The following is a 288,358-nucleotide window of genomic DNA, read 5'->3' on the forward strand; positions in this document are numbered from 1 at the left end:
AAAATCTACTCTGACCACCACTCTTTAAAAGCTTTTGAAATGTGAAATTTAAGAAACTCATCATTTCTAGTTATTATTTAAATTTTAAAGATGTACAAAATTGGCAAACATTTAGACAATTCATTTAGAATTTCATTACAAAGTTCTTACGATGTAATTAGGTTAATATTTATTTCTTTAGTCATCTTTGAAAAGCACAATTTTAATTTCCCATCTCTAAGAGTTGTCAAAGCCCCAACAATTTAAGCAATGTTGCAAAGTCCAAGTCCAAGGTCTCCTCTGAGAGTTAAGGGAGACCTTTAGATGCAATTCCTGTACAAATAAAAAGAAAATTAAACACTGCCAATATTCAATGGCACAAGAATTCCATTCCAAAATTTGCAAACAGGAGGATTCAAAGGAATGGAACCAAAACAAGTCCAAAATCTGGACCGGGGAACATTGAGTCCTGTAGTTCCATGTGCAGCATCCAAGGCAATCCGTGGCAAGATATGAACTCCAAAGGACTTGGTGGCTCCACCCCTATGGCACTTCCTGTGTTAGTAGCTCCCCTGGTCTCTCTCTTGGGCTGGTTCTGCTCTCTCCTTCCAGTTTTACTCAGACAATCCATGCTCCTGGCTTCTCCAACATTCTTGGAGTCTCCACTGCACCTTTGGCTGCAGACTCACAGCTTCACACACTGACCTCTCAGGGGCACACAGCTTGGCCTCCCAGGCCTTCTAAAATCTGGTGGAAGCCTTTCTGACCCCACAATTCTAACATTCATCATGCATCTAAAACCAGTATCACATGGATGACACAAAGATCTGTGGCCAGCTGGAGCAGTAGCCAGGTTTTCTTCTCTATTGGCTGTAGGGGTCCTGTGCCTATGAAGCAAATCCTGAGGAACAACTTCCCTAGGCTGCCACCCTTCTGGAACATGGTGCTCTAGGGCTCTCTTTTCAAAGCAAAATCTTTCCCTTTCCCTTTTGCAGTTTTGAGGCTGCAAAGGGTGGAGTTCTGCTGCTGCTTGTGATGCCTTCAGGCCATCCTTTCTATTCTCTTGTTTCTTCACAGCAATCCAGATCTCTACTGCCCTATCTTTGTAGGCCATAACTTTACTAAAGTTTCCTTTCTGGCCAAACTCAAAATATTTTAAATCATTTTGCCGGGCTCTTTGCTCTTGATTCTCAACATAGTCCCCAATACCAGCTATACCATGGCCTCAACATTCCATTCAACTGCATTGATATTTCTTCTGCCAGACTAATTAGCCAAACTCCTTTAATCTCAGTCTCAGGGAAAGTCTCTGGAAATGAGCAAAATGCAGACAAACTTTCCGCCAGGATATAACACACATTGTCTGAAGTCAAACAGGCAATGTAGTGCTTCCCAGTAGAAACCTACCAAGCCTGGTCTGTACTGGTCTTCTGAACTCTGACCAGAATCTCCCATACAGTATACCGTAAGGTGTTCCAGCTCTAGTTTTTCAGCTGGCATCTCTGAACCTTTCCAAACTCTTTCCACAAGCCATTCCCAAAGGCTTGTGAACCATTCCCAAAGGCTTGTGAATCACATGGTCAGGTACAGTGTCACAGGAAGGACTCCACTTCTCTGGTAAAAAATTTCTATTTTAGTTACTTTTCTCTTATTGCTGAAACAAAATACCCAATGACCAAAGTTAAATGGGAAAAGATTTATTTAGCTTACAGTTTGTTGAGGTTTCAGTCCATAATTGGGTGGCTCCAAGGCAGGGTGGCACATGGCAGAGGGGCAACAGTTCATGACAGAACAAAGGTAGCAAAGCAGCAAAGGACCCAACAAGTATCTTTCTGTCCCTTTTAGCCCATCCAGACTACTGGGATTAGGGTGGTGCCAAACCAATCAATAAAGTGGTTTAGTAATCACATTTCCTTAATCCCAGCATCACACACTCTGGATTCAGCCACCTATGACTGCATGCAGCTTCCGGGGGACATCTAGACACAAGCCATAACACCTTCCAAGTGTAGTAATAAGTGCCTGAAAATTCACTATTAATGGAAATTAAGCTCCTGTTTCAGAGTTCAAGTATTTCTTCAGGACTCTTGTAGCTAGTGCTGGTGGAATCTTTTTTTCTTTCTTTCTTTCTTTCTTTCTTTCTTTCTTTCTTTCTTTCTTTCTTTCTTTCTTTTCTTCTCTCTCTCTCTCTCTCTCTCTCTCTCTCTCTCTCTCTCTCTCTCTCTCTCTCTCTCTCTTCTTTCCTTCTTGTTTCTTTTTTCCTTACTTGGGATCAAACTCTAGACTTTGCACATACCAGGCAGGTGTGGCACTCTTAAACCATATCCCTGCCCTGCTGGTGGAATTTCTTTATCTTATTTACTTCATATTGGAACTTATATATATAAGTACATATAGCTTATATATTCTTTTCTGGTTTATATTAATATTATTCAGACCAAATAAGACAATTTGTACTCAAATTCATCTTTAATTATAAACCTATTATTGTGAATATTTATCCTATTATTCAAACTTGCTAATAAAAATAAATTCCTCCACCAACCTCAATAGAAAAAATGGACTCAAGTTTTAGGTCTGCTAATACTGTTTGCTTTGTATAATTTCTAAGGTGTGGCTCACTCTTAAGGAGAAAGGCTTCTCCATAACATCTCATATCCCTGGTCTTTCTCCATTGCTTTAGTGGCATCTATGGAAAGACAAATAGGTTTGGGCCATCTCAACATGGTAGAGAAGAAAGCACTATGGCCACAGGGTAGTCTATCTATGCTGCAGAGTGGCAGGTCTGATCTAGTCCTTGGCCAATGTTAAGTCAGATACAATTATTATTCAGTAAAGAGAGGAAATTTTAGCTAGAATTAAGTAGCACTGAACAGGGATTGAATGAATAAATGTAACATTCATCTTTTATAGGGGCAAAGCCAGGATGCCCATAGGAACTGAGGTTGGCAGAGTATTCCTTCGACATGAACACAGGGTGATACGTGTTATCATTGGGGCAGTGTTAACAGTTTAAGAAAATGTAGCATGACTATAGCAGAAAGACACATTTGAGGTGGTGATTGTTAATTTATTGAGACATAAGATAACAAGACTTCATTTTTCCTCACATTGAGTGATGTGGTATAATGTCTAGAGGTGAAGTCAATTGAGAATTGTTTTTTGTTGAGCCAGCAAGAGGTAGAATGAGAGTCAACTAAGTTTTGGATGCATTTGAAGATTTATGTTTTGATGGGATTTTTGATGACCAAAGAGGAAAAGACTTGAAAGAAATATAGAAGAGCAAATGAGCTGATGAATAGAAAGTCCTATGGAGAAGTTATTTCATAAATAGATTTATGAAGGTAATGTGGCTGTATTGATGTCTACATTTAAAATATATGTTGATGAGTGGGTTAGGTAGAGAGTAAAAGGTGATAATTTGATTATATAAATTTAAAGTCATTATATGTCAAAAGCAACATTATATTTTAAAGAACAAGTAGAAAAATATTTGCAGCATACAGAATGAAGGACAAATAAAGTTACTGATTAAATATCTATTTCAAATCGAGGAAAATAAATATATCCCAATAAAAATTGTTGAACATAAACTAGGCAAATCTTGAAATAAATACAAATTAATAATAAATATATAATGAACTATTCAAGCAAATTAAAGTACTGTCAAAGTGGCATAAATATTTGTAAATCATAAAATTCAATGTTAACAGGTTTATGATATACAGTCATTTTCAAATAATACTAGTGTAAGTATAAATCACAAATACTTAAATCACTTTGGTAATTTTTGTATTGTTATTTATTTTATTTTTTAACCAATATATTTAAAATTTACATATTTATTGGATGCCATCTTATGTTTTGATACATGTATACATCGAATGTCCAATTCAAATTAAAGATGCTAAGTTTATTCATCTCCTCAAGTATTTATCACTTATTTAAGGTGAAAACTTGCAAAATCTTTTCTTCAAATATTTTGAAATGTACATAACATTATTATTGTCTGTACTCACCCTAATATGCAATACTGAACCAGAACTTCCTGATTCTATCTGTTGTAACTCAGTACCCATTTATCAGTATTTCTCTCTCTTCAGACTCCAGTGCCCACAATTCTACTCAACTTCCATTGCATCAACATTTTTAGATTCCACATATGACTGAGATTTTATGGTGCTTATTTTTCTGTGTCTGGCTTATTTCACTTAACAAAATGATCTCCACTTCCATCCTGCAGCAGTAGAACTGCTGGATCATATCATTCTATTTTTGATTTCTTGAAGAACTTCTATATTGTTTCCATTATGGCTGTAGTAATTTACATTTCCATCATCAGTGCATAAAGGCTGCCTTTTTTCTATGTCCTCACCAGCACTTGTCATCTTAATCTTTTTGATAAAAGTCATTCTTAATGAGGTGCAGTGGTATCTCACTGTGGTTTAGTTTTGCATTTCCCTGATGATTAATAATGCTGAGTACCTTCATATGCCTGTTAGCCATTTGTATGTCTTCTTTTAAAAACACTAAAAATTTACATAGACATTGACTTGCTGATTTCAAATCTCCCAATTTGTTCCAGGACATAATCAGAAATATTTGTTTCTGATTATTTTTAGGGCAGCATTATTTGGCATTGTACTGAAAAATTTAAAAACACCTTAAAGTTGAAAACACCTTGCAGAAAATAGTTACGTGAAGGAAGAAGAAAGCATTTGGTAATTTTTTAACATTATTTGAAAATAAAACTTAATAACAAAGAATATCTTGATAAATAACTGTCAGTAATAAAACAATGCATCCACAGTGCGCTCTTCACACAATTATATTTGTTTATGCATGTGCGTACTCTTCAGAGAGTGTTATGTGTTTATCCAATAGCAGGCAAAACTCGGGAAGGAAAACTGTTAGTCACATTCATCTCTGGACAGCCAGTGACTTAAAAATACTTTAAAATAGTATTTATAGTATTCATGGCCCATACCTTATGAGAACATTCAGCTATATTTTGAGGGACATCAACATAGAAAAAGCAGAGATTAAATACAAAGTTAGAACAAGGGAGTCTTGACAACAGTTGGATTCTGGATCCAGTCTAGCATAAGTCCAGGTCCCAAATCTTGTTGAATATACAAATATTTTACTCATGTTTTGCTGGGAGGGTTCTTTGTTTTCCTTTGTTTTGTTTTGTTTTGCTTTCTTTTGTTCTTATTTAGACTTAAAGTGAATTTCTATCACTTGAACCAAAGTGTGATGCCAAAGTGGCAGTATAATCCTATTCTGAATTACATAGCAATTAATACTTGCCACATAAATCTTTGTCCTAATTTTTCCCCATTTCCTTATAATGGATTCTTGGAAGCGACTGAGAGTGTCAAAATTTTCCTGGTTGTTGTTGGAGTTCAAAGAATAAGGAAGACCAGCCAGCCATGTAAACAGGAGTTCAAGGGAAAGAACACTTGTGGATTTGTCTATTTCTAGGCTCTAGTCCCTGGTTTGAATGTTAAGTTACTGGATTTTTATTGGTAAACACAAGGTTTAAAGATGATAGTAACATAATTACTAGGAATGGAATCAGGACTACTACTTTCATGCCAAATCTTTGCAACATTCTTTTCAGGAAGGCAAAATCCCCCCTTTCCTGCTACATATACCATCTCTAAGCCAAAATGTCTGAAGACAATTTTTGTTGTCAAAAGTGAGAAATATATTGGGATCTGCTTTTCAGAGCCCAGGGGTGATTCTCAACATCCTGCAAAGCATAAGACCCAGCCTCCCCCCAACAAAAATTATGCAGCCCCAATTGTCCAGAGCAAAGAAACGTGCAATAGGGGCATAAATTGACCCAGTGATTCAGGTTATCCCAACTGATCATGTTCTTTTGTGGAAGTACTGGAGATGCCTTAATACTTTGGGTCTTTATGTTCTCTACTTCTGGACTCTATTTTTTGTCTCCTGATACAGATGTCTAATCACAGTCTAAACAAGTTAATTTGATTACAGTTTTCAGGGCTCCAAAGGCACACTTTTTTATATCTAAGTCAGCTTAACTGCAATACTTTATTCATGTAGAAGAGTTGGATTATAGGATATACACATTGCAATTTTTTTCAAAAATTATCAAATAGATTTTGTTCATTAAATAAAACCTTCCAACTGAGTTTATTCTTAGTATTGACCATTACTTGGCATTTCCAGACTTTAAATATTTGTTACTCCATGTGTGTATTAGTATTTCCTTATTATTTTAATAAGTATTTTTATGCATGATAGAACAAATGAAAATCTTATTAATAGTTTATTGACCATTCTAGATTTCCATTTTACAACTTGCCTGAGTAAATCTTCACCCATTTTACTATTAGTTCCTTTTCTGATATTTCTTATTAAGTTACAAGAATCTTTATAATTTCCTGGAAACTATTTTTCCATTTCAAATATTTTTAAGTATTATTAATTCTATTGGTACATTTCAGGTATACAATATAATAACATTCATCATTGGAAATTTGCACTTTTACTTAATCCATCTTGGTTCTTATTTTTTCCCCATTCCCCTGCCCTCCCTTCAACCCCTCCATCCCTCCCTATCTACAATTAAATAACATGTTCACATGATTGCAATCCTTATGACTAAAAGACATTGTAGATCTAACTTTTTAGTTTAAGAAACTAATGTATTTTAATGTTATCTCAATACAACTCCCTAATAGTTAACTAATTACATAGATGTAAGGATAATCATCATAAGTTATATCTTTTTCACTTTTAATAAGGATTTACATTACAATACAATAACCAGCACTTATATACATATGTTTTTGGGGAAACTTGATCAGCTCTTCATTTTCCCTTTTAATTTTCACCATGCAGTGATTTTCTGTGATAAGTCATGTCAGGTATTTCTTCTTTTTATGCCATTCAAAGTGCTTATACTTCAACAAATTATTTTAAAATAGACTGTGATAGAATTTGTAAGTTTTAATTTCAACATTATTTTATTTTATATAGAACCAAGTGGCCCCTTTCTCTTTTGTTGATTCAACAAATGCTTATTTCATGCCCTCTGAATGTCAACCAGTGTTTTAAGTACAGGGACTACACTAGGATACAAAATAAAATTAATCCCTGCCCATAAGAAGCTCTATTGAGAAAAGGAAAATGATAAATAAAATATTATGTAGACTATATTACCAATTGATAGTGCCTATAAGAATTCATACCATTATAATAGGTCAGGATGAAGGCTAGTCACTACAAAGCCTACCAAGTAATTGTGATCAGTGGATTAAAACTTTGGACCAGCCCAACCTCTAGTGAGGAGAGAGAGAGTCTACAATTTGAGCTCAGTTGTGTGATTAATGATTTGATCTTCATCCCTCAATAATAAAAACCCAATAAAACTCTAGACCTGAGTCTCAGTGGAGTTCCTGTGTTGATGAATACATTGATAGTCTGGGGAGGGACATAGTCCACAGATAATGCATGAAAGCTCTACATTCTTCCATCCCTAACCCAAATCCAGACTTCGGCAATGTGTCTCTTTCATTTGGCTGATTCTGAATTGTCTTCTTTATAATAAAACTATAGTTGCAAGTATAAGTTCTATGAGTGTAATGGTCACTTTCTCATTACTGGGACAAAATACCTGACACTTGCTAATTAATTTATTTTGGCTCATGATTTCAGAGGGTTCAGTTTATGGTTGGCTTTCTCTGAGGCAGGAAATCATGGTGGAAGGACCTAGAGGAGGGAAGCTGTTCAACCCATGGCAGCTAAAAACCAGAGAGACAAAAGGGAGGAGGCAGGGACAAAAACATACCCTTCCAGGTCATGCCACCTGCTTCAACTAGGCCCTACCTTGTTTTGCACACTAAGCTATAAGGTTATCAATGGATTAATCCACCAATGAGTATAGCATCCCATGATTTGATCACCTTCTAGAAGCCCTACATTTGAACAAATGAGAATTTGAGGAACATTTTAGATCTAAACTATAACCGTGAGGCAATTATCAAGCCTGGGGGGAAGATTGTAGGGATCCCTGACTTTATAGCTGGTCATTCAGAAATGAAGACATCCTCTAGATTTGCAGCTGGTATCTAAAGTGAGGGCAGTTGTCTTAGCTACTTTTCTCTCTGCTGAGACAAAATACCTGACACTCAAAGTGAAAGGAGGAGAGGTTTATTTTAGCTCACAGCTTGTATAGGTTTCATACATAGTAAACTGGCTTCAAGGCATGACAAAGGGGTCTGATTGAGGAGAAAGAGTCCATGGCATGGCAGGCAGGTGACAGCAAAGCTTGCCTCCCATCTTTCCCTTTATAGTTCATCTAGGCTACAAGCAATTGGTTGGTGCTGCCCAGACACAGGATGGGCCTTCCATTACCCACACTCAGAATTATGCTAAACCAATTTAGTTATCACACACCCTTAATCCTACCACCTCTGAAAAGCCCCACGTATGAGCTCATGATTCTCTGAGGGCACGTCTAGATACAAACTATAAATATTAGTCTTCTCATCAAACTGCCCTTATCTTGTTGTTTTGTGCTAATTCTGGGTAGTGTCAGAATTAAATTTATTTGCAGTACTCCAAGTAGTTTTAAAAATTTGGCCTCAGAACAGAATGTGTAGCTACTAATCAGTGTAGAATACTATGTGTCAGCAATAATAGAAAAGAAAGTATTGTACTTATGTAAAACACATAGTGACTGGATTTATCATTGAGACTCTCTGTGTGATACTCTGTAAATTCAATTTATTCTAAAAGAAATCAAATTACAAAACAAAGAAAGGTTTTCTGAATATTGAAGTCTAATTTCACAGAAATTACAATAGCTTTTACTGAAGTAACTTTTCCAGATGTTTTTCTTTTTTACCTACAGAAATACATAAAGAGGAAATCTGTGGGCCTGTTCTTCCTATGGCAAAGTGAAATATGGCAAATATCCAATGGACATGAATAGTATAAGTAGTAAGCCTGAATGATGTTGGAACAAAAACTACTTTTTAAGTCATCATATTTCACTTTCTGAGATCAATGCATCTTGACTTCATTTAGTTCATTTTATTCAGCCATTTTCAAAATAAAATGTAAGGCTTTTGTTTTAAAAATAGAAAACATAAATCCAGATATAAACAGCATGTCTATGAGATTATTATAGCAACTCTAATTACAATGAATTCAATGATTTAAATTTTGTTGCATTATGAGTATAATGCTCCCAGTATTTCAGAAGCCAGGGGCTTATTTATAATGATCTTGGCCTCTCTAAACAAATCCTTAGCTAGCAGACTAAAGCCAGAAAACCAGAGATCCAAATTATACCACCCAGAATGCCAATGCAATTTTCTTTTTCATTTCCCAAAGCATCATAAGACTAAGAATTTAGAAAGACCAGCTAAAAATATGCTTATTCTTGATTTTTTAAATATGCAAAATAAAAATTTTTAAAATTTCCATTCCTTTGATATGGAAAAGTTTTAGATAACTTAATAGATTAAATATTAAGGTAGTTATAGAAACAAAATAAGTAATGTGTTCTTTTAAGATTTGCTTTTCCCATAACTCTTTGTTTAAGGTGAGGATTATCTGACTCTAACCAAACTTCCTTAACCTAACAAAGTTACCATGCCAGGGTGAGTTTACAATGTATATGGCCTATCTTGTGTCTGTAACTTGTAAACAGGAACTGGAATTGTATTTACATATCAAAGACCAGTAGGGATGAGATAATGGCTAAAAAGGATATAAAAAGGGAAATGCTGAACAAAGGGGGCGCAGATACTGACCAGACTGGTTTCTGGTGTTCCTGCCAGCTCAAGAGAAAAAATTTTATTATTTTATCCAAATTCTGTGTTTCTGTGTATTTCTTTCCAAGATTTCTGTAACACCTTGATTTCTTTAATCACATCTCTAGAAAGCTGTACTAGAAGTATTTGAAGCTAGTTTATGGCAAAGAGGAAGAATTATAAAGAATAAAAATTGCACAAAGAAATTAAGACAACATAAGACCTTAATTCTTGTATGACACAATAAAAAAGTTCACTGATTTGGAAAGAAGAAATTGTTCCATATTACGTTTAAAGACTGAAGGATAAAACTGACAGAACAACATACTGCGAATTAACATGCTACCTGTAAATCTCAGGTAGTGAAGGAAATAAAAGGAAAGTTGCTGGAAAATTTACTCTTATTCCTGTGTAAAATTAACTTACTGAAAACTTTCATTTTCACTAAGTCTTAGTGAGTATGCTGGCTTCATGTATCTATGGCATTAAGCTCTTTTACACACTAAAGCAAGCACAGGAACTCAGGAACTTGAATAATGTTTCCTCATTGCCATTTCAATAGAATTAGTACCAAACATTCCTGTTTATTGTTACCCAGATTAAAGCTATGAAGCTCAGAACATCATTATAAAAAAGTCTTATTCTTAAGAGTACAAAAAGTTTCTTTAGCCTGGATATTTCTAAAGTTTCTTCTCATCCAAAAAAAGAAATTCTGAATTGATTAACTCCACTATTTTCAATTCAGGAATGATAAATTAGCTAATATTGTATTTACCAGCCACTGAAAGTACAAACTTCCCCTGCTCAGAAGACATAAAACTTATAAAGTATAGCTCCCAAACAGGCTCTCAAGTACCTCCTGACTGCTCTCACCAAGAACCAGGGCAGACTCCAGAAAAAATTCAAGGTCAATGAAATGCCTCCTTGGAACCCCTGAATCCTTTCACAGGGTTTCTGTGCTCCAGAGTTCCTCATGTTCTTCCATGACCTCTTACAAAGTTTCTTCTGAGATTTCCTTTGTTTTGAAGGGGAGTTTCTCTGGAGGGAAATGCTTAACAAAATGACATAAATTATATAAGTGGTATTTCAAGTATTCCAAACTGCTTGGTCAGCTTCTACTTCAGGCTGTTTCTACCTCTATCTTATGATGGGGAAGACTATAAATAAGCCTTTTCTCTACAACAGTGAAACTAGTTTGATTTAAAGGTGCCTTAGGGGGCCTGGGATGTAGCTCAGTGGTCCCGTGCCTGCCTGGGAAGCACAAGGTCCTGAGTTCGATTCCTCTTACCAAAAAAGAAAAAAATAAAGATGCCTGAGATTGACCATTTACCCCCAAAGTGACATGAAAGTGCTATCTTTTAGTGTTTGGTATTTATTCTTTATAAACACCTTCTTTGTAAAACTACAACATTGAAATCATTTTCTTCTTCAACTTATCTATTATCTGCCTCTCTTGCCCTTGATATATTATTTCTTTGCATTTGCATGTTGGTATTAACATTTACTTCTCCAAATCTTTATATTTGTGTTATTTTTGTAGTTTTCAAAAATTCAAATAACCTTGTGAAGTCATATTAAAAGACAATCAGGTTTCCTTCATAAAGTGAGAACCATAAAGTTATTTATGTTGAAGTAATTTTCCAAGGTTTTAGTCTCAATAAATTTAGAAGTCTCATTAATAGTGACATAATATTTTGTATCCATTTAAAAATACTCTAGTGAACTACTAAACTTTTTATCTAATTGAATAATCTTTTATATTAAAAAACTTTATATTCTTTAAGTGTGCTTGTAGTACACTTATATAAATTATTTCTACATAAGTAAGCAAAATTTAACAGTGTTATTTTGTTTTTATTATTTCAAATATTTTCAATATGTTCCAGAATAGGAATTCAATTTTAGCTTTTAAAAATAAAAACAGAAAGATAAGAAAAGGAGTTCTATATTTTTCTTTTATGACTCTGCCAAGAGTATAACCACAAATATCCATGACTAATGATTATTTTATTTACCAAACTCATGCAGTTAAATATGTGATCTCTACAATCATATAAAGAGTCCCAATACCAATTTTTCCTACTTGGACAAAAGAAAAAAATATATCACTATAGTCATTTATAAGTGTAATTTTAAAAGCTATATTATTTAGAGATAATTTTTGTCTTCACTGAATTATCTTGGTTCACTACAGGAATTTCTAGAAAAACTTACCAAATTATTAATAGAAAAGATCAATAGACAGTTAACACAGAAGACTTTCCAAATATCTTGCCTAAAAAAATCCTGGCTCTGCTACTTGTACCAATGTTAAATCATTATATCATAACAGTTTCCCACCCTTACTCAAGCTTCCATTTGATTTCCTTTCCTGCCTGACCCCATTTCCCTCTGAAAACGAACTTCAGAATCTCAATAAACTCCAATCTTGACTTCCACCAATGAAGCATTACAGAAGCTGTGTTCAGATGGTGTCCTTCCTTATTGCAGTGGGTAACAAGCTCAGCCTTGTCTTTCCACACTTGCTGGTGATATTTGAGCAGCTGACATTCAACATAAATGTGATTGAAAACACTCCCCAACTCTATACCCCAAAATACAAATATTTCTAAACTAAACACAATTTTGGACTTAGGATTGTAAATTGGTTGGAAAATATACTTAGGGGGGATTCTTTCTGGGACAACCCAAACTAAGTACATCTCACAGTCTAAAACTTTGAAATGGTTACCTAAACAAAATTGTAGTACTAAGTTCGTAGAAGAAGATGCAAGCTTCCTCAGGTTACCAAAGTAGTAACAGGATTTATCCCCAAAATCATTCTAAAGGTCTTATTTACTGTGCTTTACTTAGAATTTATGGAGTTCTACCACTAAATAAAAATGATTGGGAAAGCCATTCATTATCATGTTCAATGGAGTTGGAAAAAATGACATGTGAATTGCCCATTGTTTTAGAAAGAAGCATACATTAATTCCTTCAGAAAGTACCATGATTAAAGCACTGATTAAAGTAAGATCTTTCTGAGGTTTAGATATAGGTCTACATACCTAACTCATGTCAGTGAACACCACAGTTCTGTTCATCAGCAGTGACACAGCCAGATTTCTCTTTTTCTTCTGGAAGTCCTTTGCTTTCAAGGATTTGATCAGTGTCTTCTACACAGGAAGTACACAAAAAGTATTTTGCAGAGGCCAATTAAAGGGATGAGTTAGGGGAAAGAAGTGAGAGTAAGGCTTGAGGAGGTGGAGAGGTGTACAAGTAGAGAAAAAAAGGATAAAGAGCTCCTGGGATTTCTGAGTTTCCACCACAGGATAAAGAACACATGGAAGCACATGCACTGCTAAGTTCAGTCAAGTCAAATCAGAAGTCAAAGAGGGCCAAAGATACATGTGTGTACTTTGCTGTTTAGAATCTTTTAGGGTACAGTCAAGCTTGCTTCTCTGAACACACACACACACACACACACACACACATGCAATCATGATATGATTATTAATTTAATGACTTGCTGAGTGGTAAGCTTTAATTAAGGATGACTGTATTCTTCTTTGAAATTAGTTTTGCATTGATGTTCAGCTATGCAAACTTATTATTTATTAATGGCCTGTTCTTATGGTATTCTGTTGCCACAGTTTGGATGAATGTCTCCTGAAGGCCCACATGTTAAAGGCTTGATCCTCAGCCCATGGTGCCATTGAGAGATGGCAGAACCTTTAAGGAATACAGCCCAGTGGATGGAAGTTAGATCACTAGGGTGTGACCTTCCCAGATGTGTTGGGACCCAGCCCTTCTATCACACCCTCCTTTCACTCTCAGCTGCCACAAGGTGAGCATTTTCATCCCCCATGCACCCCACCAAGATGCACAGCCTGGAGCAATGGAGCACAACAACCAAAGGAATGGAGCACAGCAATCAGAAACTGAAACCCCTGAATCTATGACCCTTAAACAAATCTTTCCTCCTTATGAATTAACCTTCAGTTTTGTTACAGTAACATCTAAGTAAACTTCTACCATCATTTGTTTTGAATTTTGTCTTTATGATTTATCCCAGGAACAAATACCTTTCTCCAAGTACTATTCACCTTCAAGTCACGAGAGAACATATGCCTCAAAGTACTTTAAAGTAGGTAGATTGGTTTGTACAAAGCCTTTTTCCGACTTAAAAAAAGTGTTTTCCAAATGATTTCTTCCTTAATTAGAGAAGTGTGCATATTTTTAGAGATATAGATAACTGGTCCATGAGAAAATTTTAAAGAGATAATGTGAAGTTTGGAGAAAACAGTTGAATATCTATGTGAAAAGCTCTTAACACATTTCTGGAAAGAAAGACTGGCAATGATTTAAGAAGATTCTTAAAATTTGTCTGAAAACATCGCCTGGTGTTTCTTTGAATTCAGAAGCCCCTTGTTTTGAAAACTAGACTTTTATCTGTTTGTGTGTGTGTGTGCGTGTGTGTGTGTGTGTGTGCATGTGTGTGTGTATGTGTGTGTGCATGTGTGTGTGTGTGCATGTGTGTGTGTGTTTAATGGAGAATTAATAAAGGGCCTCCACACTGAGCTACATTCTTAGTCATTTTTTAAAAAATTTTGAGACAGAATCTTATTAATTTGCTAAGTTGCCCAGGCTAGGCTTGAACTTGCAATCAGCCTTGTACAGTGCTGGAATTACAGGTGCATATCACAGCATCCAACTAATTTTATCTACCTTTAGACTAAATGTGATTATAAGGTTAGATAACAAAAAAAACCCCAGGTCAAGTAACTTACATGGCTGTTTGATTGTTTTTAAAAGAATACAATTTGAGCAATTTTTGCTTAATTTTCTGAAGGCAGAACATATAGGAGATTCAAGGAACTGTTGGAGGAAGGAGATACTGGACCAAGTTAAAATGTGATGACATGGAATATGTAAAATGTCTAATATGGCCCAGTAAATATCACAAGCTCTCCGTACATGAAAATAGTGTAAAATATTTCCTATAATGTGCCAACCCCTGTCTGTCTATTTGGTTGTGTAGTTCTCACATTTTGAGGAAACTATAAATCTCATTATCTTCATTCTGTACATGTGGAACTGAAGCACAGAGAAGTCAGGAAAGTCACCTTAGGACAAACAGCAAGTTGATGGTAGAGGGGTTTAGAATCCAAAAGTCTGTCACAGAAGTTCAAGTCTTCAAGTCCTTTGTTTTCCTTGTTGTCACTAATACAATGTCCTAGAATAAAATAGAGTGAAATCTTTAAATACCCTCTTCAAAGAAAAAATGGAATGAAGAAAACTGTAGAGAGAGGGAAAACCAAGATATACATGTAAACATCTGTCATTTTCTATGTTTGGTTTTAGTTTTACAAAAGCTGTGTCATATAAGATATTTGACATTTGACATACACACTGATTCTTTACTATGGATCCTGACTGTCCTACTTACTAGTTGATCAAGTTATTGCATCAGCCTGAGATTTAATGTCTCATATGTTAAACCATTCACCTATTGGGGTTATTGTGAGGGTGAAATTAGTTGATACATTCAAAATGCATGGCCGAAAATCTGCATTCCAGAATGATTGTTGTGGTAGGAGTAGTAGAGGTGATTGTGTTCTTTCAGTCACTCTCTGTTCTTTTTCACTGTACTTTCAAAGGATAAAAAGAGGGAACACATTGGAAGTTCCTTGAATGACCCAGTAGCTTTGGACTCTGAGGGATCAATGTCTGGATTGCAAATACAGGCCCGAAGGAACAATATGTTCAAAGGTCCTGTGGCCCGGGAAATGATTCATTTTGAAAAAGCAAGTAATTTTGTCTGAAGAAAGAAAGGAAACACAGTGACACAGGAGGCATAAAGAAACAGTGTAGAGGGTGTAGGCAGCTATTGGAAGGAGGATTCTATTTATCCTAAGAACACACGGTCATTGGAAGAGGTTTACGCAGAAAGGCATATGAACAGTAAGAAGCTTCCACAGGAGATGAGCAGAAACTTTGAGGAACCACCTCACGCTACTTAATAAACTATTCCACCAGGAGTGGATTCCATAATAAACATTGTTGTCCTCATGGCAGCCTCATTTTTTTTTTAAATCAATTGTCCAGAGTCATTGCAATCCTCACAATTGCTTTTCTCAAAAAATACATTCACAGTTTTATAAGACTACATATTTCACTGGCCTTAATAAAAATCGGACAGTCTCATAAAGAGAAGTCCTTGAAAGAGAGATTAAAAATTGTAAATTAAAGAATAAATGTGAATCTTGTGTCCAATTGTACTCATTACATATAAACAATTAAAAACATTTTGTGAAAAGGTTAAATCACTTTTTTACTACTTGATCTATTTTAAAAGTTATTTATTGCATGAACATGTACTGAATTTATTAAGTTCCTTTTGTGTAGTTTTTATGAGTGATGCTGTAAAGGCTAAATTAGGTTTTGTAATATAATGTAATTATAGAAGTTAGTACTAAAATCATCATTTTGACTTGTAAGAGACCATTTTGTGTAGTTTATAAGTGAGTTCAAATTGTAGCAGATGTACGTTGAAATGACAGCATCCATGTATCATTTCCAGAATTTCACTTTACTTAGCTGTTAATGGAGGTAACAATATCCATTTTGAATTTGACATTGGAATAAACAACATGTGAAAAGTCCAGTGTGGCACCTATCACACAATAGAAATTAGACATAATTACAGATTGATGAGCAGATGCAAAACTAAATTTGTGTTTGAGACTTTATTTTAACCATGGATCCTTTAGAGCAAGCAATGTGGTCCATTATTATACTCACGATTTGAAGGAGCTGTCACAGAAATAGTAAGAAAACAGTTCTGGAGTGGACAGGATGAGTGGAGGTAAGATTTCTGAGTGTATTTTCTCATCTGAGATTTCTTTGTTGCTTGAAAAGAAAAAAAGTAATATTGAAAACCCACAAGATTAACATTGCACATAAATTTACAAGTGCTATAACTTCTTTGAAATTGCATTAATCTCATTCAATGCAGTTCTTTTTAATTGTTCCATTTTAGATGCACATAATGAAAAGAAAAGAAAAGCAAAAAATAGATATACATAATGATCACATTCATCACAGGGAATTCGTACCTGCACATGATATATCTTGCTTTTTCTTTTTTCCCCTCCCCTCCCTTCAACCTCTTTTCATCTCATTATTTAGAAAAGCTTTTGTTTCCATTTTTTCCTTCTATTCTTTTTTCTCTTGTCCCCTCCTTCCTTTCCTGCTTCTCCCTCCCTTGTTCCACTTCTCATTTGAACATTTTCTTCCCATTTCCCAGTATCTGTCATACACTTTGGTCCTTATTTACACTTTTGGTTTCTCACATGGAGAAACAATGCAGTATTTAAACATGTGTATCCAATATATTTCACTTATGGTCTCAAGGTGCATTCATTTACCTGGAAATGTCTCAAGATTATCCTTCTTCGTGACAGAATAGTATTCCATTGTGTAAAAAAACCCTACATCTTCTTTATTCATTCATAGGTTGATGTGCATTTGTATTGTTTCCAAGTCTTTGCTATTACAAATGGTGCCAATATAAACATGGGTGTGCAAATATTGCTATGGTATGATGCTTTTAATTATTTTTGGAACCATACCAAGAAGGAGAATAGCTGGGTCAAATAGAACCTCCAGTTTTAATTATTTGAGGAGTCTCCACACTGATTTCTACAATGATTGCACCAGCCTACATTCCCACCAACAGCAGAGAAGGGTTTCTTTTCCTCCACAGCCCCACAAACATTTGATAGTCATTTATTTCTCGATGATAGCCATTCTTTTTGGGGCGAGATGAGTTTCCCTCTGGAATGAGTTGTTTTAATTGGCATTTCACAAATGATAAGTAATATTGAACGTTTTTTATATTTTTTTTGCCATTTCTACTTTTTATCTTCGAAGTGTCTTCATTTCATATACCCATTTTTGGATTGGATCTTTAAATTTGGGGATCTGAATTTTTTGAGTTCTTTATGTATTCTAGATATTAGTCCTTTGGAGAACAGCTGGTAAAAACTTTTCCCCACTCTGTGGGTCATTTCTTTACTCTGTTGGTGGTTTGTCTTGCTGTGCAAAAGCTTTTTAATAAGGTGAGGCCCCAGTTGTTGATTCTTTGTGATAGTTCCTATGTGATCAGGGTTTTCTTCATAAAGTCTTTGCCTGCACCAATGTCTTCAGGGGTTCTACCTATATTCTCTTCTAGTAGATTTAGTGTTTCTATTTTAATATTTAGATCTTTGATCCATTTCAATTTTAATTTAGTGCATAGTGAAATACACTTGTCTAGTTTTAGTCTTTGGCATACAGAAACCCAGTTCTCCCAGCACTATTTATTTATTCTATGGCCCCCTGACTGGATTTGTATGCTAGGCAAATCTTTAAGGATTTTCAAAAAAAATGATTTAATGAGGAGATCAAAAAGTTTCAAATGGTATCAAGGATTCATAGAATTATACAATGACTTTTAAAAGGACAATGGAGTTGCTGTTGATTTTCCTAATATTTAGAGAAAAAATGTAAGGCCAGACAAAAGGGCTAAGATGATTCAAAACCAGTGGATTAATTTACTTTTAGCCAATTATAATTAATACCATATCAAGGTTGTTTACATTGCTGCTATCATCCATATGCATTAATGCTAGGTTAATTTATGAACCATGAAACAAACGATAGCTTGCATAAATCTCCATGGCTGTCAGATAGGAAAGTATATTGTCCCATCCTTACTTGCTGGGAATAACCTTTGATCTTCAGATCAACACTGAAAATAATTACTGACTTTGGCCAAACCAGGATTAGGCATTTCAGTTCTGAGTAGCTGCACAGCTGGAGACAGATGTGCAATTCTCCCTGCACAGATCCTGAAGGATCATCCCTGAGCATTTATATCATGCTTGTCATTCGTTTATCAGAGGCCAAATGTTTTTCTTTGTAAACCTGTGTAAAATATTCTCAGAATTTCAAACAATAACAAATCAGGACTGCATGTGGCCAAAATGTAAAAAGGAAATCTCCCATATGTCCAAATCAAACAGTTGTGTTATCAGAAAATGAGAGCTAAAGACTGCACATGTACACAGAGACGCACATTAATATAAATTTTCAAGAATTTGTGCAAGAAAAGAGTGATATTCAGAGAATGTGTCAAATTTTTCATCAGCAAGAAAATAAATATGTATTCTTATCCCCAGGGAAAAGTAAAAATATTTTGTAAAATGTTGATTTGTGAACATGAGTTTTGTGAAATTTGAGTTTTCTCTTTTATACATATTAATATTACCTTTAGAAAGATAATACATATTAAATATCTTCTATAAAATTATATATTTATCACTGATAATTCTAAATGCTATTTGTTCAGTTAAGAACATTTGTTTATTCAAAAAATATTATTTAGAGTATTAAGTCCTAGGCACAGGGCTAGTGTCAGTTCTAGCCATTAAGTACACATTTTTTTTTTGCAGTACTGGGGATTGGACCCAGAGATTTGGCACTGAGCATTATCCTCAGTCCTTATTTTATTTTATTTTTTTTGAAGCAAGGTATTGCTGTCTCTAAGTTGTTCAAGCTGCACTTAAACTTGCAACCTTCCTGCCTCACCTTCCCAGAGTGCTAGAAGTACAGGCATGTGTTAGAACTCCCTGCTGTAAGGACACAGTCTGAACCTGACAATCCATGACTCTCCAAGCTCAGATCAACAGACATAAACAGTTAAATACTATGGAGAAATGACAGGCAATGGGTGACCAAAAACACATTAATTTCAAATAGTGATTGATAACAAGACAATGAAACTGAGTAATGTGACTACTGTGAGTGACAGGGATGGTGAGCAGCCAGCATTAGATGGGGTTCATGGGCAGGGAACATGTCCCTAAACTGGTGTCTTGATGTAAGGCTTAATGATGAGAAAGAATCAACCAATCTCAGGAAAACTCTGGATTAAAAACTGAGTAGAATGAGCAGCAAGTGCAAGGATCAGGGGGGAAATGAGCTTCATGTCTTCCAGGAAGACAAAACTGGCAGGGCAGGGACAAATGAGTTAGGCACCTTGTCTTCACTAGTACTTACAGGCCATAGCATGCAATTCCGTTTTATTTCAAACATGATTTTTAATTCTTCCTAAGGATATTTTTTCATATTTTATTAGTACATGTTTGCCATACATAATGATCACTTCATCATGGGGGACTTGTACCTGTACATAATATACCTTTTTTTTTTTCCATTCTCCTAACCTTACTTTAACCCTTCTTCCCCCTCCATTTACAAAAGCTGTGTTTCCATTTTTCCTTCAATTCTCTTTTCTTAAAACCCCTTTATCCCTTCTTTCCCTGCCCTCTCCCTCTGCTCCCTTTCCCATTTGAACAAGTCCCTTCTACCCCCAATATGTATCCTCCATTTTTTACACTTATTTACACTTCAGATTTCTCTAAGCATATTTTGAGTCTTTTTCCCACAAAGAGCACTGATCTTAGAAATGTAAGAACTCTCTTTTCAGTGAGCAAGAAAAAAAATAAGTATAATCTGCCTAATTTAACAATTTTTAAAAAAACACTTAACAAACTCCTCTTGTTTTGGAACAGTGTGTGTGTGTGTGTGTGTGTGTGTGTGTGTGTGTGTGTATTCCAGCCAAATATTTTTTGTCTGTCTCCTTAGGCTATTGTTAAACACACAGCTAAAAGGGAAATTTCAGGTTAAATTTTACAACGGTCAAAAATCTCTTGGGGGTGACTTTTACATTTGATTGAGTTTGGCTCCTGGATGGACTGATTTGACAGAACTGATTTCATTCAGGTATCACACAGATGCAGACCAAATAGGTTTGCAACATTTCAGGAAATCTGTTGTTTTTATTCCAGTTGTTCACCCAAGTTTAGCCCTGTTCTCTCTCCCTTGAGAAACAACCATCTAGAGGTCACCATTCACTTGAAATTAGCTCATGAATGACATATTATTTTAAGCCAAAGCAATAAATTTCCCAAGAAATTAGTAGCATTTTACTAAAGAATTCATTATATTATAGTGTTTCATCTTTCTGAAGTATTTTTATATCTGATTAAAATCTCCTGCATGGTTTACTTAAAAATCTAGAAAACTACACAGAAAATCCCACATTGTTCTTAGCATCCTCACTTAATATTTTGGTTTCCCCCTGAAGTTATTATATTCTTTCACAATCAATGTATGTATTCTTTAGAATCTCTTTACATTTTTAACCTTAATTTATTGTTGATGTAGTTTTGCACTCTTCTAAGGCAAGAAATTACAATCTATTGATGAACTACAATATATATATAAAACAAATACCCTACTAATTTTTTAAAAAAGTTTTTCCTTTTATAACAACAAATTTTACAAAATTTCTTAGTACATTTATGTAGGGCCACTTTAGGAACAATTTAAACAAGTTATAAGTGAAAAATAGTTGCTTAGGTTAATGGGAATTAAAAGATTCATTGATGTCACTAGACATTTTCCTTTTTGTCTTAAAACTTGGATAATTTAATTTGTCAACTTGATTATTTTTCTTTGGTTGTTTATTCTGACAAGGTCCTTGAAAATATAATTAATTTAAATAAGTGCATATATGAGGCAAAGTGGCTTGGGTTTAATTGTTTCTGTTCAGTTTTGTCTTTTTTATTTCACTTAATATGATCTGACCAAATTTTCCTGTTTGATTACAAATTAATTCACACATACTAATGTGCATATACACAATACCAATTTAGCTCAGTTTTTCCCACCTTTTTATTCTCTTAGCCTTATTAACCATGTAAACATAAAAAGCACTTAGGTTTAGTAGGTAACTGAATAATTTACAAGGAGCACAAGGTTAGCCTCCTTAACTTCAGAGAATCTGAGCAGAGGTCCCATGGACAGGCAGATATTAGATACTCAATTTTCTTTGCAGATAATGTAGCTCACCAACCAAATCGCTCAATCAGAATGCTGAATCTCATAGCTGCGTAGAAAAATACCACACTAGCTTATTTTCTGATTAGTTTTAACAGTGTGAAATGAAAATAAGTTCAGTTATTAGCCATGATTCATTTTTTGTCTGTAATAGGATTCAGAAACACAATGTTTATCATTTCTAAAAATTTCTCACATAAAAGGAACTAAGAAGACTGTTGCAACACCTTCAATTATTTCACCTGAAGCAGCCCACCTAACATGCATGGATAGAGGAGGAAAACTGTCCAATTTGACCTTCTTTCAGATTAAAAATGTTTTCAAATCAGTGTAAAGATCCTCTTCTATTGAAAACTATCAATAATTCCTAAATTTAAAAATTCTTCATTCTTCTGCTTACTTCTTATTCATTTAATTTCCCTTTACATGTGCACTGGGGTGGCTTCCAAAAAATGCCCTCTTACAGTGGAACATACCTTGAATTGTAGCCAAAGTATATTGTTCCTTTGCACTTGACCTCAGGATGAGCCAGTAAAATTTTGTTCCTTATGAATCTGAGGTTCTTATCTCCCTTTGGGTGAGTTCCTTGGAAGCAGTGGTTGTCAATCAAGAGTGTTTTGCCCACAGTGGGCATTTGGGAACATGTGGAGACACTATTGGTTGCCACTTCTCAGGAGAAGGGACATGGGCATCTTCAGGATAGCATCTATGACAAAGAATTATCCAGTCCAAAATGTTGTTAGACCTAAGGTTGAGAAACTGGGTAAAAAATGTGCAATTTTGGAACCATCAACCAGTGTTCTGGAAAGCAAAAGTAGTGGACCTGCAAAGAAAGCTATAACTTCCTAGTCCTGGATCCCTTAAGCTTGACAGAATAGGTAGATTTCTACCTTTGGCTTTCATAGTATTCTTATGTTAATTCTTACTTAAACTAGGTACCTGTTACTTTGTCCTACTTTGGGTCTGTGCTTTAAGAGATTCAAGAAAATGTACTTTTAAAGAATTAGTGCATATTAATTACATAAAATAGTAATTTTCATTCTGATATTTTCATACATCGTATAAAATACTTTGAGCCTTTGATCGTATTATTTACCCATTATGGTCTCCTACCCTGCCTTACCCATCTCTTTGAACCCCTTCCTCTTCACTGTCTTCTTTCCATTTTCAGTGCATTTTTTCCTTAGATTACACATATGAGACAAAGCATGAAATCTGCCTTACTGTGCCTACCACGATATATCCAACTCCATCCATAGGAAAATGTACTTTCTTTTATTTTGTTGGGGTTCGAATTTTTTTAGTTCTTTATATATGCTTGATATTAGTCCTCTGAGAAATGACTGGAAAGTTTTTTCCTATTCTATCAGCTATCTCTTCACTTGGTTGTTATGTGTGACAAACATACTAATAAAACTAAAAATTACAAAAAAGAAAATACAATTTTCATTCAGAATCTAAATGGAAGAATACAGCTTATTGCACAGGTTAAAAAAAAAAGAGGAAAATCATCCCAAGACAAAATTATCTACATTGGGCAATGGGAGAGTGGGAGGAACAATAAACAGGGAATATTATATGTTAAAAATGTGTTTATAATAGATTCAAATTTGTTGAGAGAATGATAGAAATAAAATGAAAAGATGGAATGAAATGTGTTACTTTTATTTTAGAACAGCAAATTAAACTGTCTGAATCTCAATTATCTCATAAACAAAACTAGAGTTATAAAAACTTCATGTTGGATTTACTTACTTGAAATGAAAGAAAACCAATTGTTTTATGAGCAGTTAGTGGCACAATCCTGACTTGTCCTAAATCAGATATGCCTGAAGCTTTAAGTGCAGATTAAACCAGCCATGTGTTTGTTATGAGATCTCTCTTTCATCTTCCTCCATTCTAGAATCTCTGTTTCATTCACTTTTGTTAAATAACACTTTCCCTGAGATGTGATTTGTATTTCATGAAGTTTACCCACATAAAGTTTTGAATATGGTGGCTTTAATCGTCCACATTATTATGTAGCCATCACTACTAATCCCCACACATTTATCAGCTCTAAAAGAAGTTCCATACCTCTTAGAAGTCACTCCCATTCTCTCTCTCTACAGTGGTAGGCACCTACTATTTTCTGTCCCCATGAATTTGTCAATTTTGGATATTTCACATAAATAGAATCATATATCACATGACCTTTTGGGTCTGGCTTCTTTCATTTAGCATAATATTTTCAAGGTTCATCTGTATTGAACTATGTGTCATAACTGTTCCTTTATTCTCCACTTCATTATTCTCTCTGGAGACTGAAAGCCTCAACTTCTCTGATCAGCATGGAGAGAAATTTCTCTGCTGATTCTTCTAAATTTAACTTCTTGCAGATTCACTCATTGCAGAGAGAGTGATTGGACTCTCTTGGAATGAAGAGATCTAATTGGCTAAAGATTGATAAAGCTAAAAAAAGATTAACAAAGCTCATATTTAGACCAATCCATTGAGATTAAAGTGTTAGTAGCCTACCTTGGGTTCTTCCCTGGTATGAATCTGTTGTAGCCAACAAAAAAACACTGGGTTATAAAAACATCTGATTTTATGTCAATGTTTTCAAGAGTTCTACCTAACTTATCTTTCAGCAAGTTTAGTGTTTCTGTTTTAATGTTTAGATCTTTAATCCACTTCAATCTTAGTTTAGTGCATGGTGAGAGATATGGGTCTAGTTTTAGTCTTTGGAAGGTTGAAATCCAGGTTTTCCCAACACCATTTATTAAATAGGCTATCTTTCCTCCAATGATGGTGGTTGGCTCCTTTGTCAAAGATGAGGTGGCTGAGTATGTCTGGAGTTGTTTTTGCATTTTCTAATTTATTCCACTGATCCTCAGGTCTGTTTCTTTGCCAGTACCATGCTGTTTTTATCACACTAGCTTTATAGAATAGTTTCAAGTTGGGGATTGTGATGCCCCCAGCCATGTCTCTGTCGCCTAGAATTGCTTTTGCTATTCTAGGTCTCTTCTGGTTCCAAAAGAATTTTTGGATTCTTTTCTCTAGTTCTGTGAAATATATTGTTGGAATTTCAATTGGCATTGCATTAAATCTATGTAGCAGTTTTGGAAGTATGGCCATTTTCACTATATTGGCTGCTATCAGGAAATCAACCAATAACAAATGTTGGCGGGGGTGTGAGGAGAAAGGAACCCTTCTCCATTGTTGGTGGGAGTGCAGACTGGTGCAACCACTGTGAAAATCAGCATGGAGATATCTCAAAGAGCTAAGACTAGAGGTCCCATTTAAGCCAGCTGTTCCCCTGCTAGGTATCTTCCCAAAAGAATTAAAAGAATCATACCATAGTGATATATGTGCACCTATGTTTATAGCGGCAGTTTGTAATAGCTGAAGTTTGGAAACAGCCCAAGTGCCCATCAACTGGAGACTGGATAAAGAAAATGTGGTTTGTATATAAAATGGAGTACTACTCCACCATAAAGAATGACAAACTTGAGACATTTATAGCTAAATTGATGCATATCGAGGCCATACTCTTAAGTGAAGTAAATAGGACACATACATGTAAATACCGAATTGTTTCTCTGGTGTGAGAAACTGAAAGTGTAAATAAAGTTTTAAATTATTAAACAAATAATTGATAGTTTGAACTAGGAAGTAAAGGTCCATAGGGGTAGGGGAAAAGGGAGGTGAAGGGGAAAGGAAAGAAGGGAAAGGAAAAATTATAAGAAAAGGAAAAAAATGGAAATAAAGTCTTTGTAATTAGGGAAGGGTGGAGGGGGTGAATGGAGGACAAGAAATGGGGAAAAAATAAGAACCAAGATACATCATGTACAGGTACAAGTACCCAATAATAAATGTAAACATATTGTATACATAAAATGTACCAATAAAAAATTTAAGGAAAAAAATATCTGATTTTACAAAACCATGTGGGATACAAATGAAATCAGATTTGGGAGGTAAATTTTTAGAACACTTGAGGATGAATGGGTGAGAAGGTAAAATAATAAGTTCAGTACCGTACATAACAGTAAGACTAATAAAAAATATTAGGTACTAAAAACTACATAAAACTATCATGTAGCCTAAGAAAATCATAATATCTACAGAAATTGTGAAAGGAATATGAAAAAAATTGGTTGATATGGTTTTAATTAGTGAAGAACTATAAAGATCTTTCTGTAGTAAGTACTAGTAATAACTTTTAACTTCTTTTTTCCAGGAAAAGGAAGAATTTTTGTGGAATGGAGTCAAAAGATGACCAAATAAATAGGTTAATGAAATTTATCTCATTACTAATTCCTAATTTCCTTTTAATCATGGGTACTTTATTCACTTGAATATTCTGCCTTCAAAATTTTGTTTAATGCAGAAAAATTTGAAATACTTCTCACATATTTAAAAATTAATTTTACTTTAGCTGAAATTGTTTTCAAAAAGGTAAAATTTATTTTTTACACACAGTGGTATTTTTATTGTTAAGTCATTTGTTTACCTATAATCAATCAAATGTGGTATATGTATAGAGTATTATTCAGCATTAATGAAGAATGCAATCACATCATTTGGATGAAAGTTGATGGACTTTGAGATCATCACATTAGACAAAATAATCCAGACTCAGGAAGACAAGTATCACATGTTTTCACTCATATGTGAAACTTAGGGAAAAAAGAGATGACATGAAAATGTAAAGGAGACTTTGGACAAGAGGAAGATCATGGGGAGGAAAGAGGAGAGAGACATCAAGGAAGGATGATGGGTTGATAGATATGATAAAAATGTGTTATATGCATGGATAAAAATGCCACAATAAATATATGTACTAAGAAAAAAAATGATTCCATCCTCATTTCAACCTTATTGTGTTGTCCCAATTGTTGCTGCTGGTATTTGTGATTTTTGAAGCTGATATCTCCAAAGATGGGCAGCCTCAAAAGGATGCCCTTCTGTCTTTTATACTGGGAGTGAAACAACTATTTGTTGGAGTTAGCAACTTGTATACCACTAGGCCTCCCTCCAGCCAGGAGAGATACAAGAAAATCATGAAGGAAGCCAGCTCTCAAATTAAGAAAATTGTTGACAACACCAACACGGTAGCACTTTTGTCATTTCTGTTTGGAATGGTGACAAATAGGCAGGAGCCAGGTGCTAATATGCCTTGGTTCGAGGGGTGGGACATCATCTGTGAAGACGACAGTGTGAAAGGAACCACATGCTAGAAGCTTTGGATTGCATCCCAACATCAACTCTCCTGACCAACAAGGTTTTGTGTTGGTCTGTTCCAGATTGTGCACAAAATTAGTGGCACTCCTAGTCACCTGGGGTCTGAGCAGTGACTGGTGTTCTCAAACCCTGCATAGGTGTCATCTTTGCTCCAGTCTACGTCACAACTGAAGTAAAGTCTGTTAAAATACACCGGGAAGCTTTGAGTGAAGCTCTTTCTGGGGACAACATAGGATGCAGTGGCAAAAATGTCCACTGTGACAACATTATTGGTGACAGCAAAAATCGAAGCAGCTGACTTCAAGGGTCAGAGGATGATCCGGAACCATCCAGGCCCTATAAGGGTTGATTCTTCCCCTGCACGGGACTGTCACACTGCTCCTATTGCTTGTAAGTTTGCTGGGTTGAAAGACTGATGACCACTTTGGTAAAAAGCTAGAAGATGGTCTTGAATTTCTGCAAACTGGTGTTGCTACCACTGTTGATATGATTCCTTGGAAACTCGTGTATTGAGAGCTTCTGCATCTTCTTCTGGGTCATGTTTCTGTTCTTGTTCTGAGACAGTTTCTGTAGATGTCATCAAATAGTAGACAAGACTGCTGAAGTTTCCAGGGCATCAAATCTGCCTCAAAAGCTCAGAAGATCAAATGAATATCATCTCTGATATGTGTCACTCCATTCTTAATCACTGGTGAAAGAATGGTCTTAGAACTGCTTGTCTCAATAGGACGTTTAAGTTTAAAAGACTGGTTAATAAAAGCAATGAAGTGTCAACCATGAAGGAGGAAAGGGAAATGTTTTGTGGGCCACTTATTTGCCTGTGTGGATGACAGTTTTATGTTAGTAGTACTTTTTAGTGGAAACATGAAGCAAAAAACAAAGTCATTCACAATCATAAGCAGCTTAGCTGGATGTGTTCTTCTAGGTCCTGTGTATACATATACAACATGCCATTTTGTGTGACTGAGTTTGTACAGCGTGTGCCATGCTTTTCTACACATCATGAATATTCATCAATTCAAAATCACAAAGCTACAAGAGTATTTTTGATAACTAAGAACACACTACACCAACTCAATCTGTTAGAATAAAATTGTAATCCTCCCTTGGGAACAAAAATTTCACTGAAGATAAAAATGGCACCAGACCTCTAGATAGAAGTATTGGCAAAGTTACAATACTGCATTTCCTTAATGCTCAATTTAAAATGAGGCATAAAGCAACAGAGTACACCAAGCCATGTGTCTGAGAGTTATCAAATCTCTATTATGATATTAGAAAGAGAGCCAGAGATTTAGCTTAGTGGTTCCACCACTTCCCTTGCAAGCACAAGGACCCAAGTTCAATCCCTGGTACCAAAAAAAAAAGAGATATTAGCAAGAAGGTGTATTCCACTGAATTTTTAATGTATTTCTACAGTATAGCTAAAAGACATTTTGATTCCTTTCACCAAAATGTAAATCTGAACACTTTGTTCATATCTCTCCCTATGTGCTTATTTCTGCCCCTCTGCTGCCTGCCTAATGACAAGTCCTGATACATACTGCCTAGAAGTGTGGTAACAATTCCAAGTCCTACTCACTACCTCTAGTTTTTATGGTACATTGTCATTGACATCTGTAAAGTTTAGATGCTGTGCAATCGAGTAAGAATTTTGTGCAAAATATGCCCAAGTACTTTACCAAAAATGCACCCACAGGCCTATGGTTATTATCTAAAATCATCTTCCAGATATGGATATCTAGCAAAGAGCCCTTACCACCCACACCCACCCTTTTCCCTCTTCACTTCAGTGACTTAAGTTTAGGACCACATCTAGCTCCAAGAGGTGGCTTTAACAAAGGTGACTTCCAGAAGACAGTTCTTCCTAAAAACTATTTTGCTATTTCTAACATAATTTGGGCAGTAAGACTTATCATTTAATACCTAGCAATATTAACTAAAATGTACATATAGAACAACAGCAAGACAATCTGAACTCACACAAACCTCCCTCTCTGCATACTTCCCCTTCTGCACCCCATGAATAGCCAGCATACTCTCCAAGACATCAAGTTTGACAATTCCATTCTCAAAACACAACCATTCCAGTGAAGTAATAAAAGTTATTATTAAAGCACATTATATTAGCCCTTGACTTCTACATGTGTGAACTTTTATTTTATTTTATTTTTTGTTACCGGGTATTGAACTTGGGAAATTGCACTTGCAAGGCAAGCAGAGAACCACTGAGCTAAATCCCCGGCCTATGAACTTTGTAGATGTTTCCAGTAAGAACTTAAAATGTCTCATATGTATAATGGCATTGAGTAAATTGCACACATATACTTAACAAAGGCTAAATTTTAAAGTATCATCCAAATAGGAACACTCTCATCTAGAGCCCTTTCCCCTTTCCATCTTTTTTAACCCAGGGGACAGGTATAGGGATATGTAATATCTACAGGGTGCTTTAACAGTTTCACTTACTAAGTGGTTTTAAGAACATTCTAATGAATTTTAACACAAAAGTGTATACAACATGTTAGTTTACTAATTCTACTGTCATACACTGGCAATCTCTTTAACATCTAGAAAGACTAGATGTAAATTAGGACTCATTTGTCCTTTATACACAACTATATACATAGGAAAGTAAAACAAAATGCACAGACATAAGGGACAGTGGTCAACCCCACTTCACCTAAACCACACTGATTTAGAGCCCTTTGTACTTTCTTTTCCTCCTCCCTCTCTGAACTAGCGCAAATATGTCTACTGCTCAGGTTAATGGTTTGATCATTCCATTTCCTAAAGACAGCATTAATTTTAACAAAAGGATATCTACATGTGTTGTTTACTACCTCTACTTTTAACATATTTTGTGCACTTCTAAACATCTAGAAAAACTAGATGTTTCAAATATGGACTCAAGTTTGTCCACTATATACACAGTAGTGTTGAATAAACTACACAAGTGTAACAATGGTTATATCTGAAAGTGTCTTCTAAGTAGGAGAATTCTGGCCTAGAATCTTTCATTTCTTTCTATTTATTCTTTCTTTGTCACATGTGAGGGAGGCACATGTGTCATTCAAATGTGATTTCACAATTACATTTCCAGAAATCCTTTACAGAAGACAGCCTTTCTATCAATTTTAATACAAAGTATACAAAATGTGTTAGTTTACTAACTTTATTTTTGTCATACATTGGCAACCTCTTTATTATCTAGAGACTAGATATTATAAAATTAGGACTCAGCTGTCCAGATTATACACTATATATACAGTATAGCAAAGTTAAGTGAAATGCAGGTAACATAAGAGCAATATCAGATGAAATTTTCTACCATACACTTATCAAAACACCTTTCACAATTTCTTCCATCCCACCTCCTTCAACCCAGTGACCAAGTACAGACAGTATACTGTTCAGAGGTGGTTGAACCATTCTATTTGCAAACATAGTATTTCCTATCCATTTATAAAAGCTATTTACAAAGTGTTATTCTTCTACTACTACTTTTAAATATATCAAGCACTTTTACATATATAGAACTGATTTTTCATGTAAGAAATTGTCTGCTATCATACAGCACTGATAAAATTGAACATATAGCAATGGTTGCAATCTAAGGTATCTTCTACATATGACAATTTTGGTCTCTCTTCTTTCTCTCTGCTTTCAACCCAGTGGACAAGTACAAGAATATGTAATGTTAGAGATGGTTAAATCCAAAATTCATTTACAGAGGACAAGCTTTTCTCTGTATTTCAACACAGGTGTAAAAAATGTGCTAACTTTACTACTTAGTCATACACTGCCAACTTCTTTAACATTTAGGGACTAGATGTTGCAAAATTTGAACTTACTTGTCTGTTATATACACTATATACACAGCAAAACAAAACCCACAAGACATACAGAAAAAAATTATGCCTCAAAATGTCCAAGTACAAATGCACTAACATAATACCTTTGTAATTGCTTCCCTTCTACCTACTCCAAACCACTGAACAAGTACAGACAGTACCATATTGCTCAAGAGGTGGTTTAACCATTCCATCCTCATCAACATTTCATATGAACTTTAGCAAAAAGATATTTACAAAGTGATATTTTACTACCTCTACATTTAACATATGTTGAGCACTTCTAAACATCTAGATAAGACTAGATGTTTCAAAGAAGGTGAGCCAGTCCCAGCACTTGGAAGGAAGCTCCCCCACCACCTTCCCAGGCTCCTAGGGCAGAGAAGGACAGAGAAGGTGAGCTGTGTGGGTGCCAGAAGCACACCCCCCCCCCGTGGAAATGGGAAGACACGTCAAGTCTCAAAAACAGATGTCCGGATCACCTACAGCAACCCCAAAGGGAAACAAGATGAAACAATCTGATACTCAACCACCTGGACTCTCTGAACTGGCAACAAAAGAGGATCTAGGAAAAATGAAATCAGAAATAATTACTCAGATAATAGCAAAGATTGTGCTTATAGTGCAAGACATGATTAATAAATCTAGAGAGGACACAGATTAAAAAAATAGAGGATCTGAGAAACATGATGAAATCCCAGCATAGGAAACAAATGGAATCCATAAAACAGATGCAAACAGATTTCCAGGAGATTAAAAACTCCATCGAAAGTCTGCACAGCAGAATGAACCAATGTGAGGATAGAATTTCAGATATAGAAGGTAAGATTGCAATTAGCGAGGAGGAAAAGAAAAATTGCTTTAAAATTGTAAGGGAACATCAGAAATCAATCCAGCAGCTGCTAGATGATGCAAAGAAGAATAACATAAGACTGATTGGAGTCAATGAGGAAAGAGGAGAGAGTGCAGATGACATCAAAGAAACTGTTCACAGAAGTGATGGCAGAAAACTTCCCAAGGAGGGGAAAAGAACTTGACATACAGATAAGTGAGGCATATAGGACTCCAGCTAGTCTTGATCAAAAAAATCTACACATAGGCATATAATAGTTAGGATTCTAGAAATCCAACAGAAGAATAAAATTCTACAAGCAGTGAGAGAAAAGAAACAAATCACATAGAAAAGGAAGGCCCATCAGAATCACAGCAGACTTCTCAATGCAAACCCTCAAGGCAAGAAGAGCTTAGAGTGATGTATTTCAAGCCCTAAAGGAAAACAGCCTCCAACCCAGATTGATGTACCCTGCAAAACTATCTTTCAAAATGGATGGAGAAATAAGATACTTTCATGATAAAGAGCACCTCAGGAACTTCATGAATATCAAACTGGCACTCCAAAAAATTTTAGACAATACCCTAGGAAAAGACAATAAGGATCGCATCCCCAAGAAACCCAGCAGAATGAATCCATTGGGTGTGACAAATTAAACGCCAAGGGGGAGAATCCAACAAAAAGAAAAAAGTCATGACAAGGCTTTTAAAACTTTTAACTTCATCTCCCTAATGAATGTGTAATTCAATCTTGTTATTGTACTGATTAGCATTTTTCGGATTCTAGAGTTGCACACCTTTCCTTGTGCTATACTGGCTATTTACCATCTTCTTATGTCTACTTTTTAATTGAGTTGTCTATTAATGAGCTGTAAGAGTTCTTTATATATTCTGGTCATAGATTATATGCATTGTAAATATGGTCTGTTTAAGGACTGCTTTTCATTTTAATGGTGTCATTTAAAGTTCTAAATTTTGATGGAATCTCATTTATCAATTTTTTTCTTTTATACATCATGTTTTTTGTATCCTAGGAAGTTCTTGCCTACCCTGAATTTATAAACATCTTCCCTTATAATTTCTTCTTAAAGTTTTATACTTTTAGGCTTTCATATTTAGGTTCATAGGTCCCTTCAAGTTATTTTCATGTATGGAAATAAAGGGTTGAGGTTGATTTTTATATACGGATACCAGGTTTTCTAGTGCCATTTGCTGAAAACACTATCTCTTCCTCGGCTCTTGAATTGAGTTTATATTCTATAAAATGCTAATGTTAAAGAATCTTTCAAAACTCAGTGGACCATATATGTGTGGTTCTATTTCTAGATTCTCTGTTTTATTCCAATGATCTATATGTCTTTCCTAACGCCAACACTGACTTGATTACTGTAGCTTTAGAAGTCTTAAAATTAGGTGCTAAACATATTTCAACATTGTTTTGTTTAACTTTTCTAGGTCCTTTGCACTCCTACATAACCTTTAAATTTCAATATCCATTTCTTCATTTATAGCAAGTATACACAGACCTGAATTTTTATATATACCTTGTGTTTTCTAATCCTGCTAAATTCAAATACAAGTTCTAGGGGCTCCTAGAGATTTCTTAGTATTTTCTCTGTAGATGATCATTTCATCTACATATAAAGATTTTGCTTCTATCTTGCCAATCCTATTCTAATTGTGTCATTTTACTGCCAGACTATTTTGGTAGGGCCTAGGTTTCAAAGTTTAATGGACAAATAAAGAGTAAGCATATCTGCCCTTGTTACTCACCTTAGGGAGAAAACATTGTATCTTCTCCATTCATATAAGGCATTCTCCCTGGAAGTATGGAGTATATGTCTTTAATCTGTTGAGAAGATTCTGTTCTACTTCTAGTCTCCTGATAGCTTTTACCATGAACAGTTGTAGAATTTAGTCCAATACTTTTTCTCCAACTAGTGACAGGATCATATGGCTTTTTCCTTTCCTCTGTTAAATTGATGACTTTTGGGGGTAGATCTTCCAATGCTGAACCAACACTGCCATCCCTATAACAAACCACTTTCTATATCCTGCCAGATCTGACTTCTAATAGTTTGTTTTGTTAAACAAATTTCTATCTATGTTCATACTTTTTTCTTCTATTATCTTTATCCAGTTTTAGGATTAGCACAATGTTGAGTTCCTAAAATGAGGGGAGAGGTGTTCCTTCTTTTTTCTGCTTTAATTGTTTGATATAATTTAATAGTTAAAATGTATATGAGCCTGCTGTTGTCATATAGGTAGGTTTTCAAGCTAGGAATATACTTTCTCTAATAGGTGCTATTCAAATTTTATATTTCCTGCAGAGTTAGTTTCATTAATTTGTCTTCCAAGGTACTTCTTAGAAGTTGTCAAATTTATTTCAAAACAGATTTTTGTAATATGCTTTCTATAGCCTTTTAAATTCTGTAAAATCTGTGGTAATGTCTCCTAGATCTTGATATTATAATTTAAAAATGTATAATTGATATTGTGTAATAGGAAGAAAAGGTCTAAAGGAGCAGGGGAAGTGGGAGGGGTAGGGGAAAGGAAAAAAGGGAAAAGGAAAAAAATGAAAACAAAATCTTGTGCAAATAGGGAAGGGTGGAGGGGGTGAAGGGAGGGCAGGGGAAGGGGAAAAAAATAAGAACCAAGATACTCATGTAATGATACAAGATCCCAATGATGAATGTAACTTTTATACCTAAAGTGTACTAATCAACTTAATGGACAAAAAAAAAGACTAGATGTTTCAAGTAAGGACTCAATTTGTCCATTATATATACACAGCCATCTTGATTAAACTGCATACATGTAAAAATAGTTGAAAATTATTGGAAGCAATGCTACATAATTTTAGGGAAAAATCATTTGATTAGGCCTAGTTCTCCTGCCTACAGGCCAGCTATGGAATTTGGAGACCTGATTCCACCTCAGCCTCCAGTTACAACTGAGTCCTCAATGATCCTGTGATGCTGTGATGCTCCAGAGCAAGACCACACCTTTGGGAGACATCCTTGGAAGAACCAAATTTTCATTTGTATAGGTCCTCATTGATCTAGGAATTCTGCCACTCCTGTTATTATCTCCTGTTACGTATTTCATTTGTTTCTCCCTATGTACTGAATAAAAGGTGAGGCAAGTGGGGGGGGGTGCTTTCATCTTTGCTGCCCAGAGCAGCACTGATCAGGCCCAAAGCTCAGCTTCTTCTCCAAGTCTCATTTTTCTACCTTTCCTGTATAATAAGTTAACTCGCCTTGTGCTGTCCTGGGTCGCAGGAGACTAGGACTTAATGCAGAGGGTCTAGTAACGTCCTCTTTCTCTGTTCCCTACAGAAAGTGTCTTGAAAATATGAGCATTTTAGTCTAGAACCCTTCCTTTCTCCGCTAGCCCAGTGGGCTGAAATGCTCAAATTTTCAGAAAACAATCTTTCCCTGAATTTTAATACAAAATGTACCAAATTTGTTAGCTTACCAACTCTACCTTTTTCAAAACTGCCAACCTCTTTAACATCTATCAAGACTAGAAGTTGTATAAGGTCTCATTTATCCTTTACTTGCCCTACATACACAGCAAAGTAAAAATGCACAGACATAAGGGACAATAGTAACTTGCCTTGCTATAAGTGCACTAGCAAAGCACTCTGCATTTCCTTCTCTTCCGAGAGCCAGTGCATAAACAATGTGTACTACTCAAGAGGGGGTTTGTCTACTTCCCCCACAAAATAACACTTCATGTGAGTTCTAACAAAAAGAAATTTACAAAATACGTTATTTTACTTCTACTACTTTTTAACATGTATCAGGCACTTGAGAATTATCTCAAAAGACCAGATGGTTCAATAAAGTACATAGCATTGTCAATTATATATACTAATGAGGACTAAAATGCACACACAAAACAATGGTTACAATACAAACAACTTCTTCTACGTGTAACCAGTCTGGTACTGGACATTCTTCTCTTCTATCTTCTCTGAGTCCTCTAACTCACAGAACAAATGCAGACAAGAATCACTCCTAGTGTCTCTTCTCCAGGTGGTCTACTCATCTTCATTTCAAAGTCAGTTTCAGAAAACGTTTTTTTTTTTTTCTATCATTTTTTAAAATAAATGGGCATTTCCAAGATGTGTAGTTTTTCTAACTACTTTATCAAAAGTCGGTAACTTCTTTACATCTATATTGTCTACATGATGCAAGTTTTCTTTTAAAAGGTCCAGGGAATGTTGAGAGCAGATTTTTCATATTATATACACAGGCCTTCTGAAAACACCAGTAAATCTTCTGAAAAGGTGGTGGGCATTTCCAATTAGCCAAAGGTGGAATGTTACTTTAAATTTCTCTCTTTGGCAACTGTACATGGCCCGCCAGCCTTTCCACCTGTCCTTGGCCTGAGCTCCCTCACCTTCCAGGGCGGGTGAGGCCTTTATTCATCCTCCTCGCAAGGAGGTATGGTCTTCTCCACAACTGGAACACAGGAGTCACCTCAGGACCCGGATCTGCGCAGTTCTATGGCTAGAAGTGGCTGAGCTTTCCGACCCGCCTTCTCTGGCCCTTGATGTAGCAATGTTCTGCTGCGGTCCAGAGACCGCCATTCTTCTCACCACCCCTCGATGCAGCCACTGCAAGGCGTCACGTCCTCGACTGCTGGAGGGGGGCTTTGCCTAGGCCAGCAAGGCTGGACCAGGAGACCCTTCGGTTCTTGGGGTTCTGGCTCCAAGGCCACCGCCCCCATCAGGTCATCAAAGTGGAGTGGGGGAGCAGTTCCCCTGTTCTTCAAAGCCTGGGCCCAGACAGAGGGCAGACAGCGAGGGATCGAAGAGGCTGCAGGGGAGAGGCGTGGCTCATCCTCGGGCCCCCCAGGTCACCCACCACCATCGGCTGGAGGATCTGGAGGGCCCTGGGGAGGCAGGCTGTGCTGTGTTTCTCACTGCATTCTGCCAGAACTCTCGGTTTTAGATATTTAAATTTAGAAGACGGATGATGTGAAGTCAAAGTCTGTATTCATTTCTGAACACTGACACATACACAGTACTAAAATGTAGTTAGGACTATAAATCATGTCAAAATAGAATGATCAAAAATATATATTGCAGCAACTGTGACCTAGATAGTGTGATCCTGTTTGTAAAAATGTCTGTTGCACAAAGGAAAATATTAATTTGTCTGATAAATAACTTAAAAACCTTTTTTACAATGGTGTCTCCTGTTTTTAAGAATATAGGCCATAATTCCAAAAGGGAAGCTTTAATCAAACTTGATGCTTTGGCCAAGTAGTCATTCTTGGGTAGGAAAGTAGAGTGGGTCACCCGATCAACAAGGATCAACAACATAGAACAAGTATTTACCAAAAGCTTTAGGGGACATTGAAATAAGAAAGGCTTAAGAGTCAAAAATCTGAGCTGGAAAAAGAGTTAACAAACCTTATAGAAGTCCAAATCAAGGAAAGAAAGATCGTACTATATCAGAAAGCAGAGGCATAGAATTTAGAGCAGGGAACACAGAGAGCAACAAAGCAGGTGCAGCTTGGGAGTGTCCTTCTATGCTGAGTATTATTAGAGGCTGGCTGAAAGAAAGCGAGGGGTGGTCTGTAGCATCCCTGCCACACAAAACACTAGCAGTTCTGACTGCTTCATTTGATAATTTCTTTACAGGGACACACATCTTTCCACCAGCAAACTAAATGTAGAGCAATTTGAGAGAAGAGACAGTCTCTTCTAGATTTGTCTTTTTAAGGAATAAAACAAGATTTCAGAAGAACTTGTTTCCACTTTTAGATATGGTTTGGTTTTCTCCTGTTACCATGACAAATCAGCATAAATGTATTCTCTTTGAGTTCTGTATCTCCAAAGCCTGGACTGGCTCTCCTGGTTTCTCTGAGTTTCACAGTCTGCAACCAAAGTGTCACCAGGACAAGATCTCATTGGAGAACCCAGGGAAAATACTTGATTCCAGGTTCATTCAAGTTGTTGGAAAAATCGATTTCCTTGTGGTTTTTTTTCCCCATTTCCTTTTTGGTCATTGGCTGATGATTGTTCTCAGCTTCTAGAAGCATCCCACATTCCCTGACCCTCCCTGCCCTAGCTTCAAAGCCAACAAGGTCTTCTCATAGTTTGACTCCCCTCTTGCTTCACCCATTCAGTGCTCTGCTGCTGCCACATATCTGTCAAGTTTTTCTATGTTCATTCCTCTACTTTTAAGAGCTATGTCAAGGCTGGGGATTTAGCTCAGTGGTGCTGTGCCTGCCTTGCAAGTGCAAGGTCCTGAGTTTGATCCCTGGTACTACAAAAAAAAAAAAAAAAAAAAAAAAAAAAGAGTTCATGTGATTACATGAGCCCACCAGTGTTAAACAATATATTTAAAAGTCACCTGACTAGCAACCTAAATTCCATTTGCACAGTCTCTTAACTACCATAGCTCAGTGCTTTATGCAATAATCCAGGGTGGGAATCTTGGAAAGATATTTTCAGAATTCTACCTACAAAAATTTTACTTCCAAAACAGAAAGTGTGATGCTAGACAAAGTAGTCACCTGCTTTGTAGTCTTTTTGGGCAGATTCTCATTGCAAAATTAAGAAACTAGGCCACAGTGGGGATATAGCTCAGTGGTACAGCAATCCTCTAGCAGGCATGAAGCCCTACATTTGATACCTAGCACCACAAAACAAGAAAGGAAAAAAGGAAAAAGAAATTAGATAAAAAAATATTAATTTTCTTTTTCAACTCCGTTTTTACCAAAAATTACTGACTTTAGCACAGTAATAAGCAATCCACTGAGACTCAAGGAATACTTGTTGTCTGAGATAAAATAAATGATCAGAATTATTGAATATTTGTATTTGTCTCATATTTTGGATTTGTAAAACTGAATATTAAAAAATTTCACATAATTTATTATATTTTATTATATATCTAAATATAAGCCCATATGATATTCTTAAAGAATAATATCAGCAGATGGTTTAGCAACAGACTACTTAAATTCTTACCCAAGATGCCCTCAAGGATAAGGCAATCTTGCTTTTTATGTCGCTCTATGCTACCATTCTGACTTTAAATAGCATACTTTTTAATTCTTTATTTTGAAGTAGAATGTGCCTATTGCTAAGCCACTGTGAAAGATGAGAAATTTACCAAAGCTGTACTTTATTACCCTTTCCCTCGTCCCTCCCTCGTGTGCTGGTGAACTGACAGATTGTGTTTCTCCAACACAACTGCATTAAGAGCTCCAGTTCCCCATCCAACATGGTGACACCTCCCTCCTCTAACGCGGATGTGGGATGTCTGTCCCTTCCCCCAACATCCTCAGGCTTGGGAAAGCTGCAGTTGCGATGCTACTTCCAAGCGTGGGTCATAAAAGACAATCCAGCTTTCTCATGGTTCTCTGGGGAAGTGCGCTCTTGGAGAACAGCCACCGTGCTCTGAGGAAACCCAGATCACAGGAGCGGCCAGCGGAGGTGCTCCAGCCTTCAGAGCCTGAGGGCCCAGCTGACAGGCGGGATGCATGGTCAGACCAAGAAGGGAGCCTCCGGGACAGCTCTGGTACCATTACTGTCTCACTGTTACTGACTGAGAGGGAGAGGGAGAACCCTGGCTGAGTACACTCACTCTCTTCTCGAGTTAACGTTTTTATTAGGGGACATTAGCAGGAGATACTGTTACGTAATTTTAAGCATTTTAATTTATACTCTCACCTTCCTAACAGTGGGTTAAAACAGAATAAGCCTAAGATATTTCTTACAATAAATTGAAATCATTGCTGTCTTTTCCCCTAGTATCCAATATTCTTATTGGACTTAATTTCTTTGTATCAAAAATATTACAGCCCCTCTGAAGAACTTTGAAATTTTTCTCTTCTTTACATTTTAATTTTTCACCAGGAAGCATTGAGGTGAAGCCTTTCTAGTCCATTCTTTTTTGATAATTCATGGGTCCTTTCACTTTCAAAAACCATTTCCTTGCCACTTGGGAAATTTTATTTTGTTATTTATTTACTTCCCACCATCCCTTGTGTCTTCACCCATTCTTTTGGGTACCTTTGAATGAGCTCCAGGGTCTCTGAGGGCAGTTGATCTGGGATGCTGTACCAGGGTCAAGTCTACTAAATGTCTTTAGCTCTGCATTAGGGGAGACTTCCTTGTTTTATGTTCAAAACAGTAAGTTATTGTTTTCGATCTGAACCATTTTATTCTTCACATCATTCATGGATTTGTCTGAATTTTGTAAATAATATCTATTTCTTATTTCTTCATATTCTTCAGTTTTAGTAACAATCTATTCTTAATTTATTGATATATTTTTCTAAATTTCTCTATATACCCAGTGTTTGTCAAGAGACCCCCCCACACACACACACATGTACACACACAGGGACATTTGGCAACATCTGCTTATAGTTTTGCTTGTCACGATAATGAAGGTTGCTACTGGCATTGAGTGGGTAGAGGTACAGATGCTGTCCTCTATGTACTTCACAGGACAGTTTCATTAAACAAGGACTATCTGACCCAAATATAAGTGATGTGATAGTGGAGAAGCCCTGGAATATACCTATTAGAGTTATGGAAATTCCTTTTCATTCCATTTATCATTTTTGATTCCTCTGAACATAGTGGATATATGTTCCTCTATCTCTTTACATTGTTGTCCCTCAAAATAAGTGGTGAACTGAACATGTGCCCACATTTATGTGAAAATTACAAAGTTAAATCATGGATTTTCTCTCTGGTAGTGTCTGTCTGTTTTCCCAAGAGTTTCCTTAAATGGGAGGCCCAGGTGTTGGCATCTATTAGAAAGGGATCATGTCAATGGTCAATACCACTGTAGGTGCTTCAGTAAAGGGCAGGTAGTCTAGAGACCCCTTCACTTATTAAATTAAAGAGACATTTACCCTAGGGATAAAGTAATTTACTGCCTTTTATTACCAGTTGAAATATTTTTTCCATTTTCTTCTTTTCATATTTTCTCAGTATCTGATGTAGAGGACTGGAGCCATTTAAACCCTTCTCTGCTTCTCTCTCAGGCCCACCTTTATTCTAGAATATGGCCCCAGGACGGTGTTAGATTCACACCAGTGCTGCCAGCCACATCACCCTCATATATGGCAGAGGAGGTAGGGAGCACTAGGTCTCTCTAGACCCAGCTATTACTAAATCAGCTATTTAATCAGTTAATTTCCCCGTATGATTCCCAGAACCATCTCCTATGACTTTGTTTTGATGTTACTGATTTCTGAGTCTCTCATGGGCTCCATTAGGATTGATTGCTCTCACTTCCGGAATCTTGACATGGATTCCTCTGCTCTGTTTTCTCCGTTAGTCCTATCACAACTGCTTTTTAGCTTCCAAGGTTTGTTTAAAGTTTTTGGTCCACTTGCAGCTCTATTTTCTGTTTTCTAACACTATTGAGTTTTAATTCCTTATTTAAAACTGATCAAATAATTTTGATGAAACGTGGACAAGGGTAGAAATGAGCAGGTTTACCAAAGTTACCCTGAGTCAGTTACAGACCTTGAATTTAATAGATATTTGCCACTTTTTTATTATCATCTCCCCCACCTTATGTTTGGTTGTGTTACCCAGTACCATATCCTGTGATAAAGATTCCACGAATGTGACTTACTGAGAAATCTTGTTAGGGAAGCAGTATGAGAGTAAGGAGCAGGGTGAGGTAGGGTGGAGGATTCCAGGTGTGAGAGGCAGAATATTGCCATTTCCAAACATGGCTGGGTCCTAATCTCTGAAACCTGTGCATGTGCTGCCTTACATGGCCAAAATATGCTGTATTGTTCTTGTGTTGGAGATCCTGAATCAGCGAGGTAGGCCAAATACAATCACAAGGGTCCTTTTAAATAAATGAGGGAGGTGAAAGAATCAGACAGATTTAAAAATCTTGGCTTTGAAGATGAGGGAAGAAGCCAGAACCCAAGGAATGCACATGGCCTCAATAAGCTCCAGAGAGCGAGGAACCCATTCTCCCCTCAAGGCTCTGGAACAAAGGATCAAAGCATCATCCACACTAGTTTTAGCTCAAAAGAAACTAATTTTTGAGTTTTGACTCCCAAAACTATGATAATAAATTTATACAGTTTTAAGTCACAAAGTTTGTAATAATTTATTATATCAACAACAGGCAACTAATACATTAAACAAGGTTAAAATATCAAGCAGAAAATCCACCAGGGAGCATCTTTGACCAGATTCTACAGGACAGCCCCAGGGCACAAGTATTGTTTCAGAGCTGCCCTAGATGCGGCAGAAGGCAGAGGCTTCAATACTGTCTGTCACACTGGACCTGCTGATTGTTATTGTTACATTTCTGAGCATTTGGGGCTCTCTGCCTGAAATGGGGACAGCAGAATAAAAGGGATTCAAAGAATTTTGAAATGATCACTAACATAGATTGCTGTCCGCTTTTTCTCATCTTTCTTTTAGAAATTCTATTGTATATTTAAGATTCTAGAGCAGTAAGACCTTTTTAAATGTCCATTTTCCAACCTTAACACCAGCAATCAACTGATTCTGTCACTGTAACCTCTAGCTAGGCAGAATTTTTTTCTGACTAAGATAAAGTTTGTTTCTGTTTCTTGCAAAATAAAGTCTCAACAACAACAACAAAATAGATTGTACAAAAGAACCTTTCAGAGAAATGTCAGGAATTTGGGATTATTTGTCTGAATGAGATGACAAAGAAGCAGTAAAAGTCATTAATATTTCAAGAAGTGAATCAAACAGCTTGAACATGAAGTGATGGTACCTGATTAAATGTGAAATCTAAGGTCACTGGTAACTCTGGTGCTGGGAAACAGTAGAAAGAATATTAAAAAATCAAACCCTTGGAGGTAGATAATTGTGAATTTGGAAAATTTACATCAATAAATAAATAAATCACAAATTTAAGTATTACAAGACATATTTCCTGTTACACATTCTCAAGGATAAACTTCTGCCTTTTATCTAATAAGTAAAATTAAATGAAATTATTTAATTCATTTATTTTTTCATCTGCTCATTTGTGATTGAGTGGTATGTAAAATGTCAGCACCTGACTAGATAATAACATAGAAATAATAGCTAGAAATAATATAGGTAAATTACACATATTCATGGAAAATCTTTGTGATTAGAAAGCTAACAGCTTTTTAGTGTAGGACTGATAGAAGAACCTAAATATAAAATCTGTATAATCTTAATAAACATTTAATATATCAAATATATTATTTTAATATTTTGACTATTAGGCTTAGACTGATAAAAATATCCATTAAAGAAAAATTGGTTCAAGAGACATTGTAGTTGGTTAAATACTTATTTGGAGAAATATGAGAAAGACAGAAAGGCCAGTCTAGCTCTCAAATCACATTTTTTTTCCCATCAACATACTCCTCCTGATTCCACAAAGCAGTTTCAATCAGCTTTTATTTGAAAAACTAGTTTGCATATCATCTTCACCACATGAAACAGAGATTGTGTATTTCATCAGCTCAGTCTGATATTCAACTGTGTGAAGATTTAACCAGCTGTCTATTATTTCATCCATCTTTAATGTTACTCATGTTAAATTAATATGGAATAGGGGCTGGGAATTTAGCTCAGTGGTTTTGCCACCTGCTGTGCAAGCGCAAGGACCCAAGTTCAATCCTCCATACCAAAAAAAAAAAAAAAAGATCTAATAAGTTAATATGGAATAGTACAATTGCATGATGGGAATTCAAGATTCTCATTGGTACAAGAGATGAGTTTTGTAATTGAAATTTTTTATTAATTATATTGGTACATTTAAGGTATACAATATAATGACATTCATCATTGGAAATTTGCACCTTACATAATACATCTTGGTTCTTACTTTTCCCCATTCCCCTGCCCTCCCTTCAACCCCTCCATCCTTCCCTATCTACAAAGACTGTTTCCATTTTTTCTCATATTAATTCCATTTCTTTTTTTCTTTTCCCCTACCCCTCCCACTTCTCCTTCCCCTTTGCCCCTTTTCTTCCTATTTCACATTATCTATTATACCTTTTAGTCCTTATTTACACTTTTGGTTTCTCATTTTATAATGACACTTTATACAATCTTGATTAAGAATTGTTGATTCCAAAATAAAGATCCTATTGACAAAATAGAACTGCTTCTCTACCCTAAACAATATTGTATTCATTTATAAATTTAAAAACACACTAGGACCCTTTCACTGCACCTGGTGCAGGCTGATTGTGATTTCAGCGATGAGCTCCCAAAGACAGGCTACATGGCTCAGGCTGCACTAGAATTCATTTAGCTTCAAAAATAACAAATTTGGTAGGAGTATTCAGACCAAGAAAATGAATGCAAAATGTCATGATGGATTATGTCAGCATTATAAAGAAGTTCTCGAATGGTGGGTAAAATATGGCAAATATAAACCATTATCAAAACCTAAAAAATGTGTTAAATGCTTACAGAAAACTGTGAAGGAGTCTTACCACACAATGTGTGGACCATGTGCCTATGAACTTGAAGTTTGTGCAAAATGTGGAAAGAAAGAAGACATTGTTATTCTGTTTAGTAAAGAACCAGAAAAGACAGAAAATACTGAAAATAATCAAAGATCCAGTCATAGAAGAAGCTGCAAAAGGAATAAAGTGATGATGACTTAGATTATATATTGATTTAGATGACATAAGTGATAATCAAGTGAATTAATGTAATATACATTAAAAGTCAGTCTAGGAATATAAAATTCTGATCACCTTTTGCCTTTGACAGTGTCACACACACAAAAAATATTATTAAATCCAAATGAGGAAGGCAGAAAAGGCTAGGCAAAAGTCACATATGAACAATATGAATCAGTCATGATATTTACATAATTGTAAAACTTTTATCTAGAGTTGTTTTAAGATAAAACTTTAAGTTGCATATACTAGGATACTTGCCAAAAAGCAGATAAAATCAGGGTGTCATTTTGCAATTCATGGGAATTACTTAGAAGAATGTATTACCTAATATCAAATTTGATTTAATAAGATTCAGAATTCATGCTTGTATAAGAACTATCTAGGCCAGTTGTGATGGCACACACCTGTAATCCAAACACTGAGGAGACTGAGGCAGGAAGATTGGCGTGATTCAAGGCCAGCCTGAAATACACAGCAAGACCCTGTCCCAAAAAACAAACAAACAAAGAAAAACCCCCAAACATCTAATGTAAAACTAAGAGACATGATTTTAATTAGTCTTAAAAAATTATCCCAAGGAAAGTAGCTTTTAATGATTGATCCTCAAGTATAAAAAGATCCGCTTGACCAAAGCCCCCTTACTTAATGTTTACTTGTCACAAAGCAAAAAGTTTATTCTTTAAAAATAATGTTTATCAAATGTGTAGCAATAGCAATTTTTCTCAGTTTTTACATTTTTTCTCTTGTGAAATATACATCAAAAAATGCATAAAATTTATATGTATAATTTAATAAGTAATTATAAAGGAAATAGATAACATTTACTGTCAGCATCAGTAGCTCTCCATGAGGCTCTGCACCATCACCGGTTCATCCTTCTTCCTTAGTCTGCTCTATGCCAAATTTTGATGATTGTTTACCATTTAGTACCCAAACTACTCCAAACTAGTACACATTAGCTTTGGCTGATTTTTAACCCTTTCCTATTCTTTTATTTTAAAAAGTCTCAAACCTGAAGGAAAGTAGCAAAGAAATAAAATGAACCTTTTCATGCTATTCACCTCAATTCCTAGTTGTTAGCATTTTATCATGTTTTCTTTACAACCCTATAGATAGGTATTTTAAGTGCTAAACCATTTATTGATTTTGAAATTTATATGAACAGACTTATACTATGTATATTATTTTGTCTCTTTTCATTTTTATAAAGTTTGAGAATGATCCATTTTTTATAAAAGCTGTATTTATTGACAAAACACACTCAAGTTGTATCTATTTTGTTTAATTTAGTAATTAAAAGCTATCATTCTTTTGTGGCAAGAATTTCCCTTGGATCTTTAAATTTTACTTTTAAATCCCATGTATTCAAGATTAATTTTTCTGAAGTTGAAACTATATCCAAAGACTTTAGAAATTGAGGGTTTAGCAACTTAACAGAATGCTCATAAATCAGTGCTATACGTCTGGTTTGTCAATTCAGTTAGATGTCCTAGAATCCAAGAGAAAGAAATTGTGATTAAATTAGGTTGATCCATTTTATAACCCAGAAATACTCTAGCCAAAATTTTTACAAGTCCATATTTATGAAGACCCTCACCTAACTTCAAGGTTAATTAAAAATATCTGAGGAAAAATGGCATAATAAGACCAGAAGCAAAATATAGTCTCTCTAGGACCCAGAGTCAAGATGCCCAGCAAACAACAACTTGATTGGAAAAAAAGAAAGAAGAAGATTGCCTGGAATCATGAGGGAGCTGACAGGAAAACTAGAAACTGGACAGAAACTAGAGAAATTGAGCGCAATGCAGAGAAAAGGACAAAGCATTCTGGAAAGCTTACCCCAGCTCCCAGGGAAGGAGAACTGTCTCTGCTAATATATTATAGAATAACTACACTTCAGGGTTTCTGTGGTCATGCTACCACAGTGGCTGGGTGGGAGATGGATACAAGAGACAGTGGAAGAGGAGATGCAGGATAGACATAGGTCCCTGAAAAGTATGAACTCAGGCCAGAAAAGACATAAGGGTTGCTGTTCTCTGAATGGCTTTCATAAAAGCCTGGCTTGAAAGTGTTGACATTAAGTCCAGTGGACTTCTCCCCACACCACTGTTTCCATCCAGCACAGAGCTCAGTGGTCTCTTTTGTTTTCCCATTGGCCATTGTGATCAAGGATACACTTTGCCACAGCCAGGGGTGTACAGGCAGAGGGAACTCTGAAGCAGGGAGTGAGATGTAACTCACAAATCCACAGGCCTTAAAGTTAGGTAGAAAAAGACATGACTGGAGTGGATGGAGGGACATAGAGACTAACAATGGCTTCAGTGAATGAGTGTGGAAAACAGGTCTTAGTAGTGACTCATCATCCTATCCACTTATCTGATGGATTCCAATACAACAAACCCTGGAAATAAATGACCTATGCAAAAACAAGGAAGAATTTTATTGGATTCATGTTTTTCTTCCTTCATTGGGTTTTGGGAGTTTAGGATTTTTCTTTTATCTATTTACCTTCTTTTGTTCTTTTCTGATACTTTTATCTAATTCTATTAATATTCTTTCATGCTTTAATAGGACCCTTTATCTCATTTTTCTTTCCTCCTCATCTTCCTTTTATTTTTCTTTCATTTTGCCCTTACATCCTCCATTATTAATATTAATATTACATTTTATTAATCTTTACATACTTAGTTGACTCTGTGCTATTATTATTGAATTATGTCTTATTGTTAACACTGGTATAGTTGTTGCATTTAGTAGATAGTATATGCCAATATTTACATCTATATTATAATTACAGATCTCTTTTCTATTGTTAAGTTTGGCACAGTGGTAGCTTTTACTGTTTTTTATGGCATGTCAATATCCATATACTCTTTGACTGTACAATTGATTTGAGTTTTGTTCTTACTACCAGGGGCCATAGCTGTTACTTTTGTTGGTTTTTATGATTTCAGAAGAACTTGGTGTGGACAAATCACACTGCACCCTCCCCCAAAATTATTGGAGGTGGTCAGATTCTCAGACATAGGCAAATGCCTAGTTAGCCACAGCACATTACTGGACAGCAGACACTAACTAAAGAGATTGTCATATGAACAACAAAATTTTTCTACTACAGTCAAACCACAGCCTATAGAAAAAAGTGACAGAACAAGGCAATAAAATGCTTCCAAAAACTCCCTCAAAATTATCTATAGAGCATTGATGGGGAGGAAATTAAAAGCCAAACACCTGAAATACATGACATGATAATAGAGGAAACAAAAATGATTGAAAAAGTCGTTGGTAAATTCAAAGATGAAATAACTAAACAGATAATGAACTTAATAAACTGATTAGTAAATTACAGAAGATACTAATAAAAAGCTAGCTGAGTTATGCAAAACTTGAAAGACTAGTTTAGAAAAGTATTAAAGTTAATGAAAGGATACTAAATAGAAATTTATGAATTTAAAACTCTATTGAAAATATATAAGTAGAAGTGACCAAGGTGAGGACAAAGTGTAAGAAGTAGAAGATAAGGCTGGTAGTACATGATGCAAGCGACCATATGGTACTTGGAGAATAAGGAAAATGGATCTAACAGCTGTACACAAAGAGGACTAATCTAAGATTAACTGGAATGAGTGAAAATGCAGAAGACAGCACAAATAGCATAAAAATCCCATTTACACTAATACTAGCAAGAAACTTTCCAAACAAGGAGAAAAAATTTAACATACAGATAAGCAAGGCATACAGAACTACTCAATAGCCATGAACAGAAAAGTACTTCTCAAAGACACAACAAAGGCAAAATCTCAGAAATCAAACACAGGACAGAATCTTGAGAGCTGTTAAAGAAAAGTATTAAATTTCTTTTTTTTCCTCCTATATCCTTTTATTGGTACATTTTAGGTATACAGTATAATGACATTCATTATTGGAGATATCCACCTTTACATACTCTCTTGGTTCTTATTTTTCCCCCTTCCCCTGCCCTTCCTCCAACCCCTCCACCCCTCCCTATTTACAAAGACTTTATTTCCATTTTTGCATTTTCTCATATTAATTCCATTCCCTTCTTTCCTTTCCACTACCCTTCCCACTTCCCCTTCCTCTTTGCCCCTTTTCTTCCTATTTCACATTATCTATTATAACTTTTACTCCTTATTTACACTTTAAGTTTCTCACACTAGAGTAACTATTCAGTATTAACACATGTGTGTCCTATTTATTTCACTTAAGAGTATCACCTCAATGTGCATCCATTTAGCAATAAATGTCTCTAATTTCTCATTTTTTATGGCTGAGTAGTACTCCTTTTTATTAAAAAAAAAATCACATTTTCTTTATCCAGTCTTCAGTTGATGGGCATTTGGGCTGTTTCCAAGTTTTAACAATTGTAAACTGTGCTGCTATAAACATGGATGCACATATATCACTGTGGTATGATTCTTTTAATTCTTTGGGGAAGATACCCAACAGGGGAATAGCTGGCTCAAATGGCACTTCCAGTCCTAGCTCTTTGAGGTATCTCCATACTGATTTCTACACTGGTTGCACCAGTCTACACTCCCAACAGCAGTGGAGCAGGGTTCCTCTTTGCCCACAGCCCCGCAAGCATTTCTTATTGGTTGATTTCATGATAGCAGCCATTCATTCTGGGGTGAGGTGGAATCTCAGCATTGTTTTCATTTGCATTTCTCGAATGACTAATGATGTTGAACATTTTTTCATAGGTTTATTTGCTATTTTTACTTCTTTGTCTGAGAAATATCTGTTCATTTCAGTTGCCTATTTTTGGATTTGGTCTTTAAATTTGGGAGGTCTGATTTTTTAAGTTCTTCATAGATTCAAGATAGTAGACCTTTGTCTGAGGGGCAGCTGGTGAAAATTTTTTCCCACATTGTGGGTTGTCTCTTCACACTGTTGGTGGTTTCTCTTGCTGTGCAGAAGCTTTTTACTAAGAAGAGATCCCACTTATTGGCTGTTGGTGCTAGTTCATGGGAAACTGAGGTTCTGTTCATAAAATCTTTTCCTACACCAATGTCTTCAAGAGTTCTTCCTAAACTCTCTTCCAGCCAGTTTAGTGTTTCTGTTTTAATATTTAGGTCTTTCATCCATTTAGATTTTAGTTTAGTGCATGGTGAGAGATGTAGGTCTAGTTTTAGTCTTTGGAAAGTGGAAAACCAATTTTTCCAGCACTATTTATAAAGAGGCTATCTTTCCTCTAGTGAAGATGGTTGGCTCCTTTGTTGAAGATGAGGTGGTGAGTGTTTCTGCATCTTTGAATCTCTTCCACTTGTCCTCAGGTTTGTTTCTTTGCCAGTACCATGCTGTTTTTAATCACAGTAGCTTTGTAGTGTAGTTTCAAGTTTGGGGTTGTAATACACCCTGCCATGTCTCTGTTACCTAGAATTGCTTTTGCTATTCTGGGTCTCTTCTTGTTACAAATGGATTTTTGGATTGTTTTCTCAAGGTCCATGAAGTATGCTGCTGGGATTTCAATTGGGATTGCATTGAATCTATATAGCAGTTGTGGAAGTATGGCCATTTTCCCTATGTAGATTCTTCCTATCCAGGAGCACAGGATGTCTTTCCATTTTCTTATATTGTCTTCTATCTCTCTTTTCAGAGTGCTATAGTTATCAGAGAATAGGTCTTTGATTTCTTTTGTTAGGTTGATTCCTAGGTATTTTAGTTTTTTGGATGATATTGTGAAAGGAATTGTTTGCCCTATTTCTTTCTCAGTGAGTCTGTAGTTAGTGTAGAAGAAAGCTATTGATTTTTGTGTATTGATCTTGTATACAGCTACTTTACTGAATTTGATTATTAAGTCTAGAAGACTTTTGGTGGATTTCTTGGGTTCTTCTATATAGAGTATTATGTCTTCTGCAAATAATGATAATTTGACTTCTTCGTTTCCTATCTTTATTTCTTTTATTTCTTTCTCTTGTCTAATTGCTGTGGGTAATGTTTCCAAAACTATATTGAACAAGAGTGGTGATAGTGGACATCTTTGTCTTGTTCCTGATTTTTGTGTGAAGGATTTCAATTTTTGACCATTTAGTATGATATTGGCTATTGGTTTTTCATAGATGACTTTTATCAGATTAAGGTAGAGACTGTCTATTCCAATTTTTTGTAGGGTTTTTATCATAAATGCTTGTTGAGTTTTATCAAATGCTTTTTCTGCTTCTATTGAGATGATCATATGGTTTTTATCCTTGGCTCTATTTATATAGTGTATTCCATTGATTGATTTGCATATGTTGAACCATCCTTGCATCCTGGGGATGAAACCCACTTGGTCAGGGTGTATGATCTTCCTGATGATCTTCTGCATTCTATTTGCCAGTATCTTATTAAGGATTTTTGCTTCTATGTTTATTAGTGAGATTGGCCTATAGTTCTCTTTTTCTGTTGGGTCTTTCTCTGCTTTGGGGATCAAGGTGTTGCTTGCTTCCAGGAAGAATTTGGGAATATTGCTTCCCTTTCAATTTCATTAAAGAGTTTAAACAGTAATGGCAGTAGTTCCTCTCTAAATGTCTTGTAGAATTCAGCCGTGAAGCCATCAGGACCTGGGCTTTTCTTAGTTGGTCAGTTTTTAATTACATTTTCAATTCCTTTGATTGATATGGGGTTATTTAGACTTTTTTGGTCTTCTGTGTTCAACTTTGGTAATTCATACATATCTAGGAATCTGTCCATTTCTTCTGTGTTTTCCATCTTATTGGCATATAGGTTCTCAAATTAGTATTGATGATCCTCTGGATTTGTACTGGATCCGTTGTAATTTCACCCTTTTCATTCCTAATTGCGTGGATTTGGGCCATTTCTTTCCTTTTTCTGATAAGGTTAGCTAAGGGTTTGTCAATTTTGTTGATTCTTTCGAAGAACCAACTCTTGGCTTCATTGATTTTCTATATTGTTCTCTTACTCTCCATTGCATTGATTTCCACTCTGATCTTTATAATTTCTTCCCTTATATGAGCTTTGGGTTTGTCCTGCTCTTCTTTTTCTAGAAGTTTGAGGTTCAGCATCAGGTTGTTTAATTGGGCTTGCTCTGTTTTACTAATATATGTATTCACTGCTATAAATTTCCCTTGTAAGACTGCTTTCATTATGTCCCATATATTCCGATATGTTGTATTGTCATTTTCATGTAGTTGAAGGAACTGTCTGATTTCTTCTTTAATTTCCTCTGTGATCCTTTGGTTATTCAGAAATGTGTTGTTCAATTTCCGTGTGTTCAATTTCTTGTGGTTTCTTTTGCTATGGATCTCCAATTTCATCGGACTGTGGTCTGATAATATCCAGGGGACAACTTCAATTCCTTTGGACTTACCTAAATATGTTCTATGAGAGAATATGTGATCTGTTTTGGAGAACGACCCGTGTGCAGCTGAAAAGAATGTGTATTCTGATTTTGTGGGGTGGAGCACTCTGTAAACATCTGTTAAGTTCATTTGTTCAAGAGTTTGATTGAGTTCTAGTATTTCGTTGCTTGTTTTTTGTCTAGTTGACCTACCTATTTGTAACAGTGGGATATTGGGTCCCCCACTAATATTGTATTAGTGATTATATGATTTTTCATGTCCATTAGTATTTGTTTTATATATTTGTGTTCACTAGTGTTTGGTGCATAGATATTTATGATTGTCATCTCTTCCTCTTTGATTGTTCCCTTTACAAGGATATAGTGTCCTCCTTTGTCTCTCTTAATCAGCATTGATTTAAAATCCACTTGATCTGCAAAGAGGATAGCTACTCCTGCTTTTTTAGGGGGTTCCTGTTTCACGGAGAATTATTTTCCACACTTTAACTTTCAGTCTATGAGTTTCTTTTTGAATTAAGTGTTTCTTTTAAGCAGCATATTGTTGGGTCTTGCCTCTTGACTCATTCTGCCAGTCTATTTCTTTTGACTGGTGATTTGAGACCATTGACATTGATGGTTATAACTGATACGTATTGACTTATCATTGTCATGACTTTTTCTCTTTGTTGAATTCTCCCCCTTTGCTTTTAATTTCCTGTCATGCCAAGTGGATTTATTCTGCTGGACTTCCTAGGGTTGTGATCCTCTTTGTCTTTTCCTAGGATATTGTCTAAAATTGTTTTGGAGTGCTGGTTTGTTATTCATGAAGTTCCTAAGGTGCTCTTTGTCATGAAAGTATATTATTTCACCATCGATTTTGAAAGATAATTTTGCAGGGTACATCAATCTGGGTTGGAGGCTGTTTTCCTTTATGGCTTGTAATACATCACTCCAAACTCTTCTTGCCTTGAGGCTTTGTGTTTAGAAGTCTGCTGTGATTCTGATGGGCTTTGTATTTGATTTGTTTCTTTTCTCTAACTGCTTTTAGAACTTTTTTCTTCTGTTGGCTTTCTGGAATCTTAACTATCATATGCTTATGTGTAGTTTGTTTTTTTTTGATCAAAGCTCGTTGGAGTCCTATATGCCTCATTTATCAGTATGTCAAGTTCTTTTCCCCTGTTTGGAATGTTTTCTGCCTTCACTTCTGTGAACATATTTTTTTATGTCATCTGCACTCTCTCCTGTTTCTTCATTGACTCCAATCAGTCATATGTTATTCTTCTTCACATCATCTAGCAGCTGCTGGATTGATTTCTCATGGTCCTTTACTATTTTAAAGAAATTTTTGTTTTCTTGGTCACTAATTGCAATCTTATCTTCTATATCTGAAATTCTGTTTTCACATTGGCTCATTCTACTGTGTAAACTTTCAATGGTGTTTTTAATCTCCTGGAAATCTGTTTGCATCTGTTTTATTGATTCCATTTGTTTCCTATGTATGGATTTCATCATGTTCGTCAGGTTCTCTACTTTTTTATCCATGTCTGGGCTAGATTTACTCATCATGTCTTGCACCTTGGGCACAATTTCTGCTATTATGTGAGAAATTATTTCTGATTTCATTTTTTCCAGATCCTCTTTTGTTGCTAGTTCAGGAAGTCCAGGTGTTTGAGTATCAGAGTGTTCCATCCTGTTTCCCTTTGCGGTTGTTCTAGGTGATCTGGAAGTCTGGTTCTGAGGCTTGTTTATGTGTCTACTCATTTCAATGGGGGCCAGGGTTGCTACTGGTGCCCATGTGGCTCACCTTTTATGTGCTGGTAGTGGTGGTAGGCTGGCCCAGAATCCCCCTACTCTGCACTGGGACCCATGGCCCATCGACCTGGAAGCCTCTTCTGTGCTGAGAGCTGTGGCGTGTTGACTCTGAAGCCTCCTCCTCTGGGCTGGGAGCTGCAGCACCAATCTTGTCATCCTAGGGACCACCAACCACAATGCAGGCCCACCTCAGAGACATTCCCAATGGGACACAGGACAGAGATATTTGCAAAAGGAGGATACCCTCTATGGGCTCTGTAGGAGTTGCAGGTTGGATAGAACTGTGGAGGACAGGGATATTCTTTTATTTTTATTTTTAATTTTTTTCATTCATTAAGTTAATTGGTACATTTTAGGTATACAATATGATAACATTTATCATTGGGAATTTGTACCTGTACATGATATATCTTAGTTCTCATTTTTCCCCCATTCCCCTGCCCTCCCTTCAACCCTGCAACCCCTTCCCGTTTACAGACTTTGTTTTCATTTTTTCCTTCTTTTCTCATATTTTTTCTTTTCCTTCTTTCTTTTCCCCTACCCCCGTCACTTCCCCTTCTCCTTCCCCTTGAGCCTTTTCCTCCTATTTCACATTATCTACCATACATTTTGGTCTGCATTTACACTTTCAGTTTCTCACCCCAGAGAAGTTATTTGGTATTTGCACATGTGTGTCCTATTTATTTCACTTAAGAGTATGGCCTCAATGTGCATCCATTTAGCTATGAATGTCTCTTATTTTATTGGTATTTATGGCTGAGTAGTACTCTATTTTATAAAAAAAAAATCAATTCTTCTTTATCCAGTCACCAGTTGTTGGATACATGGTCAACACAAAAAATCAGTAGTCTTCCTGTACACGAACAATAGATGCACTGAGAGAGAAACTGGAGAAGCAGCTCCTTCCACAATAGCATCCCCCCAAAAAAGGAAACACCTAAGAATCAATCCAACAAAAGAAATAAAAGATCTCTACTCTAAGAATGACAGAACTCTGAAAAAAAAGAGATCAAAGTGGATATCAGAAAATGGAAAGACATCCTTTGCTCCTGGGTAGGAAGAACGAATATAATGAAAATGCCCATATTTCCAAAATTGCTATATAGATTCAATGCTATCCTAATTGAAATTTCAACAGCATATTTCACAGAACTAGAGAAAACTATTCAGAAATGTATTTGGAAGGAGAAGAGACCTACAATACCAAAAGCAAGTCTAGACAACAAAGACAAGGCAGGGAATATCACAACTCCCAACTTGAAACTGTACTATAAAGCTACTATGCTAAAAACATCATGGTACTAGCAAAGAAATCAACCTTAGGAACAATGGAATGGATTAGAAGATGCAGAAACAACTCCAGACATACTTAGCTACCTGACCTTTTACAAAGGAGCCAAACACCCTGACTGGAGGAAAGATAGTTCTTTAATAAATGGAGCTGGAAAAATTGGTTTTCAACTTGCCAAAGATTTAAATTAGACCTATATCTCTCACCATGCACTAAACTAAAGTCAAAATGGATCAAAGATCTAAATATTAGAACAGAAACACTAAACCTTCTGAAAGAGACATAGAACTCTTGAAGACATTGGTTTAAGAAAAGTACACAAAAACCTCAGTCTCAAGTGAACTAGCACAAAGATTCAACAACTGGGATCTTATCTTATTAAAAAGCTTCTGCACAGTAAGAGAAACTACCAACAGAGTGAAGAGACAAACCACAATGCTGGAAAAAATTTTTACCAGGTGTTCCTCAGACAAAGTTCTACCTAGAGTATGTAAAGAACTTACAAAAATCAGACCTGCCAAATTTAAAGACCCAATCCAAAAATGGGCATCTGAAATTAATAGACATTTCTCAGATGCAGAAGTAGAAATAGCAAATAAACATATAAAAAATGTTGAATATCACTGGACATTCAAGAGATGCAAATGAAAACAATGCTGAGATTCCACCTCACTCCAGAAAGAATGGTTGCTATCAAGAAATCAACTAATAACAAATGCTGATGGGGTTGTGAGGAAAAAATAGCTCTTCTCCACTGTTTGTGGGAGTGTAGACTGGTGCAAACACTGTGGAAATCAATGTGGAGCTACCTCAAAAAACAAGGATTAGAGATCCCATTTGACCCAGCTATTCCCCTGCTGGGTATCTTCTCAGAAGAATTAAAAGCATCATACCACAGTGATATATGCACACCCATGTTTATAGCAGCACAGTTTGTAATAGCTAAATATTGGAAACAGCCCAAATGCTCAACAACTGGTGACTGGATAGTTTTTATTTTATTTTAATATGGAATGTTATCCTAAAAGTACATCTAGAGTTTAATTCCATGGAAAAATAAACATATTCATTTTAGAAATAAGCTATAAAAATCAATCTATGGACTTGTCCACAACTAACATTTCAGATAAAGGCTAGCATAATGATATTCACAATCAGATTTTTTGTTATATCAACCAAGTGTATTTTCTCACTGGTAAGATAGCTACTGGAACAAAGTCGTAATTTAGGTTCATAGATTAATACTATAACAATAAGCTAAATCAGCAAGATTGTTATGTAAAAACCATGAACAATGTCTCTGCTCCATAAGGAAGAAGCACTTACTCACATGTTAACCCTGGGTCTGCTAGTCTAACCAAAGCCACTATGTTGGTCTCACCTGCACATTTGCACATATCCTACTGTGCTTGGTATCTCCAAAAGTTTCTCGTCTTTTGATTGTTCAGCAGGCTAGCTTGGACAAACCCTCCTCATAGTATTGACAGAGGTACAACAAATAAAGTCCAACCACCTAAATATTTTCAAGGTTGTGTTCAAGTTATGCCCACCTGCCTTTCATTGGACAAAGTACGTCATGTATCATGTTCAAAGGTAAGGAAAAGATGAGTACACTTTTGCAGAAATTGCAGTGGTAAGTAGTATGAACTCCGGGAAGTGTGGAATGGGGCCTGTTAGCACAGTCTACCACAAACCCTACTACACTCCTCCAGTTTCTACTCTGGATGTGTTCCCTAATTCCGTGTACCCTGAGAGCTGTCCCATTTGCAGTTGTAGGCTCCAGTTTTTTTCAAATGTGTCACTTAAGCATGACCCCTTAACATTCACAATTAATTGAACCTCTCTCTCTCTCTTTTTTTTTGTACCAGAGATTGAACTTGGGATCTTGTGCTTGTGAGGCAGGAGGCGAAACCACTGAGCTAAATCCCTGGCCCAACTGAACCTCTCTTTATATACAAACACCTCACTCAGAAAAAAAAAAAAATCTCTTCTAAACTATCTATTTGGAGAAGTTATTTAGGAGAATGTGGTGTCTGAAGCTCATTCTCTGGAGAAAGATGATACTACAGACCATCACTGGATATTTTCTTCCACCTAGGGCCCTAGTAGATAATCCACAGCAACATGAATGTGGTGACCAGTGGCAGAGGATCACACAATGCATGTTTGAAAGGAGGGTCCCCCAAGGGGCCCCAAGCCTCCTACCCACTCTCTAAGTTGCACCTGTGTGATATTTGTGTTGAATTATTTCTTTCTTCCTAAGTCATCAGCTTTATCAGCTTAGCCCCTTTGTTTTTAAATTCTACCTTATAAGGGACACATATAATGTGACAGAATGTGAAAAATAAAAATAAACACATCTTAATCATTTTTAGAAATCACTTTTAAGTTGGAACAAAATTTAAATGATTATCCACAGTTATCAAGCTCTTGTCTAAAACTGTTTCAATTCCAAACTAAAGTTTCTATAATGAGCTTCTAACTTTCACAAGTATGGTGATAACCATGAATAAAGCCACTGTATCGGGCTTTCTAATTCCCTGCCATATCCTGCCTTCTTCTGCACAGTGTTCAGCAAAACAAATATTCTGTCTTCTTAAAATAAGTAATTTTAAGTAGTACTCAAGGATCAGGGAATTTCATTTGAAGGAATTAAAGAATTATTTTCACCTTTTCACTGGCTTCTCATCCAGAAATCGAGCTTGCAGGGACTCAGGAAGAAAACTCTAAGAACATGTTCAGGATGTGGAAAAGGACTTACCTTAAGAGTACAATTATGTCCTGATAAATTCAGAAAATACAAGTTCTTGATTCAAAAATCATCTCAAATATATTGTGCTGTTAATTCTATGAGAAAAAGAGCTTTCCATAAGCCTAGTTTTGTGCAGTAAACTCGGTTAGCTAATTTATTTGCCTTTATTGCTTCTCCCTTTATACTGTTATACCCCATGGCAGTCTTTGATGGAGTTTGCCACAAGAATAACTACTACTCACTAAGTTCTCTCTTTGTATCAAGAACTATATTTGAGATGGGCACAGTAGGTCAAGATTATGATCCTATCTACTTGAGAGGCTGAGGCAGGAGGATTGCAAATTACAGGCCAGCCTGGGCTTTGTAGAGAGCCCTATTTCAAAATGAAAATAAGAGGTTTAGTAGTGTTATATACATGTGCCAACTCCACATGATGAATGTAATCATTATGTACTGAAACATGTACTAATAAAAATAAAAACAAAATGAAAATAAAAAATAAGTAAAAGATTTGGAGTGCATCATAGTGGTAGAGTGCTTACCTAGTATGCATGAGGCCCTGGGCTCAAAGCCAAGCATGATAGTACCCTCATGAATACACACACACACACACACACACACACACACACTCACACACACCATATATATGTAAAATTTAACAATATTATACATATTCTTAAGAAAAGTCAGATGATTTTTCTCATTCCCAAATAAAATAGAAATACACTTTAGGACATTGAGAGGCTTATAAGGCATGTTAAAGACTTAGAATTTTATTTTACAAGAGATAGAGAGTTTGAAATCAGATCTTCATCTCAGATAAATTGTTGTGGTGGCAGAATTTATCCTATCCTTGCATTGATTTGTACAGAAAAAAATGAGAATGGGGCTGTTGGGTAGCTAATGTAATGGGAATGATGAGGCATAATAAAGAGTATAATTAAAGATAATGACATTATTAATGGATTTCAGCATTCTGTTTTATTTACTAGGTATGAACTCACCATAATACCATTCTCAATGGTCTCCAGGAAGCCTTTACTGGAATATGAGAATTGACATGCATAGAAAATTATTTTTGTTATTCTTACCAAGATGTATTGTCTGCCTTCTAGACAGCAGCAACCATTACCATTCAGGTGAGACTGGATTGGCCTAGTAGTCTCATGGCCTCCCTACCTCTCTCACTCCTAGTTGACAGCTGATAGCACCAATGCACAGCCAGTGCCAAATGCTGTCCTATGAATGAGTCTGTGGACCACCTAGCCCTAGCAGACTGCAGCTTCAGGCAATGCCCACACAACAGCCATAGCTGAGCCCAGGCCAAACTGCTGAGCACAGAACTGTGAACAAATACATCCTAGTTGTAAGCCACTGTAATGTTGGGATGTTGTTTTACATAAAAAACCTGAGATATTGTGAGGGACTTCCCTATTGATTACGCCCAAAGCAGGCTGTAAGCAGTGCAGGCTGTAAAGAGTTAACTGCACAATTGGCTCATTTTAAGAAGCGAGTCTGACTGAAGCTTATGTGACTCATAGAAGCACCTCATAAGCACTATGGCAGTATGCAGGTTAGCATGACCTCCCTGCTAAGAGCCACAGCAGAGAGAAATGGCCTGTGAAGCTGTAGGGCTCAATATGAGAAAACATGGTAGCTGAGGTTGGAGTAATTCACAATCAAATTCCATTCTCATGACTAAAACCTTCTTAACTAGAAGGACAATGCTCTAACTACAACCCTATATTTTGTCTGTTCTGTTCCTAATTTGAGAATGCTTTGTCTTTTCCTTTACAAGAGGTACCTGCATTAGTATCCATAGTGACTGCATGACTGCACATCCTCCCATGTAGTTACCCTTTACCCCAATCTGATTACCAATAAAAATCAATGGCTTGGACTGACCAGGGCCTTTAGTGATTGTTCAGCTCTGGCTGTCCTGGCTCCTCATTTCTCTGTTTCTTTAATTCTGTCTTTGTCTTTCTTCAACCCTGCATGGTACACTGGGCAGGAGACTGGAACCTACTGCAGAAGTCTCTAGTAAGATACAGACTATGTATATACCTTTTTAAAAAAATCAATAAATTTAGCCATTTTTACTACCACTCATACTAAGAAATACCGTTTCAAATAGCCCTTTCCTTTATTAAATCCCTTTCCCATTCCTTTATGATAGCCATTACCTTGATTTTTGAATTTTTATCATTCCCTTGGTATTCTTTAATATAAATATGTACTTATGCCTAAAATATATTATTTAGTCTGCTTTATTTTGAGAGTTATGAAAATTACAACATCCTGTATGTGAGGTTCTGTCATCTATTTCAATTTTTCAATAATATGTTTGTGAAATTTGTGGTTTATACTGTTGTGGTTTATTTATTTTCATAACTTTATAACATTATATATTTGTCCATAGTACCTATCTTGTTCATATATACACAGGGATGCACTTATTATTTTTGCTAAAATAAATATTTTCATCATGAATTTTCTTGTGTAACTTACTAGTTTAGATCTCCATAAGTATGTTTAAGGTAAGTGGTACATGAATGTTCTTGACATGAGTACATACATTGTTTTCAAAATTACTTTATCAATTTATACTACCATCAGCAATATAATAATCCATATTCTCCCCCACAGTCAATGTTACAACATTCTTTAAAAGCTGCCAATATATTTATTGTTAAATGTTGTCTCATTTGGGGTCTTTATTTGACTTTCATGAATGTGAGATTTGATGGTTTTTTTTGGTACCAGGGATCAAACTCTGGATCTTGCACTTGCACAGCAGGTGCCAGAACCACTGAGCTAAATCCCCGGCCAAGATTTGATGTTGTTTCATACACTACATAGCCACTATGAGTTTGATAACAATTATTTCTTTAGAAAATACATTCTAATTTCATTGTATGACCCTCTTCACATTTTAATGTAGAGATATTTGAGAGGAACAATGAGAAAACAGATTTCTTCAAAATGTTCCTTCTATTTAAACACACAACAGACTTAGCTGCTCTTCAAAGTCAGCTCCTCAAAAATCACCTAGAACACAGCATAAACTGAGAGAGTTGTTAGAAATTTTGAATAATAAAACAGACCAAATACAAAGCACACTTCAAAGGCCACAGACACCAGAGACAATGTTGGAAGTACTGACATTTAAGGCTGGTAAAACCAGCACAAATTAAAGAAAACTACTAAGAAAAATCCATGTATTCTGTGTAGATAGTACTGACACATAATACATGATTATGTCTAATGATAAATAAAATATATTAACCAATAGTAAATTGTACTTTTAGAGAATACTTAATACTACAACATTAGATGACTTTTTACTAATATTGACATTGCTGCCCTGTGATTTAAATGCTGTTGCTCTAGTCTAAACTATTCTCTAGGAAACACACATTTTTGCTCCCTGAGTCTGAACTAAAAAATAATTCAACTTTACAAATGGAAAATATTTTAACCCAAAATAAAACTGTGTCAACCAAAGACATGTTGAGAATATACAAAGGAACTTGCAGTTGAAAGGTTCAAGGCAGGGTTACTTGTCAATGTCAGGCAGTGGAGAAGATCAAATGTCAGCCGCACCTCTGTGAAGGTTTCTCAAAGCCTTTTCCTGGAGAGTCATTTTAAAGTTCTGTAGTATTTTAAGTCAGGGATTCCTTCCTTATTTCTATCCTAAACCCCGTCTTCTACCATTTAAGTTCTTTATTTCTCACTATATATATAGAATTGACAGGAAATATGGTTGCTTTTTTCACTAGTACCTCCTAGGCATAAGCACTTACATCAACAAAATTTTATAAAAATGTTCCCAGATACTTCACTTCATCCATTATTTTTTGCTTGTTTCTTCCCCCCTCCGCCCCGGTCGTATTTATTTTCCTGAGTTCCTTTGGACTATCTAAAAGGTGCAGCAAGCATTCTTCTTACAAAATCGTATGAAGAAGTTTTATTTTAACATGAAGGTGTTAAATTTTATTTTCTGCAAAACTTAACAGGTTTTCCAAATGACCTTGCCAGGTAAACAGAGATAGCTGATTCCTAAAGCCCTCTGGCACAAGGAACCTCTACCTGTGCTTATGTTAATATTTCTCTCCTGCAGGTGGCGCTAGGATGCGATTAAGCTGAAGTTAGAGGTTGGGAAGGGGACCACTAGTACCTTCAATCTGCAGTGATGAATTCATTGATTTCATGGTTCCCATGTTGACTTCCAGATTTATATTTCTGGCTTGGACCTGTCTTGTAATCTCAGGACTTGCATTTCTAACTGTTTTCTGAACATTTCCACCAGAGGTTAACTTGTGCGTAATCAAGTTCTCAACTCCTTGGAACAACTGTCCATCTTTCGCTGAAGCCCCATCAATAGTTCCTTCTTCTAGGTACATGGGTGATATCAGAGGGAGTCATCCTTCAGTAATTCTTCTGTCACATTCCATTACTAAACCGTATCCACTTTACTTGTTATGTTTGACATATATAGCTTGAAATGTTTCCAGATCACGATCACCTCTCCTGACCTCTACAGTCACCACTCTAGGACAAATCACCATACTCTCAAGGCCTGACTTACTTCTGTGGCCTCTAAACTGTCTTCACTGCTGCTCCTTTTCTGTTCAACACCTCTCACTTCACAATGCCCAGTGTTCCTTTAAAAGCAAGAATCATGGCCTCTTCTGCTCATAACCTCTGAGTGGTCTACAGCTCAGAGGGACAGTTCACTGTCCTCACCACGGCATTCCACACCTTGTGCAATCTGCCACTGCTCCCAGTCTGCATTCTGTGCATGTCCCTCCTATCTCTGGTCACTAGCTGTGCCAGGAGTTCCCCTGTGTGAGATCTTGGGATGAGACACACACTTCTGCAATTGCCACTGCCTTGTCTGAAAGGCCTTTTCCACAGGAATATAAATAAATCATTTCTTTTGTTCTCTATGCTCAATTCTATGTCATCAATATAAGAACAAGACAACACTTTCTGCTTTTATGGGGGATATTTTTTCTGCTTTAACTTAGATCTTTCTGTGCATTCAAATTGTTTTCCTCTTTTTTGCATATTAGAATATTCTAAAAGGGAAAGATAGCTTGGGACTATTGGTTTTATTTTTCTCAATTATTTAAAATTTTATTTTGATGTAGTACACTAGATATTGATAAAGAATATATAAAAATGGTTCTATAAAAATGTTTTCATAACAAAAAATTAGAGAATAACAATGGTAAATACACTATGTATCATGAATTTAAAAGAATATATTTTCAATTGCTAATCTATCTCTCAACTCATTTCCTAATAATACTAAACCTTTTTTGCATAAAATATTTTAATTATTAACAAAACATCTCACACTCAGTATAATTTTGAACAATGTCTTCTTATTTCATAATATTTGTTATACATTTTGTTCCTTATTTACATTTTCAGTTTCTCACACCAGAAAGACAATGTGATATTTACACGTGTGTTCAATTTATTTTACTTGAGAGTATGATTTTAAGGTGCATCGATTTACCTAGAAAGGTCTTAAGTTTATCCTTCTTTATGACTCAATAGCACTCTATTATAAAAAAACATCTTTTTTATCTGTTTATTGATTTTAGGCATTTGTGTTGTTTCCAAGATTTAAATATTACAAACTGTGCTACTATAAACATAGGTGCACATATATTGCTGTGATATGATGCATGTAATTCTTTTGAGAAGATACCCAGAATGGATTAAATGTGGCCATTAATCCTAGTTTTTTAAGGAATCTCCACACTTATTTGAATAACAATCGCATAGCTCTACACTCCCACCTACAGTGGAGAAGGGTTCTTTTTCCCACCCAGCCCTGTTAGCATTTGGTGTTGGTTGATTTCTTGATAGCAGCCATTCTTTCTGGGGTGAGAGGGAATCTCAGTGTTGTTTTAATTTACATCTCTTGAATGACCAGTGATGTTGAACATTTTTTCATATATTTATGTGCTATTTCCACTTCTTCATCTGAGCAGTGTGTATTCATCTCAGATGCCCATTTTTGGATTGGGTCTTTAAATTTGAGGTGTCTGATTTTTTTCAATTCATTAATGTTCTAGATATCATTCGCTTGTCTGAGGATCCACTGGCTAAATTTTTTTTCCCATTCTGTGGGTTGTCTTTTCACTCTGTTGCTGGTTTCTTTTGCTATCCAAAAGTTTTTTAATAAGATGAGTTCCCAGTTGTTGATTCTTTGTAGTATTTTCTGTGCAGTCAGGGTTTTGTTCATGAAATCTTTGCCTACCCCTATGTCCTCAAGAGTTCTCCCTATTCTCTCTTCTGGCAGATTCAGTGTTTCTGTTTTAGTATTTAGATCTTTGATCCATTTTGATTTTAGTTTAGTCCACATTGAGAGATATGGGTCTAGTTTTAGTCTTTGCCATGTACAAAGCCAGTTTTTCCAGCACTATTTATTTAAGAGGCTATCTTTCTTCCAATGAGTATCCTTGGTCCTTTTGTCAAAGATAAGGGGGCTGAGTATGTTTGGGGCTGTTTCTGAATCTTCTAATCTGCTCCATTGATCCTCAAGTCTGTTTCCAGCCACCCCACCCCCTACCCCCAGTATCATGTAGTTTTTATCACAGTAGCTCTGTAATAAAATTTCAAGTCAGGGACTTTGATGCCCCCTGCCTTGCCCTTCTTGCCCAGATTTATTTTTGCTATTCTAGGTCTCTTCTGGTTCAAAATGAATTTTAGGAATGTTTTCTCTAGTTCTGTGAGACATGCTGTTGGAATTTTGAATGGGATTGCATTAAATCTGCATAGCAATTTTGCAAGTGTGGCCATTTTCACTATGTTGGTTCTTCATACCCAAGAACAAGGGATATCTTTCCACTTTCTGATATACTCTTCAATCTCCTTTTTCAGAGTACTGTATAAAACTATAAGAAGAAATTATAAGGGAAAATGTTTATGAATTCAGGGTAGGCAAGAACTACCTAGGATACAAAAGACATGATGTATAAAAGAAAAAATTGATAAATGAGATTCCATCAAAATTTAGAACTTTAAATGACATCATTAAAATGAAAAGTGTCATTAAACAGACCATATTTACAATGCATATAACCTATGACCAGAATATATAAAGAATTCTTACAGCTCTTTAATAGACAACCCAATTAAAAAGTAGACATAAGAAGATGATAAATAGCCACTATAGCACAAGGAAAGATGTGCAACTCTAGAATCTGAAAAATACTAATCAGTACAATAACAAGATTGAATTATACACTCATTAGGGAGATGAAGTTAAAACTTTTAAAAGCCTTGTCATGACTTTTTCTTTTTGTTGGATTCTCCCCCTTTGGGTTTAATTTGTTATGCCCAATAGATTCATTCTGCTGGGTTTCCTGGGGATGCGATCCTCATTGTCTTTTCCTAGGGTATTGTCTAAAATTTTTTGGAGTGCCGGTTTGATATTCATGAAGTTCCTGAGGTGCTCTTTATCATGAAAGTATCTTATTTCTCCATCAATTTTGAAAGCTAGTTTTGCAGGGTACATCAATCTGGGTTGGAGGCTGTTTTCCTTTAGGGCTTGAAATACATCATTCCAAGCTCTTCTTGCCTTGAGGCTTTGTGTTGAGAAGTCTGCTGTGATTCTGATGGGCTTTCCTTTGTATGTGATTTGTTTCTTTTCTCTCAATGCTTGTAGAATTTTATTCTTCTGTTGGGTTTCTGGAATCCTAACTGTTATATGCCTTTGTGTAGATTTTTTTTGAATCAAGGCTATTTGGAGTCCTATATGCCTCACTTATCAGTATGTCAAGTTCTTTTCCCCTCCTTTGGAAGTTTTCTGCCATCACTTCTGTGAACAGTTTTTTTCTGTCATCTGCACTCTCTCCTCTTTCTTTATTGACTCCAATCAGTCTTATGTTATTTTTCTTTGCATCATCTAGCAGTTGCTGGATTGATTTCTCATATTCCTTTACAATTTTAAAGCAATTTTTCTTTTCCTGGTCACTAATTGTAATCTTTTCTTCTGTATCTGAAATTCTATCCTCACATTAGTTCATTCTGCTATGCAGACTTTCGATGGAGTTTTTAATCTCCTGGAAATCTGTTTGCATCTGTTTTATGGATTCCATTTGTTTCCTATGTTGGGATTCCATCATGTTCCTCAGATCCTCTATTTTTTTATCTGTGTCCTCTCTAGATTTATTAATCATGTCTTGCACCATAAGCAAAATCTTTGCTTTTAGGCTTTCATATTTAGGTTCATAGAGCCCTTCAAGTTATTTTCATATATGGAAATAAAGGGTTGAGGTTAATTTTTTATATATGGATACCAAGTGTTCTAGTGCCATTTGCTGAAAACACTATTTCTTCCTCGGCTCTTGAATTGAGTTTGTATTCTATAAAATGCTAATGCTAAAGAATCTTTCAAAACTCAGTGGACAATATATGTGTGGTTCTATTTCTAGATTCTCTGTTTTATTCCAATGATCTATATGTCTTTCCTTACACCAACACTGCCTTGATTACTGGAGCTTTAGAAGAAGTCTTAAAATTAGAAACTAAATGTCTTCCAACACTGTTTTTGTTTTTAACTTTTCTAGGTCCTTTGCACTCCTACATAGCCTTTAGATTTCAATATCCAATTCTTCATTTATAGCAAGTATACACAGACCTGAATTTTTATATATACCTTGTGTTTTCTAATCCTGCTAAATTCAAATACAAGTTCTAGGGGCTCCTAGAGATTTCTTAGTATTTTCTCTGTAGATGATCATTTCATCTACATATAAAGATGTTGCTTCTACCTTGCCAATCCTATCCTAATTGTGTCATTTTACTGCCAGACTATTTTGATGGGGCCTAGGTTTCAAAGTTTAATGGACAGATGAAGAGTAAGCATATGTGCCCTTGTTCCCCACCTTAAGGAGAAAGCATTGTATCTTCTCCATTCATATAAGGCATTTTTGCTGGAAGTATGATCTCTTGAGAAGGTTCTGTTCTACTTCTAGTCTCCTGATAGCTTTTACCATGAACAGCTGTAGAATTTAGTCCAATACTTTTTCTCCAACTAGTGACAGGATCATATGGCTTTTTCCTTTCCTCTGTTAAAATGATGACTTTTGGGGGTAGATCTTCCAATGCTGAACCAACACTGCCATCCCTATAACAAAACCACTTTCTACATCCTGCCAGGTCTGACTTCTAATAGTTTGTTTTGTTAAACAAATTTCTATCTATGTTCACACTTTTTTCTTCTATTATCTTTATCCAGTTTTAGGATCAGCACAATGTTGATTTCCTAAAATGAGGGGAGAGGTGTTCCTTCTTTTTGCTGCTTTAATTGTTTGATATAATTTATCAGTTAAAATGTATATTTGCCTGCTGTTGTCATATAGGTAGGTTTGCAAGCTAAGAATATACTTTCTTTAATAGATTCTATTCAAATTTTATATTTTCTCCAGAGTTAGTTTCATTAATTTGTCTTCCAAGGTATTTCTTAGAAGTTGTCAAATTTATTTCAAAAAAGATTTTTATAATATTCTTTCTATATCCTTTTAAATTCTGTGAAATCTGTAGTAATGTCTCTTAGATCTTGATATTGTAATTTTAAAAATGTATAACTGATATTGTGTAACAGGAAGAAAAGGTCTAAAGGTGCAGGGGAAGTGGGAGGGGTAGGGGAAAGGAAAAAAGGAAAAGGAAAAAATATGAGAAAAGGAAAAAAAATGGAAACAAAGTCTTTGCAAATAGGGAAGGTTGGAGGGGGTGAAAGGAGGGCAAGGAAAGGGGGAAAAAAAAGAACCAAGATACTCATGCAATGATACAAGATCCCAATGATGAATGTAACTGTATTTTATACCGAAAATATACCAATAAACTTAATGGGAAAAACAAAACAAAACAGAGCACTGTAATTTTTAGTGTAAAGTTCTTTTACTTCCTTTGTGAGATTGATTGCTAAGTAGTTCATTTTTTTCAATGCTATTGTGAAAGATGTTTCCCTAATTTCTCTCTCAGTGAGTTTGTTATTTGCGTATAGGAATGCTATTGATTTTTGACTATTCACTTTGTATCCTGCTATGCTACTGAATTTGGTTATTAAATCTAGAAGTCTTTTGGTGGAGTTTTGGAGGTCATCTATGTAGAGAATCATGTCATCTGCAAATAATAATAATTTAACTTCTTTATATATCTTTATTCCTTTTATTTCTTTCTCTTATGTAATTGCTCTGGTTAATGTTTCCAGAATTGTATTGAATACGAGTGGTGACAGTGAGAATCCTTGTCTTGTTTCTGATTTTAGAGAGAAAGCTTTCTATGTTTGAACAGTTAGTATGATGTTGGCTGTTGGTTTGTCATAAATTGCTTTCACCAGATTGAGATAAAGACCTTCTGTTCCAATTTTCTCTAGATTTTTTTTTTATCATGAATGGGTGTTGGACTTTGTCACAGGATTTTGGGTCTATTAAGATGATCATGTGATATCTGTGTTTGGCTCTGTTGATATGGTGTATTACATTTATTGATTTGTGTATAATGAACCACCCCTGCGTCCCTGGGATGAATTCTACTTGGGACCATTGGTTTTAAAATGAGGAATGTATTCCCTTCATTGTCTCAGTTTTGATAGCATTCCTTTTGATTTTGCTACTTATTTTCTATTAAAATAATAAAGATAATTTATATTTATATCTAAATAATTTGTTGGGCATCAATTCTGAGAACATCTTTGTGATAACTTTTTAAATAATTAATAAATGAATGAACATGTTAGGATTTTTTTATCTTACAACAGAAAGTGGATTAGATGTTTACAAATAACTATACTAGTTGGCATAATATTTGTATAAGAAATGAGTGCAGCAGTGGCTTATTAGAAGAGTCAAACATATCTACTTTGCTGTATTTGGTCTTTTTATTAATTTTTATTTTATTTTATTTGTTTTGGTACCGGGGATCGAACTCGTGTCCTTACGCTTGCATAGCAGGCAGTGAAACCACTGAGCTAAATGCCTGGCCCTAGTCTTTTTAAAGGAAGAAGCACATGAGAAGAGTCTCTAAGAATCAATAGAAAAGACAGGCAGAATAGAGGGAGAACTTTCATGGTGAGTAGGAAATGTGATCAAGGCCCCAAAACTGTATGACCTAGTGTATTAAAAAGTAGTTTAACTTGATTTTACTTAATGATAGCCCTTATTAGTAAAAGGCTCACATGAGATGAAATTTCTGAAACCACTGGGTCAAGAAAGCCAAGATTTTTCCATTATTTTCCTTTCCATCATAATATCTTTGAAGAAATACATGCCCTTTCATACAGATGATTTCACTTCCTAAACAGAATACCTTAGAAATGCTTACTGACATCAGCATGTACAATATTGTTTGATACAATACTGTTGACTTTTATCTTTAAGACTAGTAGTTTTCAAATAACCAGCCAGTGCGGATAACCTGGAGAACACGATGGGATTTGTATGCCAGGATAAAATCTTAATTTATTAATTTTAAGCAGACAATTTTTAAATCTACTATAGAAACTTCTTTATGAAACTATATGCCAAAAATTTAAGAGGCAACAACATTAGGTTCTCATAGTCAAAAGGCAGGCCCTATATATTCACAAGTATAACCTTGCTAAAGGACAAATTGCTCATTTTCTTACTTGAACATCTCAGGGACAAAGAAGAAAGATGTTGCTCCAATATAATGTATTTTTGCTGCGAATGTGATTTGGTTTAACTGACTAATTTTCTGAAGTTGGTTGAAATAATCAATTTTTTTAATGTTTAATTTTTTCAATAAAATGTGTATTCTTCAGTGTTCTGTACACATCCGTAAGTCATGTTGGGTAATTTTGCATGTCTGTTCTGCCCTTACTGGTGTTGTTTCATGTTAGTCTACCAATTAGTAAGAAAAGTTTGCTAAAACATAAGACTCAAAAGATATATCACTCCTTGTAATTCTCACAATTTTTTTGTTATATGGTTCTAAGACATAGTCTTAGGTACATTTAAACTTACTAATGAGATGTGATTGATTCCTTTATCAATCAATATGTGTTGATATTAATTGTCCTGAGAATTGGTTTTTATTCATTTATTTATTTATTTGGTACTGGGGATCAAACTCAGGACCTCGGGCTTGTGAGGCAGGAGTGGCGCCACTGAGCTAAATCCCTGGCCCATTTAATTTAAATATAAAAATCTTTATTTTTTTTAAATTAAATTCTTTTATTGGTACATTGTAGGTATACAACACAATTACATTTCTCATTGGGAATTGTACCTTTACATAATGCATCTTGGTTCTTATGTTTTCCCCATTCCTAGCCCTCATTTTATCCCCTACACCCTTCCCTATTTATGAAGACTTTATTTCCATTTTTTCCATTTCTCATCATTTTTCCTTTCCCTTCTTCCCTTTCTCCTGCCCCTCCCACTACCCCTACCCCTTTGGACCTTTTCTTCCTATTTTACATTATCGATTATTCATTCTAATCATTGGTACATTTTAGGTATACAATATAATGACATTCATCATTGGAAATTTGCACCTTTACATAGTCTCTCTTGGTTCTTATTTTTCACCCTTGCCCAGCCCTCCCTTCAACCCCTCCATTCCTCCCTATTTTCAAAGATTTTGTTCCTATTTTTGCATTTTCTCATATTAATCCCATTCCCTTCTATCCTCTCCCCTAGCCCTCCCACTTCCTTCCCCTTTGCCCCTTTTCTTTCTATTTCACCTTACCTATTATACATTTAGTCCTTATTTACACTTTCAGTTTCTCACACCAGAGAAACTATTTGGAATTTATTCATGTGTGTCCCATTTATTTCACTTAAAAGTATGGCCTCACTGTGCATCCACTTAGCTATAAATGTCTCTAATTTCTCATTTTTTATGGCTGAGTAGTACTCCATTTTATAAAAAAAACCCACATTTTCTTTATCCAGTCTCCAGTTGATGGGCATTTGGGCTGGTTCCAAGTTTTAGCTATTACAAACTGTGCTGCTATGAACATGGGTGCACATATATCACTGTGGTATGATTCTTTTAATTCTTTGGGGAAGATCCCCAGCAGTGGAATAGCAGAGTCAAATGGGACTTCCAGTCCTAGTTCTTTGAGGTATCTCCACACTGATTTCCACAGTAGTTGCACCAGTCTACACTCCCACCAGCTGTGGAACAGTGTTCCTCTTTCCCCACAGCCCCGCCAGCATTTGTTATTGGTTGATTTCATATCTTTATTAATATGAGTAAGCTACTTTCCTTTGGTGGGCATTGTCCCATTACCTATATTTCTCTTCATTTTACTTTCAGCTTTCTTGCGCTTGTAAGTCTTAGATGTAACATTCACATACTTTCAGGAGTTTGCTTTTGCAGTGCTGGGGATCAAACCGGAGGCTGGGTACATTCTAGGGAAGCACTGTATCACTGAGCTACATCCCCAGCCCACTTTAGTTTTTCATTTTGAAACAGGGACGCTCCTGCCTCAGACTTGAGTAGTCAGAATTACTGGCATGTACCACAGCCCCTGGTGGAAGTTATTATTTTTAAATGCAATATGGCAACAGTGATCTTTTCAGTCTGTTCCCCTTCATCATCAGTAAATCTGCTTTCTAGTGTATTATATGTACTCTTTCCCCTCTTATGCATTTCTTTTGTTTTTCCTTTTTTATTTTGTTGAACTAATTGTATGTTATGATATTGCAATTATCCCCTCTGCTGGTTGAAAAGAAGGGGGTCAGAAAACTACAACCCAAGGGCCAAATTCCTCCCTCCCTTGTTTGGATAAGCAAAGTGCTCTTAAAGTGCAGCCATACTCACTCATTTAAGTATTTTCCATGATTTTTCTCAAAATGCAGGAATAGTGGCCACAGAAACACAAAGCCCAAATGATTTCTTACCAGGCTGTCTCTACACAGAAAAAGTGTGTCAACACTAGTTTAGAAGATACGTATACTCTCTTTTTAAATTTAGGTTCTTTTCTTCGCCTTCTCCTTTTTTTCTTCTTCCTGGTGCTGTTAACCCAACCTAGGGCCTCACGCATCCTAACCAAATGCTCCGCCACTGAGCTACATCAACTGATCTTCCATTTTTGTACTTAGAACTTTACCATGAGTTCTTAGGATTTAATCCTCATCGTCAGGAGAGACACAAAGCCTCTATTAATAATCATCAGCCTTCCAGCGTACACTTTGTAATGGTGCTCCATCCTATTTTCAACAGAATTTTAAATCTGAGGAGGCTTTCTAACCACAGTTGTCAGACATCATTTATTGTAGTCTACCCTCCTGTTTATCATTTTCTGATTTATCAATCTTGTATATATTTCCTTTTGGAGTTGATTTTCTTTCTTTCTGAAGTATATAATCTTTACCAGTGTCTTTGCAGTTCATAAATTCTCTTTCAGTTTTCAGTTTTATTTGCTTGAAAGTGTTTTTATTTTGCTCTAAATTTTGAAAGGTAATATTGCTAGATTTAGAACTCTAATGACTTTACATTTTCTTTTACAATTTGAAGACAGTAATCTCATGGTGACTGAGTTCCAGTTTGAATGAGGGGTCAATTCCTATTCTAAAACCTGTCCATGGTTCTCTGGGACACTGAGCAGAAGACTGTTGGCACTCCTTTTGATGGGCATGTACTTTCAACTCATTTTTAGATTTTCTATTTCTTCATCTGTCTGAGGATTGCCTTCTGGATAGTTTTTTCAAGATCTATGTTCTTTTAAAAAATAATTTAATTAGCACATGTTTGCAGTACACGATGTTTCCCTTCCTTGTGTGGCGTCCCGCAGGCACATAACACAGCTTCACTCCTTTCCATCCCTTTCCTCCTCTCTGTCCCTCCTCTGTCTCTGGATCCCTTTCCCGTTTGAGAAAGATCTATCTACTTCCTATTATCTGTCTTTCATTTTTCTCTTTATTTATAATTTGGGTTTCTCATATAAGAGAAACCACGCAATATTTAAACTCATATGCCTGATTTATACTCAATTATTTTATTTAATTATATTTGATTTCTTTCATCTGTGACATGTAAGCCACTATTTACCACTGTACAACAGATTAAAAAGAAAAATAAACATATTTATACCTTTAGGCTTTTAAAACACTTTTATTCTTGACCTCATGGATATAAAAAAATTATCTTTTGAATCAGAGGCTTGCTATGTATTCCTTTGATAAATCATTCTCAAATTGGAAGGGGACCAAGAAATGAAGGGAGTGGGAAGAGAGGGGAAGGAAGGGTATTTAAAAGAAATTAAAACGTGTTGTGTATACGTGCCAATTCTACACATGGAGTGTAAACGTGTTATATACTGAAAACATGTACTAATTAAAAGAAAACTAATTGAAAAAATACAACATATGGTATATGCTTATTTATATCATACATCTGATAATTTAATAAACAGCATCTTTATGAGATTGAGTCCACACTTTGTTCTTTAACGTTTCTGGTGCCTTCTTCTCACTGCTCTGGTTCCATGGCATCATTTTGTTGGGAGTCCTTGAGGCCTGGGTAGAAGCTACAATCCCTCAGGGAGGATTTGCATTTGCTTCTTCCAAATGTTTATCAGCTCCTTCACTCAGCTCAGACTTTTAGAAATTATGGGCCTGTCACAAGCACACACGTGGATGTACAAGTCTGTGTAGACATACCACATCCTGTGGTTTCTAGGCACAAGTCCATGTGAATGCCCCAAGGGGATATTGTCCTCCCACAGCCAGGGCCTATGTGAATTTGCTTGCCATCTGGCCCATCCTTTCCCTGATTATGTGGGCAGCACTTACCTGAGTCTCCACTCTGCTTGTCTGTACATAGACCAGCTGCTCCTGCCCAGAAGACATGGTCATTGAAACAAAGGCTCTAGCCCACTAGAAAATGCTCTTTGAACAGTCTGTGAGTTTATTGTCTGTGTATTTTGGAAGACTAGCTCTCTGACCTCTCTGACTTTGCTCCCTGTCTTTTTCCTGTCTTTCACAATTTTCTTTGTCACAATCTCAGAATGCATTTAGTGTGTATGTGTGTGTCTTATTTAAGAAATTATGATATTACTAAATAGTCTAAGCTATCTTATTGTCTTGGTGATGAAGATTAAAAAAGAAATTGTTCTCCTTGTCAGGCATGGTGGCACATGCCTGTAATCCCAGCACAGGATGCTGAGGCAGGAGGGCCAGGAAGATCACTGGAAGTTTGAGGCCAGCCTGGGCTACATAGTCAGACCTTGTACAAAGAAACAAAACAACAATAAAAAACTTTATCCTGCTCTGGGTTTTTCCTATATCATTTTTGCAGGAAAATAAATACAGTGCAAGTTTTTAAGTATGTTCTGCTGCATTTCACTATGCAGTAGAAGCCACAGTGAACTCAAAAGGAAGAACACTCCTCACACTGCACGAAACTCTCAGGTTTTGTCCTCTTTCAAAATTGATTGAAACTTGAAACTCTTATGCAGCCTTATTCTTTAATATCCCTCTCTCCCTGTTTCTCTCTCACACACACACACAAACACACACTTTCTTTATCTTTCTCTCTCCCTTCCTTCCTCTCTCCCTTCTCACTTCTAAATTTTTTTTTTTTTTTTTTTTTGTACCAGGGATCAAACTCAGGACCTTGCGCTTGCCAGGAAGCCACAGTGCCTCTGAGCTAAATCCCTGGCCTGCTCCTCCTTATTTTAGAATTGAGGCTATAGTGCATTTATAGATCCTCTCTCAAATGTGCACATACATTGACATTTCACACTGAAGTTATCTGTCCCCAATAAAGTTTAAACTAAAATGAAAATGTAAATGCTAAGGTAGAAGTTTTTCATTTCTGACATGTCTTGAGATTTTTAAATGCTGTATCTGATTTGATTTCTCCTGATTTTCAAATGCCCACTAAAAAAAGAAGACTATAATTTTGTAGAAACTTTGCTGCTTTTGTAATTGCTAATTTGAATGTAATTTCATTTTTTATCTAAATAAGAATAAACTCTGGCATTGTTTGTTACTTTCTTTGCAATTTTGACTTAGCAAACCTTGATAAAACCCAGATGTATGTGTACATGTACAGTACTTAGCAGCATGTATGTTTTATCAGCAAAGTCATCTTCACTTCTAACTTTAAAAAGCTCCAGACTTCCCTTGCAAAAAACATGAAGGGGAAAACAGAAAAATAAGTAATGCAAATTGCAGTTTGAATGATAGAGCATTTGACTGGATACTTATGAGACAGTTGCTTGTGTTTTGGAATGGGAATTTCTTCTGTGCTGAGTGGAACTGTAGCATAAGCTAATTATTCATTGTAAATGTCTTGAGAGATGATATTTGCCAGACCATAAAGTAGCCAGTAGTCTCTGGTTCAGATGCAATGATAGTGATACAAGCATTATAAAGTGACAGTCCTTTAGTTGAGAAAAAAATTTTTGGATTTTGTTTCTGTTTTCTCCAGTTCAATGTTGGCTATTTTTGTCTTAGTTTTAACATTATGAGTATTTATGATTTATGCTCTTCTGCTCCAAAAATGTATAAGGGCCAATTTATATAACAAAATACATGTAAAAAGAAAAAACATTTAAATATACACAATCAAACAAGAGACCAGCACATTACCCAGTTAAAAAGAAAAATTATACCTTGTTAAAATAGGCTGTTTTCTGATTTCTACTAATACTTTAAGTATTACCAAGTTAATACTAAGATTTTACTATAATACAGTATTTATTTGAGAATAATGTGTGTGTCTATCTATATTTATATACATATCTTCAGAAAATGCATAAATACTGATGTTCTTTATGTCTTTTCCTCCACCACCCTCCTCCCTAAAATAGTATGGCAAGCTGGACATAATGGTGCATGCCTGTAATCCCAGCACTTTGGATACTGAGGCAGGAGGATCAAAAGTTAGAGCCCACCTTGGACTACTTAGTGACTTAACTAGACCTCTCTCAAACATTTTTTTTTTAAAGGGGTGGGGATGTAGCTCAGTGCAAAGGCCCTGGGTTCAATTCCCAGAACTGTAAAGATCACATAAATAAATTTCTGCCTTGTAATATGAAAAAGAATAAATGAAGTGTTTTTGCATCCTAATTCCCCCCCACCCATTTTTCATATTTCTTAGTTGTTTGAACAGATTAAAAATTCTATAATTCATGGACTGGTGCTTTGTTCATTTAATAATGAGTCAACTATAAAAATATAAGAAAACAGGTTTGGTAATTGAAAACAACATCCTGAATCATGTAGTAATTTAGAGACATTTTACATCTGATAAATATTTTTATATTCTAAATTTTATGATGTAGTTACATTTTATATCTCTCTTAAATAAAGAACCAAATCGGCCCGGGGATTTAGCTCAGTGGTTCCGGCGCCTGCCTCGCAAGCGCAAGGTCCCGAGTTTGATCCCCGGCACAAAAAAAAAAAAAAATAAAATAAAGAACCAAATCAAGAAGCACAATAGAAACTAGCATCACAAGTTTAATATATTTTAAAATATAGAAATACATTTAAACAGCACATTTAAAGAATAATATTATAGACTTCTATTTCTTATTCTCACAATAGGACACTATTAATTGAAAATATATTATTTAATGTACCCCCAATATAGTTAATGTCATATTTTATATAAGATAGGCTGTATTTAAAACAGTATTGTAAATACCTGAATTATAAGCAAACCATAATGATTTTGAATCATTTGCTGATGTAAATTTTGTTTGAAAGATCCAAAAGGACAATTATTAAATGGTAATTTCTGAATATTTTAAATGAATGGTGATTAAGTTTAATCATGGAATTACCATAAATAGCAACTAATTAACTTAAAGGTCATTCTTCAGAAAGTCAGTGCATGTTCAAGAAAAACTTCAGAAGGCATTTCAACACAGAAAGAAAATAAATTAGTTTCAGAGGGAAGAACACTTATGCACACAAACACAAGAGACCCTTCCCATTTGGAGTTATTTGTGCTTGGAGGAAGGTTTACAAAATCCCTTTACAGAGTAAGGTTTTCATTGAGCTCATTCTCACAAACATGAAAAATGGATCTCAGTTGTTCTTTTCAAATGGCATTTCTGTCAAAGCCATTCTGGGATTGATTTTCGGTAACTTCCTTCAGTTTAGTTTCAGTACTTTTACCCCAAAATAAAATCCCTTGCATCACATCAATCAGCAAACTCAGTTAAAAAGAAAGCAAAGAAACTGGCTCTGTCTGCACCCTCTAGTTCCGGCACATTTGACACATGCAGGGACTCTGTGGAGAGGGAAATGAGCACATGTAAATGTTTCTTTATTTTGGACGAAGTTTTTGAATCTGAAAAATAAATCTGCAGCAGTAGTGTTCTAGATAATGGCAGACATGCATGATTTACTTGAGGCAAGAAGGTTGTACTACAATTTTTTAGTGTTAACTTGGAAAGTTACAGACATGGGCTCAAGCCTGTCTCCATAGAATTCCTAAAGCTTTGAGCTCCTTGTAAAATCTTCAGTCCACAAGCCAAGAAGGAATATACCCTTACAGTTACACTAACTCATAAAGCAAACAGTTATAACAATTATGTGTAATCTTTCAGGTTCTATGTCCTGCCTACCAGTTATTTAGTCAAATCAAGTTCAACATTTTACTTTATCTAATGAAGCAGAAACTCTGAAAGAAAAATTGTGTTTATCCAAGCATTTTTTTGTTTGGGTTATTTTTTTTAAGTTTTATTTCTAAATAAGTATCCTATCATAGTTTTCATTGGCACAATATCACCAAATGTATTCAATTTCCTTCAACAATATTAAATAGTCAAAGGGATTCTGTTTAGTCTCAGAAAATTATATAAAAATTGTACTGGAAAAATGTTGAAACAATAAAACTGGACTCAGTATATTCCATTGAAACTTAGACTGAGTGATATATTGTATAGTATAGTGAACTAAAAATAGAATTTACGGATAAGACATCTGCAAAGGAGGATATATACTTTAAATAAATAGAAATGACTATATACATATTATATTATACATATGAAGAAAGATGAAATGATTCAAACTAATTTAGGAAATTCCTCTTTTGTCTGCTCTTTATTGCAGTCATAAACCTTAATACAAATCTTTTTGTTATTACCACAATTGTTTAATATCAATGGCAACCACATGAGCGCACGACCATATTTCTATATTTTTTCAAAATAACATTGGAGCTGTCATCAAAGTACAGAACGGAGATGGCATTTAATTTGGTTGGAGCACAGCAAGGCTTTGGTACATGGTCTGGAAACATCAGATGAACCTAGGGGGGGGAAAACAATGTATTTTAAGAAATAGGGTACACAAAGATCTTGTTTATATTTATAAAATAATATGCTTGCTTTATATCACACACAACCAGGGGAAACTTTAGTCTGACAACCCTACTCCTATTTATGTTCCATGGGGTGAGTTGGTACTGATGAGGAGGGTGTATTCCTAAGCAAGGACGCCAATAATCAAGTCACTAGTTTTATTTACATGTTGGGGGCTCAAAAAGTTGTCCATCAAAGAAGCAAAAATCTTTATGGATTATTCGATGGAAATTTTCCTAGGGAAAAACATGTTAGCTATCAAAGTTGCTTTTGGTTGAAATGATATTTATTTATGTGGTAAGAAATACAGAAGTTATAATTGCAAATCAAAAAGACACAGTAGGATTGTAGAAATATTTAGATCTCTGGATTATTTCTAAAAGAATAATTACATGATAAATCATCAATGTTATGCCAACTTTTAATTTTCCATGGTGAAGGAAGTATAACAATTATAATGAAATAAAATGCAGATCAAAGCCAGTGCTTGTTTTTAAAAATGACTTCAAATCTTCTCCAAAGTGGTTGTTTGTTTGTTTGTTTGTTTGTTTTACCAGACTGGCTAAAGTTTAGTATCATTTTACATTCTCTCTCCCCTGCCCATTCCCTAGATGAGTTGCCAAAAGCAAGTAAAATTAGTTCAGAAGCAAAAGGGCAAGATTACATAAATTGAATATCCATCCTTCCAACAGCCTAAAAAAGGTGGCCGTACATAAAAAGCAAAATGCTAAAACAAAGTGTTGATGTTCATTCTGATCAGACTGGAAGTCTGCCTCTGAGTTGCAATGACTGGGCAAGGAGCCACAGTATGGGTCTCCCCTTCCCCAGCCACCTACTCTAGCCCTGCCTCCCAGAGGAGTTTATGGGAAATCCCACTGATGAGTTTTAAGGGAACTACAAAAGGCAAATACAGCCTCTTGGCATTTTGGCTGCAGTGTCCTGGCTGAAATGATATAGGAGCCCTGAATTTTGACAAAAAACCAGAGGAAAATGAGGCGAGCTGACGTGAGCTTGAAATTTCCTAAGACTGCACAAAACTAAAAACTGAATAATTTCTACAAATTTCAGATGCAGCTTGTGTTCCTCATCAGCTTTATCTTCTGTGACCCACACATACATAATTGATGATCCCTAAGTTTCAATGGCCTTGGCAGCCTCACGTTGCAGTCGCTCTGAGAAAATGGATTGTCCTTGAATGATTTCTCAAATGTATTAGTCACAAACATGCTTTATTTTAACAATAAATATACCTATCTTCTTGTTTCATGTTCTTCACAGAACAAACGTAGAGCATACACAACACCAGGGGAAAAAAATCAAACTTCCCATGTACACTTGAGTTTTGCAATGACTTATGTTCTACATCTCAAGGCAGTGATGCAGAGCAAGGTTTTCTTCCAAGTTAATGTCAGACTTTCTTAAATGTTTGTGTTTCAATGCTCCCTTGTAGACTACAGCCCTAAGAGCTGACAGTATGTAATCATATATTTGTAAGAAAAAAGGAAAAGTGAGAGAAAGGGGGAATATTTGACAAAAGGTCTTTGCCAATAAGTAAGCATGGCTTGCCCTGGGGACACCTTTGATACCTTAGATGTATATCTATGGAAGTGAAATTCTGCATTCTTAATCACTGGAACAAAAAGAGGCAAAGCATTTTCTGAGAAATTATGTGACACTACTTTATAAGCCAGTAAGAGTTGTTCCTCTGTGGCCATTGAGAAAGATAATCATGGTGAGTTCCCTCCAAAAGATGAGAGAGCAGCATTGCTGTCTATCTCCGCATGGAAGCATGAGTGTAACACTACACTTTCACAGTCTACCTACTATCTCTTTCTCCTAGAAAGGCTCTCCGGCATAGAGAAGTGTTTATATTTACAGACAGCAAAGGTGAAGGCATATCAAACTTTAAAATCCACCTCTGAATTTCTACCTTGCATATGGTGCTAAAGTAGGTTAGGGTACAAATGATGACCCAAATTTGCTTTATCTTTCTGTTTTTCCCAATATGAAGGTTATTTCCAAAGTTTTTGATAATAGACATGTCCTAATTGTTATATTGCATTTTTGTGCTCATTTATTCTGTAGAATCTTATGAAGTTAATAAAGATTACAGTAAAATATCACTCAACTATTTCATATATATATATCAAATTAATTTAAAATTTAAGCAGATGGAAGAGGTATTCTTATGTCCTTCCAAATAAAGTAATCCTTCTTCCATCTGTTTAATTTTAATTTAATTACTTTTAAATTAATTGTGGGGGAAAAGCAACATTCTATAAAATAAAAATCTCACAAATTCTAAAAGTACTATAATTTTGATAAGGAGGTCATAAAAAGTCTCACCCAAAAGACAGCGTTTTCTAATATTCACTGCTCCCTTACTGCTTGCCATTCATCAAGCAACTATACTTTTATCATTAAGTTTGATTCTAAAATAATGTATTCCCTCCTTTTCCTCCTCAGCACATGAAGATAAAATTTTCCTAGTAACCCAAACATTAAGTTGGGAATGATATCACATGGTCTTTTATACTTTCTAAGGGCCTCTTACTTACTCTCCCAGGGGGCTGTCCCTCTGCCACATCAACATGTCACACACCCTGAGATACGTCAGACTCTCAAATGGGTTTTTTAAAAAATCTTCTTTAGATACAGTACAATCAGAGACAATCAAATCAACTTATTAATACCTTGTTCACAAAAGAGACTTAATGACTTCTTAACTCCTGGGAGTAGAGAAAAGGAAAGATCATTTTCATGTTAAAGATCACTGAAAGAAAAGAGGAAGAGGAGAGAGGAGGAAAAGGAGAGAGTGAAGGAAAGGAAGTAATCAATACATAGAAAATTTCCCTCCTGCTTATATACTACATTGAACAACTTTTGTGATACCAAAATATGTTGTAAAACTTTCTTAATTTGAGCAAGAACCCTCAGATGAAATTCATCACAGATATTAGTCAATATTTTTGCAATGATTCCTAATGAATTGCTAGGTTAAAAATAGCCTATAGGAGTCTGCCTGTTTGATCACACTGTGTAGTGAAGAACATGATTACTCCAATTTTCCTAGCTGAATCCTTCCCCATTCTGGACTCAGGATTGCTCTTTCAGCCAGCTTGAATTTCCTGACTATACCCACAATTGTTACCTCATCATAGCTATAAAAAGTAACCAGCAGTTTGAGAAGAAAAGATAACACATTGATAATTGTAAATGGATGTTTTTCTGTAAAACAGCATCATACAGTGCTTATATTGCAACCCATTTTGAAACCTACAAAAATAAAGCATACCAGAGTCTGAACAATGGCATGGTTGGTGGCATTCATATGGGCATTAAGTGGAAAAGAACATTCTCCATCACAATAAAATGCAGCATATCCTTCTGGTGCTATAATCCAGTCCTAAAATGCACAAAAAGAAAAAAATATATCATTTAAATGAAAATTAAAACAATTCCTAAGGAATACTCAAATATGTCTCATCTGAGTAAGTTTCCCATGGGCCAACTATTATTCTAATAGGACAGTTCCCCCCCACCCTGTAATATTAAGTCAAAGTTTACAAGTAACTATTTTCACAAGAATTGTCTTCCCTAATTTCTTTCAAGAGGTTGCTATGTAAGATATTTGTAGTATGCATTAATGCATGTATGTATTCATAGATTAAACCATAATCATGAAATAGCATTCTATGTGTTATTCACACAGGAAGTGATGAACTCTGGAAAGTTCAAGTGAACCAGAAAGGGCAAGGAGCATAAATTTAATTGAGATAATTCTCTCTGCTTCTTAATAACTCATTGTTGGTTTTAGAAGTCTTACAACCTCCTATAGCTTTAATATTAGTTCCATGTGCTGTTTTTCTTTTCATTCATCTATTATTAGGGTCTCTGTAGAAGAAATGAATTGGAGCGAATTCCAGAAAATTGCACATGAAAAATTTTAGGAAGCTGAAAATTTGTTACATGCATGATTGCCCCAGCTTTTCCCCCAAGAGAAATAAAATTCATATAAATATATTACTGCCTTATGTATATTGAAAATATATTAAAATTTTAAAAGATATTTACATTTTTTTTTTGGTACCAGGAATCGAACTCGGGATCTTGCACTTGCAAAGAGGTGGGAGAACCACTAAGCTAATTCCCCGGCCCTACATTTTAATATTATTTCTCAATAAGATAGGTCATATATTGAGCATCCATTGTAATAGGATACTAGAAGAAATCAAAAAACTTCATTTTAAACTGTCCTCACATAGAGCCATTAAAAACTATTTTGGTTAAGTATTCTTGCTGAACTTATTTGTGAGGTAAAGTTATGATTTTTGAGAGAAGACATTGTTTTTGTACATTTATCTCATGAAAGAAACATTAGTGTTGACAGTTCCTTTTTCTAGAAAAAGCTCCAAAAGGGCTAATAGACTTGCTTGTATTAGACTGAATTAAAATCTTATATTTGCAATAAAATTAAAAGTTTGTGATATTTAAATGACAGTATGTTTTTATTTCACTTTCTAGATGACACAGTTTTATTTCTTCTTCAGAGAGCTGTTTTTGTCTGTAAAACTTACTGTAGTAGAGAAATGAAAATGATATAAATAAGCCACATACTGATAGCCATTCAAAACTGATTGACTATTTTCCTGGAAAAATTATAACAAAATTATGTGATTATGACTTAGTATGGATTTACAATAAACCACAAAAACAACACTTGAGATGACTGAAAATTCTTACCTGCCATCCCAGATCCCGGAAACTTACATAGAGTTCATGCTTTTTGCAGGCTTGTTTTTGTTCACTTGTATTATAATCTGAAGATTTTTAAAAAATCACAATTTAAACAAACAAAAGCATATCAGATGTAGAATATTTGTTTAATGATATCTCTGATAAGAGTTTTCAAAGGGGTCATAGTCCAAAGACCTGAAACATGAGTTTGAATCTTAATGCTAGAGCCACATACTGGCCATATGGATTTCAGTCTTATCACTTGTGGTGAAGTGTAGACAGGGCCATTTGCCTTATGAAATTCTGACAGGGACTCTGTTACCACTGCTCAACAGGGCACAGCCTGGTGCCTGCCACTCAGTGAGAACTAGCTGTTCAATCTATGTTCATTCATTAATTCAGCACACTACATGGTTCTTAATATATTCATAGATAGTGAATGTTCATAAATATTTTTTATCACCTTCCATGAGGCAGGTGTTGGGTTCTTACTTAGTTGATTCTATTTTAATAAACATCACAAACTCAAGATACCTCAAGCTGAGCTTCTGATCATCCCTCAAAAACCTTTCCACCTCCACATTTCTCCATCCTTGGCTGATGCCAATATTGTCTAGGCAAGAGACCAAGAATAAAACCAAAAAGCTGGGAGTCAAAATAATTTTCTTCCACTCTCCCATCCAATCTATCAAGATACCTCATGTATACTTCCAAACAGATCCAACATCGACCCACTCTCACCACCTCCATCATTGCTCCTGGCCCCATCCACCCTCATCTCTAGCCCAGATTACTGTGGCATTCTCAATGCTCTTCTCCCTGCTGGGGCACTTGCTTGCCTACAGCAAAGCAGTAAGAAGTCCTGTGGTGTCTGCCATAGCACTAGGTGTCCTCACAGCGTTTACTGTCTTTGCATGGTTCACTCCTGTTACCTTCCTCTTTTTCTTTTCTCCTTGCTCCAGCTATGACACTTCCTTGTTGTTACACTCAGAGTTGAACTTGGCCTTACCTTAGAGCCTTGACTCTTACTCCCTGAAACATTCTTCTCTGGAATGCCTAATTCCTCCAGCTTCTCAATCATGATCTTCTCTTCCCATGGAGGCTTTCCCTGACTACCCTATTTAACATTGCAGTAGTCTTGATTTCTCTTATCTTGTTCTTTTCTTTTTCATTTCACTTATCACTTTTTGAAATGCCACGCCATTTACTAATTTATTACATGCATTGATTCTTGTCTGTTTCCTCTCCCCAAATGTGAGCCTCTCCACAGTAAGACTTTTGTCTCCTTTGTTCACTGATGTGGCTCAAGGGTCAGGAAGAGTACACTGCACACCACAGGCCTTCAGTAAACAGTGGAGGAATTATGAACAAATTTCTCATCGTGCTCCACAAACGATTTGATATATAGATATATCACAGGGCAAAGGGGTCCCTCTTACAAGGTCATGTAACTATCTGTTCAGTTACTTCAAACAAATATTTGTCTAATAATACTGTACAAAACAGATAATCCTTAAATTTAGAATGCAAGAGGATTTTTCCTAATTCTAGATCCGTCATTCCTACTGTACAATTAGAACAAATCAGAAGTAATAATGGATAATAGAGGGGAAAATTAGGGGACACTTGGTACTCTTGTTCTTTAGGAAAACCTCCCCTGTAATCTCAGTAAGAGTACAAAAAACTGACTTTATATGTATCATAAAGTACATGTATAGTTATTTCAATTCCATGCTTATTTTTTAAAAAGAAAATAAAACTTAAAGATCCTCGTATATCTGTTCCATCAATGTAGCTGGCATGCCGGCTATGTATATACTGTAACATCACATAGGGAAGGAAGCAATGAAATTTATGACAGAATCTGCTTCCAAGAGTCTGATTTCATAGAGCTTTAGGACCATGTGCTTCCTCCATCAGAAATAAAAACTAATGGATGCTGAGTGGAATTGATATTGTACCCTAGCCAGCAAAGATTGGTAGGTTTCCTAAGAACTGCTCACAGAATAACCTGGGGGAGTAGGCAAGGGGATTGGATTGATACCTTCAAAAAGGTATCGTCAGCCCTGGGGAGATTAAAATGAAATGGCTATAATTCTACAGTTGATGAACCAGTCTACAGATGAAGTCATCCCAGAAATTATTGAAATGTTCTGGTGCCACTGTCAACACAAGACAAAGGATGCTAACATGCCTCGACCATCATGCAGGTGCTATGAATACAGCACTTCTGGGTTCTGTCTTGTAACACTAGGAAAACAATTTTGAAATATTGATCATGTTGTTAAATATTTTATACAAATACCTTTACAGTCAGTTTTGAGAAACTGTAAATTTATTCTTTCTAATTAATTTTTTTGACAGGTCTCCCTAAATCACTACAATGCTCAAGCTAGACTCAGACTTAGGTCCTCCTGCCTCAGCCTCCCAGAGTGCTAGGATTCCAAGCATGTGCCACTGTGCCTGGCTACTTTAATTTAAATCTATCATTTTATCTTGGAAAAAAATATGAACCCCCCCCAAACTATATAGGCATAAAAGATTGTTTTTTTTAAAAAAAAATTGAGCTCTCCAGAGACTTTCAGTGGTGTTCACCCCATTTCCTAAATAAACAGGCTAACCTAGCCATGAAGAGGACAACAGACAAACAAGTGAAAAATAAAAAAATAAAAAAACCTCCTTGTACCAACATTGGTTTCAAAGTAGCAGTTCTTTAGGAGATATGATGAATAGATAGCTAGATAGGACAATCTAAAATAGAATTTAACATTTAAGAATGATAACAACTTATATTAGATAAATGTGGTGTGTTACCTCTGCTTCAAAGCAAGAGATTGTTAAATTTCTCACTCTTAATTCCCAAAGGAAAAGCAAGTAAAGGACGTACATACACCACAAGACCAGAAGACTTTATTTACTCATGTAAAATGGAAAATGATGAATGAAAGTATAAGAGATAAAAAACAAAGAAGCAGGACTGGTGTTACAATAGACTATTATATAATGAAACTGGATATAGCCTTGGGGGTAAGGAAATTTTCAATAAACTCCGAAACCAATAACAATCTCATCTAAAGATAAGGGCTCTAAAAATACGATTACTACTCACTACTTTCCATATCCACACCCTAAAAATCATCCACTTGAATGTACACACAATTTCTGGAATTGCTGTGATTGTTTGCATAGGGATATCTATGTTTGTCTGGGTACCAATCTGTGACACAAAACAGACACCTGAAAACAACAGCTATCTAGTGCATTTCCTTCATTCTACTAGTGAAGCATCAGGTGAATGACCCAATGAATATCTTCACTTTGGAGCCCATTGACATAAAAACTTAGCCACAAGCTTTGTTTTCCAATTGCCTGCTAGAGATTTCTAAGTGGAAATTTCCCAGCTGAGTCCTACACAGTTTCTACTTCTAATCTCACATTATTTTTGGGGGACCTGGAATCAAACTCAGGGCCTTGCACTTGCCAGGCAGGCACTGTGCTGCTGAGCCACATTCCCTGCCTTCACATTGTTTTAACGCTTACACTTTTTTATTAATAAGATCATTGCTCGCTTAGTGGCCAATGACAGAAAATGTATTAAATTTCTTGATTTTCTTTTTTTTCTCCTCAGATTCTACATTAAATAGATCCATAAGGCCCTATTATTTGACCCTTTTCAGTGTTCTAAAGAGCCCACTAGAAGTTCTTTGCACTCTTGGTTACATCATACTTTCTCAACGTTTTCTTCTGGTCATTTTGAAACCTATGATAATGCCTCCTACATCTTTCTTCCTACACTTCTAACTGTAACTTTCATTCCTTATGATTTCACCTATGCATAATTTCCATGTGTACACCAGTCAGTCAACATTGATACATGGTCCTATAATTGTGTATATCAGTTTTAACTGGTTTCAGTCAGCCCTCCATTTTTGGAAAATGTCTATTCTTTCTCAGGTAAGTACTTGATATCTTTCTTATCCAAAATTACATAACAGAAAGTTGTGTGTCTAGTATTAAGTGATACATAGATAATAGATAACTAAAGGTACAAGTAGAACTAGCTAACTCTATACTGAATGCACCAAAATAATTGTTTTAGGCGAGGCTTCTAAAATTTTGCATGATTCAAGGAATAAATATTGGCAATTAATGTTAGTTTCTATGCAAATCACTTGGATTAGAAACATTTTCACCTTTGTAATACCAGTATAGCAGGGTTTACAATATAGTATTGATTTCCAGAGGCTCAGTTTGGAAATGACCAAAATGTTTGTTAGGTATGACATGATTAAACTCATTCTAGGGTTATTAAAAATGCTGCAACATTTAAAAAGAATAAGATCACTGTATTTAAAAGATGACTAAGACACTTTTAAAAACACATAAAAAGATGTAATTTATGTAATTAAATATGGACAACAAAAATATATTATCTCAAGGCCAGGGATTTAGCTCAGTGGTTCCGGGGCCTGCCTTGCAAGTGCAAGATCCCCAGTATCAAAAACAAACAAATAAACAAACAAACAAAAATATATTATCTCAAAGGAAATGTACATATGGAAAGAAAAGTTTAGAAGTACATGTATCATGTTGATATCAGTGTGTGGGGGTAATATAGGATTAGGTGAACAAAGGAAAAGTTTCTGATTTTATTATTTTAAAATACTAAAAGCGTATATTAATTCTGTTACAAAAATTTTTTGAAAAAGTATTTCCAGTTAACTCTACTTTTTTCTATTTTCTTATTTTGATGAATATCTGTGGCTATTCGAGGCAAGAGATATGCCTATCAGAGTTGAAAATAAGCTGAGAATATGTTTCAGTTTGGTTAACTATATGAAAGTCTTACCCTGAGAAGCTGCCATCGATTTAGGCAGGGCCACCACATGATTGCATCCATTTTCAGAGATCTGTACTACTGAGCAAGGCACAGAAGTCCTTGGTAACATTTCTTCAGTGAGCCAAGACTTGCCATTTTTCTTGTTCTTCTAGATTCTTAATACTCTGTCATTTAGCTTTTGGTGTAGCTCTTAGAACAACATCATGGTTCTTTAAAAAAATTCTCCTTACCAGTGTCTTTATGTCTTAAAAGAGTGGTAAGCTTACAATGTAGCTTTGCCTTGATCTCTTTCTCTGACATAAAGAAATTTGGAAGAAATATCCACTGTGCAACCCCGGTATGAAATACACAGTACCTCCCACAATGTGCCTGCTCAAGCTTCTTGCCAAAAACCAGATGATGGGCAGCGTCTACAGAAAAACTGGGAGCAGTGGCTCTATGCACATTCACTGAAAAGAAGGAGGTAATTTCTGTGTGGTATCAGCACAGCAACTTATTCCACAAGGATCTGCAGGCCCCTACTTTGTGCTGCACACTGTTTAGGGCTCTCCCATAGGAGAACCAAGGAGAAAAGGACCTTGGGAAGTCAGAAGGCAGGGATCTTTGAAATGGGAAAGAAATAGGATGAAGATGGCAAGAACGACGTGGATTTCAGTTCTCCTGCCTCTTGCTCTATTTGACACTTTCCACATTAGATGGTGGGCTTTGCAAAAAATAAAAAAAAAATCAGGCAAACACCTAACACAGCTCTCTCTAACCACCTTCCCTTTCACCTCCTCTTAGCAGGGCACTTTACACAGCATTCTATTGTAAAAGCATAGTACTATTATAGAATTTATTATTTATATTTAGATAATTTTAAAATTTCCCTGGCATTTCAAGTCTAAGTATCGAATTTTCTGTTTATATTAGCATTCCTTTTTCTTAAAGCCCTGTCTTTTAAGCCAAATCCTAGGAGGCTTTTCCCAGTCTGCTTGATTACTACCTATTGAAAGGTTAAGTCTCAGAGACACAAACCAGCTACTTTTTTCTTTTTATTATCAAAATATGAACATGCTCCAAAACCATCTACCACGTATTTCACAGAAACAGATGCCAATGACAAACTTTGAAAAAGAAAATATTGGTTTATATTAGAAAAATTTCTTACTCTAAATGGTGTTAGGAAACTGGTGAAAAGTTACATGATTTTGCTCCATGTGTTTTATTCATCTATGGTTACAGAAGTACATTTGTTACTTGTGGTCAGAAGGAAAAGATAAATAGAGTTAACCAACAGGGAAAAGTACTTTGATGATTTCAGTTGCTGGAACACCTCTGCCAGAGTAACTATGAGATCTAATAATAAGTATGAGACTTATATTTTTCCCTTTGTAATTTCCTCAAAAATTATTCAGTATTCAAAGTTCACCAAGCCCTTTTCTTAATGCAGTCTGCTACATTAAATTAAAAACATCCCAACCGAATTCAGAGTCATTCTACATGAAAAGAAAAACATACAACTTTGAAAGGCTAGTATTTACAAAGAAGAAAAGGTCTTAGAAAGTTATTTTTCTTCATCTTCATATTAAGTAATTATAACTTTTCACCAACCTACGTATCTTGCAAGTATCTTTACAAAATAGTTTTGTAATAAGCACTAGTATCATCTTTTACTTTGAAAGAAAAAGTGGTTAAGTGTCTTTGATAGAAGATTATTTTACTTTTTTGTTTGTTTGGCTTTTTTTGGTTCTGGGGATTGAACTCAGGACCTCATGCTTGCCAGGCCGATGCTGTGCCACTGAGCTACATACCGGCCTGATAGAAAATAATTTTAAAACATAACTTTAAACATTTAATTACGTGAATGTAATTTGATGTAGGATTCTTCCCTTCTGGTTCTGTTGCCAAATATACCAAAAAGAGTTTGTTTCTAACATGATTCTCTAGCACCTACACTTCTGGAAGGCTTCAATGGATCCATTTAGCATTTTGGTGGGGGTCTCAGGTGCAAAAATCTCCGAAAAACAAAAACAAGAAAGAACATATTTTTGCTTTATTTATAATCGTCTACTTCTTATTTAAATCCCCAAACATATTTGAATAATAAATAATGCTAGATTATTTGTCATTTTCAAGTAAACTCAGAAAGCTGAAGATTTTGAATAATGTTAAAGGCTATTTGAAAGTAGAATTCTAATTTGCTGAAATTCCACACATCAGAGTCCTATTTGTTTTGTGCATCATCTTATCCACTGTGCTGGTGGAGTACCCTGCACATGCTGGCCATTAACATAGAAGGACATACACTTCACTAGTAAACAACATGTTGTATTAAGTTGGGATATTCTGGAATCAGAATCTCCTTTCTAATTTATGTTTTATAGATAAAAATAATATTTAGAAGAATGTAGCCATCAATTTCATTGAAAAACAGCTTGTTTGCAGCCTGGATTAAATAAGATCCTTCTCAATATAAATACTCTGATTAACTCACTGCAGTTTTTGGCAGTTATATGCTTTCTGATTAATTGCAATTTTATCTTCTTTTCTATCAAAAAATCCATTAAAGTCCAAGTACATTGACATCAGTTGTGCATTTATAACATTTTGTTGAAAGAATTTATATATACATGTGTAGACTCAACCCAGAGCAGGTTACCCAAACAATGGTTCTGAAAATAATCCATAGAAATAGAAATATTACCTTGATTCTCATTGATCTATCCTACTTCTATTTTCAGAAAGGATTTGAGCTCCATGGTTCACATATTAGAACTAAAGAAAGGGTTTTATGCACAATTTACCTGGTAGACTATTCACCTTTCAGAGGCCCTGGTGACATTGGCTCAGTGAGTTGTGTCATTCAGTTCTGGCCAGACTTTGTTGTTCTAGCCATTTCATAATTTTATTACTGCCTGCATGATTTTAATTTGAACTGAATCTTTCAACATAGGAAAGCAAGTCAGACTTATTTCAAAATGAATTACTGAGTGATTCACTGATGAAACATTCTGAGGATGCCGGAAACATCATTAGAAGATTTAATACACCAAACGAAGGTATATAGAGAGGGTAAATTTATTGTAGCCACTTGATTTGCAACATATGATCCCATAACTCTGTGTACAACTGCCATTCTCATTTTTGTCTTACCTCCAGCACTGGACATCTTAGAGGAGTCCTGATGAGAGCTGGATTTATTGCGGTTTTGATTTTTCCGTTTGTTGGCTGCTCTCACAGATCGAAGGAGTACCTCACTCGCCTTGAAGAAGGCCACCATGAATGGCTGTTTAGACTGAGGCCCATGTCTTCCTACAAGACCAGCAGATTTTACATTGATACTGCGTCCTAGAACATAACACAGAAGCACTTAGTTTAGGAACAAAACAGACAAGAGTTTACCATGTGAATGAATTCTAAGGATACTTTGAGAAGGGGAAAAGGTTTAAAACATTATCAGAATCTTTTCCTCATAGGGCGAGATCTTATAAAGTTTACTATTATAGGCAACTATCCACCCTTAGTTTTTCAGTTTACATTGTTCCTCCATCAGGAGAAAATCTAGCTGCAGTCACTCTCTGGGATCTTCTCACACCTCAATGTCAGGAATACTGCAGTGGAAAGGTTGAACCACCCATCAGCCTGGAAATGCCCATGTCACATAACAATTCCAAACATATTTAACTCTTACCCATTAAGTGTCTCAAAATTTCTTTGAGTGGTAAAAGCTGAATGTTTGGAAGGGTGTTTCTACGTTGCTCAGCCTATCTCAGACTTGTGAGAGTTAATTAGCACCCCTAGCCTTTCTGCCTTCTCCTCTGGCCAACTATATAAAGTTGTGCTCTACTTAGAGTTCTTCACAGGTCATTTTGGAAGATCGTACTGAGGGTAGAGGCTTGCTTTAAGCTCTGTTTCATTCACACTATGGAGTATTTTGAAATAAACATTAAAATTTCAGAATTCCTCCATCTCTGATTTTAAAGTGTGGAGTCTCTCAGAAAAGGAAAATTTCCAGGTGAGCATGAAGATCCATCTTTGCATCTACAATAGCCTGCTATACTTAACTCATATTAGCCGGTGGACATGGCTATATATCAGAGAACAGAGGTGCAAGCAAGGCCTGTTTAGGGTGGAATACAAAGTGAAGGTGCCTGGGAAATGGAAATTGACATTAATGATCATCCCACAAGGATGGTAATAATCATACATATATCATAACCATGTCAGGTTTGTTTGGAGTGCTTGCTAGGCAGTGCTTTAAGTGGTTTCAAGGCATTATTTAAGATGATTCTACAAATACTAGAACAGCTAGGTATTACTATTCTCCTTTTTATAATTCACTTTTATTAGGTTCTTCTAATTTAAAATAATTGTCACTGAAAATTATATATAGCATATTGTATGCAAATAAATATTAAGTAATATGTGGCTGTATATTATATCATTTTATATATACTATACCTACATTCACAAAAAAAAACATTGACTGATATCTGGTTCCATGGAAAGCACCCAAAGAGGGTGAACTGCTTAACCTTAAGTTGTAAATTTAGTTGAAAATTACTCAGAACTTATGCAAAGTTACTACTCTAGATACAGAAGTTACAAAGCCTGTAAGAGTAATACATAATGTGGTTTGAAATATGTACATGATGGACTCTGGTTTGCCCCTTGAGAACTGTGCATGTTTTCTTAAAATATTTATTTAGTAAAGACCGTGGAGCAATAGTCTGTTAAAAGACCTGACCCATCTTAGAAGAAAGAAAAAGAAAACAAAGCCCTGAAACAGCATTGATGGCATTCTAGCAAATAAGCCCTTGCTCTTAACAAAGTTTATTTTGCCAACACAAACACTTTTGTGCATACTTGCATTGTGCAGAGGCCTTCTACCTTCAGAATACGAGACTGTGTCATGTGAGACTGCCCAGCTGTTGGGAGGGATGGATACAGAGGTCCTTTAAATGTGAAGATATTGGTTTAAAAAACAAAGTCTGCACCACTTCAGGGAGCATCATGTCCTCAACAATTGTTCTACAGCATACTGGGGAAATTTGTGATTCATGCGAGTACTGAAATGCCCATCTGCCTCACAAATACCACTAGGCTCAGTCCTATCAGAAAAGCGCTTACAAATAATCAAAGCAGTAAACCTTAAACAAATAAGCCCATAGGTTTCTCTAGTAAGTGTAAACTTACAGTGGCTCTATGCCAGAGTCTATATTTCTTTTAAAAACTCTATCACTGGCATAAATGAAAGAGGCAGTTTGATTTGTGGTCAGAGCAGTTTCCATTCTACTTCCACTGTAACAAATGTATTAATTCAGCTCAGACTTCCTCCTTCTGGCAGCTCTTCTGCTGTAAAAAGAGAAATTAGAAGTTCCAGCCAAATACCGTACCTTGAACTGACCCACTTCAATACATAAACACTTTTACAACATGTTTATTCAGGTGTAGCACTTGAAATTGGTTTAAGATGTTTCCAGTGACAGAGAGCAAGCGAAAGAAAGAGGGGGTGGGTGGAAGAACCAAGAAACTTAACTGTTATGGAATAGAATAACTGGCAATCTGTTCTTCAAATTTCTGATTTTTTTCTGCCTTGGAGTACAACATAAAAAAGTATTTGTTGAAGTTTTTATTTTGAAATTTTAATGAAGTGTTAATTTAACAGAAACTAAATTCTTACCTAGGTTCATTTATGACTGCAGAAATCATTTTTAATATATGAACTTTTTAATACTGAACTGAGTTTCTGCAAGGTGTTCATACATGGAATATAGAAAAATCAGTTTTCCATTTAGTACAATACACACTGACCCTTTCATAGTTAAAAAGACACTTAACACAAACTTCCAAGTTTCGCCTGGTTGGCAAAAAGGTTTCCTTGATTTTTATTCCAAAGACTCAACATTTTAATTTTTATCTATGGAGAAATAATACTGGTATAAAAATTTATGTTCTGAAAGATGTAAAGAGTTTTGTACATTACAAATACGGTTTCTTGGGTTTTACAAAGGTAGATATTGTATGTGAAGCAAAGTACCCTTTGAATCACTGTGAACTCCATTTAAATAACTTTTAATATTAAGTTTCCTTTTGGTTTCCTTTTTACTTTGGCAATGAGGTGCCTATTAAGTTTCCATAAGTTACTGCTTGCTCAGTTACCTTTGGTCTTGAACTACATCATACAAGCATTAACTATACAACCCACTCCTCCGGACCCAATGCACAGACACTGATTACACTGGCTAAACCTTCTGAATGACTGACCAGTTCTTTTTTTGTTCAAAATGCTGACAGGAACCCAAACTATATTTCATGTACTAAAAGTAGTGAACTCTTCATAAGACTTTATTTGAACATTATGAATTTTATTATTAAATATTCAATATGTTCTAGGTATTACACACATATAATTACAGAACAATACCCACTGCATTTTGATTTAGGAAAACTACATAATGTCTCTTTCACCATAAATTTACTTTTCAAAGCCAGTGCTTATTTTTGAGTGGTTTCTAGTTTAGATAGATAGATAGATGAGATAGATAGATAGATAGATAGATAGATAGATAGATAGATAGATAGTGGATAGAACATTAAATATACAAATGTAGGGAAAAGGGGGAAGTTGATGAAAGGAGCATTAAAATGAAAAGGTGGTAAGGATACCAGACTGAGCCCAGATTAGTCACCTGAAGCTTCAGATTTGTCTAAGCAGACCTGGAACACCAGTGGATTTAATTTAACAAGTATATATTTAAATAAGGAGTGGAGTATTTCATAGGAAACAAGTCACTTTAAGGAAATGGTAAAGCCCTACTGCATAGATTTAGACCAATATCCCAGGTAGTGAGTGCAAAGAAGCAGTAAGTTTTGAGTCTGTAATTCAGTTTTTTTCTGGCATAGTTGCATTTTGAATTCCTAAAATCAAATCAAAGAAAAATCTAATAAAATCTTTTGACCTATAGTGTGTGAAATATGGACAGGACAAAGGAGCACTACTTTAGTACTTGGTTACCAGTGTGTGACACAAGTGCTGGAGAAATAGTCTCCCTACATTAGACAAGTAGCCTCTGAGTAGTTCCAGAATGGATCAGAATGGCAGCAGCAAGATGAGCTCCAAATTTGTCTTCCATATCAGCTTCTTCATTAGCAATGACTTCAGAGGGGGAACAGCCTACTGGAAGCTCATGGGAGCAGTAATGTGCTGGCAAAGGTAGTTTTAACAAACATTGTACCAAAGCAAGATTCAGTTCCACTTTTGGGATGAAGTGTCCCCAAGAGCACAGACAACTCCACTGGAAAACATCATGTCTTGGTGCTGTACATTAGGAAGAGGGCAGGGAAGTGATATTTGAAATGGGTGTGGTGAAACAGGAAGCTAAAAGCCTGTTTGCTGGGAGTTGTTCAATGCTTAAATGTGTTGTGCCACACAAATGGAAGGATGGAGGTCAAAGTGAAGAAGAGATTGAAAAGTTTCTGAGAAGAGTATAGCAGCATTCTAGGGATCTCGCTGGTGACAGCTGGTCCCAGAGGAATATGATGTGTGCCCAGTTATCCCAGGTATATAATGGAATGCTTGGACAACGAAGTGCAAGGGATAATGAAGTGAAGGGATAATGAAAATATTATAAGAACTCAATGTTTGATACTAGTAGGTGTGATCTTTTTGCATTAAAAAAAGAATGTCCATTAAATGTTTACATATGAAAAGATTTCTTTTGAACTATTCATACCTTGCCTATATTGTCTTCACTTCAAAGTTGTATAGACACCAAGATAAGAGAAAGAAAATTTGAATTTACATATACAGATGTATAACTTCTCAATATTACTAAATAGTCCAAATAGAAATAGGGTTGGGTTGGTTTCTTTTAAAGAAATGATTGTTCTATTTACACAGGAACTAAGAAAGAAGTCCTTATGAATGTTCAAGTTGTGAACTTTCACAGATTCAAATGGACCATGCATTACATGGAAGTAGACAAATCATGGCAGTAGCTCATGTGTCTGTGGGACAGTGTCACAGTTGAGCTGCTGTGTGCTTACTGTATAGAGCAATAGTGTACAGTAATACAGTGCTCAATCAAAGCCCAGGCTGTCTGGAAGCAAGAGGAAAAGCAGTGGTGATGTGGAGACTTTTTTTTATGCCTTACATTGTATATTTGTGTCAAAGGTGTGTAAGATTTTCTTTGTCAGACTTAGGAACAAATCTGACTTACGAATGTTCTCCCAGAAGAGAACTTGTTCACAAGTCAGAACTTGAGACTGGAACTCTATCTACTAAATTTTGTCCTAATTGAGGCTGGAGATTCAAGACTTCCAGTCCTGCCACTCTTACCTCTATGCTTTTGTATGAGTACTAAGGGCACCGTATTAAAGTCAAATTGGCCAAAGGACATGATGGGCATTATTTCAGAGGTGTAGCAATAGTGACGGTAAGCTGGTAAATCAAAGGTCTGTCTCATAATCATGGTTTTGTATTTCAGACCATTTCTTTTGGAAAATGTGACATTCAGAATGTTTATTTCTTTGAAAACAAAGTTATTAAAGGAGAATCTGACATAAAATAGCTCTTTAGATGCATGTTGATATTATATGGCAAGTGGCTCCAAATGTAAGCATTTAGTTCCCCTCTAAGATACAGTTTGAGAAACACTCATTTGAGGATTTATCAGAGGCTAAACGTTGATATCACTCTGAAATCTTAGCATAAAATCCAGTTTGGTTTTTTCCTCCTATAAACCTACAGCAACTGACTATTTAACCCAAAACACTTGTGTATGAATTACTTTTCCTTCAAGAAAGACTTGTAGTGGCATCCTTAATGGATACTCCTTAGAAACAGTTTATACTTCTTATTCACATATCTACTTGATCTTCCCTTATTTTCAACCCATGGTTAAATTTGATTCTAGTACTCCTTAAATTATAGATTCTGTGCCTCTAAATTATACTGGAATTTTACCATTTTTGGAAACATGATTTAAAATGTTCGGGATTCTTTGCCTGACATGGAGACTAAATCATATTTATATCAGATTTTAAGGAATGTAGGGAAAATAGAATTTTGTGTATTTAGATTCCACATATACTTTAACTTACTGTAGGCTTCAATTAAATCTGTTGTAATCTAGCTACAAATTTCAACTTTGTTGTACCATCATGAAAAATTTGCAGTTTTTAGTTTTATACTAAAAACACAGACGTACTTCCAGACATAAGCGTTCTCATTTGAAGTACCACAAACACAATTTAACATTCCTGCCGAAATTTTAAAATGGTTTACACTGCCTTAGAAATTCAAATAAAAACAAGTAAAGGTAGAATTTTAAACTATTTCAGTGACACTGGAAACTCACACTTAAGTGGCATTTTAAAACTACTTTTTGAACTTTAGAGTGCAAGATAATATTTTTACCTGATTCTGCATGCTAATTCTAAGTTTTGGTTGACAAATGAGGTTTAGCATGCAAATCCTCTTCTGGATCTTCTGTTTTAATCTTATATTGACATTTAAAAGTGTCACTTTAAAATAATTGCTTTATATCAAATATTATTACTATTAAGACATTTCAAAAGCAAAGGAGGGATAATGGGATAATATGTGTTAGCAAGCATAGGATTCTGCAGCTGAGAAGTAAAGGCAAAAGCACACATTGCAGCCATGCCCTCCGAGGAGCTTACTGGTAATTGGTATCCCTGTCCTGACACACCAATGTGAACTGTGAGCTGCAGGTCTCTGTGCTTAAAAAAATGGTAACAATTCCTCTTACTGTATGACAGAGGAAAACTCATTTTCCTTTCTGATTGGGGTTCACAAGGGTTAGAGAATGTCAAAGGGGAAAAATACTTTAAAAACAGTTGTCATTAGTCCTAAAAATTATACAGAAAAGTCCATAATGCTCTATAGCCTGAGAATGTGGTGGCAATTAGAAAAGGAAATGGAGGGCTTTGGTCAGAAACATGGGCACAATAACTAAAGGCGTGACAGGAAAAACATAAATATTTGTGAACCAAACTCAAAGCTCTTGAGACTCTAGGAAGAAGAGCCTGGGGACAGAAAGGCTGAGAGTTGTAAAAGAGCAGGGCCAGGGGTTTGTGCCTGATCATGGAAGCTGTCCAAAATGTGCAAATATTTTATGACATGAAGGGAGGAGCTGAGGTGTTGAAAAATGATCAGTCTCATTCCATGAACACCAATATGAGAGCCCAAGTTTACTTTACTGTCTGAGGCATGACATGTGCAACAAATGCTTTTTGCCTTGGGCCCTATTTTCACCTGGTTGAAAAATGAATCCCATGCTAAGCATTGTAGTTTACCTCCATGGAGGCACTTACTTTTTAATAGCTATTTTCTTTATATAGCACCTTTCCCCTGAGACCTGCGGAGGCTTACAGACTTCATCTATCACATGTCCCCAAAATATTGGCTAGCACTGCTCCCTCCACCCCTCCCTTATTTTAAGAAAGCAGAAACTTTCTTTGCAAAAAACCATGAGAAAGAAGTCTATTTTCCAGTTATTATGTCTATGTCCCACATATTAAAGAGAAAGTTTACTCTCAGACCCCATACTACTGCCCCAGAGCACCAATGAGGTAAGCTGCTCAGGCTGCCATACCGCCACCCCAGAACACTGAGTAAGTGAGCCAAGTGGGCACCAGATCCCCCCCCCAGCTGTGCTGAGTCATTACCTGGATGCACACCACAGAGTTGCAGGGGTCATAAAGGACATTGTTCTGAGCTTGAGAAGATAGAGTAGAAGTGAACAACATAAAGAGGGCTGCTCTGAGGCCCCTTAATGAAAATTAAAGCCCACTGGAAAAGAGAAGAAAATCTCTGCAATAAAGGCACACCAGACCACCTTAGTTGGGGGAGCAGCAGTGTGGAACAGAGCAACGCGAATGCAGGTAGATCCCAGCCAGGACTCTGCCCTGACCCCAGAGGCTGGGGCACACTGGTCCAAGCCAAGGGACTGCCTGGAAAAGAGCTACACAGGCACAAAAGCAACAGCCATAGGTTCACCCCCAATAACATCAGAAAGTGCGTGAGACCCCAGCCAGAAGCTTGCTCATACAACAGGAACTGGGGTGGACAGCAACCATCCAGAGGGCCTCCCAGACAACAGCTACAAGGGGACCCTAGCCAGTGGCATACCTATATATCATCACATGTGTGCACAGGTCTCAGCCAGAAGCCCACGCAGACAACAAGTCAGCTCAGGGATCCAAAAGGCTATCTTTCTGAATCCAGGAATTAGTGTACTGGTGAGCAGCAGAGAAAAGGCTACTCTGTGGCTTGCTGAGAATTGAAGAACACTGAGTGAGCAAAAATTTTCATCAAAAGAGGCACAGCAGGCTGTATCTATTGAAATGAGAAGACATGTAAACATGTCTCAAAACCAGACTTCCAGATCAAATAAGGCAACCCCAAAAGGAAATGAGATGGAACAACCTGATACTCAACCACCTGGACTCCCTGAACTGGCAACAAAAGAGGATCTGGAAAAAATGAAATCAGAAATACTTTCTCAGACAACAGCAGAGATTGTGCCCACAGTGGAAGACATGATTAATAAATCTAGACTGTACACAGAAAAAAATAGAAGAGCTGTGGAAAATGATGGAATCACAACATAGGAAACAAATGCAATGCATAAAACAGATGCAAAAAGATTTCCAGGAGATTAAAAATGCCATTGAAAGTTTGTGTAGCAGAATGAGCAAATGTGAGGACAGATTTTCAGATATGGAAGATAAGATTGCAAATAGTGACCAGGAAAAGAAAAATTTCTTTAAAATAATAAGGGACCATGAGAACTCAATCCAGCAGCTACTAGATGATACAAAGAAGAATAACATAAGACTGTTTGGAGTCAATGAAGAAAGAGGACAGAGTGCAGATGACATTAAAAAACTGTTCAAAGAAGTGATGGCAGAAAACATCCCAAGCAAGGGAAAAGAACTTGACATACAGATAAGGGAGATGTATAGGACTCCAACTAGCCTTGATTTAAAAAAATCTGCAGATAGGCATATATTAGTTGAGATTCCAGAAACCCAACAGAAGAACAAAGTTCTACAAGCAGTTAGAGAACTGAAGCAAATCACATACAAAGGAAACCCATCAGAATCACAGCAGACTTCTTAACACAAACCCTCAAGGCAAGAAGAGCTTGGAGTGACGTATTCCAAGCCCTAAAGGAAAACAGCCTCCCATCCAGATTGATGTACCCTGTAAAACTATCTTTCAAAATTCATGGAGAAATAAGATACTTTCATGACAAAGAGCACATTAGGAACTTCATGCATAATAATCCAGCACTCCAAAAATTTTAGACAATGCCCTAGGAGAAGACAGTGAGGATCACAACCCCAGGAAGCTCAGAAGAATGAATCCATCAGGCATGACAAGACATTAAAAGCAAAGGGGGAGAATCCAACAAAAAGAAAAAATTATGACAGTGATAAGTCAATATGTATCAGTTGTAACCATCAATGTCAGTGGTCTCAATTTACCAATCAAAAGAAATAAGATTGGCAGAATGTGTCAAGAAGCAAGACCCAACAATATGCTGCATACAAGAAACACACTGAATTCAAAAAGAAACTCATGCACTGAAAGTTAAAGGGTGGAAAACCATACTCCAAGCAACAGGAACCTGAAAAAAAGCAGGAGTAACTATCCTAATTGCAGATCTAGTGGATTTCAAACCAAAATCTGAAACACTTCTGGTCTCAAGAATTTCAGATAAGGGGCAGTCATCCTATATGTACGAATCAATTGTGAATATTTTTTTTCATTTCTCTTAAGTAAAAATTTAAGGACAGAACTGTTGACCTGAGAACCAGTGGAACAGATTAGAAAATTCCGAAGCAACTCCAGACACACTTACTCATCCCATCTTTGATAAAGGAGCCAAGCACCCTCACTGGAGGAAAGATAGCCTTTTTAATAAATGGTTCTGGAAAAATTGGGTTTCAACTTGCCAAAGATTAAAATTAGGTGTATATCTCTCACCATGGACTAAACAAAAACTGAAATAGATTAAGGACCTAAATATTAAAATAGGCTGAATTACCTGGAACAGAGGTTAGGTAGAACTCTTGAAGACATTGATGTAGGAAAAGATTTTATGAACAAAACCTCAGTTGCCTGTGAACTAGCACAGTCTATCAACAAGTGGGATCTCTTCTTGTTAAAAAGCTTCTGCACAGCAAGAGAAACCAGCAACAGTGTGAAGAGAAAACCCACAATGTGGGAAAAAATTTTCACCAGCAGTCCCTCAGACAAAGGTCTACTATCTTGAATCCATAAAGAACTTATAAAAATCAGACCTCCCAAATTTAAAGATCCAATGCAAAAATGGGCATCTGAAATGAACAGACATTTCTCAGACAAAGAAGTAGACATGGCAAATAAACATATGAAAAAATGTTCAACATCATTGGTCATTCGAGAGATGCAAATGAAAACAATGCTGAGATTCCACTTCACTCCAGAAAGAATGGCTGCTATCATGAAATTAACCAATAACAAATTCTGGCAGGGCTGTGGGGAAGGAGGAACACTGATCCACTGCTGGTGGGAGTGTAGACTGGTGTAACCACTGTGGAAAGTAGTATGGAGATACCTCAAAGACCTAGGACTGGAAGTCCCATTGGAGCCAGCTATTCCCCTGCTGGGTATCTTCCCAAAAGAATGAAAAGAAATCATACCACAGTGATATATGTGCACCCATGTTCATAGCAGCACAATTTGTAATAGTGAAAACTTGGAAGCAGCCCAAATGCCCATCAACTGGGGATTGGACAAAGAAAATGTGGGTTTTTTTTTTTTTTAATAAAATGGAGTACTACTCAGCCATAAAAAATGAGAAATTAGAGACATTTATTGCTAAATGGATGCACACTGAGGTGATACTCTTAAGTGAAATAAACAGAAAACACATGTGTAAATGCCAAATAGTTTCTCTAGTGTGAGAAACTGAAAGTGTAAATAAGGACTAAAAGGTAAAATAGATAATGTGAAATAGGAAGAAAAGGGGCAAAGGGGAAGGGGAATTTGGTTGGAGAGGTTGGGAAAAGGAAAGAAGGGAATGAAATTAATATGAGAAAATGAAAAAATGGAAACAAAGTCTTTGTAAATAGGGAGGGATGGAGGGGTTGAAGGGAGGGCAGGGGAAGGGAAAAATTAGAACCCAGACAGATTATGTAATGGTGCAAATTTCCAATGATGAGCATCATTATGTTGTATACCTAAATTGTAGCAATAAAACAAAAATTTTAAAATAAGAACAGAATAGTTGGTTCTTAACAGTAATACAAGCAATTTCTATATTGTTTTCCAATTTTACATTCACATTAGCAGTATTAGAAAGTTCTAACTGGTTCACACCAAAGTGGACATTTGTTCTTTAAATCTCCCTAATGAGTGTATAATACAATCTTGTTGTTTCACTGATTAGTATTTTTCTGATTCTAGTGTTGCACACATTTCCTTGTGCTGTACTGGCTATTTATCATCTTCTTGTGTCCACTTTTACATTGGGTTGTCTATTCATGAGGTGTAAGAGTCCTTTATATATTCTGCTCATAGGTTATATGTATTAAAAATATGTTCTGTTTAAGGATTACTTTTCATTTTCTTAACGGGGTCTTTTAAAGTTCTAAATTTTGATGAAATCGCATTTATGAATTCTTTTAATGTTATTTTATTGGTACATTTTATTTATACAGTATAATGACATTCATCATTAGAAATTTGCACCTTTACATAAACTCTCTTGGTTCTTATCTTTTCCCCTTCCCGTGCCCTCCTTTCAACCCCTCCATCCCTCCCTTTTTACAAAGGCTTTGTTTCCATTTTTGCATTTTCCTCCTATTGATTCCATTCCCTTCTTTCCTTTCCATTACCCCTCTCACTTCCCCTTCCCTTTTGACCCTTTTCTCCCTATTTCACATTATCTATTATTCCTTTTAGTCCTTTTTTACACTTTCAATTTCTCACACTGGAGAAACTATACGGTATTTTCACATGTGTGTCCTATTTATTTCCCTTAAGAGTATCGCCTCAATGTGCATTCATTTAGCTATAAATGTCTCTAAATTCTCATTTTTTATAGCAGAGTAGTACTTCATTCTATAAAAATACCATATCTTCTTTATCCATTCATTTGTTGATGGGCATTTGGGCTGTTTGCAAGTTTTAACTTTTACAAACTGCTGCTATGAATATGGGTGCACATATATCACTATGGTATGATTCTTTTCATTCTTTGGGGAAGATATCCAGCAGAGGAATAGCTGGGTCAAATGGGACTTCCTGTCCTAGTTCTTTGAGGTATCTTCATACTGCTTTCCACAGTGGTTGCACAAGTCTACACTCCCACCAGCAGTGGAGCAGGGTTCCTCTTTCCTCACAGCCCTGCCAGCATTTGTTACTGGTTGATTTCATGAAGGCAGCCATTCTTTCTGGGATGAGGTGGAATCTCAGCTTTGTTTTCATTTGCATGTATCGATTGCCCAGTGATGTTGAACATTGATTTGTTTCTTTATTTGCTACTTCTACTTCTTTGTCTGAGAAATGTCTCTTCATTTCAGATGCCCATTTTCTGATTTCTTAAATTTTGGGTCTTTAAATTTGGGAGGTCTGATTCTTTTAAGTTCTTTATAGATTCTAGATAGTAGACCTTTGTTTGAGGGAGAGCAGGTGATAATTTTTCCCACATTGTGGATTGTCTCTTCACACTGTTGGTGTTTCTATGCTGTGCAGAAGCCTTTTATTAAGAAGAGATCCCACATTTTGATTGTTTGTGCTAGTTCATGGGCAACTGAGGTTTTGTTCATAAAATCATTTCCTACACCAATATCTTCAAGAGTTCTTCCTAACCTCTCTAATAGCTGGATTAATGTTTCTGTTTTAATATTTAGATCTCTAATCCATTTTGATTTTAGTTTAGTGCATAGTGAGAGATATAGGTCTAGTTTTAATCTTTGGCAAGTGGAAATCCAACTTTTCCAGCACTATTTATTAAAGAGTCTATCTTTCCACCAGTGAGGGTGTTTGGCTTCTTTATCAAAGATGAGATGGCTGAGTATGTCTGGAGTTGTTTCTGCATCTTCTAATCTGTTCCCCTGGTTCTCAGGTCTGTTATTTTGCCAGTACAATGCTGTTTTTAATCATAGTAGCTTTGTAGTATAGTTTCAAGTTGGGGGTTGTGATACCCCCTGCCATGTCTCTGTTACCTAGAATTGCTTTTGCTATTCTGGGTCTCTTCTTGTTCCAAATGAATTTTTGGATTGTTTTCTCAAGGTCCATGAAGCATGCTGCGGGATTTCTATTGGGATTGCATTGAATCTATGTAGCAGTTGGGAAAGTATGGCCTTTTTCCCTATGTAGATTCTTCCTATCCAGGACCAAGGGATGTCTTTCCATTTTCTGATACCCTCTTCAATCTCTCTTTTCAGAGTGCTACAATTTTCAGAGAAGAGGTCTTTGATTTCTTTGATTAGGTTGATTCCTAGGTATTTTAGTTTTTTGGATGATATTGTGAAAGGAATTGTTTGCCCTATTTCTGTCTCAGTAAGTCTGTTGTTCGTGCAGAGGAAAGCTATTGATTTTTGTGTGTTGACCTTGTATCCAGCTACTTTACTGAATTTGGTTATTAAGCCTAGAAGACTTTTGGTGGATTTCTTGGGGTCTTCTATATAGAGTATCATGTCATCTGCAAATAATGACAATTTAACTTCTTCATTTCCTATCTTTATTCCTTTTATTTCTTTCTCTTGTCTAATAGACATGGCTAATGTTTCTAAAACTATATTGGATTTTGTCAAATGCTTTTTCTGTGTCTACTGAAATGATCATATGGTTGTTCTTGACTCTACTGATACAGTGTATTACATTGATTGATTTGCATATGTTGTACCATCCCTGCATTCCTGGGATGAATCCCACTTCGTCAGGATATATGATCTTCTTGATGATCTTCCGCATTCTATTTGCCAGTATCTCATTAAGGATTTATGCATCTATGTTCATTAGTGTGATTGACCTATAGTTCTCTTTTTAAGCTGGGTCTTCCTCTGCTTTGGGGATCAAGGTGATGCTTACTTCCAGCAATGATTTTGGGAGTATTGCTTTCCTTTCAATTTCATTGAAGAGTTTAAATAGTACTGGCAGTAGTTCCTCTCTAAATGTCTTCTAGAATTCAGCAGTGAAGCCATCAGGACCCGGGCTTTTCTGAATTGCTAAGTTTTTAATTATGTTTTCAATTTCATTGATTGATATTGGGTTGTTTACACTTTTTAGGTCTTCTTCATTCAACTTTAGTAATTCATACGTAACTAGGAATCTGTCCATTTCTCCTGTGTTTTCCATCTTATTGGTGTATAGGTTCTCAAAGTAGGTATTGATGATCCTCTGGATTTCTACTGGATCCATTGTAATTTCATCCTTTTCATTCCTAATTGAATGGATTTGAGCCATTTCTTTCCTTTTTCTGATAAGTTTGGCTAAGGGTTTGTCAATTTTGTTGATTTTTTAGAAGAACTAACTCTTGGCTTCATTGATTTTCTGTATTGTTCTCTTAGTCTCCATTGAATTGATTTCTGCTCTAATCTTCATAATTTCCTCCTTTGTATGAGCGTTGGGTTTGTCCTGCTCTTCTTTTTCTAGAAGCTTAAGGTTCAGCATCAGGTTGTTTAATTGGATTCACTCTGTTTTCCTAATATGTGTATTCACTGCTATAAATTTCCCTCATAAGACTGCTTTCACTGTGTCCCATATATTCTGATATGCTGTATTGTCATTGTCATTTAATTGAAGGAACTGTCTGATTCCTTCTTTAATTTCCTCTGTGACCCACTGGTTATTCAGAAGTGTGTTGTTAAATTTTCATGTGGTTATGAAATTTTTCAGGTTTCTTTTTATATTGATCTCCAATTTCATCGCATTATGGTGTGATAATATACAGGGGATAACTTCAATTCCTTTGCACTTACCTAAGTATGTTCCGTGACTGAGTATGTGTTCTATTTTGGAGAACAACCCATGTGCAGCAGAAAACAATGTGTATTCTGATTTTGTGGGGTGGAAGACTCTGTAAACATCTGTTAAGTTCATTTGTTCAAGAGTTTGAGTTCTAATATTTTGTTGCTTGTTTTTTGTCTAGTTGATCTCTCTATTTGTGACAGTGGGTTATTGAGGTCCCCTACTCCTATTGTATTAGTGCTTATATGATTTTTCAAGTCCATTAGTATTTGTTATATAGTTGGGCATACTAGTATTTGATGCATAGATATTTATGATTGTAATCTCTTCCGCTCAGATTGTTCCCTTTACAAGGATGTAGTGTCCTTCTTTGTCTCTCTTAATCAGTGTTGGTTTGAAATCCACTTGATCTGCAAAGAGGATAGCTACTCCTGCTTTTTTTCTGGTTCCTGTCTAATGAACTCTTGTTTTCTGCACTTTAACTTTCAGTCTATGAGTTTCATTTTGAATTCTGTGTGTTTATTATATGCAGCATATTGTAGAATCTTGCTTCTTGACATATTCTGCCAGTCTATTTCTTTTGATTGGTGAGTTGAGACCATTAAGATTGATAGTTATAACTGACATATATTGACATGTCACATATAATATAATGATGTATCGTTGTCATGACTTTTTCTTTTGGGGGGGTTCTCCCCCTTTGCTTTTAATGTCTTATCGTGCCTGATGGATTCATTCTGCTAGGCTTCCTGGGGTTGTGATCCTCATTGTTTTTTCCTAGGATATTGTCTAAAATTTTTTGGAGTGCTTGTTTGGTATTCATGAAGTTCCTAAGGTGTTCTTTGTCATGAAAGTATCTTATTTCTCCATCAATTTTGAAAGGTAGTTTTGCAGGGTACATCAATCTGGGTTGGAGGCTGTTTTCCTTTAGGGCTTGCAATATGTCACTCCAAGCTCTTTTTGCCTTGAGGGTTTGCTTTGAGAAGTCTGCTGTGATTCTGATGGGCTTTCCTTTGTATGTGATTTGTTTCAATTCTCTAACTGCTTGTAGAACTTTGTTCTTCTGTTGGGTTTCTGGAATCTTAACAATTATATTCCTATGTGTATATTTGTTTTGATCAAGGGTAGTTGGAGTCCTATACGACTCTCTTATCTGTACGTCAAGTTCTTTTCCCTTGCTTGGGAAGTTTTCTGCCATCTCTTCTGTGAATAGTTTTTTATGTCAACTGCATTCTCTCGTGTTTCTTCATTGACTCCAAACAGTCTTATGTTATTCTTCTTTCCATTACTTAGCACCTACTGGATTGATTTCTCCTGTTCCCTTACAATTTTAAAGCAATTTTTCTTCTCCTGGTTACTAATTGCAATCTTATCTTGTATATCTGAAATTCTATCCTCACATTGACTCATTCTGCTGCATAGACTTTCAATGAAGTTTTTAATCTCTTGGAAATGTGTTTGCATCTGTTTTATGGATTCCATTTGTTTCCTATGTTGGGATTCCATCATGCTCCTCAGGTCCTCTACTTTTTTATCTGTGTCTTCTCTAGATTTATTAACCATGTCTTCCACTATGGGCACAATCTCTGCTCTTATGTGAGAAATTATTTCTGGTTTCATTTTTTCCAGATTCTCTTTTGTTTCCAGTTCAGGGAGTCCGGGTGTTTGAGTATCAGAGTGTTCCATCTCGTTTCCCTTTGGGGTTGCTGTAGGTGATCTGCAAGTCTGGTTCTGAGCTTGTTTATGTGTTTTCTCACTTCGATGGTGTGTGTGTGTGTGTGTGTGTGTGTGTGTGTGTGTGTGCTGCTGGCACCCACACAGCTCACCTCCTCTGCATTGGGAGCTGTGGTATGTTGACCTGGAAGCCTCCTCTGCCCTCTCAATATTTTTCTTTTACACATCATGTGTTTTTGTATCCTAGGAAATACTTGTCTATTCTAAATTCATGAGTATTTTCATTTATAATTTCTTCTTAAAGTTTTATTGCTTTCGTCTTTCATATTTAGGTCCATAGATCCTTTCAAGTTATTTTTATGCTTAGAAATAAATGATTGAGGTTAATTTTTTACATAGAAATACCAGGTGTTCTAGTACCATTTGTTGAAAACACTATCTTTTCCTCTGCTCTTGAGTTTTTATGTTCCATAAAATGTTAACTGTTCAATAATCTTTCAAAAATCAGTGGACCATATGTATGTGGTTCTATTTCTAGATTCTCTGCTTTATTCCATTGATCTATATGTCTTTTCTTACACCAACATTACCTTGATTACTGTAGCTTTAGGGGAAGTCTTAAAATTAGGTAATAAATATCTTCCAACACTGTTACTTTTTTTCAGTTTTCTAGGTCCTCTGTACTCCTACATATCTTTTAAATTTCAATATCCAATTCTTCATTTATAGCAAGTATACACAGACTTGAATTTTTATATATACCTTGTGTTTTCTAATCCTGCTAAATTGAAAAACAAGTTCTAGGGGCTCCTAGAGATTTCTTAGTATTTTCTCTGTGGATGATCATTTCATCTACATATAAAGATTTTACTTCTACCTTGCCAATCCTATGCTATTTGTTTCTTTTTATTGCCAGACTATTTTGGTTTGGGCCTATGTTTCAAAGTTTGATGGACAGATGAAGAGTGGGCATATCTGCCCTTGTTCCCCACCTTAGGGAGAAATCATTGTATCTTTTCCATTCATATAAGGTGTTTTTGCTGGAAGTATGGAGTACATGTCCTTGATCTATTGAGAATGTTCTGTTCTACTTCTAGTCTCCTGATAGCTTTTACCATGAACAGCTGTAGAATTTAGTCTGATACTTTTCCTGCAACAACTGATAGGATCATATGGCTTTTTCCTTTCCTTTGTTAAAATGGTGACTTATGGGGATGGACCTTCCCATGCTGAACCAACACTGCCATCCCTATAATAAAAACACTTTCTACATGCTGCCAGATCTGACTTCTAATAGTTTGTTTTGTTAAACAAATTTTATCTATGTTCATACTTTTTTCTTCTATTATCTTTATCCAGTTTTAATATTAGCACAATGTTGATTTCCTAAAATGAGGGGAGGAGTGTTCCTTCCTTTTTCTGCTTTAAATGTTATTATTTATTTTGTTTTGGTACTGGGGATCGAACTCGGGTCCTTGAGCTTGTGAAGCAGGCGCCGGAACCACTGAACTAAATCCCCAGCATGCTTTAAATGTTTGATATAATTCATCAGTTAAAATATATCTGAGCCTGTTGTTGTCATATAGGTAGGTTTTCAAGCTAGAAATATACTTTCTTTAATAGGTGCTATTCAAATTTTATGTTTCTTCTAGAGTCAGTTTCATTAATTTGTCTTCCAAGGTACTTCACAGAACTTGTCAATTTATTTCAAAACTATTTTTGTAACATGCTTTCTATATCCTTTTAAACTCTATATAATCTGTGGTAATGTCTTCTAGATCTTGATATTGTAATTTTAAAAATGTATAATTGATATTTTGTAATAGGAAGTATATGTATAAAGGAGTAGAGGAAGTGGGAGGGGCAGGGGAAAGGAAAGAAGGGAAAAGAAAAAATATGAGAAAAGGAAAAAATAGAAACAAAGTCTTTGTAAATAGAGAAGGGTGAAGGGGTGAAGGGAGGGCAGGGGAATGGGAAAAAAATAAGAACCAAGATACATTATGTAAAAGTACAAGATCCCAATGATGAATGTAACTGTATTTTATACCTAAAATGTACCAATAAACTTAATGGAAAAAAAGAGAGAAACTTTAAAATGTAAAAAAATGTGCACACAGAATTCTTTCCTTCTAAAGCATCCCAGGAGTGGGGGGTTAAATTAAACTATAGTGAAGCATAAATGTACCAAAATTCTTTAAAAAGTCTCTGCTATCAATGAAGAAAAGCTAATCTCAATGATCAGTGAGTTTGAGACCTCAGTCTCAGTTTGTTTTATAGTAATAATTTTATTTAATCTTCAGCATTTTCCTCATGGTGGTGAAAGTGGTATTTGAAATTAATTTAATGTAGTTATTTGAGAATTCTGTAAGTACCTGAAGAAAACATTTTGATCAGCTTATATGACATATTATTAAAAAAATTTATTAGAAAGAAAATGATAAATGTATTAAATACCTGACCTTCCATTTCCATTTGATAAATGAATTTGTAAAAGATTCTAAACTACTTCCAGGATCTTTGAAACATTCTAGTACCACCAAAATGAAAGATACACAGTAAATTATTTTGATATCTAATGAAGAGAAAGAGTGAAAAAAAAGTAAAGGACTTTTTAATGTATACAGTGGAGAACTGATACTGTAATACCTAATGTAATATGCCATACTGAGTATTCACTTTTACACTTCCTAAAAATGTGTAGTTAAGACATTGGATGCTTAATTCTTTCCTTCACATAAGTCGCTGGGATCACAAAGCATTCACCTGGGGAGAAAGAGGTGGAACAAAATTACCAGTTTCTCATGGCTACAGCTATGGCAGAAATGCAGTTTGGCCTCACAAAGGAGTGCAACTGCACTATCTTGATCCCATAGAGGTTCCAGGGCCACAGCACCCTTCTGGCACCATCTCTGTGTAAAATAAGAGTATTACCTATCACTCATCCTTGATTAGTAGCAATATTTTATCTCATAGAAGTGGAAATTTGCATATTTCTTCCCATTGGATTACCACAGGGAAAAATTTTATGGATAATACCTCCATACATTTGCATAACTGGTACCCGAGAGTAATAAGAAGAATGTCTTTCAATAGGATCTGGAAAGTTAGGAGAAGATTAGCCTAGTAAGTACTTCAGAAATTAAAACAGAAGCAACAGCTGCCGGCTATAGGGGCCAGGTATTTTAACTATTGATTTACATACATCATATACTCCTCATAAGGCAATGGTCACATCTTAAAAATTATTAAAGGGGAGAGAAAATGGCAGAATGGCAGTCAACAACATTCAGCCTCTCTGAGATCCAGAATCCAGATACACTTGGAAAATAACATCTTGGCAAAGAGAAAAAGAGAAGTAGACCACCAGGAATCAGGAAGGAACTGACAAGGAAAGTAGAAACTGCACAGAAGTTGGAGAGATGAATCAGTACACAGAATAAAGAACAAAGCATTCTGGAGTCTCACCCTGGCTTGCAGTTCGTGGGGAGGGGAAATGGCACCTCCGATGCAGATTAATTGCCCAGGGCTGGGAGCTCCAGGGAGAAACAGGGGACTGGGCCAGCAGTGCAGGCCCTATGAGGAGCCCATCACTATTGGAAAACACAAAAGAACCCTTTGGTTTTGCTCTGGTGTGGCTCCTTCCAAACAGTGTGCTGGAGAGGAAAGAGGGAATTCAGCACCATGATCATTGTATCACCAGAAAGTGCTTTATGAAGCACCATTTTTGGGAATGGGTTGAGTACTTGAGTCTGGGACTCAGAATAGCCTGGGGCCAGCTTCACTTCAGGGTTCCCAATGTGGCCCTCCCGCAGTGTCTGGGTGGGAGATAGCCACAGAAAATGCATGTGCATGGGGAGCAGGCTGGTCAGAGAATGCCTAAGAGAATTAGGTGCAGGGCAAGAGGCCTCATCACCTGTGGTGGAAAGCTGGGTTGAACTTGAATGCTCTTGAAAACAGCCGGGTCTGACAGTGCAAGAATTGAGTACTTCAGCCCTTGCCCTGCTGCCTGCAACCTTGGCAGATCTGAGGTCTATCTACTTCCCAATCTACCAACATGAGCAAGGACACACCTCAGCTTGGATGACTGCCACAGCCTGGGGTAAACAGAGGAGCCTCTGAAAAATGGGTGCACCTCACAAACTTGTAGGAACAAAGGTAGGGAGAAAAAACTGTGACTTACTGGATTTCAAAACTGTGGTTCCCAGCAGGAAATCCCTCATTCACAAATACACAGAAGGCTTTTTTCTGTTCTTGACTCATTTTCTTTTTTTTTTTTCCCCTCTCTCTAGTTTCTTCTTCACTGGTTTATTTGGCTTGGTATTTTCCCTTTTTCCTTATTCTCCATACATTTTCTTTTTTTGTTGTTCTGTCGTTTACCTTCTTTTTCTCACTTATTCTTTTCTGTTACCTTTATCTAACTATATAACCATGCTTCTTTCTCTATCTGAAATAGGATAATATGGTCTCTTTTGATCTCTCCCTTCTCATCTCCCATTGTTTAACTGCTCAAATGTTTTATTCAACCATTCCCAACTCCCTATACCTTTAATAGTATAATCATTAAGTTTATTAACTCTTAGTTAATCAACTGTTATTACTGTTGCATATTTTTCCATCATTAGTGGAAGTATATTGTCACATATAGTAGATATTTGGTGTACGTTGATATCTGGCTTGTCTTTGTGTTTATACTAAAATTATAAAACTTTTCTATTGTTGAGGGTGCTATACTATTAGTTCTTATGCTATGTCAATATCCAGTTTGTCTTGGACAATATTGTGGCTGATTTATTTGCTATTGCTACAGTTCCATAGTTTTTGCAGTAAATGTTTTCTCTGTGTGCTGGTATCAGGACTTCTTTTAGGTCATTAACAGTACTGAGTTCCATTCCCAGAGAACTAGCTGCTGGGTCAATAATACTGCATCCTCCCTTTCCAAATGAACAGAAGAGGTCAGATTTTAGGACAGAGGTAAAGGACTATTGTTAGCCATTCCCAGAGTGAACCACTAAAACCAGATATTAACTAAAGAGATTTCCATGAGCAAAAAAAGTTTTCACTATCAGTACCCTCAAGCCTAAGTACAAAACAATCAAAAAACAATGGAAACAATGAGAAGATGGGGCAACAAAATACCTCTCAAAACTCCCAACACCCTCCAAGACTGATCCAAGGGACATCAAAGGGTGGAAAGCAAAAATGACTCAACAGAAATATTGGATGACAGAGAAGACTGAAAACAGAACAGTAAGGTGCTCAGCAGGCTCACAGAATATACAATTAAGCAAATTAAACAAAATCAGGGAATTTACAGAAGACACTAATAAAAACTGAACTGAACTACACAAAGTGATTCAAAACATGAATGAGCAGTTTAGCAAAGAATTAGAATGCATGAAAATGTACTCAAAAGAAATCCAGGAGATTAAACATTCTATTGAATCTATGGGCAGCAGGAGCAATCAATGTGAGGGCAGTGTCAGAATTAGAAGATAGGGGTGCTGTCAAAGGACAATTACTCAGAGACACTTGAAAACTAGAGAACATAAAAAATCAATCCCACAGGTGTTAGCTAACACAGAGAAGATGAATCTAAGAGTAACTGGAATTAGAGAAAAATCAGAAGACAGCACAGATTACAATAGAAGCCTGTTTACAGAAATGATAGCACAAAACTTTCCAAATATAGGGAAAACATTAAGAAATACAGAGAAGTGAGGCATATAGAACTCAAAATAGCAACAATCAAAAAAACAAAACAAAAACAAAACCCAAAAAACTTCTCCAAGACACATGATGGTCAAAATTACAGAAGTCCAACAAAGAGACAGGATTTTAAATTTTGTTAGAGAAAACCAATGAATTATTTGTACAGGTAACCCTATTAGAATTACAGCAAGATTCTCCATAGAGCCTTCAAGGCAAGGAAAGCTTGAAGTTCATCAAGCCCTGAAAGAAAATTGCTTCCAACCCAAACTTACATATACTGCAAAATTTTTCTTCAAAATTGAGGGAGAAATAAGGTATTTCCAGGACAAATTGCACCTCAAAAAATTCATGACCACCAAATCAATAGTACAAAAAATTCTCAAGGATAAACTAGAAAGGGACAAGGAAGCAAAAAAAATTGCCAAAATGTCTAATAGGATATCAGAAACAGAAAAATAATACAATGAAGGAGTAAGTCAATACGTTTCAGTAATAATTCTCAATGTGAATGATCTCAATTCCCCAATCAAAAGACATAGATTGACAGAATGGTTCAAGAAGTAAACCTCAGAATGAATCAAGAAACAAATCCCAACAAAATGCTGTATACAAGAAATTAATCCAAAACAAATTCATGGATTAAAAAGCAAAGCATGGAAAACAATATTTCACAGAGCAGGAACCCAAGAAAAGCAGGCATAGCTATTCTAATTTCAAAGTTGATTTTAAGTCAAAGTTGATCAAAGCTTTCTGTATTAAAAGCTTTCTACTTTGGGCCATGCACAGTGGTACAAACTGTCAATCTCAGCTACTTAGGAGGCTGAAGCAGGAGGATTCCAAGGACAATCCTTCTCATCCCCAAGACCACAGCCACAAAAAGTGTCCACCTTTGGAAAATCAGGGCCATCATCCATCTCCTAACCTGCTGAGGGTGAATCTTTTACAGCTTTCATGATAACAAGCAGCCAACTGTGGCACAGGTGCCAAAGTTTCACCACCCCAGACCTAGTCCATATCAGCTGCACACATGTTGTAACTCTCAATAACACTGTTATAGCTGCCTATTGCATGAAGTCCACCATCAGATTTTCCTGAGCAAATAGGAAGATAAGGATTCAATGCTGGCAGCCAGACTGTATTCTCCAGTTTCTATTTCACTTAAATTGAATCTTGTCAAACTGCGGGGAAATTAATATGCATTTTTAAGGAGCTGAGATATATACTTTTTCTGGTTATGTTCCCTTTAATTCGTAATTTTGATCACCACTTGCAATTCATACTGTTGGTTTTGGCTGTTGGCTTTTTGCTCCTCTCTCTCTGGCTCTCTCTCCCCAGAGATGACCCAGGCAGGCCTGCAGAGGCTGACACTTAGCTACACATAACCAGAGACAGACTTGCCTTCCTCTGACTAAGGTTCCCTCTTCATTCCACTGCCCACCCTCTTCAACATGCAAACACCATCACCAATGCTGTTTCTGTGGCTCATCTTCTAGAAACAAGCATCAGAAAAACATTAAAGTAGAAAGACTGGAAAGGACAGAGTTAACTCTCTTGCACAATGAAATAAGTTGTATTTCACATTTTTCATAGCTGTAACTTGATATTACCATGAAAAATTTTTACCCCTCAGATCATGCACCATAGTGAATAGTCTAGAATAGGGAATAGAACCACAAAAACGGGAACATATCCCTAACACTGGCATTTGTTTGGCAAGTCTGGTGCTCCATGGTTACTGTTCTGAGTTAGGGAAAATCAAAAACAGAAACACAGATGTAGCTAAACACTCTCACATCCCTTAACATTAAGAGAAATCTTTTAAAAAATGGTGAACTGCATCTTTCAACAGATAATGAAGCACAACTAACTCTTGTTCCTTACGGCCTGCTCTAAGTCACTAAACTTGAATCCCTTCTTCATGTACAGTGGACCCTTGACTTATGAATTCAATTCGTTGAAGTTGTTCAATTGCCTTCAAAGTCTCTCCTGCATAATCTTAGGCCACACTTTCTTCCAAGCAGATCTCAGCGTCCTTAGAGAGACATAGGCCCAGAATTTCTCAGTTAACCCCACACAGGAAAGGCTGTTGCAATGCTTCTTCCAGAACTCTATAAGGGTTAAATCTGTATCTGAGACCATCTGGAAGCACAAGCAGCTGGCATTAGGATTACAGTTCAAGACTTTGTTTGTAAGTTAAAACTAAATTTCCAGTTGTAACTTGAGTTGTTCATATGTCCAGCTATTTGTAACTTGAGGGTCCATTGTATGTTGTTGACTTGTGTTGCTAAACTTTGGATAAGTAAATTATGTTTACCATGCCTCTCCTATTCAACAGAAATTATTTTTAAAGCCTAAATTTAAATTTATAATGGCCATGATGAAAATCTGAATATTTAAATTTTTAGCTAAATATATTCAATAAACAGTTATTTATATATTATTTTCTTCCTGTGAATCATTATATAAAATTAAAATGTATTATGAGTTTAACACATTTTAGAGTACTAACTAAAGAAAAATATTATATAGGCAACAAAAATACAGATTTTTTTTAAAAAGCCAGGACCATGATTCTACATCTTCAATTGAACTAAATTGATCTATAAATTACATTCAAAACATTTTGTTTGTTTGTTTGTTTTGTTTTTGGTACTGGGGATCGAACTCAGGTCCTTGTGCTTGCAAGGCAAGCGACAGAACCACTGAGCTAAATCCCCAGCCCTACATTCAAAACATTTTGTTAAAAATATTTTTAGAAAAGTATCTCTTCTTATAGGGATTAGAAACAAAGCCAAACACACTGCCAAATGAAGAGAGATTTTGCTGACAGAGACATTTCTTTTCAATTTTTCTGGAAAAGCGATTCTTCCAATGTGTTGCTTCAGCTTCTTAGGGCTGAGAAAACACTAATTCACTACCAATTTTGACATTGGATGTGATATGGGGGAATGAGAGAAAGCATAGATTTATATGACTTTTTTTCATTTAAAAAATGAATTACTAAGGTTTGGAAGCCACATGTTTGACAGTTTCAGTGTGAGATTCCTGTACTCTGGTTTAACCTACTAACTTGGCATTAGCTGACATTTAAAAAAAAGGGGTAGGGGACAATTACCATGACATGCCCCTCAAAAGAGCTGATAAGCTGGACTTCACCTTGGTCTTTGCAAAGAAAACAAAAGGAAAAGCCACAGATAGGGAAAAAGTATTTGCAAAAGACACATGTGCAAAAGGATTATTATACAAATTCTACAAAGAACTCTTGAAACTGGTCAAGAAAACAAACACCACAGTTAAAAAATAGGCCAAGTAGAATAAGAAAAAAAGTGTTTGTTAGCTATCCTTGGACAGAGGATTAATATCTGGAATGTATAAAGAACTCTAAAAAACTAGATCCCAAATAACTGACCCAAACAAAAAATGGGCAGTGAATGACATTTCTCAGGAAAAAAACCCAAATGAACATTAAGTACATGAAAAAAATGTTTACCATATTGGGCATTAAAGAAATGCAAATTAAAACAGCCCCAAGATTCCATCTTATTCCAGAAAGAGTGGCTATCATCAAAAAAACAAAAAATGCTGGAGGGTGTGTGTGTGGGGAGAAACCTGGTGGGAGTGTAAATTATTGCAACCACTATAGACATCAGTGTAGAGATTTCTCAAAAACCTAAAAGTAGGAATTTCACACCCAGGTATTTCCCTTCTAAGTATCTTCCCCAAAGAGTTAAACACATCATATTACACTAATTCACGCATACCCATTTTATAGCAGCACAAATCACAACAGCTAAATCTTAGAAGTGGCCTCTATGTCCATCAACAGATAAATGGACAGAGAAAGTCAAGCATATACAGGAAAGGAAGTACTATGCAGCCATAAAGAAAGGTAAATTTAAGTCATTTAAAGGAAAATAGATGCATCTTGAAACCATAATTCTCAGTGAAATAAACCAGACACAGATTCTTAAATGTCACATGGTTTCTTTTATATGAAACCTGATGTATAAATAACTCAAAGACCAAAATAGAAGATAAATAATAGGAAACATAGAGATAGAGCTTTTGCAAATGTTAAGGGGATCTAGAGAGGAAGCAAGAGGGCAGGGAGGGGAAAAGTTAATGTACACAAACCAACTCACTAGGATGAATGTATTCATTATGTATCACAAACATGCACTCACAATAAATAGAGCAAAATACATTAATAGACACCACACCAAAGAAGATACACAGATAACAAATATACCTCTGAAAAGATGCTGCACATATGTCATTAGGGAAATGCAAACATATTATAATGGTCAAAATCCAGAACACTGGGGCTGAGGATGTAGCTCAGTGGTGCCGAATCTGCCTGGCAAGTATAAGATCCAGAGTTGGATCCCTAGTACTGGTACTGTTAGGGAAAAACAAAACAAAACAAAAAGAACACTAAATACCAATGCTAGTAAAATTACAGAAAAAAATAACTCTCATTCCTTGTTTTGGGGGGTTTTTTTTGGTACTAGGGATCAAACATGGGACCTTGCACTTGTGAGGCAAGTAGCAGAACCACTGAGCTACATTCCTGTCCCTCATTTCTTGTTTTTGAGAATGAAAAATAATATTACAACTCTGGAAGACATTTGGTGGTTCCTTACAAAACTAAACATACTCTCACTATATAATCCAGCAAGCTTTGGTAAAGAGTTAAAAACATGTTCCTACATGAACACACAAGACCAACCCAGAGCACCAAGGATCAGAGCCCATTCCCCCACCCCAGCATAGAGGAGGTGAGCCTCTCAGGCCACCATACCACTGTTTCAGAGCACCAAGTAGGTAGATGAGTTGTGCAGTCACCCCCCCACACACCCATGACTGTGCCAAGCCATTACCTGGATCCACCCTGCAGAGCTGCAGGGGTATAAAGGACATTGTTCTGAGCTCTAGAAGATAGAGTAGAAGTTAACAACAGAAAGAGGGCCTCTCTGAGTCTCCTTGATGAACATTAAAGCCCACCAGAAAAGTGAAGAAAATCTCTGGAATAAAGGCACACCAGACCACCTCAGTTGGGGGAGCAGCAGTGTGGAACAGAGTGGCATGGCTACAAGCAGATCCCAGCCAGGGCTATGCTCCAACCTCAGAGGCTGGGGCATACCAGCCCAAGCCAAGGGCCTGCCTGGAAAAGAGCTGCATAGGCACACAAGCAACAGCCACAGGTTTGCCCTGATACCATCAGTAAATATGTGAGACCCTAGCCAGAAGCTTGTTCACAGAAAATGCAACAGAAAATGGGGTGCACAGCCCCCATCCAAAGGTGCTCCATAGGGGCCCTAGCAAGAGGCACACATGGATACCATCCCAAGTGTGCACAGGTCCCAGCCAGAAGCCCACCCAGACAACAGGTCAGCTGAGGGATCCAAAAGGCCACCTTTCTGAACCCAGGAATTAGTGTACTGGTGAGCAGCAGAGAAAAGGCTACTCTGTGGCTTGCTGAGAATTGAAGAACACTGGGGGAACAAAAAGTTACCTCAAAAAGGGCACAGCAGGCTGCATCTGTTGAAATGAGAAGACATGTAAACAAGTCTCAAAACCAGACTTCCAGATCACCTAAGGCAACCCCAAAGGGAAATAAGATGGAATAATCTGATACTCAACAACCTGCACTCCCTGAACTGGCAACAAAAGAGGATCTGGAAAAAATGAAATAAAAAATATTTTCTCAGGTAACAGCAGATTCTTCCCTTAGTGCAAGACATGGTTAATAAATGTAGAGAGGACACAGAAAAAAAAAAAAGAAGAGCTGAGGAACATGATGGAATCCCAACATAGGAAACAAATGGAATTCATAAAACAGATGCAAACAGATTACCAAGGAGATTAAAAGCTCCATCAAAAGTTTATGCAGCAGAATGAGCCAATGTGAGGACAGAATTTCAGATATGGAAGATAAGATTGCAAATAGTGACCAGGAAAGGAAAATTTTCTTTAAAATTATAAGGGACTATGAGAAATCAATCCAATAGCTACTAGACGATGCAAAGAAGAACATAAGACTGTCCAGAGTTGATGAAGAAACAGGAGAGAGTGCTGATGACATCAAAAAAACTGTTCACAGAAGTGATGGCAGAAAACTTCCCAAGCAGGAGAAAATAACTTGACATACAGACAAGTGAGCTAGAGGATTCCAACTACCTGTGATCAAAAAAATTCCACACATAGGTGGGAATAGTTGAGATTCCAGAAACCCAACACAAGAACAAAATTCTACAAGCAGTTAGAGAACTGAAACAAATCACATACAAAGGAAAGCCCATCATAATCACAGCAGACTTCTCAACATAAACCCTTAAGGCAGGAAGAGCTTGGAGTGAAGTATTGAAAGCCCTAAGAGAAAACAGCCTTCAACCTAGATTGATGTACCCTGCAAAACTATCTTTCAAAATTGTTGAGGAAATAAGATACTTTCATGACAAAGAGCACTCTAGGAACTTCATGCATGACAATCCAGCACTCCCAAAATTTCAGACAATATCCTAGGAAAAGACAATGAGGATCACAACCCCAGGAAGCTCAGAAGAATGAATCCATTGGGCATGACAAGAAATTAAATGCAAAGGGGGAGAATCCAACAAAAAGAAAAAATCATAACAATGATAAGTCAATACGTATCAGTTATAACCATCAATGTTAATGGTCTCAATACATCAATCAAAAGAAAAAGACTGGCAGAATGTGTCAAGAAGCAAGATCCAACAATATGCTGCATACAAGAAACACATTTATTTCAAAAAGAAACTCATAGACTGAATGTTAAAGGGTGGAAAACCATAGTCCATGTGACAGGAACCCCCCCCAAAACAGGAGTAGCTATCCTCTTTGCAGATCAAGTGGATTTCATACCGAAATCTGAAACACTTCTGGTCCCAAGAATTGCAAATAAGGGACAGCCAAGCTGTATGTATGGATCTATTGTGAACATGTGTTTTCATTTCTCTTAAGTTAAAACTTAACAGAAATGTTGTTTCTTAACAGTAATACAAGCAATTTCTATATTGTTTTCCAAAATGGTTTTATCATTTTACATTCACATTAGCAGTATGAGAAAGTTCTAACTGGTTCACACCTAAGCTGACATTTGTTCTTTTAAAACTTTTAACTTCATATCCCTAATGTGTGCATAATATGATCTTGATATCGTACTTATTAGTGTTTTTCTGATTCTAGTGTTGCATACCTTTCCTTGTGCTGTGCTGAGTATTTATCATCTTCTTGTGTCTACTTTTTCATTGGGTTCTCTATTAATGAGCTGTAAAAGTTCTTTATATATTCTTCTGTTCATAGGTTACATATATTATAAATATATGTTCTGTTTAAGGGCTAATTTTCATTTTCTCAACAATCTCTTAAAGTTCTAAATTTTGAGGGACTCTCATTTATCATTTTTTTTCCTTTTATATGTAATGTTTTTTGTGTCCTAGGAAATATTTGCCTACCCTAAATTTATGAATATTTTCCTTTATAATTTCTTCTTAAAGTTTTATGGTTTTGGTTTTTCATATTTAGGTTCATACATCCTTTCAAGTCATTTTTATGTATGGAAATAAATGGTTGAGGTTAATCTTTTACATAGACATACCAGGTGTTCTAGTACCATTTGTTGAAAACACTATCTTTTCCTCTGCCCTTGAGTTGAGTTTATGTTCCATAAAATGTTAATATTAGATAATCTTTCAAAAATCAGTGGACCATATATGTGTGCTTCTATTTCTAGATTCTCTGTTTTATTCCATTGATCTATATGTCTTTTCTTACACCAACATTACCTTGTTTACTGTAGCTTTAGAGGAAGTCTTAAAATTAGGTAATAAATGTCTTCCAACACTGTTATTTTTTTTCAATTTTCTAGGTCCTCTGTACTCCTACGTATCTTTTAAATTTCAATATTCAATTCTTCATTTATAGCAAGTATACACAGACCTGAATTTTTATATATACCTTGTGTTTTCTAATCCTGCTAAATTGAAAAACAAGTTCTAGGGGCTCCTAGAGATTTCTTAGTATTTTCTCTGTGGATGATCATTTCATCTACATATAAAGATTTTACTTCTACCTTGCCAATCCTATGCTATTTGTTTCTTTTTATTGCCAGACTATTTTGGTTTGGGCCTATGTTTCAAAGTTTGATGGACAGATGAAGAGTGGGCATATCTGCCCTTGTTCCCCACCTTAGGGAGAAATCATTGTATCTTTTCCATTCATATAAGGTGTTTTTGCTGGAAGTATGGAGTACATGTCCTTGATCTATTGAGAATGTTCTGTTCTACTTCTAGTCTCCTGATAGCTTTTACCATGAACAGCTGTAGAATTTAGTCTGATACTTTTCCTGCAACAACTGATAGGATCATATGGCTTTTTCCTTTCCTTTGTTAAAATGGTGACTTATGGGGATGGACCTTCCCATGCTGAACCAACACTGCCATCCCTATAATAAAAACACTTTCTACATGCTGCCAGATCTGACTTCTAATAGTTTGTTTTGTTAAACAAATTTTATCTATGTTCATACTTTTTTCTTCTATTATCTTTATCCAGTTTTAATATTAGCACAATGTTGATTTCCTAAAATGAGGGGAGGAGTGTTCCTTCCTTTTTCTGCTTTAAATGTTATTATTTATTTTGTTTTGGTACTGGGGATCGAACTCGGGTCCTTGAGCTTGTGAAGCAGGCACCGGAACCACTGAACTAAATCCCCAGCATGCTTTAAATGTTTGATATAATTCATCAGTTAAAATATATCTGAGCCTGTTGTTGTCATATAGGTAGGTTTTCAAGCTAGAAATATACTTTCTTTAATAGGTGCTATTCAAATTTTATGTTTCTTCTAGAGTCAGTTTCATTAATTTGTCTTCCAAGGTACTTCACAGAACTTGTCAATTTATTTCAAAACTATTTTTGTAACATGCTTTCTATATCCTTTTAAACTCTATATAATCTGTGGTAATGTCTTCTAGATCTTGATATTGTAATTTTAAAAATGTATAATTGATATTTTGTAATAGGAAGTATATGTATAAAGGAGTAGAGGAAGTGGGAGGGGCAGGGGAAAGGAAAGAAGGGAAAAGAAAAAATATGAGAAAAGGAAAAAATAGAAACAAAGCCTTTGTAAATAGGAAAGGGTAGAGGGCATGGAGGGAGGGCCGAGGAATGCAGAAAAAATAAGAACCAAGATACATTATGTAAAGGTACAAGATTCCAATGATGAATGTAGCTGTATTTTATACCTAATATGTACCAATAATCTTAATGGGAAAAAAGAGACACAAAGATGGCATATCAATATTTATTAGAATTTTATTCATGACTTCCCAAACTTAGAAACATCCAAGACATCCATCAGTAGCTGAATGAACAAACTATCACACCTACAGGAAAAAGAAAATATTCAGTGACAAAAATGAGTGATGTCATGAATTAAAGATGACACTAGGATGTGAAAATTGAATCAATCATGCAGAATTTAAAAATATGAGATATTGTCATGGAAAAATATTTGATATTGCTAACAGGGTACTACCCCAACAAGAGTATAGACAGACAATAAGTTTTGACTAGTAGAATGAGTTAAATATGCCTAAAATGTAGCTTATGAAAGGCCATATATATTTTATTTATCGTTTTTTGGGGGGGGTATTGGAGATTGAACTCAGGACCTTGGGATTGTAAGGCAGGTGGTGGAACCACTGAGCTAAATCCCCAGCCCTTAAAAGGGCATATATAGCTAGTAAGAAAAATGAAGTATTTGGTTGAACCAAGGTATAAATCAAGCAGTGCTCCAATATTTATGTTTATTTATGTATATTCATGCTTACAGGCATGAAAGATACACTGATGATTTTCCTTATTTTTATGCAGTGGACAAGTGGCAAAAAACTGAAGCATACAGGAATGATTTATATTCCATGATGTGCTTTAAGACCTTACAGAAGTTAGAAAACCCAAGGGTTACAGGCTATATGAGTTTAGAACATTAACAAATATTGATTTCAAACCACTAGACAAATCTATATCATAGTTATGTGCCGGAAGCCACAATATTGAAAAAAAAAGCATCCAATAAGCAGTTCAGGCTGTAAAGAGTTAAATCCCTCAATTGGCTTTCTTTAAGAAGCAAGTCTGACTGAAGCTCTACGACTTACAGAAGTATCTCATAAGCACTGTGGTAGCATGCAGGTTAACATGACCTTCTCACTAACGGTCACAGCCAAGACCAGAATAATGACCTATGAACCTATGGGGCTAAAAAGAGATAACACGTGTAGCTGATGTTGGAGTAATTCACACCCAAATTCCATTCCCACAATTAGTGCCTTCATAACTAGAAGGACAATGTTCTAATTACAAGCATATGTTTTGCCTATCTTGTTTCTAATTTGGAAATGTTTTGACTCTTTAAAGCCTTACCTACATTAGTTTCCATAGAAACTGCATGAACCACACATCTGCACACATAGCTCACCTTTACACCAATTGATAAACAATAAAAATTAGTGATTATGGGCCAGGGATGTAGCTCAGTGGCACTGCACCTGCCTGGCAAGTGCAAGGTCCTGAGTTCAATCCACAGTACCAGAAAATGAAAAAAAAAAAAATCAGTGGTTGAGACTGACCAGGGTTTTTTGCTGGGGATCCAGCATTGGTTGTCCCAGATCCCACTTTTCTCTGTAATTCTGTCTTTGAGTTTTTCTTCAGCCTTGCGTTGCATACTGAGCAGGAGACTAGAGCCTACTGCATAGGTCTCTAGCAGTTATGTTCAGAAGAAATCTAGTCATTTTTCCCATAAATGTACAGAAATTTTTTCAATGCATACTTTCATAAATGTTCACATGAAAATGACTAATGCATTTGTTTCACCTAGCCATCTTTCAAATATTACTATAAGATTGTTCATACAAAAAATGATTTTGTAGAAAGTAACCCATTGGTGTAGATTAATTTATATTTGAACACTTTTGAAATTCTACAGAAATATGATAGAATTAGAATACACTCAATTGTTCTGGGGGCTAGGATGTAGCTCAGGGATAGTGTGCTTATCATTTCTAAGACCCTGGTTTGTCAGTAGCATTGCTAATAATTACAAAAATAATAACAAATAAAATGTTCTGGAAAAATTTAGGATTGGGTGTATGTTTTTCCATGATGCTAAATAACTTATTGTGGCATTTAAAGTAAAAGAAAATAGAAACCTACTAAATACTCTAAGAAGAGATCCCTAGACACCTTAGAATTACAGATTTTTCAATTTGAATTTTCATTTGATGCCTCTTGTGATTATTTGAGACTGTGTATTTGCCTATTTTTCCTCTACAAAGAAAAATCTTTTCTTTTCCCCATCTGTGACTTTATGTGGGAGAATATTTCAATTTTAGGTTTGAATATAGCTACTTAATACCTGACTCCTTTAAGAGGACACATTTCTATTCATTGTGCTCTTTTTACATAAGTATTTATGTATTTATAATGCTCAAAGTGTACTTATATGCTTTTAGGTTACAATTGGTTTACCATTTTACAGTAGCACTTTAAGTAAACTCAACTTGTATGAGAAGGTATCTGTTGCTATACAGTAATTTCTGGACAAAACATTGATTAAAATGGTTAATCCTCCAGTTCTACATGGTTTACTTTCAGAATGCAAACACCATGACCATAATTTCCATTTCTCAAACACTATTTTTCTTGCAGTGGGCCCAACATTTGCCATTTTTGCACATTGATATAACTTCTGAACTATGGAGAAAGAGTCTAGTTTTCATTTTATTGTTAAAGCATTTGAAGATAGCTATTTTTCAACTATCCTCCTAATTTATTTTTATATATTCCTTCAAAACTCAAGCTCTAATTGTCCTCAACGTTAAACAACACGTAAAAGACAACTTACTTATAATATTTACTTAGATCAAATTATGGGAGTAGATGTTTCTTTTTCCTTTCAGAACATCTAGCAAGACAAATGATTCTTGCAGTTTCATGTATATAGAGATTCTCTCATTTATATATTTGAAACCAATTGTCATCATCATAAATTTAGCAAAAAGGGAGGCATACGGTTTTGTGAACAAAAATGACTTAATTGCTTTATAAGATAAAGTTCAGATAAAGAAAGAGAATATTGTGAAATCTTAAAATGTTTAAAAGATCCTGATAAGTGGACATAATTCAACTTTTTGAACTTAGATAAATAATGAGAAACTATAGTCCAAACAGTAGGAGAAAAAGAAAAATATCACCCTTAATCTCTGAATTTCTTCTGCTACTTATTAGCACTGTCAGCTGATATTTGGATTAACCAGGTACATAGATCATCAGACCCTTGGCACAGATAGAGTTATCTGACAATGCAGATCCTTAATTTGGACTCCCTAGGTAAAAAGTACTGTCTTGGGAATCCTATGGAAAATATAAGAATCTTCCATCTAAAGACAGAAACTTCAATTTTAAAAAACAGATCCCAGGACTTATTAGATTTAAATAGATAGTACATTAATAAATCCTTATCTCTCACACAAATACACTAATAGTTAAGGAAGATAAAAGAATATAAAATTTGTCATTATATTGTATACCTAAAATGTACCAATAAAATTAAATTTTTTAAAAAAGAATATAAAATTAGTAACATACATATTTGTTTACCATATAATCATATATGAACATTAGATATAATGTATTGTTATAGTTAAGAATATGCTGTTATTTAGCAGATGTCATAAAATTTTGAAAAACTAGGATTTCAACATGCATACTTAGGAGATGTTATAGAATGCTCCAATTTTGAAAACAAATTATTAGTATATTAAGTTAAAAACAACAGTAAATAGAAATAGTAAAAAACAACAGAAATAGAAAGCAATTCAAAGTTATACAAAAACTAATCTCATCCCTTATTAACATAGCTGTTCCATTTGTCAATTTGTAGAAATGAACAAAAACCAATCACAATTGAATTTAAAAAGTAAAGAACATAGCACAAAAAAAAGAAAAGAAAACCTGAACAGCATTTAAACATACTTTCAAATTAATTGTCTTTATACTAAAGACATTTTTATAATAATCTTGGTGAAAATAAAAGGGGAGTAATTTTTGATAATCTAAAAATGGAATAGAAAAAACTCTTGTGAACTAACAATTGGGAACAAAATTCCTAACTGCCTGGTTACAACATCTAGGAAGCATACATGCTGAGCAACATGGGAGAGAATGAGGAGAGGCGGGTCCTTGACAATGGTTTCTTCCCCTGGATTTCAAGGATGCCCCCTCTGATATTCTTACAGGCAATCCATGAGGTGTCTTTTCTGATTCTTTTAGGAAATACCATTTGTATAGTAGTGATTTTATGTTGTTTGCTACCAATATTAACACAACATATATTAGGAACCACTAGTTCCTACTTGTCTTAGTCACTTTCCTGTGTCTGGGACAAAATACCCCCAATACTCACAATTTAAAGGAGAAGAGGTTTATTTTGGTTTTGTTTCAGAGGCTTCTGTTCATGGCTGGCTGGCTCCAGGGTGGGGACGGCTTGATAGAAGGGCATGGCAGAAGACAGGACACAGAGAGAGAAGGGAGGAGCTGGAGACAAAGATAGTCCTTCCAGGTCACGCTCCAGGGACCACCTCTTCCAACCAGCTCCTCCTCCTAACAGCACCTCCAGCTATGAACTCATCCACACATATAGCACCCCTTGGTCTAATTACCTTCTGAGGCCTCATCTTTGAACAGGTGAGAACTCTGGGGACATTTTAGATCTACACTGTAACACTTCTCTCTAGCAGCAAAGATCATCAGTATTTCTTGAACTATGTGCCCTGAGAGTACTAAACTCCAGCTTGTAGGTCTATCTTTGTTAGAAGCCATTTTGATGGCTTAGAGCTACTGATGGGTTCAATAACTCAAATACTAATTTATCTTAAAGCATCTTCAGGTTAGAAGTTGTTCTGATGTTAATGTAGGTGAGCCTTTCCTGAATTAGCTCTGTAAATGTAACCCTAATGAGTAACAAGAAGCTTGTTCCCCTCATTTTCCACTGGTACAATTAGTTATTCCAAAAATAACTAATTTTGTGAGAATAAATATGGTTGAAACTCAGGAAGATTACTAAATTAATTAGTAATTGTTTCATGTTCTGGGTTGCCTTTAAATATCCAACCAACATAAGCATCAAATGATCATGATATATACCTCTGTGTGTTCATCTCTATTGGCTTTACATCCTAGGTTGGAACATACTTAAAGTTGCTTACAAATAATCATTTCATTAACCAAAGTTATTACAGTGGATCTGAATAAAATAACCACTGTGCTACCTGCTGGAAGTTTCAGGACATTTATCAATGTTACCTTTCCCTTGTGGACATCGTTTGAGAATGTGTCTGAAATTCCTTTAAAACATCATACAACCACTCTAATAAAAGGACTTGTCCTAAGTTAATGAGTCATGGCCCTAAGCTAACTCAAATGAAAAGTCACTGTGTGTTCTTTAGCCCAATACAACACACAGAAATTTGGTCCTTCCTTCTGCCAGCTATGACTATACAGTTTAATATCACACTTCTTGTAGGGCAGTGATGATTATATTCATGTTACTGAAGTTATGGCTAAAATATTAAATGTTTTATCAGAATCATTTTTAATTTTTTTGAGACAGGGTCTCACTATGTAGTTCAGGCTGGCCTTGAGCTTACTATGTAGCCCAGGCTGGCCTTGAACTCTCATCAATTCTCTTGCTTCAGGCTCCCAAATGCTGGGATTACAGGCATGCACCACCAGGCCTGGCTAAAATCAATTTTTTTTGGTACTGGGGATCGAACTCGGGTCCTTGCGCTTGCGCAGCAGGCACCAGAACCACTGAGCTAAATCTCCGGCCCTAAAATCAATTTTTAATCTAGTTTTCTTAATGATTTTTTCCTATAATGTTTATATCTGGAATAGATCTATTTATTATTTATCCTCATTTATATTAAATATCTAAACTTTAAATTCTAAGTTATGTGTAAGCAATAACTACAGATTCTTTTATTTTATATGTAAGCACTATTTATAATGGAATTTAATTGATAGCTTCATATCTCTTTTTCTCACATCTATTTCTAGATTTGAGTATAATATCTCAGATTTAAAACTCAATATAGTTGGAAATTAGGCCATGACTTTGTTCAAAGAAAAATGGTCTATTGAGTCTTATTTTTAAAAGAACCTTATACTATTTCTTGAGCATTAAACAATATTCTGACAAAACAACATTATGATGACTTGAATACAAATGAATCAGAAACATACGGATTGAATTTTCCTTGAAATAGAAGCAGGTTTGAATAAAGAGGAAAAAAGTCATTGGCAAAAATCATTCTGAGTATTGCCAAACCTAAAATGTCTGAAAACATAGGGCTTTTAAAAAGACATTCTAATGAACCCAAAAATACTGTCTTTGTTTTTCCATCCTTAAATTATTCTATAAACCCAATATTGAAAAAAGAATTAAGTTACTTGGAAAGTTTAAAGTATATAAAGCATCAAACAATGGAAAATTACAGTGTTTGGGGGAAGACTTAAGAACTAGATTAAATTGCTTGCTATCTGTCTAATAAACTGTGCATATGTTTTCAGGAAAGGTCATTAAAATAAATAAACTAGGAATGCTAATAAAGAACTAAAAAGCCAGATAATTAATATATCTTTATAATTGAGAAAACTGAAAACCTTACAATAAAATTTAACCCAGATCTAAGCCTAATCATTTGCTACTAAAAAGAAAAACGGTGCCTACTTTATCATATAAGTTCATTAACTATCATGAAAGAGTGCTTGAGAAAGTTGAAAATTATTTTACACAATTAGATAAAACAACTTGTCTGGAATCTCTGAAATATTTATATTTCTTTTTTGTATGTTTGCTCCTATGTTTTTGCTTTATTTTGCTGAAACAAACATATGGACCTCAGAGAATTATCTGTTCAGCTCAAAAAAATTCAATAAAATATCCTTGAACTCCCTTGCCAAATCCACTGCAGCTCAACTGTCAAATTTCTAAAAACAGTATTTCACAAACTGACATATTTTTCACAGGATCTCTGAGGAATCATAAGGCTACTTTTGATTTCAACAGCCTTTTGATTTCCAAAATATATTTAGGTCTCTGCTATTTTTTTTTCTTCACAAAGGCAGAATTAACAAAATATAATAATATACATAGCTGAATTTCTCTTCACCTTATGACTGAAACTATTCAACTATTGAATTGTGGCTTACTCAACAAAATTCTGCTCCTATGCTATCTCAAGTTGGTTTGTTTAGTAACAGTCGAAATTCAGAATGTCTTCTGTAGAGTAACATCCAGTGGCAGATGGCCTATAAGAGCTTTGAATCACAAAATAATTTAATGATCATTCAAGACAAAGTTTTAACACCCATGATCTGCATCATGCTGAGCACTGAAGATGCAGTTGTGAATGCGAGATACACACCCCATGACCTCATAAAACACATTTGTACAAACATGTAATCACAGCTGTGTTACTGTGATTCCTCAAAGCAACAAGCCTCCTAAAAGTCAATAATGACTCATGAAGAAGTGACATGAGTGTACTATACTTCATCTAGATTTCACATTCTTTGCAGGACTTTCCTTGGGTCCCTTTCCTAGTACCATCCACAACCATATTTCGTATATGGAAGTTGTTCTAACCAAGTTTATGCCATTAGCTTTTTCCAGACTATGCCATCCCATCACCACTCTACCCATTTATTCAGGTTGTTTCCTTAACCAGAAAAGACTTTTCTCTTCTTGTTTCTACCACCACTCCCCACATCCCTGTGACTCCTCCCTCTTCAGCTCTAGTTCATAAAATCCCACTCAGCTGACCTCAATTAAAGCACACCTCCTCTATGGCTGTTTTGACTTTGTCTCATTTGTCCTTAATCATCTCTCTTCTGCCTTCCCCTAGTATCTTAAGTGCATCACTACTTTTAGGATTGGAGCATCTTATTCTTTCGGAGGTTAGCTACATCTAACTGTCTCCAGTTACAGGCTTTTTCAGTCTGTCAGCTTTTAACATGTATAGTCAATAATTTTATTTTGAGCAAATGAATTTGAAAGCCGACTTTCCTGAGTAGTACTCTTTTTATGATTTCCAATACCTTCCACTGAGAAGTAAACATATTCAGAATCCATGATTGTCAATAAAAGATGGTCTATTGACTCTGAAACAATGTCACCACAGTGGTGATGAGTGGAGCTGTAACAAAGTGAAGCATCTGGATATTCATATTTATAGAACAATGTCACAGGGATATTCTGCATAAGGTTGCAGTTAATAAAAGTAAGGTACTAGGAGGGTCACTTGCTTTCCGAGACCATGCATGCTCCACTTCTGGTTAAAATCCGCTTTAGGGATTGCTTTCATAGGAAAAGGCAGCTAGCTAGCTAGCTTGGCTCATTTCACTCTTCAATATTTTTCATATTAGACAATATTAAAGAAACAAAGAAAAGCAAACAAAAGCTAGTATATCTCACACCTAACACCTAAACAAATATTTGGAAACCTTTGAAAAGAGTCAAATGTTAATTTTAGGCTCAAAAAAGACAATACAATAATACTTTAAATAAAATTGCCCATGCAATAGAAACCAATCAGGGAGAAAGAGAAACTCAGAATATAAAAATAAAACCTCACAGCAAGACAGAAGTCAAATTGTATAGATAGTAAAAGGGAAAACCAAAACAAGAGAAGAGTGAAAAAACAGAGAGAAACTTCAGAAAATTTCTGTGGGGCGAGGGAAAGATGGAAATTAAAAGGAAACAGGCTGATCATATTTCATAGATTTCTTGATTTGTTTAGTTAGACATTTTAAGCATATCCCCAAGGAGAAGACTGGGAGAAGCACATACCACTAATTTAATTTTTCTAATTTTTCTTGTTTAGGCCACATACCAGGGAAGAAACGATTGGCTCACCCTTGCAGTACTGATTCCCCAGTCACATTTCTGACCATAAATGTACGGTAGTTTTAACATTGTAAGAATTCTTAAAAGATTATTTAAATATTTGCATTTCTCAGGCTACATTTATATTGCTTGAACTGAGGATCCTTAACAATAATCTCAAAGCCATAATTGAAAAATAACCTATAATCCAAAATGCTTGAATTGTTTATAACAATTCCACAATTCAGCATTGTAATTAAAATCCATGGAAAAGTATGGCTTTGGGGGTGGAAGAAAGATCTAAAACTCTGTAACACTTTCAGTAAGAAGTTTCTCATTCTTGGTCAGGGTGCGAGGCACATAAAACTTCACTAGACTAACCCTGTGATCTATTTAATTGTGTCTGTTGATCTCATTCCATGCGCACAATCTTTGGAGTCACAGAATTGATTATGATATTTTCTGCAGGCTGTGAAACTGATTGTAGGTAAAGCAATACCACCATGAAGTCCTAGGGTACACAGTGATTAATCCCCCTGGAAGAGTCCCCATGCAGACCCAACCTGTACTTAAATCTGTAGTTCATTAAATAAGGGTTTAGTGTAATACAGCGAGAAGGAATGACTGAGACAGACCAGGTCTTGTGATTCGCTTGCCTGATTCTGAGAAAAACTAAAGGCAATGAACTTTAAATCAAGTATGTTCCCGTATTATCTTTTTAAAGATTACCCTCCTTAGGCCTCATTGTAACATTTACAGGGTGCAGGGGCATGAACACAATAAAGTTCCATATAGTGTATTTCTAAATACTTAAGCATCATTAGTTGAGCAGATGCAACATTAAAGAAATTATGTTCTACCCTTCTACCTTGGAAGTCCAAATTTCAGTTTAGAATGTTTAGACTGAGTGTTTAGAGGCTGACAAGATCAGAAAAAATGGGCATTGACTTCCCCGATGTTACAGCTCATATCCAGATGTCCCGCAAAGGCTCATGCAGTCATAAATAGGGGTCTTCAGATGTGGCTGGATCATGGGTGTGTGGTGCTGGGATTAAGGATGTGGTGCTGGGATTAAGGATGTGGTGCTGGGATTAAGGGTGTCCCACCCTGAGTATGAGTGGCACCAATCAATAGGCTGACAGCCCGGACAGAATATAAAGGGACAGAAAGAAAGCTGCTGCTGCTGCTTGTCTGCTGCTGCTTGTCTGCTGCTGCCTCCTCCCTGCCCTGTGATGCCCCTCTACCTTGCCTTGGAGCCAACCGATTATGGACTGGAACATCTACAAACTGTAAGCCAAAGCAAACCTTTCCTCCTTTAACTCATGTGTGGGTATTTTGTCTCAGCAAAGAGAAAAGTAACGAAGACACCTGACCTTCTTGCTGAACATGCCAAATTCTCTCTCACACAATCTTTACAAGGTCTGTTTCATTTGTCTGAAATACCTGTCTGCCTCCCTGCACTTCTTCTCCTACTAAAACCTTCCTTGTCTTTCACATTGTAGTGAAGCTACTCATGCATGGCAAATAGTCGGTGCTCAATGAACACTTGTGAGCAGAAGAATTAGAATTATTTCTGGGACATTTTAAAAATAAAGATTTCACACAGACCCCTCCCACAGATGTCTTTAATCAAATACTACAACATGTTAAAGACTAACTTGATATTAATTTTTCAAGTCTTATATACTCCTATTTCAGCTTTGTTTCTGTAGCACATTTTCATGTATGGGATTTAAAACTATAAGGTGAAACTATTTAAATTTTAAAGATCTGTTACAGTAAAATACACATTGATGTGAATCCTCCTCAAAACACTCCCCCTCCCATTGAACACACTTAGCCCTTGTTCCTGTCACATTGTGAGGCTGTTCTGGAAGTCCTCTCTAGTGAGTGTCTTTCTAAGGAATGGTCAACGTATATGAATGCCACTTTCCAGTGCCATCCAGTAGATAGGCAGACTTGTAAAAATATTTCACAGTGTCTTCATCCACGTATTCACTGGGAGTGGCGCCCTGCAACTTGTGGCTCTTCCTCAAAGTCGAGTTGACTGTGAAAGTTAAACATTTTAAATCTGTTCAGGACATCGAGCCAGCCATGATAGTGTAACGAACAACATGAAAGAGGACTTCCAGAAGTGCTTCACAAAGTGGCAAGAATGATGGAATAAATGTGCTGAAAGCAAGGAAGAGTATTTTGGGGGGATGTTGATGGGAATATGTATTTCACTGTAATAAATTTTTAAAATTTAAATGTTTTTGACTATACCACATACATAATTTGTTCAGTCATGTTCTGAGGTAAAATTTGCACATAGTAATATTAACTCTTCTGTTTTAAGGATTGAACACAAGGTCTTAGTGAGCTACATTCCAACCCTTTTTAAAATTTTTTTATTTGAGTACAGAGAGTCACAAGTTGCTAAATTGCCCAGGCCAGGATCAAACCTGCAATCCTCCTGCCTCAGCCTCCCACAGGATTGTGATTACAGGCAAGAACCATGATGACCAGTTTATTAACTCTTTTTTGCCGTAGTTATTGTGACCATTAATTGTGATTGTTAACTTGATTTGTTAGAGAGACTCCTAATAGATTAAAAAAGTACATTTCTGGCTGTATCTCAGCAGATGTTGGAGACATGACCTTGGGGACTCTATCTGGTCCCTGGCCTCTTCTTCTCTGGTGCAATTTCCCTGTTCTCTGCTTCCCGGTGACATCAAGTGAGTGGCTAGCTCCACCATGCCATTTCACCAATATGTTGCTGATTTGGAGCCAGGCAACTGTGGACTGAAACCTCTGAAACTATGAGTCAAATAAACTTCTATTCTTTTAAATGCTAGTGTTGGATATTTTATTCCAGCATTGAGAAAGCTGATTTATACCATACTATAATTGTTTACAAATTATATATTTATATAACAGCTATAAGACTCAAGACAGAGGCTCACAGTATTTTGGATGTAGCTTTCTTTTGGTGTTGTTACATTTCAGTAGTGCTACTTGTTTAAACACAGGTCTTAAATACCAGATTAAAAATTCCTTGAGAGCAGAAGCAGTATCCACTTTTTAAGGCCTCAAAACCTGATAAATATGTATTGAAAAATGTGTCCATAGGTCAACTGATATATTTGCATAATAAATGTGGAACCCTATACATTAGTATAAAACATAAATTGGTTAAATCACATGAAAATCAGTGGTTCTCAATGTGTCAAAACAAGTCCCACCAAAAATATATGAAATTCAGTGCTTACCATCCCCCGTCTCTGCACAGAGCTGTAAGCCCAAATTGTTCTGTGGATCAATCACCCAGTGATTGCTGGTCACAGTGATATCAAAGACAAGCCAACCCACATCTAAAGCTTGGGCCTTTCTTGTATCTAACAGGAACAAATCTGCATCCCTAAGGAGAAAAAAAATAAGTTAAAGGTTTGAATGAAGATCATCATTTCCTATACTTAAGTAAAAACATTTCCAAAGCAGTCTGTAAAATAACAGGAATTGATTAAAGAACAAGGGGAACAAGTGACTCAAGTGATGAGTAATAAGATACAGAGTGCTGTATTGCTGGTCTCCCAGCCCAAACCTGCTGCAGATTAGTAATATCTGAAAGTAATTTCCACTTTATTGCCTCTCACTGGCCTTTCCAAACCTACAGAGTGATCTTACTTTGGTCCCAGTCATCAGTGTTCCCCAAAACCACGCTGTGTAAGTAGTTCCAAAACAAAGAATCAAAACAAATGAGACAGAAATGAAAGGAGCTGCTCCAGTTTGCATGAATGTAAACTCTCAAAAGAAACAAGCACAAGCAGGATATGATTCAAATGCCTGTTTTAAGGATAGTTTCCTAATGTTTTCCATTTACACAATAATTATTTTATGGATACCAAAGGCCAAGAGAGGGTCACAGAAAACACCACTGGATTAAGGAATAAGTCTCATGATTTGAGTGGTACAGTGTGCCATGCCTTGCTTTAACTTTTTCTGCAAGTCTAAGTCACCTGGGGAGAGTGGTGGCTGTGAATTTGAACTTGTGTATTCTAGAGTGATTTGCAGTGTTATGTTTATTAAGATATATGAACGTATTTTGGAATCTTAATTTTAGCATAAACTTTACACAGGTAAGAATACTTCTAAAATTACAATGAATTGTTTTATTGTTTCCTTCCTACAGGCAGTTTCTGATCTCACTGTTACCTGTTTTTGACCTTTGAGTTTTTTTGTTTCGTTTTGTTTTGTTTTGGTACTGGGGATCGAACTCGGGTCTTTGCGCTTTCGCAGCAGGTGGTGAAACCACTGAGCTAAATCCCCAGCCCAGACCTTTGAGTGTTACATCACATCTTCCGTATTAATGAAGTTAAAGCTCAGATAGGTTAATTGTAAAACACTGAGTTCCTTTGAGGTGAGGCAGAAATAACACAGTAATGAATTTTGTGAGATTTATATTATGCTGAATCTATGTAAGAGCATATTATTTATATAGAGAAAACCCAAAGTTATGTCATAAGTTACGTTAAGTACTACTTTACAGTTGTCATCCATCTACATCACAAAATCACTTCAAAGATGGCTCACAAAAGGTAAGAAACAAATTTTGAACTCATTATACATATACATCATGTTTATAAAAACACACTAAAATTGAACTATTCTTAACAGAAATGAAAGTTTAAAAAAATCTAGTGTAGTCAAGGTTTCAGAAATACCATTTATTTCTTTATTTTAACTTGACTTATACTGTTTTTCATTAACCTAGAGAAACTAAAATAAATGCAAAATGATTAATTGTATCATCTAACTTTCTATAAAGAACAAGGCAAGTTTTACTCTTCTTTCACAATCTCAGTCATATTGTTTACTAGAGGAAGTCTGCAGATGTTTCTTTTCAAATATGATATGGAACAAGGTTGCAACCATACAGTACAGAGCAATGAAAAAAAAATCATCTATGTCCCACTTGAATTTTAAGGTGCCCCTACAGTTATAGCACGATGCAATGTTAAAAAAATTCTGCTTTTTCCTCTAAATTTCAAAAGTCCACCAGATAAACAGAATGCAAGCAAAGTATTCTCCTTAAAGTTGTGAAGTAATTTGGTAAATATCTCTGAGAGTATAATTTCACAGTTAAGCACACTGCCCACTTCTGGAACAGAAAAAAGAGTCACTTTGTGGCCTGGGTAGTATCAGAGTAAAGTTTAAAATGCTATCCCATGACATGCTTTTCTACATCTTCCTAACATGTTTATGAGTACCAGTTTTGCTGGGTGTTTTTAGGGCAGAACATCAGCTAAAGGACTCAAGCAAGCTCTAAATATCTGAATTTCAGCAATGCAAATTGCAGTTCATTCAAAGGTAAATCTAGGAAGCAATATGGCATTTTAAGTCCATGTACTCCTACCTGATCTCTCAAAATTTATGAAAGTTCTGTTGATTTGTAAACTATCATAATTTCCAATTCTTGGGCAAATATCTTTCTGACTGATAATTTCTCCTTGCTCCTTTAATATAAAAAAACCTCTTCTATATTCCCTACATTTAATAGTATAAGCTTTAGGAGTGTCAAATCTATTACTAATGAACACAGTGACAAAGATTCTGCAGTAACCTGTTATGATGCAGGAATGCTGGTGCATCTGCAGAGATGCTTTATAGGGCAACAACCAGTCAGAAGCAAGGAGAACTGAATAGCACTCTCAAATTGGCTACTTGCAAACCTCCCTGTAAAAAACAATTACAGAGGATATTTGCAGTTTCCCTGAAATTGCAGAGGTTTCTATGAACAATTATTAGTTAGATTCCAGGGAAAAATCTGCAAACTCTGAACTGTGACTTCGTGGGGGTTTACTGTACACTATTTCCAAGATATAGCAATTATAAATTCTGCTGCTATAAATATACATGTCTGGCAATAAAATGATGACTTTAACCCTTTTGGGAAGAATTCTAGGAAGAAGATAGCTGTATCAAATGGAATTTCTCTATTTAACTTTTTTAAAGTATCTCCACATTGATTTCCATAGTGGTTGTCCTAGTTTACATTCCCAGCTACAATACTGAAGAGTTCCACATTCCCCATGTCCTCACCAGCATTTGTTATTATTTGGTTTTTTGATGATGGCCATTCTTTCTGGGGTATGATGGTATCTCACTATAGTTTTAATTTGCATTTCTCTAATTTCCAGAAATGTCAAATACTACTTTATGTGTTTATTGCAGATTTGTACTTCTGGGATGTGTCTGTGCATTTCAGTTGCCCATGTTTTGATTAGGTCTTTTATTTTGGTGGGTCTAAAAATTTTAGTTCTTTTTATATTCTAGATGTTAGTCTTCTGTTCAATGAATCTTTTATTTTACATGATTATATCATGATAATGTATTTTCCTTATATTCAGGCAACAAGAAATGCTAACATGTTTAGTAGCATACCATGCTTGCCATGATGGATGTTTGAAATGTTACTTTGGTGTCTAGCCAGCTGCATAAATGGAGTGTTTTCATTAAAAGATTTTAAAATATGATCAAGAATGTAGGATGTGAAGTCAGCTATGCTGTGATTTTTTAAATTAATTTTATTGGTACATTTTAGGTATACAATGTAATGACATTCATCATTGGAAATTTGCACCTTTACATAATCTTTCTTGCTTATTTTTAACTCATTCCCCTGTACTCCCTTCAACCCCTCCATCCCTCCTGATCTACAAAGACTTTGTTTTCATTTTCTCATATTAATTCCATTCCCTTCTTTCCTTTCCACTACCCCTCCCACTTCCCCTTCCACTTTGCCCCTTTTCTTCCTATTTCACATGATCTATTATACCTTTTAGTCCTTATTTACACTTTCAGTTTCTCAAACTAGAGAAACTATTTGGTATTTACACATGTGTGTCCTATTTATTTCCCTTAAAGAATATTGCCTCAATGTGCATTTATTTAGCTATAAATGTCTCATTTTTTATGGCTGAGTAGTACTCCATTTTATCAAGAAAAAAACCCCCACATTTTCTTTATCCAGTCTCCAGCTGATGGGCAATTGGGCTGCTTTCAAGTTTTGGCTATTACAAACTGTGTTGCTATGAACATGGGTGCACATATATCACTGTGGTATGATTCTTTTAATTCCTTGGGGAAGACACCCAGCAGGGGAATAGCTGGGTCAAATGGGACTTCCAGTCCTAGTTCTTTGAGTTATCTCCAGACTGATTTCCTCAATGGTTGCACTAGTCTACACTCCCACCAGCAGTGGACCAGTGTTCCTCTTTGCCCACAGCCCCTCCAGAATTTGTCATTGGTGGATTTCATGATGGCAGCCATTCTTTCTGGGGTGAGATGGAATCTCAGTGTTGTTTTTATTTGTGTCTCTTAAATGGCCAGTGATGTTGAACATTTTTTCATATGTTTATTTGCTATTTCTACTTCTTTGTCAGAGAAATGTCTGTTCATTTCAGATGCCCATTTTTGGATTGGGTTTTTAATTTGGGAGGTCTGATTTTTTTTATGTTCTTTATAGATTCTAGATAGTAGGCCTTTCTCTAAGGAATACCAGGTGAAATTTTTTCCCCACATTGTGGGTTTTCTCTTCACACTGTTGCTGGTTTCTCTTGCTGTGCAGAAGATTTTTAATAGGAAGAGATCCCACTTGTTGATAGATTGTGCTAGTTCATGGGCAACTGAGGTTTTGTTCATAAAATCTTTTCCTACACCAGTGTATTTAAGAGTTCTCCCCAACATCTGTTCCAGCCTGTTCAGTGTTTCTGTTTTAATATTTAGATCTTTAATCCATTTCAATTTTAGTTTAGTACATGGTAAGAGACATAGGTCTAGTTTTAATCTTTAGCAAGTTGAAACCCAGTTTTTCAGTCATCATTTATTAAAGAGGCTATCTTTCCTCCAGTGAGGGTGTTTCGCTCCTTTACAGAAGATAAGGTGGATGAATGTGTCTCGAGTTGTTTCTGCATCTTCTAATCTGTTCTACTGGTCCAGAAGTCTGTTTCTTTGCCAGTACCATGGTGTTTTTATCACAATAGCTTTGTACTATAGTTTCAAGTTGGGCATTGTGATAGCCCCTACCTTGTCTTTACTGCCTAGTATTGCTTTTGCTATTCTAGGTCTTTTTTTTGTTCCAAATGAATTTTTGGATTGTTTTCTCCAGGTCTGTGAAGTATGCTGCTGGGATTTCAATTGGGATTGCACTGAATCTATATAGCAGTTGTGGAAATACGGCCATTTTCCCTATGTTGATTCTTCCTACCCAGGAGCAAGGGATGTCTTTCCATTTTTGGATATCCTCTTCAATCTCTTTTTAGAGTGCTACAGTTTTCAGGAAAGAGGTCTTTGATTTCTTTGATTAGGTTGATTCCTAGGTATTTCCAGTTTTATGGATGCTATTGTGAAAGGAATTGTTTGCCCTATTTCTCTCTCAGCGAGTCTGCTGTTTGCGTAGAGGAAAGCTATTGATTTTTGTGTGTTGACCTTGTATCCAGCTACTTTACTGAATTTGGTTATTAAGCCTAGAAGATTTTTGGTGGAGTTCTTGGGTTCTTTGATACAGAGGTTCTTGTTATCGGCAAAGAATGACAATTTATTTGACATCTTCATTTCCTATCTTTATTCCTTTTGTTTCTTTCTCTTGTCTAATTGCTGTAATGTTTCCAAGACTATATTGAACAGGAGTGCTGATAGTGGATATCCTTGTCTTGTTCCTGATTTTAGTGTGTAGAATTTCAGTTTTTGACCATTTAGTATGATATTGGCTATTGGTTTTTCATAGATGGCTTTTATCAGATTGAGGTAGAGACCATCTATTCCAATTTTTTTGTAGGGTTTTTATCATAAACGTGTGTTGGATTTTGTCAAATACTTTTTCTCCCACTGTTGAGATGATCATATAGTTTTTGTCCTTGGATCTATCGATATAGTGTATTACATTGATTGATTTGCATATGTTGAACCATCCCTGCATCCGTGGGATGAATCCCACTTCGTCAGGGTGTATGATATTCTTGATGATCTTTTGCATTCTATTTGTCAATATCTTATTAAGGATTTCTACGTCTATGTTCATTAGTGCGATTGACCCATAGTTCTCTTTTTTGGTTGGATCTTCCTCTGCTTTGGGGATCAAGGTGGTGCTTGTTTCCAGCAATGATTTTGGGAGCATTGCTTCCCTTTCAATTTCATTGAAGAGTTTAAACAGTAGTGGCAGTAGTTCCTCTCTAAATGTCTTGTAGAATTCAGCCATGAAGCCATCAGGAACTGGGCTTTTCTTAGTTGGTAAGTTTTTAACTATGTTCTCAATTTCATTGATTGATATTGGATTGTTTAGATTTTTTAGGTCTTCTTCATTCAACTTTCTTAGTTCATATGTGTCTAGGAATCTGTCCATTTCTTCTGCATTTTGCATCTTATTGGTGTATAGGTTCTCAAAGTAGGTATTGATAATCCTCTGGATTTCTACTGGGTCCATTGTAATTTCACCCTTTTTATTTCTAATTGCATAGATTTGGGCCATTTCTTTCCTTTTTCTGATAGGGTTGGCTAAGGGTTTGTCAATTTTGTTTATTCTTTCGAAGAACTAACTCTTGGCTTCATTGATTTTCTGCATTGTTCTCCTAGTCTCCATTGCATTGATTTCTGCTCTGATCTTCATAATTTCTTCTCTTGTATGAGCTTTGGGTTTGTCCTGCTCTTCTTTTTCTAGAAGCTTGAGGTTCAGCATCAGGTTGTTTAATTGGATTCACTCTGTTTTCCTAATATGTGTATTCACTGCTATGAATTTCCCTCATAACATTGCTTTCATTGTGTCCCATAGACTCTGATTGTCATTGTCATTTTATTGTAGGAATTGTCTGATTTCTTCTTTAACTTCGTCTGTGACCCATTGGTTATTCAGAAGTGTGTTGTTAAATTTCCATGTATTTATGAAATTCATGTGGTTTCTTTTGCTATTGATCACCAATTTCATGGCATTATGGTCTGATAATATACAGGGGATAACTTCAGTTCCTTTGCACTTACTTAAACATGTTCTATGTGTGAGTATGTGGTCTATTTTGGAGAATGACCCATGTGCAGCTGAACAGAATGTGCATTCTGATTTTGTGGGGTGGAACCCTCTGCAAACATCTGTTAAGTTCATTTGCTCAAGAGTTTGATTAAGTTCTAGAATTTTGTTGTTTATTTTTTGTCTAGTTGATCTATCTATTTGTTACAGTGGGGTATTGAGGTCCCCCGCTACTATTGTATTAGTGCTTATTTGATTTTTTGTGTCCATTACTATTTGTTTTAAATAGTTGGGCACATTAGCATTAGGTGCATATATATTTCTGATTTTCATATCTTCCTCTTGGATTGTTCCCTTTGGAAGGATGTAGTATTCTTCTATGTCTCTCTCTCTCTTTTTTTTGGCTTTTGGTTTTTGGTTTTCTTTTTTCTTCTTTGTCTCTCTTAATCAGTGTTGGTTTAAAATCCACTTGTTCTACAAAGAGGATAGCTACTCCTGCTTTTTTTCAGGTTCCTGTCACAGGGAGTATTGTTTTATATCCTTTAACTTTCAGTCTGTGAGCTTCTTTTTCAATTTAGTGTGTTTGTTGTATGCAGCATATTGTTGGATCTTGCTTCTTGACCCATTCTGCCAGTCTATTTCTTTTGATTGGTGAATTGAGACCATAAACATTGATTGTTATAACTGATACATATTGAGTTGTCATTGTCATGACTTTTTCTATTTGTGGATTCTCCCCCTTTGCATTTAATTTCTTGTCATGCCCAATGGATTCATTCTTCTGGGCTTCCTGGGGTTGTGATCCTCATTGTCTTTTCCTAGGATATTGTCTAAAATTTTTTGGAGTGCTTGTTTGGTATTCATGAAGTTCCTAAGGTGTTCTTTGTCATGAAAGTATCTTATTTCTCCATCAATTTTGAAAGATAATTTTGCAGAGTACATCAATCTGAATTGGAGGCTGTTTTCCTTTAGGGCTTTCAATACTTCACTCCATGCTCCTTGTGCTTTGAGGGTGTGCATTGAGAAGTCTGCTGTGATTTTGATGGGCTTTCCATTGTATGTGATTTGTTTCTTTTCTCCATCTACTTGTAGAAATTTGTTCTTCAGTTGGGTTTCTGGAATCTTAACCATTATATACCTATGTGTAGATATTTTTTTGATCATGGCTAGTTGGAGTCCCCTATGACTCACTTATCTGTATGTCAAGTTCTTTTCCCCTGCTTGGGAAGTTTTCTGCCATCACTTCTGTGAATAGTTTTTTACGTCATCTGTACTCTCTCCTGTTTCTTCACTGACTCTGATCAGTCTTATGGTATTCTTTGCATCATCTAGCAGTTGCTGGATTGATTTCTCATGGTTCCTTATTATTTTAAAGAAATTTTTCTTTTCCTGGTCACTAATTGCAATCTTATCTTCTGTATCTGAAATTCTGTCCTCCCATTGGCTCATTCTGCTGCATAAATTTTAGATGGAGTTTTTAATCTCCTGGATATGTGTTTGCATCTGTTTTATGGATTCCATTTGTTTCCTATGTTGGGATTCCATCATGTTCCTCAGCTCTTCTATTTTTTTCTGTGTCCTCTCTAGATTTATTAATCATGAACTGCAATATGTGCACAATCTCTGTTGTGGTCTGCGAAAGTATTTTTGATTTCATTTTTTCCAGATCCTCTTTTGTTGCCAGTTCAGGGAGTGCAGGTGGTTGAGTATCAGATTGTTCCATCTTGTTTCCCTTTGGGATTGCTTTAGGTGATCTGGAAATATGGTTTTGAGACTTGTTTATGTGTCTTTTCATTTCAACAGGGGTTGGGGCTGTTGCTGGCACCTGTGCGGCTCACCTCCTTGGTGCTGTGGGCAGTGGTATGGTAGCCCGGAAGGTTCATCTCCTCTGCACTGGGTGCAGTTTTGAGGGTCTCCAGTCTCCTTATTGAACCTCCTTGCTTCTTTCACAGGTACTTTCTTTCCAGCATACTTTGAATTTCTATTTTCCTCTGACCAGTAATCTTGGTGGAAGACAGTTTGTGGAGATTTGAGTCCATAATCAGCTGGCTCCAAGGCAGGAATGGCAAACAGGCATTGCAGAGGTTAAACAACATGTTGCAAACAAGGCAGCAACAGGAACAAGAGAGGAACCTGTGATTTTTACCTCAAAATAAACCACAAAATTCTTGATGCGGAATATTATATAGCCAATATATTTATTCCTGAGAAAACTTTAATGGAAATGAAATGATTCTCCATGGTCAGTAAACAAATTAAAGGAAGAGCTGAGATTTCAATATTCCACTTTCAGAACATTTTCTCTAATCAAATAACAGGTCTCTTTCATTCCAACACAGAAATTAATTGTTTTACTTATCATGAAAAAAAAATCACTGGTTTGAGCTGAGCCACAAAACATCATGGGTCAAAATAGGGTCAAGAGTGACTTGTGACATTTCCCAGATACATTGACATTCCTCAACTTGCTCACTTTTCATTTTAACATTTATTCACTCTGTGGTAGTTTGACATCTGTGTGTTTTGTCATGGGAGTGTCTGGGGTACCCGAAACTGAAGAAGCAATGAAGGATCCCAACCTAGGGGTTTTTGAGGATGCCTACTCCTGCCACAGCTTCATTTGGGATTTCTAGTCTGCAAACTGAAAGAGGACAGTTTCTGTTATACTAAGATATCATATACTAAGATATGTTTTTAGTAATTTATTATGACAGCCCTAGAAAGTTAATACACTCCCTCAGTTTGGATATGTCATATAGTAGGTAAGAAGTTGTCTATAATATCAAATACTGAAGAGAATAATGGAAAAATTGTCTGTAAGACCAGATAGCCAGGAGGCTATTGTGAGTGATCAGCTAAATGTATTTATAGAAATCAAACTGTAAATGTTGAAGTATGAATAAAATATGAGAAAGTGAAGGAATAAGAAAACTTTTATATCAGTGAACTTGATACAGATATGGAAACATGCAGAATGGATTCTTAATTGGACCCCCATTTATTTTTGATGCAATCTCTTTTATCGTACTATATCATGTCATATATGTCATGCTATCACATATGATATTATACTATATCATAGATTCATGGCAAGCAGAGTGTCTTGCCTTTAAATATGACTAACAACATTTCTCATTTATTTCTCATTACCCCACATGAAGTATAGGGCTCATGATCCTCTGAAAAGCCACATTCTACCTTCAAGAAGCAAAGAACCATAATACAGATGAAGTTGGTGCCTGCTTAATTTCAACAATGACTTCCTATACTTAGGTTTTGTTTAGTATTAGAAGAAAACAATTATGTCCTTTAAATTTACCTTTCTAGGGCAGGGGATTTAGCTTAGTGGTTCTGGTGCCTGCCTTGCAAGCACAAGGTGCTGAGTTTGATCCCCAGTCCTCAAAAAAATTGTAAATTTATCTTTCTGAATTATGGATTATTTTTTAGATGAAGATTAAGAGTTGTTCTTTTCTTACACAAATACAAGTATGCTATGTAAGGCTTTTTTAACAAGTTGTATTTGTTATGATTGATAGCATAATTAGAGTCACAAGTGATTTATGCAACATTACTACAAAATGCCATTAAAACATACTCATACACTTTAGATATAGAAGTTTATTTATTGTCTTCAACTTTAGGAACACTTATTGATACATATAGTCTATAAAAGCCTTAACCTTTAAATTCCATTAGAAGAAAAATATTAAGGTGAGGAGGCTCACTGGCCACCAGGGCAGAGGAGGTGAGCCATGTGGGTGCCAGCAGCACCCCCAGCCCCATTGAAATGAGAAGACATGTAAACAAGACTGAAAAACAGACTTCCAGATCACCTACAGCAACCCCAAAGGGAAAGGAGATGGAACAATTTGATACTCAACCACCTGCATTCCCTGAACTGGCAACAAAAGAGGATCTGGAAAAAATGAAATCAGAAATAATTTCTCACATAACAGCAGAGATTGTGCCCATAGGGCAAGACATGATTAATAAATTGAGAGAGGACACAGATTTAAAAAAGAAAAAGTAGAGGAGCTGAGGATCATGATTGAATCCCAACATAGGAAGCATGAGGGGTTTTTGGGGGGTTTTTTGGTACCGGTTATTGAACTTGGGACCTTGTGCTTGTGAGGCAGGTCCCGGAACCACTGAGCTAAATCCCTGGCCCCCAACATAGGAAACAAATGGAATCTATAACACAGATACAAAAAGACAAAGAGAAAAATTGCTTTAAAATAGTAAGGAGCCACGAGAAATCAATCCAGCAGCTGCTAGATGATGCAAAGAAGAATAACATAAGACTGATTGGAGTCAATGAAGAAACAGGAGAGAGTGCAGATGACATAAAAAAAATCTGTTCACAGAAGTGATGGCAGAAAACTTCCCAAGCAGGGGAAAAGAACTTGACATACAGATAAGTGAGGCATATAGGACCCCAACTAGCCTTGATCAAAAAAAATCTACCCATAGGCATATAATAGTTAGGTTTCCAGAAACCCAAAAGAAGAACAAAATTCTGCAAGCAGGGAGAGAAAAGAAACAAATCACATACAAAGGAAAGCCCATAAGAATCATAGCCGACTTCTCAATGCAAACTCTCAAGGCAAGAAGAGCTTGGAGTGGCGTATTTCAAGGTCCAAAGGAAAACAGCCTCCAACCCAGATTAATGTACCCTGCAAAACTGTCTTTCAAAATTGTTAGAGAAATAAGATACTTCCATGATAAAGAGAACCTTAGGAACTTCAAGAATACCAAACCATCACTCCAAAAAATTTTAGACAATATCCTAGGAAAAGACAATGTGGTCCACAACCCCAGGAAGCCCAGCAGAATGAATCCATTGGGTGTGACAAATTAAATGCAAAGAGGGGACTCCAACAAAAAGAAAAAGTCACGACAAGGCTTTTAAAACTTTTAACTTCATCTCCCTGATGAGTATATAATTCAATCTTGTTATTGTACTGGTGAGTATTTTTCTGATTCTAATATTGCACACCTTTCCTTGTGCTGTACTGGCTATTTATCATCTTCTTGTGTTTGCTTTTTAATTGGGCTGTCTATTAATGATCTGTAAGAGTTCTTTATATAGTCTGGTCATAGGTTATATGCATTGCAAATATGGTCTGTTTAAGGACTATTTTTCATTTTAACAATGTCATTTAAAGTTCTAAATTTTGATGGAATCTCATTTATCAATTTTTTTCTTTTATACATAATTTTTTTTGTATCCTAGGAAGTTCTTGCCTACCCTAAATTCATAAACATTTTCCCTTACAATTTCTTCTTATAGTTTTATAGTTTTAGTCTTTCATATTTAGGTTCACAGATCCCTTCAAGCTATTTTTATGTATGGAAATAAAGGGTTGAGGTTAATTTTTTATGTATGGATACCAGGTGTTCTAGTGCCATTTGCTGAAAACACTATCTTTTCCTCGGCTCTTGAATTGAGTTTATATTCTATAAAATGTTAATGTTAAATAATCTTTCAAAACTCCATGGACAATATATGTGTGGTTCTATTTCTAGATTCTCTGTTTTATTCAAATGATCTATATGTCTTTCCTTACACCAACACTGCCTTGATTACTGTAGCTTTAGAGGAAGTCTTAAAATTAGGTACTAAATGTCTTCCAACACTTTTTTGTTTTTCTTTTTAGTTTTCTAGGTCCTTTGTACTCCTACATAACTTAAATTTCAATATCCAATTCTTTATTTATAGCAAGTATACATAGACCTGAATTTTTATATATACCTTGTGTTTTCTAATCCTGCTAAATTCAAATACAAGTTCTAGGGGCTCCTAGAGATTTCTTAGCATTTTCTCTGTGGATGATCATTTCATCTGCATATAAAGATGTTGCTTCTACCTTGCTAATCCTATCCTAATTGTGTCATTTTATTGCCAGACTATTTTTGTTTGGGCCTATGTTTCAAAGTTTAATGGGCAGATGAAGAGTAGGCATATGTGCCCTTGTTACCCACCTTAAGGAGAAAGCATTGTATCTTCTCCATTCATATAAGGCATTTTTGCTGGAAGTATGGAGTACATGTCTTTGATCTGTTGAGAAGGTTCTGTTCTACTTCTAGTCTCCTGATAGCTTTTACCATGAAGAGCTGTAGAATTTAGTCAATACTTTTTCTGCAACTACTGACAGGATCATATGTGTTTTTCCTTTCCTCTGTTAAAATGATGACTTTTTGGGGTGGATCTTCCAATGCTGAACCAACACTGCCATCCCTATAATAAAACCACTTTCTACATCCTTCCAGATCTGACTTCTAATAGTTTGTTTTGTTAAACAAATTTCTATCTATGTTCACACTTTTTTCTTCTATTATCTTTATCCAGTTTTAGGATTAGCACAATGTTGATTTCCTAAAATGAGGGGAGAAGTGTTCCTTTTTTTTTCTGCTTTAAATGTTTGATATAATTCATCAGTTAAAATGTATATGAACCTGCTGTTGTCATATATGTAGGTTTTCAAGCTAGGAATATACTTTCTTTAATAGGTACTATTCAAATTTTATTTTTCCTTCGGAGTTAGTTGCATTAATTTGTGTTCCAAGGTACTTCTTAGAAATTGTCAAATTTATTTCAAAAAAAGAGTTTTGTAATATGCTTTCTATATCCTTTTAAATTCTGTAAAATCTGTGGTAATGGCTTCTAGATCTTGATACTGTAATTCTAAAAATGTACAATTGATATTGTGTAATAGGAAAAAAATGTCTAAAGGAGTAGGGGAAGTGGGAGGGGTAGGGGAAAGGAAAGAAGGGAAAAGAAAAAATAGGAGAAAAGGAAAAAAATGGAAACAAAGTCTTTGCAAATAGGGAAGGGTGGAGGGGATGAAGGGAGGGCAGGGGAAGGGGAAAAAATAAGAACCAAGATACATCAAGTAAAGGTACAAGATCCTAATGATGACTGTAACTGTATTTTAGACCTAAAATATACCAATAAACTTAATGGAAAAACAGCGCAAAATATTGAGGTGAAAATTTCAAGAAGTGAAATTATTTCAACAATCAGAGTCAATGAAGGAGAAATGTCTCCCTCATTGCTATAGTTTCAATTGTATGTATATATACAAATATGTATATATGTTTTTATATATAAGAAGGGATAGTTAGGGAGAGATAAAAAATAGAAAAAAGGGTAGTTAATCAAAAGAAGAGCTATTCCTCTACCTAATCATTAAGTAGTGAACCTGGTGTAGAAAGCTTTAGAAAATTGTCTGGAAGGTACAGAGATAAATTTTAGAAAAAAATTTGTCATAATATTTTATTAAAAATTTACAGTCTGCAAAGACATCTTCACTTTTTTTGAAATTTCTGTTATTATAACTATTTCTCCTCCTCCTGTCTCCTGTTATTTTTAGTAACTTACCAAGTTGTGTAAAAATATAACAATAGCCATCCAAGGAAAATGCATACATCTTTGCCTGGGTATCTGACATAAATACCATCATAGCATTTAGAAACCTAATATACAGCTCTAGTACTGAGCACATTAACAAAATATTGCCAGCCAATGAAAAATATTCTTTGGGTAAAGTTTCTTTGATTAAAAAAAGTTTCTTTCATAAGCAAACTTAGTTTAAGTCTTAGAATTTGAATTTGTTTGCTGTTTGATGTTTTCAAATGGTAATTATTTTTCATACCAAAACAACTGTGAAATTATACAATTTTATCTCACATAGTATCAGTTTTTTAGATTATCTGATTCTATGCGGTATTTAAAATGTTCAGATGAAAATTGGTAAAGAAGTAATATTAGCTAAAGTTGAATGAGTGTTATGGCAGATCTGCAAAACAAATTGAATTTCCACTAAAAAGTTCAATTATTTTGAATTGTCAAGACATTTTTAATATTCAGCAGGTTTCCTGGCATTATACCACCCCACACTGCTTCCCTGTCAAAAAATCTAAACATGTGCTACCAGGCCTATAAACAGGAATTCTCTTCATTCAACAAGGGGGGAAAAAAAAGGATGAAACTATTACATAGAGACTCCAACTAATTTTCATGGCCTCAGCGATTGAGCAACATATTCAATAAAAGTTCTTAAGAGTTGTTTCATATTATGTATTTATGACCCAAAATGTGAAATAGTCAACGAAAAATTAACAGGTACAGTACACGATTTTATGGCACAAATCATTCCTGTGTTTAGGTTTGTGACTTGAACCCCCTAATAAGCACATTTTTTAACCTGAGTAACATGTACACTGGATCAGCTCATCCTTTGTGGGGGGAGTGACTTCCCTGGCGCTTTCAGGACAGGCAGCGACCCTGCCCCTGTGTGTTTCTCAGTGCATCCACACACCAGATGGCAACAGCACACCACAGCCCCTTACAGCCAACTGTGACAGTCAGAGTGACCCCAGGCATTGCCATTGCTTCCTAGGGGGCCAGGCTGCCTCCCTGGAGAAACACTGAAATAGAGCATGAGGTTTGGCTCCCATACTGTTTCATACACATTAGAGAAAAAAGCATCTATCATCCAAGTATCCTGCTCTGAAGGGCCCAGAAAATCTTGCTGAGCAGAAATTGCCAATGTGCATTCTGAAGAATGTCCACGGAAGAATGACAAATCTTAAAGAGGCAGGAGGAGGGTGATTATGTAAACGTAAATCCACCTATGAACCTGCCTGATGACAGCTTAGCCAAATACACCCAAGGAGGGAAGGTGCCTAGTGACATCGACCAGATGAGCTTAAAGTGTTTTACAGTGAAGGACAGAAAGGTATATTTAGAACACAGCATTAGGCAACAGTTGACTTATAAAGCATATTTTCTTTGGGGAATATATATATATTCATATATATATTCATATATATATGAGAATTTTAATTCAATTAAAGCACTTAGCACCAGACAGATGATAAGTATTCATGAAATACATAACTGCTAACTACTTTTCTTATTAGTCATAGCACTGCCATCAGTCACTTTATTTGTACAGTTTTGTGTGATTCATTATACATTTAAACATTTTGATATATAGGAATATTTCTTCTGAAATTCTCTTTCTACCTTGATGCCTAGAGAGAGTTCCTATTCATCTTGAATTGTTCAACTCAAAGGTTAACTCCTCACAGAACCTTCCCCCTAAGCCCTCACCTCCCAAATAAAGAATTAATTTTTCCTTTGTTCGCATTTCCACAACACTTAGTGCACACTGATGTCATGATGCTTAGCGGACCGTATTTTAGTTGTGAAAGTCTGTGTGAGGCAGCCCCACCACAGCCCTAGCCCCAGGCTACAAGCTTTGAGGGCTTCTTTACTTGGTCTCATGGTCTCGGTGCTTGCCACATGGTAGGAGCTCAGAAAAGCATGCTGAACTCAGCTGCATTATCTGGAAAATCCAATGATGTGGAAACTTCATTTCCCAATAATACCAAATATATGAAGTGTGACTGGAGCATGGTGCCTTCTATACAAAATTTGGGGCTGTTGGCCTTTTATGAAAAAGATTAAAGAAGTGAAATGATACCAAATGTGTTAACTGTTAACCAAGAAAAATAAAGAGTTGGATAAATATCAAGACACTCCTTTAAACTGCACACATTTAAATATATGTAGGCATAAATGTGGGAGGTCAGAGATGGGAGGAATAAAATATATGATTTTAGGAGTTGTAAGTCTCAGTTGAATAAGTGGGAAAAGAGATGACATAAATGATCTACCAGTATTTAAATTTAATTACATAACACTGTCAAAGAATTCATGAAGTAAATGGTTTATGCATCAGATGATGCCTTGAACGTAAAACACATCTATAAAACACCAGTTTAAATTACTGCTGGCCTCCCCACCCAGACTCTCAGAGGCAATGCCTTGGGGAAAGTAGGCATTACATAAGTGAAAATATATACGCATTGTCAGCTGCACTTCATTAAACTCTGCAGTCAACTCTGACCAAGTTTTTCTGAGTTTCAGTCAAAATACTAGAGATAAAATCTACAAGTTTGATGATAGAAATTTTGAAGGTGACACATATTTTTTAAAAAGTCAAAGGGTGTGTGTCTGCCTGTGTGTACAAAAACCAGATGCAGTCAACACTTTAAAATTGTTAATTGGATTTTAAAATTACATTTTCCTATTGGAACTCTTTCCATTTTAACTATGTATGATGTATAAATGAAATATTATTAACCTAATCCTAGTCTCAGAGAATTAAAGGTAAAGTTCTACATTAGCATTAAATTTTTCCATATAATAAAGAAAAGAAAAAATTTTATTTATATACATATTCTCTGAGGAAAATGTCTTTCACTGGCATCTTAAGGGAAAATAAGATGAATTCATTTTATCTTTAAATATATCTTTTTTATATTAATTTTATAAAACACTGAGTTCCAATGTTGTATTTTCATACATGCACATAACGTATTTTAATTATATCCATCTCCCATCTACCCTCCTTTGTCTCCCTCCTCTTATTCCCTTCCTCCTGTCTAATGATAGGCTTCCTCCTACTTTCCTATCATTATTTTAGATTCCAAATATTAAGTAAAACATGCAATATGTACCTTTCTGAGTCTGGCTTATTTCACTTAACATGATAATCTCTAATTCCATCCATTTTTCTGCAAATAGCATGAGTGTCTTCTTCCTTGTGGCTGAGCAGTCTTCCACTATGCATACATATATATGCATATATGTGCATATATATATATACATATATATATATACACCACATTTTCTTTATTCACTCATCAGTCAATGAATATCTAAGTTGGTTCCACGTCTTTTTTTTATTAGTATGTTTGTGATACCATAATGAATACATGGATTGCGGGTAGGTTGTACATATACATATTGTATCTCCACCCTTTTTACTTCTTCCCTTCATCTTTTTCCTATCTCCCTTTTTCCTATCTCACTCCATCCTTAAATCCTGTTTCCATCTTCAAAAGGTCCACCACTTTGTTTCCTAACATCCTCTTTTGTCTTGCCCTTTAAATTACTGACAATTTGTGTTTCTCATATAAGAGAAACCATGAAATACTTAACTTATTATTTCTGGTTTGTTTTCATTTAGCATTGTTGTTTCCAGGGTATCAATTTCTCTCCAAATGACTTAAATTTATCCTTCTTTCTGGCTAAGTAGTATACCATTGTGTATATATATCACATTTTCCTTATCCACTGATCTATTGATAGACATATATAATACTTCCAAGATTTAGCTATTACGATTTGTGATGCTATATACATAGATATGCATTTATCACTCTAATATGATGTCCCCCATAAGGTCAAAACTGAATCTAACAATTGCATTTGATTCAGTTCTCATGCAATTTGGTTTGCGACCAGAATTGTGAAAAGAATTAAGTTTACAAAGTGAGGTACCACTGTAATTCTTTTGAGAAGTACACCCAGATCAAATGATATTTCTATTTCTGTTTTTTTTTTTTTTGAGGAATCTCCATTCTGACTTCCATAGCAGTTATACTGATTTAAACTAGTATAGTAGTTTACATTTCCACCATGCCAGCACTAATATTTTTTCTTGAGTTCTTGATGACAATCACTCTTTCTGGAGTAAGATGGAATCTCAGTGTCATTCTGATTTGCATTTCTCTAACAGCCAGTGATGCTGAACTTTTTTTCATGTACTTATTGGCCATTCGCATTTCTTCTTTTAAAAAGAATTTATTAATTTTGATTACCATTTCTATTAGGCCTTTTATTTGGAGAGATCTAATTTTTGGAGTTCTTTATGTGTTCTAAACATTACTCCTTTGTCTGAGGAGTAGCTAGCCTGGAACAGGAACAAAAACAGACTTGTAGATCAGTGGAACAGAATAGAGGATACAGAAACATCCCCAGACACATTTAGGTATTTGATCTTTGACAAAAGAGCCAAAAGCATGTGTTGTAGGAATAATAGCCTATTCAACAAATGGTGCTGGGAAAACTGGTTATCTGTGTCCAGAAGATTGAAACTGGATCATTTTTTATCACTATTGCTTTGTAATGTAGCTTGAAGTCAGCGATGCCTCCTGCTTTGCTCTTATTACTCACTATGGCCTTTGCTATTCTGGGTCTTTAGATCCATGAGTTATACCATTGGTAGTTTGATTGGGACTGGATTGAATCTATGCAACTGTTTAGGGAGTGTGGCCATTTTGAGACCAATGTATTGGCTCTGCAATCCAAGAGCAGGGGACACTTGGCATTTTCTGATGTCATCTTCAAGCTCTTTTTTCAGAGTACCCTAGTTCTCTTTGTAGAAATGTTTCACTTCCTTGGTTAGGCTAATTCCTAGGTATTTTCAAATAGGGAGAGGTTGTTGTTGAATGATACATTCTCTAGATATTGGTTAAATTCATTTCTTCTATGCCGTGGTTTAATACTGACATTTGTTTTTTATCTGGCTGATCTGTCTAATTGTGAGTGGGTTATTGAAGTCCCCTGCTACTATCATATTTGTATCTGTCTTTTTGTGTCCAGTAGCTTTTGTTTTATGATATGGGTGTGCCAACATTTGGTGCATAAGTATTTACAATTGTTACCTTTCCTATTGAATTGTTACTTTTACCAGTACATTAGTGGGCATCTTGTTCTTCTCAGAAAAGTTTTGGCTTGAAGACTGGTGGTCTAAAAATAAGATAACTACTCTTGCTTGCTTGCAGGCTTTGTTTTCATGGAATATTATTTTCCATATTTTCACCTTCAGTCTATGAGCCTCTTTTAGATGAGGTGTGTCTCTTGCAAGTAATATATGTTTGGAATTTATTTTTTGATCCAATCTGAGTCTTTTTTGATTGAAGAGTTAAGACCACCAGCATTGTGAGTTATGACAAGCTCTTTACTGAATCCTATCACTGCATTATTTTTCCACTGCAATTCCTTTATTTTTCCCTTGTGTTTCACTACTCTCCTAGTTAGATGTATACTTTCCTTTGGGCTCTTTGGTACTAGTAGCCTCCCTGTCTCTGTCTAGGATTCCTTTAAGTATTTTCTGCAATGCTGGTTTAGAGGTCAAGTATTTGTTTAGGATTTCTTTGTTATGAATGTCTTCATTTCTCTGTCAATTCTGAAGGTTAATTTTGTACAATATAGAATTCTGGGTTGACAATTGTTTTCTTTTTGGTACTGGGGATCAAACTCAGGACCTTGTACTTATGAGGCAGGCGCAGCACCACTGAATTAAATCCCCTTCCCGACAACCATTTCTTTTAGGGGTTAAAACACTGCTCCATGCTCACCTGGTCTTTAACACTTATGCTGAGAAATCTGCTGTTATTCTAATAGGTTTGCCTTTATAGGTTACTTTCTTTTTTTTCCCTAAAAGCTTTTAGTATTTTTTCTTGTTGGATTTCTGGAATTTTGATTGCGATGTATTGTGGAAAGTTATCTAGTTGTGGCAATTTCAGGTTCTATATGCCTCTTTGTACTTTAAACTTGAATTCTTTCCATAGATTTGTAAATTTTTCTCTAATCTGCCATCTTCTCCTCTTGAAATTTTTTGGTTCCATATCTTGGCTATTGCTAGTTGTGCCACAAGAACATGGGTATGCAGGCATCCTAAAGTATACTGGCTTTAATTCTTTCAGGCATATACCAGAGAATGGTATTATTTGGTAATATGGTATTTCCATTTTTCTTTTCTTGAGGAATCTCCATATTGATTTCCACAATGGCTGTACTAACACTACCATCAACAGTGTAGTAGGATTTCTTCTCCACCCACCACCCTCATATCCTTGCCAGTATTTATTAGTTTTTGTAGTCTGATGATAGCCATTCTGACTGGCGTGAAGGGGATTGTCAATACAGTTCTTATTTGCATTTTCCTAATGGCCAAAGATGCGAAACATTTTTTGTATGCATGTTGGCCATTTGTACTTCTTTTAAGTGTTGCGTGTTTAATTTGTTTACTGATTTATTGATCTAGATATTTTTTCTTGGTGTTGTTTAATGAGTTCTTTGTATGTTCTAGATATTGATCCTCTCAATTGTAGCTCACAAAGATTTTCTCCCATTATTCAGGTTGTCTCTTCATTCTGTTGATTGTTTTTCCTGCTGTGCAGAAGCTTAATGTGATGTACTCCTGTTTATTTGTTCTTGCTATAACTTCCTGTGCAACAGGCATCCTGCTCAGAAAGTCTTTGCCTGTGCTTATGGTTTCATGTGTTTTCTTCTAGAAGTTTCAAAATTTCCAGAGTCTTTGATCTACTTTGAATTGATTTTAGTACAGAGTGAGAAATAGGGATTTTGTTTCAATCTTCTGGATATTCTATACATGAATATCTAGTTTCCCCAACACCATTTATTAAAGAGGCTGTCTTCTGCCCAACACACATTTTTGGTTCCTTTGCCAAGAGGCAGATGGCTGTAGATGTCCAGGTTTCTGTGTCCTCTGTTCTACACCACTGGTCTTATGTCTACTTTTATGCTAATCATGCTGTTTTTATTACTAAAGCTTTGTAGAATAATTTGAAATCAGGTATTGTGATGGCTCCAGCCTTGCTCCTTTTGCTCAGGATTCCTTTGGTTATTCTTGGTCTTCTCTGTTTCCTTATGAATTTTCTGATTTTTTTTTTTTTACAATTCTGTGAAAAATGTCAATTTTCGATTTTGTTTCCTGAAATTTTGGAGTCATATCCAAAAAGTTTTGAAGAGACCAATATATCTCTCCCATGTTTTTTAGTAGTTTTAGATGTTAGTGTTTTACATTTAAATTAGAGCTACTTGAAATCCTTCATAGAAACCTACAATATTTTATAAGACACATTTGCATTTCGGTGTATTCTATCACTTAAACATCTTTCTTTGGAATAAAAAAGAGTGCTAAAACTAAATCCTGTATCTATAGGTAAAAATAAGGCACAAAATTGTATTTTCTTACAGTGCAAAATAAAGAACTCCTGGAAGTAATGAAATATCTAATTCAAAGGCAGAGGAGGTATTTTGTCAGAGTCTATGACCTGAGTAATGGTATATAAATTCAAAATGTAAGTATACATGTGTGAGCGTGAATGTTTTAGAGAGTGAAGCAGATAATTGGGAAAAAATATTAGCAGAATATATATATATATATTCTGCTAATATTTATATATATATATATATATATATATATATATGGAGGAGATAGAGAGATAACATAGCCCTAGAAGATGAAAATCATAATTTATCAAAGTACTTAATATTGGATGTTCAAAAATATAAACTTGATATGACTGAATTAAAATTCAATTTACTGAATTGAATTTTTCAAAATAACACTCAATAAATTACACAAAAGACTTTGCCACTGCAGAGTTTAGAAAGGCAGAGAATACCTAGCAAATATATATACATATATTATATAAATATGTAATAGATATATACATATACACACATATATGTATATATGTAAGGCAACGTAAGAGAATACCTAGCAAATATATATATGTGTGTATATATGTATATATGTATATATATATACACACACATTAGAGTCTGTTAATCAATTCAAATGATAGAGAAAAATTTCAGTAAAATTCCTGGATCAAAGAGCAGATTTCAGCATGTGTTAAAATAAGTAAAGACTTAGCCAAATTATACAACAGAATACTGAAACAGTAAGCAGATGTAGCTACAAAAACATTGACAGTATTTTTTCAAGTATAGTTAGAAAAATTTCAGAGGTTCAAGATAGACCAATGTTCCATTTTTAAGAATACTGAAATTTCCCAAATTATGAAATCTAGTGAGCTAGGCATCAATACACATAAATATTCTAAAACTGCTCATTAATAAAAATATTGTATGAGTTCATTCAGAAATAAATACAAAAAATTAATAGGAATAGACTCTTCTACTGGTTTTTTATTTTTACCATTTTCATCATGTCTTAAATTGCAGGTTCACATTCTTAGAAAATAAAAAGGTGAAAGAAAGTTCAAAGAGAGCTTTATAGTTGAAATTTAAAAAGATCTTGACCAGACAGAACAATAGATCTATATTTGTAAGCTTTCCATTACTATAACAAAATACCTGACAAAATTAACTTATGAAGAGAAAAGGTTTATTTTGGTTCACAATTTTTAGGTATTCCAATCCATGATTTATTGGCCCCATAGGTGTGGTTTGCTCATGTGCCAAAGTCCCATCATCCCCTTCAAGAGCACCCCTCCAGGGATCTATGAGCTCTCAGAAGGCTCTCTCCCTAGAGGTCCACAGAGCCTCCTATCAGAGCCTTCCTTACCTAGGAAGCAGCACTTTGAAAGATGAACCTCTGGTGGGCATTCAACATCCAAACAATGGATGTTGAATACATAAGTCAGGACTTACATAAGTCAGGACCTTTAACTGCAGTCAAAATAGAATTCTTTATTTAGAGTCAATCAATGAATATACCCCAGCAGACAACCTGTTGTGCAAGTGGTTTCTGTGAAAAGTACTTCACAGTATTATTCAACCAACTATTCAACTTGCATAAAAGTATGTGACTAGAAATGAAATGATCAAAACATTTGTGGATGTGGTGATGAAAAATAGTATCCCAATCATTATTAATAGTGACTTCAAAATATTATAAACCAAGCAAATTAGTAGTTATGAGGATAGAAAGAAATCACTTTAATACATTATTCTTTTTCTTTAAGGAGTGCAGAGTCCAATTACAGAAACCAAAAAAAGAGCATTATAAATAAAATAGTTTGTTAGTTATGCAAACAATATTAATTAACATATGGCATATTATTTTCAATTATTCTAATTTAATTTTGACTATCATTTTAATATAAAAATAATGTTGTATACTTTAACTTATAAAATAATATTATATCCTTATTTTATAAACAGAGCCAATAAATGGAGGGTTTAAAAAATGTATTTTGTGTGTATGTGTGCGTGTGTGTGTGTGTTTGTGTGGTACTGGGGCTTGAACGCAGGGCATCTCATCAAGCTACATCACCAGCACTTTTTATTTCTGTTTTGAGATATAGACTTATTAAGTTGCTAAGTTGCCTGAGACAGCTTCAAACTTGCAATCCTCCCAGAGAGCTGACAGGAGAGAACTTCAGCCACATGGAGCTGGGGCTACCCCCACCCCCCACCCCCTGCCCCCACCCTGTCTCCTAACAACCAGCGGAGCTGCTCAGGCACTTGCAGCACCACCCCAGCCCCCACCCCTCTGCCTACTGGCTGCTTTGGTACCTAGTTCCACACTGCAGAGGTACAGGGGGTCATAAAGGCCATTGTCCTGAGCTCGAGAAGATAGAGCAGAAGTGAACAACAGAAAGAGGGCCTCTTTCAGGCTCCTTGATGAAAATTGAAGCCCACTGGAAAAGTGAAGAGAATCTCTGCAATAAAGACACACCAGACCACTGTAGTTGGTAAGTTGGAGAGAACATTACCTCCCATCAGAACATGGACTATTTCTTAAGGAGAAGGGCAGCTGGAACCTGCAGTAGAACCTTGCAGAGTTCAACCCTGTAGGAGGACAGGAAACTCAACTTGGACTTGCAGCCAGCAATCAGCCTGAATCTTAAGGGTCTGCTACTGGCTTGCTGAGACTAATTGACTTGTATCTGCATACTGCTGTCCACATTGTCTATTGTGACAGCAGAGGCATACCCTGAAGGAGGCCTTTCATTTTTATTCTTTATCTGTTATTCTCAAAACTATTATTTTTTTCTCTTATTTTTAATTTTTTCTACTCTTCAAATTTTTTTTCTCTTTCTTCGTTTTCTTTTCTTTCTTGCTCTCTCACTGTCTTGTTCTCCCACATTGTTCTTCATCTCCCTTTTTTTCCTGTTCTGGCCCTAATTCAGATTGCTTCCTTCTTTTTTTTTCTTTTCTTTTTCCTTCTCTTGATCTTCATTAGTTTTGAAAGAAAGTAAATATAGTTTCCAGCCCCCCTTTTGCTGTTAGGTTGTTCTGTTCTCCTCTTTGTTCTTTCATTCTGTCTTTTCCTCTTGTCTTCTACAGTTTCCTAGAGTTTGTGCCATCTTCCTCTGTCCTCTGGCCTCACTGCTAACCTTTCCCTATCCTTCTACCTATCTATCCCTCCTTCCCCAACTCCTTCTAAGTCCCTATCCTGAAGGGTAAAGTTGCTATAATGAAGAGTTTATTCACTATAAGCATATTTTGTGCAGGTCCACTATTTTGATTTAATACACACAGTTAAAGGTGATAGATTAGTAACAACCACAAATAGTTATTTCTGAGCTGTGCTTGATGGTATGGTGTTGCTGATTGTATCACTTGGGCTAAGGTGTTGTGATTGATCCTATCGGTTGTCCTTCCTGGTATAATGACAATGATATAGCTTCAATCATTAGAGACTCAAAACCTAGAGATCAGCTATATCTTGAAGTCACCTCTGAGAAGCGATCATTCTGTAAGGGTTCTAAATCCATGCAACAAAGATACTTACAATAAGTAATATTGAAATATCAGTCCAGAAATTAAACCAAGGACAGTACCAACAACAAAAATAGAAATGAGAATAAATTTAAGCAAGGCAGAAACTCAGACTTCCAGCCCACCAAAGGCAAATTATGGGGGAAATGAGGTGGAAAAGTCTGATAACCAATGACCTGGACACCTTGAACTGATAGCACAGGAAGTAACAAAACAGATGGATGAGGCTCTAGAAAAATTCAATACAGAAATAATTTCCCAGATAACTACAGAAATGGTGAGCACAATGAAAGATATGATTAGAGCCCCTAGAACAGAAACAGATAAAAAAAGATGAGTTCAGGACCATGATGGAAACCGTGAATGCCCAACATAGGAAAGAAATTGAAGCCATGAAACAGGTTTGAACAGATATCCAGGAGATTAAAAACTCTATTGAAAGCATACACAGCAGACTGAGCCAATCTGAAGACATAATATCAGATATAGAAGACAGGATGGTGGTCAGTGACCATGAAAAGAGAGATCTCTTAAAACTAGTAAGGGACCATGAGAAATCAGTCCAACAGCTCCTAGATGACACAAAGAAGAATAATATAAGATGGATAGGAGTCCATGAAAAAGCAGGAGGAAGTCCAAGTGACATAAAAAAGTTCACAGAATTAATAACAGAAAACTTCCCAAACATAGCAAATGAATTTGACATACAGATAAGTGAGGCATATAAGACTCCAACTAGCCATGATCAAAAAAAAATCTACACCTAGACATATAATAATCAAGATTCTGGAAGCCCAACAGAAGAACAAAATACTACAAGCAGTTAGGGAAATGAAACAAATCACATGCAAAGGAAAGCCTATCAGAATCACAGCAGACTTTTCAACACAAATCCTCAAGTCAAGGAGAGACTGGAGTAAAGTATTTCTAGCCCTGAAAGAAAACAACCTCTAACCTAGATGATGTATCATATAAAACTATCTTTCAAAATTGATGAGGAAATAAGATACTTCCATGACAAAGAACACCGGAAAAACTTCATGAATACAAAAGCAGCACTCCAAAAAATTCTAAACAATGTCCTAGAAAAAGACAATGAAGGTCACAACTCCATGAGGCCCAACAGAGCAAATTCATCAGGCAAGGAAAGAAATTAAAGGGAGAGGGGGAAAAATGAAAAAGAACCAACAAGAGGAAAATAACAAGACAATGATAAGTAAATATATATCAGTTATAACCATCAATGTTAGTGGCCTCAATTCACCAATCAAAAGAAATACACTGGCAGAATGGATTAAGAAGCAAAATCCAACAATATGCTGTATACAAGAAAGGCACCCAGTTCAAAAAGAAACTCAAAGACTGAAGGTAAAAGGATGGAAAACAGTTCTCCATGTTACAGCAACTCAGAAAAAAGCAGGCGTAGCAATCTTATTTGCAGACAAAATAAATTTTAAACCAAAACTAATTAAGAGAGACAAAGAACGTCATTACATCCTTGTCACTACATCTCTTCCAAAAGGAAGAGATGACAAGCATATATATATATATATATATATATATATATATATATATATATATATATGCACCAAATACTAATGCCCCCAACTATACAAAACAAGTATTAGGGCACATGAAAACCCAAATAAGCACTAATACAGTTGTAGTGGGGGACCTCAATACCCCACGGTCACAAATAGACAGATCACCTAGACAAAAAATCAACAATGAAATACTAGAACTGAACCATGATTTTGAATAAATGGACTTAATAGACATGGACAGAGTGTTCCACTCCACAAAATCAGAATATACATTCTTTTCAGCTGCACGTGGGTCATTCTCCCAAACAGACTACATACTAACTCATAGAACATGTTTAAGTACATCCAAAGGAATTGAAGTTATCCTGTGTATATTATCAGACCATCAATAGCATAAGAAACTACAAGAACTTCACAAACACATGGAAATTGAATAACACTCTCCTAAACAACCAATGGGTCACAGAGTAAATTAAAGAAGAAATTAGACAGTTTTTACAAATAAATGATAATGCCAATACAACACACAGGAATCTATGGGAAACAATGAAAGCAGTTCTACGAGGGAAATGCATAGCAGTGAATGCCTACACTAGGAAAACAGAGCGAGCTCAAATAAACAGCCTAATGCCGAATCTTCAGCTCATAGAAAAAGAAGAGCAAGACAAATCCACAGCTCATACAAGGGAGGAAATTATAAAGATCAGAGCAGAAATCAATTCAATGGAGACTGAGAACAATACAAAACGTCAATGAATCAAAGAGCTGGTTTTTCAAAAGAATAAATAAAATTGATAAACCTTTAGCCAACCTTATCAAAAAAAGGAAAGAAAAGGCTCAAATACATGCAATTAGGAAAGAAAAAGGTGAAGTCACAACAGATCCAGCAGAAATCCAGAGGATCATCAATACCTATTTCAAGAAACTGTATTCTAATAAAATGGAAAACATGGAAGAAATGGACAGATTTCAAGACACATATGAATTTCCAAAGTTGAGCAAAGAAGATATAAAAATTCTAAACACCCCAATTACAATCAGTGAGGTTGAAAACATAATTAAAAATCTACCAACAAAGAAAAGCCCAAGTCCTTTTGGCTTCACTGCTGAATTGTACAAAACATTTAGAGAAGAACTATTGCCACTACTCTTTAAACTTTTCAGTGAAATTGAAAGGGAAGCAATACTCCCAAATTCATTCCTGGAAGCAAGTATTACTTTGATTCCAAAACCAGGGAAAGATGCAACCACAAAAGAGAACAACAAGCCAATATCCATAATAAATATAGATGCAAAAATCCTCAACAAGATACTGGGAAACAGAATACAGAGTGTCATCAAGAAGATCATACACCCTGTCCTATCCAAGTCAGATTTATCCCAAGGATGCAAGGATAGTTCAACATACGTAAATCAATAAATGTAATACATTATATTAACAGAGTCAAGGAAGAAAGAAAACCATATGATCATTTCAATAGATGCAGTAAAGCATTCGATAAAATTCAACTCCCATTCATGAAAAATACCCTGCAAAAGATTGGAATCCATGGTCTTTATCTCAACTTGATAAAGGCTATCTGTGAAAAACCAACAGCCAACATCATACTAAATGGTCAAAAACTGAAAACCTTCACGATAAAATCAGGAACAAAGCAACGATGTCCACTATCACCACTCCTGTTCAATATAGTTTTGGAAACATTATCCACAGCAATTAGACAGGAGAAAGAAATGAAAGGAATAAAGATAGTAAAGGAAGAAGTTAAACTGTCATTATTTGCTGATGATATGATACTCCACATAGAAGACCCAAAAAAACTCTGCCAAAAGACTTCTAGACTTAATTGACAGATTCAATAGAGTAGCTGGATACAAGGTCAACACTCAAAAATCAATAGTCTTCTTGTACACAAATAACAGACTCACTGAAAGAGAAATTAGGGAAACAATCCCTTTCACAATAGTATCCCCAAAAATGAAATATTTAGGAATCAATCTAACGAGGGAAGCAAAAGACCTCTACATTGAGAACTACAGCACTCTGAAAAAAGAGATCGAACAAGATATAAGAAAATGGAATGACATCCCCTGTTCCTGGGTAGGAAGAACCAATATAGTGAAAATGACCATACTTCCAAAACTGCTATACAGATTCAATGCAATCCCGATTGAAATTCCAACAGCATATTTGGCAGAACTAGAGAAAACAATCCTAAAGTTCATTTGGAACCAGAAGAGGCCTAGAATAGCAAGAGCAATTCTAGGCAACAGAGTCATGCCATGAGGTATCACAATTCTCAACTTGAAACTGTACTACAAAGCTACTGTGATAAAAACAGCTTGGCACTGACAAATAAATAGACCCAAGGATCAGTGGAATAGATTAGAAGATGCAGAAGAAACTCTAGACATACTCAGCTACCTCATCTTTGACAAAGGAGCCAATCATCCTCACTGGAGAAGATAGGCTCTTTAATAAATGGTGTTAGAAAAACTGGATTTCAACTTGCCAAAGTTAAAACTAGACCCATACCTACCACCATGCACTACACTAAGATCAAAGTGGATTAAAGATCTAAATATTAAAACAGAAACACTAAACTTGCTGGAAGACAAGTTAGGTAGAACTCTCAAAGACATTGGCAAAGGAAAGGACTGTATGAACAAAGCATCAGTAGCTCAGGAACTAGCACAAGAATCAACAACTGGGATCTCATCTTATTAAAAAGCTTCTGCACTGCAAGAGAAACCAACAACAGAGCTAAGAGACAACCCACAATGTGGGAAAAAATTTTTAAAAGCTGTTCCTCAGTCAAAGGTCTACTGTCTAGAATATATAAAGAACTCAAAATCTCAGACCCCTCAAATACAAAGACACAATTCAAAAATGGGCATCTGAAATGAATAGACATTTCTCAGGCAAAGAAGTAAAAGCAGAAAATAAACATATGAAAAAATGTTAAACACCACTGGTCATTTGAGAGATGCAGATGAAAACAATGCTGAGATTCCACTTCACTCCAGAAAGAATAGATGCTATCATGAAATCAACCAATAGCAAATCCTGGCAGGATTGTAGGGAGAAAGGAACACTTCTTCATTGCTGGTGGGAGTGTAGACTGGTGCAACCACTGTGGAAATCAATATAGAGATATCTCAAACAACTAGGATTGGAAGTTCCATTTGACTCAGCTATTCCTCTACTGGGTATCTTCTCAAAAGAATTAAAAGAATCATACCACAGTGGTAAATGTGTACCCATGTTTATGGCAGCACAGTTTGTAATAGTTAAAACTTGGAAACAGCTCAATTGCCCATCAACTGGAGACTGGATAAAGAAGATGTGTTTTTTTTTTTCATAAAATGGAGTACTACTCATCCATAAAGAACAAGAAACTAGAGACATTCATAGCTAAGCGGATGCACATTGAGGCCATATTCTTAAGTGAAATACATAGGACACTTATGTAAATACCGAATAGTTTCTCTAGTGTGAAAAAATAAAAGTGTGAATAAGAATCAAAATAGATAATTGATAATTTGAAATAGGAAGAAAAGGTCCAAAGGGATAGAGAAAGTGGGAGGGGAAGGGGAAAGGAAAGAAGAGAAAAGAAAAAATATGAGAAAAGGAAAAACATGGAAACAAAGTCTTTGTAAATAGGGAAGGGTGGAGGGGGTGAAGGGAGGGCAGGGAAATAGGGAAAAAATAAGAACCAAGATACACCATCTAAAGGTATAAAATCCCAATGATGAATGTAACTGTATTGTATACCTAAAATGTACCAATAAACTAAATGCAAAAAAACATTTGCAATCCTCCTGCCTCAGCCTTCAAGAGTACTCAGCTCATAAGCATATGACACCCTTCCCAGCTTGAATCGAGTATTTTGGAAAACAGGACTCACCTGTAGAAAACTAGCTAGAAGTGTTAAAGCTGAAAATGGAACAGTGAAATCTAACTGTTTCAAAATTACCACTTTTAAAAATGAGGGCATATGACTCTGTATTTATTAAAATGGATCTTGTTTTAACCAGTGTTCCATGGGTGTAAGTATACTGCACAAACAGTCCAAAGACAATTTTAAGGAAAACTAGCTGAAACAAAATTAATCAGTATTTTTTAACCATAAAGCCTAACACTTTAACATTCTGTTTTGCACTATGAGCCTCCTAGAGGATGGTCTACCAGTAGGCTTTTCAAACTATTTGACCTCAAAAGCTTTTTATCTTCATTATGTATCACAAAAGACTACAGTTTCATGAAACACCCATTGGAAAAGTGTGGCACACTAGCATAACCTTTTCAGAACCAGGGACTGATTTCATGGAAGACAATTTTTCCACAGACTTAGAAGGACAAGGGTGGTGATTTGGGGTGATTCAAAAGAAAGTGCAACCTACATGCCTTCTATATGCAGTTCATGATGGTTTGTGCCCCTATGAGAGTCTTAATGTCACCACTGAGCCAAAAGAAGGTGGTGTTCAGGTGATAAAGCCACTGATGGACAGTGGCTAAAAGTCCAGGTGAAACTCACCTGCTGCTCACCTCCTGTTCAGGACCCCTGCTGACTCATGAAAATGAAGTAAAGCATTCAAAATATTTTTCCCTCAAATCTAATAGCTAGCAGTGGTAGGGCTATTATACATAACACTAGAAAGGTTCTTTTCTTCTTTTCTTTTCTTTCCTTTTTGTGTTTGAGATTGAATTTAAAGCCTTCACACTGAGCTACATCTCCAGTCCTTTTTTTTTTTGTGCCTTTACACTGAGACAGGGTCTCATTAAATTACTAAGCTGACCAGGCTGAGCTTGAACTTGTAGTCTTCCTGCTTTGGCTTCCCAGAGTGCTGGGATTACAGGTGTGTACCCGCAGGCCTAGCTGAGAAAGGCTTTTCTGTTGTGGCAAGAAGACAAAGAAAAACCTTTAGAGAGAGCAAGATAGGTATCCTAAAACATTTGTATCATCAAAAAAAGACACAGTAGTTCACCAAAAGAAAGATCCAGATTTGATGAATGGGAAAAGGTACTGTATCAATATAAGATTTCAATTGGAGCTTAGGTATATATTAAACTTAAAACTCTTATATACTTAAGTATATATTATACTTAAATGTATATTTTATATATATATGTGTGTGTGTGTGTGTGTATGTATATATGAGCTATCCAACAAACAACTAATCATCCATAAAGTGTCACACAAGAGATCTCTTCATTGTGTTAATTCTTATATTAGGTGATTCATTTGTAGTAATTATCAATTAAGTGTTCATACACTTAGTATTTTAGATAGTCCATTTTTGTTCAGTTCTCAAGCACTTTTAGACAGAATGCATACAGCTTGATTGTCAAAACCTGTTACAAATGGAATGATCTTACATTAAAAATGTAAACATAATTTACACTTATGCCAATGAAAAGTAAAGCAGTGCTTCTTTAACTTAAAGAAAACCAAATGATTTAAATCATCTTAATTAAAAATCTCTTGTAGGACCAAGGGTGTTGGTGCACACCTATAATCCCAGTTACTAGTAAAACTGAGGCAAGAGGATCACAGGTTTCAGGCCAACCTAGGCCACTTAAGCAGACTTGTTCTCAAAGTACAAATTTTAAAAAAGGCTGAGGATTCACTCAGTCATGGGGTCTTGCCTCACATCCAAAAGGCCCTGGGTTTGATTATTAATATTAAAAAAAATCATGGGTCCAGAATAAAATGGAAGTTTTGTAAAATGACAGACAAATTTACAAAATGAGACCAAAAGTCTCAAAAGGTCACATGGGGATACCTGAGAACTTTTAGTATACAGATTGAAGGGTAAGGAAAATTTGTGAAAGGTAGAAGTTTTCAGATCATTCTTACTTTTCATTGTATCTGGACCTGGAGCTGAATGTCATTACACCCAAAGAAAACAGGTTTTGATAGATCACATGGATTCTCAATGGATTCTTATGGATTCTCACTAGTTGTTTGCCAGATAAATAAATGAGATATAAAGTTGATACCTGTTCATGTATTCCTTGATGATCTGATATATGCTAATCTTAATTGTTTCATTTTCAAATCGATTGTTGCTCTTGTCTTTGTATATCCTGAATTCAGCTGCTGTCACTGCTTCTCCATGAGGAATTTGAGTCAGATCAAACCTAAATTCTTTGTAATGTCTTCTATGGTGAGAGAAATCCCTGTCTCTTTCAACTGAAAAAGAAAAAAGAAGATAAAATTACCATTTCTAAAATATAGAAATTAATGGTGATCTTTCCACATTTGAAAATGGAAACAAACAAGCAGGACTGAATAAAACTGGGAAAGTACTAAAACTGGGCAAACAGTAAAACCACAGACTTATATGTCTTTTCCGTTAAAGGAAATTCCACAAACTAAAAGCATTTGGTTCAAAGGCAATGTAACCTCCATGGCTTTATACAAATTCCAGGATCCTAAATGGAAAGCTTATCCAAAAATATTTTGAAAAGTGAAGGTAGTGAAGTGATTACCAGCATGCTTCAAGTGCTAGAACACAGAAGGCTTCATACAGAAATTAGGAAAATGTTATAGAACCCTTTAGAGTTCCAGGTAAAGTCAGTAGTCAAAGTCAGCACAGCCACAGCAGGAACATGAAAAAGAGGGAAGGAATTGCATGTATACAAGGATGTATTTGCAGTGTTTCAGAAGTCAACTCAATAAATTATTTTTATATTTTTAATTTAAGTTTATTAACTGGCTTATAACAACAAACGTGCATATTTATGGGGTACCCTGTGATATTTTGATCCATGTAGACATTGGATGTTTATGTAAGGTTAAAGGTGCCTGTCTCCTCAAACAGTTACCCTTTCTTTATGCTGACCCCATTCAGGATTGTTTCTTCAGATCTTTTTAGATATACATTACATAACTGTCATCTATGGTCACCATCTGTGCAATAGTACCACAAAACTTCTTGCTCCTAACTATAATTACTATCCATAAAGGATTATTTCTAAAATGTCTCCCCCAGAAGTCTTTTTTTCCTTTCAGCATTGAAATACTCTTCCTTTCTCCATTTTCTCTTATTTTGAGGCATTTTTATAAATTATTTCTCCTGGTGCAGCATAAAGTCTCCTAAAGACCTCTGCCCTTTATTTTTCAGAAGTAAGATGGGAATCTAGTTTCCTCCTTTAGCAATCTTTCTAGCAAACAAAGTCAAAGAATTACTTCCTTTGAAAATGTTAAGAAATACTGAAAGATTTAAGACAGTAAATGTCAGGTATATTATATTCATCTGGCTTTGTAAGACAGTGTACAGTTTGATATGGTCCATATCTAGTGGGTACCAAAAACGTTCTTAGTGAGCTACCTACAAGGATCTCATTACAGAAGTGCATCATCATTTGATGAAGTTCCTCATTATTGATATGTTTCTCAAAGTCTCAATTGGTTAGAATGTACAATAGTGTTACACAAAATGTCTTGTAAGTTACTATGTTCATGATATTGTGCAATTAAAGCCAACCATTTTGTTTGTTTCTTTGTTTGTTTTTGGTTCCACTAAACAAACTCAGGACCTTGTGTTTGTCAGGCAGGCCCAGCACCACTGAGCTACATCCCCAGCCCCGTTCACTTTTTTTTTAATGGCATGTTTTGTTACTAAAATTTTGTTCCAAGTAGTAAAAATGGATTCACAAGATTCAAAAAATAGGTTAAAGTACAAAAATACCCCTAAAAGATTAATTGAAATTATATCGGGGTGGGGATTTAGCTCAGTGGTGCCGCTGCCTGCCTCGCAAGTGCAAGGTACCAAGTTCAATCCCTGGTACAAAAAAAAAAAAAATTATATCAGCAGTGCCATAAATATGTAAAACTTGGGAGTCTAAGCCAGACCAATGATTAAGATTAAGGAAGAGCAACCATGACCATCCACAAATGACATGTGGACCTGAGCCTGCTAACGCTTTGGGTTCCAGCACCCATGAGTGCCACATCTGAGGAAAAGCTACGACAAAGGAACAAAGAATTCCTTGCCTTCATATTTCAAAATAATCTGTGGCTTCTTCTCCCCAGAAAAGATAATTTAATAGAACAAGGAGCCTATTACTACTTACATCTCAGACACCCAACTTGAACACAGAAGTAAGTAATCCACATCTGGAAACCGTACTGGTCTGGGGAGCTGGGGGAGGACAGTGCTCTTAGGCTGTCAGACTCACACTAACATCACCTCATATGGCTCGTTGTAGTTTGCTTTTGAAAAATATCAGTCTCTTATTCCTAAGAGAGGTCCATTTCTGGGATTGTTAATTCTTCCCTAAAGAAGGATGATAGCTCCATTTCTAGGATGTGATTTACGTCCTTAATTTAATCTTTCCTTCTGTAGAAATTTCTTCTGGCAGTAGTGCAATGAGTGTTCTTTGTTTCCTTTCTGCCCATTCTCCTGACTGAGCCACAGAGAAAGGGGAGTATAAAGGTGGAAAGTGCTTACAGATTCATATGCAGGTATGGATATTGGAACTGGCCACAACCTTTGTTCAAAGAAATAAATGTAACGACTATATACTTATTTTCTGATTCTAAATTAAGTGAAATAGATGCCATTATGTAAAAGTACTTAAAGGACACATATGACAAGCATTATTCTAAGCATTTTATCATTTTATTAGTATTAACATATTGCATTGCATAGTGCTCTACAGTATAGGCACCATTATTGAAGATGAAGAAATTAAGGGGTAAGAGGGAATAAATACCTTACCAAAAAATTTGAATCCAAATATTTGGTCTATGGTTTTTAAATGCCAGGATATATGTTGTTTCTACTCATATAGTATTATTACTTTGTCATATTTTATTAATGAAGGTCTAAAGTCTTGTATTCATAAGTCTAATATTCATATGTTCTGAAAATAAAAATTTAGTTTCAAGCTCACTAGGCAGATGAACTAGAAATTAACTGACATAAAGTGATTTAAAATCTGTATCTACCTTGGCTTAGCTGAATATTTATTGTTGTGTGTAGAAATGTTCATGTGTTTGCCTAGGTGACACTGTCCTGGGTTTATATATTATGTTCAGTTTATATATTATGTCCACTTTTATATATTATGATATGGTTCAAACAGGAATTCAGAAATATATTTTCTCTATTCTGAAAGACAGTATTCAAAATTGTAAGTGATAATACCATTATTCAATATTTCATGAACAATTAATTTTATATATGAAATTTAAACAAAGGAACTCCAAAAATTAAAGTCCTGGATGTAAGGGCTAAAATATGAGTTGCTTAGGATTCAATCTAAAGTGTGCACCTGCAGAATGCAGATGAATATTGAATCCATGTTATGTAATGTCATCTACTGTTCCAGAATCCCTTGTGCAATGTTAGTGTAATAAAGTGGAAAGCTAGAATTTCAACTGTTATTATAAAATTTCAGTTTTCTAATCCAGGCTATTTAACCTAAACCCTTAAGGGGACAAATTCTCAAAGAGTTTAATAAAATCTTGTATTAAATATATCACACAGAATAAAGTTGTGCTGCAGATTTGTTTAATGATTCAAATTCCTATATCCTATTGCTTTGAATCATAATTGCAACAGTAAATTCCACAGGACATGCTGGAGTGAGCAATGAAATAAGACATATTTATACAGCCTTGTGTTCCTAATGATGTCCACAAATATTCAACAAGGTAATCTCAGTGACCTCAAAGAATAATGCTAGGGAGGTGGCAAATATTAATACATTTGACTTAAGAGTAAGAAATTGGGTGAGAATAGTTAGGCAGAAACAGACATCTGTCTCCTGAAACTCATTATAAGTCTTTGTTACATGTCGGTGCCACCTACTTATGACATCTATCTTTCTGCCCTCAGAAACTACAGTAGTTCATTTTTAGTATATTTAAAATAATGTCTTTCAGGAATATACAAAAAAAATGAAAAAAAAGTGAAGAATAGATTAGAAAATAAGAGCCTTGATCAGCAAATCATAATTAGGATTTAATGTAGCATGTTCCAGGAAGGGCTTCCCTTCTCACTGACAGTGTAGTAACTTGCCTGAGAAGCATCCCTGTGACAGATTCCAATTAATTCTCACAGCCCTACTATCTTCATCAGTTTTATAATTTGCCCCAGAGCCCAAAACATTATTGGAACATAAGATTTCAGCTCAGCCCAGGGCCAAGATTTCAATTCCCAAAGTATGAACTGTGTGTTTTTCTGAATGTAGTTTTCTTGTCTTATTATTCTATTTCTTGGGAAAGCTTATCATTTTTTCAATGTTTTCATTCTCTCTAATGAATCTTTCCCTCTGACGTGTTTCTACAAAAACAGGGTTACTATTCTTTCTAGATTCTGTTGATTCTTATAAATCACACCTCTTTCCATCTTTAAGCAAATTAAATGTGTTCTTTTCTATTCTTATCAAATATTTGTTATTTCTTACCTAAGGAATTTTTCATGAACAATTGATTGTATTCTAATTTGAATTAATCCTACATAATACATGTTAGTGTGCAACCTCATATTTTTACTATTACTGCACTCTAAAATGTTATTACAGCTTACAATTTTGAAATAATTATAACTTCTCAGCTGGATCACTCCGTATTCCAACTGTTTCTTTACCAGACCCAACCCCAAAATCAAACAGAAAGCAGCCAACACACATTTAATATTCCTCACATAAAAACTTTTTATGAGACATCTTTGTTTTGTTCATATTGTGACAATTTTTTTATTTTTAGTACCAGGGATCAAACTTGGGACCTTGCACTTGCGTGCCAGGCAGCTCCACCACTGAGCTAAATCCCCAGCCCCATATTATGACAATTTCGGTAAACATTAGCTTTCTATTTCTACATATTTTACAATGTGTTACTGCAGTGGTAAATGGCTTGGGAAGGGTTAAAGATAGACAAGTAAATAAGAAAACATCAGAAAGTTGTGTACTATTGTTGGGTTTTAGATTCATATTATATTAAATATTTTCCTTTTAATTCACTTATATATATATTCACTCATATATATTTATTAATTCACTCATACATAATCAACTAAATAGCATGAATTTTCTGAATTTTACCATCATTTCTAGAAAAATTTGTTTCACCAGACGAAAATATGAAAGGCTCCATAAAAATCATAATTTCCCTAGGTGATGGAAAAAAGTCTCCTGATTATTGAAAAAAAACAGATACATGAGGAGAAGGGTTACATCATCTAAGTCAGACCCACGCTAACCTGGGGGCTGGAAAGACACAGTGTTAAGACACTAACATCAGAAGTTTTCCCCAGTAGAATTAGTGCTAGACTGTAGACATGGTTTCTTTCATGTGAAGCCACAAAGAAACTTTAGGAACAAGTTCCTGCCTAAATGTTCATATCTGTGAGTAGCTACCAAGATCAACTGGGGACATTTTATGAAACTTTCACATAGACTGCACTAATCCATTTTCATTTACAACGCAGACATGTTTTGAATTGGAGAGAAAGGTACATCACTTACAATGGTACACTTGATGCTCTCCTGTGGGCAAGGTCATGTGGATAATCTTGCACAGTATTAGCATGGGAAATTATTCCTTTCAAATAAACTAAACCATACAGGGTTATTCCTTTGAGCTGATGGTTGCCAACGATACTCTCTGAAAAATACTACAGGACTTGTTTTGTTTCACATACACACATGCATGCACACACACACACACACACACATACACAAATTCACAGAAAATAATCTATTAAAAAATTCAGCAAAACCTACACCATTCAAATTACAATTATAATAGTGGTGGTAAATATAACTCCCTCTGGTTCTAGGTTTTTTATATACTCCAAATAGATTCATCTCTGTGAAACTGCAGAGCTAACTATAGCTACCAAAATCTCTGCCACACTGGCAGAATGTGAGAAATAATTTATCATTATGTTTTGATTTTAAGATGGTAATATTAAAGAATACAAGAAGTAAAATATTAATCAAAAGAGTCACATTCTATATTCAATGGAAAGATAGTAAAAAGAATACAATTCCTTTATATAAGCACCAGAATGTATCCCAAATGCTTAAATTGCCAAAGTCTGCAAAGGTTAAACTTCCGTTTCAGGCATGTAATGAAGCCTTTGATTGTTTAGATGTAACTTAACAGAAATTAGTGACAGAAAATGTCTTTTTTCCCTATGTCTACCTTTCTGAATGACTGTGTCACTAATAAAAATTGAATAGAAGTGTCTTGGGCTAAATATATTTCATATCTATACTGTCTGAAGCTTAGAATTAATTAACATAGGACTACAGTTTTATCTATTAGGTGATTTATCTGCAGTTTAAAGAAGATGCATTCCTGGGCCAACAGCCTTAATCTCCTGCACAAGAGCTGTAACTTAGAAGATACAAATAGACTCAGTAGCTGCAAGTCAAAGATAGTATTTCCCCAGGAGCCTGGCCAGCTGTTGAAAGAATACAGATCATTGTTTGCTGCTGAGTGCAAAACATCATTAAGAGATTACTCAGAATTATTACTTATCTATGTCATGTTTTAAAAGCAAGAGAACAAAAGCAAACATATCATATGACTACCAACATGTATCACTTCTAAGGTATCACTCACTGACTAGTCTACTAAGAAACATAAACTTGGTCCTATAAAGACCTATTTATTGGTCAGTGAATGCATATGTACATGTTTTCTATGAAGGGATAACCATTCCTGAGAGTGTGGTAAACTCTAGAGTCCAAAAGTCCTAAAAGCCTTTAACACCACAGTAATGTTTGACCTGGAAAAAAGTAAATTGTCCTCTTGAATGTTTTGTGTCAAAGATTAATTTCATGTGAAACTCATATTTTCCATAGTTATTCTTATTCCTATTGATAAATGTCCCATGGATAGAATTTTATAAGGAAAGAAAATCTGAAAAGAAGGATAAAATGATTAAATTTAAATATTCTAGTATGATAACTAAAAAAAGATTTCCAAAATTAGTTTAAGATTACAATGCATATAATTTTGAAATTTAATGATTTAATATTTGCACACTTGTTTGATGTAAAAATATAAACCATAACACAAAGAATTAAGTCTTGTGTAAAGAAAACTTTGGAACTTTAATGAAAAAAGCCTCAAGTTCTTCATACACTCTATAGTTCAGGGCCAGGGATTTAGATAAGTGGTGCTGCCACCTCCCTCCCAAGTACAAGGTCCTGAGTTCGATCCCCAGTACCAAAAAAAAAAAAAAAAAAGATTGAATTATCTCCACTCCATAGTTAGGAGGGGCCAGCATGGAGCTCTCCTAAGTTGTTACTTAGAATATTAAAATGATAATTATATATATATATATATATTTAGAGAGGGATTGATATATAACTATCAAGCTTTGATATAAAATTGATATATTCAATAATTAAACTAATCATAAGTAAATTATATCATAAATTAATGTTTGATATAATATAATTGATATATTTGAGATTTTTGATCCTTCTACCCTCTTTGATCCAACAACATAAAGTCTCCATTATTTTTTCCATGATACAGATAAACAATACTAACTTCCTCAGTTTCACAAAGTTAGCTAACTAAATATCCAGGAGTGATAATGTCTAGCTTGTATAAGTCCTCATTTTCTTTGCAGCAGAATTACTAGTGACTGCTGTTCTGTCTCAGAGCACAAGTTTTCCGCTTCCATCCCAAGGTCATGGTTTACTGAGCTTTGCTCCCAATCTCCTTTCTTATGTTCTCTCTTGGTATGCAGTTAGTTTCTCCCTCCTCACTGTGTATGTCCTGGAGGTGGCAGAACACCACTGAGCACATCTCTGTAGAGGAACAAATTGGGTTTATTGACTTGTTTCAATATAGGCCTTGGGACAATGCTTCAGGGTGTCTCATTGTCAACAGGGTTTTAAAAGGGTCTCATTCAGGGTTATGTGAAGTGATGAAGAGGAGGTTCTAACAGGCAGAGTTTTTCTCAGGAATGCATGCTCATGGGGAGAGAGGTAATTTTATCATTTAATATCTTAATATATTTTTCTAGAAGGTGGGACTAAGGGAGATAGGAAGTAATGTTATCCAGGAAACTGGGTATCTGGTGATTTTTTCAGATTTGAACAATGTTCTTATTTTAATTTGTTTTCAGATATGATTATAAAGTGGCCTTGTCTTGTTCTCTTTCCTTGTAGTCACACAGAGGCCCAGTGATGTTGTTCTATGACCTTGGTTTACATTCAACAGTAGGACTGTGAGTACTACCCATCTCCTAGCAACTCCAAGGCCTAGTTGGTAAGTCCAAGGCACCTCCTGACTTTCAGATACTACTTTTCTCTTTCTTATATTCTTCAGGCATTCAACTTCTATCCTGAAAATAGCTACTTAGCTATTGTATTTATTTCAATCCTGAAATACTTCTTGAACACATGCTCTGAGAAAAACCAAAATTGTTGAGATATAAGAAGAAATTACATGAGCACTTAGGGAAAGAACAGGGCTTCCTCATAGTACTGTAAAAATTTAAATGATATTTCTCAAAGAGGATAGAGGGAAGAGAGATGGAGATGCATGCAAAGAAAGAAAGAGACATGGGAGGAAGGGAGGGGAGTGTCAAGATCTTAGGATAGCCCTGAAACAGCAAGTTCTCAAAAAGCAGTCACTATTGTATCAATCAATTTCTATTTGCATTGTAATTATTGTTGTCATATTTATATATAACTTAAGAGAAATATACATGTTTTCTATGTTTCCAAATTTTTCTTTTTATTTCTCCACCTACCGCAATAATAAATGGTCAATGAAAGCTTTATTATGTAGAAGTGGTAACTGGTCTGAAAGACAAATATTTTTATTACACAATATTAATTTATTTATCTTGAATATATGTTTATTAGTAAAAGTGATTAATGGTTCTTTTTTAAAAAAATTGTACTCTGGAGTTTAAAAATACTTTCAGGTTATATACCTACAAAAGTGAAGAGGTAAAGAATAATTATACTTATTTTGTGGCCCATATAGTACCACACATTTTAACATTCACATTTTGGACAGAAACAAGAGTCCAGTAAAATTTGCTGGTCTGACACAACTCCTCTCTAAAGAAGATTTAAAGTCATTTTATTATTTTTAAATGCATTCTGATTTGTAGAAAATAGTTATTCTTTTATTATGAGCATTTTATGTAGAAAATTATTAATAGAAAGTTAAATAAATGCTCATTTTTGTGGGTTAAAAATACTACAGAGGATAAACTTGAGACTTTTTAGGTAAATGGATGCCTCTCGAGACCATAATCTTAAGTGAAATAAATCAGACACACAAGTTTAAATACTAAATTGTTTCTCTTGTGTGAGAAACTCAAAGTGTAAATAAGGAGTAAAATGAAGGATATTGGGAAGTAGGAGGAACTTGTTCAAATGGGGAGGTGAACAAAGGTGGAAAGAGGGGGAAGGGAAAAGAGATTTTTTAAAAAGATAGAATGGAAGAAAAAATGGGCTTGTAAATAGGGAAGGGAAGAAGGATTTATGGGAGGAGAGGGGAATAGGGAAAAAAGAATTGAAATATATTATGTACAGGTACAAATGACTCATGATGAATTACATATGACAAACGTAATAATAAAAAATAAAGAAAAAATTAATTCAGAGTAAACACAGAGGATAGTACTTGACTAATTCATTTTGTATACTGAAAAAATGCTTTCTTAATGATTACTGAATATACTTGCTGAAAATAACGAATCTTTATCACAGTGTGGACAAATATTTGAGAAAATTTTGTTTCCCTGTAAGGAGTCAACATAAAGGCACAACAGTCTGATAATTAACTTTTGGCAAATATCTGTATCTCATGTTGTCTTTAGTGGAAAAATCTGTTCTTTTTATAGATTGTTTGGCAGCTGGGGGTCAACCACTCTAATCTCACCAGATTTCACCAAATGACCTCGTGAATTCTTCTGCTCCCATCGGTAAAATAAAACACTCCACTTTTAACCACCTGAATGTGATAGAGGTTACAGTAAGTCCATATGGAGCAAAAAACTTTCCATTACATCTCAAAATCAATGAAATGATCATTTATCTACAATGAATATTTGTGGCTATCTGACAAAAACAGGTCAAAGGTTTTGTGGGTTTTCTTCTGAAATTGCTCAGAGTCTTCTCTAACGACTGATAATTGAAAACAGAGACTGAGGCTATCAAATGGAGTGGGTGACAGATAAGCAGCAGATTAATGTGGATACTTGGTCACAAGACATTAAAAGGTCAGGAGTCACAGGAATTAGCCATTATGCTACTGTGAAAAGACAGACATCAAACGTCCATTATCTGCCTAATAGCTTTTTGCCTAGCCTGAAATCCACTCTTCTTCCTTTTGGTTACAATTTAGAGATGATCTTGATGTCATTTTACACATGATGTCAAAGTGAAACCACTCAGCCTAAGATTTGCATATTTTTATATTTAAAAAAAGGGGGGGGTGTTGGCATCTCACATGTCTGATGTGTTCCATGCTCATTTTGGATAAGTTTAAGAACATTTTTCAGGAAAAAATAAACTCAATGGAAAGAAATCTTGCAAAACTTTAAAAAGTTGACAATTATGTTAAATTTGTGCAGAACTTCTCTGTGGGGTGGGAAGGAAACGGGTTTAAGACAGTTTGTATAGTTTAAAGGATATTCAAACTTTCGTGCCTAAACAAATAAATGTCTTTTGCAAATTAACTGCTTTAAATTTTAAATCAGTATGATAACTTTTATAGAGTTCAATTTTAGGTTCAATCTGTTGTTTTAAAGAAGAGAAAACTATACATTTTTCTGCCAAATGGGTTATAAATGGTGAAATTACGTACATGGAAGGGAGTTACAGAGAAACGTGATGGTATTTATTGAGGTATTAGGTTACTAGAGACACAAGCATTGGGTGTTACAGGTTTAAGAAGAGGAATAAAACTGTAAGAAAATGCTTACAGTCAAACTATAAGAATACATAACACTCAAAACCGGAGCAGCTGAGTTATCTGCTCTGCTTAGGGAAGCACTACAGTGGCTACTGGTGACCCATGTATGCTTCTAAGAAATGATGATTTGCTTTCTGTGTCCCAGAACTGATTTTAAACTGGACAACAGCAGCACTTCAGTGTGGCTCCATGCTGCACACAGGCCTGGCTCTCCCTCCGTGTCGCACTAGGTGTTCAGTATTCATCTGTACTGAACAACACAGGAATATATGTCCTGCTTTTCTGAGGGAGTTTTGTTTGGAGAGTTTTGGGTTGTTTCAGGAGGGATCCTATTATTCCAACTAATTCAAGAGCAGAAATGTTTGGCCATCTATTCTTTTTTCTTAAATGAGCCCTGTTCATTCTAAAAACTGGTATTACTCCAAATAATATTTTTTTCCTTTTTTCTTTGAAAGAAATTCAAATCAAACAGCTTAGACAAATCCTAATGTCATATTTTTATTTTCAATTTCACACTACCTAAGTTGGCACTTAAAAAGATATATTAGCCTAATAGAATTTCTATGATTGCTGTTGTTTTTTGGTTTTGGCACAGGGGATCGAACTCAGGACTTTGAGCTTGCGAGGCAGGCGGCGGACCACTGAGCTATATCCCCGGCCCTCTATGATTGCTTAATTGATGTAGTATTGTGGAAAAAGGAAAAAAGCTAACTGAAAAATAAACAACCACATTTTTAGATTGTGGTAAATGATAGAATTCTACTAAAATATTTTTACAGAATGAATAGTTTGCCATAGAAGACAACAGGCATGATGTTTTTAAAAATAATCTTCATATACAATGAATGTTTAAATTAGAAAAAAACTTATTATAATAAGAATATTGCTATTAATCTCCTTTAAAACACCCCCTCCTCCACTTCAAACATCACTTTCGGAAGCAGTTCTGGAAGTCCCCATCATGAGTGTTTCTACAAGGCTTGATCAAAAATACAGTGAATGCTGCTGCTTGGTACCATCAAACAGAAAAGTAGGCTAATAAGAGCATCGTGGTGTGTCCTTATCCAGCTGATTCACTGTATCTGGCACTGTGCCACTTCTGGCTCTTCCTCAAAGTCAAAATGACCATGAAAGGTGAATGTTTCAAATCGATTCAGGACATTGAAGCAGCCATGACAGCACAAATGAAGACACCCAGGAAACAAAAAAGAGCTTCCAGAACTGCTTCCGAAAGTGGCAAAGTGATAGGATAACTGTTAAAAGTGAGGGGGAGTATTTTGAGGAGGAATTAATGGCAATGTGTCTTTTAAAAATTTAAATATTCTTGTACTTTTCAAGCATACATCATATATACAAACACTTGAGAATTTCTTTATATATGTATATAAGAAAGTTCATTTTATCAATCTTTATGTTAAGAGAAACTGGAATATACATTGCAGGATTTACTTAACAACTCTTTACACCACATTATTAAAATTATGAATTGAATGAATCAGTGTTTTGTATTAGGAGATATCGGCTATTGGGGACTTACTTCAGAACTTATGTAGATTCAATAAAGATGTTACAGGTGCTGGAATCAATAAAGAAATTACACAATTTTCCTACATTTGATTAAATGAGATCACACTGTAATTAGAGTTCAGGGACCCTTCATAGTCTCAGGTCACAGTATTTGCATGAACAGTCTCATATTTTGGTTGATCTGGTTTCACACTCCTGGGCTTTCCTTTTCTACTGGGACTTAAGGTCAACCATAAAACTCACAGCAAAATTCAGCTATGAATCTGTGAGCAGTGTCTGCTTTTGAGTCCAAATTTACAAATCCTCAGTTCCCTAAAATGCACACTTGCAAGAAACAATGTGTCTTCTGAGATTTATGTCCCTCCATCTTATTTTGGACTCTGATGTAATAATTTCCGGAATCTCCAATTTTGTATAAGTGATCAGAAAACCATTTTCTGATGCTTTGGGTATTAAAGTTTAACTTGTTCTTTATCTTATTTAACAACTGGTCCAAATAACCCATAGACACTGTTACCCAAAGACCCAAATTCAGCAATAGAAAAAGCTGAATACCAACCTGATTCACACCATAGATTCCTCAATCTGTATGGGTATTGGTGATAGCTAGTATCTCCAAAAATGACTGCAAAGAGCAGATATACGTGTGAGGCTTCAGTATTAAATATTTAAAAGCAGGTAGATTCCAGCTCTCCCTCCATATTCTGTTTCTAAGCAGCTGTGCTTCCCCACATGAGCAGAAGTTTGGAAGTTTTCTGGAGGAAACAGAGGATCTTTGCCTGGCATCACTAGGCACACTTGAGAGTGTGGCAGGAAAGCATGAGAAGGGAAGAGCTGCCTGTATATGCAAACTGCGTGCTGCATTCAGGATGTTTTCCCTCACTCACTGCCAGCCTTTTGCCTTCCAGGCAGGAGCAGGAGCAGCCTCTTCTTGAAATCTCAACATTATCTTAAAAGATAAAATGATACACAAGTTGACTTGTGTGCAAAGAGTTTCTAACCAGCTTTTTAATCTATTAAATAAGAACAGATAACCAAAGATCATTAGATAGCTGAGTAAACATTCTACTTGAAACATGAAGTTGAAAATATCTTTTATAAATGAACTTGAAGGAATCCACTAAAACTATCATAATATCTTTTGAGTGCTAAGAGAAGCTGTCCCATTCAGGAAAAAAGTAAAGATGCTTTAAAAAGAAACAGTCCCAAACATCTCTTGGAAATAAAGTAGAAATCAATCTCAATTTGAAAGGTTGAATTGAAGAAATTTTCAAGCAGGAAAAAAATTAGATAAGGAGTGAAAGAGCAGAAGATAATTAAAAGAAAGAAAAAAGTAGTCTAGAATAAAACCAAATAATAGTGCTTGTACAAAAAGAGATGAAGAATGTAAAAGGAAATTAACAAATAAATAATATATTAGTTGATTTGAAACGCAAAAGTTTCAAAATTCAAAATGTCTGCTGTGTGCTCAGCTCAATAGACTCTGATTGTGTAAACACTTATGACACTCCAGATTGCCAGAAAATACTGTGAGAACCCAAAAATAAAATACAAATTGCATACAAATGGAAATAAAAAGGGATTTAGACTTCTCAAAAGCAACATTGCAACCTAGAAGGCAAGAGAATTTCCCATCAAAATCATGATGGGAAATTATTCTTCAATTCAAAATATTCAACCAAACTATCAGATATTAAGAATAATTAAAGTGGGCCGGGGATTTAGCTCAGTGGTTTCGCCGCCTGCTGTGCAACCGCAAGGACCCGAGTTCAATCCCCGGTACCAAAAAAAAAAAAAAAAAAAAGAAGAATTAAAGTATTTTCATATATAGAAGGTATCAAAAAATTAAATCCCAAAACACATTTTTTAGTAATTTACTGAAGAACTGTTTCATCAAAACAAAGAAGTAAATCAGAAAGAAGATGGAGAAATGGGTACAGAAAAAAGGTCTAATGCAGAAGGGAAATAGAGGTAATTCCCAGAATACTCATGAAGGGGGATCTCTGGGTGACAGTTGTGCTCCAAGGGCAAAGGCAAACAGTGCACACTCGGGCAGTGTGACTGAACTGACAGGCTGACAATAGAGTGAGGCCTGTTCCATTAGTGCCTCCCTGAGCCTGACGAAGCACAGAGGAGCCTGGGCTCTCCTCTACTTATAACTAGCTTTCCTGATACATGTGGAGGAACTCCCTGCTCTCCTGTCAAAGTAATACTGCTTAGCTTGGCATAGTGGCACAACTGTAATCCCAATATTCTGGAGGTCTAAGACAGGATGAGTGCACATTCAAGCTTAGTCCAGCCAACTTAGTGAGACCCTGTCTTAAATTTTTTTTTAAAAAATACAAAAATGGGCTATGGATATAGCTCAATGCAAAAGCCTTGGGTTCAATCCCCAGATCCCCAGAGTACAGGAGAGGGAGAGGGAGAGGGAGACATCAAACACTCAGCTCATTTGAAAACACTCATGGTCATAGAAAAAAATTTTTCTTGTCCTTTCCTGATAGCCGATGGACAGAGAATCTGATAATGCAGAAAACTCATGTCACTTCACTGCATTTCAGTTAGAGGAACTGTAAGTGGCCTGGCCATACAGAAGCCTCCCCAGATTCCCAGGACACTGTCTCCCCAGAACGGAGACTCAAAACTGTCATAAAAAATGAATGAAAATTTTACTAAGAAGTTGTGTTTATCTGACTCTTTGGAAGCATTCACTTAAACACCTTCAGTTAAAATATTCAGGTTTGTCTTCCCATCTGTTTTAATACTAATTGATTTTACATTTAATTATTTGTATTATATTTATCTGATAAAACATATCTTACTGAGGAGGAAAGAATAATTTAGCCATGTATATATGTGTGTGTGTGTGTGTGTGTGTGTGTATATATATATATATATATATATATATAGTACACCATGCAGCATAGATGCAAATCTAGCTCTGACCACCTCAGTGGCTCTTTTGAAACATTACAGAAGGTTATTACATTTCCCTTTGAACTTTTACCTTTGTATACTGTACCAGTATTTTGGAAATTACAAAGTTCTACTACTTTTCAGCTATTCCTTGAAAAATTAATAATAGAGTGATTTGGACCAGGTAACACAGGGAATACTTTCAGAAATGCTCATTCACTGACAACAGTGCACAGTGTGTTTAGGCTCTGCAAAATGCAATTGTTACTCTATGACTCTGAAAACGTGAACATCACTAGTCTACACTGCTCTCAACATGTACTAAAAGCCAAAGTTATCTCAAGTCTAACACATATTTCACATTTTTCAGTTTTCTTCTTTTACTTCTCCTTTTTTGCTTTTGAAAAAAAAAGTTAAGTCTGAAAATAGCTCCAAGAAGTCATATAAATAATCATTGAGACTAAGATAGTGGACAATTGTAATTGAAATGGTTAAGTAAACCAATTGTTTGAAAGAAAAACTGAATGTATGTGAAATATTCGGGGTTAATAAAGTCCATTAATATTTACTACTTAATAAACTCAACCAAGAGATGTTCTAGAATCTGTTGACAAGACAGACATGACACAAAAATAAAGCACTCACTACTAATGATAGCACAGAAACTAGGTGTTATTGTGCCTCCTTTCTTCTTATTCAAAATCATGCTGGTGATCCCACATTTAATCTCACACTCAGAACCTCACTGGGTATAAAGCTTAGATAGACACTTTGAAGTCATTTAATGTTCAGAAAATCACTAAGATGTATAATAATGGTGATTTAAAAACGATAAAAACGTTTATAAGACATTATGCTAAATACCAGCGCCATTGTCATATAAGGCATGTTATGTAGTGAGAGAAGAAAGAGAAATACAGTTAAGGTTCATTGAATGTGTAAGCCTTTCAGCCACCATTTTAGGCAGAGAAGATTGGGGAAGACAGGGAAGGGTAAGAGGTAGAGAACAAAAAGTTATCTTCTTGCAAGTACTAATTAATTACCCTCAGATAGTTTGCCTCTAGCAGAAATGCAGATTATGAAAAGTACTATGAAATAAGTGTTATTTCTATTAAGCATTTTTTTCCATTTGTGAGTCACATCTGTCTTGTTGAAATATAAAAAGGTTCCATTCTCACTTCAGGTTCATAAATAGGCACTTATTTTTATTTTCAGTTTGGGGAATTTAGTGGGAGAAATTTGACAAAAGATCTTGGATATCATAAAATTATTAAGGGCTGGGGGTTTAGCTGAGTGGTTCCAGTGCCTGCCTCACAAGAGAAAGGTCCCGAGTTCAATCCCTGGTACCAAAAAATATATATATTTAAATAATACCTTAAAAATAAGATCACTATTTCCCTATGCATGGGGTCGTATGAAAAACTAAAGAGAGTTTTCTATTCACAATGATATCACCTCAAACTAAGCTCATATAGATTTTGTGTCATTTTGTGTCACACAGATTCTGAGCACATGTAGAATTTGTTTCTGTCAACTTAAATATGTTCTTTGATTTGACAAGAAAATCACTGAGAATATGCAGGTTTTGAGTTTCACTCAAGATTTCATCAGTAGTTGATAACAGCTTATGTGGATAAAGGAAAAAACTTTCTGAGTGAACAGAGATAACCCCTTTGATTTCAAATGAACATGCACAGAAAAACTTTTAAGTGATACCATTTTACCTTTTTGCACTAAATGCTAAGCTCCAAATAAACTCAAAATGCAAATCCAGTTTTCCTGGTATTTACTGAGCACCTATTATGTGCAGTGTTCAGGTTGGAGTCGTGAGAGGGGAGAAGTTTTTATTGCCTAGAACAGACGTTATAGACAACACATTTGTGCTTTACGCTAAGCTGTAATATTCAGGCCTCAGGAGTACGTGGCTGTATTTTTCCATCTCTTTTTGTCTGTGGCCTGGATTTAGTCCAAGTTCCAGTAACCCGTTTTTCCTTTCTAGAATGCCAACTATAGCATTTATTGTGTTCAAGAGGAAAGCAACAGATACAGCAGATTTGCAACACTTGAAAATCACTTTATTGGCAAGGGACTAAGAAAGGAATTTTCCGTCAGAAACAATTTGGGGGAAAGAGTTACAAACACTATTCAATTTAAATTTAAAACTAAAATGAGAGATGAATTTGAAGTTAAACAGCACTAGTTTAGAACTAAAAAAATAGGCATATAATCTATACCACTGTTGGTATGTTTTCTGTATGTTTTGATTTAACATAATGAAGTACTGACTTTTCTCTTTCTTAAATATTAAATGTAACTATAACACCATATAAATATTTCTCTAAATGTAGCCTATGTGGATTAATTGTCCCAACCAAAATAAAACAAAAATTAACAAATTGGTGAAGTGCAAATACCCAAAATTCTTAAAAACATCACAGAATGAACGTTTATTTCAATGAAAAGCGGTGTTCACTGAGCTCTCACAGCATGACATACAGCCAGAACTCCATGGTGCACTGACTTCCAAAACACCACACTGTGCTAAAATCCGTAGCTTTGGATTAAGATGATCTTAAGAGTGAAGAGTACTGAATTTTTGCAAGTGTTAACATTAAGTAGTAAACATTAACAAAATCCTACAACGCGTTTATACATTAAACAGTTTTGAAAGACTCTATTTCAAGTCTATTTTGAAAGCAAAAACCAACAAGGGAAAACTTTTCTCCATCATTCTAAAGAAATTTAGGTCTAAAAGTAAGAGTTCCGCTGTCCAGCATGAAAATCTATGACTCCGTGTAAGAGTGAGATTCATGCCTCATTTTGTCCACTGCCGGGTAACAGTCTAGGCTGCAGGGACCTTACTGCCTGGCCCCAGTATGGTGAGCAGGGATCTCCGGATCCCCAAGGAGAGCAGAGGCCACGCGAGCTGGTGTCCAGCCGTGTCAGGATGCTGTTCACGGGGAATCAGGGTCCCTGAAAGGTTCCCAGGTTGTCTGCTTCAGCCTCCCAGCCACCGGACTAGATTTCAGAAGTGTCATCTCTGCACTTTTGTGATTTTGTGTTTCGGTCAGAATAGTAACGTTAGGAAAGTCATCCTATCTTAAATATACACCAATTTAGAAACACCTACACTGAACTAGAGCAAAATAAAATTTTAAACCTGGAGTAATAAGTGGAAAACTAAAATTAATTATAAGCAAGCTTTTCAAATTTTTAAAACAATGCTGTCAAGTGTGGTGCTTTATTTTAGTATTGAAAATATGGGGAGAATTGCTGAAAATTAACTACGAGTTTTATAATAAATTGTACATCATTATAAAATTAATTCATTTTGACAGATCATTTATAAAAAAATTTTAAATAATCCTTTGTATCCTTATAAAATAGGACAGGGGGCAGAGAGAGAGAGAGAATGAATAAATTAGGGCTTACTTTGGCCTAAATCATCCCAGTCTTTTAAAGGGGTTTCATTAAATACTGTCTGATTCTGGGAGTGTTTCTGGCCCTTCTCCAAGTTACAGTGTTTGCATCTTTTTTGAAAAATCTTTTCCTCTTCTATTATTATCCCAGAGAAATATCTATGGAATGAAATGTTTTCATGAAATATTTTGCTGATATAACCATATGGAACATCATAAATTGTAAATAACATTTTCCACAACTCTTCTCAGTCTGTGTTTTATAATTTTAATCCCTACTCCAAAAGACCTTTAACGTATCAGTGTACAGAAAACAAAGCAATAGATTTTTTAATTATAAAGAATTGATTTAATTCTGTAGTTATATTGGAATTTTAAAACATTTTACTGTTACATGATTGCAATACATAAAGTTTACATTCATCTTGGGGAGTTAAGTATGTATACATAATACAGCTTGTTTTTACTTTTAATCCCCTTCCCTTTCCCACTCACCTTCCTCCCTCTGGCTCTAAATCCCCTTTCCCCATTTTCATTCTTGTTGTTATTATTCTTAGCTCATGTTTATGATATATAATGTTTATATTCATTGAAGTTATTAGGGGAAGAAGTAGGAAATTAATGTATGCCATATCCAGGAGCCTAATAATCTCAATACATATATTGGAATATTTTGACATAGAAAACAGGAGAGTAAAATGACAACTGGACAGAATCTATTACTGATACCAAAATAAACACACCAAAATAAAACAATACAAAACATTTCAAACACACACACTCACAGAGCAAGGCTCACTTTGTATGGAGCAGTATAAGCTGAAATTCATGCACGCTGAAACTGTCCTCCCTTTGCACTATTCTGTGGTGGACTCCATTGCATGGAATCATACAGGGCAAGGTTGCAAAGAATGGATGCAGTACACCTATTTATTGGTGTCTGAGTCATTTTAAACTTGGGGCAATTATGAATAATTCTTTGATACATATTCTAGTTAGTCTTCTTGAAAGCCTGATTTTTAAATGTCTTTTGAATAAATACATAGGAACTGAATTGCAGAGTCACAGTCCACATGTATGTTTAGCCTCCCGAGACTCTGCCAAACAGCCTTCCAAAGAAGCTGTACTATTTTCCACTCCCATCAGTAAAGTATGAAGAATCCTTATGTCTCTATATCTTTACCTGCCATTCTTTTGCAATTTTGCTATTCTAGACAGTGAGATTATGATTTACATTTTTCTCTTGACTCTTCTTGAATACCTTTTCATGTTTTGCCAGTCACGTAATTTTTGAAGTAACTATTCATTTACTCAACCATATACTCTTGGGTTACTTATCTTACTATCCAAGTCTTTGCTTGGGTATGTAGAGTGGTAATGTTTTATCTGAAGCTAGACTTTTAGAAAGGTTCTTACTGATTCATGAAGATACTCTGTGTGTACGTGTGTGTGTGTGTGTGTGTGTTTCGTTTTTGTAGGCTTTGGTTTTTGTTTTTTGTTGGAATAGGGGATTGAACTCAGGATCTTGGACTTGTGAGGCAGGTTTGGTGCCACTGAGCTAAATTGCCAGGCCAAGCTTTGTGTTTTGGTTATTTTAGAGACAAAGTCTCACTGTGTAGTCCAAGCTGGACTTGAACTCACTATATTGCCCCAGGTTGTCTCCAGTTCCTGGCAGTCTTCTTGCCTCAGCCTCCAGCGTGCTGGGACTACAGGCTTATGAATGTCCTATTGATATCTAGAAGTTTTATAGTTTGAATCTTTCCATTTAGTACTGTGATCTATCTCTAAGTAATGTATGTGTATAGTTTGAGGCAGAAATTGAGATTTACCCCTTCCTATATGCTGTCCAGTTGCTTCAATATCATTTGTTGAGATTTTCCTTTATCTGTTGAGGTCCCTTTCTTCCTTGCCACCATTGTCAAAACTTTATTGTACTTCTGTGCGCTTACTTTGGGACTTTACTGTTTCTTTACTCTGTTTAGTTTTTACTTCAATACCACATTGTCTTAGTCATTATAACTTTATACTAAATTCTGAAATTAGGCCATTAAATTCTTCCTCCTTTTCCAGGATTATTTTGGCAGTTCTAGATCTTGCACATTTTGATATTCAATTTAGAAGCAGCCCGTCAATTTAAGTATCTTTAAAGCCTGTTGGTATTTCAGCTGTTATTATATGATTGTAAATCAAATTGCGATAGACTGTGGCCTCATTGAAACAGAGCTTCCTAATCCATGAAAATAACTTATCCTTCTAATTGTTTAAATTATTTCATTTTTATTTTTTATCATTAGTATAAAAGTCTTACATGTACTTTGTTAAATTTATTCTGATGCTATATTAAACAGTATTTCTCAATTTTATTTTTGAAATGTTTGATGCTAGTAGAGAAATGCAATTTTTATGTCAATTTTTTATTCTGTGACCAGAATAAATTCAGTAATTTTTCTTCATGGTGTGATTTTAGGACCTTGTACATATTAATATTGTCTTCAAATAAAGAGTATTTTACTTTTTAAAATGTTGATGCCTTTTATTTCTTCTGACTTATTTTTCCATCTAGGACCTCATATACAAAGTTATGAAGAGATAGTGAACAACAGTTATCTTTACTTAATTTCTTGCCTTAGAGGGAAACCACTCAATATTTTACTTCTGATATAATGTTAGCTGTATATCTTGTGTAGATATCCTCACAATACTGATATATTTACCTACTATCTTGAAATTTTTCTTCCAGAATTTCTTATTGTGCAGGTTTCTTTGCTTCGAAAAATCGTGTTTTCATTCATCTAAAATATTTCTGGGTTTATTCTTGCCATACTTTGGGGGGTTGAATATAATTCACCATTTTAAAGATATTGTTTCCTTGTCATCTGTTTTCTATTGCATCAAATGAAAGTCAACCAAAATTTGTATCATTGTTTTATTGAATGTAGTGCCCCCCCTCCCCCCACCCCTGGTTGTTTTTAACATTTTTCTTCATCTGTGGTTTTCAACAGCTTAAATATGATATGACTAGGTGTTTCTTGCTTGGGTTTCATTCTGTTTCTTGGATCTTTAAATTGATATTTTCCACCAAACTTCCAGCCATTTTTTTCTTCAAACATATTTTTTAAATTAGTTTATTTTCTTTCCTTGCAAAACTACTTAAAAATGATCTTTATACTTGATAGACTTCTGTGGGTCATTGGAGCAATGTTTATTCCCCAAATTCTCTTTCATTCTCTTTTCTTCCTTTGGAACAATTTTGTGATTTGTATTCAAGTATACTGACTGGAGGTCTATCTCCCATTTGATTCTTTTCTATGTTATGTTAATTTGTGAGAGCTGCCATAATAGAATACCACACTTTGGTTTGCATAAACTAGAGATTTAAATTCACATATTCTGGAGCCTAGCCATGTCAAAGATTTGGTGAATTTTGTCTTCATCTTGATTTGATGTGTTTGAAACCCTTCTTGGCTTGTAGACAGCCGCTGTATTGCTGCGTCCTCAAAAGGCTCTTCCTCTGTGCCTGATCCTTGGTGTTGCTGAGGCCAAATTCTTTTTCCTATAAAGACATCAGCTCCATAGAAGTATGACCTAACCTAGTTGCCTGATTTCATTAGGTTTTTGTTTTGTTTTGTTTTATTATAACATTGAGAGAAGTCTAAAGCCTGCTAGTCTATGGTGGTACAAATCATATTTATATATTGTTTAAGTATTTCAGCTAAGATAATTTATTTCAACTCTAAAGTATTATTTCCTTCATCCAATTACTTCTTCCTTGCTGTGATGTAGAAAAGAATCTAATTGCTTGCTGGCACCAGATGCAGCCTCCTAAGAACAGACATCAATAAATCTATTCCTAACCATTCATGCAGAATCTTGTGAAAATGATGAAGCAAAAAGATAAATAAAATAAAAATAACAATACAGTAAAACCTTTTCCTATAGTTTTTCCCACAGACATATCATTTTTATAAAAAGGACTGATTTGCATGTATACATTACACAATGTAAAAATGTCCTTTGTTTCTGTTCAATAAGTCAGACAGGACATACGATTTATAGAATAGTTAATAAATAATTAGCTTTTAAAGTACACTGACCATCTCATTAGGTTACTTAGTAAAATCATAACATTTTTAAAGAGCTTTCTTTAAATATTTAAGCATTTTACAAACTTCTAAATCAATATACTTCTGATGTCAGAAAATATAACCACCAAAAAACACTAAGTGTTTATGAGGACATTTGTAACTAAATCTTAAATATTTGCATGTTGTCTTAACCCCTTGATCATGCTTTTTGTAATTATGTTTTTCCCTCAAAATTCAGAGTTAACATTGTTTTCTACACTGATCTAATTCTTAAAGCTTGATTTCATGTCCATTAGACTATCCTTATTTCTAAAGAACTAGATGGTTTTCTGCAAGCACAGTCAGTTTAAGAACAAACAAAAATAAGCCATGACTATATTCTCTTAAAAGGTCTATAATAAGACAAGCTGTAACCTAAAGATAATTTTAGCAAACTGGTGCATTTATTATATAATATTTCTGTTTTATTTCAGTTGGAATAACTGAAAGACAGAAGTAAATAACAGGCTAATTTCTATTTTGGTACTTTCTTAATTCTCACAATAACTTAAAAATTTGGTACTTTTTGATGTAAGGATTTATATTTTATTTAATAAAATGTAAGAACGATAATTCACATTGTATATTGGAGTTAGCTTCAGAGGAAAAATTAATCAGAGAGAGCAAGCTTTTTATCTGGTATATCAGCATATAAATTCAATCTTAGACATGCAGCGTTTACTTAGTAAATGTGTGTTGAATAAATTAACAAGGGTCATGCCTAAGCCAGGCTTTAAGTGCAAGTTTGCCTAGCTCCAAAATTCATACACTTGAAATCGTGCTTTGCACAAAAATAGTTAAAATTTTTAGCTAATTTTAAAATTCAAATTGACACTTTTGTGTCATTGAAAAGGAATTGTGTTTAAATTTAAATTAAATGTCAGCCCTGATTTCTCATGAAAACTTAAATTTGGCCCCTATCACATCTCTACCAACATATATTCTAAGCCTGAATAGAGTAAGGGAGAAGTATTTGTATTAACATGTATTTATAATTCAGGAGGTTGTAATGAACTGTCTTTGGGTAAAAGATCATATCATTTATTATAACATAATAATCTGTCTTCTAGATTAGGCTATTTCCTCCAGTAAGACTTTATACTTAGAAGACATATCAGAAGTTGGAAATAGTCTATTGATAAATATTCTTTTAGCAGTACTGTGTCACCATGCTTTATTAATCTAATTTTGAATTGGATTATCAAATGAAGACAGTCACTTTTACTTTCTAAGACATCAATCTAAAAGCAGTAAGCTTTTTAAAAAATCAAAACAAAACCTATCAATATAAAGATGATGCAGCATCATGAAACTATGATTTTGCAACTATAATAGGTTATGACTACTTTTAACTCATTTTAACATTTTTTGTTTTAACTAAAAGTAATTTTCATTTTATAATAAACTTGTTCCTTCAGAGTTATTTTATGAATCCCACAAATTAGCAGATTGCTACCTAAATTTGAGACTAAATCAGTTCACAGCAGATCATTAAAATTCAATGTGTATCCAATAAATGGAATAACAGTGCTTTTATTAAAATATTTATAAATTATATACTCTTCTGAAAATTTGTTTTCTTGACCTTTAAAATCTCATGAGTGTACAGTGTAGCTCTGGCCATAAGTACTCTTAAAACTACAGAAAAATACTTATGATCTCATGCAAATAAAACTTACCTAGAAAAAAGTAATACTGCTGTATAACAGCAATCAAAATATTTTCTAAAAGACTTAGATGTTTAATTTAAAATGTACATTTTGAAATATTGACTTTGATGCATTTAATTCATTTTAAGTTCATTTCAAAAGCAAAATATGGTATCTTGTATATATCATATATCTTCAGTTTAATTCACCATGTACATGACTGTCAATTGTATTTATTATTTCCTACATACATGAAAACCCATAAACAAATGCTATTCTGCAAGTTATTTGAAATCCTCCAGAGGACATTCACCAAATTTTATGGCTAATATTTTTACACTGCACATGTACATAATAAGAAACAGAGCTGTCATATTTACTTCAATGGACACTTACAATGAGATTTATATTTTGCCAAGAATTTGAGTTTCACAACAAACCAGATATGCTGAGACAATGAAAAATAAACATGAAACTTTATGTAGTATTCCGAGATAGAATTTTACCATAAAAATTACCTGACATCTGCAAATAAATAAATCACTCTGAAGCAAATCCTGAAGTGAGTCTGTGAGGCAAATCCTCAAAACAAAATTATGATATGGATGGTCTAATAGGATGATATAATCAGCAGATGAAGGAATTGTCAAGACTGTGAATGTGCCACATTTCACTCACTGTGAAGACGTCTCCTACTAGAATATCGTTGGGTGATAGTAACATTGTACTCTCACTTTAATGTTGTTTACATTTCCACTATCTTTGGCTTAATTAAAACAAGAGGTCAAACTACCATAAAACCATTGCAGGCAGCTTTTTGTGGAAACAGGGAAGCAAAATTGGTTTTCTGTCATTGAAGTGTAGGTGCCGGGTGCTTCTACTCCTCTGTGACATGGAAGCTATGCTACAAACTCTCTGGACTCAGTTTATCACATCTTCCTGTGTGTGTTTCCTTGGAAAACAGATTGTTCCATTAAGCAGCTATTTTTAACTCCTCATTCTCATATTTTCTATAAGGTATTTGGGAATAAAAACTACACCTAATCCCTTCTTTCTAGCCCTATCCCCACCCTCACTCTTTCTAAGATACTAAAAGCTCAAAGCCAAGAATGCTATCCTATAAAGAGAATTTGGAAATTCGTGGAACTTTGGAAGCTGGAGAGCAAGGAATTCTGCAATGCAAGAGACCCTCAAAGCAAAGAATTGTCTTAGGCTACACAGCACCTTGGGATGGTCCAACAGACTGAACCCCATGAATATAAAGTGCTCACACTTTACTGCCTAACAGTAATGAACAGTTTCTACAAGAACTTACCTGAAAATACAAGTAGCCCAGTGAAAGTTCAGCATAGAAAGAGATGCCTACATAGAGCAAAGAAGCTGTCTTAAACTATTGCTTACTGTCTGTACTCTAATTAACATATAAGTAACAACTGTATGGTACAATAAACAGATTAGAGAAATTCAGGTATTGACTTGACATTTTCATTTGTTAGTAGTTTGATTTGGGTACGCAGTAGCTGTTCAAAATGTCCTGACTACATCATTAGAGAGAAATGCCAATTGAATTAAACTAGGAAGATGGCAGTCTGCAGACCTTCTGATAACATTGTTTACACTACAGTTTGGAAGTGGTAATATTCTCTCATCCTCTCCACCTCTCTAGGAGATCATTTCTCTTGTCATGTAAGCCTTTTTCAATTAAACTTGTACTCTTATCCACTCGGTAATTACTATCCTCTTTGCCATTTTATGTGTAACTGATCCAGCTTCTTATTTATTTGCACACTAATTTGTACATTCAAATCTCCCTGAAGGTTTGCTCTTCCATTTTTAAATTTGGCTTTTAAGTAACAAATATTAACTGTGCATATTTACAGAGTCCAGTGTGATGTTTCCATACCTAGGTACATTGTGTAATAATAAAATCAGGGTATTTAGCATATACCATCACCTCATATGTTTTGAAATTCACACAAGAAACAGTCAAATCTTCATTGTATAATGTATCTTTTTGGGTACCAAAATAATAAAATATCAGTAATACTTCTCAATATTCTGAAAATTAAAACTGCATCTTAAACTTTCAAAAAGACTCTAGGGGAACTCCCATCACTTCTTTTTTTTTCTAGAGATTATTAATATTCTTAATAAAAGCACTTTTAATTTTACTCCCATTAATTTTCCTAAGAAGGATAAATGTTGCTAACATATGCAATTAGACTCAAACTATTGGTTAAGAAAACAGCTTTTTAATGACTCTTTGTCTGCTTTCTTGGTCAAAACTGTTGGTGTAGCCTAAGTTACATTTAGACTTCCCTGACTGAGGTCAAAAGTTTCTATTTTCTACCAGAATGGTTCTTTGTGTATATTTCTGTAGCACTGCTTGTAAAATGTTCTGTTTGTTGTTCTGTTTCCTGGAAGACCACCCTAATATAAGAATAAATATCCTGCAAAAACTCAACTGACCCCAAGTTTCTGGTTGACCAACTGCTGTCACTTTGATATAATCATTCAACAGCCAAAAGAATGCAGATTTGTAAACAAAAACAAAACTCTGCCTCCCAGTCACTACATTTTACTTCCTATCTCTTTTCATTTACGAACAATACACAAAGATTAGCTGATTGGTACTCTACTCATAATTTAATACATTCATACATTCCGTATATGCACATACAGCATTTATGTATAGTTATATAAATTTAGCTACTAGAGAATGGGTAGCATTCCAATGAGAAAGACATCCTTGTTTATCTCACTTGCTGTTATAACCACAGAGTTAAAAACAGTGCCTGGCATGTAGTTAGAGCTCGATAAATATTTATTAATGACTGAGGAGTTAGGACTTTATTCTGTGGTCCATGGATGACTACTTGGGCTTTGTTGCAGGGAGATAATATCATTTCTTAGTTCTCTAATTCCCATGGGATCTCAAGCCTCAGCCCGAAAATGTTAATTCTAAACATGACTCAGGCATCAATGGGACAAGGAGTGCTGCAAGCATTGTGTTTCTTTTCTTTCCAGTTATAAAACACAAGGCTGAAAAGGTAGACCCTCTTTGGAACTTCACCTAGTCCAAGTGCAGTTCACTCTAAATCCTAGCAAAGAGATCAGGCAGTCACTGCTTGGACATTTTTGGCAATGGCAAAGGAACACCACCTGTAACAGTTCTTCTTATCTTTGGATAGCTCGAACTGTCCTCCAGTTCATCCTCATTTGGAGCCCTAATGAGAGTGCCAGTAATGTAGCTATATTCCAAATCATCTAATCACATATCTATGCCAAAGCAATTCAAATCTTTGAAGAAAGTAATTCTTTTTCTTTCCCCTTCTCTTAGTTAAATGGTCTGTCATTCCTTCCTTCAATAAATACTTGTTGTGATCCTATTGTGTGTCAGCAGACTGATGACAATATTGCTGGCAACTGGGGCTATAGCAATGAACAAAATGGACAAAATCCTTATTTTCAAGAAATTCACATTCCACTGGTGAAAACTCTAATAACAAAATCTAACAATGGCTGACTACATGTGTAGTATCAGGTCCATGCCGTTTTCTAAACATATGTGCACCTGTATACATATATATACATCAGAGAAGGAGGGAGAGCATACTGGGAGTGCTGTTTAGATAAGATGATCCAGGAAGCATTCTGAGGAAGTGGCAGTTTAATAAAGCAAGTGTAAATAGCATACATATTTGGAGATTATTGAGGCAAAATGAGTAGCAGGTGCAAAAGCCCTGCAGAAGGACACTGTTGAGCTTGTGTAAGGAACAGAAAGAGAACCAAACTGGAATTGAGTGATCTGCAGGAAGAGCTGGGAAGAAACCCAGGAGCGCTAGCCAGATACAAGTCTGTGTAGAACTTAAAACAGAACAAAGAGCTCAGAGGTTTCCTCCAGGTGCTCTGGAATTAGTTAAGTGTTTTACATTGCTCTCAGACCTCTTATGAATTTAGTGAAATTTCTCTATATAGCTCTTAAATCACAAAATCTGCAAGCAAATGACAATAATCCTAGATACCTTTGATAGACAAGTACTTTTCAAAGCTTTCATTGACAATGAGTATTTCAAAATAGACATTATCAATTAAGACAAAATTAACCTTTGATTTCTAAGTATGCACTATTCTATATATTAAATTATTTTATGTGATATATTTACTTTTTTCTTGGTTCTCCTGTTCTGTGGATACATAGCCTGTTACACCCCAATACTGTACTGCTTTTATTATAAGATTGGGTAATAATATTTGGTGGATTTTTATGATGTACATTTTGATAGGAAGATGACTAAAATCCCATTCTACTGATCATTAACTATTTTTATTTCTAAATGAATTCTTATATTTTTTCAAGATCCAAGAAAGATTTAGTTAAATAGCTTGAACTGTTGATACCACATCAGTGTGTGTGTTTGTGTATGTGTGTATAGAAAGACAATATTTTACACCTATTTTCTCATTCAGGAAATAATTAGTCTTTGTATTTATATTTTCATTTATATGAACTTTTAGTCACACAAGTTTTATGTGTTTTTGTTAAGGGTTCCAATTGAGCCTTTTAAATTATTGTGTTGCTGTTTCTTTTTTCCTTCTACTGTTTGCGATGTAATTATTTCACCATAGTCTCTGATTGTGGTTTAAATTTAAGAAGTCTATCATGTTTTTATTTTTATTTTTATCTCACATTGCTTCTCGGCCTTTTGGCTAAAATCAAGTGTATTTTTATCTCACTTACTTATGTCAGTTTTATCTTAGTAACTTTTCAGTTAACTTTTGAGGTATGCAGTATTAACAATGGTGTACAGTTGAGACTTCTAGTGTTTTTCAGAACTTTCAGACTTACATTAGTTATTGGTGATAATCAGCACACCTGTTTTTGCTCTCTGGACTCTGCTTTTTATTCTCTTTTTAATTTTTTATCAGATATATTTTAATTCTTAAATCATTTCCTCTTAATTTGTGATAGATACCATGTTATATAAGTAAAATATTTAATCCTAGTGTTTTCTCTGTGTCTGTTTCTGTCTGTTTCTCATAAATCTACAAGAAACAGTTCTGAGTTTTATTGAATGCCATTAATTTTTATTAAGATTATTAGTGTACCAAAGGTAGGAAATTAGAGTAAGCTATAGTGGGTTCACTAAAGAAAGATTCATTTTCTGTAGAGAATGTAAAAACAATAATAAAACCAACTAAAAGTCATTCTGCTTTCTATTATCACTATGCCTCAACAATTCTAAACACTGCCAGTGATAAAATATTCCTCCCAGAAAAAATATTGTGTTGATCAAAGTTCAAAAAATTGCTGTTGTACCTTTTCATAATATATATGTAAGCTTCTAATTAGTACATTTGAATTATTTCTTCTGTAATAAACATTGCATTCCACAGAAGTTAATGTGGAGAATGGCTGGTTGTACAATCAAACATGGGGTGACTAAGAAGTTAAATATGGTAATATTTTTTCTTTACAATCAGTGTGCTATTATTGTTTATATCAAATCTGTTTCATCACAGGAATATTAAGTACCACGCAACATACAGACACAAATAAACTCTAAGTAAGCTGGAAAAACTCCAAAAAATTATCAACTTCAGAAGTTATTACCAAACATAATGGAATATTTTTGCAGATTTTCTTGTGAGGCTAATTTAGAGGAAAATTTTTAAATGTGGAAAATGTTGAAAGATACTAGAAGCAATCCAAAGAAACAAAAACACATTATAGTGTAATTTCTAGAATTGATAGTGAAAAGAAATGTTTATGATTCTCTAACAAGTTTACCTTTATGTTTAAGACTTTTCCTATCAGGATATCTGTTGCTATGTGTATGAAAGGAGCTTCTGAAAATTAAAATCTATGTAAATTATTCTTTGATAAATATAAGTAAAGACAGACTAGCAAATCTGGCCATCCTGATACTCAATCTAAATGCATAAAGATCATTTTTGACAAAGTCATTGACAAATTTGCAAGAAGCTATGAAAGCAAAAACTTTAGAAAAATAACATTTCTTATTTATTTGAACAGTATGATTATATTGGTCAATGTTGTCCTTGATTTCAAATATATACTAAAGCAATTTTAAAATATTAATCCTATCTTATTTTATTTACTCCCCCTAAAATTACAAAGCTCTAAATCTTCTTCAGAAAAAATATGCTTAGATCAAATTTTCAGCAACTATCAACATTGTTTACCTATTCCTGTTCCTCTAACCTGGGCCATTTCATTGAGTTTTTTTTTTTTTTGGTACCAGGGATCGAACTCGGGTCCTTGCACTTGCACAGCAGGCGGCAAAACTACTGAGCTAAATCAAATGAGATTTTTAATTTAGAAAAATGTACATAGCTGATGTAGTAATCTAGAAACTGTTATTGCCAACATTTATGACTACACATTTTTATTTATAATTATAATTATATTTATATTTATAATTATACATTTTTGTGATTTTCTTTTATTTTTATTACATTTTCCACAAATTTATTGATTAGTTGCTCTTCCAGATTAACAGACCTTAAATGAATTAATTCTGCAATCTCTAATTTCTAATTCAGTACATTTTGAGTTTTTCTTTATATCATCCTTTCAGATTTTAATGGATTCAGTAAATCAAATGTTTAATTTATTAATCTACATTCATTTCCATTTGTAAGTAAAAAAACTCTAAGGGACTGAAATTTATCAGAGAATATAGTTTTGGCAACCACCCTTGTATTTTGATAAATGTTCCTGCATGATATTTTCTAAACCTTATTCTTTAAACATTATGTTTCCCTTAATTTAAGTGATTTGTTTTGAAATATTACTTATACTTTATATTTTATGAACAATATAGACGTGACATATGAAATATGTTACATTTTTTTTGCAAATTAAATCTACCATTAGTTCCCTGGCTTTTCAGAAATGTGGAATGTGTGAGCACCCCCATGGTGAAGACAGAAAGCTCCTGGGCCTGCCTGTGGTCCCCTTGTAGCCAGTCCCTTGTCCCACTTCTGATCTCTGACATGTTCATCCGCTGTTCATTGCTATAGTTTTGCTTAGTCTCAAATTCCAGGTACTACCTGTAAATCAAATCATATAATATATAGCCTTTTGAGTGTAGTATTGTTCACTTAGCAAGTAATAATTTACATTTATCTTTGTTTTAGATCTATCAGTAATTCTTTCTCTGTTTTTGAGAATTCTACTAAGTGTAGGTATGACTGTTTAAACATTCAGCCACCCGAAGACCTAAAGTTGTGTTCACTTTAGAGCAATTATAAATACAGCTGCTATGACCATTTATATGCAGGTTTTTGTAGGAGCCTAAGCTTTCATTTCTCTAGGGTAAATTTCTAGAGGTGAAATTTCTGGGTCCAAATGGCAAATGTATGTTTAACATTACAAGATTATTCTAAGATCTTTTCTAAGTGGCTGAACCATTTTGCATTCCTGTGAGCAGTTTATGAGACTTCCAGGTGCTCTGCAGCCTGCCCACAGTTGTTACTCTGAGTTTTCTTCCTGTTTAAAGATTTATCCATTTTTACAATGTGTAGAGGTTATCTTTTTTTTAATTCATTAATTGTATTGGTAGATTTTAGGTATACAATACGATGACATTCATCATTGGGAATTTGTACCTTTACATAATATATCTTGGTTCTTATTTTTTTCCCCATTCCCCTTCACCCCCTTCAACCCCTCCAGTCCTCCCTATTTACAAAGATGTAGTGGTTATCTTATTAAAGTTTAATTAGCATTTGCCTCATGATTGACTACATTGGAGATGTTTTATCTGTAATCTTCATAATCTTTATATAATTTATTAGTGAGTCATATAAATCTTGCACGGGATCTCAAAAATTTTATTTTCTACATGATTTTATATATGGCCATATATTTCAAAATACAATTCTTATTGTGTTTTAATTAATTCAGCTTTGTTGGTTGCATTATGCAAGTACATTATTACTTCACATTTGTGTCTGTATGTGTGTGCATGAACAATTATGCAGTTTTAATTTTAAGATAATATTTCATAGTATAATTCTGCCTTTACAAATTTTTAATTACACTTCTAACAATTTTTGTCTTTGTATTTTGACTTAGTACATTTATTTAAAAGTTAATGCTTTTCAAGGTTTTATATAGTTTATGATCACAGTCATTCAGTTTTCTGCTTTAAGTAATTCATTTATACTTGAATACTAGACTTGTGATATAAAATTAGTCTGTGCATTTTTCTGCTTATTAATCTTAATATATCTTATTCTTTTAATTGAAGATGTATCTAATCATTGAACTATCTCTTCAATTGAGTTATTATTGTAGTAACATAATATCTTACATGAATCTAGATTTCTAATTGCTGTTAAATATTTATTTATTCATTCATTCATTCATTTATTTATTTGGTTTTTTGAGACAGGTTCTTGCTATGTAGTAAAGAAGGGTCTTGAGCTCCTACGTAACCCAGGGTGGCCTCAAACTCACAGTGATCTTCCTGTCACAGCCTCCTGAGGGCTGGGATTATAGATGTGCACCACCATGCCTTGCTAACACCATTTAAAAAACTACACTATGATAGAGTATAGTGTTGAAACTCAGAAAGTTATTGTGTACCATTGAAAAATTTCCAAGCTAAAAGTTGATAAGATATGAAAATATATAATGAAAATTAATCACTTGAAAAGCAGATTTGCAAAACAACAACAAAAACAATGCAGCCATACCCTGACACTCTTCAATAACCATCCATAGTAACTATCAACCTAGAAGGTGCTAAACTATCAAGCTAGAAGGTGATAGAAATGGTTTGTAAATAGCCTGCATAAGTGTGATCATTTTATTGTCAATGGCGAACAGTGACTCCAAAACATACTTGGATTCTGTGAAAAATAGGTTTTGACTCAAGAATCAAGCTTGATGCTGAAGTAGAATATGTAATTTGTGAGTAAATCCATGCAACTTCTACTCAGTTCAAAGTGAAATTTTATTGTTTATCTAGTATTCTCATCCTGCAATCCCAAAATATCACATTTAAGTAGCGTAATCAGTGAGTTGTTATACCTATATGATGATTATTCTTTGATCATATATATCACCAATATGTAGATCAGTTTTACAATTCAGGTACATTGTCATAAAGTTATTTAAACCATCTATGCAACTGATTTTAAGCCACAAACAATAGTTCTTAAAACCTATAAATTTCCCATCCTTTTTCTTTCAGCACTCAGTTATATTACACATTTGAGCAATTCTTTGTTTCTTTTTTTGTTGTTGTTGCTGGGAATTGAACTCAGGACCTTGCACTTTTGCGGCAGGTGGCGAGCAATTATTTCTAACATGGGCTATCTTTCAAACATTTTCTGGATTCTTAATTATCTAGAAATGTCTTCAAATGACTGTTATTTACAAATAGTTAAGAAATCAAAGCATAAGAAGAAACAAGTAAAAGTGAATAATTATCAAATACTGAGTCCTATCTGCTTACAGCCTGCTTTGAGGCATAATCAACATTGCAGTCTCCCGCATTATCAAATACTGAGTTCCTATCAAGTGGGAAGAATTTCTGAGCATAAGTGACAATGAAATAAGACAAATAGAAAATGAAGGAAAATATCAACATAGAACTTCCCAAAGAGAAAATATAAGGCCAATAAATATCAAAAGAAATGAAAATATTAAAAGGGGTATGTTTTAGATTATCAAGAGCATGGATATATTTTATTCAGGTTTACATCCAGTAAAATATATCACTAGTATTCATTGCTAATGCAAATTGAAATTGAAATAGACTTATCAGTAGAATTAAAAACAATCACATTTTTGTTCTAATAATCTATTTTCTAAGATTAGACTCTAAGAAATGGTCAGAAGCATTCATAAATGTTTATAAATACTTATATAAAAGTAAAAACTGAAGAAACTGCATGTTCAACAATAAAAGAATATTTAAGTAAATGATGATGAATTCTTTAGCTTATATATTAATCATTAAAATTATGCTTACGGCTTATGCAGGAAAATGAATCTAGACCTCTATCTCCAACCAGTAACAAAAAAATCTACACAAAATGGATTCAAGACTCAAATATAAAACATGAAACTACTAAGCAAACATAGAGGAAATGCTTCAGGTCAATGGAATGAGCAAAGGCTTTTTTGGTCAGGCATGGTGGGGCACATCTCTAATTTCAGCACTCAGGAGGCTGAGGCAGGAGGATTGCTGTGAGGTCCAGGCCAGCCTGAGCTTCATAATGACTTCAAGGCTAGCCTGAACTACATAGTGAGACCCTGTCATTAAAAAAGGGGATGTTTTGAAGAAGACCTCAAAAGCACAAGAAATAAAATAAAAAAGTGACAAATGGGATTGCTTCAAACCTAAAAGTTTCCTCACAGCAAAACACCTACAAAGCAAAGCATAGAGTGAAAAAGTAACCTGTAGGATGTGAATAAAATATTCACAAGCTATACATCTGGCCAGGAGTTGATGTCCAGAATATGTAAGAAACTCCAAGCAATAGCAATAATAAAAATAAACCCATTAAAATGGACAATACGCCTCAATAGATATTTTCAAAAAGAGATATAAAAATAACTAACCACTATATGAAAAACTGGTCAACTTCACTAATGATCAGAGAAATGCAAATCAAAATCACAATGAAATACCACTTCATTCAAGTATGAATAGCTATTATTTTAAAAACTAAAGATAAGTACTGGTGAGAATATACAGAAAAAGGAACCCTCACAGACTATTAATGTAAATTACTGCCATTATGGAAAACAGTATGGAGAACTCTCAAAAAATTGAAAATAGAACCAGCATATGATCCTGCAATCTCACTACTGGATATATATCCAAAGGATATAAAATTAGTATGCTCAAGAGACATATGCACTTCCACATTTACTACAGTACTTTTCATGGTAGCCAAGAAATGAGAAAAAGAAACCTAAGTATCCATCAACCAATGAATGGATAAAGAAGACAGAATACATAAACATGATGGAATACTGTTCAGCCATGAAAACAAGGAAGCCTGGTCATTTGCAACAACATGGAAGGAACTAGAGATTATTATGTTAAGTAAAATACATCAGGTATAGAAAGACAAGTACTACCTGATTTCATTCCTATTTGGATTCTAAAAAAGTTGATCTGATAGAAGTTGACAATACAAATGTGGTTAGCAGAGACTGGAGAGAGTAGGGGCACAGGATAGGGAAGTTGACAAATAGGTATTATGTTGTTGTTAGATAGATATACTGTGCCCACAGCATCAACAAATATGTTTATCACAACTCCCTGCTTGCTCTATTTCCAAAATGACTTTCACAAATAAGAGTGCCTCTCAGATTGAATTCCCAGTAATATCACACATGTGGTGTTCTGCTCCTGCCTCCAGAGTCCAATGCATGTGACAAACCATGTCCTGTTTGCACAGATTCACAGGGCTCATCATCATAATAAACATTCTGAGGAGTCCTGTGCTGAAAATGCAAAACCTTATTTAATCAGGGTTTCTCCACATAGTTTAGATTTGAATCCAGAATTTCCTGTACACGCCTTAAAATAATATAGAAATGTTTTCAATAAAACTCTAGGAATACAGACAAAAATTTCTGATAAAAAAAGAGTAAATGAAAATGGCTGAGGGCCAGGGATTTAGCTCAGTGGTTCCGGCGCCGGCCTCACAAGCACAAGGTCCCGAGTTTGATCCCCAGTGCCAAAAAAAAAAAAAAAGACTGAGTTTCAAACCTGACTAAGCAATGCTTTAGTTTTGTCAAAAAAAAAAAAAAATTAGCCTAAATAACATTAAATGAAACATTCAATCTATTCATAACCTATAATTTTGTCATCTGACTTCAAACTAAGTTAATTATTAGAAATCAGATGTTGAGATTCTTTGCACTTTTCACATTGCAGTCATATTTTGGGGAGGTTAGGGGGGAGTGGCTTGATAAAGGGAAGAAGAGACAGACATAAGAACAATAGTTTTTATAAGCAGCATGTGACATCCTAAATGCTCATATTTGCTCCTCAGTTACCTCTTAGCTGACTTTTCAGAGATTCATCGTCAAGCATGTAGATGAAGTTGATAAGTTAACAGTAGCATCTGCATTGTACAATTCCTTTTGTTGCATTTTATTTTGTGTTGCATTGTGTTGTGTTTTGTTTTGTTATTTCTGCTTGGCATTAGGAGAGTTGAATTGTCCTTTGTATGTTATATTTTATGTTGAGATATGTTGTAGTACTAGAAATATTTTTTTTGAGAAATAATTATCCCAAATTCTTCACCTGTAACTTTAAGATACATGAGAAGTAGTATTTAGCTTTTGTATAGCACAGCGGCAATGAATAAGCTACATGAAAGAAACTCATTTTACACATGTTTACAAAAGGTAAGGACTGTACCTGCTACAAATCAAAAGATGTGTTTTCAGTATGGAGTGCCAATGTTTCATAGAGCCATAACCAAACAGCGAAAGCAGAGTCTAGGTGCAGGGGTCTACCTTCAGCAGAAGAGGTTTTATAACTTATAGGTTATACATGGCCCTGCAGCTCACACTTCCACTTTAATGGGTTTCTCAGGAGATTCACTGGCCAATATGGGGTAGGGCTAAAGAAGCTGAGACAAGGCACACATACTTAGCTTCAGGCAACCTTGCTTGTGTGGCCTTCGACATTGCCCAGCAGGTTGGAAATCTTCCATCACCCACATGAACTCACTATGACTATGTTCCAATCTCCAGCCACCACTTTTGAGGTCTATTACTGTTTGAAACTTTGATACTCTGCCCCTTGCCTATTTTGCCAAATGTTACTCCTATGTCTGCCAAGTTTGTCATTTAGAGGTGAGAATCAGAAACAAAGATCACAATTCCTCCTCTTATTACTGACATTATAGGTTGTGAGGTTAGAACCCTTGGTGCGTGCCAGCGCTTGCACTCCAAGTACAAAGTGAGTCTTTCCCTCTGCCTTGTGAAAATTTGCCTCCTCTGGAAGGCCACAGCTATGCTACTCTACATCAAAGGTCCATATGAGTTGACTATCTGGGAGAAGACTCTTGGTGAACTCATTATTAGAGCTATTTTCCTTTAAATTGTTAATATTATTTTATGACATTTTTATGTTCGTTACTATAATGAAATGAAAATATTCCAAAATCAGTACACAACAAACTTTACAAAGAACTAAAGCAACATACCAACAACAGCCCTCCCAGGAGCATTTCTGAAGGTAACGCAGCATATCAGCCAACAGGCAGGTAGAACACTGAATCCAAATCCTCCTTTTACAAAGATGGGGGACTTTGGAGAAGTGGCTTACTATTTGGATCTCACTTTCCTCATCTATAAAACATGGTCTCTTCGTGAGAATTAGAAAACATTTGAAGGGATATTTGCATGTTCTCTCCCACTTCATAAACAATGAATACTTGGTATCTGTGGAAGACAGTGCATATTCTACAAGTTCTTTATTCCACTTTGATGATCTGATGTTTCATTAATGTAAAATGACCGGTGAACAACAACTGTGATGCTATTCAAGTAAACTTAGATGCACAATTTGCTGCAATTTCCTTTCACAATCACAGTCAACTGTGAGTGAAGAGTAAAACAGTTTTAAAATACTGATCAATTTTTCTCAACAGTTAATCTGTAATTATTGCCAAATACCCAATATCCTGCCTTAGATAGATTTAAGGAAATGTATCAAAGAGGTCCTTATGCCAATTCCCAGAATTCTCTTTTATTTTCTAAGTTGTAAAATGTATCTACAATGGATGTTATTATGATGAAAATTATGACACATTTGATGTGTAAAATAACAAGGTAAACACTGAGGACATTCTTGTTTGCAATCGAATACAGGTGAGAATCCTTATCAAATACAATTAAGAGCTAAGGATCAGGGCTCCAGAGCTAGAAAGATTAGCCAACTTAATTTTGAAAAACTGGATGATCTTTTCCCCTTATTTTCTGAGTAAGACACGAATAAATAATGAGTATTTGAGACATACGTGTACTCTGAAAAGTACAGTTAACATCCAGTGTGAAATGTAAACCTGGATATTTAACCTCACTTGAGCCTCCACATCTGTGAGTTCCTACAGCCACTTCAGCAAGCTGAGAACAGATCTTTACAGAACAGAGCTTATGCCTCTGGGTTCTACCTCTACACCTTGCTTTTTGGTCTAAAACTTTTTTTGGTTCTATTTAAGGTAATAGACTTTTTAAAAAACAATTTCTTCAAAGAGATTGAGGTTTGAAAAATATCTTCTCCATGTGCAGGAGGTTAATTCCTGGTTGTTTAAATAACAATACATTCTTTTAGATGTTTGGTGGTATTTTTCACTTTACCTGATGCTGGATATTGAGTATGATTTATTTTAAATATGCAATATTAAGCAAAAAAATATTCTGACACAAATTTCTGGACCTAAATTTGGCTCCTTTTCCTTGTGATACTGGCAGTAAAATACATAGTCTTTCACACAGTGGCTGGCCCAATAGTAGCTAATCAGCTTCGATTTGTTAAATGACTAAATGAATGACCTTTCAGGACTCGTTTCCATAGACTTGTGTGTGGAATATCTACATCCTGGAGTAGTATATACTACAGTAATTTGGGTGAAACCACATAACGTGCATAACGATGCTGTTTTGAAGTGTAAGCCATTACTGCTGTTATTAAAATTGGTATCGCTTTTATCAGTTTCAAAAGTGGGTTACCAAGTTAGAAAGTAATGGCAAAGAACAATGTAAGATACGCAGCCAGATAGACGGAGGCTCCAGTAATGAGCATGCCACTCACCAGCAAGGTGACTTTGAAAGTCATTAACATGCTGATCGAATCCAGTAGTCACATCCATTAAATGAGAGGAAAAAATTTACCCATAAAATGTAGATATGGATGCATGGAAATAATACATACAAATCACTTAGTCCAGTTCTGGCACAAGAATTACATCCATTTTTGTTACTGTCAACTTCATTACTACTCCATACCATGACCTGACAATGTCATACATGTTAAATGCATCTCACTTATGAAAAACAAAAAATGGCCTATTTTTGAAAATGAAATTCTACTAAATAAATAACTATACAGGGAGAACTATCTTTGGCATGGTAGTGTGGAAGAGGAAAATTATAAAGGTCAATTTGAAAATATTACATATAGTTAGAATCCGTGTTTTCTGAACTTTACTCATCATAATTACAAAGCTAGCAATGATCATACTAGTGATTTCTCTTTTTTTTTTTTTTTTTGGTACCAGGGATTGAACTCGGGACCTTGTGCTTGCGAGGCAGGTGGCAGAACCATTGAGCTAAATCCATGGCCAGTAGTGATTTATCTTTAGGGTCTATTCAAATAATGAAAACCAATGTATCCATATTTCCCTCTTAATATATTATGATATGTAAAAAAATCAAAGGAATGACTTTGAAATGTAGCTACTGTGAATAGATGTCCAAAGTTCATGAATAGCAGCATTTGGGATCAAACTTATAAATTCCCACCTTGCTTTAAATATTATGACAGTTACTGTAACAACTCAAGAAAATTAACAGAAAGGTCATCTAAAATTTTTTTAAAAGTCTGAGCAAATAGTCTAGGAAAATCACCAAAATTAAGGCTGAATGGTTAAATAGAAACAAAATTGCAATAAAGGTAAACATAATAATGAGAATTCTACAAATGAGAAATCATAAATTTAAACAAAAAGCTCCTGGACTAAATAATTATTTGAATAGAAAGCATTTCCTACTTAGAGTTCAGGAGTTTATTCACCTAGATTTTCATCATGGATCAACTTTATAAAAATTAAAACAAAAACAAATTAACTTGTGAAAAGAAGCATTAAAAACTATTCATTTTTTTCTTTCTTTCAGATAGATTTTTAGAGGGTGCTGTTTATTCAACAAAATATATTTTAATTGTACCTTATTCTTTTGGCTTGCAATCAGTATTCTTTTTGTAATGATATATGCAACTAAAGTAAAAGTATAGACTAGGTCCAGGAATCTGACCAAAGTTCCCAGATACACACCACAGAGAAGGCTGCCTAAGGCGCTCACAGACAAGCACTACAGCCAGTCTCATGAGGCTGTGCCATCCACTGACCTTTTCCAGGACACACTAAATGGGGGAACAGATTCTGTCAATGGTCCAACCTGAAGACAGGATCCATGCAATTCAAGGATTCATTTTCTTTTGGATGGAGGAAAAATTATATACAACTTAAAAATTTTCAGTGAGGCATTTATTTGCCAGTTTCTAGTGGAGTGATTGTACGTCTCCTCTAACACCAGTACTCTTCAGAATCTAGTCCAGTAAATGTAGTTGTAGCTGCAGCATTGACCATTTGTTGAATACTTATCTCGTGTAGGCTTTCAGAACTACAGAATAACGAGTTCTAACTACAATCTTGTATTATTGTTTCCACTTTAAAGATTAAAAAAAGTCCATAAAGTGAAATAGTGTGCTCAAGAATATGCAGCTGTTAAATCCAAAGCAGGTTTTCAAACTAGTCTGACACCAAAGCCCTTACGCTTTTTTTTCCTTACACTTTAACTTTATTGAGATAGTGGAGATCAAAATGACTCCTCCTTGCTCAGAGCAAAGAAAATATCTATGAAACATTGTCTTTAAAAGCCTATTTCATTGGTTACTTTCACTTCTTCACCTGCATCAAGGTAATTTGCAGAGCAGCATGCACAATTTTTAAGTTCAACCGTTTTTGTGTTCCACTTTCAATAATTACAGAAAAACAAATAATAATTTTAGAAGTAAAACTATCATTCTTAGCAGTTTTGAAGGGGTCACAGACTACAAAGAGCTCTTCTAATCGATGTTTCTCTGTGATTAAAGGGCAGGAAGATAGTTCTGGCCTCAAGCCTTAGTGGCTGGTTATTTATGAGAATTAAATATCTGAAATACCTACTCCTGCACTAAATTCTGCCTCTCTGGGCCATAGAAAAAAGAATGCTTACCAGGGGAGAGTAAAGGTAACAAACAAGAAAGAAAATAATCCCAATTTACTTCATCCCAATATTATTTTTGCCTGCAACATTAGCTGTGGAATGTGAACGCTACATGTGAGAATATCGTATTATTCCACTCAGAATTCCAAAACTTTAACACACAGTCACAAATCATTTTAGGAGGTATGGCACAGGGTTGAGAATAAATAGGCCTAATGCTTTTTAAAAATGCATAGTTCTTCTCCCTGATGGGAAGTTTTACTTTTTTTTTCTTGCTATACTGGAATCAGACCCAAGGCCTGGTGGATGGTAGGCAAACACTTTACCACTGAGAGCTATATCCTAGCTCTTTTAATTTTATTTTGAAGCACTGTCTCCCTAAGTTTCCCAGGCTGGCCATGAACTTGTGATTCTCTAGCCTCAAACTTTTGAACAACAATGGGGTACAGCCCATGCACCACCATGCCTGGCCCTATTTTGTTTTGTTTTAAATCTCAGTTTGTGGTAAATAGTTTGCTTATTGTATCAGCTGAATTTACTGACCTATATATAACTGAAGGATTTTTTTCAGCATGCCACAGCTGTTTTTATGACTTTACTTCATAAACTCTTGAAGTGATTATTTCATGATAAATTATGATTCTATTTTGAAATTTATCATTAATGAAGATAAAGTACAACATGTACATTGGTAACTTGCACTGAAAATTATGAAATCCTAGAACTCTTATTGACCAAAAAGCCAATTATGCATTTATCCATTTTGCCCAACATCCTTACTTTTTGCCCCATCATGTGTTCTCCACAGTTTGCTACTCTTTTCTCTACATCAAGAGGTTGACTTTCATGCCCTCTGGCTATCACTGAAGACCAACAAACAGGAAACATGGCAGAAAAGTATGGCGCTGGGGTTCATTGCTAGATCTCCCTCTCTGCTCAGTATCTATGGATGGGTGGGTGTTGTCTGTCTCTCCAGACCCACGCAGTATTAGGGCACCTTCTCCACACTGTGACTCTTTTCTACAACTTTGCTAGCTGTTTCTTCCTCCTGCCCAGTAGTCAATTTGAGGAGACTCAAATTACCCAGTTTGTGCATATTGTCTCCTTCCATCAGGGACCCCAATGGGGTTAAAAGGGTGCACAGGACATGGTTCCTGCTGCCTCCACCTGTAATCAAACCTCGGGTCCTGTGGACATATGACCTGTGCTGTTGCACAAAGCCTGGGCTCATAAGGACATTGTGCCTGTTCTAACACTTTGCTGGAGTCTAAAAAAACCATTTTGGAATTGTTAATAGTTTTCAAACAAGGGCTCACACTTTCATTTTTCACTAGGCTTCACAGATTATATAGCTACTCCTGCAAATATGGTACAGATGTTGGATACAAATACAGTTCTCATAACAGTAACAGACATTTATTGAGTTCTTATTGTGTTTCAAATACTGTTCTTACAGTTATATATCTATATCTATCTATCTATCTATCTATATATATATCTCAACTCGGTTAATTTTCTCAACACTCAAAGAGAAAGGTGCTTTGATTATCTGTACTTTTTATATGTGCAACCAGAAGCTCAGACTCTCAAGCAATTTGCTCAGGGTCCCAAGCTAGTAGGTGTGGAAGGTGGGATTCCAGTCCAGGCCTAGGGCTCCCTCTACTCTAGTGTACTTCTGTAGTGGAAGCACAGAGAAGAAAGTACTGAAGTTAATTTGCAATTAAAGCTTAGAGCCATGTGAGGAGTATTATGCCACGGACTTAAGATTCTGGAATGGGACTGTGTCTCGTACACTGAAGAGCCAATCCGAGTCACAACTGAGGCAGAAAATCTGTGCACAACAAATAGTGAATCAGTTATCATCACAGTGTTAAAGTAGCTGAAGCCCTCTGTAAATGTTACAAAAAATTAAATATTTTCTTAATTTTGACATGTCTGACAGTCCTGAATAAAATCTAAATGAGATTTACATCGCTGTTCCTGACTTTTTAAAACTATTTATTCTTAACAACTCCAGGAAACTTCTTTGACAAAAACAATGAAAGTTGTTAACATTTACTTCTTGAAAGAAATTAAATAAACACAGTATTGGAGAGATAATTTAACCAGATTTATTTACTTCTAAAATAATTATTTCTTGTAATGCAAACACCAATACTCCATCACTTATGAAAAGAAAGATGAAAAGACGTATCTCTGTAAAGACAAAGAAGTTTATTGTATTAGAAATTCCTAGATTAATTTCTGTATAAAACTATTCAAACTTATGCAAGGTTTTGATATGTATTACGTAATATTTATTTAATTCATAGCTTCCAAGCAGAGGATAATGCACAGTGTTTGGACATGGTTTCTTACCAAAGTACTAAATTACAAATGACTTTTCTTCCTAACCTATAAATGACTTTTTTATCCCTCATTTTAAACCCTACACACTTTAACAAATTTGTTTCTACCTTTTTAGATTACAATCTATGTACTGCAATTTGGACAAGACTCATATAAACCAGGGATTACTTGATTACACAAATTATTTCAAACATCTCTGTGAAAAGCAGGTGAATACTCCCACCATTATTTTTATCATACTGTCAAACTTTGTGAGCAGAATCTTAAACATCCCAATCTGACACCAAAATCACAACAGATCTCCCCGACCCCAAATAAATGAGCAAGTTGTCAGGGCTGACTAGTGTGCTTTATAGAATATCTTAGCCAAGGGTATTATTTTAAGAGATGAGCAAATGGGGAAACCCCACAGTCCAGCCAATAAAATATGAAGTGAAGGTGCAAAACAGAACTCATAAATATTACTTAGAACAAGGGGTTCATTGTTCCCCTCCAAGGCTCTCAGGGACTGCTGTGATCTCAGGCCCTCTCTGCATCAAGGAAGCCTCTTCTTTTAACCTGTGGTTTTTTTAAGCTGAGCTACTACATTATTTATGACTGTAAATGTGAGTAGCCTGTCTGTACAGTCCTTGTACACACATACTGAGACACACCACACACACACACACACACACACACACACACTGCCACAGTTTCCCCCCTTTTGCATTTTAGTATCTGAGGATGAAAGAGTCCCCAAGAGCTGGTGCGGTTGTGGATGTTGAATTAGCTGCTGTGTCAGTGTGAGGTAGACTGAGGGTTTTCCAGCACAGCCTCCACCTGCACAACTCAAACACTGGTCTTTAATGACTCACTTCATTCATTCCTTTTGTTTAAAGTACTTTTTAAAAACAATTTTATTTCTTACTCTGTCTCCTGTTCACTCTTCTACTCTTCCGGTTATTATTCTTGACCTTCTTGTTCTATTATCGTCTCTTGTGAACTTAAAAAAAGGAAATAATTTCTTCATTGACATGATATGAATATTTTAAAAATATAAGCAAGAGTTCTTTATAAGCTAAGTGGAAATTGAAATGTTTTATTAGTGTTATTTTTGTTAATGTTGTATTCTTTCTTCCTTTCACTTTCCTTTAAATTTGCCCTTTTAAGTTTAAGTTCTTTTATAAAATACTAAAGGCCCCAAAAATCCCCAAACCAATTAAATTTTGTCAGTGACAGCCTCAGGGAGAGATGAGGAGGCAAAAGTATGGGGTGATGGGGAAACAATGGCAGGTCTGGCAGGGGCTGTGCTGTTCTAATGCCCTGGGGACTTCCTTCCCAGTGGGCGGAGGCTGCAACTGGCAGGACCCAACCTTCTCCTTCTCAACTAGAGAGAAAACAGGAGATTGTACCTAAACTTCCAAGCTGGAACTAATTGATTTTCAACAAACCTAAGCCTCTAGCTATGAAGAATCCAGGACCAAAGGCAGACCCCTGGAAGGCAGAGAGTGGCAAAAGAGGGGTGCCCAGAAAGCCTGGGGCTACCAAAGAGGACAGGACAAAGCATGTCAGGGCGGGCAGCAAACAGGAGGCAGAGAAATGAAATTATAGCAGACAGAAGAATGCTGGGAAAGGAGTCAGAGCCAGTGGTTGAGGCAGCCCCAATTCCTCTCAGCCTGTATGCTCTTATTTCTGGTTGTTACTTCTCATTAAACCTTTGAAACTGGCTATTTGTGAGTGGTAATTAAACTTTTCCAAAACATCTTTTAATTAAACTATGATCATATTTATCTCTGTCAGCCAGTGGACAATCAAATAGCTTTAAGGAGAACAACCATCCTTTGGGTCACGTTTCTGAATAAAAATCTTCATTGAAGAAGATAGAAAAAGCTTTCCACCCTTAGCAATGTCATTCTCTTCAAAAGTCACAAGTTTAAAGAATTATTGTCATTTTACCAAATACTAGTATTTACTACTCTGAGCATAACCCAAGAATATGTACTGGAACAACTTTAAATCACCTATCTTCTTATCCCATCCCCCTACTTTAACAAAATGGTGCATGTGTTTATGGGTGTGTTTATGTTACACAAGTGTTAATAACCCTGGTTGGGAGACAACATAGACAGGCATCTCTAGTTAGATTTGTATATAAATATCTTTCCACTGGGCTCTCTAGTCAGCCAAAAACAACAATAAATACCAAGGTGTCTGTCAAGTCTGTCAGTTGAGTACATAAACTTTGTTTTCCTTCCAATTATGAGGAGGCTTTAATGATTTGGAGAAGGAGGGTTTAATTTAAAAATTTTGAAATAATTTTTTCTAACATACTAAATATGTTATAAACATTAAAAAATTAAGCATCATTATTATATACTATTACACTTGAGAATATATATTCTTGAAATATATCTAAAAAAAATTGACTCCAAGTCAACTAATCAGTGAATCAAAAAGCATTTAATAAACTCAAAATTCAACTTTTTCAGAAAAACTCAGAGAAAAAAATGCAGAAGTAAATTTCCTATTTTACTGGTCTTTTGTAATTTCCTCCAAAGCATCTGAAAGGTTATGTCACTTTAGTTATAGTACTAGCATTAAGTAATCAAATAAAAATTAGTTTTTAATTTTTAAAGATCTTAGAAATTGAAAGCATGTAATCTAATCCCTCCTTTCATTTGCATAGGTATTTAATGCATAAACTGTTAGCACTTTCAAAAGAAATGTTGAAGTTAAAAAAAAAACAGAAAGATACTTTTGTTACTACCAAATTAAGTGGTATTGATTAAATAAATTTCCACTGATATTAAGCAGTTTTTGGAAAAAAACAGAATTCAACCTGTAAATTCTCATATTATGAGAATGACAAGGTCTGGCCTAGGGACACTGCATACAAGAGAGTGAGAAGTTCTTCTGTACCCAATCACATTTGTTTCTTCAAGATCAACAAATTGCTAAAATAATATAAAGGTAAAAATAATGTTTAGTTTTAATATAGACATTTGTTTACAGTTAATTTGTTTACATTTTATTTTGTCTACTAACCTCCCTTAAATTTTACACTTGATCTTAGCCAAAAGGCCGAGAAGCGATAACCTCCCTTAAATTTTAAAAGTAGATATTTTGTTAAATATGATTCTAAGTTTGGATTAAATTTAATTGCACTTGATGAGCAAACATTAGAACAAATGTCTTTCTGAATGACAAGTGCAGACGTGACAATATGCAAACATTTTTAAAAAGGTTCTGGTAGATTCTTTCAGTATAATTCACCTTATTATGGGAAATGTCAGCAGATTCTTTCCACATTGTTATTTTAGCCAGGTGACTTCCTCAGGACAAATCCCTTGTTACTGCTAGTTTGACTCATTTGCACTAAGTCTCCACCAACATAGACATCTTTTAAGATACTAAAACAATAAAATTCTCCTGAGTCTTAGAACAACATGAGATATGTTGGAAGTAATGTTTGTTAATGAATGTTTTATTATAAAGCACTGAAATTCTTAGTGCATAATATCATCCTTTTACCTTTCCTCATGAAGTTTGATTTTTTTTTTTTTCCACTATGAAGGGTATATAAAAGTTAAAACTTTTTGTTTTGGTACCCGGCATCGAACTCAGTCAGGACCTTGTGTTGGTGAGGCAGGCACAGTGCCACTGAGCTAAATCTCTGGCCCTAAAAGTTAAAACTTTTTACTAAAAAGGGATTGGTTGTAAGGCTTGGATAGATAAGAAGACATGTTCTAAAGATAACAAAATTGTGGTACAATTTTCCTCCAAGACTATCAGGAGAAACTCACCTACCATCATAATCAGTTTTCAATAATTTCTAATGAGACATTTTGTAATTATTAAAGAAGAAATGATATGGTTTGTCACTGAGGATAAATTCCTCCTCAGCAATGCAAGTATGATAAAAATAAAGTTTTCTAAAGTTTACATTCAATATTATTTCTAAAGAAAAAATGAATAATTATATTTCTTGGTATAGGCAATACAGTTATAAAGTATTTGTTATTAATATGGATAATATAATGAAAATTTCATTCATATAAAAACAGAAGTATTCCTTAGTAATAAAAAAGGATTCTATAATCACTGAATAAAGTTGTTTATTATCATTTTGACTTTCTTATTCTATGTAGGTTCATAAAAAATAATGGCACAAAATTAAAACTCATAATTCTTTTCTAAAATGATAATACATTTCTCATGTAAATGATCAATAAATTACATTACAATAAAATGTATTATTGTGACACAATTATGTTGGAACTGTTGTTTTCTAAAGTATATAGCACATTCTTCTCTGCTAGATTTTAGATGACCTGCACTGATATTTCCAATAAGTTATTTTTTTAATATAAATTATGCTAGATTGGAATTTTTCCCTTAAAATATTGAAGCTAACTTAAATTCTGCAGCAATACTTTAGAAATGTTACAAAGTAAAATGACTCACAATTTCATGCCCTTTGCACTAGGAAAAAGCACTCAAACTAATTTGGAATTAAGCTATATTTAAAAGTTCCAAAAGAAACCTTCTAATTATACACAGAAATAAAGCCCTCCAGAACACCTGATTAGTGCAAAAAATGATGACTTACTAAAACATAATAATGAGAGCTTTGTCTCTCATAACATAAAACATTTGATTTATTAAGCACCTTATCCTTCATGCTAAGATTGTTAAGAGCAAATGAGCAGAACTTATTAAGCAACATATATTATAAAAACATCCATGTGTCATGAAGATTTGTTGCTGTCTGACTTTTCAAAGAATATTTCCATTGAGATATTATATGAGGAAGTTTTTAATTAAGTGTCTAATGAAGCAAGTTGATTTTAAGTCAAAGCAGATTACACTTGTAAAATAAAGTTTTAAAAGTTCTTGCATTAATATTAAAGTTCCCTAATATTTCCAGCTGATTAAATTTGTTGCTAAGTTTTCAGTTTTCAAAAATAAAATATATTCAATTTTATTTTCCTCTGAATATCTAAAGTCATTTTAAGTTGATAATCTCTTTAATATTATTGTGAGAACATTTGATATTGTCACTGTTGAAAAACTACCCTAACTTGCAAATAAGTAAAACATAATTTTTTAAAATTCTTCATTAATATTGTTGCTCCCTACAGAAATTCTCAATTAATTATTTTATCTCAAGTAAAAGGAAAATTTTGTACAGGTAAAGACCATCATAGCATGTTTTACATTTTTTTTGCCTGTGGAAAAAAATCAAGTAGGTATGATATATTTTAATCATTACACTTAAGAAATGTTAAATTGAAACTTCTTTTCTAAAATATGTTTCATGGAATTTTATGATCCCATCCTAGTTTCTTTGATAGTGATATTTTAGGGTATTATTTGATCTTTGCTAATCTCATATCAATATTTTTACAGTAATTGTTCTTTAAATTATTAACAAAAGATGCTTTAGAACGTTGCTTTAACTTTCCCATATGTAAACGCATCTATTTTTTCTTGCTTAAAACATTACTGTATCCTCATAAATTTTCCCTTTTTAGACTATTGCTTTCATTCATTTAAGCTAGGTTGAAATTTTAACAAGCTCTGAAAAGACCCAAATCTACCAAGACTATAACTACTTAAATTTAGCTTTTCCTATTAAATGTATATATGACTTTATTGGCTAAAGCACAATCTTCTATTACATCAACGAAAGAAAAGAAACAGAAGCTGGAGAGGAGAGTTATAGAAAATGACTTTATATAAACATGACCACCTACCAAGCAGCTCCTTTACCATTAGGAAAGCTTCCACCTTGTAAGAGTATAGATTAACAAATAAATGAGCAACATACCTAGGTTGACAAAGCTCATGACCATGTCAGCATCGTTCAGAAAGTTGGTATCCTGGAGGCTGGCCAGAGGAGGACTTTGAGTGGTCAGAGGCGTCGTTCGGGAGAGCTGTGTGCGGCGCGGATACCCATTGGGAGAGGCTGGGTACCCTCTCCTTGCCCCTCTGGCCTCTCCTGCCAGGGATGCCCTCATTGAGTATTCCGCCTCTCCGGTGTTTTCTTCGTTGGCCATGGCATTGTACAGGTTCAGCATGAAGAGAGGTGCGGAGGATGCTTGCTTTCCAGGTGAAAATGGCCTGGGTCTGTGAGGCAAACCCAAGATAGAGAGAATTTCCCTCTGGATTTCCCGTCTTTCGTGGTTCCGTAGTCTTCTATAAATAAAACTGGAGTGAACATGATTGTCTCCCAAACCTCCTTTTGCATAACCCACTAGAACCCAGCAGCTCCAGAGGAAACCCACAATACCCCTAAGCAAAAATACAGTCAGAGGCATTTTTGTCCACAAGCAGAGGTTGATATTTTTAGTCTTTCTTGTCCACTTTTAAAAATATCTCAAGTTCCTAGGAGGCACACTTTCCCAGTAGCTCTAAAAACAGATTTACCTATTCTTCATGACAGTGACGTTTCTGAACACAACATCCTCCCTGATTTTCTTTTCCTATTTTAAATATTTTGGAATGTGTCAAGAGTAATTATTTCTAAGAAAGCTGAAACTCAAGACTTCCAATTATCCACAGTTGTTAAGAACTTTTCCTGCACTGATGTAGCAGAAGACGACTGATATTATTTGATCAGATGACCTATGCATTCCTATATGAATTTATGATAATCAAGCCTTTGGTATTTGAATTAATGAAAGCTGATCTTCTGATAAGCTGTAGCTCCCAAGTTGTCTTCACTTGCTCTTGAGTTCTTCTCAACTCTTGCGCTCTTTACAAAGACAAATGCTGATTTCTGAATCACAGATCTATGCTGATCTGCACCTTGGTGTTGGAATCTATATTTGTCCGGCAGCTTGGTGATAACTTTACCATCTTTTGTATCGTCTTAGTGTAAAATAAGACTCAAGGTTGTACTACTCATGTAAATGTGTTTCCCTGAATTCACTTGAAATCTTTCCTGTAAATCCATTCAATCCCTTCCTTTCTCCTGCTTACTGTTAATTCCACCTCCAGCAGGCACAAATATACCAGCCCTCTTCAAGAGAGATCTAAAGAGTAATGTAAGCACAACCCTGCTGGGAAAGAAGAGGCTTCTCATTGTAATTTGAAACTGGTAAAGCAAAAAGAACTTAACCCTTTTGCTACCAGGAAAGCCTCCATTTTCACAGTTTTATCACCATGCGTCTAACACAGAACAGTGATGTGTGCAGGCTTACAAGTTCCAGGGGGAATAAAAGCCAGCTTTCAAGTAACAAACTGAAAATTGTGCCACCCATTTTATATAGTACTTTTTTAGATCTCTTTCTTTAATGGCACATACTTAATATACTTGTATAAGTGGCTAAGTTAACATAAAATGTCTCCATTTAGTATTTGAGATTATTTCTGCTTTTTAAAAATCCTTAGAGCTCACTTCTTTAAAAATAAAAAGAACAAGTTGAAAATTGAGGTTAATTTGTTATTTCTTAATGACATCTAAATCTTTTTCAAATAAAAGATAACTGATCATTAGGAAATATAGTTTAGCTCCCCAAATAGTAGTTATAATAATTCAATAATGGTGATTAGATAACCTAGCTTTAAGTGTTTTTGCATTATCAGAATTTTAAACAGAAAATATATTCTAATATTTCTTGTTAAGTCAGTACATTTAAATCCAATTATCCTAAGAGGAAGTTTCATAATTCTTAACTTTTAAGTAATTTTATTTGAAATGTAGATGGATATAGAAATAAGATATTTTCTACAAAGTGTACAGTGTACTTTGATTTGGTTTAACCCATGCACATAAACACAAGTCACACTGGAAATCAAATCCTCTTTGCGACTACATGCTGATTGAAATCTGAGTTTCTAAAATTTGATGAGCAAAATGGGGAAAGTGCACACCTTTCCAAAATACCATACTTAATTTGAGGAAATTAGCAAAGTACGTGTTTATCCTTAATGTTTAATGTCTTTAAAATTTGGAAGTCTACAGTATTTTCATGCAGCTAATTTTCCTTATAAGCTCTCACTTAACCTTAGGGCTCACAGTACATTCATTGTTTGGAACAGCATTCTGATACCAATGTAAATTTATTGAGCACATTCTAGAACCATTATGAAATTTTAATGCTTTTCTTTTACCTACAGGTGCCTGGTTTCATGTTGAATTTCTTTTTATGTGTATCCTCTAAATGTATAAAGCAAAGTCATATTTCTCACAATCTTCAGTTTACTGGTAATGCAAGATACTGAAAGGGCTTGCATAATCTTATTGTATGCATCATGATTCTTGTATCAAGTCCCTACACTAAAGAGATGATGGTGTTTAACATTTGCCTTATTGAAAGTTCTTTATTAGTACCCCTGCAGGTTGCTACTGTAGCAGATTCAAATGGAGACATGCATGAAGTAGTTCTATAAAGTGATATCACAAAAGACAGCAGCAATACAGACTAAAAGTTAAGTAAAGATACACCATTTCAATAGGAAATCATTTAAAATGCTAAAATTCTTGAAGTTTCTTTTAATATCCAAACTAAACCGATACTTGGTGGTCATCAGTACTGATTCAAATCAATTATTTTCAAAGAAAAATCTTCTTCACATTTATGAACCATGGTCCAGAGAAAGTAGGCTACAATCTTCTCTCTGTATTTTAATATAAATTATGCAAGTTATGAATTTGCCTCATGTCTCTAGAGCAAATCCATTACTTTGTAATGGAATTATAAAGTAAAACCTGGCCACACTAGATGAAGAAACAATTCTTATCATCTTCCATAAGTGGTGACTTTTTTCCTAAGGTACATATGAAAAATAAAAATGAGGCTAGGTTTCAGAAGCCTCAAAAATTCATTTTCCAAAGCACAATTTATAGTCTCTGTTAGTGTAATTGTAATTTAATTGCTTACCCAGGCATATAGTCTTCTTATATATTGGAAATTAGTTACCTGCATTCTTAGTTGGAAGTTTTAGTATCCATTTACCTACCATCTTTCCTTCCAACTCAGTCTAGAAGTGGCAGGCTTTTATTTTTCAAAAAGATCAACATGAGAATTAAAGAAAGAAAAGTAAAGAAAAAACCTCCCAAGAATAACAGGGAAATGATAGCCTCTAAATTAAGAGTCAGATTCATTTGCAATTAAAAGTCAATATATTTTTACCCTTTCATTTGGTAGGTGTGGTACCACATCAGTACTGCTATACCAAAGTATCTGAGAACAATTCAAAAGATAAAGTATTTTGCAACTGCACAGTGCAAACATTTTTAATTTCTGAGCATGTATTTTAAAATTCTAAATGGGATTCAATATATTGAATAAGCATTTTCAGGAAAAGAGCAATGAAAACAAGAAGACTCAGGTCGTCACAAAAACTACTCTTAAAGATGAGCCCGCGTGAAGAGGAGCCTCCATAAAAATGACTTCTCACCATGGCATGCATGCCTGGATAAACATTAATATAAATGACCTTCTGGAAAGAAACAGAGACAATGGAATTCATGTAAGAAGTGTTTCTCTGCTGTCAGATTTCTCTTTCTGTCATTAAAATTTGACACATTTACTTCATGGATACATAAACCATGTCCAATTGACCAGTTTCTTTTTTCCAAATTTTTCAAATGAAACTTGCTCAATGGAAATTTGAAGCACTTGTAAATGTGTTTTGTTCTAGAAAATTCTATTTGTTTCACTTTGTCTTTGTGTTCTGTTTTCTCCTTGAAACATAATCTCCCAATAGAAGATATGACTATGATGAAAGATAGATACCTAAGGTTAATGGTATCTGCTTTCCAAAATTATCTCTTAAATTTCCAAAATAACCCCAAATCATTAGATGGTCATAAAATTCTTAAGCAAAAGCAGAAAGATTTTGTTGAAAGGGGTAACACACTTAGAAGGCTGCAGAGGCTACAGCAGTGGGAGCAGACAGGGAAGGCAGCCCCTTCTAGAGATCTTTGGCCACCATGTGCAAAAGTGCGTAGCAGAGCGGCATCCGTCATATCAAATTGCCTTGAGTTCACTCTCTTTTTGAGCCAAAAAACATAGCCTACATGTAAACAGAGAAGATGGTGTGGAATAGCAGTGGTCCAAAAGGCAGGGGGAGCAGTGCTACACCACCATCTGACTTCCATTTGCTTGCCTGGGAGGGATTGTAATTGGACAGTCTACACTTTTTGTCTCACCACTGGCTCTTAAGGAAATCCTGGAAATGAATAATAAAGACAGTTACTGAAAACTTTTGCAATGTTTCATATTATTTTTAACAAACTGTGAGTTATTGAATAGTTTTATGTGAACAGAGGCTTTCTTTAATGTGCTATATATTATTCTATGTTCCTAATTAATATTGCTTTATTTCGTGAGTCAATATGCTAATAGTTATTTCCAGGGAGAATAAAGTAATATTTAATCACTAAAATTAGATATTATGAATGAAACACTGATATAATAATGATTGTATTAACAAACAAATTCCAATCAACTCACCACAAGACATTTGGTAAGTTCAGTTATTTGGTCAGGGGTTTTACTTATCATCTACACTGACATTTTAAATAATTAAGTAGGTTCATCAGTAAGCAGTTATGTAATTGACCATGAAAGAATACCTTTATTTTCAGAGCACTGTAAAATTCTAAAAAGTCATTAACAATAACTAAACATTTGAAACTGTTTATTAATTCATTTATTCAGCCAGCAAATATTTATTGTATGCTTGTGATGCATTAGATATAACCAAAGTCCCACAAGGCTTACAATTCAGATGGTGTTACCATTTCAATTGATTTAAAGTCATAAAACTATTACTTAAATGTAGCTATTAATCAAAGGATATTTCAGCTTATTGTTTTTTTTTTTTGTACCGGGTATCAAACTCCGGACCTTGCACTTGCGAGACAGGCGGTGGAATCACTGAGCTAAATCCCCAGCTCATTTCAGCTTATTCTTGACAGAATGCAAGTAGAAGGAAAACAGAGGCTGAGTTTTGTTCAGCAGTGTAAAATGGTACATATTAGTGACTTAATGTTTGTCGAACAAATTATTGTTTTAAACAAAGACAAACATATTATAAGGGATTTTATTTTATTTTGGGGGCATTTAATTTTAATTTTATTGGTACAATTTAGATATACATAACGATCACATTCATTGTAGGGAATTTGTACCTGTATATGATGTATCTTGAGTCCTGTTTTTTTTTTTTTCCATTCCCCTCCCCTCCCTTCAAGTCCTCTTTCTCTGCCTATTTACAAAAGCCCCATTTCCATCTTTTCCTTCTTTTCTCATTTTTTTTGCTTTTTCCTTCCTTCATTTCCCCCAACCACCTCCCTAGTTCCCTTTTCCTTTTGAACATTTTTTTCCTATTTCACATTATCTATGTATATTTTGGTCCCTATTTACAGTTTCAGTTTCTTGGGATAGTTTACTCTAAGGATTACTCTTATAATTCTAAGGATTCATTAAGTTCACAAGTTGATGAAACAATCTCTTAGTGGCTAGGCTCCTTTAACCTGTAAGTTTCTTTTCATTTAAAAAAGAAAGTACTTGTTACTTGCCTAAATTCATACATATGAAATCAAATACAAATTTCTATCAATATTAGAAAGTATTGTGATTCAAAAAGAAAAGCATTATGTAATGAATTACATTAGCATTAGCAAAACACATTAGTCTATCATTAAAAGAAAAATTTATTGAATTAAAGTTGTCCCTGACCCATATGAGAAACTTTTGTTCCTTTCAGTTAATACTTCATTCCTTTGAAATATTGTGGCTTATTTTACGAGTCCTGTTTTGTCCTGATGTCATTGTTTTTATGGTCAATATAACAATGCAAGCAGAACAGCGATGACCATTTTTTGCTTAATAAACATCAGCAATTAGCACTATACCTGCTAAGACTGAGCAGAGATAAATCACATAGTAGACCCTAGAGTAGGGGCCACTGCATAAGGTATGTAGGAGAGTACCAAATAAAGGTTTTCAAACCCATGCTTTTCATACTTTACTGTTTGCAGACACCTGAGTCTAACTGCAAGTATCTTACTAATTCATTGACCATTTCAAAGCCTGTAGGAATATGAAAGTCCAATGAAAGACACAAATGCCAATTTACCTCAGTAATTCCTATTATCAGCAAGGTACTCCTCAGTGGAAAATAAAACTAAAAATATTCACTAGTCATATTTTCAAAATGAGAAGTGGGAAGGAAACTTTCAAACTAATGCAAAACTGCCTTGATCATGTTATTGCTATTATTTATAATGTTTTAATTGAAAGGTCCTAGCTTTATTAGTATCTTTTGTTACAGGAAATAGACAATATTTTATATGATATTCTTCAGAAGATTTAGAAATAAATTAGGAGCCTAACAAATTAGTCCTGAATATATCACAGAAATTGTTCATCATCAATAAAAAAAATTCAGGTATCTATCACCAAGATCCATTAGAATTCTGCAACATGAGAGGATGTGGGCTCATCTGTTTCCTAATACATAATATACTGAGAAAGTATAGCTAATCATAGGGAAGATGAATAATTATTAATATTTGAGTTGTATGCATGTATTCATATATTCATCTAACATATATTCATATATATTCATCTAACACAAAGATTCTCAAATCAGGTTGTATATTAGAATCATAAATTGGGGGTGGGGCATTTTAACAAAAATGATGGTTGGGCCACACTCAAGACCAAGTAAGTCATAATCTTGGGAAGGCATTCATACATCAGTTGTTTATTTTAGTGTGTGTGTGTGTGTGTGTGTGTGTTTCACGATACTGAGGATTGAACCCAGGGCCTTCACACTGAGCTACATACCCAGGCCTTTTTTTGCTTTTGACTTTGAGACAATGTATTACTCGTTTGCCCAGGCTGGGCTGGAACATGTAGTCCTCATACCTCAGCCTCCCAGAGTGCTGGGGTGGCAGTCAGGGTTTAATACTGATTTAGCCAAAGTTGGGAATCTAACAAATAGTTTTGGCAACATGAAAACAACTGTTCACAAAATAAGACTTTCAGTATCATAAAGGTTTCCAAATTAGAAAAATGTTTATTTTATTTGATTACTGATAAGATTTCATGACATACAATAAGTAATTCAAACAAATACACAAGGCTTACAACCAGAAAATGTTTTCACCTTCTAATACACTAATTACTAGGTTATTCCACACCTATCATAACAATAAATAAAACAGTCCTTGCTTTTCCCAAAAATCAGTTTTTTCTAAAATTTGATTGGCTATATGTATTTACCTACTGAGTTTAAAATGGAATTTCCTATATAAAGTGCTACCATATAGCAGAGTGAATAGGAATATATTTTTCAAAATGGTATCTACTCATTTCACAGTTCTGTCTGTCCTCTTTTACAGCTTTCTTGAATTAGTAGGTGAATCATAAGGCTTCCTTCATAATTTAAAATTCAATTTAAAAATTCAATCACCCAAACTGATCTAACAGGTGACTTTCATGTCTGTATGGAAAAAGTTCTGTTGTAAAATGTTTCCACATTCCTGGTTTTAGAGGTGTACATGTGTGAATGGGGGGGAACATGGATGAATATACATTCCCAGTGGTCATGCTTATTTCTGAAGTTCCCCCTTGCACTGGATCTCCTTTCCATTTTCATTTTCCAGTTACTTTCTACATTTAAAATCTATTGATTTTTCTTAACCTTGCATTCTTTTAGCTTTCTGTTTCTCCATTTCACAACAAACTCTTTATCTTTGTGTCTCCATTTTTAAAAGCCTTATCCCTGTCAGTCTTCTTATCTAGAACTCACTTTCAAGTGTGTAACTGTTTTCTTTATCTCCACCTTTCACCACTCCTCTCTTCCTAGTGAGGGATTTCATCCGACCCCCAACCCAATCTCCTTTCTTATTCCTTGTACGACAGTTATATTTTCCATAGTTGCATGTTCATGAGCAAGGCAGTGATGACATCAAATTGCAATATGATAATTCTTCCCTTGAAATTGATAGCAATGGATGCGAATATCATAGCCTGTCGACCCTACTTTAGATAGGTGTTTTCAGATTCAGAAATAAATTCTGAAACACTCACAACTGTGTAAATATTTCTAGCCCAAATTATAACAATACCAGTACTAAGTCTAGATTTAAATATATATATAGTCTCATTATAAAAATGCAAGAAAATAAACTAAATTATTCACCAGAACTAAAATTATATAGTAATTATAGTTACTTAGCAAAATGAATAACATCATTGAATCAAAAGCACTAATTTCTTCTTCTTAGTATTTTTATATTCTGACGTGGTATAACATTTCTTTTAATGAGACACTCCAATCTAATACAATATTACTTAATACTATGTCCTTAAAGAATTTTTCACCTTTTCCTAGAAAAAAAAAAATTGCCTATGTATAGTGCTTACAAACTGTGTGTCATCCTTCAACCATTTTTTAGGGAAGCAAAGTAAAGCTAAATTGCTTATAATTTCTACTCTAATTCAGGGATTACTTTTATGTAGATATATTAACATATGTATTTTCAAACACACTTCTTAAATCAATGATTCTTCTTAGGAAAAGATCAATCTGAGAATATCTTGTAAACAGAGTGGAACAAATGTCAACACAACTGGTCATGTTTTTAAGAGCCCTCCACGGGGCAAAAGGTATTTCCATGGAAATCTGGAGCAGTTCAAATACTCTGAGCTTTTCCTGCTCTAAATCTGCAGATTTCAATGGATGCTTGGCTCTACACAATAAACACACAAATGTACCAGCATGATCCCCCACCAAACTGAAGAATAAATCATCCATTTCACTGAAATCAAAATCACCTGGAAGGATAAAGCCAATAACTAGAGGGCATGAGCTTGAATCTCATTGTCCTATAATAGTTACACTCTTGTCTTTTCAACTCTCTATTTGCTATGTGGATCTATCTAGTCGCCACTCATACTTTATCACTTCACATGTGGTCAAAGAATGTCATAAAAATTCTCAGTCCTTTTGTTTACAATTTTTCTATATCTGAGTCTTGTAGGGGATGTTTGAAGACAATACACAGTGCTGCTTGGGATTTACAGCCAGGAAACTAGACTTATATCTTGGTTTTGCCATTTAGTGTCTGAATGACCTTGGAAAAGTCACTTTGGAATTATACAACTAAAGAGTAACGAAAAAGAATCACAACAGAGTCGAAACTGCTGCTTTCATGAAATGGGGAGAGAGAATATTTTACCATGGAGTTGTTAAGTACATTAAATAAGAAAATGTACTAGAAAATGCTTCATAAAAATCAGTGATTCATATACATTGCCCAATAAAACTGAAATTCTTGTCAGCTTTTCTATTGGTTGGTACACACTGAAAAACTGATAGCCAATGTTTGTATTTCCATTTAATCACTTGATGGAGGAAAAAAAGACTTAAATATTACTACAGAAAAATCATTCTTCAAAATAAGCTTGTTATGTCTGTGGAGAGATAAAGTTAGGCAAACCAAGGGATTTCATGTTGTTAACTTTGTGCACGATCTCTAATACCTTGGAGATGTATAATCCTCTCCTTGGTGATATTTCTTCACTGTTTATCAGTCCATCTCACATCTGCTCCTAGGGTATCCCAGTGTAGTAGCAGGAAGAAAGAAAGAAGTGGAAAAAGTTTGCTTAACCACTCCTCTACTCACAAGGAAAAATATTTAAAGTTCACATTCACTCAAGAGTGATTCTGTTAGTATTGAGGGAGATTGTCAGGTTCTGAATGTGGAAAACACAAGAAGACTTGGCTTCTTCAGCTTTGACTCGAATTATCAATATACAACAAACCAAAGGCTGAGAAAAAGGACATCTAAACTTCCTGAAGCATATATAAAGAGCACTCAAAATATATGGTGAATATTTAACTGTTAAAATGTATTACAATAAGAGACACTACCTTTAATCCCCTTCAAAATATTCTCTCTGACTTGGGACACACATGTCTCAGACTTGCCAATTTCTGAAGCAGTTCTGGGAGCCCTTTTTGCTAAGTGTCATAAGAGGTATGATCAAAAATATGGTGACAGCTGCTGTCGAAGGCCATCAGACAGGAAAGTAGCCTTGTAAAAGCATGAAGGTGTGTCCTCATTCACCTTTTCACTGTATCTGACACACTATAACTTCTACTTCTTCCCCAAAATAAAAATAATCAGAAAAAGTAAATGTTTTGAGTCCACTCAGGACATTGAGCAGCCATGACAGCACAACTAATGACAAGATAGGGAACTTTTATAAATGTTCCAGAACAAGGGAAGAACAATGGGATAAGTGCAGTCAAAGTAAGAGAGAGTATTTTGAAGAGAATTAGTGGTAATGTGACTTTTACTGTAATAATTTTTTAAAAAATATAAAACCGTCATTATGACCACACTTGCCAATATATTATTTAGAATGCTGTCACTGAGAGGTGTTTAATTTCCATACCTTCACAGAGAGATTGTCCAAAACATTGAGCTATCCTGCATTTAGATTAAACAAAGATGATGGTGAGGGGGAGGGTTAGTATGCAACATCTTCCAAACAAATTTCGCCATGAAGTCATTTATCTAAGGAGCTAATTTTTGCTGGTATGCAAAACTTAGGCCCTAAGACTGAAGCTTAGCCAGCATATTTTGGGAAAAAATCAGTCCGTCATGCTATAATTAAAGAGGCAAGATAACATGATGATTAAAAACCTCTTTCAGGAGTCAAACTAAATTTGAATCCTGATTCCACTTTTCATAGGTATTTCACTATGTTCTGCCTCAGTTTCCTGATTGGTAAAATGAGGATAATCACAGTTTCTATCATATAGGATTTTCTAAGGATCAAATGAATTAATACATACAAACAGACATTGGCTGGGCTGTGATTTAGCTCTGTGGTACTGTGCCTGCCTCAAAAGCACAAGGTCCTGAGCTCAATCCCCAGTACAAAAAAGAAAGACATCGGCTAAGGTGTAGCTCAGCTGTAGAGTGTATATGCTTAGCATAAGGCCTAGGCTTAATTTCTAGCACTTGAAAGACAGAGAGAACCTTAGCATGAGACTTGGCATATAATAAATAATAAATGCCAGGTAGTATTAAATTGCAGTACTATTTGAAGACAGAACTTTCTTCTTACACGCTGCTATATCTCCACACTTAGCCCACTGGTTGCCATATAGATGCCCAGTAGAATGAACATTAATTAATTCACTTAGAAAGTATTTTATAAGCACTTACCTATGAGCTAAATAAACCTATTACCTATTAATCAAAACACTTATCTCCAAAGAACATTTTCTTAGGCCAGCATGACCTGTAATAACACTAACCAGTGCTTTGTCAAATGCTGCAGATAAGCAGGAACAAATTCATCTCTGAAAGAAATGTAGAAACTTGTGTTTTCACAGGAGTTCTCTTGAAATGCAAAGATTTAATTTCACTCTTTTCAAATTATATATTCTGTGCTTTTATTCCCTGAGAAATATTACAGAGAAGTAAGTAATCTTTGTGTTAGTCCAAAGTATAGAGTCAATATATAATTTTTACTTTTGCTCTTTCACTGACAAACTAGAGACAATTTGATTGTCATTCAAGATCCTTAAACTGGGGGTGATAAGGAAAAAGAAAGACAAAATTAAGCCTGGAAATTTTGGTTAGACTATGTGTTAAAGGGACTTTAAATAAATGCATCATTTAAAAATACTCTGCCATTAACACAGATAATTTAAAAGTAAATGTACTTTTTATTAATTTTCATAAAACCAATTATAAAATTTATTTCAGTTCACCAACTAAAAATAGCTGTCATTCACTTACATAAAACCATTGCTTAAAAGTTGATTTAAAGTTAAAATTGTTATGAACAGTTCATTAATTATATTTTCTGTCTCTACCAAATATAGCCATTTTGTAACTTTTATATATAGTAGAGGTCATAGATAAAACTCTCAAGTTCAAAACAGCAATCATAATAATTGGAAGAGTTTTTTTTCCCCACATTTATGAGACTAAAAATGAAAGTCTTTCAGTATTTAAATGAAACTCAAATCAAAAATCCCTAAACTGTTTTATAATTTCAATGCCTAGCTTTAGCCAAGGAAGTAACAATCTACAGCTCTTTGTCATGTTTGCAGCAATCTGAAAAAAAAAAATAAGTTTTTATGCAGACACTGACAGGCTGCCCATCAGTGGCACTGGAAGGCGCCACCATAATTATAGTCTGTTTCACACACAACTTATTTCGGAATAAGTGGGCGAGCTACTATTTTGTACTTTAATTAAGAAATCTGGATTTTGTTTATAATAATTGACTGTTAAGCAAATTCTTGCCAGGATATCCTTGTAAAAGAATTTTTGCCTAAAGTAAGCTTTCATTTAAGATTTTGGAACAGAGTTGGAATTTGAAGTAGAATTCTTTTTCAACTTTTTTAGTTGCTTTTATTATAATACTAATGATTCAGGAATATATCTGTGTATACTTTTGATCTATTCATCAACGTTGACATGTTTGTTATTTGCTTCTTGAAGAAAACTATTGAAGAAATACACTGTCGGCTAAATCAGAATTGTTTCCCACATTAGCTAGTTAGTCCTAAAAATACATCACTGCCTGAATAGTGTTATAAAATGAAGCAATCAATATGAAAGACAGAGTAGAGTGCCAAAGAGACAGTCTAATTCCTTAATTTACCTTAAATGTGAAGCCCCCATATGTCCTAATGATTTCTAAAATATCTTGTATGGTTTTTGTGGCTGTTCCTTTCAAGTCTTTCAATACAGTAAACCCTATAATGCTGATATTGTGAAAAAAATTCTCTTCAATTACAATTATGTTTTGGTATGTGTGATAATTATTAGCATTGTTTACTACTGCTTTTAAAAGTCAACTAGGGCCAAATACATCTGAAAATTTCCCCTCTAGAAGAGTGAATTTCCAAAGGAAATCAAGTGGAACACTGCCACCTTTTGGTGATGTGAATTGTAAAACTGCAAATGCTTGCTGTGGTCTTTTTGAATGGAAATAGTACTTAGATATACTTTCAGCTTTCAGAAATAGTAATCCTATCTCTGTTGCTATGAAAAATATTTTCCTTGAAATTTTCATTTCTCAGTTACAGTGCTCATCTTTAAGTGTTTCAGTTTCCATTTTTGTGAAGTTTGTTGAAAAACTTTCATATCCTAGGGCTTTATTGTGAACATTTCTGTTATTTATAGGTGTAACAAATCACAGATAGGATTATTGTACAGATAGGATTTTGCAGTAACACATTCAAATTCACCAAAACATTAATTGCATTTCTTTCAGCTAGAAAGATTTATGTTTTCTCACTCCACAAGTGTTTTATGTACATTATTTCAAGTTAAAAGGTAAAAAGTGATACAGTGAGTGCTTAGCCATATCTAGGGACTGATTAGTGGATGAGAAAAAATGAAGATCTATATAGATAGACCTAGATTTTCATTTAAGACAGAATTGAAATTGCGAGGTTATTTTAACATGGGAACAAAGCAAAATAAGAAAAATCAAGAATGAGAGAGAGGACAAGTATTAATAAATAAGGTAAATAAAGGAATAAGGTCAATCAAGGTCCCACAGCCTGGCCTACTGTACTAACAAAGAGCTGCTCTGGCCATCAGAGCAGAGACAGGACTGAGATGTGACTCTCTGGTAGATCTACTTGCCTAGTATACATGAAGTCCCATGTTAATCCTCCAAATGGAAAAAATAGAGAAACAGCAATAAGATAAAATATAGATGAACTCAAAGGAAAAGAAAAGTCTTAGGTACTAGTACAAAGAAGACATGTAAAACCAAAGACTCTGTAAAGTGACTCAGTAGATGTTCACACAGTTTCAGGTTCAGGTAAAGCATCATTTTCAGGGGCTACATATTAAATGTCCATAGAAGGGCATGAACATAACCTTGGACATATGAAGTTGGATGTCAAAATTGTATACCTAGAGAGCTTGGAAAGTGAATGTGTGATTCTCTGCAGGATAGAGGAAAGGGATAACATAACAACACCTAGGAAAGTTTAGGGAAGTAACAGAGATATTGGATTTGGCCTGAGGTTCTAACCTGAAAAAATTAAATTATCTTTAAAAATTAAAACATAAACCATCATGGTACTATGCTGTTCCTAAGAATAATAGTAGAATCCTCAAGCCACAAATTTAAAAAAACAGTCCCAAACTAATTAAACAAGTACAACATGGACACATGGCATCAGGTCAACAATTTAGAATCCACAGTATTCCAACTGGGGGGTGGGGGATCCTTACTGAAAAGGTCAAAATAAAAAATTAGAAACCACATATGGAAACCAACCTAAAGTGAGCAAGTATCAGATAAAATAGCCTAGCCAAAACTGGGGACATAAAACCATCTGTGAAAACTTAAATCTATGCTTAAAATGGTGATGACACAACAGAAATAACAGGAAAATTTTGAGCAAAATATTGCAAAAACAACAGGAAGATTCTTTAAAAATTTTATAGGAATAGAATATATAGTTACCACAATCTTACATCAGTAAATAATTAAAAAACACATTAGACACAAGTGAGGGGGAAAATTAATGAACTAGAAGAGAGGCCAGAGAAATTTACCCACTGCAATGCAAATATTATGATAGGTTTCTCATCAGCAGACAGCCTTTGTTTCAATGTAATATTTGTAAGTTAATTTCAAAAATAACTACTCTATGGCCATTACTACTAACACTTTTAAGTATTCTTTGGAATTATCATTTTCCATGGTGGAGACAGTCAAACACCAAGAATCAGTTAGTAAGAGTCAAATAGAATGTGTGGTTTTTTTGTTCCATCTGCAGTACTGAGGATTGAACTCAGGCCTTTTGCACTGAGCTACATGACCAACCCTTTGTAGACAGGGTTGTATAAGTTACTAAGTTGCCCAGGCTCTGTTCAAACTTGCTACCCTTCTGCCTCAACCTCCCAGAGTGTTCATTTTACAGGCATGTGCCACCATACCTGGTTACAACCATATTCCTTTAGAAGAGTGTTACGGGTTGTGTTCAGATGTCCCCCCAAAGCCTCAGGTGAATGAGGTGGGAATTTCTTTTTCAGAAGTAGTTAATCTGTAATGTGTGATGCTGGGTTAAGGGTGTGTGATTACTAAACCACTACATGTGAGTAATTGATTTGGCACCTCCCTAATCCCAGTAGTCTAAGATAAGAGGGGCAGAAATATGCATTAAACTCACTTGTTACCTTTGCTGCCTTGTGTGTGCCATGTTGTCTCTCCTCTGACATGCCTGTTTGTCATCCCTGCGTTGGAGTCAGTTGATTATAGACTGAAACTTCTATGAACTGTAAGCCAAACAAACCCCTTCCCTTTTAACTTTGGGTGTTGTGTATTTTGTCTCAGCAGTGAGAGAGAAAGGTAATTAACACAGGATAAGATGTCCTTTAATTTAGGAAATTATTAGAATTAATACCTCAGTACTCATAGCAATAATAAGTAGTATTACCTAATCCTTTTTCAAAGAATACAGACCTGCCAAAAATCAATACTAGAGATACTAATTTTTTTTTTCAAGAAAAATAAATATTGTAATATTTTATTAGGAAAAAACCTGAGTTAAGAAACAAGCTATATACAAGAGAGAATAGAATGGACATACCATTCTTACATTCCTTTAGAAAACTTGATCTAAGTATATGTAAAACAAATTATAATTAGCCTAGAACATCTATAATACTGATTGCTGAGAATATTGTCTATCTCTATACTACTAATAAAATATCACATGAAATTATTATTTCAAATTTCAGTAGCAAGGCAACATGTTCCTTCTATAATACTGTCAATCACTCATTCAAAAGCACTTTGTTTCTTCTCACTGTACTTTAGACATTTGGATTGGTACTAGGGATATAAAAAGTATCTCTACTCTCATAAAAATCAAAGGACTTTTCATGTCTAAGAAGAAGCACTAACAGCATGCAAAAAGATGATAATCTAGAAATTTTAACCAACACTCAAAAATGGCATTTTCAGACATCAAGTCAAAAGAACTTTCAACAGAGAGTTATATAAATGCCATCAAGCAACCCATAAGTCCCTCACCTCAAGTATAGAAAGGGCTCAAATGTAGAGAAAACTGCCAACGTCTTGTGATTCCTTCCCTTTTTTTAAGCAGGAAAGGTTGGAGGACATTGTTTACCTCTAACATGGCACTTAGTTAACAGGGTATTTATGAGTTCCCAAAGCGAACTTGACATGTGTGCCTTCAATTTGGGAGTTGCAAGAAATCACTAGCCAGTGGCTTGGGATTGGTCCATGAGGTGGCTGAGTGGAGTGGTTCTATATCCCCAGAATAAATTAAAGCAATAGATGCTGGAGGTTCAACCCTAGACCATGTGGGCCGCAGGTGGGAGTGAGTCAGTGTGCTGAGTCATGTTAGGGCCCAGTCCACGAGGCTACCTAAAAGAGTGAACTGGCTACAGTAGTTTACAGTGAAGCTAAAATCTACCCCTAGAGTCCTAGCAATGACAAATAACAACAACAACAACAATAATAATAATAATTATAAGCCACAGGTAAAAGCATCACTGACTTCAAGAAATAGTAGATGATAGGTTCCTGCTGATGGAGACAGCGGTGGATCTTAGGAATTCACATAAGCATGTGTTCTCATGCCTGTTGACAATTTCATGTCTTCTTTTAAAAAACAAATGCCTATTTGACTTAATGTCCTTGACCATTTTTTAACTGTATAACTTGGGGTTTTGCTACTGGGTTTCATGACTCCTTATCCCTTTATTGTACATATGGTTTGCAAATATTTTCTCCCATTTTATAAGTGGTCTTTTCATTTGGTTGCTTTTCATTTAGTTTCTCTTCATTTAGTTTCATTTAGTTACTTTTCATTTAGTTACTTTCAGCCCTCAGAATCTTTTAGTTTGCTGTAGTACACTTGTTTGTTTTTGCCTTTGTTGCCCATGCTTTTGGTATCATATCCAAAAAGTCATACTGAAATCAGTGTCATGGGGCTTTTTTACCTTATGCTTTCTGCTAGTAGTTTTACAGTTTCAGGTCTTATATTTAAGTATTCAACCCATTTATAGTTACTGTTTTAAAATAGTGTATAACAAGAATCCAACTTCGTTCATTTACATATGGATATCCAGTTTTTCTAATACCATTTACTAAAGAGATTTTCCTCATTGAATATTCTTGGAACCTTTGTCAAAAATTAGTTGACTATATATATGTGATTTATTTCTTGCATCTCTATTTTATTGAACTGTTTATGTGTTTGTTTGTAATGCCAGTGTCATATTGTTTGGATTACTATAGCTTTGTAATATAATTGGAAGTCAGGAATTATTATGCTTCTGTTTTTGTTTTGTTCTTGTTCTCAAGATTCTTTTGGCTGTACAAGGATGGTAAAGAGTACAGCCAGTATGGGGTTTACTAAAAAAATTAAAAATAAAACAACCATATAATCCTACAGTTTCATTTCTGCAAATATATCTAGAAGAAATGAAATCAGAACCAAGATACAGAAACAACCTATGTCCATCTGTCTATGAATGGATCAACATAATGTGATATGTATTTACAATCGAATACTATTTGGCCATGAAAAAAGAAGCCCTAGCATTGTAGCAACATGGATGAACCTGGAGGGAGTTACACTAAGTGAAAGAAACCAGACACAGATGTGGTTTTACATTTATGAAATCTAAAAAGTTCACACTCATGGAACTGAGAGTAGAACAGAGATTTCCAGGGGACAAGGGGCTAAGAAAATAGATAGATGCTAATCAAAGGGTACACATTTCAGTTACGAAATGATCAAGTTCTGGGATTCTAATTTATATCAGGTGTGGTGAGTGTGTATTAATCTGATTCAATAATCATTATACAATGTATAAATGTATGCAAATATATATGTCTAATAGTCATGTGCACCTTGAATATATGCAATCACTATTTGTCAGTCAATTACTTTAAAATGAAAGTTCACCAAAACCTCAGTTGCCCATGAACTAGCACAAACAATCAACAAGTGGGATCTCTTTTTACTAAAAATCTTCTGCACAGCAAGAGAAACCACCAGCAGTGTGAAGAGAAAATCCACAATGTGGGAAAAAATTTTCACCAGCAGTCCCTCAGACAAAGGTCTACTATCTTGAATCCATAAAGAACTTATAAAAATCAGACCTCCCAAATTTAAAGATCCAATGCAAAAATGGGCATCTGAAATGAACAGACATTTGTCAGACAAAGAAGTAGACATGGCAAATAAACATATGAAAAAATGTTCAACATCATTGGTCATTCGAGAGATGCAAATGAAAACAATGCTGAGATTCCACTTCACTCCAGAAAGAATGGCTGCTATCATGAAATTAACCAATAACAAATTCTGGCAGGGCTGTGGGGAAGGAGGAACACTGATCCACTGCTGGTGGGAGTGTAGATTGGTGCAACCACTGTGGAAATCAGTATGGAGATACCTCAAAGAACTAGGACTGGAAGTCCCATTTGACCCAGCTATTCCTCTGCTGAGTATCTTCCCCAAAGAATTAAAAGAATCATACCACAGTGATGTATGTGCACTCATGTTCATAGCAGCATAGTTTGTAATAGTTAAAACTTGGAAACAGCCCAAATGCCCATCAACTGGAGACTGGATCAAGAAAATGTGGTTTTTTAATGAAATGGAATACTACTCAGCCATCAAAAATGAGAAATTAGAGACATTTATTGCTAAATGGATGCACATTGAGATGATACTCTTAGTGAAATAAACAGGACACATATGTGTAAATACCAAATAGTTTCTCTAGTGTGAGAAACTGAAAGTGTAAATAAGGACTAAAAGGTATAATAGATAATATGAAATAGGAAGAAAAGGGGCAAAGGGGAAGGGGAAGTGGGAGGGGTAGGGGAAAGGAAAGAGGGGAATGGAATTAATATGAGAAAATAAAAAAATGGAAATAAAGTTTTTGTAAATAGAGAGGGATGGAGGAGTTGAAGGGAGGGCAGGGGAAGGGGGAAAAATAAGAACCAAGAGAATATGTAAAGGTTCATATCTCCAATGATGAATGTCATTATGTTGTACACCTAAAATGTACCAATTAAAGGATACACGAAAAAAAAAAATAAAATGAAAGTTCACATACTTTACAAGAGGAACGGGTCAACATTGAACATCTGCAGGCCCAGAGAATAAGAGGTACTGATTTTATGGCTTATGTCTAGATGTCCACCAAAGCCTCATGCAGTTGTAGATGGGGCTTTTTTCGGAAGTAGCTGAATTTAGAGTGTGTGATTGATTCATGGTGCAATGCTAGGATCAAGGGCAGTAGGATTAAGGTGTGAGTGCTACCAGCCCTAAGTAGTCTGGATAAGATAAAAGGGGCAGGAAGGCTCTGTTGAGGGCCTTTGCTTGCTTGCTTTTGCTGTTTTCTGGCTGCTATGAACTGCTTCTCTTCTGCCTTGGAGCCAAGCAATTATGGACTAAAACCTCTACAAACTGTGGTCCAAATAAACCTTTCCCCTTTTAACGGTAGATATCGGGTATTTTGTGCCAGGGATGAGAAAAGTAAATAAGACAACTGAAAAACTTGAAAATAAGAAACTGTTTCTCTTATCTCTTTGTGTTAGTTTCTTATGATGGCCAGAAATAGTTACACAAACTGGGTAGTTTATAACAACAAATTATTTTTTCACAGTCCTAGAGACTAGAAGTCCAAACTGAGGTGGCAGCAGGGACATGTTCTTTCTAAGGCTGTACGGGAAGGAGTCTTCTCTGCCTCTTCCAGTTTCCAGTGATTGCCTGCACCTCGGCATTGCTTGACTAATAGATGCATCACTCCAGTCTCAATGCCCTCTTTCTCATGACCCTTTCCCCTTGTGCCTCTCCCCTTTTCTTATGAAGACACTAGTCAGATTGGACTTCAGGCCCACCTTAATCCAATAAGACCTGATCCTAACTAATTATATCTGCAAAGATCTTATTTCCAAATGAGGACACATCATGAGATTCGAGATGCATATGAATTTGAGGAAATATACTCAACGCAGTGCACTACTCTACCTCCCCACCATTCAGATCCTGCAGTAATCAGAAAATACAGCTAGTGGTAGAGGAGGTAAGGAGTCACTGAGCAGAAAGAGTGATTATTTCAGTGTTGTCTCCTCCCCTTCCCTTTTTCAGCTTAATTATACCTCAGTTTCTGCACCGCTCTGCCTTTCAGCCACATTGGTCATTGCTTGGTTCCTCAGACCACCCATATTCTCACTTTCTTTGGGACTTTTCTACTTTGCAGTTCTTCTACCTGGAATACTTTTCTCATTACACCCACACATCTAAGGTAAACCAATTCTGTCAGCATTCAGACAAAATACCACTTCTTCAGGAACCAAATGCTAGTTATCAGTCATGTATGAGATCATGGTAAAGCTTGGATGATAAAACAAGCCAATAAATAAATTACAGTAATAAGAATGTAATAAATATTTGTATGTAAATATATATACATATTAATTTAAACTCAGGTATTAAAATAACTGCAAAATATGCTTTTGAGGGACATCCTGATATTTTGCCTTTCTTTTTTTATTAAAATATGTCTTTTATGTTAACATATGTTAGTGATAGTAGATGGCAATTCTTTTAATGTCCAAAATTTTCAACAGGTAATTTTATGTTATTACAATTTGAAACTGTATTGGCTTATGAAATCTAAATGTCTGGGAGTCACAGAAAATCTAATATTAAGACTTTTTTTATAAACCAACATAGGAGCAAAAACTTGGAAAACTATACCCATGGAGTAATAGAGTGACTACCTTTCAACTAACATGGCCTATTATCCTGTGTTTTTTACCCTTACTTTCAAGTTGCTAGATTACCTTTTATGCTTGTATTTACCTTTGACTCCTATACCATATTTCTTAATCCATTAACTATTTTCTTCCTCATTACAACTCAAATGGTTGCTTAATACAGCTAGTCTTTATAAGACCTTTAAATTCTTTATGTCCTTTAATATTTCACATTACCATCAACCCAACCTACTTCCTCATGTCACACCTGTTGACTGTGTTCTCGGCTTCTGTTCATAGTCATTTCATTTCAGATGGACCCTTCCTAGCACTCCACAAATCATTTGGTATGATTACAAGGTTGTCAGCCCTGTGTTCAAAATCTTCCCAGTGGCTCTTCCAAGCTTGCCTAGCCACTTCAATCTTTCATCCCAGTTCTTTACTTGCTTTATATAGCTTCAGCTGATGCCATTAATTTTTGAAATTCCCTTTTTATCTCCAACTGACTCTGTATCCCTACTTGCTTTTTGTTCTTGAGGTAACATAAAGAGGTACTCCTGAATCTCTTCAATATCCTAGAGTGCAGTGATTCCATAATGTGCTACATCAGCCAAGTTTATTCTCCATCATTCACCCCTCTTTAATTTTTCAACCATCCTGCCTGTGTTGATCATTTTCTCCTTCATTGACAGGGTCTCAATATAATGCAGTCATCCATCCATATCCATGGGCTCTGTACTTGGGATTCAACCAGCTCTGGATCAAAAATATTTGGGGAAAAGACATTTGTATTGAACAGATCCAAATTTCGTCATACTGTTTGTCCCTAAATAATATAGTATAACAACCATTTATGTGGCATTTATATTATATAAAGTATTATAAATAATATAGAGATGATTTAACATACAGAGGAGAACTGCACAGGTAGTAAGAAAATGCTACACCATTTAACATAAAGGACTTGTGCCTCCCCAGATTTTGGTATGGGTGGAGGGAGTCCTGAATTTAAACTCTTTGATTTCACCTGCATCTTTCAAAATATTACTCAATTACCATTTTATCACTGTACATTTTGTTAACCAACTAGTATTTTGCCAACCACTAGTATTAAGATTTTGTTCTCGCAAATTTTATATTTCTTATGTATCAACTCTGATCTCCTAATACAAAACTGACTTTCTCCATTCTTGTCTGTTCTTGTCTATCTCAACAGTATTTGACACCTGTGTGTTAAATGAGTCTAACAATGTTGACAATATTATTCATCATGAAACTTGTTCTTCTCTTGAATTATACAAAAAATTATATAATTTTCTTTTCCTTCCTACATTTATAAAAGCCTCTGATGTATTTTTCTTTATTTCTTGATCCTCTTCTGTCCTCTAAATATTTTCACACATACATGTGTGGTATATAAGATAAACTATTTTAAGAAGTACCATATATTATATATGTAGTACATATAAAAGTGTATGTATAAGTAAAATGTACTTTCTTTTTTTTAGTAAAATGTACTTTTGATAACTCTAACTAATAACACTTTGAAAATTATTAACAAACCTCTATTAACAAATCTCTCGTCCTGACTTACTTCTCAACTGCAAGTCCCACACATCTAGTTGGGTACTTAGTCTCAATATGCACAAAAATTAAACTACTTGTTCCTTTTCAAAATCTGAGTCCCTATATCCCATAATGCATATTACATGCATTACAATCACCATCTATTAAGTGTTCTGTATGTTTATGATAATGCTTAAGGATTTGGCTATACAAAGATAATAGATATACTTTCTCTCTTTAGCAAACAATGTCTCAAGGTCTAGTGGAAAAGACATTCTGGAGGGTGCCTATCTCAGACATAGCAGACCTTAGCAGAATTTCTGAAAGAATGATGCCTATGTGACATTATGAACAAAACATAAATCTCCAACAGAACTCCTGTTTGTGATTTCTCTGTGTGATCTCCAGCTGATGATATCTAACACTACTCAATTTTGTGGGTATGTCACACACACTTCTAGAATTTTTCAGAATTGAAATGCCTGAGACTCAACTGAGGCTCCTGTTTCACGGGGTCAACATGGACCCAAACCACTTAATTTTTCCAAAGCTGCTCACTTTGAACTTTGGCATTGATATAGAATTTCACTAACTAGTCCTCAGTTGAGAAACCCAGAATTAACTACAGAAAGAAAAAGTTCTATAGAACACGGGAAAGCATTTTCTGACCATTAAAACTTGGAAAAATTAATAGGTTGCTCTTACCTGTTCACCCCTTTTAAGATGTCTTACAAAATCTTCTCAATTGCAGGGACATTTACTGTGATATATCTCCACTCTCTTAATTACCTTTTGTTGCTGAGACAAAATACCCAACACCTACAAGTTAAAGGAGGAAAGGTTTATTTCAGCTTACAGTTTGTAGAGGTTTGTCTATAGTCATTTGGCTCTAAGGCAGGGTGGCATGGAAAAGAAGAAACAGTCTGTGGCAGGATAGGGAGCAACCTCACTTTCCTTTTAATTCATCAGGCTACAAGCCTATTGGTTGGTGCCACCCATACCCAGGGTGAGGCTTCTGTCTTTAGTAAACTCACTTAGTCACACCCAGAACTGTGCTAAACCAATTTGTGAGCTAATCCAGTACCATGCATCCTTAATTTCGGTATCTCACAGCCATGATCCTACTACTTCCCAAAAGCCTCACCCATGCACTCATGAGACTTTGGGAGACATCTAGATACAAGCCATAACATTTTGCCCCTGGATCCCAAAAGACTCATGTGAATCCCTTTATTCAAAAGACATTTAGTCCATCTCTAAGAGTTGCTAAAGTCCTAACAGTTGCAGCATTGCTGAAAATTCCAAATCCAAGGCCTTCTCTGAGATTTAAGGCAAACTCTTACCTGTGAGCCTCTGTACAAATAAAAACAAAGTTAAACATTTCCAACATAAAATACCATGAGATAAATTTTCCCATTCCAAAAGGTAGAAATGGAAGGACAGACAAAAATGGAGATGCAAATTGAAACAACACTGATTCCATTTTTCTCCAGAAAGAATAGCAATCATTAAGATATCAAAAAATTACAAATGCTGTCATGGCTGTGGTGAAAAAGGTACACTCTAACATTGTTGGTGGGAATGTAAACTGGTACAACCTTTATGTAAATCAGTATGGAGATTCCTCAAATAACAAAAATTAGAAATTCCACATAACCCAGCTATTTGCCTTCTATGTATTTTTCCCAAATAGCTTAAGATATCATACTACAGTGATACATACATACCAATGTTTGCAACAACATAATTCATAATAGCTAAATCCTGAAAGCAGCCTGTGTATCCATCAACAGAGGATTGGATGAAGAAAATGTGGTATCTATATATAATGGGATGTTACTCAGCTATAAAGAAGGAAAAATTTGAGACATTTGTGGGAAAATGGATGCACCTGGAAAATATAATGTCATGTGAAATAAATGAGACATACAAGTTTAAATACCACATAGCATCTCTCCTTTGAGTAAGGCAAAGTACAAACTAAGAGAAAAATAAAGGAAGGATAGAAGGAAACAAAGGGATAGATCTCTTGCCAATGGGAAGTGGTCCAGGCACCATGGGCGGGGTGGGGGTGGGGGGGTAGAGTGAAGATATGCCAGGTACAAGGTCCTAATACTCTCAATGAATGTGGACATTCTTTGCCATAAACATGAACTAAGATTAATAATATCCACAGGAATGGAAAGGGGGGAAGGGGAACTAGAGGAAGAGGTCGGAAGGGAAAGGGATTAGAAAAACAAGCTCTACTATATACATGTACCAACTTCCCAAGATGATTGTAAAATGCATGCACTGAAAACATGTACTAATAAAATAAAAAAATTGGAAGTTAGTAATTTAGGCCATATTTTTAAGGTTTACACTCAAATGGACAAAAATTTAACATTTTTTCTGTAATGTACTTCAGTATCAGTTTTGAATCTCCATTATACTATTTTAGCCAATTCTACTCAACAAATAATGATGCTCTTTCTCTCTATGAGGTATACAATTCTATGTCATGAACAGAAGACATCTGGTCTACACACTGGCAAATGTCCATCTTATCATCCACTGAACCACAGGGACAAGTGCGCCTCCTGGATTCTAAGTGAATCAAATGGATCCATGATATCACCATTCACAAAGAAAAAAAGATAGTGGAATAAGAGCATGACTGAGGAGGGATCAGAATGGAGACCCTTTGCAGAGGCTGTAGATAATCAAGAGATTAAATCAAGTAGGCAGATAAGACCTAGAGTTCAGAAGAAGAACGGATTTAAGAATCATCAACAAAATGCCTGAAAAAAACACATGTTCAAGAAATACTTGTGTTAAAAGAAATTACAAATGATGGGAAATGCAGATGTAGAATACTAAACTATAATGTTTGAAAATAGAAGATTAGGAAATATATGGAAAAGATTAAGGAAGTATTGTTCTTTAAATAGCCAGACAAGATGGGGAAAAAACATAGTCATTCACAGAAATCAGAAGAGCTCAAAAAGAAGGATCAATTCCCATTATCAATTGTAAGACTGAGGGCCTTACCAAATGCTCTGAGGAGCTGACTGCAGTGAAGAACACCCCGGAAGGAACACACCGGACAAGTTGGAAAGTAAAACAGACCTTAGTCTGGCCAGATGGCACTCCCAAAGCAAAGTAGCTTAGAGAGGCGACTAGCCCAGAGTCTCAGGCTCTTTTATAGAGGGTTGCAGGGGAAGTTCACAGGTGAAATTTACAGAAGAGGAACAAAGGTTAGTGGTCAGCTGACACGTACTGATGGTCAGCAGATGTTTGTAGATTGTTCTATAAACACCAGTTTTCAAACAAAGAGTTGAGTAATTTACTTTGGGACCTTATGGCTGATACAGATCTTATCTAGTGTCCTGGAGCTAACAAGCATCTTTATCTATTTACTCACATTCAATCACAGTTGGGGCTAGGGGAGTTTTATGATTATAGAGTTATGCAGTCCCACACAATAAACTCACAGAGGTCAAGTCGGACAAGAAATAGAAATTATGTGCCCTATTAAGTCACAAAGAGATCATCAAAGACTGCCTAAAAAATGTTGGTAAAAAAACAGATTTTAAAGCATACAGGAAGCAAAATAACAGGGATAATAAATGAAGACATGATTGTACAAATACTTTAAGAAAAAAAAACAAAGATAGATTTGCTATCAAAGTGAAAGTTGGAATAGTGGTTGCATTTAGAATTGAAGAGCATGATTTTTTCACTGGTTAGTTTGTTAATCTGGGACAGATCTCTGATTATCTTCATTTAATGCATCAACTATGTAAAAATCAGTTGCTAAAGGCTGCGAATTGTTTTTCTGTAGTAGTGTTCACATTTGTCCCTTTACACATCTTGTTCTCCTATTAAGACTCTCTGAAGAACTATGTCCTTCAGGCTTCCCCAAGTCATCTGGGTAGCAGTCTCACATCAACTTGTTAAAGTACTGATTTGATCTGGTTACACACGTTCATGTTTTCCCCAGTACTTCCCTACTTCCTATTGATCCGGAAAAGTTTTAGATAACTTAATAGATTGAATATTAAGGTAGTTGTAGAAGGAAAATAAGTAACATGTTCTTTTAAGATTTGCTTTTCCTGTAACTTCTTGTTTAAGGTGAGGATTATCTGACTCTAACCAGTAACTTCATTAACCTAACAAAGTTACCATGCCAGGGTGAATTTACAATGTATATATGCCTATTTTGTGTCTGTGTCTTGTAAATAGGAACTGGAGTTATATTTACACATCAAAGACCACTAGGGATGAGATAATGGCTAAAAAGGATATAAAAAGGGAAAGCCTGAACAAAGGGTATGGATACTGACCAGACTGGTTTCTGGCGTTCCCGCCCACTCAGGAGAAGAAATTTTATTATTTTATCCGAATTCTGTGTCTCTGTGTATTTCTTTCTGAGATTTCTGTAACACTATCAAATAAAGCAAGCAGTACTTTTATTTATAGTTTTTAAAGCTTCAAAAATGGCATTAGACCCAAACAGCTAAAGTTCATCTTTTACAAAAACTATCCCACTGTTCATGCCATTCCTTCAATCTGAAAAAATCTCTTAATTTTTGCCACATTTCCAAATTCTCCTCACCATCAAAGAATCCTTTTCTCAATGAGGCTGTTTACTTTGATCCTTTTGGCTAGAGGAGATCCCTTTCCCTGAGCAATCCGACAGTCATGAATTTTTACAGCTTCTACCACACTTTTCATATGCTATCTGTCTTGAAGTTATTGGTGTTTAAATTTCCTAGGAGACAATAAATAACCTCACAGAGAGAGAACATGCCTCATGCATCTCTTAGCCCCCATGGAGCTTTACTCAGTAGTTGTTTTAATAATACTAGTAAATATGCAATCTATTTGTTAATGATGTACAAGAAGCATGGAATAAACAAAAGCAGCTGCAAAGGAATGAGAGAATTATTTTACTATCTACTTAGTAACTTAGTACTCAAATACCTCTATAGTTATTATTTTGGAATTTCACAAACTGTCTTCGTAGGATTGTGAAAAATCCAATTAAAAGTAAATTAAATATGTAGTACACAAATGGTAATGATACTAATAATAGAATATCCAGCTTACCTTAAAAGCATCATGAAGATCTTCATTTTGTTTTGCTTTTTTCAGTGGTAGTATTGAATCCAGGTCCTCTACATGCTTGGCAAAGATTCTGCCACTGAGCAAAACCCTCAGTCGTCAGTTGTACATTTTGAAGTGATTCCTTGCCTAATGGGAAGTCCTAAAGGTGTGTCATAATTGTAAGACCTAGGGCCTTACCGAACGCTCCGAGGAGCTGACTGCAGCGACGAACACCCGGGAAGGAACACACTGGACAAGTTGGAAAATAAAACAGACCTTTATTAGTCTGGCCAGACGGCACTCCCAAAGCAAAATAGCTTAGAGAGGCAACTAGCTCAGAGTCCGAGGCCATTTTATAAGAGGCTGAAGGGGGTTAACATGTAGATTTAAGAAAGGGGAACAAAGGTTAGTGGTCACCTGACACATGCTGATGGCCAGCAGACATCCTGACTAATGGTCACGACTATCACCTACTGGTGGTCGGCAGATGTTTGCAGATTGTTCTAATAGATAGCGATGTTCGGAACATGAGCTCTGAACAATGAGTTAAATGACATACTTTATCTGAACAATGAGCTAAGCAACATACTTTAGGCATTATGACTGATCTTGACAGTTTAGAGCTAACAGGCACTTTTAGGCCATTAGATTTTAAATGCACTAGGGTTGGGGGCAGTGAGATTCAGAATCTTATAGTCCCACAATAATGAGTGAAGATTAATGATGGTTATGTGGAAAGTATTTGAACTAAGAAATAATTTCAATTTGATTCATGAAATAAGTTTGGAGTACATTTCATGTCCAAAATGCTTTGTGTTACCTAGTATTAGAACAGGAAGAAATCTTATGGTCAAGGTTTCCTTAAAAGTTTTGGCATCTAATGGAAGAAACAGAGAAGTTGTTACTAATTTGAGATGACTCTTCCAGTCTCAAAGGTCCAGCCTCAAACATAGCATGTCTAGGGAAGCCACCAGCATTCACAGTTATGGCCCCATGAATGTTCCAAATTGTTTGCCATCTCAGATCATCATTGTAGTCACACCTCAGAGTCCACAAACAGGAACCAGAAATCTTGCAATGGACACATCCAGAACCTCCAGCTCTGGTTTCTCAGCCTGCAAAGCTAAGGTCTCCCAGACTTGATGGCTGCAGACCAGTGCGGAGCTCAGACTGCATTTTCTCTTGCCCCACCCTGCTAGCAGTTAGGCTGCCTTCACCCCTTCCATCTTTCACTAATGCTCTTCAGCTTCAATTTCCTGTAGAACAGAGAGATATCCAGAAGAAATAATAATTGACTCAGCAGACATTACACATTACAAAATATTATAAGAAAAAACAGACTCAAAGAAATGTTATTAAAGACCTAAATGTTGTAGAAATATTAAAAATGGGATAAGGAGAAATTTGAAAGAAGTTACAGGCTCTGGGCGAAGATTTGAAAGAGGAATGAGATTTTGAGAGAGAACTGGGGTGGACTGGACAAGGAATGGAAAGCCTGGCAAAGTATATGCACAAGCAGGTTTCCAAAGCTTCAACTTGTGTCTTATGGTTGTGGAGGACCAAGAGGTCTAGCCTAGGTGTGCTGCAAGGGAAGTTATAGAAGAACAAGATCGCTGCTCAGGTTTTAGACTTGACCTTGATGGTTGGTTGTAGCTTCCCAAAAAATAATAGCACCACTTCTTTATCTTTGTTTTTGAACAATTGGAGCTGGTTAATTCATTATAACTCAGCATGAGTTGTACTTTTTTAGATACTTGTCCCAAATTTTTTAAGTTTATAACTTCTTCTGCTGTATTCTTAGAATATTAGCACATTGAGGGAAACAGCCAATGGCTGTATCATGTCTTGAGTGCATTTAATTTTTTTTTTTTTTTTTTTACTACCAGGGATTGAACTCGGGTCCTTGAGCTTGTGAGGCAGGTGGCGGAACCACTGAGGTAAATCCCCCCGACCCTTTGACTTTTGAATTTTATCTGAAAAGAGACAATTATGCTTGTGTTTGTGATTAATCACTTATTTCCTAGATGAAATGATTTTTACCCTACGTTAAAGCAGAAAAGTCTTACTAGGAGTTGTGTTCAACCCAATATATATATATATATATATATATATATATATATATATATAATTTATTTCATCATAACTTTATGTATATTATTTTTATTCTAACCAGTTTAATTCCAGAAATGGTTATAAAATATTGTGATGCATAAATAAAGACATACTGGTTGGGCGTAGGAAGTTAAGTAATTTGATAACTGTTGAGTGGGGGGAGGAGGGAGGAGAACAATTTTTTGACTACCAGTGTATTTCATGGTCTAAGAAAAGTGTTTTACATATATATATATGTGTGAAATCTTATTTCTCTTCAGAATAACTCTGAGTTAGATATTATTCCCTTTGATTAATAATGTAGCTTAGTTTCTGAAATTTATACTTTCAATACATAATCTTAAAATTTAAAATTAGTTTTAGAATAAATTAATGGTATATAATTTTGTAAATACTGGTTGGGTAAAACAATGTTTAATAGGTACATAAGGTCACCTACACACTACTTGGCAGACATAGGATTGAACCTAGGTCTCTGATATGATGGATCCTGTCTGAAACTTGTTTTATTGACTGTCTGCTACATGGTTCATAAACACAATGTTTATTAAAATGAAAGTGTAATTATCATTTGATAAACCTAGATTTCTTACATAACTATGTAAATGACTTCAGCATAGGCACATAAAAAGTTAGTAATAGTTATTATTGGTAAGATAATTACCAATTAATAAAATAAAATAAGCTTATTAATAAAATAAGCTTAGTCAAAATATCAAGCAGGAAAATTCCCACTGTAGAAGCTGAATTACAGTTGGAACCACCAGGTGACAATAAATTTGTTGCTTTGCATTGGAATGAAAGAGCCATGGGGAGAAGGATCTATGTGAAATGGATCTGGAGGCTTTGTGTCTGCTGCAGGGACAGAGAAAAGGTAAGGGCCAAGTCCTTCTCAGGAAGAACAGTCCAGAGCACTTACTTTTCCATTCCCGGGGCTCCAATTTCCAGAGGCCTCAGACATAAGAAAAAGAAGAACAAGAAAGCTGAAAGATGAGGTTTAGATGAGCGTGATTCATTTATCCACAGAAGACTGAGCTCCAAAAGGATTATGGGGAAGGGGCACCCTGGGGACCATTTTTCTCAGGCAGAAGGCCCAAGGGGACAGTGTGGTTTGGGTTTGCTTTGTTTTGCATTATTTGAAGAGACAATAACTGTTGGGTTAGAGATGCCAAATACAGATTCTGATGGCAGGGAGGGATTGTAAACCGAGAAAGAACTCAAAATTGGTCAGGGAGCCTGTGATTGGAACACAAGTAAAGAACAATTCAGTCTCATTTCCTAAGGAGATTGCAGCCAAACTTGACTATCCAGCTTTCTATTAAATAGCACCAAGGCAGAGGTTTTTAAAATACATAATCCAGAATAAGCAGTATTTAAGGTTAAAAAAATCATTGTGGTTTTACTAGGAAGTGTTTTAAAAGCAAGGAAAACCAAAAGACAAAAGCAAAGCTGCATGTTGGCACTATTCTCTAAGTGTAAGTGTTTTAATGCAGAAAGGAAAATACCAACACTGCTGATTTGGGGAAAAGTTACTCTACTGCCTAACTGAAAAGAGTAATAATAAATATAAATAATAAAACATTTTATGCAGAAGAAAATTATTACTTTTTAAAGCATCCAGTAGTAACTACTATGTAATAAAATGCTTGAAGTGAATTAATTTTAAAAGTTGTTTATTAAAATGATCAAGGAAAAGAATCTCTCACTTAGATTTTGTATTTTTATGACAAATTGTACTCCATTATGCATATATATCATGTTTTCTTTATCCATTTGTTCACTGATGGACACTAGGTTGATCTCATATATTGGATATTATGAATATTTGTGCAATAAACATGGGAGTGCAGATGTATCTTCAAAAAAAAAAGAATCTTTCACTTAGTCTTGTTCCAACTGATATTCAAAATAAAATATTTCCCACCGACTTAGAAACAATCTATTTTTTAAAAGTGAGCATCTCTTAAGTACAAGGCACCTGAGTCATTTTCTTCCCATTTGGAAAACTGAAATCCTACCAAATTGGGATCCTTCAGGCAGAACCATCATAAGTTCAAAGCCAGCATGGACAACTCACAAGATCTCATTTGAGAATAAAAACCAATAGGAGCCGAAGGAAGGTATAGCTCAGTGGTAGAAGACCTGTCTAGCATGTGCAAGTAGAGTATCTGTCTAGCATGGTTTCAATTCCCAGGACTAAAATAAATAAATAGGGAAACTCCCAGATGTGATTTCAATTAGTAGGTGGACTAATGGAAGGCAATGACCCTGGGTATAAAGTAAACCTGCAAGGTCATGGCCAGCCTATAAGAGGAAGCAGATTCATTTAAGTTTTTCTCTACAAACTAGTTTTGTTTTTTTCTATTCTGTTTTCTTTTGTTTTGTTTTTTGGCAGGGAAGGTGCAGAGGAGAGGGAAAATTTGTTCAGGGGATGTTTCCTGAGTGAAATTTTATGCACTTGTTAAACTACTGAGACCAACACCACACTGGCTTAGTTGGAGGTATATAAGAGAATACCATAGTTGGGGCACTTGAACAACATAAATAAGCTGCACATATTAATGGAGTACCAAGTAACACTCAAAATATGTATGCATTGCATAGTGTTTATATCAAGTTACACATATTCATCTCCTCAAACATTTACCATCTCTTTGTGGTGAAAACTTTCAAAATTCTTTTTCCTAAGCAGTACTGAGTACATATTTTTAAGTATTTAGTGCATTATATTTGAAGTACTTAGTAGTCTTCTACATACTGTCCCATAGAGCCCTTGGAGTTCCTTGCTCCTGTCTAACAGTAGCTTAGTACTCACTGATCAGCATTTCCCCTTTACTCCTCCCGCCCCATCTCTCCAAGAACCATCATTCTACTGTCAACTTGCATGAGATCAACTTTTCTTAGGTATCACATCTGAATGAGATCCTGCAGTACTTGTCTTTCCTTGCCTGGCTCATTTCGGTTGACATAGTCACATCCAGTTCCATCCATGCCATCTGCCTTATGACTGATAGTGTTCAGTGGTGTGTATGCAGCCCATTTTCTTTATCCATTCTTCAGCTGATGGACACTTAGGTCATTCCCAATCCTTGACTGTTGTGGGTAGTGCTACAGTGAACACAAGAGTACAGATGTCTCTTGACACATTGATTCCACTTCTTTTAGATATATACCCAGCAGTGGAATTGCTGGAGCATACAGTAGTTCTATTTTTAACTTCTTGAGGGACTACCACACTATTTTCCATAATAGCTACAGTAACATATTCCCATCAACAGTGTGCAAGAGTTCCCTTTTCTCCTCATACTCATCAGTTCTTATTATATTTAGCTCTTTTCATGTTAGCCATTCTTAATAGGGTAAAACAATGAAAATGTTTTCACAATTCTGGAGGACAGGAAGTCTAAGATTGAGATGTTTACAAGGTCAGTGTCTGATGAGGCCCTCTTCTTGCTTGACAAAGGATCATTTTCTTGTATTCCAACAAGGCAGACAAAGATAATTTTTTTCCTTGTCTCTTCTTCTCAGGACCCTAATCCTGTTAATGAGTCTTCCTGACTTAATTACCTCTTCAATATAGGTAAACACCACTGTTGAAGTTATAGCTACAGATACAAGTGTATACTTTCAAATACTTTCCATATGTATGCATGCATATTATTTGAATGATATAATATTTTAAATATTATCCTACCACCGTTTTCATTAACTAAAAATAGACTGTAATCTTTTCCATGTCCAAACATTTCTATCCTCCTTTTGATCGCACTGCTCTATTTTGTTACATAAACATTTAGATTGGTTCTAATTTGCTACCTCAATAGTAGTGGAGAGAAGCTTTCTTTATACACTTTTACATGTTTACTTATATGAATACTTCCTTTGTTCTTTTTAAGGGCAGAATTGCGGTGAAAGGTATCCCAGGTATTTTTATATTTATAGTTTCTTGTATACAGTCTCAAATTTCCTACCAGGAGAAGTGGGTGATTTATATTTTTACCAGAGGTGAATAAAAGTACATATACAAAGATGAGTCTTCAACAATTGTGTCTTTTTATTCTTTTTGTTTCTACTTATATTGATATTAATTGTAATGACTCATTGGGTCTATGAAATCATTGCATCTTTCCTTCCCACCACCATTACTATACCTGTAAACTTACCCCTAACCAAGATGCCTACAATAATATCCTGACTTATCCCCCATTTCCAACTGTTCGTCCAATTTCTTCTTCTTCTTTTCCATTTCCCTCTCTCCTTTCCTCTGCTCCCCTTTCTGCTCCCTTCACCTCCATTTATCTTCCCCTCAGTATCTCACTGTCTCTCGCTCACCTCCAGATTGCTAGAAACATTTTTTCACTTACTATATTTTTTCCTTCCTTCCTTCTTTTATTCTCCTGCCTTCCTTCTTCCTTCCTTCCTTGTTCCTTCCTTCCTTCCTCTCTTCCTCTGTCTTTTTTTTCTCTGTCTCTCTTGCTTGATCCCCCTCCCTCTCTCTCTCTTTAGCATAAGAGATCTGACCACATTATATTCTTATTTAAATTTATCAGAGTCTTTTTTGTTTAAGAAATTAAACACTCCAGTGTATCATATCATTTGTATTATTCAACTTTGTCAATGCTGGAACAAAATGCCTGACATATAAAACTTAATGGAGGAAGAGTTTTATTTGACTCACAGTTTCAGGGATTTCAGTCCATGGTCAACTGGCTCCAAGGTTGGATCATCATGGAAGAAGGATATGATAGAGTGAAGCTGTTCACTTTCATGGTGGCTATAAAGCAGAGCACAGGAAAAGATCACCACCAAGAGATACTCCCTTCAAAGGCACATACTCCATGCCTCACATTCTCCAAATGGGCCCCATCTCCTAACAGCACATTCAGCTAGGAACATTTATGGATGAGTCTACTGAGGAGTGTAGTATTCCAGTGAGTCAATCAACTTTCCAGAAGTCTGTATTCCAGTCAAGTTGATAGTTAAGATCTAATTGGCACACCATTCGTAAGAAAGGAAGTCAAGGTTACCTATGATTGTTATCACATATAGGTTCTTGGCAGGAAAAAAAAAGGTCAATTCTCATTAAGGAAACATAACCTCAACCAAGACTTTATCCCCACTCCCAGCTTCCTAGCCCCATTACATGCAAGAGCATGAAGCAACTGTGAGAATCAGAAAGCAAGAATGGGAAAAAATTAATTTAGATATTAAAATACAAAATATTAATGCTTTTACATGTTTAGGGAAATAAAAAGACGAAATTTAAAAATAAAGAAATTCAAAGTCTATCAGAAACTGGCCAAATGTTATTTGGAAAGAATTGAGTAGGTTTTCTGGAAATTAAAAATATGTATTTATTGAAAAGTAAAACAGCAAACTCAATATGTGGAAAATATATTTACAATTCATATTTTTTGTAACAATCAAATATTTTAAATTTAGGAATACCTCTTCAAGTCAATAAGTGAAAGGTCAACAACTCGATAGAGAAATGACCCAGAAATTTCAATGGGCACTGTATAAAAGATGACATGGCTACTAAACATAAGAAAATGAAAACTTGAAAGAGATTCCACTACCCACTTCCAAGTGACTAGTGTTAGCTACAGGAAGTGACACAGTCTCATAGACTGATTATGATTACATGTACTTTAGAAAAGTGTAACTGGTTAGGATTAACAGCTCATTCCCTTTCAAATTCCTTTCTGCCACATTTCCCCTTTTAGTGTGTACACTAAGACAGGTATTGGGCATTCAAGAGACCCATTTTAAAGGAAGTTGAGCTGGATGCTTAGTGAAAATAGAATTTGTCTTTTGAGAGGAAGATACTAGTTAATGTGCCATAAACAACTGCAAATGCACCAGAAGTACAGTTTTTCTTCTTTTTTCTACTGGGATTTGTAAGAAATGGCTTATCAAAATTCCTGTCTTCAGGGCAAAAACTTCCAGCAATATTGAAAATAATGAGTATAGCAGGGTGCACAATTGCATGATTTATAAATCCCATTGATTACTAATAAAATATGCTGATCAGTAATGCCAAAAACTGAATTATTTTGTAATACTTAAAATATTATAAAACAAAATAATATATAAAATCTTTACTACATGAGGAAGTGATCAAAGAAATTATAATTGAATAGAAAAGGTAGAAAAAACTATAAACAGATGCCTAATGTTAGGCAGTTAAATAAAATATTATATTCTCTATAGATTTTGATATAAGTGGGATTTTTTTCAGTACTTGGTATTGAACCCAGGGCCTTCAAATTAAGACACATTCTTTTATTTTTTATTTTGACACAGGGTCTCATTAAGTCACCAATCTACCCAGGCTGAGCTCACATTTTGGATCCTCCTGCCTTGTCCTCCCAGAGTCCTGGAATTACAGATGTGTGTTGTCATGCCCAGGATATGTGGGAGTTAAGCTTTTAACAATCATAATTATGATTTTTTCTTATCTAAATGACTATGGTTTACATTCATAATTTTGTGGATATTGACTTTAAAAGAGTTTCAAAAATACTATAAACGTTAGGTCTCACAAAACGGGTACTACTTCTAATTAAAATGGGGGGCATTGTGAGCATTTAGGATGCTATACTTCCTGATTTTAGTGGTAATTATAAAGATGTTTGTTTTCTGATTTAATTAAGCAATGCATTAATGTTCTGTGCCATTTTCTGTGTGCATGTGATAACTTTGCAATAAAATACCCAAGCATGTTAGACAGAAATCAAAAGAGATTTTATGAACAGGATGATAGAGCTAAAGCAATTACTTGGCAAAAAAATGAGAAAAGAAATGGGAAATTAAAAAGCAATGATACAGGAAGTGGAAGGAAGAGAGGTTTTGATTGGAAAGATAGACAAGAAGAAATAGAGAGGAAATAATCATAAAAATAATGCAGACTTAATGAAACGCAAGAGTTTTCAGATTTGGGAATCCAAATAAATTCTAAACTAGATTTTAAAAACAAGAAATAAAATCAATTTTTAGAAATATCATGGTCAAAAAAATAAAGAGAATAGCTGTGCATGGTGATACATGCCTGTAATCTCAGCCTGGGAAACTTAGACCTTGTCATAACACAACAAAAAAAATTTAAACAGGGCTGGGGATGTAGCTCAATGTAAAGGTTCTGGGTTCAATCCCCAGTAGCACAAATACTAGATAAACAGAAAATATATAATAGAATAAAGATAATTTAAGAGAAATTAGGAATTGTTACCTCATTCCTTTGAAACACAACCAAACTCTCAGCTAAAATGTTCAGTAGCAACACAGAAAACAAGATAGTGGAATTTCTTCAAATTTGAGGGGAAATGATTCTCAGTATCTCACCACAAAATTGTTTTCAATGAAACTGTCTTTCAAGGACAATGAAAATTTAGCATACGGAAATAGACTTTCATGAATGGAAGTTCTTAAAGATGTGATTCAAAAGTAAAGAAAAAAATATCTGAAGAAAGGTTTCAGATGCTTGGAAGAACAAGTAGAGAAGATGATGATTGTGTGAATATATCTAAACAAACCCATCCTCTGATCATTAAAAATACAAAAGATTAAACCAAAACTAGATAATACTAGTGTGTGAGCTGAGAATATGCTGAAGACAGTTAAAGCAGCCTCTCCAAGAGAGTATTGAAACACTTCAGAATTTAAGTTTAGATTGTATATTTTAATTAACAAGATACCTATTAATATCAAAATACTTTCAAATCAGAGAAAGGAAAAAGTTAAATTTTAAAAATTGATCTAAAAATTAAGAGAAAGAAAGGAACATGGAAAACCACAAAGTATAGCAAGAAAAATAATTCAAATTCATTAATAATTACAATAAATTTAAATGGGCTAAGTTCACCAGTAAAAATAAGAAGTTATATTGATTTAATACAACATCAGGACCATAAACTACTTAAGAGATTCTCTAAAATATAATGAAGTAGAAAGACTTAAAATAAAAGGATAGTATGAAGTAAAGTATAGAAATATTTGTCCTCAAATGCTGATGGGCAAAGCTTAAAACTAAAAGCACAATTTCACAGAAAGAGATTTACCCCATAATAAATGTTTTAATTAACAAGGAAGATAAAACCCTACTTCAATTTTATACACTTAAAAAAGTAGCTTACATAAGGCAAAAAATAAAATGAGAACATCACAAAAAGAATGAAACAATCACCAACCATTTAATGGTGAGAGCTTTTAACATACATATCAATAATGGGTTAATCAATCAAACTAAAATCCACAGGGGACATCTAAACATGAGAATTAACAACCTTGATCTAATGAGAATAGAGTTTTGAAATGGCAATTAATGAACACTAAATTAAATGTAGACAGTTGATCAACTAATAGTCCATAAATTACTCTGAACAAATTTCAAAGAATTGGTTTCATGCAACAGACATTCTCAGATCAGAATGTATTACATTAGAAATTACTGTCAATTAGATATATTTTTTATATTTTTATCTTAAAAATTAAACATCGTAACTCATAAGTCAATAAAGAAAATATAATGGAAATAGTTCATATTTAAATCTGGTATAAAATGGAAATACTACATATAAAAATTATCAAATACAAGTAAAAGAAAATTTAAAAGGAAAGGTACACCATAGATGCTTATATCATAAAAGAAGAAAGGCTGCACTAATTATATAACAAGGAATAAGATAAAGGAACAGAGTAAAACTAAATGAAACAATAGGAAGGACACAACAGTAAGAGCAGAAATAAATGTACTAAAGAATAAAGAGAAGAGAGATGGCAAACAAAGCCAAAAGTTGATTCACTGAAAAGACAGTTAAGTTAGAGAGGAGTTGGAGGCTTGAGTTGTTCAACTGAAAGGTAGAGACAAAAAATATTTCAACTGTCACATAACCAAGCATTAGCTTCACAATGAGGCAAAAGTTACCCGGGGCAAAGATGCCACAATGAAAGCAGATCAGGCAGAAGAATGGTGTTTATCAGAATTCTTTTAGCCTTCTCCATTAGATCCACATTCCAGCGTCCTGGCTTCTGCTGGTTCTCTCCAGGACTCCCTCTGAGTCCCCAGCCTGGGCCACAGCTTGCAGGACATGCTTGGTAGTTCTCAGAGTCTCCATAGCCCACCCACGGGTGATAATTGCTACTCAACAACATTTCAGATCATAAAGTGAAGCTATCAACTATTCAGAGTGACTCTCCAGTCCTCGGTTGCCACTGATCTCAGCCTTAGGTCTGGATATTAAAATAGAAAATTTATTATGAAAAATGTATAGGTCACTACTTGAAATGGTTTAGGGGGAAATTGCTCTTTACAAAGATGAAAATTAGAAAAGCAAATGAAACTGGAAAAGATTTCATGATTTTGTTTCAAACTACAGAGATTTTATAAATGAGAAAAATTGAGAATATAATGATAAAATATTTCAGAGAGAAATGGTCATTTATCATGTCAAATGAAGGACTATAACTATATAAATATAATCCAATAGAAATTAATAAAGAATGTGAATAATTTCAAAAATGATAAAACCCTGCTCTCAATAATAACTGAAAAAGTGCAAATTAAATGGGATATCATTCTCAAGGATCATATTTGACTAATTAAAATACAGTATTATCCAGACACTGTTTTTGATAGTTATAGTTTGTCATATCAGGTATTTTAAGAAGTTTATATGACAACAGTAAATAAAATAATTAATTGGAATTACATGATTCATTTAATATTTTTAGCTTATTCTCTTTTAAACTAGTTCATATCTAACTGCTTACCTAACATTTGAAACTCAACATAACCAAAACTAAATTTATGTTTTCAGCAAACCCTCCTTATCTCAATCATAGATATTGTATTGTCCCAGTTGCATGTGGAAAAGCTTGGCGCCATTCTTCATTTCACTCCAATACGCAATATGAAAGAGAGATCCTGATAACTTCACTTTTCATATTTGGAAGCTAATAATTTTTCAGCGTTTCCAGTGCTGAGTGCTCCAGGCAACCACCATTTCTCCATGATTCCAATAGTCTTTTACCTGGCTTCCCTTTGCTATTTCTTGTTCCTCCATAGTTGATTACTAACAAAGTAGCCCAAGTGAAACCCTTAAAAGGTAAGTAAGCCAAATCTGATCCCTCTACCCAAAACTCCATGTGGTTTCGCTATTTCACTCAAATTATAAGACAAAGACCTGGTAACTGCTTCTGTATGGGTCACCATAGGTAGATAGTTTTCTGTTTAATAAAGTCATAGTGGCTCAAACACAAAATTACAATGTAGCTAAATCTTGGAAATGGCCTGTAAGTCCATCAACAAAAAAGTAGATAAAGAAAATGTGGTATTTATACTCAATGGAGTACTACTATGCCACAAGAAAGGATAAACTTCAGTCATTTGTAGGAAAATGGGTACACCTTGGGACCATAATTTTAAAAGAAACAAATCAGATACACAGGTTTAAATATTGCATGGCTTCTCTTATTTGAGATACCTGCTCCCCCCAAAATAAAGAAACTAAAAAATAGATAATAGTAAATAAGGAGTTAGCTCTTTTGCCAAAGGGATTGAGGGGGTTAGAGGAGAGGAAGGGAATGAAAAAGATTAACCTGTATTATTTACAGATACTGACACCCTGCTAGGAATGTAATCATCATGTACTGCAGATGTGTACTAATAAAAAATAAAAATTGAAAAAAATCACAATGTGATATAGATTGGGTAGCTCTCCTCCTAAGGGTCACTTGGAGATTTAGATCCCTTATTTATGACTTTGCTTTTCTATAAGGCCATCTTGGAAAATTTTCTGGATCTTTTCCATCAAACTGGCCAACAATGAGGGTAGGTGGAGGGGGGAAGGGGAGGGAGAGAGGAGAGGAGAGAAGAGCATTATGTGAGGTGCTAAGAATTTCACTGGGGAGTTGAGGGGCTGTGCCAGTTAATCTCAATTGCCAACTTTTACTGACAGACTCCTGGAGAGGTGATGAGATCATGGGCACCACACGCATGGGTGGACTGATCCACTGTTGCTCAGTATGCTTCTAGGATGTGGGGCTCAGCTGAAGCAAGAAGATCACTGCAGCATGGCTTTGGAGAGATCTCACTGAATCTCTTCCCTTGGGTTCTGTTTTCTGGCTGCCATAAAGTGGTGCCAGAAGCTCTGCTCCACCATGTCCTCCTGCCATGATGTTCCTGCCTTGGAGCTAGCAGAACATGGAATGAAATCTCTAAAACCAGGAGACAAAATAAACCTCTCCTCTTTTAAGTTATGAGGGTTGGATATTTTGTTCCAGAACAAGAAAGCTGGCCCATACAGGGACCACTTTTAGACAAGGCATAAATCACTTCCTCCTATATTCTACTGTTAAGAATTTATTACATGTCCCCTGCTCGGCAACAGAGAAGAATAACTTAGCTCAGTGTCCAGGAGAAAAATGAAAAAGATGTACCAAACACAACATTGTCTCAGGAGTAATTTACAAGACCTTCATAATCTATCACACCCTACACCTCTTCCCTTACCTGTTCTTGTCTCCATGCTCTGCTCATACTCTGTTCTTGTAGTGTTTTCTGGTGCTCTTTGGTGTACTGAACTCTTCTTCCCCAGATATCAAGGTAATGGAAAATTTCAACTTCAAGCATTTGCTCAAATGTCACTTCTTTACAGAGAATCCTCAGACTATCTAATTTATAGTTGCACCCTATAATTCCAATCCATACTCTTCTTTCGTTTTTTTCTGAGTATATTTCATTTTTCCAGTATAATTTATTTATTACAGTTACTGTTTATTGTCTCTCTTCTCACTGGTAGGATATAAGCTCCTAAAGCACATAGATCTTTGTTTAGTTGTACTTTTTATACTTAGAGTGTCTTTGGCACAAAATACTCAATAAGTAGTTTGCAACAAATATAAAGATGATTATGTAATTTTTCATTTGAAGTTTAAATTATTAATGTGATGTCTCAAAATTAAGTTTTTAAAAATTCGAGTAAACTAAAATTTGTATATAATTCATGCAAGCAAACTATTTTATTTCTCATTTTTAAAGATTTCTAGTCAATGATTTTTATATTATACTTAAATTACCATACTATTTTCTGATTTTAAATAGGTTTTTATTTCAGTATTATTTACTTTAATGCTTTTATAAAACCAGTAAAGCTATACATTTGCTTCTAAGTAAGGCTTTGGGTACATGTAAGTTTTATTTGTGGTATTCTCAGCATTTTAGTCTCTAAATATTAATTTTTACTCCTTTTTGATAAAGTAATTTACTCTGCAAAATAATTCAAATAGTTTATGCTAATGTATGAGTTTTAGTTTTTTCTGCATTTTGATCTTTTTACCTATTTTATCATGTATCTATGATTTATTTTGTATATTTTATATTTCTTTATTTTCCATTGCAATCAATATTTTTCTAAATATTTCTTATCTGGGTGATTTCATACATATGAAACTTATTCATGAGTTTACTAATGATGTATGGCATATAAAGTTTTCCAATTATAAAGTTTACTTTTTTCCCTTTCCTCCATTCTCTCTCTCTAGATATTATAATGAAACTTTCCTTTAGATACTATAATGAACTTGGTGTACTTTTCTTCTACCATAAATCATATCATTCAAATCTCTGTTGTACTATCAATAATGATAATATCAGAAATTTTAGATCCAATTATTATTATTTTGCAGTGTATTTTTCTTAACATTTGAACTTAATTTTGTACATATTTATAAGCAATATTTACTTTTACATACTTGATATGGAGTTCACTGACAGTTTCTTCTGAAGATGTATTTATTAATGTAAATAAAACCAAGTTTAGCTGAATGGAGTAACCCAACATCACAAGTTTTTTCCTCTAAACTATGGATGTTGTTCTACTAACTCCTTGTATTTAATATATTAGGTTTTTACCAAGCTGGTTTTTCTTTCTCCTGACCACATGCTGGAAAATTATTTTTCTGATCAACTTCAAAAATTTTACCAATCTTTGTCTTGATGTTAATCTCTTGTTCAAGTGAGGATTTATCAATACGTAGATTTTGATTTACCTTTGGCTCTGAGAATATTTTCCTTTATTTCTTTGACTTTTGCTTTTTATCCTTCTTTGGAGGGCTCTTATCTATATTTAAGCTCAACTCCAGTTCTCTGTTTTCTTTTCTAATCCCCAATTTCCAGGAAAATTTAAATTACCTAACTTAGACTGATTTCAGACTATATTTTTAGGCAGTATAATGCAGGTTTTAATTGTGACATTGCATCTTCTTTTTTCTTAGTTCACACAACTCTGTTTGTGTTTCTACTTGTTTTTGACAGGTTCTCATGTATTCTCTGTTATCTTACATTTCTTTGATTAGCTTTGAATTGTATGTAGCCATAAAGCTGTCAAACTATATTCATACACCACTTCACTTGGAGTCCATGTGTCCTTGGAGGCTTGTCCTTTTAAATGCTTTAAATTGCTGTAGGGGCAGTCAGCCTATGTGGAGGGTCGCTTTTCCTCCCAGTGGTGCCCTGTCCTACTATAGAAATTTTCTGGAATTCTCTCTTCCAACCTTTCACAAAAGGGAAAATTTCAATTTGGGCTTTCAAAATTCCCATCCATCTCTCAAGCATAAATTCCCAAAATGTTATGGCAACTTTGCACCATTATTCGAGTTTGCCAGCACTATTCTAGGTTTCAGTATTATTTTTGTTATTACAAGAAAGAAGAGAAGAAACTAGAACTTAGAGCTCAGGTAATCATTTTATCTGTAAGTCCATCAAATAGACTTTTCAACTAAATGCTTTTAAAAGCAAGGAAGAGTGAAGTTAACTTTTTAGGGACTTCATGTCCCTGATATTAGTCTGTTTATCCTGGTAACTCTAGCATCGAAAAGATCAATATCACCCTGAATTGGTTATTTTTAGGGGTATCAGTGCTCCTCTTGCTCAAGTTCCCACTCAGGAAATTTGGGAAATGAGCCCATCTAAACAAGCTAACTCTCATATGTCATGATGCTAGTAAAGAGGACTCAGGCAAATACTTAACAAGCAAGCCTCCCTCATGTCAACAGAGACATGGGAACTGAAGTACTCTTCAAGGTCAAGTACAGACCTGGGCTCTAAAATCTACATTGGAGGGCTCACTTCCTGCTATACAGTTTTCAGAAACAAGTCCCTTCTCACAAGATTAGCTCACCACCTTTTGCTGCAGGAGGAATGGTTGTGTAAACCCTGCTTACAGTACTGTCCTTCAGGGTAATCTTACAGCTTACAGCCATAGTCCTTTCCTGCAGATCTGAGATCATCTTAGGTCTTTTCTTGGTTAATTAGAATTAATTTTTTCCTTTTATGAAACATTTCCTACACAATTTAAAGATGCTGCTTCTACCTGACAAAAGCTCCATTTTCAATGAATTTGTTGATTAACTTTAGAGCCAAAGGGTACCAAAGGACAACTACAAATTCCTCAAAGTGATGCTACTTGTATTTCTGTATCTCCAGTATCCATTATAACTTTGAACTCCTATTAAGTGCTCAATAAATGTCAAAGGCCCACATGAGCCCAGATACTTCCTGTCATTAACTCTATGTAAGAGTTACTTCCATTCTTAATAGTTCTATGTCCTTGGTGTTCTTACTTCAGTTTAAGAGGATAGTATATCTTTTTCATTCAAGGCTCAACCTTAATTCTACAAAAATAATCAAGCCTTGTTGATTTTTCTTCAGTTTATATCCATAAGAATATTTTCTTGTTAAAGTGGAAAAAAAGGCTTTTTTGGTTTGAATAAGAATGAATCTATCATTAACTAAATATAAAGCAAAAGTAAAAGATTGAAATTCTTTTTCCCATCCTCTGCACAATTATTTATTTATTTATTTATTTATTTTGGTACTGGGGATCGAACTTGGGTCCTTGTGCTTGTGCAGCAGACAGCGAAACCACTGAGCTAAATCCCTGGCACTGCACAAGCTTTTAAAAGATTAATATTAGAAAAATTTTATTGAAATATAAACTGAAAATATCTATTCTTATGCAAATAAGCTAATCATTAAAGATTTTTTTGGTTGCAACGGAACATGATACTATCCACAATGTTTGGATTGTAGAAAAAAGTTATAGAGGTTGGATCATATTACATGTACAAGTATCTTTATTTCTCCATACTTTCCAACCACAAAACTGAATCTGGATGGAGAAAAATGAGTTGTTAATAAATAGAGTATTCTTGTACAGGACTGTATAAATAGATTTAAATAGGAGGCTCACAGTGACAGTTGTTATTTTTTTCCAGTTGTTATTTTAATTTCCCAAATTAATTGTTTAATATATAATTCCAGAGTGGTGTTATGAAGTCCATTGCATTCATTTGTACTATTCTTTACCAAAAATAACAAAAATAAATATCTTTGTATCAACAGCAAGTCAAAATTCTAATCTTATAGTCTTATAAAATTTCATACATATCCAAGCACAACACAGGCCTGTAAACCCAGCACTCTGAAAGACAAGTTCAACACCAGAGTGGATAATTTAGTGACTTAGCAAAATCCTTTCTCAAAAGAAGGGGGTGGGTGCTGGAGATGTAGCTCTGTGTGAAGGCCCTGGGTTCAATCTCTAGTACTGAAAAACAAATTTTTAAAGTTTATTTGACACTTCTATTCATGTATTATACCTTGTGCAAAATGTAGACAATGCTATAGATTGAGACAGCATATCAGTGATGTGCTTATAAATGCTTAAAAGTGAGCAAGGGGGTTCTGATGCCTAATGTTTGACAATTACAATGGTATAAATATTTTCTAATTACCTTTCAGGTGGGGTTTTGGATTCAAATCTAATGGCAACAATTAAATTGCAGTTCACAAAGTTTCAGATGAAAACTTTCTCTGTTGGGAGGCAAAGTCATGGTGACATGAGTCCTGAAAATCATTCCACTGCTCTCTCTCCAACTTCTTGAGAGCTTTCTAATACCTAGAGAGTAGATCCTTGGGGTTCTTAAACTTAGTTGTGCCCACAGTGACCTAAGAGAAGCATCAGATTTTGCGATGCTCTGGAATTTTCCTGAAAGGCCAGGTTATGGTGCACCCTTCCAGTGCTCCCATAGGCTTTGTAACCCTAGTTTCTTCTGTTAAAATATTTCTGATTAAAATCAGATACATAGCTGATTTCCTTGGCACATATTTCACACTTGAAAATTTTTAACTGTGCATATCTGGCTACTTCCTTTCCTCATTTTCCTAAATATTAGTTCAGATATGTTGTTGTTGTTATTGTTGTTGTTTTGAAACCTTCTTAGACAAAGCACCCTTTTTCTTTTCGGAAGGTCCATAACTCTGTGTCCATGAACCCATATGCAACAGTAGGCTTACATAAAATATTGTTCTGAAAGAGCATTTTTTATTTTCTTATTTATAAATCACAATACTTAGTGAAATTACTAATTAATTTCATCATAATGCCCAGCAGGAGGGCCGGTGTAAGCCTTCCAGCTGGAAAAGCAGGCGCTTCTACAGGGGGAAAAGCTGTTGCAAAGTTCCTGCCCATGAGAAAAGCCATGACAGGGTTCCTGCCCACAAAAACAAAAGGCTGTCAGCAGGAAGGACCATTGCAGGGCTCATGCCATTGCAGAGTTCCAAGATATCTGAGAACATTTGCACCACTGGCCCCAGATCCCTTAAGGTGGTGACATCTCAGACAAAACCAACATCCAAGCAACTACTTCAAATGCCTGGCAAGTGTTTCTCCCTTAAAAACATTCACTTCTCCTTGCTTGCTGCTGGTTCTGGCTCCATTTTCAGAATCAATCCACCTGCTTGTGTTGAGTAAACAACTTTGTTTACTCGCATGAGGCTAGCAGGGGTGGATTCTCACTATGTCTCTGACACATCTGATGCTGAAACCCAGGATAGGGTGACCCTCCCTGGAGGGCTTTACAGTTCTATCCCTACCCTTCACTTTGACAAGATCACCTGGTGACATCTGTTCCTCAGATGGCACATCAGACTGCACTTCAGACAGTCCCTGCCAGCTGATTCAGACCAGGTAAGACACCTTCCACGTCCTCCTGCCACCATCAAGACTGCACCAAAGCCCTCCTCCTCCTTTCATTTCCCTTCAACCTCAGAGACTCCTGTCTTGTTTTTTATTGATCCTCTTTTCTTTTTATTTTTTAAATTAATTTTATTGGTACATTTAAGGTATACAGTATAATGGCATTCAGCATTGGAAATTTGTACCTTTACATAACCCATCTTGGTTCTTGTTTTTTTCCATATTCCCCTCCATCCCTCCCTATATACAAAGACTTTGTTTCCATTTTTTCATTTTCGCATGTTAATTCCATTCCCTTCTTTCCTTTTCCGCTACCCCTCCCACTTCCCCTTCCCCTTTGTCCCTTTTCTTTCTAATTCACATTATCTATTATACCTTTTAGTCCTTATTTACACTTTCAGTTTCTCACACTAGAGAAACTATTTGGTATTTACACGTGTGTCCTATTTATTTCACTTAAGAAATGTGCATCCATTTAGCTATAAATCTCTAGTTCCTCATTCTTTATGGCTGAGTAATACTCCATTTTATTTAAAAAAACACATTTTTTCTCTCTCTCTTTTTCTTTTGTATTAAATTCTTTTACTGATACATTGTAGGTATACAACACAATTACATTTCTCATTGGGAATTGTACCTTTACATAATGCATCTTGGTTCTTACTTTTTCCCCATTCCTAGCCCTCCCTTCATGACCTCTGCCCTTCCCTATTTACAAAGACTTTATTTCCATTTTTTCCATTTCTCATCATTTTTCCTTTCCCTTCTTTCCTTTCCCCTGACCCTCCCACTACCCCTACCCCTTTGGACCTTTTATTCCTATTTTACATTATCCATTATTCATTCTAATCATTGGTACATTTTAGGTATACAATATAATGACATTCATCATCAGAAATTTGCACCTTTACATAGTCTCTCTTGGTTCTTATTTTTCACCCTTGCCCAGTCCTCCCTTCAACCTCTCCATTCCTCCATATTTACAAAGATTTTGTACCTATTTTTCCATTTTCCCATATTAATCCCATTCCCTTCTATCCTTTTCCCTATCCCTCCCACTTCCTTCCCCTTTGGCCCTTTTCTTTCTATTTCACATTACCTATTATACATTTAGTCCTTATTTACACTTTCAGTTTCTCACACCAGAGACACTATTCGGTATTTATTCATGTGTGTCCTATTTATTTCACTTAAGAGTATGGCCTCAATGTGCATCCACTTAGCTATAAATGTCTCTAATTTCTCATTTTTTATGGCTGAGTAGTACTCCATTTTATAAAAAAAATCACATTTTCTTTATCCAGTCTCCAGTTGATGGGCATTTGGGCTGCTTCCAAGTTTTAGCTATTACAAACTGTGGTGCTATGAACATGGGCGCACATATATCACTGTGGTATGATTCTTTTAATTCTTTGGGGAAGATCCCCAGCAGTGGAAGAGCAGGGTCAAATGGGACTTCCAGTCCTAGTTCTTTGAGGTATCTCCATACTGATTTCCACAGTGCTTGCACCAGTCTACACTCCCACCAGCAGTGGAGCAAGGTTCCTCTTTCCCCACAGCCCCGCCAGCATTTGTTATTGGTTGATTTCATGATAGTAGCCATTCTTTCTGGAGTGAAGTGGAATCTCAGTGTTGTTTTCATTTGCATCTCTGGAATGACCAGTGATTTTGAACATTTTTTCATGTATTTATTTGCTATTTCTACTTCTTTGTCTGAGAAGTGTCTGTTCATTTCAGATGCCCATTTTTTGATTGGGTCTTTAAATTTGGGAGGTCTGATCTAAGTTCTTTATAGATTCGAGATAGTAGACCTTTGTCTGAGGAAGAGCAGGTGAAGATTTTTTTCCCACATTGTGGGTTGTCTCTTCACACTGCTGGTGGTTTCTCTTGCTGTGCAGAAGCCTTTTAATAAGAAGAGATCCCACTTGTTGACTGTTTGTGCTAGTTCACGGGCAACTGAGGTTTTGTTCATAAAATCTTTTCCTACACCAATGTCTTCAAGGGTTCTACCTAGCCTCTGTTCCAACTGGTTCAGAGTTTCTATTTTAATATTTAGATCTTTAATCCATTTTGATTTTAGTTTAGTGCATGGTGAGAGATACAGGTCTAGTTTTAATCTTTGGCAAGTTGAAGCCCAATTTTTCCAGCACCATTTATTAAAGAGGCTATCTTTCCTCCAGTGAGGGTGTTTGGCTCCTTTGTCAAAGATGAGATGGCTGAGTGTGTCTGGCGTTGTTCCTGCATCTTCTAATCTGATCCACTGGTCCTCAGGTCTGTTTCTTTGCCAGTACCATGCTGTTTTTATCACAGTAGCCTTGTAGAATAGTTTCAGGTTGAGGATTGTGATACCCCCTGTCATGTCTCTGTTACCTAGAATTGCTTTTGCTATTCTGGGTCTCTTCTTGTTCCAAATGAATTTTTGGATTGTTTTCTAGAGGTCTATGAAGTATGCTGCTGGGATCTCAATTGGAATTCCATTAAATCTATATAGCAGTTTTGGAAGTATGGCCATTTTCACTATATTAATCCTTCCAACCCAGGAGCAGGGGATGTCTGTCCATTTTCTGAACTCATCTTCAATCTCTCTCTTCAGAGTTCCATAGTTTTCAGAGAAGAGGTCTTTGATTTCTTTCATTAGGATGATTCCTAGCTATTTCAGTTTTCTGGATGCTATTGTGAAAGGAATTATTTGCCCTATTCCTCTCTCAGTGAGTCTGTCACTCGTGTAGAGGAAAGCTATTGATTTTTGTGTGTTGACCTTGTAACCAGCTACTTGACTGAATTTGGTTATTAAGTCTAGAAGACTTTTGGTGGAGTTCTTGGTGTCTTCTATATAGAGTATCATGTCATCTGCAAATAATGACAATTTGACTTCTTCATTTCCTATCTTTATTCCTTTTATTTCTTTCTCTTGTCTAATTGGCGTGACTAATGTTTCCAGAACTATATTGAACAAGAGTGGTGATAGTGGACATCCTTGTCTTGTTTCTGATTTTAGTGTGAAGGATTTCAGTTTTTGACCATTTAGTATGATATTGGCTGTTGGTTTTTCATGGATGGCTTCTTATCAGTTTGAGGTAGAGACATTCTATTCCAATTTTTTGTAGGGTTTTTATCATAAATGCATGTTGGATTTTGTCAAATGCTTTTTCTGCATCTATAGAGATAATCATATGGTTTTTGTCCTTGGCTCTATTGATATAGTGTATTACATTGATTGATTTTCGTATATTGAATCATCCCTGCATCCCTGGGATGAATCCCACTTGATCAGGGTGTATGATCTTCTTGATGATCTTCTGCCTTCTGTTTGCCATTATCTTATTAAGGACTTTTGCATCTATGTTCATTAGTGAGATTGGCCTATAGTGCTCCTTTTCAGTTGGGTCTCTCTCTGCTTTGGGGATCAAGGTGATGCTTGCTTCCAGGAATGAATTTGGGAGTATTGCTTCCCTTTCAATTTCATTGAAGAGTTTAAACAGTAGTGGCAGCAGTTCCTCTCTAAATATCTTGTAAAATTCAGCAGTGAAGCCATCAGTGCCCGGGATTTTCTTAGTTGATAAGTTTTTAATTACATTTTCAATTTTATTGGTTGATATTGTGTTGTTCAGAATTTTTAGGTCTTCCTCGTTCAACTTTGGTAATTCATATGTATCTAGGAATCTGTCCATTTCTTCTGTGTTGTCCATCTTATTGGCGTATAGGTTCTGGAAGTAGGTATTGATGATCATCTGGATTTCTGCTGGGTCTGTTGTCATTTCACCCTTTTCATTCCTAATTGCATGGATTTGGGCCTTTTCTTTCCTTTTTCTGACAAGGTTGGCTAAAGGTTTGTCAATTTTGTTGATTCTTTCAAAGAACCAACTCTTGGCTTCATTGATTTTTTTGTATCGTTCTCTTAGTCTCCATTGCATTGATTTCTCCTCTGATCTTTATAATTTCCTCCCTTGTATGAGCTTTGGGGTTGTCCTGCTCTTCTTTTTCTAGAAGCTTGAGGTGCAGCATCAGGTTATTTAATTGGGATCGTTCTGTTTTCCTAATATACGTATTCACTGCTATGAATTTCCCTCATAAGACTGCTTTCATTGTGTCCCATAGATTCCGATATGTTGTATTGTCATTGTCATTTAATTGAAGGAACTGTCTGATTTCTTCTTTAATTTCCTCTGTGACCCATTGGTTATTCAGAAGTGTGTTGTTCAATTTCCACATGTTTATGAAATTTTTTGAGTTTCTTTTGCTATGGATCTCCAATTTCATCACGCTATTGTCTGATAATGTACAGGGGATAACTTCAATTCCTTTGCACTTACTTAAACATGTTCTATGTGTGAGTATGTGGTCTATTTTGGAGAATGACCCATGTGCAGCTGAGAAGAATGTGTATTCTGATTTTGTGGGATGGGAGACTCTGTAAACATCTGTTAAGTTCATTTGTTCAAGAGTTTGATTGAGTTCTAGTATTTCATTACTTATTTTTAGTCTAGTTGATCTATCTATTTGTGACAGTGGGGTGTTGAGGTCCCCCACTGCAATTGTATTAGTGCATATATGACTTTTCATGTCCTTTGGTATTTGTTTTATATAGTTGGGTGCACTAGTGTTTGGTGCATAGATATTTATGATTGCCATCTCTTCCTCTTGGATTCTTCCTTTTACAAGGATGTAGTGTCCTTCTTTGTCTCTCTTAATCAGTGTTGGTTTGAAATCTACTTGATCTGCAAAGAGGATAGCTACTTCTGCTTTTTGGGGGGTTCCTGTCACATGGAGCATTGTTTTCCACCCTTGAACTTTCAGTCTATGAGTTTCCTTTTGAATGAAGTGTGTTTCTTGTATGCAGCATATTGTTGGATTTTGCTTCTTGACCCATTCTGCCAGTCTATTTCTTTTGATTGGTGAATTGAGACCATTAACGTTGATGGTTATAACTGAGATGTACTGACTTGTCATTGCCATGACTTTTTCTTTTTGTTGGGTTCTCCCCCTTTACATTTAATTTCTTGTCATGCCAGATGGGTTCATTCTGCTTTGCTTCCTGGGGTTGTGATCCTCAGTGTCTGTTCCTAGGCTATTGTGTAAAATTCTTTGGAATGCTGGTTTGGTATTCATGAAGTTCCTAAGGTGCTCTTTGTCAGGAAAGTATCTTATTTCTCCATCAATTTTGAAAGATAGTTTTGCAGGGTACATCAATCTGGGTTGGAGGCTGTTTTCTTTTAGGGCTTGGAATATGTCACTCCAAGCTCTTCTTGCCTTGATGGTTTGTGTTGAGAAGTCTGCTGTGATGCTGATCGGTTTTCCTTTGTATGTGATTTGTTTCTTTTCTCTGACTGCTTGGAGAACTTTGTTCTTCTGTTGTGTTTCTGGAATCTTAACAATTATATGCCTATGTGTAGATTTTTTTTGATCAAGGCTATTTGGAGTCCTATATGCCTCACTTATCTGTATGTCAAGCTCTTTTCCCCTGCTTGGGAAGTTTCCTGCCATTATTTCTGTGAAGAGATTTTTTATGTCATCTCCACTCTCTCCTGTTTCTTCATTGATCCCAATCAGTCTTATGTTATTCTTCTTTGCATCATCTAGCAGCTGCTGGATTGATTTCTCATGTTCCCTTATAATTTTGAAGCAATTTTTTTTTGTTTTCCTGGTCACTAATTGCAATCTTATTTTCTATATGTGATATTCTGTCCTCACATTGGCTCATTCTTCTGTGTAGACTTTCAATGGAGTTTTTCATGTCCTGAAAATCTATTTGCATCTCTTTTATGCATTCCATTTGTTTCTTATGTTGGGATTCCATCATGTTCCTCAGCTCCTCTCTAGATTTATTAATCATGTCTTGCACTAGGAGAACAATTTCTCCTGTTATCTGAGAAATTATTTCTGATTTCATTTTTTCCAGATCCCCTTTTGTTGCCAGTTCCATGGGTCCAAGTGGTTGAGTATCAGAGTGTTCCATGTCATTTCCCTTTGGGGCTGCTGTAGGTGATCTGGAAGTCTCGTTTTGAGACTTATTTATGTGTTTTCTCATTTCAACTGGGGTGAGGGGCTGTTAGCACCTGCACAGATTATCTCCTCTGAGCTGGTTGAGGTGGTCCAGGGGCCGCAAGCAGCGGTAGGGATGGTGACCCACGAGCCCTTTCCTGTGTGCTGGGAGCAGCGGGAGGGATAGTGGCCGGAAAGCCCCTTCCTCTGGACCAGGAGCAGTGGGATGGCAGCTCAGAAGCCCCCCCTCTGGGCCGGGAACAGTGGGACTCAGTACCTTGGTCTGGTGGTCTGGTGTTCTCTGCATCTTTGTAGTGTGGGACCAGGTGGCTGCCTGTCTGCAGCGGGGTGATTCAGTGTCTTCCATGTGACTGAGGACCTCGGTAGGCTGTGCACAGACCTTCCTGTGTGCAGCGGGCTGATTCGGCATGTTCTGTGCAACTCAGGACCTCGGTAGGGTGTACACAGACCTGCCTGTATGCAGCGGGCTGATTCAACCTGTTCTGTGCGACTGAGGGCCTTGGTAGGGCATGGGTAGACCTGCCTTCTGCAGCAGGCTGATTTGGCGTGTTCCCATTTTTTCTCTCTTAACCTTTTATCCATCAAAACTTCTCTCTTTAACCTTTCACTCGCTGAAACAGAGAGAGGCTCTCTGTTCTTTAAATACAGCACTGATCATGGATACTCTCTGGGAAGACTGTCATCCCTTGGTGTTTAAATAACTGCAGTGTCAACTGCCTTGGTCCATCTCTGAGTCCCACTTGAGACATCTGCTCTTGACTTAGTTGCTGCTTTCATTATCTTTCTTTGCTCACCATGGTGAATCTCCCTCCCTCTATTCCCCCTTCCTCTCCCTTTGCCTGTCTCCTAAAAACCCTAAAACCTCTCAGTGTCTACCCTGATCTGAAGCCCAAATGCTGAATATTTTTCTTAATGCTGCCTGGCCACAGTATATACTTGAAAATGGCCAGAAAACAGCACTTTTGATTTTTCATCATGTGGGACTTAGATAATTATTGCCAAAGACTGAACAAATAGTCTGAGACATAAGGTACCTATGTCTAATGGAGACCAACCTCAGTGAGGTACAAATTCATAAACTGGCTTTTCATATTAAAAGTCTTGGCCTGCCTGTTAGACCACAATGGCTTGCCTAAGAGCTAGCAGTTGGTGTGTGGAAAAGGAACAACTTCTCACACCACTGGTCACAGTAGAGGTCTCAATGATCCATGACACTGTGATGTCTTATATGTCAAGACAATAGTGCAGCTAAGGGCAGCATGACTCATACAGAAAACTCCTATAGAGGTAAAAATTAATCCATGGGAAGAAACAAATTTCCCATTAATCTATGATCTATTCTTGCTAGAATGTTTCATTTCCTTGTTGCTAGGAACCTACTTGCATCAATATCAATGCTCTCCACTTCACTGTTCCCTGAACTGCCCTTTACACTTTCTAGAAGCTGAATGTTCAATAAATAGTGGGCAAGATCCCAGAGACAGTGTCTTAGCCTGCTAGGAGCTTTGACCATCCCAGGCCTCCTATTTAAACATTAAGATCTTGTCTTATCTTTTAAAAATCCTGGTGCCATACCCTTTGTCAGGTGATTAGAAGTTTGTGCAACTTCCAATATATGTCCAGGCATTCTTTACACTCTCAAGCCTTACCACCCTGTACTCTTCCTGTGACTCCTCTCAAATCCTTCTTTCTCTCCCATCTGCACCCCCTCTGGTCCCACCTGAGACTGACTCCTCTCTGACTACAGATCCAACTGACTTTGCTCTTCCCTGGCAGCTCCTTGAGCCTCCTACCTTGGCCACTGAAACCATGCTGCCCCTATCCCAGAGCTTCCTGCCACTCCCAATCATCCCTCTGTCAAGCTCTCTGTCACTCTACCCAGCCAGCCTCTCCACCAGGGCTCCTCTTTACCTGACACTACCCCTTGACTATAACCCTCCTCCATACACTGTACCTGGCCCTACTCTTCCCCATACCTAGTCCAGACTATTGTTTGACCATTTACCTCTTGCCTCTTACTTTGACTCCAAACCCTTATGCCCTGCCCTCAGTTTCCACTCCTTGAGTTGGCAGAGGCACAAAGAATAGTCAGGGTTCATGTTCTTTTCTCTCTGACAGACTTCTCCAAAATTAATCAGCAACTGAACTCCTTCTTTCTGATAGAAACTATCAGGCAGGATCTGGGAACACAGCCAACTGAGATCACATGGCTGACTACCTAGTAGAGTGGCTTCACAGGGTGGCCCATAAGGCATTTAATTTTGACCAGCTCAAAAAGACCATTCAGGCCAGAGATGAAAATCCAGATCAATTTATGACTTATCTGGCCCCTGCTCATTGGTGATGTACAGCATTAGATTCTGGAAAACCAGATGGCTACTTCACTACTCAGTCTGCCCCATACATTTGCAAAAAACTAGAAGCTAGAGAATGGTCCTCAAAGCCCACAGCAGGAGCTGATCAATTTGGCCTTTAAAGATTTTAATAATAAGGGAAGAGTGCCTGAAAGTAGTGCATTTCTGAGCTGCAGATACTGGTCTCTGCCATAAGAAACCCCTCAAAGTCAACCACTGAGTTGATCACAAAGGGATCAAAGGCACTCCTGACTCAAGGCACTCCTTCAGGGCCATGCATCAGATTTCACTGGGGTAAGGAATGCCCACAGCCCAGGATTCCTTTTTCCATACTGAGAAGTCAGACTGCCCAGCACAGGCAGCCACCTCTGGGACACAACCACAGGGCCTCCAACCTGCTTCTTCTGAGACCTTTTTAGCTTGGCTACTGATGACTGATGCCCCCTGCAGGCCTAAGAGGCATCCTGGACCACCTCAGATGCTGAACTTCAGCTAACTCTTATGGTGGAGGGTAAATCCATCCCATTCCTGATTGACATGGGCATGAGCCATTCTACTTTTCCTTCTTTCCAAGGACCAGTCTTTCTGGCTCCAACTACTGTTGTGGGCATTGATGGCAGTCTCCAGACCTTTAAAAACTCCCCCAATCTTCTGTCAATTGGGTCAATACCTTTCTCCACACTCATTCCTAGTCATCTCTGCTTGTCCAATATCCCTTTTAGGGAGAGACATCTTAACCAAGTTGTCAGCTATTTTGACCATCCCCAGGACACAGCTAACACTTATAGCTTCCCTACTGTCTCCTTCTCTGCCCCCTTCCCAAGGCTCCCAAAGTCTCCCCTCACCAAAACCCTGGGGTATGGGATACTTCCACTCCATTCCTACCTTCATCCCAACAGCTGCTTACCATCCTTCACAAGCCTAATCACCCATATCCTGCCCAATGACAGCCCATCCCTGACCATGCTTCACAGGGATTACATCCTATCATCTTTCGCCTACTGTGACATGGTTTCATAATCTCCCTCGATTCCCCTTACAACCCCCAATCCTCCGAGTAAAAACGGCAGATAGCTCTTACAGGCTAGTACAAATTCTCCATACTCAGTCAAATTGTCTTTCTCATACATCCCATGGTTTCTAACCCCTTAACACTTTGTCCTCCATCCCTTGCTCTACCACATATTACTCTGTCTTACATCTAAAAGATGCTTTTTTCACCATCTCCCCCCACACTGCAGCTTTCCTCATAGCCTCTCTTTGCCTTCACCTAGACAGACCCTGAAACTCCTCAGTCCCAACAGCTAATCTGAACTATCTTGCCACAGGGTTTCTGAGATAGCCTCCACTACTTTGGTCATGCCCTTGTCCATGACTTGCTTTCCTTTCACCCCTCCTTCTCTCATCTCATACAGTATGTAGATGATTTCCTCCTCAGCAGCCACTCCTATGAGGCTTCCTGTAAAGACACTCTCTTATTATTACAACTTCTAGACTCCAAGGGGTATCATATCTTTCCCTCTAAGGCCCAAATTTCTTTCTCATGTGTCATCTATCTGGGCATCATTCTCCACACACATACCCAAGCCCTACCCACAGACTACATCTCCTTGATCTCCCAGATCCCAACTCCTACCACCAAACAACAACTCTTTTTCTTTCTCAGCATAATAAGATACCTTTGCCTCTGGGTTCTCCTAGCTTTTCTCTCCTCACTAAACCCCTCTATAAACTTACAAAGGGAGAACCGCTGAGCCCTTAGATCACAAAACCTCCACTCACTCATCCTTTCAATCCTTAAAAGAATCTCTCTAGATATAGCCCCCTCTTTGACCCTCCCACAACTCACCCAATCTTTCAGCTTCTGTATAGTAGAATATGGGGGATGTGCAGTAAGTGTTCTGACACAGGGTCCCAGCCCAAGTCCAATCACATTCCCATCCAAACAACTTGAACCCACCATTGCTGGCTGGCTGCCATGCCTGTGGGCAGCTGTTGCAGTAGTCCTGCTACTCTTAAAAACATTCAAAGTCACTAGACATGCTCCACTCACCCTTTACTCGTCTCACAACCTTCAGGGACTCATGTCTTTGTCCCAACTCTCACTTTCTCCCTGGCCCTCATCTTCTTCACCTGTATACACTTTTCATGGAAAATACTACAGTTCCATTGCCTTAGGCCCTGGTTTGAACCCAGTCTCTCACCTTATAAACATGCTGCTTCTTTTTAAAAATCCTGAACCACATGACTATATGTCTCTAATACACCTAACAACCTCCTCTTTCTCTCATTTCCACCTTTCTCCTTCCCAATCCTGACCATACCTGGTTCATCAGCAGTTCATATAAGCCCAACCCAACTCCCCACCAGCTCAGAGAAGGACTTGGACCTTATTAACTCCCTCCTACCTGAAATTATCCCCCAGATTGGCCTTCCCACATCCATTAAATCAGACAATGGCCCAGATTTCCTTAGTCAAATTACCCAGGAGGCATCAAGTCACTTGGTGTCCAATGAAATCCCCACACCCCCTACCAGAAAGATAGAAAGGACAAATGCCCTCCTCAAGGCCCACCTTACTAAACTCACTCTCCAGCTACATAAGAACTGGGTTTCCCTGCTCCCAATTGCTCTCCTTCACATGTGAGCCACCTCAGGGAGCCCACAAGATACAACTCCATTGAACTTTTATATGTATGGGTGCAGATTTTCCTCAGGCCAATCCTCAGCCCAGAGTCCAACCTCTCTGGAGACTATCTCTCAAGTCTGCAACAAGAATGAAATGAGATCTGACACTCTACTAACTTTCTCTTTCCTTCTCCTGACACCCAGACTTATGAAGGTAGCCTGTCTAATAAATCGGTCCTAGTTAAAGATTTAAAGCCCTATCCCTGCAGCCCAAATGGACAGGACCTTTCCTGGTCATTTGCATCACTCCAACAACTGTCCCCAATGACTAAAGACTTTCCCCATTGCGTACATCCCTCTCAGGTGAAGCTGTGTCAAGCTGATAACTCATCAAACTCCTCCTTGTAGAAAGCACAAGTAATCTCCCCTACTTCTCTCAGGCTGATCTGAATTCCAGAAGAAACTTAAATGCCTTTCCTATTCTGATGATTCACCCATTTCCTTCATTTGGTCTTCCTTGGTCTTTCTTGGTTGCACTCTCAGGCCCCCACCTTCAAGTCATTTCTTATGTGGATAGATCTTCTTTTTCATGGCATCCTATGTGATTTCTCCCCAGAGGAGATCAAATTGTTTTTCTGACTTCTCACCCTCCTCCTGTTCAGTGATTGATAAAGGGGACCTAAAACACCCTCTACCTTTCTACTATGTACTTTCCTTTGGATTTTATTTATGATCCTGTAATGGCTTCAACTCAATTGTCTTTTGCCCTCAGGATATAATCAGTTGTTATGCTCATTTTCACCCTCACCCTAACTAGGTTCTTCTCCTCCTCCTCTCTATGCTCCTTTACCTGGCTAGCCCTCCTGTTCCTTTCACCATGAGTCATCCATGCATCACCACTCCATCCCCATGGCTTCTCTCAGAAGTTACTAATTATATCTCCTCAGGAGCCTGCAGTTAACTCATTCTTTGCTGAACCATTCCAATCCTTCATTAGCCAAAAATTGCTGGCTTTGTATCTCCATGTCTTCAACCACCAATATGGTCACTCCAGTTCTTCCCCATGTCTGGGTCCTTACCAACCTTACATACCATCCCCAATATGAAACAAAAGACCCATTCCAATTCTTAAATAAAAGGTCCTTACTCAATTTCCCCATTACTGAAATTAAAAAAAAAAGCAAAACTCAAATGGGACATGTGGCATGACCCATTCAGTCATATCACTAACTTCTCCATATACGAGATCTCAACAAAGCCTATACATGCCCCCATAACCACCGATATTGGTCTGACCTTCCAAGCTCCCATTCACATTCAGTAGAATGTATCCTCTGTTACACTACTAGGACATCTATTCCCCCACTAATGTAACTATATGTTACAATTACCGGCCCCAGCTGACCATATGAATTATTAGGTTGCTCAAAATGTCCCATTCACTCAGACTCTCTGCTCTTATGGTCCTCTAAAATTACAGCCACATCATTGAGTAACAAACATTCAGATTTCTGTAACAGCTGCCACTTCCCTTACATGACAATACATCCGTGGACCCCCTGTAACCACTCTCCCCCTTACTCAGATTGCCTTCTCTTGCTTACCTTTAACTATGCTTCTAATAGATAGCAAAAGATTATTCTTCCAATGGCAGAACATAACAGTAAATGCCAGTGACATCCTCCATCAGGGGTCCTTCCAGCCTCTTATGGGTGCTGTCCTGTCAGTTACTCTGGGCATCTGGGAGAATGAAAACAAAAAACTCATATCTCTTTAGCATCAATAACAAATTCTACTTACTCAGCCAAAGACTTTTCTGGCTTTTTGGGATATCCACCTATTTATGCCTCCCCACTAACTGAATTGCCACCTGGACTCTAACATACCTAGGTCCAAAGAGTTATTCCCCTGGAAAACCAGAGCCTGCCTGTTGCCATCAGAGCCCAATCCAACAATGAAGAGAGCTAATAATAGTAACCCTGCTTGTCAGTCGAGGTATTGCCACAGCCACAGTGACCAGAATGGCAGGACTAGCTACCTCTCTAATCCTCTATCATTTCCTATGCCAAGTTCTCTATAACAATCTCAAAGAAATAGCCAACTCCTTTCCTGCTTTTCAGAACCAGACTACCTGGCAGTGATAACACTGCAAAACTGCACAGGTTTTGATCTTCTAAAGGCTGAGAAGGGAGGCTTATGCATCTCTTTTGGAGAAGAATGTTACTTCTATACAAATCAGTGAGGCGTAGTATGAAATGCAGCAAGAAGGCTAACTGACAGAGTTGTAGAAATCAGACAACACATGTCCGATTCTTGGACCAATATTTGGAGCTGGACCAGATGACTTCTTCCATTACTGGCCCTCTCATTTGTATTCTCCTCCTTCTCCTCTTTCAGCTATGCCTCCTCAAGGTTCTCTCAGGGTTCCTGTAAAATCAAGTTAAGTGTATCACCAATCAGTCAATGTGGCAAATGCTTGGTTTCATCACCCTATATCACCCCATCCTCTCTCCCAATTAAGAAGTCCACTCTGTCCACATATCGCACAAGAAACAGTCCCAAAAAACAGTGTACACGTCCCCTTACTCTTTTCTCTTTGTATCATCAAAGAGGCAGGAATGTCATGCCCAGCAGGAGAGCTATTGCAAGGCTGCCAGTGGGAAAAGCCATTATTGCAGAGCTCTTGCCCTCAGGAAAAGCCATTGCAATGTTCCTGTCCATGGGAAAAGCTGTTATGGGGTTCCTGTTCACAAAAAGGACTGTTGTGGACCTTCCACAATTGCAGAGTTCCAGGAAATCTGGGAATATCTGTACTACTGCCTGTCACCATGTTATCTTCACTCCCAGATCCCTTAAGGCGGCAACATCTCAGAAAAACATCCATGCAACTTCCTCAAATGCCTGGCTACCATTTTTCCCTTTAAAAACCTTTCCTTCTCCTTCCTTTCTTTTTTTTTTTTTTTTTTTTGTAGAAATCAGACGAGGGATTGAACTCAGGTCCTTGTGCTTGCGCAGCAGGTGGTGAAACCACTGAGCTAAATCTCCAGCCCTCTCTCCTTCCTTTTTGCTGGTTGTGACTTCATTGTCAGAATCAGTTTTCCTGTTTATGCTCAATAAACAACTTCATTTACTCACACAAAGCTAGCCTGGGTGAATTCCTTCTGTGTCCCAAACACATTCATAATTTAAATAAAAAGTTGTTATAGAATCTAAATTGTTTTCTCAATTTATATGGGTATTTCACTCTTTGTATAATACATAGAAAGTAAAATCTCTTAACATTAAGTTCCATTTTGTCTCCAAAATATACTTTCTTAATGTCCACAGTAGCTTTTCTTTGGAAAATAATTCAAAAAGTGTTAATTCTGTGATTTTTAAATGTACATGTATTGATGTAGCAGAAGTTTTTTTTCTTTTTGCTTTGTAGTAACCAGAGTTCCCTTTTAGAAAAAAGTGAGTAAATACATTGGCAATTCCAATGAATGCCTTCAAATATTAAACCTTCTTATTTCATAAGAAGCCAATTGGTGTCATGTTATACCTCTCTTTTCTCTAGAGGAGCAACCTTGTATAAAACACATCTATCTTGAAGACCACCTAAATGTTTTACAGCTACAATTTCTAAAGGACAACATGACAAAAACATAACCTAAGTCAATGCTGCTATATGAACAAATGTTTTAAACCACAATGAAAATCTATTCTTGTCCAAACTTGCATGGATTCTTTTTATAGCTGCATGTAACAGTAGCTATTAATTTAGAAAATCCACACATATACACACATTTCTACTCAAAATCATATTCTACAGAGTTCTTAAAAATAATATGCTCCAAAGAAGGAGTTTTGATGTGGTTTGACTTAAAGTGACAGAAAAATCTGCTAATCTCAGATCAGGAAGGGAGTTAAATCACAGTGCTCTTAGAGATTTTAATGATTTTGGAGGCAAATTTAATAATGATATAAATCAAATGTTAAAATAATCCTCTAAGGAAACTTACTTCATTTGGGAGAAAAATAAAGTTTCACTGGTAACCATAGTGAGTTGATATTATTGCAGTTGTTTTTATAAGTTGTTTCCATGACTTTTTTGACTTTTGGGCTAGATTTTACTCAAATACAACAGATGGCAATGATTACACTTCTGTAATATTTTTTCTCAAATAACTAAACAGAGCACAATAAAATAAATGGGTTTGTACCCCAGAGAGTTTTATTTTGTTTCACATTTTATTAAAATTAAAAATGAACAAAGTAACTAAAACCAAGTATAAAACCAAGTATAAAACCTTCGTGTCTCTCAAATTTAACCAAAAAATTTAAAATATTAAAATATCTCACTTTTACTTTCCTTTTGATTCCAATAGAACAAAAATAAAATGGAACAAAAATTGCAAGAAAGTCACAACATTGACAGCATAGACAGCAAATGTTTGAAATTTAAGAGAAAATTTCCTTCATTTTACCACTCATATATTATAAAATATGAGCCATCAGTTTCTATGAAATTAAAATCTGAAATTTAAAACATCCTTCGATGGAATTTTTATTCCAAACCTTTCCAAATGTTTTTCTTAGTATTATATGATAATCCTTCATAGCCTAAATTTCTCTTCTCATGACCTTCTTCCCAAAACATTTTAGTAATTTTCAAACTCCAAACTAAAATATATAAAGCTAAATTATGATTACTGTTTATACACCATATTTTACATAAGTTAATTCTATAAGAATTGTTTAATGAAAATAACATACTTTATAGGAAGTATGTTCTATACTTAATGAGATGTTAGAAGTACACTTAAAATCTTGATATTTAAAGTGAAAGTACATGTCCTTGGATAAATCATTTAACTTTCATTTGGTATCCTCACTTTCATAGAGGAAGAATAATTCTAGGACAAATTTTAATAATTTTAATCCATCAAAATAGTACCAATGTTAAAATTATTACTCATTGTGATTTCATTGGCATAGACAAAAGTCTCTTAAATAGTGTGTGGAATGATTTCTAAAGTGCCAAGTTGCCTTTTCATGATCTCATTATGATTTCATTCTTTGATTAGCTTGAGAATTTGATGCAATAAAGTGTTCTGATTGAGCAACATCCAAAGTATTTGCCTATAAATTTTTTTTATTTTTAAGACAAATCCTGGAGAAGTTTAACCAAATGACTAAAAAAGACCAGCAAAACTAATCTTAATAAGGGTTAAAATATTAATCCTAACAATAACCAACGACACTATAAAGTCAATTAATTACAATATCCCAGATTGGAGACCACCAGTCTCCAACACAAATCAGCTGACATTTCATATTTATGACATGTTTTCTAATTATTAAAATAATTTTAGTACATATTTGTGGCACATAATCATTCATTGTGGATAGCTGGTACATGTACACAGCACATCTTAATCCTTCTAAGTCCAACCCCAATCCTTCTTCCCAACCCCTTCCCCTTCCCTAATTTTTTGGTCCGCTTTCCACTTGCAAAAGATCTACCTCTCTGTTTCTTATTGTCTTTCATTTGTTTTGTTCTTCAATTTACTTATACTTAAAGTGTGTCGTGTAAAAGATACCATAACATATTTAAGTTTATGAGTCTGATTTATTTCACTTAAAATGATGAATTCAAGGTGTATTTATTTTCCTAAAAATGATTCATTATCTTTCTTTTATAGCAAAGTAATACTCCATTGTATATAAATACATTTTCTTGATCCAGTCATCTGTTGATGGACAGAGTGAGAATCACTCCCTTCCCTCTATTTAACTGTAAATAGCACCCTATGGTTATTACTGCTTCTATTATCCTAAGAGAGATAAAAAATTATATATCAAAAGCCTAGGAAATCAATATGTCCTAGATGCTAGGGGGAGATTCAGTGGGAGGCGCCTAAAGCCAGAAGTGTCTGCCCTTTAAATGCTGAAAGCCTGAGTTATTGACCCGTCTTTTCCTTACTCCTGTTGCTGTTGCTACCTTTCCCCTGTGTTTTAATAAACATAGCTTCTTCCTGCTGGATGTATGCTTGGCAATTCTTCCTTCATTGTATACAAGGACCTCATCTATTATTGGCCCATTCAACTGTAACAGACATATGTTTGAAAGATTTAGCTATTATGAAATATTCTCTAATAATATGGGTGTGCATGTATCACTGTAATGTGATGTCTTTAAGTCTTTCAGGGAGATTCCTAGTAGGGGAATAGTTGGATTGAGTGGAATTTCTATTTTAGTTATTTGAGGAATCTCCATACCAATTTCCATAGTGGCTGTACTAGTTTACACTTCTACCAAAAATGCAGAAGGATTCCTTTTCCCCTGCAGCATCACCAGCATTCAATATCATTTGATTTCTTATGTTAGCTTTTCTTTCTGGAGTAAGATGGAATTTCTGTATTGTTTTACTTTGCATTCCTGAAAAAACTAGCAATGTTGAATAATTTTTCATGTATTTATTGGCCATTTGTACTTCTTCTGAGAAATGTTTATTCATTTCAGTTGCCCCTTTTTTTAGTGGATCTTTAATTTGGGGAGTCTAATTGTTTTGAGTTCTTTATATAGTCTAGATATCAGTCCTCTGTCAGTGGAGTACCTGACAAAATTTTTTCTCATTGTGTAAGTTGTCTCTGAACTCTGTTGTTTATTTTCTGTGTAGAAGATTTCTAATTTTATATAACTCCATTTATTGATTCTGATATTATTTGTAGTGTAACTGGAATTCTGTTCTGAAAAGTCCTTTCTTATGTCTATTGTTAGGTATTTCAGAGCCCTCACAAAGCAACCCCCCTCCTCCCCCTTTGCTCTGCTCTACTCCAGCAACAGAGAACAGGGAACTTGTGCATAACTAAGGCATGACCCCTCCTAATTAGTGACTTTCTGCCCCACTGGTTTCGTGGCCAGATGTTCCCATAAGATAGGAACTTCCTGAAAACTGCTACTCCATCCCCCCGAACCAAAACTTGTTGCTACATGCCCCAGCTGCAATCACCCACCCCCAAGAATGGACTAGTGCTCTCCCACCTGCAAAGCCCCATATAAGCCTCCAGCTCAGCCCATGCAGATGCTGGTCTCCATTTTGTGAGTCAGCCTGGCAGGCTGCAGACTGCTACCCCAATAAAGTCTTGCTGCTTGAATATTTGTGTGTGCCCCTTCTTTGGCGACCCTTTCACCTATGTCTTCAAAGTTTTAACTATTTTATCTTCAAATAGATTAAACACTTTGGTTTTGTTTTTAGATCTTTGATCCATTTTTCATTTTATTTTAGTACAGGTTGAGAGAGATGCAGATCTAGACTCATTTTTCTGCATGTGGATTACTAGTTTTCCCAGTAGCATTTGTTAAAGAGACCATCTTTTCTCCAGTGTGTGCTTTTTGCCCCCTTTTCAAAGATCAGATGATTAAATGAAACTGGGGCAGTTTTTATATTCTCAATTCTATTTCATTCCTTCACATGTCTATTTTGCACCAGTATCATGCTGTTTTTATTACTTGAAATCTGGGACTGTGATACCTCCTTTTTCACTCTTGTCCAAGATGGCTTTTGCTATTCTAAGTCTCTTCTGCTTCCATATGAATTTTAGGACTTTTTTCTCTCGTTCTGTGAAGAACATTGTTGGTATTTTGACCCAATCAATGCAGCCTTAATGCAAATTAATGCCACCCCAGTTGCATTAAATGTATATATTGGTTATGAAAGCACAGTAATTTTTACAATATTGGTTCTTATTATCTAGGTAGAAGAGATGTCTTTCAATTTTTTATATCCTCTTCAATCTCCTTTTTCAGAGTACTATAGTTTTTATTGCAGATGTCTTTCACTTCCTTGGTTAGTTTAATTCCTAAGTTTTTAAATTTTCTCAATGCTAGTGAGAATGCTATTATTTTCCTAATTACTTTCTCAGTGGATTCATTATCGGAGAATAAGGAATAATATTGATTTATGTAAACATTCAGGGCCCTACCCATGATGCCAGTGGGGAGTGTCCAGTGGGGGTAACCTGTGAGAGGAGAGTGAGGAGAGCCCAGGTCTACAGGGACTAGGATGAGCCAGAACTGCATGGGCACTGTCTTACTGTTCCCAAAAACTAGACAGGCCTAAGACAGCATGTGGTCCCACTCACTGCTCTGTACTGGCAGTGCTGAGCCTGGGAACAGCATTAGGTTCTGCAGGCAGAGCGGAAGCAAATAGATAGATATCTGTGGGCAGAGAGAGTATAAACGGCAACCAGCCAGTGTGGTTTCAGCTGTATATTAGTCAAGGAAAGCCAATGGATGGAAGATACAGAGACATCCATATTTTCCACCCCATTAAGTCAGATAGATCCACAGAGCCTGAAGGGTTTCACACCCAGAGCACAAATTGCAACCAGGATTTATATTCAGAAGGAGCAACAACCTTCAATGCTTTGGGAAGGCAATTGTCTGGCTTACTGGGGGAACTGCTGGGCTACTTTAAATGAGACTGTGACCCCACTGTAGAGGAGGGAGCTGTGTGGAAGCTCTGAGTTAATGCTATAACATGGTGAAGGTTTTTCTTCTTATATCTATTGCTACTTTGCTAGTTGGTACAACCCAATTAAATTGAATAGGTTGAAGTAGTAAACAACATCATTGGACAAAAAGCCAGGAATGCATCACTGGAAAACAGAGCCTAACTAAAGAGATCCTCATATCAATAACAAACTCACTTCATTCTACTTGACTTCAATCCTCAGAACAAAAAAGTGAAATAAATAGGACACAGATGTGTAAATACCAAATAGTTTCTCTGGTGTGAGAAACTGAAAGTGTAAATAAGGACTAAATGTATAATAGGTCATGTGAAATAGGAAGAAAAGGGGCAAAGGGGAAGGAAGTGGGAGGGCTAAGGAAAGCGATAGAGGGGAGTGGGATTAATATGAGAAGGTGGAAAAATGGGAACAGGGTTTTTGTGAATAGGGAGAGCTGGAGGGGTTGAAGGGAGGGCTGGGCAAGGGTGAAAAACAAGACCCAAGAGAGACTACGTGGAGGTGAAAGTTTCCAATGATGAATGTCATTATATTGTGTACCTAAAATGTACCAATTATTAGAATGAATAATCGATAATGTAAAATAGGAATAAAAGGTCCAAAGGGGTAGGGGTAGTGGGAGGCACAGGGGAAAGGAAAGAAGGGAAAGGAAAAAATGATGAGAGATGGAAGGAATGGAAATAGAGTCTTTGTGGATAGGGAAGGGTGGAGGGTGTGAAGGGAGGGCTAGGAATGGGGAAAAAATAGGAGCCAAGATGCATTATGTAAAGGTACAATTCCCAATGAGAAATGTAATTGTGTTGTATACCTACAATGTACCAATAAAAGAATTTAATACAAAAAAAAAGGATAGGAATATGATAAAACAAGGCAACAAGTTACCCCCAAAGACTCCCAACTCCCCTAAAACACACCCAAGGACTAATGGAGGGAAAGCAAACACCAGACACCCAAACTATATGCAGTGATTAAAGAGGAAGTAATGAAACTCAGCAATTTCAAATAAAGCTTAAAAGACATTGGAACTATATTGTACAAGCTGACCAATGTGATCAGGGGAGAAACAAATAAAAATGTGTAAGTACTCACTGAAATGATTCAAAACATAAATAACAACCTTACCAATGAAATTGATTCTATGAAAAGGTGACAAACAGAAATTCCAGACATAAATATTTCCACAGAATTCATAAACAGCAGAAATAACTTACTTGAAGATAGGGTTTTATAAATCAAAGTCAATATAAAAGTAATTCTTGACAGTTAATTTTAAAATTTGGAAAACTATAAACAGTAAAAGAAATTAATAAGCATGTGTAATACTCAGGAAAAAAACCTGCTACATTTTTGCTACAAATCTTTTCAAGGTTTTTTATTTTATGTATGTCCATAAAGTCCTCTATCTCCCTGTTTTTTCTTTCTTGGAAATATATTTAAAAGTTAGAGGCTCAAAGTAATAAAATTTTTAAATATTTAATTTAAATTCACACACATACACACATATATTACAAACCCTACAATTTATATTTCAAATGGGCCTAGGTTTGTCTAACATCCAGAAAACATCAAAAGTATTCAGAGACCTCCAATAAAATCTTCCTGAGACCCTGTTGGCAATGCCCTCTTGATCAGAACTGGCCTTGTCACTTCTTTAACGCTTTGTGAAAAACAGAGTAGGAGGCTGCTCAGTCCCTTCATGAGTTATCAAGTGATTTTTAAAAAAATTACCACATTAAAAAAGGTGTTACAGGAGGGGGATGAACAAGATTAATTCAGATATTCCTGGTGCAACATCTTTCTGCATGGAGGGAGAAATGACCCTAAGCCAATTTCTGAAAGGCTGCACAAGAAAACCTAAATGAAATTTGGAGTTAGAAAAGCCAGTTTGAGTTTAGGTTTCTGCTGGTTCTTATCAGATTGGAGCTCTTGGAAATGGTACTAAAGTTCTTTTCTTGGTTTTTTGAAGATGCTTGGTAAATTAAATCAATCATTAATTAATTCCTTAAATTCTTTAAAAATATATATGGGAAGAAAGGTTGTAGATGAAGACAAAAGTAGGCCAGGGAAAGAATAGAGAGAACAATGCAGGGAGACTAAGGAAAAGAATTCAGAAGTTGTCTGATCTGAGGCAAACAGCAGCTGGGGAGAAGAGAGAACATTCAGGTGGAGGTGAACAGGTTTCAGAAAGAAAAGAGAAAGCAAATGTCAAAAGCCTCAGACACACCCAGAAAGAGAATACAGAAAGCTGTCTGTTGTCATTTTAGTGAGGCATAAAGAGTAGAAGCCTAATTGCTATAGAGGTGACAATCATATGCTATTCTTTTAATAATTCTAATGATAAAAAAAGAGAATCCATGGGATTTGTTGGACAACTGGCACCCATAGTCTTACTTTGAAGATTTAAACAGGATTGTGGATCTTCATGCAAGTAATTAGACATTTCCTCCTTTACTCAGGTTTTTCTCAACAAAATTCATAGAAGTGTCCCCTACCTAAATGAAGTTCCATTGTAAGATTTGCCTGAATCACATACAGAGCTGAAAGCACACAAAGAACAATAGTGAACTCCTGAAAGATAGTCACTCATTTACATAATGTGGTCATTAATGCTTAGAGCCCAACATGATCACAGATCATGTGTACTAACCCTGTTTTTAAAAATAGCCAGGGAGGTTTAGGATTCACAATGTGTGGCTGCTTTGTGTTGTTTTAATTTTAGACAGGTGGAAATTTAACTTGCTTCTAGATGGAGAAAAGAGAAACAAAAAAAGGGTAACATATGAAACAAAAGAGATGACCAGTGGATTAAAGGACAGTAATGAAGTGGCCAAGATGGGATCCAGAAAATAGGAGGAAGGGGGATTCTCTCCACTGTAAGAGGGCCAGTGGAGATAGGTACTAAATAGATGCTGATAACTGTTGGAGGTAGTGGCCAGAAAGGCAGAAGATTTTAAGAGGGAGGAATTCAAAAGAGTTTCAGTGTAGGATGTAAGAAGTCAGCTTATCTCCTGAGTGGGAAGAGAAGGAATGACAGTCCCATTCAAGTTAAGATGGAATGGGTTAGAGTGGCTGTTGGGGGCTGTTTGAGATAAGTGTGTGAAATTGCTTCGTAAATTTTGAAGACACAAACTTTAGTTCTTATTACTATTCTGTATATGAACATCAAGTCAGATGGCGGAATTTAAAATGAAATTTTAATGAGAAATCAAAAGTGTGAGGACCTCTAAATTCTGCAAGGAAAAACTGCAAATAAAGATAAAATGTGAGCATACAAATCACAACATTAAAAAAGGAAAGAAACAAATATTAGGGGAAATACTTTAACTTCACCAGGATTCAAATAATATTACAATCCCACAACATTTGCTATTCAACCAGGTTGTGTTCTATAAAAGCTATCACATAGCTAATATATGTTCATGTAATATAAAAAAATCTAAAAATAAAATTGTTCCAAAGAAAAACCTAATGTAATTTTACTTAAAATTTCAACATTCAGTCATTATTTAAATTTTCCTGCATGTTCTCTAATGTTTCCTATGCATTTACATGTATAAATGTGTGTACACATTTAAAAATAAATGCAAATGTTACATATATTATTCTAAAACATTTCTTTCATAATATACAATAAATATCTTTACATGTTAATAAATGACAACCCCAAATATAAAAATAACAAATTTATGTAACAATCAATTTTGGATATTTTAATTGTTTGCAATTTTTTCTTATTACAAAGTATCCTTCAAGACAGTTTTCAAATGTTACAGTTTAGATCTAAAATGTCCCCAAAGTCTCCTGTGTGAGAAGCTGGGGCTTTCAGAGGTTACTGGATGAGAGGCTTCAACTTTATCAGTGGATTAATCCATCAAGAGCTCCTCATTGATAGCATTACTGGGAAATGACAGAAACTTAGGAGTTGGGGCCTAGCTGAAGGGAAGGTCACTGGGGGTGATATCCTCTTCCTGGCTCCTTCCTCTCTCTCCCTCTCTCTCTCTCCCTCTCTCTCTCTCTCTGCTCCATAACTGCCTTGAGGTGAGTGGCTTTCTTCAAACCCACCCTTCTACCACAATACTTTATCTCACTGCAGGCTGAAAGTAAGGGAACCAGCTGAATATGAACTGACAATAAACTATAAGGCTGAATAAACTACTTCTCTTTAAGCTGTTTATTTTAGGTAATTTGGCATAGTAATGCAAAGCTTACTAGCATGCATCTTTACAGGTCATTTCAGTGAAATTTCTGGGTCAAAATTTTCCCCATTAAGCCTTATAAAATAATTGTCCTCCAAAAAAATTGCACCAATTTTAAGTCCTAACAGTAGTATCTGTTGGCATTCATTTCTTTTTTTTTTTTGAGTTTTTAAAATAATTTTTTTATTTTTTTAAAGTTAATATGTGCATTACAGGAAACAAAAGCACAAGAAGCAAAGAACAAAGTCATTTGCAATCATAAGCAGCTTAGCTGGATGTGTTCTTTTAGGTCCTGTGTGTACATATACAACATGCCATTTTGTGTGACTGAGTTTGAACAGTGTGTGCCATGCTTTTCTACACATCATGAATATTCATCAATTCAAAATCCCAAAGCTACAAGAGTATTTTTGATAGCTAAGAACACACTACACCAACTCAGTCTGTTAGAATAAATAATCCTGGCTTTCTTGGGAACAAAAATTTCACTAAAGATAAAAATGGCAACAGGTTTCTATATAGAAGTATTGGCAAAGTTAAAATTACAATACTGCATTTCCTTAATGCTCAGTTTAAAATGAGACATAAAGCAACAGAGTACACCAAGCCATGTATCTGAGAGTTATCAGATCTCTATTAAGATATTAGCAAGAAGGCACATTCCTACTGAATTATTAATGTATTTCTACACATTTTGGTTCCTTTCACCAAAATTTAAATCTGAACACTTTGCTCACATCTCTCCCTATGTGCTTATCTCTGCCCCTCTGCTGGCATTCATTTCTTTCTTTCTTTTTTTAATTAAATTCTTATATTGGTACATTGTAGGTATACAACACAATTACATTTCTCATTGGGAATTGTACCTTTACATAATGCATCTTGGTTCTTATTTTTTCCCCATTCCTAGCCCTCCCTTCACACCTTCCATCCTTCCCTATTTACAAAGACTTTATTTCCATTTTTTCCATTTCTCCTTATTTTTCTTTTCCCTTCTTTCCTTTCCCCTGCCCCTCCCACTACCCCTACCCTTTTGGAACTTTTCTTCCTATTTTATGTTATCGATTACTCATTCTAATCATTGGTACATTTTAGGTATACAATATAATGACATTCATCATCAGAAATTTGCACCTTTACATAGTCTCTCTTGGTTCTTATTTTTCACCCTTGCCCAGTCCTCCCTTCAACCTCTCCATTCCTCCATATTTACAAAGATTTTGTACCTATTTTTCCATTTTCCCATATTAATCCCATTCCCTTCTATCCTTTTCCCTATCCCTCCCACTTCCTTCCCCTTTGGCCCTTTTCTTTCTATTTCACATTACCTATTATACATTTAGTCCTTATTTACACTTTCAGTTTCTCACACCAGAGACACTATTCGGTATTTATTCATGTGTGTCCTATTTATTTCACTTAAGAGTATGGCCTCAATGTGCATCCACTTAGCTATAAATGTCTCTAATTTCTCATTTTTTATGGCTGAGTAGTACTCCATTTTATAAAAAAATCACATTTTCTTTTTCCAGTCTCCAGTTGATGGGCATTTGGGCTGCTTCCAAGTTTTAGCTATTACAAACTGTGGTGCTATGAACATGGGCGCACATATATCACTGTGGTATGATTCT

At 35.5% G+C, this 288,358-nt stretch overlaps 1 protein-coding gene and 1 long non-coding RNA gene across 2 annotated transcripts; both read right to left on the bottom strand.

Annotated features, from left to right (window-relative positions):
* Positions 1-75,878: 75,878 nt before the first annotated feature.
* On the bottom strand, positions 75,879-217,496 carry Bmp5 (bone morphogenetic protein 5). Its single transcript, XM_004868831.3, has 7 exons — positions 216,281-217,496; positions 166,571-166,763; positions 133,910-134,058; positions 90,463-90,657; positions 82,494-82,570; positions 81,046-81,156; positions 75,879-77,698 (listed from the first exon to the last, which is right to left on the bottom strand). Exons 1-7 carry the CDS (start codon positions 216,768-216,770, stop codon positions 77,549-77,551), a joined length of 1,365 nt encoding a protein of 454 aa, XP_004868888.1. The 5' UTR covers positions 216,771-217,496; the 3' UTR covers positions 75,879-77,548.
* Positions 217,497-237,640: 20,144 nt separating this feature from the next.
* On the bottom strand, positions 237,641-242,004 carry LOC101724425 (uncharacterized). The gene is made up of 3 exons (XR_206258.4): positions 241,827-242,004; positions 239,502-239,615; positions 237,641-237,986 (listed from the first exon to the last, which is right to left on the bottom strand). It is a non-coding gene; the product is annotated as an uncharacterized LOC101724425 (long non-coding RNA).
* Between the last annotated feature and the right edge of the window lie 46,354 nt (positions 242,005-288,358).

Source organism: Heterocephalus glaber, unplaced genomic scaffold (assembly GCF_053883595.1).
Source record: "Heterocephalus glaber isolate CG9 unplaced genomic scaffold, H.glaber_assembly_v1.0 deba00001610, whole genome shotgun sequence".
Classification (NCBI taxonomy): domain Eukaryota; kingdom Metazoa; phylum Chordata; class Mammalia; order Rodentia; family Bathyergidae; genus Heterocephalus; species Heterocephalus glaber.

What these genes read in the sequence shown, in the direction of transcription:
- Bmp5 (XM_004868831.3), bottom strand. Translation starts at nt 216,770, where the DNA reads ATGCCTCTGACTGTATTTTTGCTTAGGGGTATTGTGGGTTTCCTCTGG. An exon ending in TAAGATGTCCAGTGCTGGAG is followed by an intron (nt 82,571 to 90,462) that starts GTAAGACAAAAA and finishes AAAAATCTTCAG; the next exon opens with ATTATAATACAAGTGAACAA. An exon ending in TCCGGGATCTGGGATGGCAG is followed by an intron (nt 81,157 to 82,493) that starts GTAAGAATTTTC and finishes TGTGCATTTTAG; the next exon opens with GACTGGATTATAGCACCAGA.